Genomic DNA, 249,656 nt, shown 5'->3' on the forward strand with positions numbered 1-249,656 from the left:
GCCAGGGCACGATCGAGATCGATCGGTACCTCATGAAGCAGAACAGGCAGCCTGTAGCCAAGCCACAGGTCAAAGTCTCGCTTTGGCACGTCGCATGGAGTGAGCTGAGCTGAGGCGGACCTTTTCGAGGCAGAATCCTCGGTGACGCACGGGAATCACGTACGTGCGGTACAGTAGCTTTTTCTCTCAAACATACTCGTAGTCCAGTACAACGCAAAGCGTCTTTCTGGCTACTTTTGCAGTTTGCTCTCCTTGATTCCTTGTGCATCTTGCAAAATCGACTACCCTGCTAGGCCTCCTGGATTACGATTTTCGGGGCCTCCGGTTCCACAAAACCCGGGCCTAATTCAGTTCTCGTGTCGCCCACCACGCTGCGCCCCCCGCACGCTGCCAGCCCCGGGCCGGCCGCCGCCGTGCCGCTCGCTCGCCGCGGATAAAAACAAACCCTTGTAACTCGGGCTCGCCGGGGAGAAAACAACTCCGCCACCTGCAGCCGCATGCCCGGCTGCCACCCCTCACGCGTCACGCCTCACAAAAGCGATCGCCACAAAGACTCCCACGAGCAGGCCCGGGACCCGGAGGAGAACACGATTGACCATTGGCCGGAGACGGCTGCCCCCGTCCTCCCGGCTCGACTTCGATGCCCGCCGCCGCGCCCGTGACGCCCACTGCCGCGGCGTATCAAAAGCATGGAACGGGCCGCGGCAGCAGCAGCAGCGCAATGATGGGGTGCGGCAGGCAGCCGGCGAGCCGAGGGCGGCAGGGGGCTCCATGCCACGCGGACGCAATGATCCGCGGCCACTGTGCCCCGCTGCCTGAAACGATGAGGCATCGCGAGCTTTTCCGGCGCCCGATCGATTGGGAGGGGAGGAGCAGTCAGCACTCAGGCAGTGGGCACCCGGCGCCTGCTTCTGTACTTCGGCGCTGTGCGGGGATGGGGATGCGGCGGTTGGCTGGCTGGGCGATTTCCGTTGGCGGCGTCCGAAACTCATCAAGATTGTCTCCTGCCGGACGGAGTAGTTGCGCGCTTGGCACTGTCGCGGAGGGAGTCGGACCGGACCGAATAATAGCATGTGCGTTGGTTGATTCTCAATCCAGTGCATGGTTTCAGTCTGCTTGGAACTACCTGTACGACTGCATGCTGATAATTAGCGGACTGCTCGCTTCATCCTTGCGTGCGCGGATCAGAAAGGGTGCTCAGGTTGTATTAGGAAAAGACAGGGGAAGCTCAGCTCTTACTATTTTCCTTTCATGTCACGTGGGGGTGGTTTATGAGCTCTGAAAAGTTGTCCAAGATAGACCGAAGCTATTTCCATTAGATTGTTTATGGCAATGTTGGCCCTCCAACCTCAGCTTATTCCCCCCACATCCCAAATATATATTTATATGTAGATGCATAATAAAAATTACGTATCTAGAAAAATTAAAATGATTAATAATTGGGGACGGAGGGAGTACAATTTATTTTGGTTACATTAGTCGTTCAATTGCATCTCCTTCCACAATACATTTTACTTAGTAGTTTGTATTTCCTCCATCTGAAAATGTAAGGCATGTTGACCATTTTCACTTTTATCAATACTTTTATATTTATTGATATTATTATACCAAACAATTTTGAAATTATCGAAGTTGGATTTAGAAACACTTACACACGAGTCCAATTTTATAACTATTACATTATAACATAGAGGTATTAGTAGTCAAAGTGTGACATCATAGACAATGCCTTAAGTATGGAGAGGAGTGAGTGCCGATTCTTGTTTTGTGTTTCTTTTTTGTCTTGTGAGATTTTGTTAAAACTTTTGATTTCCAAGAACTGGCTGTGTTTTTTGGAGCTGCTAGATGTAACACCTCCCTAAACAACATTCCACATAAAACCATCAAAAGCATCTCTAAAACTGCTTTTGCTTCTTGGTAGCCAATTCCAAAAGCGATCTATTTGTTTCCGCTTTGGCTTTCGACCAGAAGCCAATGAGCAAAAGGTGAAACACATAGATAAGCGAGACATAAGAGGTTGAAGAGGAATAATGTTAAAAGGAGCCTTTTATCTAGTCAATGTGACACACATTCCTCACAATCAGAAGTCATAGAAACCTTATGCTATCTAAGCTTCCTCCAACCATCTCGTTTAATTTGTTACTCTGTCCACCACTGTTTACATAAGGTATTTTCTCCTTACCATTGGTATTTTTTTCCTGCATATAGATGTACATGCCATGACATCTGCTACCTATGAATAAGACTCGAGTCATTTTCAATGTTGAGAAAATAGGACTTGTGGCTTATTTTTTTTTCTTCTGTAAAGATACAAAGCATATTATTGACAACTCTTTGCTACACAAACTAGATAGCTCTATAATCAAGTTGTGAAGTAATTTGTTCATACCAAACTGCCAATCTATTGTTCCACGCTTCCAAGTATGTAACCCTTTCCTGGGGCAGCATTCCACCTGGTGACCCTAGCAATTTTTAGCTACCATAATGGTCATCACTCCTCCCAACCCCACAAACCCCAAATCTTCAGTCACACATAAACAAATCACCCAAAGATTCCCCTACCATCATCACCAGAATTTAGGGGCTCTTCTTCCTCCTCCGGTCCTACCCCTCTCCCCCACCTTTTTCCCCACTAGCCCACACCCACAACCAACAAAATTTCACTCCCCTCCACCACCACCTGACACCAGCCAACACCCCAAGCTCCTCCCCTTCCTTTACTCCTGCCTCACGGTCACAGTCTCACGCAACCCACACCTTTGACTTTGACTACCCCTCTTCCACCTCCCCCTCACTCCCCTACGCCACTCTAAACCCTGCGCTAAACCTTGGCAAGGGTAGGGGTAGGGTACGGTAGCCTCCGATGGGGAACTGCGCCGCCTCCCGCCTCGCCGGCGGCGGTGGCGGCGGCGACGGAGGGGACCCCGTGGCCGTGTGCCGCGACCGGAAGCGCCTTATCAAGGCGGCGGCCGAGCGCCGGTTCGCGCTGGCCGGCGCGCACGCCAACTACGCGGCAGCGCTGCGGTCCGTCGCCGACGCGCTCGACGTCTTCGTCGCGCGCCACACCGCGCCGGCGCCGATCCTCATCACGCTCCCCACCCCCAGCAACTCGCCCCCGGGTTCCCCCAAGGCGGCGCAGGTTCAGGTGCAGGAGCTTCCCTCTCCCGCCACGCCCCCGCCGCCGCCGCAGCAGGAGGAGGAGGCGCCGGCATCCCCGGCCGCCGCCGAAGATGGGGGCGGCGGCGCGCAGACGCCGGAAATGGCGTGCCCGTACTACTTCCAGCCCCCAGTGACGCCGCCGCCGCCGCCTCCTGCGCCGTCTGCGGTCGGCGGGTGGGACTTCTTTAACCCGTTCTACGGTACGGAGGAGGTGGCTGCGGCCATCAGCGACGAGGAGATGCGTGCGGTGAGGGAGCGGGAGGGCATCCCCGAGCTGGAGGAGGCGGAGGAGGAAGAGGAGGACGGAGCGAAGGCGGCGGAAGCCAAGGCCCCGAAGACAGAGGCGTCGCTTGGAGTCCCAACGCCCCAAGAAGAGGCTAAAGATGTGTGCGAGATGGAGGGGAACAACAGCGGGCTGGAGGTGGCCGTGGCGCCTCAGGGGCGCGAGCTGCTCGCGGCGCTCAAGGAGGTGGAGGAGCTCTTCGCGCGCGCCGCCGAGGCCGGAAAGGAGGTGTCCAGCATGCTCGAAGCCGCCACGCGCGTCCCCGAGCTCAAAGGTCCAGCCTTTATTGCGCTCCACTGCTTTTCTCCCCGCGATTTCGCTCTCTGGTTGCAACTTGCTCGATCTGTGCTGCAAATGTGGTGCCGGGATGTTCAAATCCCTTTTGCTGTTTCTGGAAATCGTAAGATTTGGGTGTAAAGCTGCGAGTTTTGAGTGGTTTGGACAAATCTTTTATCCAAGGAAGTCCTTTTGTTATTCCTAGTTGGGTGATAGCTTTTTATACTCATCAGGAGTTTGAGGACTCACGAGTCTGGATGGTATGGGATGAGATTACTGTTCTTATTTTAGGACTCCCTGTGCCTCTGGACATTAGGCAGAGCATATGTCTTTAAAAAGTGCCTTTAAATATTCCTGGCTGATGTTATAGCCGCCCACTGCCAATTTGCTATCATCTTTTCTGCTCTGCAGTCATTTCATGGGCCATTTTGCGTAGCTCCTTTGATGCTAGTATACTTGCTGTCCTCGATTGCTAAAGTGATCCTTTTGGGCTGCAAAAGGCTAAAGCTGCGCTGCTTGATGACCAGCATCATGAATCTGCACTGTTGCTTCAAATTAGAACAATAGGAGTATAAAAGGCTCGGTTTTGTTGGTACCAGCAACCCATGGATTAGCAGTAGTTATCAGTTGATACTATGTTTCGTATGCCTTTGAATCATCATATTTACTCTACATTTACATCCTGGTGCAGAAAATTCATCAAAGATAATTCATGCCATCACATGGCATCGCTCTCCGTCATCTGTATCCTCATCCTACAGGAGTGAGCTGGGAGCAAGCTCAAATAGCTTGTCATGGACGGACAAGAGTGAAACTAAGAGTGATATATTCGAAGATTATGGTGGGATGAAGTCAGGCAGTCACTCCCAGACTTTAGGGAGACTGTATGCTTGGGAGAAGAAACTTTATGAAGAAGTTAAGGTGGGTTTTGTTCTTGATCTTCACGAATTTTTGACCATTATTTATGTTGGAGTCAGTTGATAGTTGACTTCGGAGCATAGATATTAGAATTGTTCTATTATCTGAATGATAAACGACAGTAAATGAGTGTATATCTTTGGAGGTGAGTTGCCACACGTCGTGACATGTCCAGCTACCGATGCTTTGAGCTAGGGGCACCATCTTGTATTCAAATTAGTTTTGTGATGTGTCCTTATAAATCCATGGCGATCTGATGTTTCTGAAATTGATAGCAAATGCTATATTTTCTCAATATATCTTGACCAATATGTGTTTCTATTGTCTGTTTATAATTTTATTTCTTGCCTCACTGCTGAGCAGTCATCCTACATGGTTTAACTAGCTTATCAGTTGTCATCTATTGATTTTTTGTAAATCTGTGTTGATATGATTTGTATTCAATCCTGTGCAGGCTATAGATCAAATTCGACAAACCTATGAGAAAAAATGTGTTCAGCTGAGGAACCAAGATGCCAAAGGTTCAGAGCTGCGTAGTGCTGAAAAAACTAGGACAACAGTTAGAGACTTGTATACAAGAATCTGGGTTTCTCTACGAGCAGCAGAATCTATATCTGATAGGATACAAAAGTTACGGGATGAGGAACTGCAGCCACAACTTGTTGAGCTGTTGCAAGGGTAAGCTGACCTTCCTCACGTATAGGACTGGTTCTGTAGTTTTCATTTCAATCAGTACTGATGCATTGGCCGCTCCTTTGCAGCTTCACAAAATCTTGGAAATTAATGGTAGACTCACATGAAACCCAGAGACAGATAATGTTTGAGGTGAATTCATTCACATGTCCAGCTTATGGCAAATTCTGTAATGACGCACAGCGTCATGCAACTCTGAAGTTGGAGGTTGAACTGAGGAATTGGAGATCGTGCTTTGTAAGCTATGTCAATGCTCAGAAAGCATATATGGAAGCTCTTGATGGCTGGTTATCGAAGTTTATTCTTACTGATACCATCCGGTACTCCAGAGGGATCTCATCAATTGCTCCTGATAGAGCTGGTGCCCCAACTTTAGTTGTTATTTGCCATGACTGGTACAGTACACTGTCCAAGCTTCCAAACAAGCGGGTCTCCTTCACCATGCGGAATTTTCTCAGAAGTGTGAGAGTGCTATGGCTGAAGCAAGGAGAAGAGCAGCAGCAGAAAAGAAAGGTGGACAGCCTGTCAAAAGAGCTGGACAAGAAGCTAACCGCCTACAAACGAGCAGAGAACAGGATCATTGGCACCAAGCTTCTGGAGCATAAACCCGAGGTAGACGCGAAGCAGCGCATGGAGCAGCTGTCAGAGAAGAAAGAGATGCTCAACGTCTTGAGGAAGAGGATTGAGATGGAGAAAGCGAAGCATCAAGCCTGCATGCGGGACACACACGACGTCACTCTCAACGGGTTCAAGATCGGCCTCGCCAGTATTTTCGAATCGCTGACTGAGTTCTCGAAGGATCTGGTCAAGCTTTACGAAGGCCTCCTAGCACAAGCCAACGCCAAAGATTCAGAGAAGGCTACTGCCGAGAAACGGCCCTGTGTTGAGGGGCCATATTCGCACATAGCGGTGGATGCTTCATGAATGTTAGTGAGCTCCATTTTAGGACCTAGCCAGTTGCATTGCCCCAGTTTTTGGGCCCCTAGAATCTCTGTCTGATTTTAGCTTGTAGAGTACCATGTTGATGTTGGTTGGTTGTGGGAGGTAGGGTCATTCTTGTGGGCAACTTGTGCTTGTAATTATTCTTCGAGCTTGATATCAGTGGGGATTCGCTCTATCGCTGGTGTTCTTTCCTAGTGGTGCCGTTCACCCTGTCAGGCATCTGGCCGTCGCAATGTGCCAATGTGCATGAGAATGGGGAGCACTGGACCGGTAGTCAGGTTCTGCACATGTTAACCAATGAAAAAAAAACAAAGCTACATACAAGATGCCCATCTGATCATCTGACGAACTACAGAGGATTCACGCTGCCTTGTTTCACAAAAATGGTGCGAGGTTCAGTGCTGTTCATGTTCAGGAACGGGTGTCAGCTCCTATGGACGCATCTGACAAGCTACAGAGGATTCGCTACAGAGGCTCAGGGAGTAACGGCTGCCTAGACCGCGCGGCGGCACAAGGGGCAGGAGGCGTGCCGGAGCAGCCAGCCGTCGATGCACGGCAGGTGGAACGTGTGGCGGCACACCGGCAGGCTCCTCGCGCTCTCGCCGGCCTCGAACTCCTGCGGAGGAAAGATCGTCAAGAGAAGGTCATGGTGGATTCAGTCTGAGGATTCATGTCGAGAACTCGAGATATGTGTCTGGCAGTATACTAGTATCCTGAGATGGAAACCTGTAGGCAAACCGAGCACGCGATCAGCTCGCCGGCGGCGTCGACGTTGCCGCGCTCGGCGAAGCTCACGACGGGGAGCGCGTGGATGGCGGCCCTCGGCATGCCGCTGGTGCCGCCCGCCCCGAAGATGTCGGCGCCGTCGCCTTGCCCGACCGGTGCGTCCACTGCACTCATCTGCAGAGGAGCGTTACATGGTTTTTAGTTGGCGTGATACTGACGCGAACGCGAGTGACTTGGGTCCGAAGTGGTGAGGAGGTCACGTGGCTCGCGCACCTGGCTCTCGACGGCGCTGAGCACGGCGGGGTCCACCTTCTCGCGCACGAGGCGGCCAGTCAGCAGGCTCCAGATCACGTCGAGCTGAGAAGGCCAGAAACGTGCGTCAGTACGGCACGGCACGCGAAGGCGGCGCCGGCGAATTTTCGTCCTTGAATCGGAAACCAATCGACGCAACGCGCTCGCTGACGAGCGGAGAAGGCACCGACCACGTAGACGACGCTCCAGATGGCCGGCTCGCCGGAGCGCCATATGTCGAGGTAGGACTCGACGACCTCCATGGACACGAGCGCGCCCGTGATGCCGCCGACGCCCGTGCCGCGCAGCACGCCCGTCTCCGTCGCCAGCCCGATCAGGCCGCCCGTGATCGCCCCGAGGACCGTGCCCACTGCCAGCATACCGATGAAATCGATCAGAGCCCCCAACGGTTGCAGCCGCGCGCCGCGCGGCATGCCGCGGAGAAATCTGAGGGCTGACCTGTTGCGAAGACGCAGGTGACGAGGCCGCGGGCGAGGCTCTCGGCGGCCCGAGTGGCCAATGAGCCGAGTCGGCCGCCGCCGAGTCCCGCCGCCGAGCGGTGCCGTGCCGAGGAGTCGGTAGTATCAGCATGGTGGAGCCGGGAGTCGGTGGGCGTCGTCGTTTCCATGTCCATGCCTGCTGCCCACGCGCTCCTCTCTCTCGGGGAGGCAGCCAGGCAGGGGGGCTCGTCGGCAACTGGGAATCGGGGTGGTGAGAATTCGGAGGACGCGGAGGCGGAGGCGTGCAATCCGTCGACGGTTCCTCTATAACGGAGGCGGAGGCGTCGGAGGTCGCGAGGTTAGGTTGGAAAATCTCCCGGGCTTTTGTTTGTTGACGCGGACGCGTGCGTGCGGGGGTTTGACGCGGCGAGGCTGTAGGCCAGGGTAGGCGCACCCCGGCACGCGGCAGCGACAGAACGGGATGCAGCCTGCAGCGCCGGCGAGTGCAGTCTGCGCGTAGTCTGCCTCGTTTCCACAGTCCACACCCTCCTCGGATGTCCAGCTCGGAGACGCTACGCGTCGTACGGGAATTCGCCTCCGGTGTGGCGGGAAAGAAGAGGCAGTTCAGGTATCGCCGCCATTGGCGCCACGCCTGCCTGCCATAGCCGTTAGCGATTCTCCCTTCGCTTTCGACTCCTTTTTCGCGGTAGCAGCTCACGAAACGGCGGCAGGGCACGACGAACGGGCAACTGAGAAAGGAAAACGATCCGCGATGCCTTGCTCGTCTCCGTTGCGTCTCGTACTCCCATTCTTCGGTCAACTAACCCCTCCGTGCCAGCAACCGGGGATGGTTGGTTTATATTCGGGTGCCGGCCGCGGAACTTGTGCGCCGCGATCTTCAATCCTGCGGGCTACAGTTGAGCGGTAACGGAACGAAATCGTCGTCTAGAAGGCGCCGGTGCGTCGCCGGAGAAGTGGACCGTCCTGTCCTTGTCATGTGATGTGCCGCCGTGCCCTGCCCGTGCGTGACGCCGGCCTTGCTGCTCCGCTTCTGACCAACGGACGACGGTGGAGGCGGCGCTCGCACGACGGCGAGCCAGCCTATCTCGGTTCGGCTTCGGCTGGCCACCAGCCGCGCGTGCCTTCCGCATGCGGTGCCCTCACAACGCGGCGCGGGGCGTTAGTAAACAGGCTCCGAACTTGACTTGCCGCCTGCGTACAGGCGCCGTACGTCGGTAGTAACAGGCCGCGGGCCGGGTCGGTGGGCTGCACGAGGTGGTTTTGTAAGGGTGGGCGGGCCAGCTTGAGACGCGCAAAGAGAAGGGAGGAGAGGCAGACACCGCTTGGGGAAACCCATGCAGAATCTGGGCCAGAATTTACACATGGATTTGTGCTGGTCAGATACAACTCTGATTTTTTTCCGGAAAAAAAAGATGCAACTCTGGTCCCTCTCTCTCTCTCTCCCTCTCTCTCTCAGAGAGATTTTGATGTGGGTTTGTCAAGTAATCTTTGGACAATAATCACAACCTACAAAACAAACTCGCTTTATCTAGAAATAAAAGACATATTTTGTTTCCTTAGGATAAACCTTTAAGCAACAATCACTCTACGAATACGTAAGGTTTTAATACTATATTGGTATCATTTTATTCATATTTAAAAGTATAATTTGTGATTAATATTTTGTATAAAAAATTAATATATTAATATAAGTCTTGTCCTAATAAAATAATCATCTTATATTTTGTGGACAACGGTGATATCTACCGATATAGTTCGGTTTTTCACTTTCTACGTTCTCTTACTTATTATTACTTAGTAATTGGGGGTGCTTGGAACGATTTCTCCCAAAACAAGCCGTTGAAGGAAAAAACATATTTTATTCAATTTCTAGTTTAATTTTACTTTGTTTTAAGTGCACAAAACTGGTGAAGGCCGAGCCCGTAAAAGCTCTTACAAATGTCGTTAACAAAAAAGCTCTTACATATTGGTGCGCCCTATAACGGACCCCTGTAACGACTGCGCGGCTGGGCCACTTCAGGTCACATGCAAATATGCAATGCAGGGCAGTGAGTCAGTGGCAGTCAACGTCGCCTTGGTAAAATCCCCATCACCTATCTGCCCTGAACATTTCAGAGGCAGCAGAGGACAAGCGACTCAGCTGGCACCTTGTCGGGCCGCTGGATTCGCATCGCCGTGGAGGGGCGGCGAGCCGAGAAACATCCAGCCGCGGCCCGCGCCCGACGGCCGAACCGCCAAAAAAACCGGTGGTCAAAACTGTGCCGCCCCCGCCACGCCGCGCGACACGGGCCGCTCACTGTCGCTTCCGAAAACCTGACAGCCTTTTACGGGTTCACGCGCGCCTCCGCCGTCCGGCTCGCCGGGCGTCGTCACATGCCGCCCGCCGCTACCGGGTAGCCGCCGCCGTGGCCGCGGTTTTGCGAAGGCAAAGGGATACAGGTTGCAGGGCGGTGCACCAGCCAGTGTCTCATCTCACAGGAGCACAAACTTCGCTTGCACACACAACACGGTCTCGGTCTTACAGCCGCGGCGCCGTTGCCAGCCAAAATGGCACGCGGCGCCGCCATCTATCGTGGCACTCTGCCATTGCCATCACGCACGCATGTACACTCCTTCGTCGCCGTGGGCAGCGTGGGCTATTTCGCGGCGGCGGCGGCCATCTCGAGCTTCCGCCACCGGGCGTCGCGCACGGCGGCGGCGACCTCGGCCTCGGACCGCCGCGCGGCGAGGTCGGCGGCGCACCGGGCGTACAGGTCGGGCGCCACCTGCTCCAGCAGGGCCTTGACGCTGGCCGTCACCTGCTGCACGCACTTGCTCCAGTGCCGCTCCAGGTTGCCCTCCACGCTCGCCACGAACGCCGGCAGGATCCCCTCCATCACGCCCGGCGACGACGTCGCCAGCTCCAGGAACCGCTCGTTGTTCCACACGTACAGCGCCCGCTCCGCCACCTGAAAAGGGAGCGGGTTTGTGAGTTGTGAGCAGAATTCGCCTGACGCAGATGACGCAGGAGCAGCGGGTTCATGAGTCTTTCTTTTAAGAATTCTTTCGTCTAGGACAGCGCTGTTATCTCGACAACTAAAGACGAGAAAAGCGAACTTTCCAAGACTGGATTACACGACACGAAACGTGCTACGATGGATTAGAGTGAAATCATCACCGGAACTTTATAAAAGCAGCTTTACTGAATTCAGATTGGTTACTTTGGTATATTCAGATACAAGACAGTGCACTTCTCCTGTCTTCACCCAAAAAATTACATTCACCAAGATTTTCACCAACAGGCATGCGCCATGAGAAAGAATTGGCATCTCACAACTAAAGGTTTTTCTTTTTAAAAAAAACAACTAAAGGTTTTTCAATAGGAGCCACATTTTGAACAAAAAATAATTCCTTGGAGCTGGGACATGAAATGAAATGTGGAAAAGTGTCTTTTTTGAAGCTGAATTACACGAACGGCGTACGTGAAGTCGACAAACTAAAGTGAGGCCACTTTATAAAGTTACTTTATCCACCAACTACTGTTCAGTGAAAGGGCACCTTTCCTCCCACATGTACCCAACTATGGTTATGGGGCGGGGGTGGATCACTGAATCTGAATCCCCACCATGTAATGTAGGAAAGCGGCCTGTCTAACGGTATGTTCAGTGACCACATTTCTGGAACTGAATTCGCTTGAACAGAAAAGATTAAGGAGCTGCAGAAAACTAGACTCTTGAAAAAGAACCAGTAAAAAAAAATTCTGTGCAGACGTATGCATTCCAGGCATTGCCACCAAATTATGCAAACGGAAATTGTTGGCGCGAAAAAGGAAATATTAGAAGCACAATAGGGAAAGAAAATAATGTGAACAATTCGGGCTGAAGGCAACTCGGACCTGAGAGCTGCAGCTACTGACACAGCGGGCGATCCGCGAGCAGACGGGCACGGCCAGCTTCTGGAACTGCTTGGGGTCGATCACCTCGAGGATCTCCTCGAGCTCCTCGATGAGCAGCACCTCCTTCTGGCAGTTGGTCACGGGCCAGTGGCGCAGGATGCCCGTGACGACCACGCCCGCGAGCCCCGGCTCCTTGTGCACGAACTGGAGCACGCAGTAGGCGAGCTGGCGGTGGTACGTGTGCGCCCACCGCGTCCGGTGCAGCGGCAGCAGCACGCGCGCCAGGAACGCCCGGTGCTCCTCCTTTAGCGGAACGGCGAAGCCGTTGATGATGCTGCCGCAGATCTCCAGCAGCTCGGCGACGCCGCAGTGGCGCTCGGCGGCGGGCGCCTCGTAGACCAGCCGCAGGAGCGCGGCGGCCATGGAGCGCCGCATGAAGGCGCGCTCGCCGGTGAGCTTGGAGTAGAGCTGGTGGTACACGGTCTTGAGCCGGTCGCGCTCGCGGGGGTCCTCGGAGCCGAACAGCGCGAGGAGGCCCGAGAGGAAGGCGCGGTCCACGTGGTTGCGCAGCGCCTTGGCGTCCGCGGCGGTCACCGCGGAGAGGAGGATGTCGTACACCACCTGGAGGTGCGGCCACGACGGGGCCAGCACCATCGCCGGCGCGTCCTCGTCCACGCCGTCGGGCGGCAGCGGTGGGTACGCCGACGGCGGCATTGCCCGGAACAGGTTGGCGGACACCATCTTCAGCAGCGCCACCATTACGCGGTGGTCCAGCGCCCGCTGCTTGCCCCCCGCCGACCGGACTTCGCCGAGCACCTCCACGAGGCGCTCCCGCTTCGCGTCCCGTTCGTCCTCGCGCTCGCCCGCGCCGGCGGAGAACGTGAACACGCGGTGGCACGAGGCGATCTTGTCGATTAGGCTGTCGGCCTCGGGCTCCGGCGACGGCGGCGGCAGCTTGGCCGTGCCGGGCAGCAGCCCGTCCGGCTTCTCGAGCTCGAACAGGAACCTCAGCGTGGTCGACCGCCGCTTGCCCGCCGACGACGGCGGCTTCGGCGCCACCACCTCCGCTGCGGCAGCGCCCATTTACCTCGCCGGTGCCGCAGCCTCGGGCCCTGGCGGAGGAGGTGAGGTCACGGGAGAACAGCTCGCTCGGTCGCTCAAGTCAAGTGGGCGGGCGCGGGGCGCGCGGGCGTGCGAAGCTTAAGAGGATCGCGGGCGCGGAAGACGCCAAACGGGGGCGATGCCTTCGGCGCCGCGGCCGCGCTTGGAAACGCCGCGCGTTGGAGGCGACGCCAACGCTTGGGCTGATGGCTTTGGTCCCGGCCGCCGCACAAGAGGGGAGGGTCGCATGTGCCGCTGTGCCTGGCGCGGCTCGGCGCCTCCGGCTCCGGAGTCTTATAGGCGGGAGACGAGAACAATGCCCGTGGCTGGAGCCTAGCGCCTGGACGCGTCCGGATTTTTGGGTCGTCGGGGCGCTGGGAAAAGCCGCGCAGGGTCGAGATCGCGCAGGCCCGGTCAGCCGGTGCTTGACGGCCAGCGATCAGAGAGGCTCAGGATTCGGAAAGCAATCCACCGCACTGGATTTGGTTGGACGTACACGCATGCCGGTGCGTGAGCTGTGTGGTCCTTCTACTCATCCTCTGGGTATTGAGTATTGACAAACGGAACGGTAGTAAAATGGTGAGAGTGAACTCTACTGCCACCCAATTTTGACCACGAGGGTTAATGAGTTTACCCAAATTTGAAGACTAGTTGAGGGAAGAGGAAGCAACCCATTGATGGGAAAGGGAAGCACGAGCTTAAGCCATTGCTAATGCGATGATGAGACACCTAGCATAGCAAGCCACCTGCGCTGGTTGCAATCAAACAAACAAAGCGGCGAGTAAACAAAAGGGGATGCGCCGGCATGGCGCCCAACATAAAAGATGATCGCCGCAACCGACTCCAGGTTAGTCTAACGAGGCCACCGGGCCGAACCAACCAGGCAATGGGATCTGAGAAGAAGCTGGAAAAGATAAGAGAGGTTCACATGAAGCCGATACAAGATTCCGGTCAAGTTTCGTCCGGGAGAGACTCCTGTCGAGCGAACACCGCGGCTCACGCCTCACAGTCGCCCCCCGGAAGCTTACAAGCGGAAGATGCCCTGCCGCCATGTGCTGCTCGAAGGCTAGGCCGAGCTCGGGCTAGGAATGGATAGCCTGAACCGGATCGAAGGTGTACCGGTGCATTGCACCGGGCGGGCAGATCTATAGTGCGCCGACCATTCGGTGATGGTAGGCAGCGGACAACTGAAAAAAAAAGGCACATCGGACATTAGATTGGAAGCTGAACACGTTAGATTGAGTTAAGCATGGCGGTTCTGAAAAAGCATGACACGTCTCAAGTTCTGAAAAGTGCGGCGCCTACGGATTTTGTCCTTCCTGCGGATCACACGGTTATCCCATCCGGTGTTGCTACACAGCTTAAACACAAACGCGATGCTGCAATGACTGCGCACCAGGTAAGTCCGACGGTGCCATAAAAACGTTTTGTACATCAGCGTGTACCCCAGATGCAGATGCCTACTGAGAAAAAGAATACTAGACAAGTTGCACGCTTGCACGTTGCACCTAGTTAAATTCGCAAGCTAGACAAGCAAATGAAGAATTCATCAGCAGGCAACTGATTATGCAGGCAAACACACTCGCAGGTAGTTAGTAAGATGCATGAGTCCAGAAACACGCCAACTTTTCAAGCCAAAGATTGATCGTATAAGGAATGCAGTCAGTGCAAGAATTTAATTTGCGCGGTTACTCAGTCATAGGACATATATGTGATGTTTCCATGCTATTAAATCAGGCATTCAATTTGAAGCAGTTCAAATCATGTGAAGCAAGGACTACTGGTCCTGCATGGTACATCTCAGCACCTCCATTTAAATGAATGCCAACCAGGAATCCTGAAAATGCTAACTACTATAAGAGTGCAACATCCTAACCTAAAATGTCCCGTAAAGCTCAAACAATATGGGCAGTATACTTCTACCTAAATAGACAAATAGTGCAGTACAGTACTGCTCCTAATTTCAGAAAAAAAAGGGAGTAGAGCCAAACAGGCAGGATCAAGCAATTGAAGTTCAAGATCATTTCTGGATTTTTTTTTTGGTATCAGAACTGCAAAACTAATGTAGTCTCTGGAATCAGAAGGATATAAGATTTGACTACATATGGTTCTCAGATCCACCTTTTCTTGCCCAAACTTCGTACCACCAACAGGTAATCACAAAGGCAAACACCCTATTGTGCTACTTGCATTTCCAAAAACGTATTTAGTTGTTACTTGTAAGTAAATGTCAATAGGCCATCCTTAGCTTGTAAGTTTCTTATTCTAAACCCAAGGTTCATACTCGCTAGTTTTGGCTATGAATGGTTACCTCTCATATTAACAAACTTAGCTGAACAACAAAGCTTGTGCCCACAAATATGCATTTACTTTTAGCACTAAAATTGTGACTGATACCTATCACCCAATCAATTTTACTCATGAAGCTTTATCAGGGTACAACACATAAGAAATGTTACCTCTTTGTGTGCGAATACACTTGAATAACAATCTAACACATGAAAAATCAGCAAGCCGAGAGTGTGCTCCACAGTGCATCACTTGCCGGGCGGCTAATGAAACCCCGGTCAGCCATCAATTCAACAAGATCTTCGTGCTTCTTGAGCTGTCCAGCCTTCCTCAAAAGGGCCAATACCATATCTCGCACCTGCTTTGAGGGTTTAAAAGACTTCTCCTCAATCATTTCCTTTAGTGTAGCATGTGCACGCTTCCAGTTCCCTCTCCCACAGAATGCCTCAATCAGAATCGCATATGTGTGAATGTTTGGCTCTATTCCTTCCGCATCCATGGTCTTTTTCATCCTCAGAACCATATCCATTGACTTCTCCTTATTGAACAACCTTAGAAGGCAATTGTATGTCACTACATTTGGCTTGCATTGTAGCTCCCTCATCTTTTCATACAACTTCCGCGCAGCATCAATGTTGCCGAGCACAAGCACCAGCTTGAACATGGGATTGAAGGTGTGGCAGTCAGGAACACACCCTTTTGCTGTCATTTTCGCAAGAACCTTCAGTGCTGCATCAAGGTTGCCCTGCCCCTTCCCACAATGTGTCTCGATCAAGAAATTGTAAGTGATGATATCTGGCTTACATCCAAGTTGCTGCATCTGGTTATGCACCTGCAGCACCTGCTCAGAACGGCCAGCCTTGACATGCGCTCGCATGATTGCATTGAACGTTGCCGTGTTTGGCGGGCACCCAGAATCGATCATCTGGCACAGGAGCTCCTGTGCACGGGGAACCTGCCCTGCACGGTACATTGCATCAATCACAGCAGTGTAGGTATACACATTCGGCATGATCCCTGATTGCTGCATCTCTGCGAACACGCGTTCCGCCTCATCGAGGTGCCCAGCGCGGCACCATGCATGCACCACAGCCGTGTAGATAACAACATCTGGTGGGAAGACAGACTTGCAGTTGTCGAACAGCGACTGCGCCTCACTGGCAAGGCGCTTCTTGGAGAGAGCGCCGAGGAGGAACGCCAGTGTGGCAGGATCCGGAGCCCCAGCTCCGTACTCGTCCATGCGGCGGAACAGGTCGGCCGCCTCCGACGGCATCTCCGCCCGGACGTACCGGCGGATCAAGGCGCGGATGAGCTGCGACGAGATGGGGACGGCTCGCTCGCGCATTTCGTCGAGCAGGTGGCGCGCGAGAGGGAAATGGTGGTGTTTGGCGAGCAGGTCTATCATAGCGGCGTAGAGTTCGGGGAGGGAGTCTTCGGGCAAGGAGGGGACGACGTGGCGGAAGAAGGCGACGGCCTCGGGGAGCGGAACGCCGCGGCGGAGCGCGAGGAGGCGGCGGAGGAGGTGGAGCGGGAGGTCAGGGGAAGGCGGGGAAGGGAGCAGGCCGGAGACCGCCTCGGAGAGGGACGGGAGGGTGTCGAACGGCGGGTACACCGGGAGCTCGGCTGCCGGGTTGGCGCGGCGGTGGTCGAGGAGCGCCGCGTGCAGCGCGTCCAGGAGCTTGGTCTCCGCGCGGTTCAGGGGCGGGGGTGAGGGTTCCGTTGGGGCCGACGGGGCCGGTGAGCCGTCGCATAGGCGGCGGCGGAGGAGGATGCGGCCGGTCTTGGAGAGGTGGTGCTTGGGCTTGAGGAGGAGAGCCATGGCGCCGGAACGGGGGTGGGTGCTGGGAGTTGGCGGGGAGGAGCTCGCGTGCGGCCGCCGCCGACGAACTTGGTGGAGTAGAGGGTTTGGGGGGGTTTGGGACTTTGGGTTTCGCGTGCGTCGTGTATTGGAGCAGTTTAGGCCCATCAAGACGACGAAGACTATTGGGCTATATCGGATTTTGGACAATGATCGATCATTGCGCTCTCTACAAAGTTAGTGGTTCGCCGCCTCCCTCGACCAAAAAGAATAGAATTGGGCTGGGCTGTTTGTACAGATGACGATGAAGAAGCGTCAGTCAAATCGCAGCGGTGGCGTGGCCGGAATGGTCGTGTGGAGACAGCTGACGTGGCTGATCCTATCATGAGAACGCAACGAATCGTGCGATGGAGGAAACGTTGATCTCGACAGCCCAGCGATGGATTTTATGGGCGCCCGTCGCCTTCGTCACGGATGAACCGTCTCTTCGCCCGTTTCTCCTCTTCGTTTTTCATCAGCTCACGGTCAATCCAATAATTAAAAGCTGCACGACTAGTCGTACAAGATGGCGGGCTGCTCAGGGGTACGATTTCTCTGTGTATATACGTAAGCACGTTTCCAAAGGCTAGGCCGGGGAGTATTGTCATGGGACTTCGTCTTTACGCAGCGTGCGCAAATGTGTCCCGCTGATGGCCGTGGTAGTTGGTCAATTTGTGGCATTATTACTTAGAGAAACCACTCGCGTTGGTGGTGGTAACAACCTCCTCGCACTCGCGCTCTGTCTTCTTTGACGACTTCTTTCAGAAAATGTCCTCTAGTCCTCTCCGTACTCTGTTACACACTGCTAACCACGTCCTACCGCGAGTAGCTAGCAGATCTGCAGATGTAAACGCAGGAAAAACACGCCCCGCGATCACAACTCACACCATCCAGCCCAGCAGTGTGCCACCGCCCACCTGCCACGCCGCGCGCGCCACCTAACCGGACAAGGCCGCAAGGGCCCTGCGCCCCCTCTGCCGGTCGTGGCAACCAGGTCCGCAGGAGTCATAGAAAAACCGCTTCAACGCTCACGCGCCGGTGACTGTGTGCGGGCCGCTTCACCGCGGAATTGATCTGCCCACCACCGTCAAGCTCGCGCGCGCGATCCAATCCAACGCGAACCTACTACCCCCGTCTCCCTTTGACCGCGCCACACGCGATTAGCAGCAGCTCTCCGATCACCGTCAGGATTTATTTATTCACCAAACCTTGCGATCGAGTTCCGGGCCGTATATATACTCTCGAGATCGACAAGGAGAAGCAACCGCCCGGCTGAGACTGATCCAGACGCAAAAGGCATCGACCCGGGTCCGAGGCTTCACGAGGCAAGGAATCTACACCGGCTAGCTAGCAAGACCGCCGATGGAGAAGAAGCAGCGGAAGCACGCGAGGTCCGGGAGCTTCACGGCCGCCGGGCTGGCCTCCTTCCTCCGCTCCACCGTCGCGTCCTTCTCCTCCAACTTCCCCTCCCGCGGCAGGTCCTCCTTCAACCACCGCAACGCCTTCTCGGGGCCCATCGTCTCCATCGTCCCGCCGGAGGCCCGCGGCGGCGGCAGGAGGAAGCGCTCGGGGTACCGGACGCCCGAGCCGACGTCGCCCAAGGTCTCCTGCATCGGCCAGATCAAGCGGAGCAGCTCCAGGCGCCAGAAGAAGGTCAACCCCTGCGGCAGGAACGGCGGCGCCTGCCCGCTGCCGCCGCGGCCGGCGGAGGGGACGAAGCCCCGCGGCGGGCCCAGGGGCTCGCTCGTGAAGCGGATGTCCTTCTTCCGGCGCAGCAGGTCGCGGTCCAGGTCGTCGTCGAAGGACGGCTGCGCCAACGGCAGCTGCACCGTGGCGGCGCCGGCGCCGGCGGGGCTCGGGCAGATGAAGCGTTTCGCGAGCGGCCGCGCGGCGTTCCAGGACTTCGACTGGCGGGAGGAGGAGGAGGAGGGGAGGAGGAGCCGTGGCAGCAGCGACGGGGAGGACGAGGACGAGGGGTTCGTGGCGCACTCGGCGCCGCTGACGCTCGGCGGCGGGGTGGTGGCGTCCGAGCCCAGGAAGGAGGTCAACCTGTGGAGGCGGCGCCCCATGGCTCCTCCCACTCCGCTTCAGCTTCCTTAGACCTTAGGCTAGCAGCGATCGACCTGCATGCTCCATGTTCCTTGCATGCATGCTCATCTCTCTGTGTGCCAATGCCTGTGTTCTCTAGTTTGTACAGCTCGACACGCTTGTGCGATGATCCTACAAGTTTAGTTGATTTTGTAAATGTGGTGCTCGTCTTTGGAAAGGAAGTAAACAGAGTGTTTGTCTCAGCAATCTCTACCTTTTATTTTTTTCTACACATGAGCATGTCAGTCTGGAGCATGTCTATCCGGAACGTGAACATGACAGTCTGGAGTGCAAGGATTTAATGCTAATTTGGAGCGAACATCAGTCCAAGCTGAAAACCAGGCATAATCTGGGGCATCGTGATTTTGCACATACTAGTTACTACTATTTTTTAGAAAAAAACAAAGCCAGTTTAGTTTTAGATAGTAGCTACCAATTGCAAATTATGCATTGTGATTGTAGTTTTCTAGCCAATCTCAATAGGATGTCATAGGAGCATCACGAGCATTAAATATCATGCCACATCAGTAAATATGGCAGAATCATTTATAAGAAGAGGAGAGGGGAATTCCAGTTACCAAGTTTTCAGTCTTGATAACTGTTCGATGATACTTTTCACGGAGCCTGACCTTGTACAAAGAGAAATCATGATTGTGCATAATTAGTTTGAACAGACTAATAGGATTCGGCTGTAGTTTTACCGTATCCGCCAGTTGTCTATCATTAGCTGCGTTGCCAAAACGAGAACAATTGGCCTTCTGCATGCTCCTACCACTCCTTGAGAATATTTGTAGTACCTGCTCGGTTTTAACGGCGAAACAGTCAAAATGGTGGCGGTTAGTTCTACAATGGCATTGCTGCGCCCATGCTATTCTGTGAAGTTTAATTTTCTCTGCACATTTTTCTCTAGAATCGATGATTCAGGGTGGAGAGTTTCGACAGGTTTGGTCAGCACAAGTGAACGCTGAAAAACCAGCTACGGGGAGGCCAATCAGGACCGGTCGTACGTACAATAATTGATGCAGTACCGGTTCAACTCATGTGATCTGAAAATAGCAGCAGGAAATCCAGGTTCCATTCGTGCCTCACTAATAAAAAAGAATTTTAGGATCGGATAAAAATATACTTTCAGCGATGGTTCTAGTTCTCTCGTAGCTAAAAATACCGTGATCCATCTCTAAAAATCGATTCCTAGAAAATAAAAAAAATTAAAAAATTGAAAACAGCAAGATAAAAAAGAAAAAAATATTGCAGCTAACCAGCCACTACCACAAGCTCCTGTAGTATCGAGTTACAATTTTTTGGCGAAATATGCACATATGCATCACCCGGGGTTCGAACTGCATACCTTCCTCTCCGCCACACTACACAGTCACTTGCGACTCTATGGGTATGCTATTCTTTTATATTAACTCTAAAATTGATTTGTAGGGGCGGGGGCGGGTGACGCCATCACACGCCCCTAAAAATATTTTTCAATTTTATTTCAAATTTATTTAAATCTTTCCATATAGCAAAACAAATAAAAAAAGTGGAATTTCTACACTATGGTTATTGTGAACTATAAGATAAAAAAATATGCAAAGTATATTTCAGTGTATATAAATTTTAAGATTGTTAAAATCTCAAAGTATAACTTTAGTTGTATGAGATACTATATAGTCATAAGCATATGTATTTACAATAATTTTTTAGACCATTAAATGAGCTTAAATAAAAAGTTATCAACTATGAAGTTTTAGATCTCATCATTCTCTACAATTTTCTACAATTTTGATAGGAAGTTTGGCTTCATCCGAGATAATATGGAAAGTTATGAATTTTTTAAACTATTTTTTGGAGCACCCGTCCCTAAAAATTCATTTTTAGGCACGGGTGACGCCATCACCTGCTTGTAGAAATGCCACCATTTCTAGAGGGCGGGACCCGTCTCTATAAACACGCCATCACCCGTCCTTATAGATGCATTTCTAGAAATGGATGAGATGATACAGTAACAACGCTTCATTTGTAGAAACAGATTACATTTGGATCCGCTCTAGAAACAACGTCCCCGAATGGTTTTTAGCAGTGCCTGACGACCCTGATCCGATCCATGCACTGCGAACCCTAGATCCATGCTACCATGACTCGTCAAGGCTGTAACAGGAGATCAGACGCGCATCAGAATTCAGCAGCTCTACTTTTCTTTTCTTTTTTCTTGAAAGGAGTACTTTTCTTTTTCTCTGTCCACAGAGAATGTTTTTTAATCGAACTAACACTGACGATCTGTATACTTCCTCTAGCGATGCTCGTTTACATTGTGGTTGTGGACGCGTGCTCAGGGGAGACGTTGAAAAAGGTGGGGACAGGAAAAGCAGAATACTCCTACAGATCACTGGTGGCTCCAACAAGACAAAGAAAGAGGGGGAGGAAAGGGCCGAGGACAGTGGGGGAAAGAGGGCTCTTGTCTTTGCCTAGTCGTCGTATGCATTTAACACGTTCCACGCATGCTCGACACATGATGTAAAATAATTAAACGTGACCCTGACTGTGGGCCAGCATCGCGAGAGGTAGGTAGTGAGCACGAAACCGTGGGCCTGTTTGGATGAATGGGAAAGAGAAAGAGAAGGTGCAAAACTTTTGCTCTTTTGCATTTTTTTGCATTTTTGGATCCAAACATCCCAAAGTGCAAAAGGACAAATGCTACCGTAATTTTGCTAATTATAGATTAATTAGGCTTAATAGATTCGTCTCGTCATTTAGTCCTCATCTATGTAATTAGTTTTTTAATTAAACTATATTTAATACTTCTAATTAGCGTCCAAACATCTGATGTGACAGGAACAAAATTTTTACCATTTGCCCTTTTACCATTTGGACCTAATCCAAGCGGACGGGCAACTAAACCCTTGCTTGAAATAAACGCACAAGGCAGGCCCACAGGATTCAATCTGTTCAGATCCATCTCGAGAACAAAATCGTCAAGTTTAGTTGCAAATATATGACTATTGTTGCGAGTACTAACTAGTACGTGGCAAAGAGAAGGCCGCCAAGTACTGATCGTATCATGATGCTTTTTCTGTGTGCTTGCTTTAGCTTTCCTCCCCCACGAATCAGGCCGTCTCCGAAATTCCTACGGAGCGGCGACATCTTGCCACACAGAATCCTGCCCCCGGATTCCACCACCGGTTTCGTCACCGATGGAAACCGGCACGGATCCCCATCTCTCCACGGCTGTCTGCCTGGCCCGTCCTACGACTCTGGCCGCGCTCTATGGACCGTGTGGCCTTTCGCTCTCACAGGTCACACTACCACAGCAGGAGCCGAGCTAGTAGTCGTGAGTGCTGCGACGTGACGGTGGCGTTCCACCTAGGCACTGTCAGGTCCCCGAGCCGGGCGCTGTTCGTTCGAGAGAGACCCTTGGCGCTTGCACGTAGGGCGGGGCGTCGAGGCCGACATCGGACGGACGGGCAAATAGCCCCTGCCGGACGCATGCCGCTCGAGGAACGGCCGGGCGGAAATATCTGAGCTGAAACGAAGGCCGCGGGTTCCGACCGAGCACAGACGACTCAGACACCCCTCGAGCTGAATCGGCGTCCAGCAGGAGGCGCAATGGGTGGAAAATATCTGAACGTCCTGAGACAGATCAGCCACGAACACGCACTCAGTCCGAGATGAACAGAAGCCCTCCAAAATCCCCAGTAGAGAACAGAGAAGCGCCTGTCACGATCGCGGCAGGCAGCCGGCGGCAGAGAGATGCCCGCAGAACGATTTTTCTTTTTCTTTGAGGGTAACCATTATTGATTCCACCGAGATGTCGAAGGACGCATCGTGCTCCCCCTTTCATTTTCCTCCCCACCATGCCGGCCTGCTCCGCTCCTGGATCCGATCTCTCGCGTCCTGGGTCCGTGGCCACGGGCCAGCCCATGGTCTGTTGTCGCGCCGAGACGCAGCTAGCCTGCTGACATTACGAGCCGGCGAGTCCAAGGAAACTGTGGCGTGCGATCCGATCACGCTCGCTCGCCCGGTCAGCGATGACAGAAAGGATCCTTGCTTTTGACAACACCACAGCCCGTAGCATTGGCCTGACCGGACCACGCTGCAGCATGGAGTGGATGAACTTTAGAAGAAAAAAGTTCAGAAAGCTGCGTGGGGATTGGGAATCACGGCAATTAGGCCAAGTGGTGTCCTGGTTTATGCATGCATGCACGCACGCATGCCACTCTTAGTTTTAAGCAAAGCGCAGAGGATTCTTTTTTAAAATTGATGATTTTCCGCTGGCCTAATCGTTTTCTCTTGATCTAAACCAGGCGCAGATGATTTGTTGGCCCTGAAAGAGATGCTTCAGCGCAGCATCTTCAGGGAAAAGGAAACGGCCAGAAAATATTAAGAAGGTCCATGCCACATCAAAGTCGCTGAACCAATTGTCGTGACCTGACGTTACTGTTTTGTTGTGTCATCATGGTACGTGGCGCGTACAAGGAAAGCCACACGCTTGCAGTGCCAGTAACGTTTTGCCTTTTATAATCAAGTTCAAGTTCCTTGCAGCAACGGCCGGTCGCGTCATCTCAATCTCAGAAAAGAATTGTAGAAAAAAAAAGGAGAATCGTGTCTTGCTGATGGCCACTCATCTGCCCGTACGCCCCGCTCAATCATGCGTACAGTACAGCCACGTGGCGCTGCCAAAATGCCAAATCTGAGGCTCCATTTGGCAGGGCTACACGAGTGGCTCCGAAACCGGCCCCAACCGGAGCCCTGCCAAACAGGGTGTGCACCGTCGGCTCCAACTCCTAGAAAAAATACTCTCTGGAGCACTTTGGAAGAGGCGGTCAGCAGCGCGGCCGGAGCGCGCGGCCCGGGCGGGGCAGAGGCGGCCGGCAGCGTTGGCCGAAGCGCGCGGCCGGTGGCGCGGGCCGGAGCACGTGGCCGGGTGGGGCGGAGGGCCGTAGCGCCGGGGCGAAGCGGGGCAGTGGCCACGGCAGCTCCCTCTCACCAAAACCTAGCGGCGGCGGCGGCATGAATTCCCTCTGGCGGCCGACGGCTTCGGTGCACAGGGACGCCACTCCGAGCGGTGAAATCGACGGATCCACTCAAGAGGAGGCTGATGCAGGCGTTGGGGGCGCGGCAGGGCTAGGCGCGGTGGGTCATGGCGCTGCAGGGCGGGGCGCGGGCGGCGGGGCTAGGTGCGGTGGGTCATGGCGCGGCGGGGCGGGGCTCGGCGGCGGGGCAGGGCGCGTCGGCATGGCTGGGCGCGCCGGCCTGGCAAGGCGCGGCAGCCGGGCAAGGCATGGCGGCGGGGCTAGGCGCAACGGAGTGGCTCGCTAGCGTGCTAGTAGCAGAAACGATGCCGGCTTCGACATCCACCAGGAACCAGACTACGGTAAGAGAAGAACTAACTGTTGCAGTTCAAGGAGCCGCTGCTCACCGACGAGGGGGACGCGGTGGCCGCGCTCCTAGGCTGCAGGCACAGGCTCGTGCTGCCCCTGCAAGCGTGGATGTTCACCTTACCGATCCAATGTAAAAAATACTTCTCTTGCTTCCAAATTCATGGATAATATTGCAGTGTCTAGCATACTTGATTTAAAATCGAATGTCTGGTATAGATGATTTAAAATGAATGGGCAGTATACCTGAGTTGAAATAAAATGTGTAGCTACTTGATGTTTTGTACCTATGGTAATAATATTATTGTTGGCATCAGAGAAGTTGATTGGTGTGATGAGAACGCTAAAATAGCCTGTGAGCTTTTTCAGCCGAAGTACAAAAAGGAAATCACTCGACCACTCATTTGAATAAGACCGGGTACCTGAATATGATAAGAAGGTTTCAGGATAGGTCTGAGCTTATGTATAGTAGAAAAAAGTTCAAGAATAAATAGGATAAGTTAAAAAGTGATTATGGTATTTGAAAGTAACTCACTAAGCAGACTGGTTTACGATGGAGTGCATATAGGTAGGATATTGTCATGACAGAGATTTGGTGGAAGGAAACAACACATGTACGAGACTTAAAACTATTTGTTGCATTATAAAAACTAAAGGCCTGCACCCAGATTCAAGAACAAAGGCTTCCAGAATGAGAAACAATTGGAAATTATATTTGAAGACCTTCGTAACACTGGTGATGATCGTTGGTGTGCTTCTAGTGGTGTAGCACCTTCCCAACCTAACCTGCTACAATCTCCCATTTCCGTTGATGGCGAAGATGAACCCTTCAATAAAGAAAATGATAGTGAGCCAGAGAAGGTAACACCCATAATTGGTGTGGGGGGGGGGGGGCAGGGGGAAGAGAGGTAGAAGGGCTGATAACACCAAAGGGAAGAAGCTGAAGACAAGTACTGACTATTGATTTCATGAATAGATGATGAATAGATGGGCAAGGTTGTGGAGATAAATGAGAGAACAACTGCATCTTATGGGTTCATTACAAGAAGGGAGGATAATTCTAGTTGCTCCATAAAAGATGTTATGCTTTTGGTGAAGGAATGTGGTGCTGTTCTATCGATCAATGAGTATTTCATAGCATCTCTTATTTTTACCAAAAGGGCTGAAACAGAGATGTTTATGACTTTGGACATTCCCGAGGTGAGATTTCAATAGTTGATAAAGAAGCATGAGTGGATGATAAGAAATGATGTGTCTAAGTAGAAAGCACCCCATTTGTCTTGGCAAGATGCTCGTAGCATCACCACTGTATCCTTGCAATTGGAATATTTTTTTAATATATAGTAATAATTTCAACTCTGTGAGTATCTCATGAAACATGTACCGTATGGTTGTAATAATGATATTATTTTAATAAGTGTTGTTTATCTCATGCACAGATCTGATTCTTCTTTTTTTAAGATTGATGATAGTGGTTCTGATAAGGATTGGACTATGAAAATTATGGCATTGATGAGGACTGCTCAGAATAATCTATTTACTACTGCTCTCGTTGCCTCTAAATATTATATGACATATCATGACAAAAATGATTCTATAATTCCACGACAGAGTAGTTTTATTTGGACACTGGAAAGACTTAACACTGGGCGAAACTACAGGTTATTCAGGATGGATTCACAACTATTTTACCAGCTACATGATCTGCTCGTGAGTACGTATGGTCTCCGGTCATCTTTGCATATGAATTCTATAGAATTTCTTGCTATGTTTCTTTTTATATGTAGGCATGGTATGTCCAACAGTGATACATGGTATTTTCAATCATTCTAGTGACACCATTAGTAGAAAATTTGAGGAAATCTTGATTAGTGTGGTGGGTACGTGTGAGAACTATATGAGGCCAATTGACTCTAATTTTTGTACTACACATCCAAGGATTACTAATGATTGTAGAATAATGTCATATTTTAAAGATTGCATTGGAGCACTAGACGGCACTCACATTGCGGCTACACCACCTCCACATGACCTTATAAAGTGGCAAAGCGACACAAAATGTTCTTGCTGTTGTTGATTTTGATTTGCGATTCACATATGCATCTATTGTGCAATCTGGATCTATGCATGATACTAATATGTTGTTTCATGCACTAAGGCATGATGAGGATAAATTTCTCCATCTCGTGCAGGTATGTTCTTATATCCTTACTTTTGCGAACAAATCTGTATATAGAAAAAGTTTGCTCGTAGCTCATATAAGTTTGCATGTGATTTTAGGAAAATATTACGCTGTTGATGCTAGGTATCCAAATAGATCTGCATACTTGGCACCATATAAGGGTGCAAGATATTATGTGCTAGATTGGAGGAGGGGTCCTGCTCCAAGTGGTGACATGAACACTTTAACCATTTGCACTCAAGTATTCGAAATGCGGTAGAGCGCGTCTTTGTTATGTTAAAAATGAAATGGAGAATACTTCTTAAAATACCAAATTTTTCATTGGATAAGCAAAAGATGATTGTTACCGCAACTACGTGCCTTTGTAACTTCATTGGTGATAGGATGTGCTTGCTTGTGCCAACGTGGCGTCACCGTGTTTTCTCGGTGGGGGTTCTCTGCCCGCGCGCCCGACTGGTATTGATGATGCAGATCGCCATTAGGCTTGACATCACTTTCATGGATCTCAATCTCGTGATCACCATTTCAGTACAAGTTGCAGGAGTGGAAGATGCAGACCCCACTTACTGTACCTTTTACAGCACCTGTGACTGTGAGGCTGAGAGCCTGCCTGTGGCGATTCATGGGGGGCGATCCGCAAAAGGAGCACCCCCCTCTGAAACTTTGGAGACGCAAGGGGGACGGAAGTTTCACGAAAATAAGGGACCTGAACGCCTGCAGCGCAGCAGCGAGACGGAAGAAAGGGAAGGAAATTTCTCCCCTGATCCTCTCAGATATCAGAGCCTCACACTCCCCTTTTGTCGGCGAGAAAAGTTGGCGTCGTCAGCAAGCTGCATGCGAGGGAAAGAGCGACAAAAGTAACCAGGGAGAACACCCTATCCGACGCAAACATCATTGCTGGATGAAAAGGGAGTATCAACAACGAACAACCTGCAGTTTCGTTTCCATGCTCTCGTTCTGAGCCAGAGCCAGAGCCAGCTATGCCCCAAATGGCAAACCGTCGGCTGCCGCGAGTATATCTTTTTTTTTACTTACGGTCTCTGTAGGAGGTGTGGCCAAGTTGGCTTTGTGAGTTGTGACCCGCGGGGAACGGACAGCGCAGGACGGACACTCCCGAAGCAGAGGCCCGGGCGGACGTGCCCAGCACGCCGCGCGTCCACCTCCAGCTCTAGCCACCTCGCCCGTCCGGACACGCGCGCTCGTACACGCACGCACGGCACCGTTTGACCTCCCCTCCGCTACCCGCAAGGAACACGCCACCGCGCGCACGACGTGCCCCCGTGCCCACCGGCCACCGCACCAACCGCCCCCGCCCCCCCCCCCCCCCCTCCTCGCCCAGTCAGTCGCCCGCTTCAAGAAGATCACCGGGCGGGCGGGCGGGCGGGCCACGTGATCCTGGGGCCTCACCCGCTGCCTCCTGCCCTGCATGTCCCAACCCATCCCATCGACACCCCCCGGCCCCAGCTCCCCCTCGCGGCCCGCGAATCAAGCAGTGCCACGCCCGCACGCCTGTGCCGGTGGGCCCCGCACGCGATCCGGCGTCACGTGCCCCCACCTGCCAGGAGGGGCTCAGCTGCCCGTTCAGGCGACCGTTGCGTTGCGTTTCGCGGCGCACCACACCCCACCCCACTCCCCTCCTCTCCCGTGTCTTTGCAGTTCACTACCCGTTGTCCGGAGAAATGGCACTGTGGGAGGGAGTAAACGAAAAGAAAAAAAAAGCGGTAGCGCTTCTGATAACTGTGAAATTAAGCGTAAGCCGCATGCTATTTCAGGCTAAATTGCCAAATCTCGAGATCCAGCCGAACCCGCCCGCCCGCCCGCCCGCCTCGCCGCCGCCTCCTCCCTCCCCCCGCAAAACGCTGCCTCTTGCGGGCGGAGCCGAGGCTGGCCGCCCGCCCGCCCGCCCGCCGGGATCCCCGCCGCGGAGGGCGCCGCGCTATAAGAGGGACGCCTAGGGTCGGGAGCCTCCGGTTGGTTGGCTAGGCGCTCGCCCGCCCGTGTCCCGCGCGCCCCCTCGACCGCGAGGCTCCGTCGCCGGCGATGGCGTCGTCGGCCGGCGGCGAGTCTCCGGCGAAGCCCGTGCTCCTGCACGGAGACCTCGACCTCTGGATCCTCGAGGCGCGCCTGCTGCCCAACATGGACCTCTTCTCCGAGCAGGTCCGCCGGTGCTTCGCCGCCTGCCGCCCGCCCACCTCGTGCGGGCCCAAGCAACCGCCCCCCGCCACGCGCGGCGCCTCCGTCGGCGGCGGCGCACGACACCACCACCGGAAGATCATCACCAGCGACCCCTACGTCACGCTGTCCGTGTCCGGCGCCGTCGTCGCGCGCACCGCCGTCATTCCCAACTGCCAGGAGCCCGTCTGGGAGGAGCGCTTCGCCGTGCCGCTCGCGCACCGCGCCGCCGCGCTCGAGTTCCAGGTCAAGGACAACGACACCTTCGGCGCGCAGCTCATCGGCACCGTCACCGTACCGGCCGACCTCGTCGCCAGGGGCGAAGAGTTCGAGGACTGGTACCCCGTCATCGGCACCAACGGAAAGCCGTACAAGCCCGACACCGCGCTGCGCCTCCGCTTCCGCTTCCAGCCCATCGCCGAAAATCCGGCATACCGGCACGGCATCCCCGGGGACCCAGAGCAAAACGGCATTAAGGACTCCTACTTCCCGCTCCGCCACGGGGGCCAAGTGACGCTGTACCAGGACGCACACGTCAAGGAAGAGGACCTGCCGGAGATTGAGCTCGAGAACGGCAAGATGTTCGAGCACAACGCCTGCTGGGAGGACATCTGCCACGCCATCCTAGAGGCGCACCACATGATATACATCGTCGGCTGGTCCGTGTACGACAAGGTGCGGCTAGTGCGCGAGCGGTCGCCATCGCGGCCATTGCCTGATGGTGGCGACCTTACCCTGGGAGACCTGCTCAAGTTCAAGTCGCAGGAGGGCGTCAGAGTGTGCCTGCTCGTGTGGGATGACAAAACTTCACATGACAAGTTTTTCATCAAGACGGTGAGGCTCCGTAATCTAGTTTTCCACAGACTTTTACTTCCAGTTTATTTGATGTTGACTCATTGGGCAAGGAATTTATGTATGTGATGTTGACTCATCGGCAAGGAATTGGCGCGCTTGAGTCAATCCATACATGGAGCCAAGTTGACATGTTAATCACAAATAGTTGCCTGTTGTAAGTTTGTAACAGAATGTGAAAACACTCTGTTCAATACATGGACATTAAGCTTTCATCCATTCTCTGCTTCCAATTTGCCATAAACTGTGGCCATGCATCTTAGACAAATGTGAATCTAAACCATGTTTTCTGAATCTATTGAAACACGATATCCTTCCTATTGCGAATCTTTCCCTGTGGTATTATCTTTAAGAAACCTTCCTATGCTTGCACAGGGTGGAGTTATGGCAACTCATGATGAAGAAACTCGGAAGTTTTTCAAGCATTCCTCAGTCATATGTGTTCTTTCTCCTCGATATGCTAGCAATAAGCTGAGCATTTTCAAACAACAGGCAAGTTTTGAGCAAGAATTTATGGTTCTTTCTTTTTAGTTCATCTTTGCAGTAGTATCTTCTATTGTTTTGCTCAATAGAAAGAACAATCAGAGCCCAAAAGTCATCCATTTCTTCTTCAATTCACCCTTATTTTGGAGCCCATAATTCAATTTCATACGAATGGATCCTCAAACTGTAACTGACTTGCATCACCTGTTAGCAGACCATAATGGCATAAGTGCCTTTTTTTATGGGGATGGGTCAACTAAAGGGAGAACGGATTTGCAACAATTGAGATTTTTTTTCTCAAATAGCTGCTTTATTATATTTCACGTTATATAGTTGAATATTTGGATGCACTTGATAATATTGAATTTGTAGCTGGCAGGTTGTTGGAACTTTGTTTACACACCATCAAAAATGTGTGCTGGTTGATACACAAGCATGGGGAAACAAGCGGAAAGTTACAGCTTTCATCGGGGGCCTAGATCTTTGTGATGGCCGCTATGACACACCGGAACACAGGCTCTTCAAAGATCTTGACACAGTATTCGAAAATGATTATCATAACCCTACATTTTCGGTGAGTTCTTTTGTGCTTGTAGTTCTAAATTTCTATGCATCTCAAAGAATTGAGCTTGTAAATGAAGCTCCTCAGCACAGGGACGAAGCTAGTAAGGGGACCAGGGGGGCCTGGCCCCCCTCTTGCTCCATGTAAACTCTTGTGTACTCATGTATTTGCTATGTCAAATTGGTTGGGAGATTACTACTGGTCCATGCATTGCAAAAATGTTACTAGTAGCCCCCCTCTTTGTATGATTACTGGCTTCATTCCTTCTGTCAAGCTTGAATACTTCATGTAGTACATTACATGCATCAAGCTTTTGATATTTCTTATAATCATATGTATTCACCTGAATGCAGGCAGGTGCAAAGGGACCTAGACAACCATGGCATGATTTACATTGCAGGATTGATGGTCCTGCTGCCTACGATGTCTTGAAAAATTTTGAACAGCGGTGGCGAAAAGCAACAAAATGGCGTGACCGTTTTAGGAGAGTGTCCCATTGGAAAGATGATGCTTTAATTAAGCTGGAGCGTATCTCATGGATACTAAGCCCTTCACCTAATGTTCCAAATGATCATCCTACTTTGTGGGTTTCAAAAGAAGAAGATCCTGAAAATTGGCATGTTCAGGTTGTCATGCTGCCTTTTAAGTTCTATTTTTTGTCAAAATAATCTTGAAATTTTCTGGAGTGGTTAATGTATTTTTTAACTCTGTAGGTGTTCCGGTCAATTGACTCTGGTTCGCTAAAAGGATTTCCTAGTGATTCCAAAGAAGCTTCAAAGCTGGTTAGTCAACATCTCTATTCTCTGTCTTCTACAGTGATGACAGAGAATATACTCATTGCCTCATTGTGAATGTTCAGTAAAGTTTTAGCTCTTTTAATGTTGGTGTTGCCCCTTTCACTCAATGCATATCTGCAGAATCTCGTGTGCCGTAAGAACCTGGTAATTGATAAGAGCATTCACACTGCATATGTCCGGGCAATCAGATCTGCACAGCATTTCATTTATATCGAGAATCAATACTTTCTTGGTTCTTCATATGCTTGGCCATCCTATGTGAATTCAGGTTTGACCTTTTTCTTTGTTTTCATTCTGACTGCTTTTCATGGATATGTAGTTACATTTACACTGTAGTCATATACTTATATGTATATCTTCTACTGTAAAAAGTGGGAGGAAAACAGACCCAGTGTAGGTTAATTGTATTATATTTAAAAAAATGTGTTTTAGGTAGGTCACATTCTCTTTGTTTCATATTTAGCGTTGTTCCTTATGCTACTGCTGCTTGACTTAACTGTTAATGTTTAAGGATGCTACATGCTATTTATGTGGCAGGTGCTGACAATCTGATACCAATAGAATTGGCCCTCAAAATTGCAAGTAAGATTAGAGCAGGAGAACGCTTTGCAGTGTATGTAGTGATACCAATGTGGCCTGAAGGAGTCCCTACTGCAGCATCTGTGCAAGAAATCCTTTTCTTTCAGGTAAATTCCTTTTATGTATTGGTGGTACCAATTTGGCCAAACGATTTAAACTGTTGTGAGGTCTTCTGAGTTCCTACTTGCATCATTGCAGACTTTCCATGTTCCATGTTGTGTAAGGCAAGTAATAGTTTAGTGAAATTTTGAGGATTATATATGTACCAGTATCATCATAGCGCTTTCTAAACTTGACGATACATATATAGAATTGAGAGACTGGTGTATTACACTGGGGACAAAAATACTTTGCTCTTGGTTCATAAAAATCTATTCTGTACTTGTGCAAACATTGTACATTTACAGAATAGTGAGTAGGCTTACAGTCACATTTGTCAAGTTTGCCAGGTTCCTTAAAAATTAAAACAAGTTTTTCAAATCTTTCTAAAAGAGTATGCACAGCAATAGCATCATAGAAATTGGGATTTAGCAACTAACTATGTTCATGATTTGTCTCCATCTTACAGGCCCAGACAATGGAGATGATGTATAAAATAATCGCCGATGAGCTTAAGGCAATGGACATTACAGATTTGCACCCTCAAGATTACTTGAACTTCTTTTGTCTTGGAAATCGGGAAGAACCAACATCAAATGGCAGCCTGGAGTCAGAGAAATCTACAGATAAAAGTGCAGCGGTAATCTATTGTTGCATTCCTTTTCTCATTCCTCTAACAAAAAAAAATGTTGAAGTTACCCGATACAAAAATTTATCTAACTGCTTTTCATTTTCCCACCATCTCATGTGCATATTAATTGGATAGTGTTTACTCCTTAAAATGGAGTAAGTTCATAAGGAGAGTTTCCCCAAATGCTGATACATTGGCTTCGAAAGTTGCCCTCTTACTCTAACCTGTTTGGCTAAACTGATAAATGCTTTTTTTTTTTGGTGAGAATGGACGCATCAGTATCTTGTTATAGCTTAAGTTGATTTAGTTTACTGATATTATAGCAGGCTCAACTTCATTGATCATGCTTGTTGAGTTGTTCTGAATGTCAGATGTCTGAGAGGATTATTTTTGTGTGCTGTATTGGTTTACCTTTTCCATTGATTCTGGCCTGATTGTTGTAATTTAGGATGCCAGGAATAACAAATGTTAATGCAAATGAAATCTCCTCAGTTTGATATATTTTCACTGTTCACTATATTTTAATATGCGATACTGGGCTCTTGTCATTCTGAAGTCCTTCTGTTGTCTGCTCATGTATGACTTTGAAGCCTCTGAAGAACTGGCACACATACACAACGTGCCATATTGTCCTGAGCCTAGTTCTATTCGTTTTCTTCTTAATAATTTAATAAGCAGTCACATTATTATTTTAATTTTTTTCTTCTTTTAAAACCTGCAGGCCTTAGCTACAAAATATCGGCGGTTCATGATCTACGTTCATGCAAAAGGGATGATTGTGGATGATGAATATGTCATTCTGGGTTCGGCAAACATCAACCAGAGATCCCTGGCAGGTTCTAGAGATACTGAAATTGCAATGGGGGCATACCAGCCTCATTACGCATGGTCTACAAAGAATGGACATCCTCACGGCCAGGTTCGTGGCTTGGTTCTCAAGATAACGTCTTCTTTCTACCAAATTGCTTACTGCAATGTTGATGATTCTACAACCTTGGTCCTCGAGATCGTCTTCTTTCTACCAAATTACTTACTGAACTATTTGCTGATTAACTAGTAACTTATTTTGTTTTGAGATTGTACAACCCTACACTTAAAAATAATGCTATTATATAACTGCTCCATATCGTTTCCCCCCTTCAGGTATATGGATACAGAACGTCTCTCTGGGCAGAGCACCTTGGAATGGTTGATGATCGCTTCAAGGATCCTTCGAGTTTGGACTGTGTAAGGTTTGTGAATCAAATAGCTGAAGAGAACTGGCAAAGGTTTACAGCCGAAGAAATGAGAACACTACGAGGGCACCTCCTCAAGTACCCAGTCAAGGTGGAGGCTGATGGTAAGATCGGCTCACTGCCAGACCAAGAATGCTTTCCTGACGTTGGTGGCAAGATTCTCGGAGCTCCAACTTCACTTCCTGATTCGCTAACCATGTAGCATTACACACAAAGAATTGACCTTTTCAGAGTTGAAGCGATCATATCCGCCTGTGGACTTTGTAACTGTCTAAATTTGGCGGGATTGTTGCGGAATTTGTACCATACATGTAATCATCCATAGTTGGCGCAGGGAAAGCTCAAGTTGTTGATGGTGTTTGTAGAGTTGTTCCTCTAAGTTCTCCCAGCGTTTGTAAATGAACCATATGATAGGATCCTTGACAGTGATTCCATTTCCATTACGATTATACCACCCGTTTTGAACATTTTGTTCACCCTCGTGTTTACCCTGTTTCTGTTTGGTCGTCTGCTATGCACTCTGCATGGTCACCTTGATGGAGGTAACACATTGCTTATTCTGCTAGAAAGCCTGGAAGACTTGGGATTCTCAGCCTCGGTTAGACCCTGCGTCCATGTGTCCCTCAACAATAACTGCTTGCAAGTGGCTTGTTCACCCCTCGAACCCGCATCATTCTCCTCACCCTCGACTCGTCGTCCCACCTGCCGGCGGCGTCGTACGTCTGAGCCAACGCGGCGTACCGGCCAGCGTTCCCTGGGTCGAGGGCGAGCAGGCGCTCAAGCCGCACGCTCGGCGAGCTCCATGTCGGCGCGCAGCCGGCAGGCGCCGAGCAGCGCGCCCCGGACATCTCTCCCCGGTTCAAACGGTATGGACTCGAGGACCCCGAGCGCCCGCGACAGCTGCCCGGCGCGGCCGAGCAAGTCGACCACGCAGGCGTAGTGCACCTGCCGCTTCTCCACGCCGTGGTCCCCCATGGTGCCGAAGACCCTGAGCCCGTCGTCGACCAGTCCGCCGTGCGCGCAAGCCGAAAGCACGGACACGAAGCAAATGCCGTCTGGCGCAATGCCGCTCGCCAGCATAAGGTGGAACAGGTTAAGTGCCTCGACGCCATGGCCGTGGCTCCCCGTAATCCTGGATCATTGAGCTGTAGACGGCCTGGCTCCGGCCCGGTGCGCGGCCGAAGATGGCCCGGGCGGTGTCAAGCCGGCCGCACGCGGCGTACGTGGCAATGAGCCCGCTAGCCAACGCATTTTCCACGCGAATGGCCTTCTTTACGGCGTATGAATGCGCCCACAGACCTTCGCGGGCGGCCGCCGACGCCGCGCAGGCCGGGAGCGCGGCGACTAAGGTGACGAGGTCTGGCCGGCAGGTCGCGCCGCGCCGCAGCATGGAACGGAGCAGCGCGACCGCCTCGTCCGAGTGCCCGTTCTAGGCGTACCGGCGACCATCGAGTTCCAGCTCACGACGTCCTTCGCGGCGACCCCGTCGAACACCTTCCTCGCCGCCGCCACCTGGCGTAGAACGCGACAAACGCGTTGCCCACGAAGACGTCGAGGTCGACCCCGGCTCCGACAGCGAGTGCGTGCACGGCCCGGCCGGCGCGCCCCGCGTCGTCGTCCCCCGCGGCGGCGCACGCCTGGACGGCGAACGTGTACGTGTAGCGGTTCCCGGCCGCGGGGACCCGGCTGCTCGCGCGCATGCGCGCGAAGAGCTCGACGGCCTCTCGCGCGTGCGACGGTCCGGCCCGCGCATAGGCCTGGAGCATGACGTTCCAGAGGAGGCGTCCCTGTGGGGCGCGCGGTCGAACACGTTGCGTGCGGACGCCACGCCAGCGCGGCCCAGCGCGGCGTAGCGCGCGACGAGGCCGGCGGCCACGAAGCGGTCGCCCTCCAGGCCGGAGGTGACGACGTGGGAGTGGATCTGCGCGAGCCGTCCGGCGTCCGGGTGTGACTGCAGGAGCGTACGAGTCCCTGGGCCGTGGGCGTGGCTGTCGCTTGGAGGCTACCCGTACCAGTACCATAGTGGTGGAGTGGCGATGCCTGAAGCCTCGCGGAAGCCTTTGGCCTGCTGGTCTTCGGTTGGTTCACGCATCACGTTCACCGGTTCATGTGTAGACATCGAAAACAGCAGTTTTTATTTTCTTGTGTTTTTCTGTTTGGTTTCAAACTGCCTGCCTATGTTACTAGTCACTAATATCCTTCAATTGCCTAGTCGAAATTTCAGATAAAAGGCTGTTTGGGAGGGGAGGATTTATCCCAAGACAGCTTCTGATTTATTCTGCCTCAGTCCGTGAAATAGACTTTATGCTACAGTGTTGTCAAAATAGGTGAAGCCGCAGCCAGTATAACCCCTCTCAAACAAACCTTAATTATCATTAGGTATCAACTTTCAACTAGCCAGTCACTCCATGATAATATCTTTTACCTACCTTTCTACAAATTCCTTTCCTCTAATCACAAAATATAATAAGTTTATTAGAGCATGTTTTTCCCCCCACCATGCCACTAGCATCCCGTGCTCAAAAGATGGATAAGATGCTTAAGTTTACACCAGTGCTTAATTATGCTAACCAGGTAGTTGAACCTAACTAAGGACCAATTTGAATTGTAGGGATTAACTGTACGCTAGTGGACCTTCCATAGTGTACGCCACCTAAACTCTTGGTGACTAATAAGGTCCTATTTGTTTCCTTCCCAGATTATGTAATCTAGCTCATGATCCAAGGGATTGATTGCTGGATTAGAGCAGCTTATTTCGGATTAGTTTGGTGGTCAGGGTGTACTTTTACCATGTTGCCCTTGGACCAAAATTAAGCTCGATTATATAATATTGGGGCAAATAAACAAGTCCTAAATAGATGAATAAATGATACGAGGATTATATTGGCAATATGGAGTACATGTAATTATACACTCATTATACACATATAGATGAAGGTACTTGTTAACAATTACTCCGTGTAAGGTGATAGATCACCGTATAACCTGGCGTCCGTACGTCACCGTATACACTTGTACAAGAGATACAGCAAACCTAACTACAACGTGCTCTTAACGTACCCTATATGTACGTTTGTTTAATTTATTATCAAGTGCCAGATGAACGCGTGCATGTTTATCCACGCCTCTTCGTTCTCGATCAGCTGGAGTACGCCACGTAGATCTTTATATCCGACGTGTCAAACCCGTTGAACTTGGAGCCGGCCGCTGTGGTGTAGGCGCCCATGTTGTCGAAGATGAGCCAGTCGCCCACGCTCATCTCCGGCAGCTGGTACCCGGTCACCACCGTGTCGAGGGAGTCGCACGTCGGCCCGAACACCGTGGACGTGTGCGTCTTCTCGCCGGGCCGCGGGGTGGCCAGCGGCCTCGGGCGCGGCACGTAGTAGTCCATGAGGATGCAGTTCAGCGAGCCGTAGACGCCGTCGTCGATCCAGTACTCACGGCCCTCGCCGCGCGTGCGCTTCCCGATGACGCGCGCGGCGAGCGTGAAAGCTTTCTCGGCGAAGTACCGCCCGGGCTCGCCGATGACCTCCAAGCATGGCAGGTCGCCGAAGTACTGCGCGAGCGCGTCGTTGATGACCGCCGTCGCCTCGTCGAAGGTGGCACCGGCCGTGAACCCGCCGCCGATGTCGAGGATGCGCATGGGAGGCATGCCGAGGGCGTTGGCCGCGTCGAACGCCGCGCGCGCGGACTCGATGGCACCGCGGTACACGTCAATGCAGGACGCACCGGTCCCGACGTGGAAGGAGACGCCCGCGACGTTGAGCCCCGCGCGCTGGGCGGCGCGCAGCAGCGGCACCACCTCGTCGGCGAGCGCACCGTACTTGATCCCCAGGTCGACCTTGGCCTTGCCACCATCGGGGCCCTTGAGGCGGAGCAGGAGCTCGCAGTTGGGGTGGCAGCGCTTGATCTTGGCCACCTCCTCGGCGGAGTCGTAGGTGGTAAGGTTGACGCCGACCTCCGCAGCGTACTCGAGGTGTGGCTCGGGCTTGCAGGGGTTGGCGTAGACGATGCTGCGTGGCTGGACGCCGAGCGCGAGCACGGCCTCGATCTCGGCGCGGCTGGCGCAGTCGAAGCCCGCGCCGAGCGCGGCCAGCGCGCCGACGAGCGCCTGCTCGGGGTTGCACTTGACGGCGTAGTAGGGGCGCACGCCGGGGAGCGCGCTGCACCAGGCCCGGAAGAGGTCGACGACCTTGGCGAGGTCGAGGACGTGGAAGCGGCGCTCCGCTGGGCGGGGCTGGACGTGGCGACGATGGAGCGGATTAGGCCCGAAACGGTGTCTTTTTCCTTGAGCGCGTCACGCTTGAAAGAGAGGACCTTTCTGTCCTTGACGCCGGGGCCCAACAGCACGGCCTGCATGGGTCTGCCTCCATCCATGATGCCCGCTAACGCGGATAGGAGGATATGATGCTGATGGCGCGGAAATACAGCTCAAGCAAAACGTGAGCTTTGCTGAGCTAAGAGATCCGGTTACCCTGGTTATATTGCATAATACAGTTAGTTAGTTATAGTTCATCCATTCAACAAGTCTTGATAAAATACTACTCGCTCCGTTCCAAAATATAGGTTGTTTTGGTAAATATAGATCCATAAATTTTACTATACATCCAGACACATACTAAAATCTATGTATCTAGATTTGCTAATACGATCTACAATTTAGAACAGAGGGAGTATATAAAAATACACTTACGATATTTCAAATGCTCGGTCGATTACGTGTGAAAAATATGTGAATAGTTGATGGCTTTTACTCCAGATAGATTCTGATTAGTGGCTCCGAGATTATAGGTTCAGAGGAGGAGATTTTTTTTAGTGCTAGCAGTGCTGCCGGTAGTGGTGGCTCGTTGGTGGGACAAAGGGGCAGTAAGAGCTGCTGCTGGCCGTGGGGCTACGAAAGATGCCTAGATGGAAGGAGTGGGGACCTGAGTGACACGTATCACCGGGTTGGTGTGCCAAGGTGGTAACAATGGTGGAAATATGCTACTCTGTTGTGGGATCAATAATGCACGTATCGAAGAAGAAGAAAAGCAGAAGGTATGTATATGATGCACCAATACTTCTGTCTATTTTTTCTAAGAAAGTGATAGGTGCTCACCTACATAATGTGCTAACAAAATGCTCCTTGCTACCCCTCTCAAAAAAAATACTGGAGGTGGAAAAGGATTGTTGCCCATAGTCACAGGATCTTTAATGAACTTGGCAGATGTCTATTTAGTTATCTAGATACATAGCAAAGTTTATAATAAATTTAGAAAAGCTAAAATGAATAATAATTTTAAATGAAGGGAGTAGGATATAAATGATAAAAAAATGCAATTACACATGTATAATTACACACACGTACGTGATCCGCATGTTATAGAAAATAGGATGCGCATGCGTTCTTACATCGGGAACATGGAAGGTTTGACGCATGCATGCACACACTGATGAATTGAGTAACTAAGGTTAGTCAACAGTTTATTTCGCCAATGCACTCAATACATTTGTGGTGAATCAGATGCACTGTACTCACCACTTTGCTAAGCACTCCGTTCCATCAGAATGCAGGCAAGCGTGAGCCTGAGGGGATGGAGGAGACGACCGCTCGGTGGTGTGTGTGTCTGTGCAGCGCGCCCGGCTTGCTCGGGAGTAGTGGCACGCTTTATATAGCGCGGCCCCGGCCGGGGGAAGGATCAGAGCTCATGCTTAATTAGACGGGACGATCGATGACGGGTTGTTGGGTGCTTCGCCACGCCGCACAACACATCACACCACGCCCTGTGGCCACCAACATCGCATGCCCTGGCGCCACACAAGGACACAAGACAAGTGGGCACCATGTATGGCGCCACACAAGATACACAACACATATCGCATGCCCTAACGTCAGATGAATGTTCCTTCGTTCCCGGCCCAGTTCATTGTAATAGTTGAGACAGATCTGTAGCGACGTGTTGGAGGACTAGAACATAACTCTTATTTTAGAAAGCTTATATCTAAAAGAGATGCAACTCACATTCGGCAGTCTTGTACGATGGTTTTGATTCATTTTGATGGCATACTAGATTGGTTTTTGAGCATCATACAAAAGAGTGATACATATAAGATGAGATGAGGATGGCATCCTTGACGTTATTTAGGCCGAACGAATGAGGTCATGACTTGATAGTCTATAGGTCTACTATATATTTTTACCTATTTCTAAAGCACGTAACGTTTTCATCTTAATTTCTGGTTTGGTCCAACTTCTATCATCAACATGTGGATCTCGGTCCACCCCTGTACGAGTCGGATTAATCCTCCGTCCACGACTCGATTATGTAGACCACTACAAATTAACGCACGGATAACTATACTCATCCAATATTGGTCTTTATCCGTAGCAACGCAGGAGCATATTTATCTAGTAAATTAAATTAAAAGAAACCTCATATGCATTTGTACAGCTCTCGAGTTAGAAGTCAACACGGACATAAATACATGAAACCATATAGTCATGATTTGAAGCATTTTATGACGTTGATTAAGCGTGCATATGCATATGTGGCTTCAGAGTCCATTCGCACAAAGTAAATATGCACATACTGGTCGCAAAGCAGACTTAGTGATGCTAAGTGGACGAAAAAGAAAATAAAGATGAGAAAAAATAGATTGCGCTAACATAGTATTTATAATTAAAAAACTCTAGTGTAACAAATCTAGCAGCCTCGCTACTATTATGTACGTCTCTGCTTAAGTAGTGTCTTTGTAAATGAGGATCGAAAAAGGGGAGAGCAAATTCATATACGTATGTCTTGCAATCAAAATTAAATTAGTCAGTTCACCTTTGAGAGTTTTGAGCCTATACGTATGTATATGTCCCAAACTTTCAAAGTCGGCTATTATGTGTGTATTTACAAGGTCAAGCCCTTCTATATGACTTTATATACTATTACGTGTAATGGACTACATTTATTGTGAGTTTATAAAAGTGAAGGATAGAGAATGAAGAATAAATATGTAAAAAATAAATAAAATACATATAATTAAAAATATGATAAATAAATAAAAATAAAATGGTCTGTGCTAGCAAGCCTTACGCCACCCGACAACACACCACCAAAAACCTCCCTCAATATATAGCATGGGAAGAGTAAAAATTTCCTAGTGTGCAATACTCTTCAGGCCGCATACCAAATTTCCCCGATCTCCACTACTGTCGCGCCCTCGCTGTCCCCGAGCATTGCTGCTCGGTCCCGCGAGCTCCGCCCTAATCTCGGAGGTGCGTTGATCCCTGACCAGCGATCCGCTGCCGCTGCGCCATCGTCGTCCCCGAGCACCACCGCCCGGTCCCCAGTCACACGCGTTGTCCCCATCCTCCACCCGAGCCCCGACCGTGTGAGATCTCTTCAACCTCCGCCATTGATGTGCCCTTGTTATCCCTGAGCACCGTCGCCCAGCCCCCAACCTCAACCCCAGCCCGGCCGCGCACATTGTCCCTAACCTCAACCGTTTTCTCATCGTTCCTGAGCCCTGCCGCCCAGTCCAATCCCCAACCCCGAGCATTTACCATCCACGCCGATCTCCGTCCCCAAACCTTCCTCTTCCCAGGCATGAGAGGAAATGGTACGTTTTTTTCCTATTAAATTGTTGCCATGTAGATTTATGAAAAATTATTTTGAAAATTATGAAACATTTAGTTTTTCATGGAATTTATAGTCCTTCATGGATCCTTTAGTTGTTACTTGTAGTTTTTCTATTGGGAGTCATGATGATGGTTTTGGTCCAGGGGGTGGCCCTCTTTCCAGGCTCGCACTCCAGACATCACATTCCGTAGATGCATCAGAACTAGGCCTCATAACAACCCAGATGGAGATGGAGCACTAGCCGGTATAGTAATATCCTATTTATTCTTGTAATTGTTTCATCTTTCTGTGGAAGATAGTATTTTCTAAGATTACATTAGATCTAATGAGGTGGATCAACCCTATTAGATGGGTTAAAGACCTACTCGAAGAAATAGGTGGTACTCCTCCTAAGGTGGAATCCTCAATGGGTCAAAAAAATTATTAAATTATCTATTTCTTTTGACACAAGTCATGGTTAGATTGGGCTAGGAATATACCTATTGTGGCAAATGGTCAAGAATGACCGACTAGGTTGACTTTTGAAAAAGTGCCATTCAAATGTGCCTCAAAGTGATTTAGGAGCATGGTTTCTTTGTGCCAGACTTCTCATATTTCTTGAATAAGAGCACTTGACCATCCATTGTCGGATTTTTTAATATCTACGGATACAGATACAGATAATTTCTTTTCTCGGATTTAGATAGGTACAGATAGTGTCAGATGTGTCGGAAAAAAATATGAAGGGATATCAAAATTATATAAATATAAGTTTTAGTATTCGAATTCGGATATGAGTCGGACACTGAATATCCAGTATAGGATAAGGACAAGTATTAAGCTCTCTAAACGGAACAGAATTCAGATATCCGTGCCATTTACACTCGAATAGGAACAAATAAGTGGTGCATACTATATCCTAATGGCCCTCGATGGAAAGCAGTCCTTTGCTTGGAAATTAGTCGTTCGTTGCTGCAAAAGTGCGATAATTATCTTTTGTTTGTTTTTTAAAACTATTTGTTCATCGCGTGCAAAAGCATGGCAACTATCTCTGTTGTTCATGGCAACTATCGCGTATTGCAGACGAGGCGCTCCATGTTTAGCACAACACATTTTCACGTCAATATTTTTTCATCGCAAAGCCGCTTCTTCTACACTCAACACTAGAACAACTACCGCTGGCCCCCTAGCTAGCTCTTCCATCTTGCCATCACCATCGCAACCCGCTGGCCACCTCCACCGTACCCTCCGATGCGCACTCCTCGCTCCTCCGTAACTCGTATGGCACCATGTTTGTTAGGTCCGGCCGGCCAAGCATTCCCATTCAGCCACCGACTCCCGTTCGACTCTGACGGTGCTACCGCCACCCAAGACCGATACAAAGATGTCGCCTAGCAAAAGCCTCTGCTCCCAGCCGGCGACTTCCTGGGCGATTCCTCCAAAATTTTCAGCATTGAGGTAAAACCTCAGTGCCCCAAACCCCTAAGTCGTATTCAGAGTAGGCAAACCATCAATGGATCGAAGAGGAGCAAATCGCTTTAGTTTAGATTAGAACGAGTGCTTGTTGCTCAGAGGATGCATGGGTACACGCCCTGCTAAACCAATGAAGCCCAGGAGTGAGCTGAGGACTGACGGAAGCCTTCAACTATCTGATATGTCGCAAAGCATGTTGCACACCCTCTTCAGCGGGGAATTTCCTCCCGTTAAAGCGCTTACTTGTTAAGGGCGAACACATATACCAGCCAGAGTTTTATCTGAGTGCTCTCCCATTTTTAAATATACGATTATATTTATGCAAAGCTAATTATTTATTTTAAACTAATCAGCTTGTCGATCTTAATGTGAAATATTTAAAGACGGATGGGAGTATATTACTCTCCCTGATTTAAAATTCCTGTTACTTTAGTCTTCTTTGCAATCTTTAAAATCTTATGTTACAACTTGGCAATTTTGGCCAACGTTTTCCAATCTTACCCTCATTAATTGCTATAACTATTTTCCTAATAGATGCACACTTCACACAATATGAGTTCGTTGAGGGTAAGTTGGTCATTCTATCTACTTCCATCTAGTCCAAATTATAAGTCATTTTAATTTAATGCTAAGTCAAACTTTTATAGTATGGATAAGATTATAGAAAATGTAGATCATGAAATGCATCTTGATATATAGTGCATTTATTTGATATTGTAGATGTTAGTATACATTTTTCTACGAACTTGTTCAAAATTACATTAGTTTGGCTTAGGACAAAGTTAAACCGATCTATACAATTTAAAATGAGAAAACCTTTTTAATTTTTTATGGCAAACTCTAAAACAACGTAACATGTAATGTGAAATAGAGAAGGAATAAAAGAAGTACAGGCCAGGTCTCTGAGGCACGACACAGCTAGTCCACCGTTATTTGTTTTCGATCCGTGGCATTTATGGAACTTATCCAAGCTGCCAGATGTCCAATCACACAGCTGCCAACCACTGCTGATCGCCACCACCGGATACATGACTCGATATCGCCATGAGAGGTCTCAAGGCATGGTGCCTTCTTGTTCATACGCTCACGTCGTGGATGCTCATCATTAACTCTGTCTACATGACATAGCAGCCAACCACTGCTCGCCACGTACAACGGAGATAAATCCATCAAAGCCATGAGAGGCCTGAATGCATGGTGCCTTCTTGTTCATCAGCTCATCAGCTCTATCTGCATGACACACTGCAGCCAACCACTGCTCACCAACAAAGGCAATGCAACAACCGGATCCAATAATCGATTCGAAGCACAGAAATAATATTATTCGACCGGAACGAGAAGAGCCGACGAGGGAGCGCGCGCGCGCGTGGTGATTTCCTTGCGGCAATAATATAATGGCACAGACAGGATCGGAACCGGGAAACAAAATACATACCCAGTCGAGTCGATGTCAAATTGGTAAATCCGCGCAGCTGGACGAACCGGCTGGCGCGATCGCGGATCCCGACCCTGCTACACGTCGTCTAGGAAGGTGGCAGCCATGGAATGGCCGAGCTCGCTGCTGGAGATGTTGACAGGGACGAGGCCGACCGGCACACGGCAGGGAGCCACACACACGTAGTACGCGCGCACGCAGCTAGGCTGGAAGGGAGGGAGGGACCGGTAGAAGGTTGATCGTCCCCCTTTCCCGGCGTGTCGCTCAGTCGGTGGCAGCCTAGCTAGCCATGCGATGCCCAGGTGGCTGTTGCTCTGATTTCGTTGCTTCATTCGTGAAGATTTCGCGTTTGTCGCCGTTGCGAGGGGATTTCGCCTCTGTCGTGGCAGGAGCGACGTATTATTCCCACGTGGTGCAAAGAGTGTAGGGCCAGAGAATGAATATAGCCTACGCTATATATGAGTGGTTAAGCTGATATATTTTGAGATCAACAAAGTTGCAATAACATTTTCGTTTCTTCCTTCATGAGGATTTCGCGTTTGTCATCGTTGTAGGTTGTGAGGGGATTTTGCTTTTGTCGTGGCAGGGGCGACATATTATTCCCCACGTGGTGTAAAAAATGTAGGGCCAGAGAACGAATATAGCCTACCATATGTATAAGTCTATGAGAGGTTAAGCTGGTACATTTTGAGATCAACAAAGTTCCAACAACATTTTTGCAAAAAGAAAAACCAAAGTTCCAACACGTGCAATTTGTCGGTGGGCGTATCCCCTGCCATACAAATAATAATTGACCTAAGAGGACATATGCTGAGCTGGAACTCAAACCCAGGCACTCAAATTCCACCACAAGAAACTATGTGGCAATTTGACATATACCTGTTGAGATCATATCTATCCCACACGTCCTTAGCATTTGAGACGGAAAAAAAATGTCTAATTTCTATTAGCAATGGTGTTAGGAACATAATGCAGCTTATGGTAGCTCATGTGGGATAGCTTTGGTAAATAAAAAGAACTCCAAAAGACGCTATTTTAGTACCATTTTGGAATATTAGCACCGAGGTTGGTAGGCTTTCTGAAGGTGCAAATACTTATAAACAACCCTGACTAGAATGTATTTTGTGCTAAAATGCATGCTCAGCTGTATCTGCATGACAAAGCAGCCAATCACTATGCTGGCTTTCAACTGTGAAGAAAAGAATCGAGTGTGCGCGCTCTCTCGTTGATTGGTGACAGCAACAATGACACGGACAGGGAGGCAAACACAACACCCAATCGATGTCAGCTAGATTTTCGCACCTGGACGCGCGAACCGGCCGCTGCGATCGCTGGTCCCGAATCCCATACGGGACGACGTCGACCTGGACACGGTGTGGGGACTGGGAGATGATGCCGCACAGAAGCGCACAGCTGGTCCGAACTCGACGGATTGGCATCATGGAAACCTCAAGACAAAACAAGAAAAGGTGCAGTAACCTCACTGTTCATGGAGCCTATTCGGCGAGCGTGCAGCCACAGAACTATGGATTCTAAAAAAATCCATAGTGTTGCCACATAAAATGCAACAATTTTTTAAAAGCCATTCTGTTGTTGCCACGCAGAAATTGCAATTGTGGTCATGCCCAGGCATCTAGACCAGTTAAAACAAGCAAACATGGCTGAGAGAGAGAGAGAGAGAGAGAGAGAGAGAGAGAGAGAGAGAAGGAGAAGGAAACTTAATAGAGCACGTGGACATCCGCTGCGTGTCTGTTGGCCTGTCTCCTATCTGCCCCGTTTTGTTCCCTGCCAATTATTGGGTGTCAATGTTGCCAATCCATCGAGTTCGGACCAGCTGTGCGCGCGCTTCCATGCGGCATCATCCCTAGGACCGTGTCCACGTCGACGTCGTTCCCGTCTCGATCTGTCCCAACTGAGTTAAATCAACGTGAGTCAATGGTCTTTGAATAATGGGCGAATGGCTACACAGAGAAATAATCAACTGCAACATCCCCAACTAAAGCATACTCCATCAGTGCCAAATTGTTACTCATTTTAGTTTTTCTACGTACATAAATTTTGTTATGCATATAGACATAACTTATATCTAAATGCATATCAAAGATTATATATCTTGAAATACTAAAACGACTACTAATTTCGGACGGAAGGAGTATGTACGGTTGATCACAATAATCTATCTGCATTACATTTGCAGATGATTTTATTCATTACCAGCATGCTCATTTGGACAATGACAGATGACATTTCTTTTAATTAATCAATTGTGATTCTAAATTTTTTTTACCAAAGCTTGGTTTATATTTTATGTCGTGAAGACTGCTTGATTATTCTTCACGACCATATCCATGGTAAAGTGATGTTTTGGTGTTTATATAATTATGTGTTTTCTTTCGCTCTCTAAAAACATGACCACCACATGACTCATATTGTTTCATATAGTACTCCCTCCGTTTCAAACTGTTAGCTATTTTGACTTTCTAAATTCATAATTTTTGCTATGCATCTACGTATATATTATGTCTAGGTGTATAGCAAAGTCTATAAATCTAGAAAAACAAAAAAGACTGATAATTTAGGACGAAGGAAGTTCTGGATCATTCAAGCCATGCAGCGGCGGAGACCACAAAAGGGTCAGGAATTTCATTATTCCAAATGCAGAATCCGCACATATATATAGATGCACCAGAGTGACAGATTGCATTGCCACGTAATAATGTAACAGTGAGAGCATATGGCTTTCTTCAAATCTGTGGCCTTTAGTATATTTCTCTCAATTAATAAGCCAAATCCTACTCTTAGAGTACTCGGGCTTAAATACGTGCAAATTGAAGTCATCATGATTTTCTATCTAACTTAGAGTTGTGTGTTCGACAACGTATATTTGTATCAAGTTTAGAGTTGCAATCGATACTCTCTACGGTCACATAAAAGTGACACATTAAAATGATCCATGACCATGAACGAGGGAGTGAGCTGCCCGATTCCGACAGTAATCCAGGATGTAAAAACAAAGTTTCTTGATCATCTGAATGCATGCAATGTGATAGCATTGTTTACCAGCAATTACTCTGTACTAGCCTATCAACTAATTAGAATTAATATAAAAATAAAGCTTATAGATAATAATTATAATTATTATAGATAATAATTATAATTATCTATCTAACGCCTTCTTTCATCTATTAAATATTCTAACACATACTCTAAAATATATATTTATCATTATCTAGTTGCAATAGATTTTATTTTGCATGTGTGTTTGATATATATTTAATTGAACCATTTTTTTGAACTGGTATTCTTATATCTTCCATCATACATGAATACATGGTGACACATATCGTGGGCAGTATTCTATATAAATAATAACATAAATAATATATTAATAATGATAGAAATAGTAATTTAAAATTTTATATTGGTGCACTTTAATATTTTATTAGAATTATATAATTTAGATTCATATTTAGGGGTTACTTTAACTTTTAATAATAAAATAATTGGATAATTTATATGCAAATTTAGTGGATTATTTGTATTATTTTTATAATAGCATAGGTGGGTAATTTACACGAAGATTAGAGGTTACTTTATATTTTTTATAATGGCAGAGGTAAGTAATTTAGATACATGTTTAGGGGTTACTTTAGTCTATTTTCATAATGGCAGAGGTGGATAAATTATTAGGAAAGATAATATATCTAATGACTATTATGATTAGAGTTGTCGGATTGATGGCCGGATGTTTCTAACTTTTATGAGATTTTTTAGAATTTTTCTATTTTTTTAAAGTATCCACATAGGATCCTAAGTGACTTCATGTGGAGGCTTCTTTTTGAAGCCTCCAATTAGTAATAGTAAGATTTTCATTCCTGTTCACAAGTTTTTCCCGTTGCATGATTGCATCGCACCTCCATTTATGTTGTCAAGAAGGATCGAGTGTATAAAATTGATAGGTTGATGTTTATTTGTTTCCTATGAGAATTTCTAGGACACATTGTCTAAGAATTGATCTATGTAGGCCCTCAAAGGAAAACTTCCGGTAAGATATGCCGTTAATGATGTGACATTTTTGTACTCGTCTAATTATGAGTTTTATTTTACTCAAAAAGAAACAGGACCACTGTACCATATGAATATGGGTCATATTTCATTGCAGTACTCCAGGAAAAAGTCCAAACAGGTCCCAGTCCATGCAGAAATCACACGAATAATAAAGGCGCGAGAGCGATGGGTTGTCACGTAGTGTAGCGATGGGATCATGCATGGCACGCTGCATTTTTGTCCGTCTTGTTGCTGTCGCCAGGCGCGCACAGCGCACGTGTTCGTTCGGTTCTCAATTTATTCTATTTGGACTCGAGAATACATGTATCCTTCTGTTGCGGTAGCACATGTATGGTTGGCTGCTGTGTCATGCAAACTAGAGCCGATCATACATGCGATCGAGCAAATGGGACAAAGGTATGCACCGACGTATACATTGAGCCCTCTCTTAGGCTCTATGTATTCGGCAGCTTCAGCAACTTCTATGGATGGTGCAGATAAAAAGGTACTCCTAGCCACATGTTCCTTTTCTCGAAGCGAATAATAATCAGAATCTACTGTTTAATAATTTGTTAGTGAGAAGTATTTTTTTATCGAAATTTTTTTAACCCAATTACCTAATAATCTACATCTAAATTACCACTTTGCCATTTTAAATGCACCTGCTTTTCGTGCAGAACTAATAGGTATCCACGACTACACACGAGCGGTGTCCAAGCCCCGCTGGATGTAAGCTGCGGTGGCAAACAACATTGTCAAAATGTTTGCTATTATAGGCTAATCCTAATACTTTGTATCATGTTGCTTTATCATGAACTACTATATTTTTTTGACCGAAGTCAGTAGGGAAGCCCCAACCTATTTTTTTATTCCAGAACCGTTTAATTCGCTCCACGGGCAGTCGAACCTAGACTTGCTGAATACTACTCAAGTGCTCTAGCCTATAGGCCCTTTTGCCATAGTCTACCATATTAATAGTAAAGCATTAATAGATGTGTAGATACAACTTTTACTCTTGTTCTCTAATCCACATATCAAAAAAATCCCTACATGACATTGACTAATACGTAGTATTATTAGCTAGCCTTATAGTTAAACAAGCCATGGACGGAATAATTCCATTTCCAGGCTCAAAATTTATCCAACAAAGAATGCATTTGTAGCTTTTTGGACAATGGGGATTTAGTAGCATGCACATTTGGTTGCCTTATATTTTTGTGCATGCATATATAATTACTTGTTTCTTTCCTTTCCAAGGTTCATGCACATTTAATAATACGGTTTTTCCTTTTCAAGGCTTAGATCATTAAGATGCATGGAGAGGTTTATTTAAATAACAACTTCAATTAGAGACACCTTGGTCATTTCTCATGGCTATTAATCTATCTGAAAAATTCTAGAAGTTCACTTAATTATTTTGGGATGGAGAAAGTATAGTGGAAATATCCATCCATGTTAAGTATTATTGCTAGTCCACAACAAGAATCATGAAAGTTGCTGCACTTTAGACAAAATTATTGTAAGTTATGCATACATTGATGGATAAGTTGCGTATACAGGTCAATGCAAGCTAATAATGCTTCAACTAAACACATGTCGAACACAGGGAAGCCTCATTCCTGAAGAGGTGGCGTGTTTAATTTGTATCTGTTTCCTCACAAACATAAGAGAAATGTATGCATGAGCCGCTGTGGGTCGAGCTAGCCAGCCATGCCGGCACTATGCATGAAGATGGAGTTTGGGTCAAGCAGATTCGAGAAGGACTCCCCGGCTGGCCGGTCATCTTTCCTATATAAATCATGTACGTGAGCCCGGGCACCTCAGCTCGCTCTCCGAATAAGGCACAAGCAATACCCAACACGGCCACAGCCCACAGCAGCGTCGACCTCCCACCCGCTCGAACGCTGCCCCTAGCTAGTAGGCCTGCCGCTAGCTCCAATGGCCTGCCACGGCGCCCCAGTGGCGGCAATGACAGCCGCTGCGAGCACCGAGCGCGTGGCCAATGGAGGAGGTACTGCCGTGGTCACGGAGGTCGCCCAGCGCTCCACCAAGAAGGCATCCAATGGTATGGTACACAGGGTTCGCCACCCCTCTCTCTCTCTCTCTCTCTCTCTCTCTCTCTCTCTCTCTCTCTCTCTCTCTCTCTCTCTCTAAACTAATAACTAGAACAACTTGACCTCCGTACATGTAAACAAATTATTATCTGGGCCTGCCACCTGATGAGTGGCTTGTGAAACCTGGCCAATCCTCCTAAATAAAGCTAACGGGAAAGTGAATTTTCTCCAAAACGAAAAAAAACAAAAGTGCAGTGCACAATCAAATAAAGACAATAATGTCACGATCGATTGCATACCAGACGGCAACAACTTATATTACAACTGTGACTGCCTTGGCTTTGTACTGGTAACGGCGCGGCAGGCGATCTTCTATACAATCTACATACCGCCTGCACTTTCTAAATAAGTTATTCTTTCTAACAAATTTTCCCGTAACTATTTTTATAACCTCCAAGTGTTACTAACAAAAATGATAATAATCTTCAAAACTTCGTAGACAACGGAACTCTGAATATCTAGTTGAGTAAATTCCAAGAATGACTGACGACAAACGACATTCTTTGACTTTCGAAAGGATTGCACGGTAGAAACGAGCAAAGGAAAAGAAAGAAACGCAAGAAAAGAAAGGAACCTACATGGCCGCCACATGTCAGTAAGGATGGCGAGCTAATTACGTAGGGCTAGGCATATCAAGCAACAGGCGATCGATGCTTCGTAGATAACTTAAGGGTGGAATGATGCATGCTTCGTAGCTTTGACAATAGTTCTCAAAATTTGCATGTGTACGTCTTAACTGAAATGATATTTTGCTGGATGGAAAAACATTGCAGGGATACCTATAATGACAAGAACTCAGCAGAGAAGACACCCTTTAGACCCACTGTCTGCTGCTGAAATTAGAGTTGCTGTAGCAACTGTAAGAGCTGCTGGAAAATCTCCAGAGGTTTGCCAACAAAAATAATCTTTCAGAATCTTTTCGACACAAGCTTCTTGAAAACTAAGGATTTGAGTGACAAATTGAAGTTGTATTATAACATGCAGGAAAGAGACAGTATGCGTTTCGTTGAAGCTGTGCTGGTGGAGCCAGAAAAGGATGTCGTGGCACTAGCTGATGCCTACTTCTTCCCACCTTTCCAGCCATCGTTGCTCCCTAGAGCCAAAGGTTCAGCTGTTGTTGTTCCTAGCAGGTTGCCTCCTAGGAGGGCTAGACTTGTTGTCTACAACAAGAAATCAAATGAGACTAGCATTTGGATAGTAGAACTCTCCGAGGTGCATGCAGCTGCTAGGGGTGGACATGACAGAGGCAAGGTGATATCATCCACGGTCGTTCCCGATGTTCAACCTGCAATGGTATATACTTTATTAGATCCACTCAGAATGTTGTCTGGCATATGAATATTTGTGTCTTTATGCCAAATGAAATAGTACCTATTGACCTCGAAATCATTTACTACGGCCGTTGTTTGCTAATTCTACAACATTTATTTTTACAAAGCTATCTATAAATATCTACAAATTTGATTTTTTTCCCCAAAGGATGCTGTGGAGTATGCTGAAGTTGAAGCTACAGTCAAGAGTCATTTGCCATTTATTGAAGCTATGAAAAGAAGAGGCATATACGACATGGATCTTGTTATGGTAGATGCATGGTAAGTTATTTGCAAATAAATAAAGCTTCTTGAATTTGTTATATTTTCCAGTTGACTCCACCTTTACAAAATTGGAATGTGAACATTGCTATTAAATCTTTAGGTGTGCTGGCTACTACAGCGAGGCTGATGGTCCTAGTCGCAGGCTTAGCAAGCCCATAATATTTTGCAGAACTGAGAGTGATTGCCCTATGGAGAATGGTTATGCACGTCCTGTGGAGGGGATACATATTGTTGTTGATATGCAAAACAATGCTGTCATAGAATTTGAAGATAAAAAGTTGGTTCCCCTTCCCCCATCAGATTATTTGAGAAACTACACCCCTGGCGAAACAAGAGGTGGTGTTGACCGAAGTGATGTAAAACCACTTGTTATCGATCAGCCTGAGGGTCCAAGTTTCCGTGTTAATGGCTATTTTGTGGAATGGCAAAAGGTTAGTTGTTGCAATATTCTTATCTACTCCCTCCATTCCAAATAATAGTTCACTTTATTTTTGTGCTAAGTCAAACTTCTCTAATTTTTACCATGTTTATAGAAAAAACCAATATATATAATATCAAATTAGTTTTATTGACGATGAAATATGTCTTGATTGTGCATTTATTTGGTATTGTAGATTTTTTCTATAAACTTAGCTAAAGTTGGATAAATTTCACTTAGGATAATATCAAAGTGAATTATAATTTGGAAAGTATGGTAATAATAACAAAAATATGCCCCATATTGATGCATAATGGTGTTGGACAGTGGAATTTTCGTATTGGCTTCACCCCCATAGAGGGTCTAGTTCTCTATTCCGTTGCATATCTTGATGGTAGCCGTGGACGTCGACCTATAGCGCATAGGCTGAGCTTTGTTGAGATGGTTGTTCCGTATGGAGATCCAAATGAACCTCATCGTCGCAAGAATGCATTTGATGCTGGAGAAGATGGACTTGGAAAATGCGCCCATTCTCTTAAGAAGGTCATTCATTCAATTCTTGTAGATCTCACTCGTTGTACTTCTTAACTTTCTTTTGACTTATATTATATATTTGATTTTCATGCAGGGGTGTGATTGCTTGGGCTACATAAAGTATTTTGACGCACATTTCACAAACTTCCTTGGTGGAGTGGAGACAATTGAGAATTGTGTTTGTTTACATGAGGAGGACCACGGGATTCTTTGGAAACATCAGGATTGGAGAAGTGGTTTAGCAGAAGTTAGGCGATCAAGGAGGCTCACTGTCTCATTTATATGTACAATTGCAAACTATGAATATGGTTTCTACTGGCACTTTTATCAGGCAAGCATCCAATTAATTGAACCTTTGTTTACACAATAATTAGTATAACCTACAAAGACTAAGATTACTTGTATTACTTTTCAAAGTGTAAATTTCATGAGGATGTATAAGTCTGCAAAGTGAAGCATCAAAGAATTCAATTGTCAATCTCATGAGAATTATAAGTTTGCAAAGTTATCCATAAAAGACCAAGATCACCAAATCTTTTGAAGCTACAAGGTTTTGATTTATGGTAATTTAGGTTTCCCTCTATTTATTTGTTAAACCACTTGGTTGTAGGATGGCAAAATAGAAGCAGAAGTAAAGCTTACCGGAATTCTCAGCTTGGGAGCTCTAGTGCCTGGGGAATCAAGGAAATATGGCACAACTATTGCCCCATGTCTATACGCACCCATACATCAGCATTTCTTTGTTGCCCGTATGGATATGGCTGTTGATTGCAAACCTAATGAGGCTCATAATCAGGTGACCTGCATTATATATATATATATGCCTTTGAATGTCACTTTTTAATTCAATGTCCTGCAAAAAGAATTTTACAATTTCTTTGAGCACATCAAATTTAACTATTTCTTGGACTAGAAAATATAGCTTGAAGAGAACCATTATTTTCTTTATATTTAATTAAAATAGTTTGTCACATTTTTACAATGTACACTAAATGAAAATTTCTTTAGTATGAGAGAACACACCTATTAGTTAGGGGTGTATCAAGCTAGCTTGTATGACAATATACATCTGCAATACACCTAACATGATGGTGACTGATAGTGACACATATTGTTTTCTCCTCCCATAGGTTGTCGAGGTCAATGTCAATGTTGAAAGTGCAGGTCCACATAATGTTAATCACAACGCCTTCTATGCTGAAGAGAAGTTACTGAAATCTGAGTTACAAGCAATGCGAGACTGTGACTCTTTATCTGCGCGTCATTGGATTGTAAGAGCTCATGCTTGCATACTATCAATGCCTTCACTTGTTCTGACCGACATTACGTTATGGTATTGATGTATTGTTCATCATCTGCCGTTTGGTTGTTTTGATTGTTTTTTCATGATAATGGATGTAGTTTGGCCTTCAATAATTAGCTAAACAGAACAAACATCTACGTAATAAAGATAGAGCCACTATGTCACTGAGGAGCTACTTCCATGAATAACAATGCCAAATATTACAAAAGCACACATAACTATGAATACACTTCAGGCTACCAAACATAGCTTAATATTGTTTGTTTTGATGCTTTGTCTTTCTTGCTGATCAGGTACGGAACACAAGAACAGTGAATCGTACGGGGCAACCAACTGGTTACAAGCTTGTACCTGGTCGAAACTGTTTGCCGTTCGCTCTACCTGAGGCGCAATTTCTAAGAAGAGCTGGCTTCCTAAAACACAATCTCTGGGTCACACAGTACAATCGTGATGAGATGTTCCCTGGAGGAGAGTTCCCCAATCAGAATCCTCGCATTGGCGACGGTTTACCTACATGGGTCAAAAAAGATAGACCTTTGGAGGAAACTGACATTGTTCTTTGGTACTTCATTTTCGCACACTATGTTGTCAAACATTAACCATCATACACTAGAATTTGGGGGGAAATTGCCAATTTATTGCTAGCAACTCTCACCAATGTAAGTATTTCATGTCTATAGGTATGTGTTTGGCACCACGCATATTCCAAGGCTGGAAGACTGGCCAGTCATGCCAGTGGAGCATATCGGCTTCATGCTCATGGTACCAATGGCCCCATCTAGTGTCGTATAATTTTCTTCGTTGGTGCGACTTGTCAAATCAGTAGCCTAATCCTACTTTCTCAAGACTAATAGTTTTTTTTTATTTTTTGTTGAAACGAATTAATAGGACCTTTAGTTGATTCTTACATCTTCAGTTGGATATATTATGATGTTAAACAGTTTATAATCATGTTGTTTCTTCTTTTCTGCAGCCACACGGGTTCTTCAATTGTTCACCTGCAATTGATGTCCCTCCCAGCTCTTCTAATTCTGCCGTCAAAAGATGTTGAGTTGTCCAAGGGCTTATGGGACGGTCTTATTTTGAAGTTGCGAGCTTCACAGAGCAACCATATAGAGCATGCAATGCTACGTCACATATTAATCCGATTAAAGTAAAAGTAGTTTGGTTATATCAAGCAAAGTATCTAAATTTAGTTTTGAGTGCACCATTGTGTTTTTTGCGACGAGATCTTCAAAATAAAATTACACTTGGCTATGTGTACGTAGATGATATTTTGAAGAAACATTTTTCTCAAGATGGAGTATTCTAAGCTGGAACAACAATAAATATAACACAGAATAATGAATTTTGCCTGGTTGAACAACATAAAGAGTATCGCGGAACAACGGATTAATTGCTTGATCAATTCAAAATTTATTTACGGAACAATATCACAACATAACAAAAAGCAATAAACCAGTACAAAATATACCACGGAGCAATCTTTTTACCATAAAGAATCTGAAATATATCGTGGAATAACTACGTTCCACTGTTAAAACAATCTAAAAGACTAAAACATGTACCATTATTATTGTACTGGGAACGCAAAATGAAAAGAGAAACGGAAAGGAAAAACATGATTTGGGCCGCATCCTCCGACACGGCCACCCATCGATACATGGGCCATGTCACAAAGTCCAGCAATGCGCGGCAACATTGCCATAGCCCATGGGCCATTGGCGTCGTCGGCGCGTGGCCTGACTCCACGACTTTTCCTCCCTCGGCAATTCATCCTCCATTGGCAAACAGTCGAGAGCCCGCCGCGGGCGCGCAAGCCAGTGCGGCACCTCCGCCTCCCCCCTCTCCCGCCGCGACTCATCTCGCTCACGCCTCGCCGCCGAGCCGGGCCTGCCAACCCGTAACAGCGGCCGCGCGGTCCCGACGCTTCCGGTGAAATCATCACGATCCGTCGGCAGATCAATCAAAAAGGGGAAACTTTGGCGTTAATCTACCTTGTCCGTTGTAAGTACTACTCCTACCTGCTCTGAAAGTGATGCGTTGTAATCTAAACTGGATGCTAGTCATCTACCTACCTAACGACCAAAGTCGCCGTTGGTTCGTTCCAGCGCTTTCACCCCCAACAAAATCCAAACACAAGATCGATCGGACACGCAAGTTGTAGTAACTTCAACGTCTCAAACCTTCTTGCCCTCTATCGCAGCTAGCTCGACCAGACACTTTCCAGAAACTACGAAACAATCTCGCGGTCAAGAGGATAAAGAAATTGCAACGAGCTAGCGCGCGGGGTAGGTCACCGGCCGGGTTCTTGTCCAGACGCGAAATGTGGACCATGCGTCTCGATCGACGTTTCAAAGGGTTAGGTCCATTGATTCCTGACTGGGTGACTCCTTCGATCACATAGGAGTAGTTTTCATGAGGACGAAGCCGGAACTCTTTCCATTTTATCTACTCCCTCCGTTCTAATTTGTAGATTGTTTCGACAAATCTATATTCATAGATTTTGCTATACGTCAAGATATATATTATGTCTACATGCATAGTAAAATTTAGTTTGCACGTTGAACTATTTAGATTAATTAATGAGTGCTCTAGCTAGTTGACAATGGGCACGCATTAGTTATTAGTGCATGACCCATGCATCCTTGCGTGTGCATTTTCAAACTGATTTTTAAAGGTGAGCTCTCAAAATCGTGTTGGCCGAGTCTGAGTGTTTTTAAGGTTTCCCGCCGCGTTGCCGCGCTCGTGTTGCTTAGTTCTTGTGCTATCCTTTAGTAGTAGCGAGAGGATTCTCGCTCGGCAAGGCCAGCTAATTACTTATCATTTCTGGGAAGAACATTGCTTAAATTACATCCTGCTGTTCCCATAGGGAGACGGTTTATTAATGAGTGCTCCAAGGGGGCACGCATTACTGCATGACCCATGCATCCTGGCGTATGCATTTCCCGAACTGAATTTTAAAGAGTGTGTACAAGTGATCGAGGTGACCTCTCAAAATCGTGTTGCCCAAGTCTGAAACTCTGAATGTTATTAATGTATATGCTTGGGGTTGGGGGGGGGGGGGAGATCTCAAATCTTTAGTGCTAATAGTAGTGACAGAACTCGTCAAGGTCAGCTAATTACTTATCATTAGTTCTAGGAAGAATAATACATACTGCTTACCTTATCTGTTGTTCCCACCGGGTGCACTCTGAACCAGTAGCGTATGTTCCAGATAGAGGCGTGGAGAAAGTTGGCGGTGGCACGGCATGACCCATACATGTTGGTTTTCAAAAACAGAAAAGGTAGTTGTTGAAGAAAAAAGAATCTTCTGGCCTTTGAATCCTGAGATGCCCACAGCTGATGCTGAACGACGCCAGCTGCAAATGGAGTTTTTTCTATGCTTGACTATAATTTAACAGTTTAGTTTAATTTATAAGTGAGCTGAGCTAGCTATCGATAAATAAACTCATTTTGACCATTAATTTTTTTGTTTTTTAAGTATTCTAATTTTTAATTCGTTATCCAGACCTGACTTAATTCATAGTCGAATCTTGAGCACAAATGAAGCTAGGTACGCAGCATTAATCAGTACCACATGTATGGAGTACCGTCGTTTTCCGTAATCTTCGATCAAGGATAGGGTAGGTATGTCCCAACATCGATCTTATTTTCTGCTTCCCCACTTCACCGATTCTCATGCATCTAGACTTCTCTATACCAGCTCAAAATCAACATCACACAGGTGCATGCCTAAGGTCATAATTTGTCGCCTTTTGGTGTTAATAATGGGAGGGCGTCAACACTTAAAGTATATATGTTCAGTGAGGAACTGATGCGAAAACAAGGTAAAACTTGCTTGTAGCTAGTTGGTAAGAGTAGTTAGGGTGTCCTAACTTAAGGGGCAGGCTTGTGTTTCCTATCAGGACGCGTCTCCGTTGACGAAAACATCGAAGTCGTGGATTTCCACGTATGCGTGCGTTCACATCAAATTTAGAGAAGCGGAAGAATTATGTCTCTATTGTGGGTTGAGGCTTCTCTCCGATGAAGTGTTCTTACGTAGTGAAGGCTAGTAAAAATAAGTGTTGTAGTCTCAATCTTTCGCGACAGAAGGTGTCATTGCATAATAGGTAAAATCAAAAGAGAATTACAGATTTTATCACAAGCCACACATCATACTGCAAAACAGAATTGCCTGAAGATGCCTTTTTAGGAACATTAATAGGATGAAGAATTCAAACTGGTGCAATTCTACATTTAGATCGTGATATCAACTAAAAAGTACCCTGACCTTTAAATAAATAAAAGAGATATATGTATTGGTGTCAATTAAAGAACCAAACACGGAGTAGATCTGGTACATCCCGGCTGGGCTTCATTTGCATGGTCCCATCCCTAGCGGGCTCATCCGGGCCCTAAGCATGCGGCCCATGGTCATGGCTAATATCTTTTTGTATAATTATAGTTTAAAACGCAAGAATTCATTTTTTTCGATTGTCCTTGGAATTGTATAGCCAAATGAATTGAATCCATTGTTCATAGAGGCGTGTGTGTAAGATGCCTATGCCATTGTGTTCATATATATAATCGGATCAGAGCTAGAGCAAAGCTAAAGAAAATGCTGCAATATCATGTATTTACCAATGGATAATAATTGACAATCGAATATACTGTTTTTTACATATAACACCTCAATGTAAAATAAATTACATTTGAACCAACAACTTCTAGAGAAAAGATGTACAATTTCATTTCACAAAAAGTGTAATAACTTAAAGCCCCTGCTTCAATATCCGTCCTGACATCGTCGACGATGTTCTTGCTCAGGTGGAGTACTCCAAGTAGATCTTTATCTCTGACGTGTCAAACCCGTTGAACTTGGAGCCGGCCGCTGTGCTGTAGGCGCCCATGTCATCGAAGATGAGCCAGTCGCCCACGCTCATCTCCGGCAGCTGGTACCCGCTCACCACCGTGTCGAGGGAGTCGCACGTCGGCCCGAACACGGTAGACGTGTGCGTCTTCTCGCCGGGCCGCGGGCTGGCCAGCGGCCTCGGGCGCGGCACGTAGTGGTCCATGAGGATGCAGTTGAGCGAGCCGTAGAGGCCGTCGTCGATCCAGTACTCGCGCACCTCGCCGCGCGTGCGCTTCCCGATGACGCGCGCGGCGAGCGTGAACGCGGTCTCGGCGAAGTACCTCCCCGGTTCGCCGATGACCTCCACGCACGGCAGGTCGCTGAAGTGCTGCGCGAGCGCGTCGTTGATGACGACCGCCGCCTCGTCGAACGTGGCGCCGGCCGTGAATCCGCCACCGATGTCCAGCATGCGCATGGGCGGCATGCCGAGGGCGACGGCCGCGTCGAACGCCGCGCGCGCGGCCTCGATGGCCTCGCGGTACACGTCCATGCGGGACGCGCCGCTCCCGACGTGGAAGGAGACGCCCGCGACGTTAAGCCCCGCGCTCTGGGCGGCGCGCAGGAGCGGCACCACCTCGTCGGCGTGCGCGCCGTACTTGGTGCCCAGGTCGATCTTGGCCTCGCCGCCGTCGGGGCCCTTGAGGCGGAGCAGGAGCTCGCAGTTGGGGTGGCATCGCTTGACCTTGGCCACCTCCTCCACGGAGTCGTAGGTGGTGAGGTTGACGCCAACCTCCGCGGCGTACTCGAGGTGCGGCTCGGGCTTGCAGGGGTTGGCGAAGACGATGCTGCGTGGGCGGACGCCGAGCGCGAGCACGGCCTCGATCTCGGCACGGCTGGCGCAGTCGAAGCCCGCGCCGAGCGCGGCCAGCGCGCCGACGAGCGCCGGCTCGGGGTTGCACTTGACGGCGTAGTAGGGGCGCACGTCGGGGAGCGCGCGGCGCCAGGCGCGGAAGAGGTCGGCGACCCTGGCGAGGTCGAGGACGTGGAAGGCGCTCCGCTGCGCGGGGCTGGACGTGGCGACGATGGAGCGGATGAGGCCGGCGACGGCGTCCTTCTCCCTGAGCCCGACGCGGTCTAACGAGAGCACCTTCTTGCCCTTGACGCCCGGGGCCACCAGCACGGCCTGCATGGGGCTGCCTCCGCCCATGGTGCTGACGTAGTGACGCTGTCGACGCTTACTTGGCAGACGCTGCTCGAGCAATGTGATGGTTGCTCAGCTAAAATCCAGAAGACACAGATGAAACGAACAATTGGTCATTCCTCCATTGAAGTAGATAGAAGGTGATGTAAACGCTGCAACGACCCTGCAATCCAAGCCATTATTGCGTACGGTGGCGGGCCGGAATGGCATGGATGCGCGCCGGGGTGAGTGGAGAACATAGGTTAATTATCCTGCATAAATTTTCCAAGCAATGCACTTCAAGTCTGGCCAGTTAACTCACCACGACGCGATCCAATCAATGGATTAGACTGCAGGTGATGCCAAGCAAAGCGTGGAGAGAATCCAAGATCGCCCTGGTCTGCTTGGTGCGCGCGCGGCTTGCTCGGCGTGGTCAGTGGGCGCTGCGGTTGCCGTTATATAGCAGGAGGGAGGGGGGGGGGGGGGGGGTGCCCGCGGCGAGGGACGTGTTCACGCTTGGACCGAGCAGTGGCCAGCAAGGGGTTAGGTATGCACCTAGGGCACAGCGACAGCGAGGGAGAGATCATGGGTTGGTGGCAGCAGCAGCAGCAGCAAGGTCAAATCGGTTACTATTACTACACCGCAGCACCTCACCCGGCCTGGCGCGGCCGCACAATGCAATACAATGTGGACGAGTGCACGGCACGCCCGCGCGAACCCGCGATGCCGCCGCGCGCGGCGCCGCTCTGGCGGCGAGGGGCAGGAAGGAGCATCTCTGCACCCAGGCACGACCGATCGAGAGGCAGTTTGCGATGCATGGTAGGTACGTAGAGAGTGGACACTTGGTAGTCCCCTGGCAGCTTGCGTGACGACCGCCTCCACGGGGAGCGCGTTTTATTTCGCATTTTATCTGTACGTGGCGCTACGGCTGATCTCTGATCAGGTGTGGTGGATTTGTTATCGTCAAACCTAACACCAATGCATGCAATGCCTTCTCAAAAGTCTGTTAACATGGCTGCGATTACGCAGGATCCTTGATGAAGAATTCTCAATGTGCAGGAACAGATATGGATGGTGCATGAATATAATCCGACGATGCTTTTCGTGGAGAACAGGATGGAGAAGCTTCCTTGGCAGAGCCACGCGACGTCAACTGAAAATGTGCAGTATCAAGCGACTGAAATTCAGGACGTGTACGTTTTCCCTGTACAGGTTGTCAGCATCGCCTAAGACAATCCATCGAGTTTTTTTTTTGAGAAAATCCATCGAGTTTCATGCTTGCGTCAAGTCTCACATGCTTCTCGTGCATGGAGCGCAGCTGGTCCAAACTACTAGAATCGAAAGTGCGACGAAAACAGCGGTCATGCCCATCTGTCGGTGTCACAAAAGGAGCACACGGCAAATTCATCACTGGCTAGGCCCCTGATCAGAAGTAAATCGAGTTCGTTCTCCGCGCGCGGTCGCGGGGAAGCGTCGAGGAATCGAGTTAAAGCGAGTCGTCGTTTCGCATCTGAATCTTGGACCTGTCAACCATCGACACTCCGAGCGCGTGCGTGCGTCGTCAGGAACGGAGAAGACAATCTTTGACGAGGTCTCGTCACCACCAGCTGAAGGAAGCTGCCTGCATCAGGGAGATCAGATAACCCATGAGGACGTCTCGCGCGAGTCTGACCGGCCGGAGACTCTTGCCCTGCTCTGCCTGATGAACACCACCTGAAGCTCTGCTCTGGACTCCACGAGTCAATGTGCTCGAGTTTGGAGCACATGTGCAGAGACATTCATACAAGTGTGCACCTGACGGCGTACTCTTAATTTCTGAGATGATTGACCTTCTTTTTTTTTAAAAAAAGTAACTGGTACAAGTAGTTATACTGACTGCCGTCCCTGTTCAGCTGCTACGCTTGTTGATTACCGGCCATCTTGATCGACGGTCCACGTTTCTGAAATTCTTGTCCATCCAACTCGTGCTTCTCTCTCAAAAATGAAGGAAACAGAAAGAAGAATGTTCAGGCATTTGTGTTCGTATCATTCGCCTAAAAAGGCAATTACAGCAGTAATAATCAATTAACCCACGTGCCCAATTTACGTGCGTGATACAAATTATAGCAGAAAACAATAGACAAAGCAATCGCCCTCGGCCACTTGATTAAAACTCCCAGCAAAACTCACGATTCTTGTATTGTTTTCTTGTGGTTTTAGTGGGTATCTTACTATTACTAATTGGAAGTTTTTTAAAGTCTCTACGTGAAGCCACCTAGGATACTAGTTGGACATTCTAAGAAAATAAAGAAATTTTAGAAATTCTTATAAAAAAATAGAAACATCCGGACATCAATTCGACAACTCTAATCATAATGGTCATTGAATCTATTATTTTTTCTAATAAATTACCCACCTCCACCATCATGAAAATAGGATAAAGTAACCCTCTAAACATGTATCTAAATTACCCACCTCTGGCATTATAAATAATAATCTAAAGTAACCCTCTAATCTTCATGCAAATTACCCGCATATGCCATTATAAAAATAATATCAAATATTCCTCTAAGTTTGTATATAAATTATCTAATTATGTTATTGTTAAAAGTTAAAGTAACTCCTAAATCTGTATCTAAGTTGTATAATTATAATAAAACTTTAAAGTGCAGCAATATAAAATTCTAAATTATTATATCTATCATTATTAATATATTATTTATGTTATTGCTTATATAAAATATTATCCATGGTGGCGTATCATGTATGGGGGAGATATAAGAATATCAATTTTTATGTTGTTTACTTAGCTTAAACAGATGATTCAATTAAATACATATCAAATACATATGGAGATGTGATACAAAGTAAAAAATATTGTTACTACCTAAACATATTACAACCAGATAATTATAAGTATGTACTTTTAGAGTATTGTACGTTACAATATTTAATAGATGAAAGAGAAATATGATAGATAATTATAATTATTAGCTATATATATTTTATTTTTATATTAATTCTAATTAGCCTGTTCAGATGAACATTGGAGGCAGCTAAAGAAGATGAAATATATTTTCACTAGGTGTTTAGAATTCGTAAATATATGTCCGCTAAGCTAATTACTATAAGGTTGAAAAGGACCAAATCAACCCCACACCCACCCCTATAACCACCCGAGAATCTTCAACAGATTACTTATCCCTCTTCCCAATATTAAAAAATTGATGTTTTCGTGATTAGAGGTGCTCCACCAGATTACCAATCCAATGCCAATTACCTAAGAGTGTTTGGTAATAACCGAAACACACCTCTCTCTCATCAAAATGAAGGGAATTTATCCCTCTACCTTATGCTTGGTGGTTGGATTTTGGTAGTCTGTTGCAGCAACCATTATCAAAAATATAAAAGTAATTATTGGTAATGTAGAAAGAGTGTGTTTTTGGTGTTAGATATGAGTAATTTGTTGGAAATGCTCCCTTCGTGTGGAGGCTGAACTTATCTAGTGAAGTTATCTAAGTAGTCTGGAGTTGTCTAGTGAAGGTGTCTAGTACGCTGAAGTTGTCTAGTGCAGCAACGAAGCAAGCTAGCAGGAGCATCCAACGGGATCAAAATTTACGTACACTGCAGAGATTCAGCAGGAAGAACGTATGTAGGGCTATGGACAAACAAACGAAAGAAAAGAGGTCCACAAAACCGGCAGCCGAGGTCCTCAAGATTACTGCGACGAATCCATTTGCCATGCCATGTGACACACACTCTGATCTCTGATCAGGTAGCCAGAAGGGTGGGGCCTCCGGCCGGCACTCTGACGAAGATGTGTGCACCGAGAGGACGTACAAGCGGCCAGCACACCTGGCATGAAAAACGTGGTAGAGATGGATCCCCACATATGGCCCAGCTAATTGTTCTTTATGCCAGGTATACATGGTAGTTATCAATCTCAACTATGCCGATCTAGTCCTCTCGGATGTGCTCGTAGCAGCAGCATAACATGAGTGTGTTCGTAGAACGTAGATAAGTACACATAGGCTTGTCCTTGGATAATCTCCTTTTATTTTTTTGATCTAGTTACCAGTGATGTAGCTGCAAAATTTAACAAACTTCTCTGTTCTATTAGAAAAAAAAATGTTCATCAGAAGGGTGATGTTGCACAAAATAACTCAATTTCTGGCAATCGGTACATGTCAAATGGAACCAAGTACATTGAAAGAACAAACTTATTCCCTAAAAAAAAAGAACAGCTTCTCGAAAGACCATATTGCTCTGGTCTAAAAGAAGAAAGAAAAAAAAATATTAATCCCAACGTCGTCGACGTTCACGTTCAGCTGGAGTACGCCACGTAAATCTTTATGTCCGACGTGGCGAAGCCGTTGAAGTTGGAACCGGCCCCGGTGGTGTACGCGCCCATGTTGTCGAAGACGAGCCAGTCACCCACGCTCATCTCCGGCAGCTGGTACCCGGTCACCACCGTGTCGAGGGAGTCGCACGTCGGCCCGAACACCGTGGACGTGTGCGTCTTCTCGCCGGGGCGCGGGGCGGCCAGCGGCCTCGGAGTCGGCACGTAGTGGTCCATGATGATGCAGTTGAGCGAGCCGTAGAGGCCGTCGTCGATCCAGTACTCGCGCACCTCGCCGCGCGTGCGCTTCCCGATGACGCGCGCGGCGAGCGTGAACGCGGTCTCGGCGAAGTACCTCCCCGGCTCGCCGATGACCTCCACGCACGGCAGGTCGCCGAAGTGCTGCGCGAGCGCGTCGTTGATGACCGCCGCGGCCTCATCGAACGTGGGGCCGGACACGAACCCGCCGCCGATGTCGAGGACGCGCATGGGCGGCATCCCCAGGGCGGCCGCCGCGTCGAACGCCGCGCGCGCGGCCTCGATGGCCCCGCGGTACACGGCGAGGTTGTTGGCGCCGCTCCCGACGTGGAAGGAGACGCCCGCGACGTTAAGCCCCGCGCTCTGGGCGGCGCGCAGGAGCGGCACGACCTCGTCGGCGTGCGCGCCGTACTTGGTGCCCAGGTCGACCCTGGCGTCGCCGCCGTCGGGGCCCTTGAGGCGGAGCAGGAGCTCGCAGTTGGGGTGGCAGCGCTTGACCTTGGCCACCTCCTCCTCGGAGTCGTAGGTGGCGAGGTTGACGCCGACCTCGGCGGCGTACTCGAGGTGCGGCTCGGGCTTGCAGGGGTTGGCGTAGACGATGTCGCGGGGCCGGACGCCGAGCGCGAGCACGGCCTCGATCTCGGCGCGGCTGGCGCAGTCGAAGCCCGCGCCGAGCGCGGCGAGCGCGCCGAGCAGCGCCGGGTCCGGGTTGCACTTGACGGCGTAGCAGGGGCGCACGCCGGCGAGCGCGCGGCGCCACGCCCAGTAGAGGTCGACGACCCTGGCGAGGTCGAAGGCGTAGAAGGCGGTCCGCTGGGCCGGGTTGGCGGCGAGGACGGCGCGGAGGAGGCCGGAGGCGGCGTCCTTGTCCTTGAGCGCGTCGCGGCGCTCGAACGCGAGCACCTTCGTGTCCTTGACGCCGGGGGCCACCAGCACGGCCTGCAGCGGGCTGCTCCCGACCATGGTGACGGGTGACGCTGACGCGCTAATAAATGAGCAGCGTAAGCTAGTAAGCTCAACGAAGAACTCCGGTTGCCTAAAAACCAAGAAAAAGGAGAGGGAAAAAATACGAGCACGTTAACAAACGGTGATATAAACGTTTCACCTTCCTTTGACAAAATAAAACAGATCATTTCGTGGTGTTAGAAGAAAAAAAGCCGTCCACTTTCTTTAGACGGAAAAGAAAATTCCTACGCATGCATTACTTTCTTCAGAACCGGGATAAGAGAGCTTGGATGCACGGACGACAAGCATAGAAATGTTGGATCGAGGTAGGGGGCATGTTAGACTGTTTTGTTTGCCAATTTACTTTTACGTCTGGTCACTGAACTCACCGAGACCCAAGGGGGGGATCAGATCAAGAGCAGACAAGAGCGATAGATGCCAAGCAGGCGAGAAGGTCGCTGCTTGGTGAGACGCCTCTCTCTTGGTGTGCGCGCGGCTTGCCCGGCGTAGGCTGGTCGCCCTATATAGCGCGGCCGGCCGAGAGCGGGTCACGCGGCCAGAGTGGAGGAAGCAGGATCGGGGGAGTGGGTTAGGTGGGCCGGGACGGGGCGGGAAAGCCAGAGAGGGCGGGGGCGGGCGATGCGGTGGTTTGGTGCGGTGCCGCCGCGCGCGCGGCTGCGCGGTCAGAATCGGCCGCACGACGCAAACGTCGACGCACGCGGCGCCCTGGCGGCTTGCCCGACGCCACGCGGGTGCGCGCGCGCGGTGCCGCATCGCGCTGGGAGCGATGGCTGGCTGGGGGCGGGTGGGGGTAGGTGCGGCCTGCGGGAGAGACTTGCGAGGGCGGCCGGTTCAGCGGCTTCCTTTTTGCAGCTTGCTCGACGGCAGATGAGATGAATGTTCCGTTCCCGTCGTCGTCCTTCCCGGCCAGATCATTCCTGGACTCTTCCTTCATATTCCCCCGTGCACAATCAAAAAGTTGTGGTTAGAGTTTACAATAATATTATGGCGACGTTTTTTGAAGTACCAATTTCCGACAAAAAGAAAAAAAAATCAGTGTGTGCTGCGGCCACGAGGAATGGAAGAGCATTCTTGCTGGGACGAGTCTTCAATTCCTTGGGCTTTTGTTCGGATTCATGCATGCAACTTTGGTCAACTCTTACATGCCGGGTTCGATCGTACTCCATGCGTGCACACGTGAAGTTTTAGGGCAAGAGGCCAGGCCCTACGTAGCGCAATGCAAATACCACACGTGTACTCGTGTATGTGGTGCGTGCTGAATGAAGTTGGTGGACACCGGCACCAAGTATGTGCTGTGGACTGAGCACACATGCATCATGCACCCTTCGCCATCTACAGAGGACATGGGCAACGGTGCTTCTTAACAGTATTGTCGGCGTCAATCCGGCTGTCATCGTTTGCGGCAGGCAGAGGCCATCCAAAACGATACCCGGATCGTCGTCCGTACAGGAAATAATGTGGATGCTTCAACCTTCAACCACAACCAATTACTAACAATACGTTAGTTGTGCCAGCATTGTAGCACACACGTACCAAGTGGTTGAAAATAAGTTGCCACATAATTAAGATGGCGTGCATGAAACAAGGGATTGTCGAACGTGCTATAATATTCGTCATTAGGACAAAAATTTCAGGTCATAGTCGTTGTTTTACGAATAGTACGTGACAAAGAGTAAAACTAGAAATGTGCTACACCTTGTGAACGATCACAAAATTATTGGCTACGGAACCATGCCCACGACCACAGTAGCATGGCGGCTAATTTAGCCTGACGAATAGCCGTCACATATAAGTATCATTACGGTTTCAGCGTTTCGAGACAGCGTGCACCCACCGGAGATGCTTAGACGATGATGGTAGTGATAATGCTGTGTGTTGTTAGGAACAACTATACCACATCAACTCGTTCAACTCCCTTCATATATTATATTAGTTGCAAAAGAATCAATTTCCTAAAGTACTAACTATACCTATACTACAAGGAGAACTTGTAAATAAGGTAAGCATCTCCAGTAGATTACCCATCTCCCATATCCTCTCTCTCTCTCTCTCTCTCTCTCTCTCTCTCTCTCTCTCTCTCTCTCTCTCTCTCTCTATATATATATATATATATATATATATATATATATATATATATATTTGGTAGGTGGTGCTATAACAGATTACTCGATGGAATTGGTGGAGGGAGGAATCCGCTATATTTGAGCAAGAGGGAGGTGTGTTTTGACGATCACCCATAATGGCGATGAAATTAGTAATCTGCTGGAGCACCTCCTGTTACCAAAAGTATAATTTTTTGGTATTAGAGAGAGGGATGAGTAATCTGCTGGAGATGCTCAGTTCAGCATGTCCATCGCCTATTTGGGCGAGACCTCAATCACAAAACCTTTCATTTTGACCAACATGTCAATTTCATTGTTGTGGGATTTTTAGTTAAATAGCAATCGATTTCAAAAAAAACCTCTGTGGTCTCTCTTTTATCCTGGCCTTAGAAATGTGGACCCTTTTTCATTGTTCTTTACCCCTCTGCTTCCGTCCTCCTTTACTCCTTTGCTCCTGGCCTTGCATTTTTTTTCTTCTTTTCTTTGCTCACCTGTCACCTATCAAATGGAGAGAAATAAGAGGACCTCTCATCAACTAGCCAGCAGGATATATGAGGAAGGAGCGGTACCGTACCAGTTGTAATCAGAACAAAAAAGGAAAAGGGGTAGGTCAGTAGGTGGCGACGGCGTGGGCGGGCGGCGCGCGGCTTCTTCTTCCCCGTTCCGTGTCTCGCCGCCGAGTGGCAGGCGCAGTCGGCAGTTCCATGGTCGTGCACGCCAACAAATCCGACGGCGAAGGATTGGTGACTTCAACTTCAACTTCAACATGGTGTGGTGTGTGCTACTACGTTATCTCTGACGGCCGGAGAGGTTTGGTGGGTCGTCAGACCAACGAATAAAAGTTCCAGCAAGGCTGCTAGCAACAGTACAGATAACAGATGCCTATGCGATAGACAAACAGGCTCCGAGAGTTGCTTTTTAACGAAAATGGTAGGAAGAAAACATGATTATCTCCCCCCCCCCCCCCAGATGATATGTAGCCGCTGTCTGTCAACATCGCGTAGCAGCCGCATGCATGCTTCTCTTGCATGGGCCAAATTAAAGGTAGCTAGGTGGATTTTGAGGAACCTGCAGGATTCCTTGGTTTCAAACTGGAATCGATCGAGGGCGCGACCAGATCTTAATGGTCTCGCCGAATCTATACCACGAAAGGTAACACGCTATTATATCTATGGAGTGACCAGGCACACGTGCAGATTAGATTCTATCACCTGCTACGCCATACGAGAAGAATCGAAGAACCTCGCGGGGCAGCGTCTGAAGAATCGAAAGCGGAGAGACATTTGCGTCCGAGTTTCGGCGGCGGCGACCGCGCATCCGGAATTCCGAACGAAGCATATGCTTCGTCAAACATGGGGGGGGAGGGAGTTGCAACACCTTTTGACGAGGCCGCGATATTATTAGGTGAGGAAAACTGCATCAGAAGACCCAATCCGCTGACGCTTTCGACGGCGATTGACCGGCCGGCAGGCCGGAGCCGGACATGCTCTGCATGCGTGCACCAAAGCTTCTGGCTGCCGAACTCAGCGTACGGCCGGCGGCCAATGGCGCTCGACGGAGAAAAGTCGACGGCCAATCGGGAGCGTGTGCGTGCATTCAGACTCGGACACACGCACGGCTCGATCAACAGCTGACGGCTCCTGCTGGTTTTGTTAGACAGTACAATTGTTTCTTTAATTTTCTTTGTGTGGACTACACCGTACCGGTGGTAGTTAGTAGTTACCGACCGGCCCTGCTGGATTATTATATCGCACGTTGTTAATTGCCGCCAGTAATACGTCGTGATCAGCTGTTGTTTCCGTGGTTTTTAGAAATTTTTGACCGTACCGCGTCAACACTCGGCGGAAACTCCTACTGCAAGCCTTTTTGACGATGGCGTGCCTGCAGTAAGTGTCAAAGCCTATATTCGTTTCTCATGGAATTAAAGCATTGCTGCAGGCGAAGACCAGTCTTTTTTTCCCCCCAAGAATCCTACGGTTGACAAGGAACAGGTGCTGCTGAAGGCTTGATGAAGACGAACGTGCGTGTAAACAGAATAGCTGGCGAGGAAAATACCGAATTCCAGGACGGATCGGACGACCAGGCTTGCACTGTCCGTCAGTAAAGCGGCGAGGGTTCCCATGCGTTCGTTTCGTCTAAAAGTTCAGAGGTGTCACATCAAAGAGAATTTTGTCATTTAAAAGTATTAAATAAAGTTTAATTATAAAACTAATTGCAGAACCCCAAGGCTAATTCGCGAGACGAATCTAATGAGGTATATTAGTCCATGATTAGCGGATGATTACTGTAGCATCACTGTGGCAAATTATGGATTAATTAGGCTCATTAAATTTGTCTCGCGAATTAGCACCCATTTGTGCAAAAGGTTTTATAAACAGATTTTATTTAATACTTCTAAATAGCAAGATTCTCTTTGACGTGACGGGTCTAAACTTTAGACGGGAGAAAACGAAAGACGTGACGGATCTAAACTTTAGATGGGAGAAAACAAATACACCCCAGGCACCCAACCACCCCAGACCACGGTCTCGCAGGTGCTGCAGCCGGCTGGCGATGGCATAGCAAGAATTCGAGAAAAGGTGGTATTGAAATGCAACACGGCGCAGAATATTCGCCGGCTAGCAAGATTCTGCAGCAAAAAAGAATGCTGCAGCTCGCGTTGAACGTTCAGCGCAGCTAGAATATTCTGGAAAACGAGTAGATAGATACAGCAAATTGCAACTGCTACAGCAGACAGGCAGATGGAATGCACAGTACGTAATGCGTGGGCGCGGCCTGACCCACCTGCACCCAAGACTGCAAGAGTCAAGCAAATTGCAGTTGATACGAGGTTCGACTCATTCGAAGCTTCGCGCTGCTTTCTCGCCGTGCCTAGTTGCATTGAGAATGGAGTCAAGCGAATAGAGCACTTCTTATTTAGTACCGCTAGCCTATCAAGCCGTGCGGGAGCACAGACTAATTAGAAGTAATATAAAAATAAAATTTAGAGCTAATGATTATAATTATCTATCTCACGCCCTCTTTCATCTATTAAATACTCTAACACATATTTTAAAATATATATTTACCATTATCTAGTTGTAATAGATTTTATTTTGCATCACACCTCCATATGTGTTTGATATATATTTAACTGAACCATTTGTTTGTAAATTCTTATATCTTCCATCGTACATGAATACATTATGACACTTATCGTGGGTAGTAATTTTTATATAAATAATAATATAAATAATATTAATAATGGTAGAAATAGTAATTTAGAATTTTATATTGGTGCATTTTAATATTTTGTTATAATTATATAATTTAGATTTAGATTTAGAGGTTACTTTAACTTTTAATAATGATATAATTGAATAATTTATATGCAAATTTAGTGGGTTATTTGTATTATTTTTATAATAACAAGGTGGGTATTTACACGAAGATCAGGGGATTACTTTAGAATTTTTTATAATGGTAGAGGTGGGTAATTTATTAGGAAAGATAATAGATCCAATGACTATTATGATTAGAGTTGCAGGATTGATGGCCAGATATTTCTAATTTTTGTGAGAATTTCTTCTATTTTTTTAGAGTGTCACCTAGGATCTTACGTGGCTTCACATGAAACCTCTAATTAATAATAATAAGATACTACTCGGCACGGTGACGTTCACATGATGTGAAGAAATGCTTATTCGACTTTACCAAGTCAGCTTATACGTAAGGTACTCCCAGTAGGACCCGGCCAGCCTTGAATCTTCGGCACCTCCAAGGATCCACTGTGACGCCGTACGCGTATAGCGGCACTGAATCTCGTGACGACGCGGGCCTGGATAGATGTTCATCTTTCGCTCCACCGATTAAAACTACTGGCGGTGATGTTGCGGTTATGTTAATTTTTCCGAGTCAACACGCTTGGGTGCTTGGATGTCTTTTCATGGGGAGAAATTTAGACTAAATATATGCAAGCAGGTAATTAAACTGACGCAAGTTGGGATCAGTCTGTTCCTTTGCGCGACACGCGCTGAAGTTGCGTCATCACTGCATTTCAAGGTTAGTCCAAAAACATACATCCTCCTTTAATCAACGAAGGCTGATAATTCTCATTGGTCAAAAACACTACTACGCCCGTGTGAACCAAGGAACAGCCATGTATCAAACTTTCTTTACCAGGGAGGCCGGTGCATGTTATCGAAAAATTGTATAAGCTTTTCCAAATAATAAACTGAGAAATAGATTTCAGTAATAGCGTGGGATGTAATCTTCTGCTAAATAAATCAACGCAAGCTATAGATTCTGCTAGGAAATTTGAGATTACTTGGTTTACAACTGGGTTATCAACTTATCATGCTAGCTACTAAAGGCTCCGCTACTTAACAATCTGACACAAGTTGAAGCCGTATTTCTATTTTGAGACTAGTTTGTGCTCACTAGTCCTTGCTTTGCCTCCTTGGAGACTTGAGGAGACAAGCTGAAAAATGTATATATACACTAGTTTAATTACCTGGGCTGACCCATATTATCATCGGTGAAGAATACTATTACCGATTATATATTGCATGTGTTGTTACATGCATCATGGGAATGAAGGAAGAGCCATATCGATTTTCTTAATAAGAGAGATCGCGCGTGTTATCTAACAACTAGATAAGCTTTTAAAAAAACTTCTAACAATTACATCTAAATTATAGTGTGTGATGTAATCTTGTACTAAATAAATCAAAGCAAGTTAAAGACGCTCATAACGTGGTAGGAACTTTAAGATTCGTTGAATTACACCTAGGTCATCGTGCAACTAATTAAAATACTATCTACTAGTACTTAATTAATCGACACAAGTTCAAGTTTGATTTGTGAAGTTTATTTAGCACATTCGGGCTGCTTTGATCTGGTCAGTGAGATTTTTTATTTTAAGATGAGATAGTAGGTGCATGATTAGCCCATACAAAATAACAGTGTACCTTACGCTTATCGAACGCGACATCATCTTTTGTTCTCCTCTTTGCTTGGATTATTTACTCATTTGATTATGGTTACCATTCCGGCCACAACTGTAATAAAACTAAACCTTGGAGAAGCAGGCATGTTAGTCTGGTTAACTGAACATGGGACACCGCAATAGTGGCCACCATGTGGATGAAGAAACCGACGTATAACCGGTGGAGCTTCGGGCTTGTTTGGTGGTGAAAGTTCCTAGAACCTGAAGTGGTTATGCATGCCAACTTGGTTCTGGTGTCTTATCTAGTTAGCGCAGCCACTAATTAAACACATGCACGGAACCTCATCAACGCAAAAGAGCGCATAAGCCGCTAAATTAGAATACCCGGAACGCTCCCTTTTGCATGCATGGTACCATGCATCATTTTCAAGTAGTGTGTCTAGTATCTCTGTATAACTTAGTTCCAACTTGATCTCACTTCTTAGCCACAAATTGGAAAGGAAAACTTGCATTGTCTGGTCACTTTTTTTACTTATTTTTTTCTTCTTCATCGCACATGGGAAACCAAAGCTAGATACGGTCCAATGCAACGTTTCACCAACCCATCTCTACGGGCTCCAGTTGGCGCTTTTTTATAGTTTCAACCCAAAAGTTGATGTTCTAGGCCAGGCGGCGGCGATTTGGAACAAACTAAAAAGTTCCTTAACGAAATTATATCGACCGATCGCACGATCTACATCGAATATATATCCGTGTCTTTGTCAAGAAAATCTACGTAGACGTGCTATTTGTTGGTGTGTCTATCGAACTTGCAAGCAGAAATGCCTCGTTACATTTTTGGGGGTTTTTTTTTGGCGAGGATGATGCATCATTACATTATTTCAGTCCTCATCAGCATTACATTAAAAGTTGGAAGGTAAAAGATAGTTGGGCTAACATTCCAAGTGTAGCTGCCAAGGAAGAAGGACCACCACCAGGTCACCAATGAACTAGCTACAGAACATAAGCAGGAGAGAGAGCTCATCAATGGATTGAAGAGTGGACTCCCGTCCGTGCTCCCCAACGTGCATCACGGCTGTGTATCTGCGTGCAACACACCACCAGCAGGCCCATGTGCACCGGAAGAAACAAGGTACTACGAGCCATGATGGAGGTAGCACGTGAACATCGCGGTTGCACTGGACGTCTGGACGACACGGCACGCCGCGTCGTCGTCACCCCGTCCGCCAGCCTTTGTCGATAGCCCGGTCCCGGCGTGCATCATTGCCAGGAGCGAGCGCCCCGGGCGAGGCGAGCATTCCCTGTTCTCCTCTTCACACAGACAAGATCTAGTGATCTGAACCAGTGGTCCCGAGCCCCGACCATGTCGATCGTCCTCCCTCCGGCTTCATCTCCATGGCTAGCATGTGAACCTGCAGTGGAGTGCCAATGTGCAGTGCTGCCAAACGAAGCTCCACCACAACTTTTTCGCTTGGAAGGGGGACGTACACTGGGGCGCGTGCAGCAGGACGAGACAGCAACTTTTGCCGCTGCTGGCTCCTGCGACGCGATTTGGAGCGAGCGAGGCCGCTGTTGACACGTGAAACTCGACCAAGCTATGATGATGGCATTGGTACTGGTACACTGGCCTGCCAAGTGCCAAGTCATGCACTCGTGCTCTCGGCCACACAGTAAAAGATGCAAGCGCAGTAAAAGCGTGGATCTACTATCCTGCCTTGCCCGGCCCGTACAGTGTGGGTTCATCGTGAGAGAGCGCGCGAGAGAGCAAAGGATCATCGAAGGGAGGGGAGAGGCTGTACTCGGGAATGATTATCTAGAGACTACGGAGATTCATCGAGATTGTTCAAAAAGATAAGCCCTTCAAACGTCGACCAAAACACACGTCGATCGCGTTGAAACAAAATGTAGATGTAAACGTAGCATCTTTTTCTCTCCTCCAATGAACATACATAAAATCGGTTTGATCTTCTAACACTACCAGCTCGCGCATGGACGAGCGCCTTTACCTCAACGGTGGGCTCTTGTGGCGTTATGTTTTCACGCATGATCCTGGGCCATCTGCCATTATATCGTCGTACGGCACACGTGTCTTACGTGTGTGTGCTTCTAGATACTTGCATATGTATGTAGGCCCGGCGGTCGCATGTCTGCACCAAGGTCATGCGAATAAAGTCGTTGTTCATCCCCCCTGGCCAGCATGCAGTTTAAGCGGCCACATGTGAAGTTTCAGGCTAGTTCGTATGGATCCAGCAACAAGGTGATAAACGGCGTTCATAGCGGGTGTATATATGTAGTAGCACCGTACCGTACCTACAATGTGTATAAACGCTACGAGGCAACATCCAATCTGAAATTAATTGTCTAGGCTATTTTTCATTGAATTTTATCATGGACAAAGTCTTGATATATATATTGGTACGTTCTAAGTTAAAGTAGTCTAAATTTAACCAAATTTATAGAGAAAAATACTAGCATCTAAGACATAAAATATATTTCATAATGTATTTACTTATTCTCATTTCACATTCAAAATATTATTACTCTTTTCAATAAAGTTAGTCAAACTTAGAAAAATTTGACTTAGTACAAACCAAAATAGCTTACATTTCAGGACGGAGTGAGTATGCATAGTTATTCACAGCTGTTGCAATTTTTTATTTCAAAAAAAATACTACTATTACCACACCGGACCCGCTATTAACCGCTATCCGGCCCGTGTTATTAGCTTGCCCCAGGGAATAATGATAGGGAAGCCGTCCGGCGCGGCGATCGCTCCTTCCGTGACCTTTCTGGGTTTTCTGCGCCTAGACTCAGGAAAAGCAACGCTTCGTTTCAAAAAAAAAAACAACGCTGTCTTGCCTAATTTTCCTGCAAATGAGAAAAGCAGATCGATCACTTTTGGGCTTTTGGCCGATGAATACGTCTGGAGCTTTGCTTGAGCTTGAGCTCCCTGTGGTCAAGTTGGACCCGACCTCGTCGTGCCGTGCTTTCCTGCTGAAAAGGTCAGTAGTTTCGTATAGAAAGTAGAAACTAGAAAAGATTCAGTTACCGCGCCAACAACAGTGACTCTGGTGGCATCGATTTTACCTCTGCGTGTTGCCTGACGGGCACGGGCACAGGACCGGACGGCACATGCCCTTCTTGCTCCCTCTGCAGCTTGCACTGAACGCGCTGTCAGTACGTGCAACCTGTACACAGCCGCGATGCAATAATAAGGATTAGGGAGGGAGGTTACATGTATAATAAGTAAACCTCTAACTGAGCTGCTGCACTGGAAACATGCAACATGTCTCCTGACCCTGTTCGGCTTAGGCACTTAAAAAAAAACTGCTGAAATCGCACATGCAGTCGCTGAAGAAGATCCAGTTAACTCTCCGGAAAAAAAAACAGTGCAGCCTTGCAGGCAAAACTCGAGCTTGTTGGTCTCGGAATCTAGTTCGTAGCAGCAGCGGTTGCAAGGACCTGGTTTCAGGCAGCACGTTGCTATTGTAGAGTCCTTGAACAGTCAGCGAACAGGGGCTAGCTAATTAACGAGGGGCGGCTTGTTCAAAGTTTTCAAAATAAAATATTAATTGCAACGGAGCCTTCGTTCCCACCAACCCTTTTCCCGCGCTTGGGTCTCCCCAGGGCCCTTGCTTCTCCTATAAAACCCGCACGGCACGAGTCCAGCAAGACGTACAGCCCAAGGCGGCAAGCGAAGCAAAGCAAGCAACAGGGAGTCGCACAGCAGCATTGCACGAGACCTTGGAGCTAAGGCCGCGCCGTACAGCAAAGCCCTTGCTTGCTCTCTCTTGTCGTTGCCAGCTCCTCTTCGCTTGCGGCGAAGCTTAATCCCGGCCCTCCGCGAAAGAACGACCGCACCGGCAGCTAGCTAGCTAGCTAGCTCGACGGCAGCAATGGAGGTCAAGGTGCTGAGCTCCAAGCTCGTGAGGCCCGCCTACAATGCCGGCGCGGACCCAGCGCCGGCGGCGGGGGGCGAGTACATCCCGCTGTCCGTCTTCGACCGGGTGACGTACAAGATGCAGATGGCCATCATCTACGCGTTCCCGCCGCCGGCGCCGTCCACGGCGGCCGTCGAGAAGGGGCTCGCCGCGGTGCTGGCCGAGTACCGCGCCTTCGCGGGGCAGCTGGGGGAGGCCCCCGACGGCACCCCCGCGCTGCTGCTCAACGACCGCGGCGCGCGCTTCGTGGAGGCCGAGGTGGATGCCGACCTCGTGGACATGGCGCCCGCCAAGCCCACCCCGGAGCTGCTGCGCCTGCACCCGGACCTCGAGGGGGACCTCCAGGAGGTGGTGCGCCTGCAGCTCACCAGGTTCCGCTGCGGCTCACTAGCCGTGGGGTTCACGTCCAACCACGTCGCCGCCGACGGCCACGCCACCAGCAACTTCCTCGTCGCGTGGGGCCGCGCCACCAGGGGCCTCCCCACGGGCCTGCCCCCCGTGCACCACCAGGCGGGGCTCTTCAAGCCGCGCGCCTCGCCCCGCGTCGAGTTCGACCACCGCAGCAGGGAGTACCGCCTGCCGTCGCCCGCCGACGAGCAGCACGGCCACGGCGAGGGCGCCGCCGCCGATAACATCGTGATCCACAAGGCGCACTTCACCAAGGACTTCATCGCGGCGCTCCGCGGCAAGGCGTCGGAGGGCCGCGGCCGCCCGTTCAGCCGGTTCGAGACGATCCTGGCCCACCTGTGGCGCACCATGACGCGCGCCCGCGGGCTGAACCCCGAGGAGACCTCGCAGATCCGCCTCTCCGTGGACGGGCGGCACCGGCTGGGCCTCCCCGCCGAGTACTTCGGCAACCTGGTCCTGTGGGCGTTCCCGACGGCGACGGTGGCGGACCTCCTGGGTCGGCCGCTGCGGCACGCGGCGCAGGTGATCCACGACGAGGTGGCCCGCGTGGACGGCGGCTACTTCCGGTCGTTCATCGACTTCGCGAGCTCCGGCGCGGTGGAGCGGGAGGGCCTGGCGCCGAGCGCCGTGTGCAGGGACGTGCTGTGCCCGAACGTGGAGGTGGACAGCTGGCTGACGTTCCCGTTCTACGAGCTGGACTTCGGGACGGGGAGCCCGACCTACTTCATGCCGTCCTACTTCCCGACGGAGGGGATGCTGTTCCTGGTGCCGTCCTACATCGGCGACGGCAGCGTCGACGCCTTCGTCCCCGTCTTCCAGCACAACCTCGAGGCCTTCAAGGAGTGCTGCTACGCCATGGAATAGGAGCTGAGGGAGAAAATAAACGAAAAATTAAGAAGCTAGGGGCTAGTACGTGCTGCGGTTGGTGGTGGAAGTCTGCAGGGACGGGTCAACGATTCTTTGGTTTGGTTTTGGTTGCGGCGCACGCTACGGCGTCGCTGATTGCACCGTGCGTGTGATTGAGAGCTGGTAGTAGTAGCTGTGACCGAGTTCTTTGTTTCCCCGCTTTCTTCTGCGTTGTTTAGTTCTTTAACGAGGTGCTTCATTGCATCTCGGTCGGTCGGTCGTCCGAGGGAACCAGGGGCATGCATCTTCGTTGTTTCAGCATCGAGTTTTGGAGGTGTAAATTAGTGGTGTTTTAATCAATCGATGAGGGCGGGTAATGGAAATAATACCGACTGGTCTTGATAAAACATGGCGTTAATCATTTAATCATTGGCCGTGCCAGACTGCCAGTTTGTACGAAAACCAAAAGGAAAAAGCAACCAATGACTGATGATGTTTCATCTACGAGTACATAGAAAACCAACGAGAGACAATGCTGGGAGGTTGGTAGGGACGACCGATCAAGATTTAGCTATCGACGTTTGTTCCAGCTTAATCTCATCCATTTTCTTTCTATACGTGCACACAATACCTGGCACACCTAGGAGTGGTAATGTATCATGCGAGACTAGTGCTCTCTTCAGAATTCAACTTGATTTTTATATATTTTTAGCTTAAAATTATATAAGATAAGAGCCCGACGCTTAAATGCAGAGTTTAGTGGTCCGAAATTTACTTGGGTTTGCTATCTAGATCTTTTACCACCTCTACATAGTGTGTGTGTATATATATACTAGTTGGCATCAGTTGCAATTGGTTTCTCGATTGCAATGATGCATTCTATACAGGAATGCATGTTATTACGTTTTAGCCTCATTATACATATGCTTTATATGGGCTGCTAGGCACGAACCAACTTGTCATTATATTACCAGATTTATTTATTTGCTCCTCCCATGCCATTATTGGCGGATTGATTTATCCCTATACTACTTGCTACACATTACATACTTACATTACAGTGGCAGGTAGTAGTTAGCTAGTCTTGTGTGTTCGTTTCCTCCCCTCTAAAGTTTAGATCCGTCACATCAAAAAGAATCTTGCTATTTACAAATATTAAATAAAATCTGTTTATAAATTTTTTTCACAGATGGGTGCTAATTCGCGAGACAAATTTAATGAGCCTAATTAATACATAATTTGCCACAGTAATGCTACAGTAATTATCCGCTAATTATGGACTAATATATCTCATTAGATTCGTCTCGCGAATTAACCCCCTTAGTTCTGCAATTAGTTTAGACACCTCTAAACGAACGCACCCCTAGTCGAGGTAGTCATCCAAACCGTGTAGGGTAGGTGGACGCAGAGACTGACAGCTGCCTGCGGTCCTGCGGCCATGTTGGGTGGATGGATGGCCACCATCCAGGTGTCCACCTCCAAGCATGCTCCGACGACGGCAGCGGCAGGAAAAGTCATGGCTGCCGGCGCCGTCTCCGCCAGCCAGGGCTCCGGGGGACTTGACTAGTAGGGCCCAGCAACCGACGTCTTCCGGCCCCTCGCCCTTCCGCCCGTTTTCGCGCGCGGCTGCGCGGCAGCACGGCCGCGCCCAGCATCACCCGCTGGCGGGGGCCGCGGCGCACCGGTGAGCTACGCACGCAATTATGAGGCGGCTGCCTAGCTACCGTTGGACCGGCAGGCCCTCGCCGTCGCGTCGCGGCCAGGCGTCGTCGCCGTCCCAGGAGTCCCCATCCTAGTGGGGACCTCGATCCCGTTCCTTGGCCCGTTGGCCGAGTCACGAAAGCCGCGATGGGTTGGTCTAGTAGTAATTACTGGAGTGGACGCCTCGGACGGCGACGGACGGACTTCCTCGGTTGCTTCTTCCGGCGGGCCCCTGGTGGGTGGTTGGGTGGGTGCATCACAACATCTGGCTTCAAGTTCTGGGCCGGGCCAGTGCATCTTGATCGCCAACTTTTGCGGTTAGGCCCTGTCGGCTCTAAACATCCCGCACGAGATAAGGTGAGGAAAGATCACATCATCGCAAACTTCACAGGTACTCGGGTAGTTACGCTGAGCAGCAGGCTGGTAACGGATCATTCGCTCTACTGGTCTTTTCGTAATCTAATTTAATCTTTATATATTTTTAGCTTATATATTTTTATCATTTATAAAATTAGAGTCCAAACTCTATTAGGACCGGTCCTTAAAATTTAAACCCCTTTACCATCCTACTGTATTAACCGTGGCCGGAGAGCTTCGTGTCTTAGAGAGAGCAAATTTTCTTTAATGGAGAAAAAGGCAGATTAGAGCATCTCCAGCAATAACCCTTAAATCAGATCCTCTACTTCTTGAGTAAGGACTCTCTCTATTTTTTTAGGCTAGATTTTTAACCCCAACTCTAACAGTGGCTTCTAAATCTCACCCTATTCTTTTAATCTAAAAGGTGGGACTCATTTATCAGTGGATAAGGGGTTCTCTAGAGACTCCAGAAATAGAGGTGGAGGAAGAGATTTGAAGATCTTACCAAAATGGAAGCTTTAGTAGTGAAGAGTACGCTGGAGTGTAGTTTTTTTATTTCATCCTTCGAATTTAAGATGGAAGTTTATTTAGAGGGTCCGCTGGAGTTCCGCACCATTCCGATGTCTCCGGCTACTAAGAGCAACTGCTACCGACTCGATGATCAGTATGCTGGTCTAGTACTAGAGTAACTAGACCAATAAGCTGCAGAATCTGCAGTTCGATTTGGAGACTTGGAGGTCGCGTGAATCTCGCCATGCGTATCTCTGCTGTTGACTTGTTCGAGAACAAGGACAACGAGGAAGGGGCCGAGCCACTTGCTCCTGCTACCGCCCCAGTCTGCATGCATGGCCCGCCACAATGCGTGCCGACTGCAACAACGATGAGCGAGCAGCAACTCGAGAACAGGATCGATCGTGGTCTGCTGATCTGCTCGGTCACGGGCAGGATCGCCGGGATCGATCGAGCTTCCAGCGTCGTCGTTCTGCTGCGCTACTACACGCCGACTCGTCGTTCACCGCACCGCATGCTTCCGTCGGCGAGGGACTGAAACTGGACAGGCTGAATTCAACGGGAAAGCGCGCGCGCGCGCTCTTTATCAGCTAACAAGAGATGGGTTTACACGCCGCGCCAGAGACGAAATGGTAATTATCCTAAGAAAAAGATGAAACGGCAATTAAACAGGTAACCGTCTGACCAGGTTCACCACCGCTTAGTTTGAGGGTGAGCTAGCTTGTGAGCGGATGGAGACGGGCACGGAGCGAGGAGGAGGAGAACAATTCGCACCCGGGCAGCTCCTGCAGACATCGACGATCAGGATTCGCGTCCGGATTCCGGATAAGCCACCAACCAGAATGAACCTGTAGCTAGCATCATGCATCGACACTAGCTCTGTCGAAAAGATATACGATGATCAGCTCGCTTTTGCAACCAAAAAGGAAAGGGGATCGATCAGCTCGTGGAGAGATGATATGCGGCCGCACTGGCTGAGGCACTCATGCCGGGGCCCAACGTGTCAGCAGCTGTAACCACCACCGGCCGAGCCTACTAGCAGGCTACCAGATGTATCTATCATCAGCAGAAACTCTCTTTTTTCTTTTGCGAGAAACTTGTTTCGCGCTGGATCGGAATCGCATTGGTGCGTCTTCGCGCCATAAACGCAGCTGTCCCGTGAGTTGAGCGGATAGGCTGTGGCCACCGCGCGTAGAGGGTTGAAAGAAGATAACAGATCGAGTGACGCAGCAGCCTCCGATCCACTGCAGCCAAGGATTCACACCAGCCCGGCCGGGGAGTCATCTGTTGACAATTGGATCGCGCTTCCCCACTACTCTCCGGTCCATGCTTTTTTGGGGATTGGAAACTTTCCAGGCGGCGCCCTGCCTTTTTGTGTTCGTTCTAGACGATATATAGGTGCCACCTGCTACAAACAAAAGTACCTCCTCCCGATTGTATAAACAAATATAAGCTCATACTATACAGATTTCTTGTGCTAAATAGAAAATTTCAACTTTTTACCACCGACATCTGATTTTTTTTTATCTAGATTGCTGACAACACAATATGGACAACATTTGTAATAAAAAAACTACTTTTATAATATGCCATTCTTATTTGATATAGCATATTTTATATAAGGTACTACCAGAGTTTAAAATGGTTTGACTTAGAACAAATCTAAATGTGCTTATTATATTCATGGTTGGAGGAGCTAGCCATTTAGAAGAATACAGATCAAATAAAAGATACATTAGATAGATTGTAGTGCAAAGCTAGCGTAATCTCCCCGGGGAAGGAGCGAGGAAGAACCACATCTTGCTCTGCACTTTCACTTGCATTTATTTGCAGATGCACTTATGCTCGATCGGACCCAACGTGTTTGCACTTTCATTACATAAACAACACCCAGCCTACTGGTCGATCAAGCCTCAGTGTAATCACAGTAGGGGGTTTCATGGTGAGTTTCATGGCATTAATTACCATGACACATCAGCATTTTTGATGTTGTGGCACTGATTTAATGAGGGAAGAGAAGGAACCAGTTTCATCCCCACGACACTCTGCTAACTCGTTTCCAAGACGTTGGAAATAGCGTGAAACGACCATTGTGACCGCCGTTGTTTCATAGGGGATCCCATGCACCACTAGATCAATTAGCATTTAATTACACTGGTTAGCTTTGGAAATAGTGAAATGAAACTCTCCGTTGAGGCATAGTGTTTCATTCATCCCCAAGCTGATGTGGCATTCTTGGAAATAGGGATATGAAATTTTCCACTGTGATTAGCCTTAGCGGTGATGAGTAGGTTAGCATTGCCAGAAGCTTCAGCAGATCACTCTGCGTAAAGCATTAACCAAATCTGGCCAAGCTGCCAAGTGGTACTGAAAGGGAAAGGGAGACGGGAGGGCACATTCACCTACGCCCTACGATCAGCGCTAGTTCAGAGGTCGTCAAACTGCTAGCTAGGCTTTTAATGGCTTATCAAAGCTCCAAGGCATCAAGGAACTAGACGGGAATATCCCTGTACATGTTCTGTTGCAGATAGTAATGTTTTCCCACTAGCTCGTTCCAATCAACTTGTAAATATGAGAGTTGCTATTAGTCTAAATACTAACAAAAACAGAAAATAAATAATGTAAAGAGCTCGTTGAACATGAAGAAAGTTATACGAGAGTTTCTTTCGTCTAAAGTCCTAACCATGCATACGATGTTCCAACAACCGTGAGTGATGTGCAGAGATAAAAAAAATTTGTAGTGTGAGCTTCTTCTGTACACGGAGGGATCAAGATCTGACCACCACATTCTTAATCTACCTACAGGTGATGGATGTACATGTGTTTACACATGCGTGAAGTGAACCAAAATTGTATTGCCTGCGTGCCCATAGTCATATGCTACCTAAACCCACGCGACCGGGCTGCCGGATGCTTTCATGCATGCATGCCCTGAATAGTGTTTACAGTTGCCACTAGCTTCTTCTTTTTTATTTTTTCTTTTTTCTGAAGGGAAGTTGCCACTAGCTTCTACTATTGCCAACATGTGCTCCATTTGAAAACCAAGTTCACAGTAGATGCGCATATCCCTCTTGTCCAACAATTTGCCCCATATTTTCTCTCTAGAAAAAAACAAGTCGCACCGTACATATTATATATGTATTACACAATTTGCCCTGAAAAAAAGTACCATATTGCTAATACTGTGGCCAAATCTAGATCTTAAGAACGATTGGCGAAGTACAATTAGAGAAAGAAAAGGGCACTTGTTATGCGTAATTCAAGGTTTTTTTTTTTGCAAAAGATAGTAGGCATCCGAAACTGCTGACTCTCATGTACTCCCTCCGTTCCAAATTATAGTTTGTTTTGAAAAATTAAGATATATAAATTTTATTACGTATGTAGACACAATGTATATATAGATATATAGCAAAATCTATATATCTTGATTTGCCAAAACGACCTACAAAATTTGAAACAGAGCGAGTATAACATAATTACACTCACTTCTATCCCTATAAATACATATATGTTTAAAAGGATAGGACGGAAGATTTTGAGATTGATGAAATTGCTGAAAGCGTCTCACGGAATATGGTGGGATTCGAACTTACGTGAACTAGTTGCACAATAGTAATCCGCTATGCTTGCATGTCACTCGAAAAGATCAAGAGGAAAAAAAGAAAAAAAAACAAACTCGCTATGCATGGTCGTCCATGGATGCATGTGTACGACTAGGCACCGTGCTCGCGTAAACTAGCTCCCTTGTCAGTCTTCACTGTAAGTCAGTAAGCTGCCGCTGCTGCCACCAACCACAAAAAAGCAACAGATTAAGCTAGGGGCTAGAGCCATCTCCAGCTCGAAAAGCCTCGAATTAGATTCACCAGAAACGGCACTAGCTTATCCGCCGGCCCTTGCTGGGCCATTTCTGGATAAGTTTATTACCACCAATCCTCGCATTAGAAGCCACGGGAACCATCTCGACCGGCCATGAGTAGTGTTAACCCCATCGCTGGCTAGGCTATGTACGGGAGGATGCTGATCAAGTACGTCTCGAACTAGAGCTCAACACGAACAAATACACACGAAGAGTCGGCGACACGTGTCACCACTTACACCACCCGCTCGACCGACCAGCAATGATGCCGACAACGAGGCCTTTGGTCGAGCACGAGCAGTGAAGCACAAACCAGCAGGCGATTCGTTGAGCCATCGATCGATCGGCCGTGTCGTGCCGCTGCGAGCGAGGGCGTACGCTTTAGCCTGAAGCGTACGTGTCGGGGCCGTCATCTCGGCGCAAGTTCCCGGCCGCAGATATGATCGGTGCGGGCGGGCGGCGGCGGCTCGCCCGCGTGCGCGCCGCGCGCCGCGGCCGCGCGGCGTCGCGCCGGCCGCCGGTTGGTAGTCAAAAGCGGTGGCGCGCTGTCCGCCGAAGCAGCCGCGTGCATGCACAGGATCGGAGCTGGGTTTTTTCTTTCCACGTCTCTGTAGAAAAAACGTGGACACGTCTCACTCATCCTCACAGGCTCACAGCTGCGAGACGGGCCGGACCGGACCGGACGGGATGGGTAAATAAGTTTGCGCTGCTCGATCTCTAACCGGCTAAAAGGATGAAAGTAAATTTGTGAAATGATGTCCGGAAATAAAAACGAAAATGCCTCCGTTCATCCTCCGGAAAAAAATGATCTGGAAAAATGGTGACCGATCGGAAAAATGATTTTAACGGCACCACATTGAATGGATCGATGTGCTGATGCAGCGGGTGACGGAGCGCTCCTGTGCAGGTGGTCGCGCGCGCAGAAGAGGTCAAGCGCCCCGCCCGTGCATGAACAGTTCCGCGCCCGCTTCCATGAAAAACGGAAAACGCAAGCACGGAGCGGGCCGGGTGATCCAGCGTCAATGGGTTTGGTTGGTGATGTGCACGTAAGTGTAATTGCCGTGTCAACCATCGGCGCACCCAATGGACGTCGCCGAACGGGTCTCCTCCACCGATCGGCATGATGGCATCCATCCCGGCCGGGGTTTAGGCGACAGTAACACGAAACGGTGAGGCGCGCTGGTCGCCGACGTCGATCTGTTGCCCGTTCGCCGCCGGCTCACACCCCCACCTACTCCCGCGCGCGCGCTGCTTATTTATAGCGCGCGCCGCCGAGGTGGGCAGGGCAAGGCGGCGCGTGCTGGGCGAGCAACAGAGCAGAGCTGGGCAGCTGCAACCAGACAGCAAAAAGCCCTGCATGTTCTAGTGCGTGCCTTACTCTACCTAGCGTCTAGATATCACACGAGCGTCTTGGAGTTTTCACTTCGATCACTCCTCGATTGTCGGAGGCGAGTGATCGAGCACGCGAGCAAACGGTAGTGGTGGAGGTCGCCAACCGATCGATCTCGCCATTTAGCTAGCATGGAGGTGAAGGTGCTGAGCTCCAAGCTCGTGAGGCCGTCGTACCCGGCGGGCGCGCCGCGGCCGGACACCACGGAGCACGTGCCGTCGTCGGTGTTCGACAAGGCCACGTACCACATCCAGATGGCCATCATCTACGCGTTCGCGCCGCCGGGGCCCTCCGCGGCCGACATCGAGCGCGGCCTCGCCGCGGTGCTGGGCGTGTACCGCCTCTTCGCGGGGCAGGTCCGTGCGGGCCCCGACGGCGGCCCCGGGGTGCTGCTCAACGACCACGGCGCGCGCCTCGTGGAGGCATCCGTCGACGCGCACCTCGCCGACATCGCGCCGACGAAGCCGTCCCCCGCCGTGCTGCAGCTGCACCCGGACCTGGAGGGCGAGATCGAGGAGGTGGTGCAGGTGCAGCTCACGCGGTTCGCGTGCGGCTCCCTCGCCGTGGGCTTCACCGCCAACCACGCCGTGGCGGACGGCCACGCCACCAGCGACTTCCTCGTCGCGTGGGGACGCGCCGCGCGCGGGCTCCCCGTCGGCCCGCCGCCGCCGGTGCACCACCCGGACCTCTTCCCGCCGCGGGACCCGCCGCGCGTCGAGTTCGAGCACCGCGGTGTCGAGTACTACCGCCCCGCCCAACCCGCGGCGGCGGGCCACGGCCACGGCGAGGCCCAGCACAACAACATCGTGATCCACAAGGCGCACTTCACCAAGGACTTCGTGGCGGGGCTCCGCGCCAAGGCGTCGGAGGGCCGCGGCCGCCCGTTCAGCCGGTTCGAGACGATCCTCGCCCATGTGTGGCGTACCATGACGCGGGCGCGGGGGCTCGGCAACCCGCTGCAGACCTCGACGATCCGCATCTCCGTGGACGGGCGGCCGCGCCTCGCCGCGCCGGCGGGCTACTTCGGCAACCTGGTGCTGTGGGCGTTCCCGCGCGCCACGGTGGGGGACCTCCTGAACCGGCCGCTGAAGCACGCGGCGCAGGCGATCCACGACGCTGTGGCGCGGGTGGACGGCGCCTACTTCCGGTCGTTCGTGGACTTCGCGAGCTCCGGGGCGGTGGAGAAGGAGGGGCTGGAGCCGACGGCGGTGCTCAAGGACGTGCTGTGCCCGGACCTGGAGGTGGACAGCTGGCTGACTTTCCCGTTCTACGAGCTGGACTTCGGCGGCGGGAGCCCGGGCTACTTCATGCCGTCCTACTTCCCGACGGAGGGGATGCTGTTCCTGGTGCCGTCGTACCTGGGCGACGGCAGCGTCGACGCCTTCGTGCCGGTGTTCGAGCACAACCTCGAGGCCTTCAAGCAGTGCTGCTACTCCATGGAGTAGCTAGCTAGCTCTCACCTAGTGCATGGCATGCCGATGAGGGGATGAGCACTAGAACTGAGCGAGCTCCCTAATTATACTGCTTTTGAATGCATGCAAGCGCTGATTATTGTCACTATACACCGTATTTCCATTCCCGTACGCAGCGTACATATGCACAATGTAACAAGTATATATACTGCTAGGTTAGTAGTTGTGGGTGGCTTTTAATTTCCTGGGTTTTGTAAAACCTAAGTTATCACGCTCTTTTTTCTTCTTCTTTTTTATCAGGAACATTTTGTGATCATCAACAGAGTGTTGCTTTATTTAAGTTCCTGGTGTTGCTTGTAGAATGTTAGGTATGAGAGATTCCTTTGAGCCTAAATTTTCGACGTGGTCACCTCGTGATTCTTGATGTTCTTCTGCTGCTGCTTCGTGGTGTCGTTGGATACATATTCTCGAGTGTCCTCCTCTTGATGAAATATAGCAGGGATGGTAAAGGATCTTAAATTTTAGCCTAAATAATCTAAGAGTCAAACTTTTATCTTATACAATTTTGATCTATATATATATAATCTATTATAGATTGTGAAGAGAAGACTAGATCCGTTATCCATTACCACCACTAAATATACGTGTTCAGAAGAAAAAAAATACATTCCTCAGCTATTCCACCCTACTCTTGATCCTTTATTTAGCGAACCAGTGCGCTTTCCTGATGCTGGTTCCAGAGTGTCTAATAAGCTATGGCAGATCCCTCTGGACCTTCTGATCAATTTCGTGACCATTCCTGTCGCTCGTACGTGCCGTAGATATCTCTACTCCACTGCGACAATTATGAGTCGCGTTCCGTTTTTGCTTCTGGCCGGTGCGGTTCGGATGGATGCGACCAGGTAGGAATCTACGAGTTGATGGAGTTGGTGCCGGGTAGTGTTGACTTGTCGTTTGGCGTGGCCCTTGGACAAGACGTCCCCGCGCTTGTTCGCTTGCGATCGCTTCCACGGCGTGGGGCCGGCCGGGGTCTCTCGCCTCTGAACCTGTTCCTACCGGCTCTCTCTCTTTTTCAAGAAAAAAAATGAAACCCGCGTATAAGATCCCTTCCTGCTGCATCTTCCTGCGCCATCATAAACAACCGAGAATCTAGTACAGACGTGCTACGCCTATTGGCAACTGATTGGTGTACTATTACAGTCTATCACACATGTATGGCAGACAATACGTAGTAGTAGCAACAACAGGGCATCTCCTCGCTAAAAGAAAAAAAAAGCAAAATAGCCAAATTCGTCCTTAAACTTTTGCGCGTAGGTCAACTTCGTCCCCAAACTTTTGGAAGGTCCAATTTGGTCCTCCAACTTCAGTTTTCCAATTTAATTCCGTCCCTTATCTGAGCTGGACATTCACGTAGGCGTTCCACGTCACCTTGGCGCATGGCCACGGTAGCAAATAACCTATATGCCCTTGTGCCTTTTCTCTCTCTCGTGTGTTGCCGGCGGTGAGCTCAAAGCCAAACTCTCCTCTCTCCTCTCTGCTCTCCACTCCCGCATCTCCTTTTCCTCAGAATCCGGACCAAGGAGTGACTGCGGGGGGTGGAGCGGCGCGCCATGGGCATACGACGCCCGAGGTCCCAACGCTCCTCCCTCCGCTCCATCCTCAATGCTGAGGTCAACCGCGCAGTTGCTCCTAGCCGTGATTACCCATGCCGAGCTGATCTGCTTCACGAGCTGAGCAATGGTGGTGTGCTGGTGCTTAGAGATTTCGGAGATGGAGCAGACTCCTGTGGGCCGAATAATCAAGAGAGAGAATGAGGTGGTTGAGGAACTGCAACTCTGGATTGATTTTTTTGCTGGATTCGAGCTGGGGAAATAGCACCAGCATGGCGTGCTGCACTTGCCTGATCTGTGTAGGATGAAAAAAAAGGAACGAGGGTAATTTGAACTTTTGATCTGTGTAGCACAGCCCTATTACACGGTTGGATGACATGGCATGTCTACGTGGACAGCCAACTCAGATGGAGGACGAGATTGAAAAAAATAGAAGTTGGAGGATCAAATTGAACCTTCCAAGAGTTTGAGGACGAAGTTGACCCGCAGCCAAAAGTTGGAGGACCAAATTGACTATTTTGTCAAAAAAAAAGTATGGGCATGGAACTACTGCACATGACTTGGCAAAGATTTCACTGTACTACCAAACATCGCCCAAGGGACAGTGCTATAGGAGGAACAGTCGAACAGAGACGGTTCTGACCACTAACCAATCTTGCAGGGAACAGAAGAGCGGGAGAGTGGGGGTTTGAACTAGTTAGGTGCCTAGCGAGGTGTGCCCGGAACATGGATGTCAAGAACAAGAGCTAGGCAACCATCGCTGCATCTGCGTTGCCGATCGAGAGCTATGCCTTGGTGTGGTCAGCAAAATGCGAGCATTGCCGGTTGAACAGAGACTGAGTGACTGACCATTCAGTGCATCGAGATAGAGATCGAGTGGCAAATCGAAGGGGAATCAGCGAGCGATGGACGATGGTAACCGGCGAACAGAGACGGGCCACGTGAGCTACCTCTCGTCTCGGGGGCAGGCAGGTGACGTGCCGTCGAGCGTGTCCTCTACTTTCCTGCATCCGCGACGCCGCTGGAAGAAAGAAAGGCGGGCGGGCGCGGTGGAAAACGGGGCACGAGCCGAGCTCGCATCTTGGACGTTGCGACCGGGCCAAGCTAGCGGCGTCGAGTCACGTAGCATTCCATCGTCCACCCATCGCATCGCATCTCACCTCATCTCCGATCCGTCGGCCGCTCGCCGATGGATTAGGTGGCGCGGCGATGCCACCGCGCGTCTGTGCTGCCGTCCTTGTGAAAGTCAGAGCTCTTCTGTTTTTCTCCCCTCCTCTCTCTCTCTCTCTCTCTCTCTCTCTCTCTCTCTCTCTCTCTTCGTTTTCTTCCTGAAGTGGTACAGCGCACGAAAGCAGGAATCGGATTCGATCTCATCTCGATCTTGTGAGGCTTTCTTTCTTGTGCCTTTTTCTCCCCTGGTTGTGGTTGGTGTAAAGCGCAAACACCAAAAGGGCAGGAGGGAGCTTGCGGCAGATCGTACCAGTACTCCGACTGCCAGTTGTGGCCTGCGGGCGGGCACGCATGAATGGACAGCTTCCTACCTGGATGCCAGGAACAAGAAATATAATGGCATACGTACCGACTGCCGACGTGCCATGCCTGCAGCGGCAAGCCAGCTATGGCTCTGGACGGTGCCGGTTCCCAATCGTCGCCAACGTCTTAGTGTTACCGACCGACGGCATGCATGTATCTCCTGTATCCGCGCACGCGGTAACGTACGTAAAATACTCTTCCGAACATTGCTTCAGTGTGCGTGCGTGCATGCTAACGAATGCGCCGTGCCGTGGAACGGAAGGGCATGTCTTAAAGGAAGGCATGATCGAATCAATGGTGATCATCACGTACTGATGAACGGATCCATCGGATAGGAAAAAGATCCGCGGTCGAGCAGCAGCTTGCATTGGACAGTGGGACGACGTCAGGTGCTAGCCTACTCGTACTTCCCTTAGCTTTCATGGAGCGGGAAAGGAACGGAACAGACACTAGTCCGGTACTCCGGCCTGACTCGATCGCGCGCGCCGGAGGGCGTCAGATCGGGGTCGGATCGAGTTGCCCCGTCGCTTCCATATCTGCTCTTGTTAAAGTCGTCCTCCGTCTCCGGCAAGGCTCTAGCCTCTAGGCTGCTCGAGTCCTCTAACGCGATCCGGCGGCACGCGCGAGCTGCTCGGCCTGGCGGCCTCTCGCGCCGTGGAATGGCCGGCTTCGCAAGTTGCAATGCCCCGGGAATCCATCGGCGACATTCAAACCGCAGGCGGCGCTAGGGTCAATTGCTTACCGAGAAGACAAACAGGAGGTTCATTCTGGCCGGTCAACCGATAGTTAATCGGAGGTTAGGGTACATGCATCATGCTTGTCCTTCTTTTCTTGCGGGCGTGCCTTGGAATTGGATGGCACACTGGAGCCCAAGGACCACGCAGATTGATGATCCTATCCAAGAGGGCAACTTGCTACAGGTGAATAGACTGAACAGCGAGATATTTCCAGTGTTTCTCTTCCAAAAAGAAAAGAGAGATTTCCAGCGAAGGAAGAGCAGTAGGCATGCTGCGCACGCAAATCTTGGCCCCCCTTTTTTCTCAGCATATTTAGAAGCCCAAGTGCAGCGGTGGAGGAGATGCCGTTTTACATTGGGCTTGGGCTTCGAGCCATGGAGACCGTACGCTTTCCTTTGCCTTGACAGCCCACGCAGATCAGCTATCAGCAGCTTGGCATCATTTCCACCAGAGATCAATCATCGCTGGCGAAACTACTAGGTGATCCTTCCCAAAAGCTACTACTTCCAACCTAAATTATAATTCATTTTAATTTTTTAGATACATATATTTCGCAATGTCTACATGCACACTATGTCTGGAAGCTATGTATTAGAAAATCAAAACGAAGTGTAATTTAAGATAGAGGGAGCATTATTAAGCTTAGCCGAGCAACGCAAATCGTCGTGGATCCATGGCGTCGTGACTTCTCGATCGACACAGGAGAGAGAAATAATCAAGTGACAGATGCTTCTCCTGTTAAACACCCGACGAACCAGACCGGGATCACGGGAATGTCCACCGCCGTCCACGTGCAATGTACCGCGGGTTGTCGCCGTCCAACCCACCGCGCGACTATTGGTGCATGTACTGTTTTCATATGTGCACCATGTCTTTATTTGATTCGTGCGACTTGGAATGTAAGTAGTTTTCCGACAAGCCACCGTGGATGCTCTCTCGCTCCAAATTAATTTTGAGCACCACGAGTCTGTCCAAGCCCAAAGGTTCTCCTACTGCCAATCAATGCAAGAAGGCAGGTATTTCTATTCGTTCTGTGCGGATGTGCGCTGGCACCATTCATCGAAGTCCACCGTCCGTGTGGCCTTCCAATTCCAGTGGCTGAACCAACAAAAGGCCTCACAGCCCACTCAAGCCGACAACAATTAATGGGCTATATATGGGCCCTGCCTAGAATCTCCCCGTTCTGGCCTTTCCGGCTTTACGAATCTCTAATTCTCTACAATTACATTTCGTTTGTAGTATCACCCACCCACAGCAACACATCATTCTTCCTTGGCCTTGCCCCGCCGGGACGTCGAGGTGGACGCGCAGGCACCCTCCCGGTACTCCAACCTGCTACACCCGTCTCTGTTGTCCGATGCTACAGCACGCCTGACTCGATCGAGATGTCCTCGCTTCTCGACGACGACTCGACGGAGTAGGAGGCGGCACGGTACACGCGGATAAAATGGGCGTCCGGCGATGCGGGTCACCGTCGATGCGGAGCTCGTGGAACGCAGCGCGCTGGTGCCGGCCGGGGGTCACGAACACGTGGCCGTACCGCTGCCCCTGATGGGGGCGTGGCGTGGAGCCTTGCGTCACGGCTACATGCACGGTTCCAGGAGCGGATAGGGTCGGCCCGGTTGGGGTCCACGACGATGACGCGCGGGCGCTGCTGGCCTGCTGCTGACAGGCCGGCGATCACCTCAGGGATCTCTTCTGGCCCTTTGGCTGGCCCCAAGAGCCGCTCCGGCGCGCAACGCCAGCCATGCACACCACTGCCTGTCTGCCCGAACGAGTTTATCCTGTTTCCCCATAAAAACACGATGCTCATTTACAAGTCGGTCGGATGAGGGAAGGCGGTGAAAGTGAGCACGTTGCTGCACATAAAAAGGTGGGGGCGTCGCGTATGGCGGTGGCCACATGCCGAACATGCAAACCTCGTCGGCGACTGACCGGCCGGCCGGCCGTCCTCGGGGACACGGGCGGCGGGCGCCACAGCGCGAGCGAGGTGGTTTTAGGCTATTTCCAACCGTCGTTCTCTATATTCTTCTTTATATCCTTCATTTACAGAATTCTCTACAAGATTCTCTCCTCTATATCTCATTTATCTCCAACAACATTCTCTAAATCTCGTTCTCTATACATTAAACCCTATATTAGAAACGTATTTTATTCTAAATTTTTGTACGTACGTATTTATCATACCTCAAATGTTATGGATATATTTTATTTTTATTTAATTCAGTGTTTAAAACGTAAAGAAAAAATAGAGAAGAGGAGAGAGAATCTCTATATATAGAGGAAACATGTAGCGTTTTAGGATCATTTAAAGAACGCTGCTGGAGTAATGGAGAATGAAATCTTTGAAACGGTTTAGAGGGCACCGTTGGAGACAGCGTTAGAGGTTGCCCGTGTTGGCATGCACGTCCTCTTCGGCTCCGAATCGGATGAGACCCCGCCGGGGTACGCGAAAGCGAGAAAGCAAGCGGCGGCTTTTTATCGATGACGAATCAAATCCGGGAAACGGGCGCCCGTTTCTTCCCTCCGGCTTTTCCCTGCGCCGCGCTGCCGCGCCGGGGAATCTGGCCTCCAGCTTTCCGGGCGCGGTGAGTTGTCGCCGCGTCAGAGGCCTCTTTCTCCCCGGCACCGGCGGCCTTCCCCCCGATGCGACCCGGGCCCCTCGCCGCCGGTTATCCGAAGGCGACCGGTCCCCGCGCCAACACCACCAGGCGCCAGCAGGGGCCAGGAGCTCGCAAGTGGCGGCAGCTACAGTGCGGTGCAGCGCCAGGCGGTTCTGTTCTGCCGGGGGATTGCTCGGTGCGTCTCGCACGACGATTGGGCAGCGCAGGCTGTCGCGAGAACAGGAGAGGACACAGAGGTGTCGGTATCGCACGCAGCGTGATGGAGCTGGGAATATTGGCGTATGCTTTTATTTCCTCGCGAATATTTTTTCTATTTTAAATTGCAGTTCGTTTTAGCAAATGTATATAGTTTTAGCAGTATACATCTAAATAAACGTAATATCTGGATATATAGAAAATAGCAAGCATATATCTAGATTTGTCAAAATAAATTACAATTTGATGAAATGGAGGGAGTAATTCTAATAACTACTATGCTGAAATGAATAATAGCATTGGTCATAATTGCTTATTTAGCTTGCTTAGCACGACTCCGCTAATCTAAATTATCTAATCGCGTGTGCTCCCTCCACTGTGTGGAAAATGCGCCTCCATCTTTGTTTGCAGTTTAGGAAACAATTAATGATAAGGTCGTCGTTCAACTGCATCACGCTTTTTTATATACGCACAGTGTCATAGTACAGCACGATGGGGAGGGAGGGAGAAAAGGTAAGATTTTTTTTCTGTAAATAAAACATATTAAAAGGACAGCACTTTGTGTCTCCATTCTCCAATCAGGAACTCGTGGCCCCGGAGAGTAGTGAGCAGGATCCTCCACTGATCCGAGCCGATTAGAATATCCTAGCGTATGAGATCTGCTAGTAAAACTTAATTCCTCTCACGTTGCAAAATAGTGGAAATGAACCTTTTTCTAACACGTTACGTTTGGTTGCATCTTCCGAACCTTTAAAAAACTTACGGTTGCATCCCACGAGATTATATATAAAGAGAGAGAAGGCGCAAGCTATAGTTATTGGAACACATATCCTATGTTACAGGAGTCTAATCATTCAAAATTTTCATATAATATAATCACTGTCACGTGATTTTAGTGCTGCCAAAAAAGATTTGTGCCCACAATTACGGATACAAAGGAGGGCCACATTCCAATAGGTACCATACACTAATATCTATAGTTTAGGACAAAGGGAGTAACAGTGACGAGGCCTTTTGCCTTGACCAAATCATGATTCATCAATGCAAGTAGCTTCCACGTCGATTTGAAGATGTTTCCTTCTTCGTATCAAGAGGAACTTGCGTGAGAAAGTGTGCAAGATCGATCTTGTAACAATAATATTAGCTGTTACAAAAACGATTTCGCGCGTTTCTTCTTAATGAAATACGACGTTATGGAACAAACAGTTCAGTGCCCAACGTGCTCGGTGGGGGGCCGTCTGACCCGGAGCTTCAATTTAATGGAGTCTTTGTTTTCTTGAACACAAGAACCGGAGCACTTGATTAGCAGTTTATGAGCACTACTGGTGTAGCACGACGAGAATAAGAATAAGTATGGACTAGGGAGGAAAGATAACATGTGCGTGTGTCGCCATTGATTCTCCAATCAGAACTCGAGACTTGAGGGATCGGAGAGCTGAGAACAGGGTCGTCCATTGACTCGAGCCAACCGGAATATCCGATCAGATATGCTAGAACTTCACACTGTGGAAGTGCGCATTGCGACATGAGGGAATTGTTTTCGGTAGAATAATAATAGTACGGTTATGGTGCGTGCCTACGCTCTTTTAAAAGCTTTCGGTTGCATTCCACGAGACTGTATAGGACGCTAACTAAACTGATGGGATGATCGGCGTCGGAGAGCATATCCTACCAGACGCCACGTGGTTTTCAAAGCACGCGTGCCAACAGAGAGAGGATCTTGAAGACGACGAACAGACCGACAGTGTCGTGGTAGAGGAACGAAGTCCGCAGTTTACCAACGCAAACCAGGCAGGCTGCATGCATGGACGATTGCGGATACAACGGTGAACCTTTTGATAGTGTGCCGTACGTGTCGGTCAGCCCTAAAAGAATTGCTGCAACCAAACAGGAACCTCTGCCTCTGCTAATCTTTTGGTTGATCGGTGCCGAAGCCGGAGAACAAGCTGGGCCAGCGCATGACCATGGCCATGTCGAGGCCAGATCGATGTACTTGTGTTGGCAGCAGCATTACTTCCTGCACAAGTAGCAACCAGCAAGAGTCACTCTAACCTCGCATGTCCTTCATTAGCGCCGGTGGCCCACCGCGCTAATCAGCAGCATTAGCCACTAACTTTTAACTAATAATTCGGATTAGTGGGCTGGGCTGGTGGCCGCTGCCCTGGTGCTGACCGGGCCTTCTTATCCGCCCGCGGGACGCAGGGGTGGTCCACACACCCACACACCCACGAGGACGCGGCTACCAATTGCCGCCCCGCCCGGCATACTCCGTTCCAACAGGTCCGCGTCATTCCTCGCTTTCTTTACTCCCCGCCGCCCCCGCTCCGCCGTCGGCTCGTCGCGGCCGGGGGCCGCGCCCCTCCCTGGCTGCTCCGGCCCGCCGCCGGCCGCGGGATCCACGCCCCGGGCCCCGCCGTACGTAGGCGCGCAGGCTCCCTCCGGTGTGGCCGGAGCGCCGCTGCTCCTTGATCGGCTGCGGCAGGGCGTCCGTGGGAGCGCGCTGTGTACCACGCACAACAGAGACACACGTGACCACGTGCACGTGAGGGCGCACATACGCGGCCCCGCGGTTTCGCATCTGCCTTGCCCACAGCAACGGGAGCGCCAGCAGCGGCCTTAGCCAATGGTTACGAGGCCCGAACAAATCAGGCCTCTAGTTAAGCAAATTAAGCATGTGGCCGAGGGCGCCGAGCTGGCGTATCTTGTCCGCGCGAGTTTTATTAGACTCGGCTTGATTGGCCTGTTTGAAATCTGCTTGAGCCGTCCCCCAATTTGACCCACTGTTTTCTACTATCGGTCTAGCTCTACTGGCTGCTGCACGCTGCTCCTTCCGTCCCAAATGCTACGACATGTTTGCAGAATCACTTAGAGTTCACGAATTGTTAGCCGACCATTGTCGAGTATCTTCACACATTGTTAGTGCCGACCGTATCTGGAGCTATAGTGATCATATACCACACAAATTATCAAATGTCTCTTATCTGAACTAAACACAAACTGACAATGCCGAGTCATATCAGTGAACCCTTTGCTGGTGTTGTATTTTTCCCAATTCTTTGTTTCCCGCAGCTAGTGTGTCGCTCGTTGAGATACCAATGACAAATAAGAAAATGCCCCATCATATAAACACCAAATTTTGGATCATGACAAAATAAAAAGGCGGGTATCTCCATCGAACTTTTGCTCTTTTCTTGGCACACGTCTCGTCCAACCCAACCAATGCTAGCAAATCCTACCACTGCTCTGCACATGTTCAGATTGTAGTGCTAATGGCATTGTTTCCAACAGACGACCATGCTGCCGGATTTTTCTCTGGCCTAGTTCAATTTAGCTTCTCCTACCTTTTTTCGTGTCAGAGATCCAGAGTATCCCAACCGGGAAATAAGCACGTAATCCACGCGCACGTGGCGCTGTGTGGCAGAACGGCGCCCGGCGGCCCGGGCCAGCCAAGTTTTCACCAGCCAGCCCTGCCCCGGCGGCCCCGCGAGGTAAACTCAAGTCGCAGCGTTCCAAGGTGGCGCGACCGCCCGCCGTATATAAGCAGTGGCCGGCCCCGGCAGGCGGTCACCGGCTCACCGCCGCAAAACGAAAATCCTCTCTCCCCCCAGTCTCCACAGCCGTTTCGTTCGCTTTCCGATTTCCTTTCTCATCCTCCTCCTTTAAAAAATCGGGCACGGTTATTTATTTCTCTCGCTCCGCTGCGCTTTCCTAATCCGCGAGCGGGGGGGAGATCGAGACCTAGAGCGGCGGGCGGGGCTAACGGGAATGGCGGTGGAGGAGGCCGCGGAGAGCTGCGGCAGCCACGCAGCGGCCGCGGCCGCGTCCGGCGGAGGGGCGGCGGGGCCCGCGACGTCCTCCTCGTCGGCCGCCGCGGCGGCGCAGGCGCGGAAGCAGCAGCAGCAGCAGCGCCACAAGCTCGAGGTGTACACGGAGGTGCTCCGCCGCCTCCACGAGTCCGGCCTGCCCGAGGCCCGGGCGCCCGGCTTCGACGACGAACTCTGGAACCACTTCAACCGCCTCCCAGCCCGGTGCGACTCGCCCCTGCTAGCTCGCGCGCCGGCCCTTCCTCCGAGCTCCCGCCGTGACGTGGCGCGCGAATGCAATTCGCCCCCCCCACGAGTGGTTTGTGCTGCTGGCGGCGGCCCGGACTGACCCCGATTCGGTCTGGTTCCTGCAGTTACGCCATGGATGTGAACGTGGAGAGGGCGGAGGACGTGCTCACGCATAGGCGGCTGCTGGAGCAGGCGAGGGATCCGGCGCAGCGCCCGGCTTTCGCAGTGCGGGCCGTGCAGGTGATGATTTTCGAACGCAATTCTGAACACCACTCGAGTAGTTACAGTGGACAAAGTCAAGCACAGGTTTTCCTCTTTTATTTATTCAGGGTCCCTTGATTTTGGTTGGTTGGTTGTGACCGGTTCCTGCAATGGAGAATTCCTCTTCTCCGATTGTTCAGGCGACACTGCATGACCCAATTGAGTATACCCTTTTGCGTCCATTGCCTCTGAAACACAAATGAGCACTGTTTCACCAGACTATCTTTTGAACTGTATTCTCCCATTGAGATGAGCTCATTCCTTTATTGTGCTCCTTCCGCTTGCTAAATCCTACTGAGCCCTGCATTGCCTAAAGCATGAAGAAATGCCATGGTGCATCGATGCCTAGCTGCATAGCATCTGAGAAGTGCTAGTTTGAGTTTTCAACGTCTACAAATTGAGTAGCCAGGGTACTGACTGGGGTGCTGGGCTAATGGAAAATTTGGCTATGTTGTAAGCTGAAGCTTGTTAGGGTTTTGTTGCACCTCAAATTTGTGTTAATCTGATAGTTTTCTGATTTCTGTTTGTGGTCAGATGTTGACTAGCTTCAGTGCACATCTCCTTCCTTTGTTACTATCCAATCTCCTCATCGTTTTTTGAGATAAAAAAAAATCTACAAAATTTCCGTACTGCTTGATCATCCGTGGTTCCACCTATTGCCTGATAATAATTTTTGTACTACGGGTTTGCACTTTCTTTTTCTGGTGTTGTATTCATACAAACATTGTAGCTAGACTTCCTCTGGAAATTCGCTTGATCATGCCTATAGCTCAATGTCTACGCATTCTGTGTTTTTGAACAAGTAAGCCTACCTACTAATCGAGAGTTTAAGATTTAGCGCAAAACTGCAGTGCCAGTTCCCTTTTTTAATCGATAGAGTATTATTCCTGAATTTCAAGTTTTCATTTCGTACACAAAGTTTGTCCTATTATTTTTTTAAGTTTTTATTACTCCTGCTAAATTAGCAATCATATATGAAGACCTTCAACTATTGTTGGTCATTATCCTTATTGGGAAGTCTTGATTTATTAGGTATCTCCAATTCTTGATGGGAATCAGACTGATGCTGATTCGAACACTGTAGGGGAGGAAGTTGCTTCAAGACTGTTGAACAGGCAGCAAAGGTACTTGTGTTTTCTCATCTGTCTAATATTTTGGATGTTTGTCAAATGGCTATTATCTTGCCTTACTACTATGCGCTACAACATCTACTATTGAATCATTTTTGTGTGGTTTTTGTTTTAACATTTAGATTACTTGTTTCCAGCATACACCCTCCTCCTGCTTTCGGTTCTTCTACAAATCTTGAGGCGCTTGCTCTTGAAGCTAGCAAGTCTCAAGGCCAGGATCATGATAGCACCTCTGATAATGGTCGATCTATGTACAGGTACTCTCTGCTTTTAAATTCTAGGCACCTTGTATTTTACTTATAGCACCTGAGATGTTTGATCTTAGAAACTAGACTGGGAAAGGCATCCCCCAATCTTTTCAACTAAATTAAATGAGGACTCGACTTCCTGCCAGCTAGGTGCAAACCTAGCCAGTATTTTTATCTTAGTTAAAACATATCTTCATTTTGGATTCTCTGTTAGTGTTGTATATGGTGTGAATGTGTAATAGAAACTCTCGTTGCATTCTTTTCCTTTGAATGTGTAAAAAGAAGAAGAAGAAGAAGTAGAAGAAAACCACATGGGGCACACAGGGATGCCCCTTTTGCAGTCACTCTCACCTGAAGTACCTGTTTCTCTGCAACATACAATAATTTTCTTGTTTGTCATTTCAGGCCCATGCATGAAATCACCTTTTCTACCATTGACAAGCCAAAGCTTCTCAGTGAGGTAAACATATGCACATTTGGGTTTCTCATAGGATTTTATAGCTTCAAAAGTCTTGTACATATCTATCTTTCTCCTTCTATATTCGACATTTTCACTGATATCTCACTATCACTGTATGAGTGAATACCTGTTAGCAGAATTAGTCATGTTAGCTAATTGTTTAGTGATACAAATTTTCTGACACTCACAGCTGACATCTCTGCTTGGTGAACTTGGCCTAAACATTCAAGAAGCGCATGCATTTTCAACAAATGATGGTTACTCACTCGATGTATTTGTTGTTGTTGGTTGGCATGATGAGGTATTCACTAACTTAAGTTTTTCTGATTACCATTTGCCAATGACCTGCAAGTCTTGTGTTGCTTTTTAATATATATAGCGTCAGTATATGTCTATCTTTCAAACATACAGTCAGAGAGCACGAAACCTCAGAATGCTTCTTGTGAAGTTAAAATAATTAATTGGCCAGTTGATGATTTGTGCCCAACAGGAAATATGCTGTTTCCAATGTTCCTGGGTTTAGTTACGTTAACTTGGTAAACAAAAGATATCCAAACGATAGTTTACAGTTTATTATTTTTTTGTTATTGAGGCTCAAGACAAATAAGACGTGTTAGAAATCATGAAGATTACCTATTTGATACAATTTGGTCACGAATTTTGTGCATGTGCTTGAGAATCTTGTGACTTGCATCATGGATCATGCAACATATATCAATCAAGTAATGTTCTAACATATATCAATGAACTTTCAACAATTTAGTGGAAGAGCGTGGCTTGCATTTTGTTTTGTTATTATCTCTGTCTCTTACTATTTATTTGCCTACTTGTTTCTTTAGGAAACAGAGGATTTAGTAGAAGCAGTACAGAAGGAAATTGGCAGGATTGAAGAGGTTAAACACAGACTTATTCATTCTGATTTCGTTGATTCCTTATTGTAACGGATTTATTTAGTGTATCCTCATTTTCTACTTTGTCTTGGATTCGACAGACACAAGCATGGTCTTCATCTCATTCGTGGTCTACCCCAGTTGAAAATATGCAAGTTGCTGAGAATTCAGCAGCTGATCGTGTTGAGATACCAACAGATGGTGCTAGTGAATGGGAAATTGATGTAAAACTACTCAAGTTTGGGAATAAAGTAGCATCAGGATCATATGGTGATCTGTGAGTGTTTGTTCCTAGCTATCATGAAAATCCCTTTTGAGTTTTGATTTGTTTTCACTTAGCTATCTGTTTCTCTTTCCAGTTACCGGGGTACTTATTGCAGTCAAGATGTTGCTATTAAGGTGCTGAAACCTGAGAGAATAAATGTGGACATGCAGCGGGAATTTGCTCAGGAGGTATATATAATGAGGTGCGTGTTGCGATATACTCACCTCTGTTTCACCTTATATTACAGGATGGGTTCTTATTGTGATATTACTGTTCTGGCACGCTAATTGAATATATCTATTTCTCTGAGATTGCACCTGTCATGTTAACCTTTATATGACTTGGTTTTATTTCTTCTACAATGAGTACTATTCTACAATCACATATCTGTGAAAGTCATCTCTTAAGTTGAGAACCCTTTTCTGCCATTTACCTGCCAACATATTTTGTTACCAGTCCTTTATCTGCATATTGACTGAGCTCTTCGTAGAATGAGCCTAGATTGAACCACCAAATGCATGATGTCTGGATGTTAATTTCATCATCTTTATGATAAAAATCACCCGATAGAGTGCCTCCTTGGGCACTCTGCTTTTTTATGCAACCTTGCTGAGTATGTTTTTCGGTTTTAGGAAGGTTCGTCACAAGAATGTTGTGCAATTTATTGGTGCTTGCACTAAACCCCCAAATCTATGTATAGTCACAGGTATGGCTGAAGAAAATGTTCCTTTCAAGAATTCCATTTTCTTGTTGTGATGGTAATTTTAATAATGAGTCAACCATCATTTTTCCCTCTCTTCCAGAATATATGTCAGGTGGGAGTGTGTATGATTACCTCCATAAACATAAAGGTGTCTTCAAACTTCCTGCTTTAATTGGAGTTGCAATGGATGTGTCAAAAGGCATGAGCTACTTACACCAGAATAACATTATTCATCGCGATTTGAAAACTGCCAATCTTCTGATGGATGAAAATGGGGTAAGTAATCTGAATATCTAATCAAGCTACGCAGAACGTGAAGTAGCTCCTGTTTCATGTGGATTTCATTTCAGCCATATTAGCTTCCTTCTATGCTTTTGGACATACAAAATACATTTATTGTTTGTCACCCATTCCTTTTTCCATAACTGGCTACATCTGGTTCAGTGCCAGGATGGGTTTCTGCTGTACCAAATTCAGGACTGGAAAAATTTGCCTGGCTTACTTTTTTTTTGTTTCCTTCTGCAGACTGTTAAAGTTGCTGATTTTGGTGTTGCACGTGTCAAAGCTCAATCTGGAGTTATGACTGCAGAAACTGGTACTTACCGTTGGATGGCCCCAGAGGTAATTTTTTATTATTAGCTCTGCTACCTTTTCATCATTTTACCCTTGCCAATGTTTATATTAAAGAAATGTGGTCGCGGAACACCCACACTCTAAGGTCATCTCCATGGTTCGTGCTTAAGATGCGAACAAAATCATTGTATTTCCTTGTACCTGTGAGAAGTGGGAATTCCTTATTACTAATTGATTCTACAAAAGAGTGAGTTGCAACAGTTCCAAATTTAGCAGTATACTCCCTACTCATCAAATAATTATCCGAAAATAGAAATGATATATAAAATCTTGACTATTAGGAGTAGCTAGGTGGCTTTATTGAGAATTCGCCTCAATGAGAACTTGAACCTGGGTGGTCTGGACGTACAACTAGAGACATTTTATATTTTCAACAGTATGTTATACTGCCGTACTGGTATAGAATACAAGTATACCTTCCACATGATCACAAGCTTGGAAAAGCAATGGACTCGAGAAATAGAGCTTTACACTTTACTACTTTGTCCACTAGTGAGATATTGCCTAATGAAATCGTGCATGTTGCAGGTCATAGAGCACAAGCCCTATGACCACAAGGCTGATGTTTTTAGTTTCGGAATTTTGTTGTGGGAACTGCTCACAGGAAAGGTATGTGAATCAATCTTCTGTTACTTTATTTGTCCATTATGCTAGCTTGTTCTTTTGAAATGAGTTATTAATTGGTATTGCCTGCAGATTCCTTATGAGTATCTGACTCCACTACAAGCAGCTGTTGGTGTGGTGCAGAAGGTAAAATTGTCAACTTCTTTTTTTCTTCTTGCTGTCCAAGTTGTCCAGATTATGTTTCTAAGTGGAATCCGTTCAATTAGTCCTATTGACCACATATTACCATGATAGAATCGTCACATATGTTTGGAATCTGCATCTATTCCAAGAAATCATGCAGACGTTTGGTATGTAACCAATTCAAGAAACATATCTCTGTAGAATTTGCTTAAACACGAGCAAATATGTAGAATCAGTGAATGGCAATAGATTCTCTCACACCAGGGTTTTTCTTTGCCACAAATATAAAATTTTAATCCCCTCTGCACCGTAAAGAGAAAAAGGAAATATAAGTGCTGTATTGAATCCTTCTCGTCTAATATACTATGTTTCATTCCACAGGGATTACGACCTACAATTCCAAAACATACACACGCAAAGCTTTCTGAGCTTCTTCAGAAATGTTGGCAGCAGGACCCTGCTCTAAGACCAGACTTCTCTGAAATATTAGAAACTCTCCAGAGAATAGCAGAGGAGGTTTGTGTGGTGTGAAGATTTCATGTATCTTACATTCTTGCTCTTATGAACGGGAGTTTATGCTGTTATCAATCCGTATTACAGGTTGGAGATGAGCATGAGGGGAAGAACAAGGACAAACTACTGGGAGGTTTCTTTTCAGCTCTGAGGGGGCGGGGCCATTGAGACTCTGTTAAAATGTACATGGTTTCAGTCCATTTTGAAGGATCTGAGCTACAACCAGCGCCAGTTCCTCGCACACCAGCGCCCAGTACACAGAAATATAGACCTGCTGCAGTTGGCTAAAAAGTGGCAAAATTTAGCTGCAGTCATGGTGTACCGCCTATCTCCTTGTTTCTCCCGAGTAGCATTACGCGGTGCAACATAGTAGAGCATACTTGTGGACTGTACATTATCAGTCTGATTTCTCTAACAGAGTGTAATCTTTGCTGTAGATGAAAGTAATAAGCCAGATCCAGGCCGTGGCATGATTCTTTTAAGATTCCATTATTTAGTTTGTTTATAATTATTATGCTCCGGTCATTCTTTTCCAGACACGCCCCATCGTGTGTTTTGGTGTCTGAAATAACGCGGCAAGCTTGAGTTGGAACTTGGAAGACACCTGCATGAATTCTGCTCAGACCTTGTGAGAACATAAGATCTTGGGTTATTCATCGACACTGTTGGACATATACTGGAGTTGGGCTTCTGAATTCTGATGCCATACTTGCACCACAAGTGGACAGCGGTGCTTTACTGGTTCTCTTTTGGAGGGGCCAAGAAGCGAATAAAGTGCCGGGTCAGCTGATATGAGATCTCGCTGCTTATTCGTTTTGTCCATTCTGTTTGTCACGTGCAACTCCAGAAGCAAACGCGGTTCGTTTTACGCTTCGCTTCCGAGATATGTAGCCCGGTACTGCTGGAATTTCAGAAAAAAATTTGACGCTTCACTTTCGAGGCGAGAAGTTGAATATTCTTTTCTTTATTCTAACCTTGTCAGGCAGAACGACATTGGTACCAAGTCTTTGGATCTTAAGCAGGCGAGCAGCACATCAAATGCAGTGGAGCTCGGAGTTGTTTAAGAGGGGAAATAAAAAGGAAAATCAAAAGCTCGCAGTTGCAATCAGCTCCCAGGGTTAGTTCTGAAGTGAAGCCCATCATACGGCCCAATCAGTTACCCTGCCGCTGGGCCCGAGTAGGTCGGGGACACCTGTTGGGGCCCCACAACTCAATTCCCACTCCATTCCCTCAAAAAGAAATTAAAAAAAAAAATCTCATTCCCCACTCCCGTCTCCCCTTCTCCCTCCATCTCGCCGCCGCCGCCGCCGCCGTCGCCGTCGCCGTCGCCGCCGCCGTCGCCGTCGCCGTCGCCGGCGGTCAATTCATCTGCAGGTCACTTCACACCTTCTCCACCTCCACCGGTTTCCCGTCATTTTATTGCTCCGACATGCCTCTTCGCGCCCATCCATGCGATTCTCCGGCCTCCGCGATACACGATATGTCTTCCGCCGCTCCGGTTCCCGTGCCCCCACTTCCTCAGGCCACGATTCCTCGCCTCCAGCGAGCTCTCCAGTCTCCTATCGCCTTCGCACTACCCCTTTGCGGCCGCGAGGCCGGCCGGGAGGTGCTCGGACCACTCGTCGCCGCCGAGCCTCGGGCTCAGCTTCTCGCGCCGCTGCCAGACCGTGCTCCTCCTTGCTTGATTGCGAGGCCGTGACGCGCTGATCAGCTGCGTGGCCGCCGTTGTCTCGTCCACTGGCGCTCGGGTGCACGGGCGTGGCCCCAGCGTGCGCCCCGGCAACGACTTCGTCAAGCAAGTGAGGTATACTCTCCTGTTCGGTCTGAACAGCCACTCTGCTGATAGTTTCTGCTACTCCACTCAATCTTTTCATGGTGCCACCTCTAGCGCTTCCGCACTTCCCTGGGGAATTTCATTCCAAACTTGTACGTGTGGCGATGTGGTGGTGGTGAACTATGGAAGGTAGTCACCCTTGTGTCTTTTGGGATGTCGATGGCTTTATTCTCATGGGAACCATTTGAAAGGTGCTTTATGTTCTACTATCTACACTGCAGCACCGTGCTCCATTTAGCTTTCTAACATAGCGAGCCTCCTCTGCAGGGACTATGGTCTTTACAAAAGTAAAAATGTTCATGGAAAGCTTGCAGAATTTATGAAGAATTCAAAAAAAAAAGAGAGTAGAGTTTCTGAAGAATTGTTGGCTTCAACACCCAGCTCAAAGGAATAGACTTCTATGAGATATTAGAGACTCTTCAGAGAATAGCAGGCCTGCAGGGGAGGTTTGTGTAGAGATCTAAGGCCAGCTCGCAAATGGATTGAAATTTTATCTTCTTGTCAGCCAATGGACAGGTTGACTGAACAAGTGATCATGAGAGAAAGAGCAATGAGGAAAATAGGATTCTGGAGGGAGGAGACACTGAAATGGTGCAGTCACACACTTCAATCAATAGGATGGTTCTGAGGTTCTGAGAATGATCAGAATCAGTTCCTTGGTATCACAGGCCGTGGCACCATTGGACTATGACTTAGACCTGCTGCAGTTGACTAAAGTGGCCATTTGTAAGCTTGCCCTCCGTGTTCATCAGCTATTGTCATAATTATCCTTTTGCCACCGAAGGAGGGCGCAATGGCGCATCGACTTGGTCAAAGAAGGGGCAACAGTGCAGAGTTGAAAAAAGGAGGGAAAACTCACAATGGGCAAATCAAGAGAGGGCAACCATACAAATGCCCCCATGTGTAATATAGGAACAAAATTGTTCTAAATTATCAATTTTTTCTAGCAGGTTGTAATCCTTTCATAGCTGAATATAATAAACCAAATTCTGGGCATGCTATGATTCTTCCGGAGTCCATTTGGTTTTGACCATCTTTTTAACTTTTTGAGGAATGTTTGGATCATCTTCCTACGTGCTATCTACAAATTCGAGCTCCCTGCAATCTTTCTGGGCATGCTATTAGTTGTACTGTTTGTAATACTCGTGTTATGTTATTCTTCACTATTCGTTTGCTTTCTAAGAAGGACAAGATTGATACACCCAAATGCTGAACAAGGCACCTGCATGCTCAACTCTACTCTGAACAAAGATGAGTAAAAGTTGCCAGCTCTCTTGTGCCTAGATTTTGTTCCTACGCTTCTGTGAGAACAGAGATGCTTAACAAATTTTTGGATTGACATGAAAAGATAATCATCCATCCTGGTGGATCTGTTATGGTAGTCTAAGAGGCATGCTTTGATGCTAAACTTGCACTATTAGCATTATTTTTCCACGCCTGTAGCAGTTATTGCCCTCTGATAAAAGGTCCAAGGAATGAATAAAGTGGCTAGGCAGCTGAGAGCTCAGCACATTTAGGTCTTCACATCCGTCTTCCAGTTGCATCGTTTATCGTGTACGATTCCAGGATTTAACGACACTTCTTAACACCTTACTTCTGTGGTGTGTAAATGCTGTAGGAGTTTCAGATAAGACTTCTTGGAGATGAGGATGCAACACATGATATTTTGGTTGGTCTAATCTTGTGAGGTAGCCAATATTTATATTTAATACTCTCACTATTCTCTGTTATTTGATGTTTTAGGGTGAAAATATGCACTCATTGTATTTTATAAAATTTTAAGAAGAAACTTAGCATCTTCCGAAAGCAAAAGTGGACCCTATCTTATTTTGTGTGTACTGCACTAACCTCTTTGGCTTACTTGTTTTTTTTTCCTAAAAAGAAACTACATAACTTCCTGTTACTTCACTTATACTTTGTCTAGCTTTGTCAGTAATTAGATAATTATAGGATATCCTACAATCAGGTTCCTGAAATATGGACCATTATAATTTTTTTCCTCGAACACAACCATTTTAGGTAAATTGATGCTACAGAAGAGTGCAGGCCATAACTTCAAAGGTAACTGCTGTCCAGTCAGATTTTGTTTGCTTTCGCTTTTCTCTTTTTGGTGTTTTCTTCCTCCATTGGTTTCCTTTCTTGGTTCCCACTTTAAGCATCTTCTCTTTGCTTGATGAGAGAGGCAGGGAGCCTAGTATATCTGAGAATGATGGAGCTATACATTTAAGTTCACACCATTTCAGCATTGGCAACCTATATTCATGGCATCATGGTAGGGCTTGGTACTGGAGCACCTATCGTGCAGGTGTATCATGAGAAATCTATTATCTTACCTGATGTCTCAAGGGTGCTTGCATGCCTCTACGAGAAGGATATCAAGTTTGAGACTCACACAGCCTCTTACAAGAGCCTACTCAGACTGCAGGTACTTGGAGTCTCCAATTCTACTTTTTTTTTTCTGGCAAGAAGAAGCTGTTTTGAAGTTTTAAGCAGTTAATCTCGTTACTGCATTTTCTTCCTCTGCACTCCACAGGCATCGTCACATGCTCCAGTTCCATTCTATGACGGGCCTACATTTCTAGAAGGTAATACTTCATTTTTGTCAAAGTCACCATTCCACGTCGGACCTTCATTCCATGAAGCTTATATTTTCGACTGCTGAATAATATTTGAGCTGAGCTTGCTACAAGTTGTCGCTAGGACACTGTCAGAAAGTTTTAATAAATTTCGACCAATTCCTTACTTATCAGCATTTATTATTCTTGAGCTTTCTTATTTATCAAAATGGATGGGAATTTTTCACCATATCATGTATCCTTTGCATTTGGTATGGTATGTGATGAATCTAGCTGGTATTCCTGCTTGTTCAAAGTGAGTGCCAATCAGTTCTCTAAAATCATGCAATCATGCATGCTACCAGCAAATTGACCAGTACACTAAGCACTAGAGTAACTAGCATTTGGTGATTTATGTCCATAAAAGCTTTACTGAAATGATTTATAGCAATCTGGATCTGTGCAAGCTCTACTAAATGTTCGTTTGCGGTAAAAACTGGTCAGTAATGAGTTATCAGTATATTTTCACTTAGTGCGTAACAGATGGCTGCAAATCTGAGATGGCCTAAGAATTGGAGTATAGAGTATAGTTGTGTATGAACTTGAAAATACATTCACATTAGCTATAGATAATATAGCTCGATCGTACTTTTTTTTGTTAAATTGGCTCATAATAGAACTAAAACAAAAATACGAGCCAACATTCAAAATTGTCATTTGCCAGAATTAATATGGTATTTCTTTGTTACAATAGATGAAAAATATTATCTTCCTTTTTCGATTAACAACGACATTAGGATATTGCTCTTAGTGTTCGGAGTTGTGTATAGACTTAGATTTGCATTGTGGGTTGTCTTTTCATAAATGAAACTCTTTGGCATCCTAGGACATTATCATGTTTCCAGCGAGAATGTCTTAATCCCCAAGAATGCTGTAAATTGTTGGACCCTTCTTTGCAAAAGCTGGAAGGAAACTTTTATATGCATATCTCCAACTGGTAGTGCAACATCACTTTGGATTTTGTGAGAAACAAAATCTGTATACAGATAAATAGATGGGAGGGAATGAATTCAAGATTAACCTCTAGTAATAGTAAAGTTCTTATTAGTTGATATTCATTGGGAATTTAAATTTGAACTGCTCATTATTCAAACCTCCTTTTAAGTCTTCCTAGTGCACTCTTCGAGTGATATGGAGTTACATTATACTTTTCTTGTGTTGCTGAAGATAAGCCTTTATTAGCATGATAATATGGCTTCACTTAAAACTGACTGTTCCACCTATTTTCAGAATCCAGAGGAATCTGCCGTTACATAGCAGAAAAATATGAACACCAAGGATATCCATTCCTCCTTGGGAAGGATGCCTTGGAGAGGGCTTCTGTTGAGCAATGGCTCCACAATGAGGAGCATGCTTTCAACCCTCCAAGCCGGGCCTTGTACTGCCATTTGGCCTTTCCCCTGGATGAAGAAGATGGTGATGATATTGACATGCATACAAGAAAGCTAGAAGAAGTTCTGGAAGTTTACGAGCAAAGGCTCAATGACAGCAGATACCTTGCTGGAAACAAGTTCACCCTTGCTGACCTTGTTCACCTGCCAAACTCCCACTACATCACAGCATCTGACAAGTTTGTCTACCTGTATGACTCGAGGAAAAATGTGAGCAGGTGGTGGGATGAGATTTCTAATCGGAAGTCTTGGCAGCAAGTACTGAGGGATATGAAGAGAGTGGAGGAGCAGAATAGGCAAGAGGAACTGAAGAAGCAGCAGCAGCAGCAGCAGAAAGAGCATCCTAGAACCTCTGGCCACCCAATTCGGATAGACTCTAGAAAGCAGATTGGAACAGAACCTCGCACAATATTGGTTCCTCCTGCTGATTCTGTGTCATCATCTTCCATAGTTCCTCCCCATCCTACTGATACTTTCCCCAGTGAAGCACTGGTTTCCTCTAGCCAAACCACTCCTACCGATAAAACTTCAGCTGTCCTAAGCAAGGAAACTGCAGTCTTTAATGCCCCTGACGAAAAACCACCAACCTCAGTTCAAAATACTCCTAGCACTTCTATAGAACATCCTATTCCTGTCCAAAGCATTAAAGGTGCTGCCTCCCCTACCACTGCCAAGAAACCTCCAGTAGCTTATGCTGCCAAGTCCAGCACTCAAGATGCCTCAATCCCTGAACCCACTGTAAAAGACCTCCATACTAGACATAAGCCAAGTTCATCAAAGGATGGTTCTAATAACCTCGATGTGTTTGATTACTACCCAAGCCATACTGATAAAGAAACACCATACATTGAACCTACTCCTCGAAGAAATTCAGATATGTTGGATGCTTTCTCTGGGTCCAACATTGCCGCAGGTCATACTAAAACCAGTTCAATATCAGCCAAAGAGCCTGACCTACCCAGTGTATCTGAGTTCTACAAGAGTCACAGCAGAGCCACTGGTATTGATTCTCAGAACAAAGAATCAATTCCATATTCTGGTCGTACTGTGCCAAAACTTGAACCTACAGATACTTCTGGGAGCAAGCTCCATACAACTGATGTTCATCGTAGGCTGCGGACTGAGCAGTGGCATACTGCTACAGCTGGATTAAATGACCTACAGCAAGATGCTGATCATCTAATGTCTACTCAACAAGGAAAACCAAGCAAAGATGTGAAGCAGTACCCATCACAAGATTCAGAACAAGCAAGCTCACATCCTGTTCCTGAAGAGCCAACAAGCATGGAACTGGTTCAAAGACGAGAAAATACAACTCGAAGACCCTATACTGACCAGAGAAGTCAAGGAATTGTTGAGGATAAAACATCTTCTGATCAGAGAAGTGCACTACTGCTCCCTTCTGCACAAGAGCATGATGCAACTCCATCATGGCAAGAAGCAGCTAAAGATGCTCGAGGCAGAATTCCATGGCAAGCTGGGGATCCAGGTGGTCAAGATACCAACAAGCAACCTAGAGACCCTGCTTCTGTACCAAGGCAAAGAGCAGCTCAAGATGCTAGAGGCACGTTTGGTGAATCAAAGGCTGTGGATTCCACTATACCCAGTGGAAGTTTTCCAGATGCTTCTGGATCTTCTCTCTCAGGGCAAGATTTAGATGCTGCTCACCACACTACAGCACCATTTCAAAAGAGATATCCTGGAACCAAAGATACCTCCAAGCAAGCTAAAGACAAAATTTCTATTCCATGGCCAATGGCTGACAAAGATACTGAAGATACCACTGAAGAAACACAAATTTCTGACTCTTCATCATCCCAAGTGCGACCTTCGTATTTTCAGAAAGCTGATGCTCCTCCATGGAAGCAAGAAACAACTGAAGATCGTCATAGTGGAACTTCAGCAATCCAAGAAAAACATGCTAATGTCAAAGACACCACTGGAATATCTAGGGACGTTGCTTTCAAGCCAAAGCAAACGATTGGTCAAGATGATCAAGACACCTTCAAAGAAACAAAGTCTGGTGGCCCCTCATTGCTTAGGGACCAACAAACAGACACTTGGCAAGCTGCATCTACTTTACCAGAGCAAGAAGTAAACCAAGATGGTCGTAGTGTGGCTCCACCATCGCAAACAAGATATCTAAGTTCAACTCCTCCATCCAAAACAAGATACCAAATTGCTAAGGATGCCAACAAGCAACCAACAGGGACTGCTCCCACACCTAAAAAGAAAGCGGCCCAAGATGATAAAGAAACCTCTGAAGAATCAAATACAGCTGATGAAATAGCATCAACCGAGCAGCCTTTAAGTGCCTGGAGTGCTCCTATTTCTCCACGAAGACAAGAGGTGGAGAATTCTTCAAGGATGAATACATCATTCCAAAAGAGATATCCTGATGATGAAGACGGCATGCAAGTTGCCGACACTGCTTCTGCATCACGGCAAATTGCACCTGATGGTCGTAAAGATATCTTCGAAGAAACAAAACCTGCTGACTCTACAACAAGTGCAAAACCTGCGTACACACAACAAGCTGCTGCTCCTCTTCCAAGGCAAGCAGAAGTTGAAGATGCTCAGGGCAAAGGCAGACAAAGTAGAGTAACCATTCCTGAACCACAGGGAATAGTGGCAAGAAATACTCAAGTCACACATGGAGAAAGGAAGACCACTACACCTGGAGAGCAATTTTCAGATCGTCCGCAAGCTATTCCTCAATCAAGGCTGGCAGTAGCAAAAGATTTCCAGAGTGCAACTGGTGAGACAACCAATGATCAGAAATTGGTGCCACCTCTGTTGAGCAAAGAACCGACTTCCCAGGTCCAACCTTCCTCTGAATCATTACAAGAAACAGCTTCCCGCGGCGATTTGTCTACCAAATCATCCACCATTGAACAATGGCAGCGTGCATCTGTGCCATTAAATGATGCAACTTCTAGTTCTGGTTATGATGAGATTGTCATGGCTACCATTGATCAGAAGCTAACACCAATGAACCAAAAAGCTACTCCCAGTTCCGAGGTTGTCAACCAGATGGCCAAAGAATCCGGCGAGCAAAGAGTGGAACCCCATGTACCAGTAGAAGCAGAAACATCTGGTGTTCAAAGTGCTTCACCATCATTCCCAGGAGCTTCCACAGCACATCATGCCACTGCTGATGATAAGTTTTCTAAGCAGTCAATTATTAACGAAAGAGTTGGAGAACCAACAAAAATGCAAGCATCTACTCCAGCACATATAGCAGCTCCTGATGGTCATTCAGAGCTTGTTAGCATACCTGATGGACAAATATCAGAGGCTGCAAAAACTAGACATGATCAAGCCACACTCCAGGAAGATGTTCATGATGCCAATTTGCCAATTCTTGATGTTGCTAAAGATACCTTCAAAGAAACAAAGGTTGCTGACTCTACACCATCTAGTGCAAAACCTATGCACACTCAACAACCAGGGCATGCAGAAGTAGAAGACACCAGGAACAAAGGGACAAAAAGTAGAGAAACTGTTCCTGACGGACAAAAAATGGTGGAAAGAAGCGCAAGTACAGCTGGAGAGCAACTTTCAGATCGTCTGAAAGCAATTCCTCCATCGGGACAGGCATATAGAGAAGATACTATTGATAACCAGAAAGTGGCACCACCTCCTTTGAGCAGAGAACTAACTTCCCAAGTCCAACCTCCCTCCGAACCATCACATGATGCAGCTCTCCATGGAGATTTGTCTAGTAAACCATCCACCATTGATAAATGGCGACATGCATCTTCTCCATTGCATGATGTGACTACTGGTTCTGGTGATGATGAGGTAGCCATGTCCGCCGTTGATCAGAAGCCAACACCAATGAGACAGCAAGAATCTGATGAGCAAAGAGTGGGACCACCTGTACCAAAAGCAGAAACATCTGGTGTTCAACGTGCTTCACCATCATTTCTAGGAGCGCCTGTGGATGATCATGCCACTATTGGTGATAAGTTTGCCAAGCAGTCGATTATTGATGAAAGCGTTGGAAAACCAATACAAATGCAACCATCAAGTCCAGATGCTCATCCTGCTTCAGAACTTACTAAGAGAGCAACTCCTGAAGGTCATGAAACTGGTGATTCTGATGGTCAAATATCAGAAGCAACAAAAGCTAGAGATCGAGGCACAGTCCATGAAAATGCTAATGATGTCAATTTGTCAACTCATGATGTGGGTAAAGATACCTTCAAGGAAACTAAGGTTGCTGACTCTACACCATCCAATGCCAAACCTATGTATACTCAGCAACCTGCTATTACACCATCAAGGCAAACACAAGTTAAAGAAGCTAGGGACAAAAGCATGCGAAGTAGAGAAACTATTCCTGAACAACAAAAAATGGTGGAAAGAAAGACAGGCATATCTGGAGAGCAGTCATCAGATTATAAGAAAGCAATTCATCCATCAAGACAGTTGGCAGCAGCTGAGGATGCTCCAAATGGTGATAGAATACAGTTTCCATACATTCCTGACAGTTCCAAGAAGTCTAGTGTGACCTTTGAAGAAGCTATTGGTCCTGGTTCTACATTACCCAAAGCACAAGCTTTGGATTCTCAAGATTCTCAGCTCATGAAAGGAGAATCTGCAATGCCAACTGCTGACCAAAGGAAGGACCGGAAAGATGCAAAAGATGATGAAACAATCATGACTAAAGAAAAATCATTCTCAACAGAGCGCCTTAGGGAGATGTTCCAGGAAAGTGAATCCATAACACCCAAGACACAGCCTACCGATTCTCAGGACTATAATACGGTGGACAAAACATTCCCTGTTTACCAGAAGGGACCTCTGGCTGCACAAATCATCCAAGCTGGTGAGAAAATAGATAGTTCTACACCAGAGCATCAAGAATCTTCTGGTGCTCCATACACTTATGATAAGAAATTAAGTGCTTCTGCACCAGCCAGAGCAGATATTCGTGATGATCACAGTGCAGAAGAGCCTTATAAAAAATACACTGCCGATGATCAGAAAGTGGCTCCATCTCGATCAAGCAAAGAACCAGCATCCCAAGTGCAACCTTTCGCTGCACCATTTCAAAGAGCAGTCCCTGATGGAGATTCTCCTAGCAAACAATTCACCATTGATCAATGGCAACGGGCATCTGCTCCATTACATGGTGTAAGTGCTGATTCTGCTCCAAAACAGATGCACGAACCAATTATTCCTGCTTCAGCATCTACCATAAGAACAACTCCTGATGGTCATGAAGTAGGTGGTTCAAAGCTTGTCAGGACACCTGAGGACCTAGAGGCTGCAAAAGCTACACAAGATCCAGACACAATCCATGAAGATGTTCATGATGCCAGTTTGTCAACTCATGATGCGGCTATTGATGAAAATACAGCAACATATCATGCTTCTGGTGATGAGGTCATCACAGGATCTGTGCATGATCGACAGGCACATCCACCTGCATCAACTCAAGCACAGACAACTGTTGAAACTCCTCGTGACTATGATTCATCCCAATATGAACAGAAATCCACTCCGTCAGGTAACTGATTTATCTTTAAGTGTTAAAAAATAATTGCTAGCAGACCTAGAGGACATTTGCATCATGAAAAGTTCCTCAAAACTAACAGTTTGCTTTATGCATTTTAGATAAAGGATCATCTCATGCTGCACAACCTCTTTCCTCTGTTGAACCAATAAAGGAAGACAGTAATGTTTCTGCAACTGATTACGCTAATGCGCCGCAAATGATTTTTCGGCAACAAGCCAGACCATCTGCACCAAGTACAATAGGAATTCCAGCCTCAGATACCCAGGGTGTTATAGGGAAAATCCAGGAGGTAACTCCTGATAACCGCCGCACTGATGATTCAGAGCAGGTTGCAGATGCATCACAAGCAATCCCTGGTCAAGAAGAAATGACATCTCCGCCAGGCACACCAGTTTTCCCAACCTCAGATGCACAAGTTGCCTCAACAGAAATTCAGGAAGTCATTCCTGATGATAAACAGGCTGTTGAGTCCATTACTCCATTGTTTTCAAACGGAAAACAAGGTTCTCACGTTGAATCTGCTTTTGGACCAGGTGAAGTAGGCCCTCCTGAAAAGAAATTTTCCCCATCAGGTAATTAGTTTCTCTTTTAACATGAGAGAACAAATATTGTTGATTACATTGTGCAGAAAAAAAAATACTGCCACTGCTGACATTCTTTCTCTGTTTTAGATCAAGAATTACCTCATTCTGCAGAACAGCCTACCTCCGGTGAACCAAGGAAAGAACAAACTGTTGTTCCCACTGCTGAACAAATCAAGCAACAGCCAACTGTCATTGGTCAAAAAGACACAGTAGACACAAGAGAGGCTCTGATATCAGAAGATGTGCTTGATACTACACCTACCCATGGTGACGTTCACCCTACTGGTAGCATTGAACCAGACAGCAGACCTTTATCAATTAAAGGGGAAGAAACTCAAGAACCACCACCTCGTGTGGCTAAAGACTCCCTAGACACTGAAGATATATCTACTGATGCCTTAGGAAATGTTCAGTCCTTGAAACCATCAACAACTCCAGGTGCTCTTCGCATCACAACTGGCGGTACACCTGGTGATGTAGTGATGGCTGAACAGACATCTTCCACATCAGGTAACTATGGTCATATGGTGCACTATCTACAGGCCTAGACCTACAAAACTTACTATTAATATCAATTATTCAGGTCAAGATTCTGCTGATCCTGTAGAACCAGCCTTCCCTCTTGGTCCAGGGAACAAGGAGATTAGAGATTCAACTCCTTCAGGACTAATAATTTCCTCTACCAACCCAGATAAAAGAGATGCTATTGTTGCTGCACCTGATCAAGCCAAGGACTTGCAAACAATTCCCAGTGGACAGGACATATTGTCCACCCAACGTCCTTCAGGGAAGGTTCAGGAAACTGTACCTGGTGATGACTCGAGCAAAGATAAGCCTTTCAGACCATCCTCTGCTGTTCGAGAAGGCGAACCCTCCAAACTGGTCCCAGCATCAGTTCCAGGCATACAACTTGGTAGTGCACCAAATGAAGTAGCCTATGATGAACAAAAGTCTTCTCCGTCAGGCGATGAAGTTCCTTCAAGTATGGAGTTTGAACAAATGACGCTCATAGTTAATTAAGTGCAACAGGTATATCCTTAAAACCAACAGTTCTTCCACTTATAAGTCCATTTGCCATGTTTCAGGTCAAGATTCTGCTTATCCGGCACAGCCTCCTTCCTCTGCTGAGGCAAGGAGCAAAGAGATTGGAGATTTAGCTCCTTCTGCACAACTAAATTCCACTACTGAGCCAAGAAATGGAGATGGTATTGTTGCTGCACCTGATCAAGCCAAGGACTTCGAAACAACTCCTGGGCAACAAGTCAAATTATCTGCACCATCCTCTTATACCCAGCGTCCTTCAGGGACAGTTGAGGAAGATGAACCTGCTGATAATCCAGGTGAGGCAAAGTCTTCCAAACCACGCTCTGTTGCTCAAGAAGGCAAGCCATCTGCAGCAGTCCCAGTATCAGCTCTGGACACGCAACATGGTGCTGCACCAAATCAAGTAGCAGTTGATGAGCAAAAGTTTGCTCTGTCATGTAATGTGTATTTTTCACAATATGGAGTATTGACTATCGGTGCACATTCTAGTAGTCTATAGTTAACTAAGTGCAACAGCCAACATGAACGCCTTAGAAACCAAACTATTCATTCTGCCACTAACGAGGTAGTTTCTTGCATTTCAGGCCAAGATTCTGCCCATACAACATTACCAGCACCAGCTCCAGGTACACAATATGGTACAGAACTACATAAAACAGATGATGAACAAAAGTTTGCTTCATCAGGTAATGAAGTTCTTTCCATTATGGACTGTGGACAAACAGTGCACATTCTAGTAGCCATACCCTTTAAACCAACCTGCCATTAATAAGGTTTCTCCTACATTTCAGGTCAAGATTCTGTTCGTTCTGTACAGCCAGCTTTCTCTACTGATGAACGAACAAAAGAAGACACTGTTGTTGCTGCAACAAATCAAACCAGCACACTGGAAAAAATAATTGATCAAAAAGATACGACACCCGCTCCAGACAAAGCAAGAACTCCCTTCTCGGGTACTCCTAATGCTTCAAGGGAAACTCAGAAAAGTACTGACGATGATCACATTGATGAGAAACATCCAAGCGAGGGGCGAATATCTCCTTATAGACATGTTTCTGAGCCACCCGAAGGACCTACCCCGGAAGTGCACAGTGATGTTGTCATTAAGGAGACAACACTTGGATCTAGCCAAGAAGAAACTTCAAAGACTAGACCTGATTCAACACCAATCAGCAGTGATGTGCCAGCAGCAAGTTCTTTGCCAGAAACACAGGATCTGCAGGGCTCTGCGAATGCCCAGAATGTACCCGCTGATTCCTTACAAAATATCGAGTCACCAGGACACCTCTCATCTGATCAAGCATTGGCACCTATAATGAGCCCATCTGTACCTTCAGTTGCTCCCCTAGGTACTGTACCAAGTAAGGAAAAATTTCTAATTAGCAAAAGTTAGTCCATGTATGTAATCAGTTTTTCATTGGTATGGACAATTTATTTGCCTTGCTGAACCATTTTAAATTACTCACAACTTTCTATTATAGGTAAAACAGTTTGCCTTATAATTCTTACATATGTATAGTTATTCTTTAGCATTGAAATTGTGGGCAAAGTCAGGTGCAACATCACATTAAACTATAGATAGTCATCGTGTAACAAACTCACTGTTCTGACTCCCAAGTGGTGATACCCTTCTCATTGAACAATTTGAACCCACACCATCTGGTCCATAGAGCTTAAGTTTTTGAAATTGAAACCATTGGCGAATCACTGTCTTCAAATTACAGGTACAAATTCAGTCCAGCCACCACGGAAAGCTTCTATGGCATCTATAGTGGACCTAGAATCTGTTCCAGACACCCAGCATGGTACCCCACGAGGCGAAGCCACCCCAGATGAACAGAAATTTGCTGTATCTGGTAATACTGTCGCTGTTTCTCTTTAGAGATAGTTCTGACCATATTCTGAGGTCAATTTCCTTTATTTCAGATCAAGAGCTGCCACATACTTTGGAAGTGCCTTCCTCTGCTAAAACAAGGAAAGAAGAGGCAAATGCTGCTATGGGTGATCAACCAAATGTACCACAAGGTCCAGAAACTGTTCGACATCAAGTCAAGGCACCATCATCAGATGCAAGAGAAACTTTACGGAAAGATCAGCAACCCTCTGGTGCTGCGCTTCCTGAACAAATCACTCATGCTGTACTTCCTTCTGACTTACGTGACCGACCTACTCCTGAATTGGGCCGTACTGTTGTTGATAAGGAGACAACTCTTCTGTCGAGCCAAGCACAAACTTCAGCTGCTGAACCTGACTCAACACTGATCAGTGGTGATGTGTTGCCCACAGGTTCTCTACAGAATCAAGATGCACAACTTCCTGCAGCAACTCAAGCACCACCTACCCAGTCTCTACAAGGTTCTGCACCCACTCATGATGATTCATTACGAAAGTTCGAGTCACCAAGACAAGCCTCAACTGATCAAGTCATGGCACCTGTGAGTGACTCAGCGGCACCTTCGGATGCTTCACAAGTTACTGAAACAGGTACGGCAATCCCTTCTGAACAGAAACTCACTCCACCATGTAATTAGTTTCTCATTGGTAGGGAGGCGTTGATGCTCCTTGCCAAATTATTTTAGATTAGTCATGACTTCAAAAACAATGCACTTAGAATTCTTCAGTATGCATGATTTTTGTTTTAGTGTCACATTGTGGACAAATGCATAGTTCTGCTGCTAATAAGGTTATACATAACATCACAGGTCAAGATTCTGCTGAGTCTATACAACTCCCTTTCTCTTCTGAGCCAACAGAAGACAACACTGTTGTTACTGCAGCTGATCAAACCAAGGATATGGAGAAAGCAACTCACCAACAAGCCATAGCACCTGCTCCTGAGTCAGCTAAAACTCCATTCCCAGGAACTCAGGATGCATCAAGGAAAATTCAAGAAAGTACTCCTGATAATGGTCACATCAATGAACCTTTTCCAAGCCAAGAGCAAATGCTTCCTGGGGGGAGCAGTTCTCAATCATATGAAGGACAGATTACCGCTCCATATGGAACCAATGTTAATGGAAAGACAGGCACATCTTTATCTGGCCAAGCAAATAGTGCAGACTCTGGGTCTGATTTGGCACCTACCCACACTGATGTTCACCCTTCAGTTGATGAAGGACCAGCTGGAATTTATTTTCCTGTGCCTGGGGCACAGAAGCAGCTGCCTGTGGCAACACAAGATGTACTCCTTGATTCCTCCAGTAAAACTAAATCAACTGGTCAGGAATCCATGGCACCGACAAGGGACCTAGCATCTTCTCCGGACACTCAGCATCATTCCTCACAAACACAACACGAAGCTGCCCCAGCTGGACAAAAGTTTGCTGTATCAGGTAATGTCTTAGTCAGTTTCGCTTTTAGTTAGCTAAAGGTGCACCTTCTTTCTGGCTTAGTGAGAAAAAGGTCATACTAAAAAATACTATATCTTCCACTTCTGATGTTGTTCATTTCAGATCAAGGATTTTCCAGTGCTTCAAAATCACCTTCCTTTGCTGAACCAAGGAAAGAAGAGACAAATGCTGGCGCTGCTGATCAAATAAGTGTACCACAGACAACTGCTGCCCATAAGGTCCCAAGTGCAACATCAGATGCTAGGGAATCTTTATGGAAGGATCGGGAATCCTCTCGTGATGGTGATTATATCAGCAATTCAACAAATGAACCTGTTGTCAGTGAAGGAAAAGCCTCTCATGCTGGACATGCTTCTGAAGGACCTAATTCTGAAGTGAGCAGTGCTGTAGTTGATAAGGCGACAACTCTTCTGTCGAGCCAAGCACAAACTTCAAGCACTGGACCTGAATCAACACCAATCAGTGGTGATACTCGCCTTAGCAGTGCTGATGTGCCGGCTACAAGTTCTTTAAAGAATGAAGAGGTACACACCCCTGTGGCAACTCATGTACCAACTACTCAGGTTCCACTAGGTTCTGCATCCACCCGGAATATACCTGCTGATTCATTGGAAGAAATCAGATCACCAAGACAACCCTCAACTGATCAAGTCATGTCACCTATAACTAGCTCAGCAGAACTTTCAGATGCTCCACAAGGTACTGAACCAGGTAATTAAATCCCTGCTAACTAAAATTCCTTTCATGAATAAGTTACTGGGTGTGGACAATCAATGCACTTGATGAATCATTTTAGATCATTCACAGATTCTTACGGTAGACCAAAAATATAAAAATAAAATCGCCAAAGACACACCATCTTGCTGGCCTAAAAATAAAGGCTAACTCAAAAGAAATGTTTCTGACACATCTGAGGTCGTTTCTTTCATTTCAGATCAGGTATCTGCTCATGCTTCAGAACCACCTTTCTCTGCTGAACCAAGTAACGAGGTCTCTCATGCTGCTCGTGCTCCTAAATCACACGAAGGGACTACTCCTCAAGTGCGTAATCCTGTGGTTGATGCAAAGACAATACTTCCATCTAGGCAAGTACAAACTGCAAACGCTGGACCTGATTCAACACCAATCAGTGGTGATGTGCCAGACAGAAGTTCTCTACAGAATCAAGAGGCACAACTTTCTGCAGCAACTCAAGTGCCAACTGTTCAGGCTCAAGGTTCTGCGTCCACCAAGAATGAACCTGCTGATTCCTTAGGATATATCAAGTCACTGAGACAACTGCCAACTGATGAAGTTGTGGCGCCTATAACAAGCTTCGCAGCACCTTCAGATTCTTCACAAGGCACTGAACCAGGTAAGGCAAAGTTCATTCCATTATGAAAATCAATTTCTCATTGGTATGTGTACAGTTCACCTTGCTGAACCACTTTATATCAGTCGTGACTTTCAATGATAGGTAAAAAAAATTGTATTTCTATACCAATTTACTGGTCCAGTAAATCAAAATCAGGTTAAATAATATAGTGATAATGTAAAAACTTGTTAGTACAGACCCTACCTTCTCATCGAATCCACACCATCTCAGGCACAAAGCATTCATATATAATTTAAGGACAAGTTTTTTATGTCCTGACCACTTATGAGACCATTGTCTTCAAATTGTAGGTACAAATTCAGTTCAGCCTTCAGAAGAAGCTTCATTTGATTTTTTGAGTGATAAGAAACCCACCACGACTCAAGGTGATCAAGCTAAAACCCTACCAAATGGTGATCTCCCAACCAGTCAAATAGTTGGGCAATCTGAAGGTAAAGACTCCAGAAGAGTGGACTCCCAAGAGAACTTAAAAGGGGCATCAACCAATGAAAATCCCAAGACGCAACAGCAAATTGAGCAGTTCAGCACTCAATCATTTAAAGAGAACAACAAAGAAGCTGACGAACCAGGGAACCAACAACCGAGTGAGCAAGCTATTGTTGACTCACCAGAGGGCAATGAGAACCAAGCTGAACAAACTAAACTACGTGACACTGAAACTGGTGGGCCAGAAGACATTGAGGCCTCAGAAAATACCAATCAGAAGAACAACAGAATATCTCAAGTGGAAACTTCAGATCATTCAGGAAAAAAAGCCTCAGGAGTTCAGCAGCTGGTTGAGAACAAAAAAGATGCTCCAAACTCAACCCAGGATGCACCAGGTGATGTCCAAGCATTTAGTAAATCCAAGGAGAGCTCAAGGTCTTCCGAAGAACCCAAGGTGCAGCTTCAGTCTGAGGACGAGACCGGTGAAACTGAGTCACCACGCTCAGAAACCAGGCAACCTAGAGAAGGAGACCTTCCAGCAAATAGCTACCAGAACAACAGTAGACAATATCAGGCAGAAACTTCAGATAAATCTGACGAACAATCTTATCCTGGTATTCCGAACAAGGACAGGGGCTCGGGCAGATCGGATGACTCAGCCGATCCAACCAAGCCTGGCGACATGGAAGATTAAGTCCCGGAAAACCGCTGTGCTATGGCTCGTCGACCAACACATTACGTTGGAATCCCTTACTGAATAAAGGCCAAGCGAGGCTGCAAGAGCAAGCATTTTGCGAATTCATCTGTTTTAAAATTTATCTTATTTTCTTTTCTTATCCGTTATTATCATCTAATAAGGTCAACTCCGGTGCCATCCTGGGGTTGATGTCACTGTACTGTACATGTATGTTCTCTTGTTGTGCCTGTCCAAGCACATTTTTACCCTGAGTTTTCGAACAGTGAGAATGCAACGATTTATTCTTTTCTGACAAGACTTTTTTTTTGAAATTCAGCAATTCTGTTTCCAACGGTCTAATTTTCACTGTGGCTCTCTGCAAGTTTGTGGTGCTTGTGTAGCTGTGATGTGGAGTAGGGTGGTGGTCCTGTGTATTCGCATCTGGCCGCCGGCGCCGAAAGGGGCCATAATTGAATCGCGCCACGCCAGCTCTGTTCTGTCCTTCAGTTTGCCCGTCGGTCCCACTCGAGTCCAACGGCCACCGCGACGTAGGCAGGGTCCGTCCACCAACAAGCTTCATTGCGCTCGCGCCAGTGCGCACACGCAGACGGAGTGACAGTGTCAGACGGACAGGCGGGTGCCGGCCGGCCGCCCCGCCATGGCGGACGCGGGGGTGACGGGGGTGGTGGCGAAGCTGGGCGAGCTGGCGGCGGCGGAGGCGACGGCGCTGCTGCGCGTCGACGCCGAGATCCGGGCGCTGCGCCGGAAGCTGGCCTACCTGCAGGCGCTCGTCCGCGGGGCCGACCGCCAGCGCCGCGGCCGCGCCAGCGAGCTGCTCCTGCTCTGGCTGCGCGAGACCAGGGAGGTCGCCTTCGAGGTCGAGGACGCCGTCGACGAGTTCCACCTCCGCGTCGAGGCCTTCCACCTCCGCCGCCGCCGGGCCAGCTGGTGGGGCTGGGGCTGGCACCGCGACGCCGTCTGCCTCGTCCAGGGCCTCGTCACGCAGGTGAATTTCGCTAAGCCCTCGCTGGTCGTCATTTATCAATTATCAGCGCGGATGATGGTCCTCCCAGTCGCGGGTACAATAATTTTCATCTCGTATTTGTGCTTGTAGTTCGTCTCGTAGTCGTGGGTAGGCTGCATTCTTCTATAAATCCATCGGTGCAAAATAAAATGGAGCTATATGCTTCCGATTTTGTGTGGATACTGACGGGGTTGTTTCTTGCTGTCCATCGAATGTACTGATCACATTGCCCCTGCCGCCGCTTCATTCAGGACTTGGACTTGTGTTCTGAAATTTGACACTAACGTGTAGACTTTGATAACATGCCTTTCCTAATTTCTACGGTCAGACATATGTGCTTCTTGTGCATAGTTCCAGAGATTCTTGCTCGATAGCTCAGCTCTTCTTTGGGAATCAGTGCAGAATTAAACAACTTGTGATCGTGGGCAAACAAATATGTGATCTGCGAATGTCCCTTTTTGGTTGTTTGTTTGAGAACCAGGCATATGCTGGTTTGGTTTGGTTTAGCAAATCGTGAGTACAGTTCACTTTCCACAGATCTTAGTTTGGGACTTTAGGTGCCAATGGTTGCATGTCTCTATGCTGATGGTTTGCAAATTACTATGCTATGCAGATTTTTGTACGTCATGGGCTGTCAAATCAGGTATATAAGATCAATGAAAGGATCGATGAACTTAATCAGAACAAGGAAACATATCAAATTGAAAGTTCTCCTTCTGAAATTTGGAGTTCATCATCAGTCGAAGTCGATCCAGATTGGTACATCACTATCCAGTGTTCATTTTTTAATCTTTTTGTACTTTAATTTGACCTTTTTACTCTTTACCCTTCCTTCATGTCTTACCGGTACACAGTTCCTTCTCATTTTAAAGTGGTTACTCTTCCCATTTTACTTTTCCCTGTTCCTTTTTGTTCTGTGTGTTTGTGCACCTCACTGGTAAATGTAGATAAAGTTGCAAATGATCTTATGGTCCCATCTTTTACCAATGAGAAAATATCCTTTGCTCCTACTATCTACTAGTTCTAGTGTCCAAATGTTTGGTACTTCATTTCAACAAGTATAAATCATGACATCTGTTAGCATGGCTATATTAGGCAGGGTTCTTGCTAAGTTTGGCAAGCTTCTTTTGGGTTTAGGTAGGTGCGGCAGCACAGGCATGTTGCCTTGTGCGCCCCCTCCTCTTTTTGGTCAGCTGGTTATAATGGGCAAGGATCTTCCCTGATAGGATTGTTTCCTATTCCCGTGAACATCCTTGCCCATATGTACTCGAGCCTTCTGCTCCCATTATGCAATCTATTCCCAATTCATTGTCTATCATGGTATCAGAGATTTCTTCGCTTCCGCTCAACTAGCGCGCCAGCCCTTCGCCGTACAGCGCTCGCACGCCGGCCTCCCTACCGTGCAGCGCCATGACTGGCACTCCGCCTCTATCGCCCAAGGGCGCCACCACCGAGGACAAGGCGGCTGCTGCCGCTGCTGGCCTCGTCGACCCGTCTGCCTCGACCATCCTCACCGGTGTCCAGCAGGATGAAGTCACCGCCCGCCTGGCCAAGGAAAAGACCAGCGCCACCGCCTTGGAGCTCCAGCAGACCTACGTCGCGGCCCTTGCCCGGCTCGCCGAGGCAGAGGAGGAGGCCCGCGACGCCGCCTTGGTGCGCGCAGCTCGGGAGCGGGCGGCCGCCAAGGCTGCCGCCGCAGCCCTCGCTCCCCCGCACGATGATGGCGCCTCCTTCGCGCCCGCGCCTGTGGATCTCCATGGCGCCATGCTGCTGCAGGAGGCCGCCGCCCTCCTCAACCTCCATGCCCAGGCCGTCGCCGTCAACAACATCCGGAGCCTCGTCCCCATCGTCCTCGACGTCGACTCCAGTAACTTCAACCGTTGGCGTGATCAGTTTTTACTGACCCTCGGCAAGTTCTCCCTCCAGGACCATGTCCACCTCGACGCCCCGGTCCCCTCCCCGAATTGGGATCGGATGGATTGCGTCGTCAAGTCCTGGATCCTCGGCTCCCTCACCGACGACCTCGCTGAGATCGTCTCCTCCCAGGGCTGCACTGCTCGGGACACTTGGCTCGCCATTGAGTCCCAGTTCCTTGGGAACCGGGAGATACGCGCCATCCAGCTTGAAACGAGGTTCCGCAACTTCGTCCAGGGCGACCTCTCCATCGCCGAGTACTGCCGCCGCCTCAAGAAGATGGCCGACGACCTTGGCGCCCTCGGGGAAGTCATCACCGACCGCACCCTTGTCCTCAACGTGATCCGTGGCCTCAATGAGCGCTTCACCCACGTCGGCGCCCTGCTCCGTCGCGCTCGTCCCTTCCCCTCCTTCCTCGACGCCCGCGAGGACCTCACCCTGGAGGAGCTCACCCTGGCGAACCAGCAGCCTTCTCCAGCCGCCGCTTTTGCCGCCACCACCAAATTCTCGCCGCAGCCCCCGCAGCCCTCAGGCTCCAACTCCGTGGGGACCGGCCACGGGAACAGCTCCAAGAACAACAGCCGTTGCAGCAAACGTGGCGGCAGCAACGGCGGCGGAGGGCAACAGCAGCAGCAGCGCCCCAGCGGCGGGCAGCAGCAGCAGCAGGGCAGCGCACAGCAGCAGCAGTCCGGCGCGAAGGCAGCTGCGCCGCCGGCTGGTCCCTGGCCATCGGTTTACAACCCGTGGACAGGCACCATCCACATGTGGCCCGGCGCACGTCCTCCACTGGCGCCGATTCCCCAGCCTCGTCCTCCGCAGCAGGCCTTCGTCGCCCAGCAGCAGCCCCCTGCGGCATCTGCTCCTTCTGCACCGACTGAGGGGGCCGGCCAGTGGGCTCCGCCGGGGTTCTACCACCCCATGGCCGGCCTGCCCTCCTGGGACACCCAGTCGCTGGCTTCTGCATTCAGCACGGCGACACTGCAGCAGCCCCCGACCAACGAGTGGTACTTCGACTCAGGTGCTACTTCCCACATGACATCTTCTTCCAGCAGTCTTTCACACTTTTTTTCCCCGCGGTATCCTACTCCTTCATCCATTGTTGTCGGTAATGGTTCCCTGCTTCCCGTGGTTGGCACCGGCTCTACTGAATTACCTCACTCTTTATTCCTTAATAATATCCTTGTGTCTCCACAAATTATTAAGAATCTTATTTCAGTTCGCCAATTTACTATCGACAATAATTGCTCTGTTAAGTTTGACCCTGCTGGTTGTTCTGTGAAGGATCTGCAAACTCGGAACGTGATCGTCAGGTGCAATAGCTCTGGGGCCTTGTACCCCCTGCACCTTCCTCCAGCTCAGTCCTTGGTCGCCAAGGCCGCCTCCCCCTTGTGGCACCGCCGTCTCGGTCATCCTGGCCATGAAGCTCTATCTAAGCTCGCGTCTAGCGTCTCCATTCCCTTAGAGGATTGCTCAGATTTATGTCATGCTTGTCAGCTAGGGCGCCATGTTCGCTTGCCCTTTCATGCGTCTGTCTCTCGTGCGTCTCATAAGTTTGATCTTATACATTGTGATCTCTGGACATCCCCAGTCGTCAATATATCTGGTTATAAATATTACTTGGTCATTCTTGATGATTGCACACATTATTTGTGGACTTTTCCTCTTCGTCTTAAATCTGACACTTTTAGCATGCTCGCGAACTTCATTGCCTATGCCTCTACTCAGTTCGACACCTCTGTGAAGGCCGTCCAGTGCGACAACGGGCGTGAGTTTGATAACTCCAGCGCCCGTATCTTCCTTCTCAGCCAGGGCATCCACCTTCGCATGTCTTGTCCCTACACCTCGCCTCAGAATGGTAAAGCTGAACGCATCATTCGGTCAATCAATAATGTTGTTCGCTCCCTGCTGTTCCAGGCATCCATGCCCCCCTCGTATTGGGTCGAGGCGCTCTCCACCACAACAGGGCTGCTCAACATCTTGCCGACCAAGACCCTTGCTTTCTCTACGCCGCACCTTGCTTTGCATGGCACTCCACCGGTGTATGATCAACTACGGGTCTGCCCTGTGCATCTTCCTTGGCTATTCCGACCATCACAAAGGATACCGCTGCCTTGACCTCTCCTCCAATCGCATCATCATCTCGAGGCATGTCATCTTTGATGAAACTGCCTTTCCCTTTGCTGATCGCGATGGACCACGCTCTCCTGCGGCCTTCGAGTTTCTTGATACTCCTGACACTGTGTCTGATCCTATTGGACCACAACACAAGTTTTTGCCTGCAGGAATTCTCCCTGGCGACCATGGATCGTCGGCCGCCACCACAGGCACCACCGCTTGCACCCGAGGACCCTGTGGTGCCACCCCTTGTGTTGGTGCCTGCACTCTACGTCCCACCAGGACGGCGCGCGCCGCCCTCACCCGCGCCACGCACGGCCCCGTTGCCCTCCTCCCCCGCGCCACGCGCGGCATCGACGCCCCTTCCCGCGCCACGCGCGGCACCGTCGTCATCGCCTGTTGCGTCCCCGCACCCCGACTACATCTCGCCTGCGCTCCGCGCAGCGCCGATGTCCCCGAGCGCCGCCACGCGCGGCCCACCGCCGGGACCGCCGGGCTTCCCGCCTCTCCAGGCTCCGGCGCGCGTCATCACCAACGTCTACACGCACCGGGAACGCGTGGCCCCTATTCCGGCGCCACCCGCACCGTCTCCAGCGCCAGCGCTCCCGTCCCCACCTCCAGCGCCGCTTCCCAAGGGTGCTGTTGCTATCCAGCCAGTAACCAACCAGCACTCGATGGCGACGCGTGCTAAGCGTGGCTTTCGCGTTCCAGCTCACTTCCATGCTACGCCGCTCGCCCCAGTGCCCAAGACCTCGATGACCCGAGTTGGCGCACCGCCATGGAGGAAGAGCATGCTGCCCTTCTGCAGAACCACACTTGGGATCTCGTGCCTCGACCACCTCGTGCCAACGTGGTGACGGGCAAGTGGATCTTCAAGCACAAGTTCCATGCAGATGGGACACTGGAGCGGTACAAAGCGCGCTGGGTTCTTCGGGGTTTCACCCAACGCCCAGGTGTGGATTTCTCTGAGACGTTCAGTCCTGTGGTAAAGCCAGCTACGGTTCGCACAGTTCTCTCCCTGGCACTGTCTCGGCAGTGGCCCGTGCACCAGCTTGATGTGAAGAATGCCTTCCTGCATGGCACTCTGTCCGAGACAGTGTACTGCGTTCAGCCGTCCGGATTTGAAGACCCTGCACACCTAGACTCAGTGGCGGAGCCAGCAACAAATTTATGGTGTGGCGAGTGCATGACACAAACTAAAACGCAAGACACAAAATCAAAAGCACCATAGAGATTATAGATGTTACCTCTTATATGATGCATTAAAATTACTTGCGAGCAGTACAATCCACATAAACATATCAATAAATGATGAACCTGCAAATTTAAGACATAGTTAGTGATCAAAACTAATTTAACATGTATAGAAAAAAATTCATAACAAAACTAGAATATGCATACCAATTAAGATCTAAGACATTGCATTTTCTTGTCTTTCTTTTTTTGAAATGCCTTTTTAATTTGTTGAAGATCAAGACCTTTGAATATTTCTGTAGTTCTGTTAAAGCAGATCTGCAGATATATCAAGTTATCAACACTCAACAGCAATTTAACTTCTTGAAGGCTTGAAGCTTTGCAAAATTGCAACTCCAACAGCCCTGTTATTCCCAAATCCTAAAGACCCAATTACCCAAACGAGCAGGGGCGGGGGGGGGGGGGGGGGAGCAGGGCTGCAGCCTGCAGGAGTGCAGCTGTGCAGCCGTGCAGGGGCTGGGGGCTGGGGCGGCGCGCGGGCCGCGGGCCGCGGGGGGGAGCAGGGGTAGCACGCAGGGGGCAGCGGCGGCGGCGCGGAGGCCGGAGGGGGTGGGGGGGACCGGGGGAGAGAGGGGGCGGCGGCGGCGGCGCGGGGGGAGCAGGGCAGGGGCGCGGCGCAGGGAGCAGGGCGGCGGCGCTCGGGCCTCGGGGGAGCAGGGCGGCGTCGCAGGGGGAGCAGGGCAGGGGCGCGGCACGGGGAGCAGGGCGGCGGCGCGGCGCGGGGAGCAGGGCGGCGGCGCTCGGGCCTCGGGGGGAGCAGGGCGGCGTCGCGGGGGGGAGCAGGGCAGGGGCGCGGCGCGCGGCGGCGCTCAGGCCTCGGGGGGAGCAGGGCGGCGGCGCTCGGGCCTCGAGGGGAGCAGGATGGCGGCGCGGGGGGGAGCAGGGCAGGGGCCGAGGGGCGGGCGGGCGGCGGCGCGGGGGGGGGGGGGAGCAGAGCCGGAGCAGCGGGCGGCGGGAGCAGGCGCAGGGGCGGGCGGGCGGGCGGGCGGCCTAAAAAATTTGGTACCGATTCGTGATTCGTGCGTAGGTATGGCGGTTGCCATACCTTGCCACGTTAGTAGCTCCGCCACTGCCTAGACTTTGTTTGTCGATTGAACAAGTCTCTCTACGGGTTGAAGCAGGCTCCTCGCGCATGGTTCAGCCGGTTTGCCACATATTTGCTCTCCCTTGGTTTTGTTGAGGCCAAGTCAAACACGTCACTCTTTGTCTTCCAACGTGGATCCGACACTGCCTATTTGCTGCTCTATGTTGACGACATCGTCCTCACCGCTTCCTCACCTGCCCTCCTGCGCCGGATCATCTCGGCCCTGCAGCAGGAGTTCTCCATGGAGGATCTCGGTGTGCTGCATCACTTCTGGTATGCATGTTCAGCCCTCCGGCGCTGGTCTTCTTCTCTCTCAAAAGCAGTACATGGTGGAGCTTCTTGATCGCGCAGGGATGTCAGAGTGCAAGCCTTGCCTGACACCGGTTGACACCAATCCCAAGGTTGCAGCAGCAGATGGTGTGCCGGTGACTGATGCTTCGGATTTTCGAAGTCTTGCTGGTGCTCTACAGTGGCTGACATTCACCCGGCCTGATATTGCCTATGCTGTTCAGCAAGTTTGCCTTCACATGCATGATCCTCGGGAGCCACACCTTGCTGCGCTAAAGCGGATTCTTCGCTACATTCGCGGCACTCTTGATCTTGGCCTCCTGCTGCAACCATCTACAGCGACTGATCTTGTGGTCTACACTGATGCTGATTGGGCTGGTTGTCCGGATACGCGCAGGTCCACCTCGGGCTATGCTGTGTTCCTTGGTGACAACCTCATCTCCTGGTCCTCCAAGCGTCAGAACACCGTCTCGAGGTCAAGTGCTGAAGCTGAGTATCGCGCTGTGGCTAATGGAGTTGCAGAAGCTACATGGCTGCGCCAGCTCCTCTTGGAGCTCCACACCCCTCTTCGCCGCGCTACACTGGTGTATTGTGACAACATCAGTGCTGTCTACATGACCTCCAACCCCGTCCAGCATCAACGCACCAAGCACATCGAGATTGATCTACACTTCGTCGGAGAACGGGTTGCTGTTGGTGATCTTCATGTCCTGCATGTACCGACGACTTCACAGTATGCAGACATCTTCACCAAGGGCCTCCCAACCTCAGTCTTTACTGAATTCAGGACCAGTCTGAACGTGCGCAGTGGCTGACGATCTGACTGCGGGGGGGGGTGTTAGCATGGCTATATTAGGCAGGGTTCTTGCTAAGTTTGGCAAGCTCCTTTTAGGTTTAGGTAGGTGCGGTAGCACAGGCATGTTGCCTTGTGCGCCCCCTCCTCTTTTTGGTCAGCTGGTTATAATGGGCAAGGATCTTCCCTGATAGGATTGTTTCCTATTCCCGTGAACATCCTTGCCCATATGTACTCGAGCCTTCTGCTCCCATTATGCAATCTATTCCCAATTCATTGTCTATCAACATCAAGTTTAAGATCACCAAACTGTGAAAGTATATGCCCTGTCCTAGTTTGCTAATTAGGTTTGACCACTTCTAAAAATATTATATTGTGAACACATGTTGGTATCTTGGTAGATTTTGGTATCATTAGTTCATCCTATACTATCTCTAAAGCATTGGAACTTGGAATGTGATGGTCACTGTTGTGACTGGGAGTACTCTTTCAAGATGTGAGAAGGGTTGAAGAATTGGTTGTGTTTGCTCCTTTACCATATTAAGGAGCGGGAAAAGGACCAATCAGTGTTGTGTGTCTTAGATCACATGGAATGACAGAAAACAATTCCATCATTTACCTCATAATGTTTCAGCAAATTTATTGTGTTGATTCATGCTGAAGTGATGTATTCAATTAGATAATACATTATACAGTATGCGGTATTCCTCTGCCCTGAATAAGTTTAATATATTGCTACTGAAAAAAATAGATTGACAATATAATAATTAGTACATGTACTGATAAGGCCCCACAAAAAGGAAGACAAGTGAGGCCTAAAACCAAATTTCATATTGAGTTTTATGGAATTATGAACTTTTCAGTGTACCAAACCAAAGTGCCCTTTGGAAATACATAATGTGTTATACGCTTCTTTTATTCTAGCAACTATGCACGTTGCAAGCAAACTATATTGTTGTAAACTCATAACTTCAATACTGAAAGTAGTGCTGACTGAAACATGCTGCAGGTATGAGGATAAATATGTTATGGGCTCTAGACAAGATGAATTTGAGACCCTCAAGAACCGTATTATGAACAAAGATGGAAACATTTCTCACCGGGCTGTCATCTCAATTTTGGGGGAGCGTGGCATTGGAAAGACCACACTTGCAAAAAAGTTGTACAACGACCCAGATATCATGAAACACTTTGAGGTGCATGCATGGGTATGTCTTCCACCACATATCAGGTTCAGGGACTATGTAGAGATTATGTACATGCAAGTCAGCTCACAGATCCCAGAAGCTCCTGGTGATGATGAATTCACTGATAAGGAACTCAAGCTTTCGCAGAACCTTCACAACAGGACATACCTAGTTGTTCTTGATGGTTTGATTAGCATTAGCGACTGGAACTCGCTGGTCGACGTGCTGCCAGATACCAATGGCAGCCGGATCTTACTCACCACACATCTCAATATGAAGGAAATCAGTCACATTGATCCACAGATAGCTCCCATGGAGCTTCCTTATCTTGACATGAAACACGGAGAACAGCTGTTTTGTCAACGAGTTTTTGGTGCAAAAGAACCTCCACAAATTTATTGGAGCAAGGGTTACTATGAAAAAGTTCACAATATATCAACAGGTCTACCTCTGGCCATTGCGGTGCTTGCAGGAGTATTACGATCAAAGGTTATTCCCATGGAGTGGGACGATGTCTTTGAACAACTCGAGTCCAATGGCCAGCCAAAACCAGTTAGAAGCATATGGTCTTTGGCTTTTGACGACTTGCCACACTACCTTAAGTCATGTTTCCTCTACTTTGCATCCGTGTCAGAAAATGTTATTCTTTACCCAGATCGTCTAGTGCGTCTGTGGATCGCTGAGGGTTTTGTAGTGCCAAAGAAGGCAGAAAGTCTGGAGGATGTTGGGTTTGACTATCTAAAAGAGCTGGTCTCAAGAGGGTTAGTCCAGGTCATGGAGAAGGATGCTGGAGGATGCATCAAGCTGGTATCCATCCACAATCTGCTCCATGCCTTTATGGAATCTGAAGCACAGGACTCTAGTTTCCTTGAAATCCACCATCATGCTAATGTTGCAAATCCAAACGCAGTCCGGCGCCTTGCCATACAAAACTATGTGGATGCATATGTCTACATTCCTGATGCGTTCCCCAAGCTGCGCTCTCTTCTCTGCGATTTTGCAGAAGACCAACGCAGCAGCTCAAGCTTTGGAGAGCTGCAACCTCAGTCTTTATGGGGCAACCTTGCGGGGTTGTGCTCGAGAGCCTGTAGCATTTCAGAGAACGTTGGCTCAAACACATTACATGGACTCCACTTCTTGCAGGGCTCCAGATTCCTCCGAGTCATCGACCTGAATGGTCTTAAGATGCAAAAGCTACCAGATGAGATTGGAAGCATAATCCACTTGAGGTACCTTGGCATTAGGAACAGCAACTTGGAGGAGCTCCCCTCATCCATGTATAAGCTTGACAATCTCCAGACATTGGACGTAAGGAGAACAAATGTTGGAAGAACTGTAGATGAATTTTGGGAAATTGAAGCGCTACGGCATGTCCTTGCTGAGAAAATGCTTTTGCCTAATTGTTCAGTTCCCTTGAATAATTTGATGACACTGAGTGGTGTGGTGCCTTCTGATTTGTGGGATGAGAAGAAGTGCCCCTTGAACAATATGATCTATCTCCGATCACTGTCTTTGTCTGGCATTTCTGCACGCCATACTACCGCACTTTCAGCTGCTCTAAGAAAAATGGAATTTCTTGCATACCTAAATTTATCAGGTGAAGTCCTTCCATCTAACATGTTCACTACCACAAGCATGCGTCGTCTCCAGGTCCTCATCCTGTATGGTAAGCTTGAAGGAATAAATGATTTGCTGGGTGATCGCTATGTCCTACCAAACCTTACCATTCTCCATTTGAATAAATTAGAACTGTCACAGCAATTTGTGGATAAACTTGCTCTATTGCCATGCCTTGCTGAGATGGAGCTCTCAGTTGTTTCATTCAGTGAGACAACAATGTTCTTCCATGACGGGTTCCCGAGCCTCACAAAACTGAAGCTTAAGGAAGTGTCTACAATACAGGAGTTAGTGATAGGCAAAGGGGCAATGCCAATGCTTTCCATCTTAGCCATGTATGATTGTGATAGCTTAAATACCCTTAAAGTCTTGAATGGATCGGAACACCTCCAAGAAGTGGCAATCTACAAAATGCCAGGGATTATCGATAATATAAAGCTTGAGGACGAGAAGCTTTTCGACAAGATCAAACGCCTGACTACCCCCATGATGGTAACAGACCGGGGAGTTGTTCCTGGTCATTTTGTCAGAAGGGCAGGTATACCGCATGAACAACACATCACAGTGGCTTCTGAATCATGTTTCAGTAGCATGGAGGATGCTGGTCCTGGTGCAGCTAAAGCAGCAGACGACATTCAAGTAATAGTGTAATACAGTCCTGGTGCATGGATTAAGTCATTCTCGGAGTAGCATGTTTACATATAAATGCAGTAGAAGCATGCCGGCCACAAGTTATGTACAGAATTAAGAGGTACAACTACAACCTGCAACAATTCGAGCACCAACTACTCAGGCTTTACAAGGTTCTCCATTCGCCCAGACTTTAAAGAGCAAGAGCAAGTGTTTGTGAATTCACCTGTTTCAAAATTCATCTTGTTTTCATTGCTTACCCGTTACGATCTACATGTATGTTCTTGTGTTGTACCTGTCCAAGCACATTTTTACCCTTATTTTTTGAACAGTGAGAATGCAACAATGTATTCTTTTCTGTCAGTACTTATGTTTTCAACAGTCCAATTTAGTGGTGCTAGTAGCACTTGTGTAGCTGTCGGTTGAAAATAATGATGCTTTTGAGTATTTTACCATGCAGTGAAGTATAGTTGTCCATTTTGTGCTTGTAGCTGTTAAGCGGGGGCTTTTATTCATGGCTCTGCGATTTGCGGTGAATGCATCGCAGAAGAAATCCCCCCACCCCCCCATGTTGCCCCCGGCCGGCTGCGGCGCCGCTCCGGCGCTAATCACCTCCGACCCGAGCTCCCCCGCCCTAGTCCGGGCCACCAGTTGTCCCTGACCTCCAGCGCTCGGCGGCGTCCCCACCACGCTGCCGCGCCGCGCTCGTAACCCACCTCCGCCATCAGACTTCCCTACCCCCACCTCCCTCTTCTAAGATCGCCGGTGATCACCGGACCCCGGCAACCCCCTACCCCAAACTCTGGCCACCGCTACCCTCAACGGGGAAGATGAACAGTAGCCGCAGTGCCCTTCTATGACAGCTTGCATCCCACCCCCGCGCGCGAGGAATAGATTTTCCCTGTTAAGCCGTCAATAATTCTGCGAGATGAAGTGCACATTAACAAAATCCAAAAGAATCAGTTGGTTTGCACTAATCTAGTTTGTAGTCTAGAAAGTGTCTTCACTGTCAGCTTCTTTACATCCCTCGGGACGGGAGGTCGGCAAACATCTAAGGCGCCAGAACACCAGCTACAGGTAATTGGCAAAAAAAAAGTGTAGTATCTAGAGGTCTTTTTTCATCCATCATGCTTAATTGAAACATCTGCTCAGTTACCCATGCTGGATGCCTGGATGGAGTCCGGACATGGTGCACGCCGATGGCGATGACCGTGTCCGTTTGCCGGGACCAGGGGATTCGCGCAGAGCGCCTGTCCGAACCTGAGGCTCCAGCTTCCAGGGAGGCGCCTCCCAAACCGATGCTGGGCAAGCAGTCAAGCACAGCTTTGGCTTAATGGCTTGTGTTCCCATGTGCATACAGGCACAATATTATATATGAAATGTCTTGTATACCTGTGCAACAATTGACTTTTTCAGCAATGCAAACCTCCAATCTTCTCAAGCCCCTCCACGTTTCCAAACTCGGTAAGACATAACACAATCTTCCAGTGACTAAAAAATACAGTAAAAAGAAAAAACAGTCCTGCTGCTTGATGTGTAATACCAAGCATGAAGGGGCACCCGGTAGTTACAAAATGGATCCGCTTCTGCAGATGACTGGAACATAAAACAAGCCGAAGAGGTGCACGCCCGACACAGCAACAATTAGCTACAGATCAACTAGTGCCGATGCCAAATCGTCCATCAAAACGATGTTGCCGAGTGTGAAATGTCTGAATCTCTGGCCGTCTCAGGCACATCTTTGTTGGCACTGCCATATGAGCTGGTGACACCGGCCTCCTCAGTGTCGGCATCAGGCCATGTGGTAATCTCAGCAAATGCGAACTGGCTAGCAGCGCCAAAGTATGATGCGAGCCTCATCATGCAGCTTTGGGAGAGCATGCTCTCTGCATCAACTGACTCGGGCAGAGGAGGCATGCAGGTCGGGAGGAATTCTGCCTTGCCGCTTGTTGGTTTGAACAGGGAAAGGGTTGCTCGGCAGAAGATAAACCTGCACAAACAATCGAATTGAGCTTTCAGTCAAGAAGATACAATCAGCAGATTATTGGCAGATCAGCTTAACATTCCTGCAGAAGAATGTAAACTAAGTAATAACTTAACGAGGAAACCGCCTACAAGAGAGCACAGTATAGTGATTTTCATATAGCAAAGGCAGCCCAAAATCAACCATCCACAGTTCCAGACAAAAAGCACCTCAGTTTTGGTGTATTGAGAATGACTAGCGACTAGCAACAAAGATTTGACAAGCTCACCTCAAAAGCAGCCGTCTCAGGAGTGGATCGCCTAAAACTTCAACCCAAACAGGATGAAGTGAAGATGATGCAACTAAAGTGGTGGCCCATTCATTTAGGGACAATGATAATAACTCCTCAGCTTTGTTATATGCATCCTACAAAATTCCATGTCAAGCCTTTTAAAGACACCCTATCGACTGAAGCAATTTGTTAACATTATTAAAAATAAATAAGTACCCTGTTGATGTCTGTCCCACTATTGCCGATCAGAAGGCAAAAGGCTTGCAATGGAGCTGTGAGGAACATACTAAACTGACTACCAGTGTGACGAGTAGAATCGCCACTGAATCCCGCAGCAGAAGATCGGGAACTTGGTGAAAGTAACATGGCAGCTGTCTCCCCCCTTTCAATGCCATGAATAGACTGCGATTATAAAGGACAATTATGATTAACAGGACATGGCAGACATCCAGAGTATAGAAGAGAAGGCAGTATCCGAATATTTAGTAAGAAATGGAATGAACAGTTAAATAAGAACAACATTACACAAAGCTTAGGGTTCCATAATAAAATAAGAGCACAGAAGCCAATGCCCTGTCAAGATGGAAATAAAAACCACAGATCATATTTGGACAACTAACCAGTTACATGTTTTGAGATAGAAGAACAGCATTGACAAAAAAAATCAAATCTGAATAAAACATCAAAATTTTGCACATAATCTGGTTTATTTGTATGTGACATGAGCACTTGTGTTTTACCACAAAAAAATTACACTATTTCGTACAGTACCACTGGATATCCAGTTGTATAGTACCAAGCAGCTTGAGTTAGGCTACTGTCAATGCATAGTCCATTCAGAAAAGAACAAAAAATCTCCAGCCCTTACTGGCGAGACAGCGGTTGCTCGGGACTAGGGAGGGGAAAAAGAGTAAACAAACCTGCCTTGAATGCATAGCTGATGCAACTGTCAATCACCAAAAATAGGGGTTTTCTTGTAAATGGGATTAGATCACCGGGGTATATGCAATTTGAACCTAGATGTTTCATACATGTCAAACAATATACTTCTTATTAAAAAGGATATAAATCGAAGTCAGAAAAGGCCAATTTGAATAAAATAAAAAAATTACCCTCAGTTTCCCGGCAGCCTAACCATAGGCAAGGTTCTTTGTCTTCCTTTGAACTGGTATGACTAGTACTGGATATATCAAACTTACTAAAGTTGCTCATAATCTTTTCACCAGTATCAGGACAACATCCAGAAGTTCCCGTCTCACCTGAAAGATATTTGAATGTTAACTGAAATGCCCATACAGCGTACATTACTGACAACATTTAAGAAAACAGCCCTGTAGCACTAACCTGCAAGTGAAAGATATATTAACATGATACCATTCGACGGAAGCTCCTCGCATTTTGTGGCCAGGACCTGGATTTAAACATAAACATTTCAGAAAAATAAGTTCACTATTTTATATGATTAAATTATCAACAATAACGGCTGCATACAACTCTTTTTCCTAAATTTTGATTGCATAGGCAACGCTGAATCAGTCCAGCTAAAAGCCTGAACACAGATCAACTTAAGTTTGATGTTCAAGCTTCTGTGTTGTAGCGCGCTCTCCAAACGTTTGCAACTACTCATGCCATGAACCAAAGGGTGCACAAAAGGTGCACCAGCAAAGTGGAGGAATACCGTGCACAAAAAATCACAAGAAACTGGAGTAATTAAGCAGCGCTCATCGCAATCATGCTTCCTCATCTGATAATTAAGATCAGTTAACTAGCCCATTCCAATTTTTAATCCTCAAACTAGCCAATCCCATATTATTACAAGCAAAACAGATTAGCTGTTACACAGGTTACACTGAATCTTGAATGCATGAGTAAGTACTCCGATAGATTTCTGTCAGGACCAACCCATTGCATATACCAGAAAGCTTCCAAATATGATGATGAGCATAGTAATTTTCTTTTATTCAGATCACAATGGACTGATGAGCGTACTGCTGGATAGCGGATACAGAGTGTTTACAATGGTGGACAAATAACATCAAGTATTGCAGGAGGCAGTAGCAATTGAGAAAGAAAAACTGAAAGATGAACTAACCGTTAGGAAATGAGTCACCGAAGGGCGATTGAGAATCGTCTTAAGTGGATTTGGAGGCAGTGCGGCATCTTTCAGATCCTTCAGGAGATTGGGTTGATTTTGTCCACTTTCATCGTGGGCACTGTAACCATTGTTTAGCGCAAATGAACCACATGGTTCCCATTCGAGGCATTGAAGCATTCTGAATACATCTATGGAGAGGTCTGTAAATTTGACCTGGATGAACCATAGTGACCGTGTCTCTTCAGTACTTTATTTCAAAAAAAAAAGACCAATGAAGCATAAGCATAATGGATGTGTGTGAGGAAGATGGGTAAGCATTACCTCGTTGGGGTAGTAGCTGCATAGTATGGCATCACTTAAGACAAGGCCTCGCTTCTTGACAGTAGGCGGCACCATAGGAAGCTTGTCCGGAGGCAGATCAAATGCGTAGCTGTACCTGAGTGGCCTCAAGTTCATAAATGGCGAGTCAGCTCGCAGAAACCTAAAGATCTCTTGCACGACATGCTTCCACTCCTTGTATTCGGCTTCCTGCACAGCGCAGCATGAGTTGCAAGAGTCCGAGTTGAATTAAATCGATCACTAAATTCAGTAGATGAATTGCATTCGAGTGTGGAATTGTACTAGCACGCACTTGGAATGACTTTTTGGAGTCTTCGAGGAGCGCACGGATGTCTGCGGCAAGGCGAGGGACGGTGTGGGCGCGCCTGGCGAGGAGGAGAGCGACAAGGAGGAACCTGGCGAGGAAGCGGAAGTGCTTGGCCGGGGTGAGGTGGTGGTCGGCGTCGACGAAGTATGCGCGGTCGAGGACGGCGTGGTAGAAGACGAACGCCTCGGAGAGGAGCGCGGTGTCGGCGGTCCGCTGGTACTGGGCGTAGTAGAGGTGGGCGATGCGGGCGGCGATCTCGCCGACCTGCCAGCGGCGGAGGCCGGCGTCGAGGAGGCGGTGGCGGTGCTCCTGCTGCATCCGCCAGAGCTGGGTGTAGGCGCGGAAGGCCTTGGCGAACGCGTCGGGCTCCTGGCGGCCGAGGAGGGGGAGGTCGCGCACCCGGGCGAAGCGGCGGTCCGCCTTGTCCAGCAGCGACCAGAATTGCTCGGGAGACCACCCGCCGCCGCCAGAGCCGCCCTGGGCGCCTTGGCCTTGCTGCTGGGGCGACGCCGCCATGGCGATCCCCTTCCTTCCTTCCTCCCTTGTCTCGCCGTCGTCTTGGGAGAGTCGTCGCAACACGGGGGATTTCTCCTGTCCTGTCCCATCCAGGTACTGCTGTAGTAGTACACGTAGTACATTCGAGCCCAGCCCAAAGACAGGGAGATGGGCTGTACCGGCCCAATAGGCTAACACATTTCCTTTCTACTACGATAATTCTATCCGCCGCATTCGGCACATTTGTGCTCTGCACGTAAAACAAAGAGAGAAATTTGCAATGATACCACTGAGTCAAAACTCAATTTGCTCTTTTAGCAAAGGGTATCTCGATGATAGATGGCAGGTGGAACCAGGAGCTACCTGACATCGCGTGCTAAAATAGCTAATTGGCTTTTGATCCCGTGGTATGTTTGCAAAATCCTCCAAGAAAAGTATTCAGCTTTTCAGTATATTTACACAGCAAATTCTGCAAGTTGCTAAGCTGAGATTTACTTAAGCTTCAGCATCAAGCGAAACTCCTGGATTTCATTCGTCCAAATTCTGAAAATAAGTTTTCGTCCTCACTTTCTTTCAGCGAGCATCAACTCCATTCCAGGACTCCTGGTTGTAGCCCTGCACAGTACATCACAGAGCTTCATTCGGAGTCAAGTTGCCCCCTAAACTTTTCTTTGCTCAGCGACTTCCCAGACTGCTAGCCCAGTCCAACCAAACTGTGTGCTGACCAACAAGGGAACAGATTTCGCTTTGCTGAAAACAGAGAGCAGCAATGCTCCGAAATCCGAACCCATCTAGCTAGAGGACCGCAGCGATTTGAATTCTTAAGCTCATTGTAAAACCTATAGTTGTACTTGCCTCTCTAAAATCTGCTAACGAGAACAGCCCTGACTGTCTGCTCGGTGCCTCTCCAAAATCTGCTAACGAGAACAGCCCTGACTGTGCTGCTCTGTGCCTCTCCAGCTCTGCAGTCCAACTTCTCTTACTAGCAATTCAGCTGTGAGTTGTCCAAATTCTCATTTATCTGGGTTTCGCAGAATATTTCTTCTTTCAGATTTCTGAACATTTTTCTCAATGGAACATGGCCATCACTAAAAAGAAAAAAGATGCATGTGCAAGTCCCTCCCCACTTCTAGTTGTGGACGCGATTCACCAGTTTCTCAACTAACACAATGATCATAATGTTCTTCAATTTGTGGTTCCCATATCATAGTCAGCATTTCATTTGAGAATGCAAATGCAAGGATGTATTTTGCATTAAGAAGTGCATGGATTAGCACCTGTCAAGGACTCACTAACAGCTAAAAGATCGTCAACAGGTTTTCTTGTATAGGATCAACGACTGAGTCAATAAGTCAGTGCAAATCCTGATACCAAGTATATATTTGGATAAAAGCACTAAAGAATTAAGGATATTAAAACTGTGTTGCATTAGAAAATTTTAATACTAGTTGACATTCCAATATTGTATACTATCTATACTGAATAAGACAAACTGACTCTGTTTGCAAAGGTTAATTGATTTGTCCAAAAGCCTGGGCTAGTCATTCTGAATACAACAATTGTATTGCATAGCACAAAAGTATTGTCTGCAAATTTGCATCATGAATATATTTTAGAGATTCGTCACATACTCCACCTGGCAAGAGCTGCAACGAAAGCACTAGGAAACAACAGGTGACAGATCCATCCATGAACACCAAGTCAACTGTCGGGGGCAGTGGCGAGGAACCTATGGATGGCCTCCATGAGCCCAGCGGCGCCGGTAGCGCGCTCATTAATTGGGACGTAACTGGCGGCATGCTCCGCGGTGTACTCCCCGATCTCGGCCGCCTCGCCGCCGCAGCGCCGCCAGAGTGCCTCCGCGTAGCTCGGGTGCGCGAAGTACGCCTCCGCCTCCACCACCTCGCCCGATCCATCAGCCACGACGGTGATCGGGCGGCGCTCGTAGGCGCCTATGTGGGTGCCCTGCGACGAAGCGGAGACTGAAACGGGGGGAACCAAACCGGCGGAGCAGGGAGGGCGGATCTAAGGAGGAGGCGAGGCGCTTGCCTCGAAGGCGTCCAGCTCGGCGAGGGCGGCGGGGGACGGGGCGTAGAGCTCGCCGGAGACGACGCGGCCGGAGGAGGAGGAGGAAGGGGTGGGGAGGAGGAAAGGGACCGAGTAGGGGCCGATGACGAGGGAGGCGGGGGCGGCTGTGGAGGCGGCTCCGACGAAGGGGCAAGCGCAGGCGACGAGGAGGGGGTGGTTGGGGAACCCGCGCTTCAGGGTGCCGTACACGAACACCCTCGTCGGCGTCGCCTCCGCCATCGTCGTTTCCGTCGGCAGCGGCTGGTCCGAGAGGAGGGCGCCGGGCACTGGCAGTGTTAAGCATCCGCAACAAGAAAAAAACGACAGGACTGGATGACGGTGTAAATAGGAGGCTGAGAGGTGGGCCCCACTGCTGACAGGTGGTTCCCACGTACGTATGACAGTGTGAAAGTGACGCCGCTCTAGGCCTGCAATATTAAGGGCATGTTTGAGAAGGTAAACTCTATTTGGCATAGCTTATTTTGGTTCCAGATTTATTTAAGATACTATAATATATAATATAAAGTTATTTTATAAATTCATGCTAAAATGAACTAGAAGTCAGATGAAGCCAGCTTTTCTTGCTTTAGCGGCTTTGATTTCACCGGTAATGCTATTTTGGTAAAAGCTATGCCAAACGGAATCTAAATTTGGGTGAGCACCTATTATCACTCATACTCCATACTAAAATTTTTGAGTCTTAACTAAAATTTAGCCCACCCCATTAGCACTATTATTTTGAGGAGCTAATACTAAAGTTTAGCACTTTTGGACATTAGCATTTGAATCCAAACATCCTATAAATCCAAAGTAAGATGCGGATCTATTAAAAAAACAAAATGTGGATCCATCCTCTCTCAAGAAAACATGAGGTGAGACGATCTAACCTAACAATGTACAAATGACTTCCTGGTCCTTGATTGATTTTTCTTTTGCAGGTACTGGTCCTTGATTGATTTTATGGGTTTAAAGCCAATTGACATCTTTTTTTTGCATCCTTTTCGTCAGGCGAAGCTAGGTTGAAGTCATTTTTTTTCATCGATGTATATGGTCAAAAACTATATGCACATATGCTGTGCATCCACGCGAATAGTTGGTGCGTGTGAGCATGTTCAGTCATGTCAGCATTCATGCATCGGCCCTGGTAATTTTTGCCGCATTATCTCTGGACATCTTTTCTTTCAAATAATAGTCCTGTATACATATCAATGGAGTTGTAGATCGTTGTTGCATCGGCTCTGATCTTGTTCGCATGACTTATGTACAGATTGAACCGACGGCTATATACGATGTACTACGACACCCCATTCGAGCACACACCATTAACCATCAATCCTGTCGATGGAGACGCCGCCGCTGAAGACATCAGTCAGCGCCGTCGACGACTGCAGCGACGACTTGAGGAGCATCACCGCCTGCGCATCGATCAAAAAGTTCAGAACTTGTCGTCAGAGACATGCCTGCGCATGCGACTTTGAACAGTGGAATGGACGCGCAACGTAGCAGTGGTATATGAGCGATCACCTCTTTTGTGCCGAGCTCAACGGTCATCTCCTCCAACGCGGAGCAGTCCTTGACGCTGAACTTCTTGAGCAGCATGATGGCGGAGATGGTGGACATGGGCGCGACGGTGAGGTCGTCCATCACCAGGTACGTCACCACCTCCTTCACGTACCCGCCGGCCTCCCGCGCCTGCGCCGGCGCCGGCCGGCCGTGCGCGTCCCCGGGCGCCCACCGCATCTCCACGGTCATCGGCTGCCGGCACGCGGGGCACGGCGTCCCCGACACGTCCGTCACGTTCGTCGGGTTCGCGCGGCACGGGGTCACGTACGCGGAGCACCGGAAGTACCGCGGCGGCGGGGGAGGCGGCGGCGGCGGCGGGAGCGCGTCCTCGCCGAGCAGCAGCGTGACCGCGGCGGAGGGGAGCGCGGGGCTGAGGAGCGCGTCGCGGTCCGGAGGCGCGGAGGCGAAGAACGCGTCGTCCAGGTCGCGCGCCCCCGCGTAGAGCGAGCCCAGGGACCCCGGCGCGCGCTCGCCGTGCTTGGCGAGCGCGCGAGCCGCGAGGCCCGCGGGCACGCGCAGCAGGCCGATCAGGAAGTCCACCGCGTCCTTGCGGGCCTCCGCGTACAGCACGCGCCGCGACCGCTTGTCCACCAGCAGCTTCAGCTGCGGACCGCCAGCGGCCGGCGCCAGCGCCGGCGTCGCGTCTTTCGCCGCCGTCGCGGACGCCATTGCCGGCCGGTCTGCTGGATCTCTGTAGAGCTGCGGAGCTTTCCTTGTGCCCTATACGTGGTTGCTGTCAAATTTTGTTTACCGAGATAGAAGCACCGAGTACGTGGCTGGAAGGAAGCTGCAAGACCGGTGCAACTACTTATACTGTGCAACGTCTGATCGTCCGGTTGCGACTTCCCGTGCAGGGAGAAGAAAGATGCTGCTCCGGGTAAGGTGATTGGAGACGAAGGGAAGGCGGCTTGGTATATTTGCGGTTGAAGCATGCTGTGCTCTTCACCCGATGAACCGGCAACGTTGCCGTAAGAATCTGGAACAAGGCGTCCTTTTCTTCATCCATGCAGAAGCTGGAGAATCAAGTTTCAGCACCCAAAAAAAAAGGTGCGGATATCTCATATCTGACAATTTGCAAAGTGGATTTGACTGCTCGCATTGAACAAATGGTGTTTATTTTATCTTTTGCAAATAGATCAGATCTGAATACTAGCATAGCGGCAGTGAAGTAACATGTGCTACGTCAGACAAGTAATATTCGGTTCCGTTCAGCAGATGTGACCGGTCACTTCTAACACAATAAGCACTGACGAGGACCAGATCAAATTCATTAGAGGCATATACAATCACTAGCAGGCACCACAGTATCAGGCATCAGAATACAAGATCAGCATACATTCCACTGCGACTGAAGGTAATTGTTGAACATCTTCAGCGACAAAAAAGCAGCAGCAGCAGGAGCAGGAATTCAGTCACTTGCCGCTGCCTTGCAATATAAACATAAACAAGCGCACAGAACTAACCCAGAAAAACTAACTGCCGGAAGTACAAGTTGTTCTGTTCAGATCAGATGCCATCCATCCATTGTAAGTAGAGAAATACACGATCATTGGCTTGCTACAAAAGCACAAAAAATGACTCATGCTGCTTCTGTACAGGGAAAATCTAGCTACCAACCATAACAGCATCTGTTGATGCCTGGCGACCTTCCTTCCCGCCCCCTTCAGTCCCTCTCAGGAGCATCGCCTGCGTCTTTCCTAGCGCTCAGGTTTCCGGCGTATGTCCATACTTTCTCTAGATCACCAGAAAATAGCTTTTCAACTTTGATTTCCTGTTTTCCTAGACTGTTTTTGTTTAAAGGGGGATGCACCCTTCCAGGACTGCCTGTAACTGGGGTGGAGGAGCAGAAAGTGGGCGTCGCAAATGGAGAGGCATAAGGTGTATTCTGGATTGAGAATGGACTTGGTGAGATTCTCTTCTGAACTGGTACGCCTACACCGCGATTAAAGATAGAAACAGACTCAGCAGCGGCAGATTTCTTTGTTGCATCGTCAACATAAATCACATCGTCAATTCTTGCAATTATGTTAAATGCCAAGCTCTCCAGAACCCTCGAGTAACTTTCAAGTATGGACTGGCCAACGTCCTGGAAATTGCATCCAAAAAACATGGTGGATATTTCATTTAATGGATTTGAAGAAAAATAAATAAAGATTACTTGTAGCAACACAAGTACTTGCATGCTTCTGATCTGGCCATAATCAGTGGATAATTAGTTGTATTCGAATAAGCATTACCTTGTTATACTGGATCTTGTTCATGTCGAGGGAAGTTTGTGGCAGACCAGGGTATCTCAATCTTAAACTCTGCAATAGACCATCAGCTCTTTCAGACAAAACGTGGCTCTTTTCCTTATCTGCAACAAGACCCTTTACTTTTCCACCCCAAGATTTCTTTGATTTCGCTTGAGGCGTCAACTTCTTTTGTCCTTTCAATCTCCATACATGGATGGCAGCTTCAATTCTGTTAGCTACCTCAAGTGTGTGGTGCTCAGATGACAGGTCCAAGCAGTCTAGGAGGCATTCTGGTGAGAATTGCTCGGCTGTTATGTATCGGTAAATTATCTCACCCAAGCAAGATTTACCACTCTGCAGAAAAGATAAGATGTTAGGAAGGCTGGAACAAATGGAAATACCCAGTTCACCATTACTGGAAACAAAGGCTATTTTGGGCAAAAGAAAAATATGCATTATCTCTAGACAAAAAGCAGAGTAGAGATGTCAGCAGTGACTTGAAGAAGGGTCATTTTCAGAAAGTTCATTGATAGTCTAAAACACACATTCCTATTAAATTACACAGATGCATTATAAAGATTCTTATACCTTCAAAATACTACGAGTTACTACAAGAAGTGACTGGAGCAGTTACATGATCGAGCAAGAAGATGCAGCATTGACATTAGTTTGCATGACAGATACACCCAGCATAAACAAAGGGGGAAAGAAATGCTTTAATATCTGCAGTGACATCAATCTTAAACTCATTTATAGTTGAGGTCTTCAGCTGCTAAGCCCAGAGTTTGTTCATATGATTTTCTGCAGTTCTACATGACTTGACTTCAATCACTTGCCAGTCATATTTTGTTTATGAAATGCTCATTAAACATATTGCTGAAAATGCAATATGCACTGGACCAAATTGATCTAAAAAAGCGCAGAGAACTCCTAACATATGATAATCCATCATAGGACCCAAGAATTTGCTTTTTCCATACTAGACACATTCAAGCCTTCAACAGAAGCATCGATAACCCTGAAGGTCATGACATGTTTAGATCTAAGAGGGAATATAGTTATGGTTGCTTCAGCTCTTCCATATCGAATTCCACAGGCATGAATTGACTCTTCATAACAATAATTATGGGAGGTACTGCGGTCTTGCATTGGAACAAATTGGGTTAGAACCTTGAAGCCTAGAGAGACCAAAACTTTCCCACAAAGTTGCAAAGACTGATGCCTAGCACTTCCACTCGACATACTGTACTAAATCACAATAACTGAGCTCTGCATTTAAGCAAGTATGGTAGGAAGTGAGTGGTCCCTTTCACAGGGGTTTTCTGCATTGGTCTTTTTTTTTTCAACCAGCTATTGAAGTGCACAGTAGCAAGCACACTACATGAATAGCAAGATATATAGCTAGTAGCACTACCAGTAAATCTCTAGTTGTAAGTGTTTTACCTTTGGTAATGTCTCCAGGTAGACTTCTGGGATCTCCATCTCGGCGAGCACATCGCTGTTAATCGCCATGGCCGCCTTCAGTATCTGGTTTGCACAATCCCTGCTCTGCTGCAGCTTCCTCCTCGCATCCTCGGACAGCCCCTTGGGCGGCACCCGTGGGCACGGCAACCACCACTTCTCCTCCTGCCGCACCGACGGCCGACCACAAGAAGACGACGAGGACGACGGGAACGGCCCCCCGCTGTCCTCGACCACAATCCCCCTGTCGACGTACCAGAAATCTGTCTCCTTGAAGCCGTCAATCATGGCGAGGAGCATGGCGTCGAGCTTCTTGAGCGCGGGGAGGTTCATGTAGAGGTCGCTGCGCGGGCGCGGCACCATGACCTCGAACTGGCCGCCGCCCTCGGGGAGCTCCTGGATGGAGGGTGTGAGCTCGACGATGGAGTCCGCGACGGAGAGCAGCCACTCCATCTCCCGCGTCCACATGGCCTTCCTCGCCGCCGCGAGCGGCTCCAGCCTCCACAGCTCGCCGAAGACAGTGGCTGGGCACGCATCGGGGGAAGACACCCAGGAAACCATTAGAAATCGAGGGAATGCGGGTCAAGGGCTAGCGCCGCAGGCGGCCGGCCGGCCGGGAGCGTACCGGAGAGGTTGGTGATGGCGTTGGAGATGGCGAGCGCGGTGCAGACGCCCTTGCCGCTGCCGGACATGTCCTCGCCGAGCAGGAGCTTCGCGAAGCGCTCCTTCATCATGTCGATCTCTGGGCCACGGAAACGGGAGGCAGGCAAGAACAGGAACAGGAACTTGCTGTGAGAGGAAAGAACATGCAAAGAGAGGAGATTTTTGGAGTGAGATCTACGCAAACGGGGGCGGGGGCTCACCTGAGAGGTCGGAGGCTGGCTTGGAGAGGTAGAAGGCGGCGGCGGACGCCGGGGTGGGCAGCGACGAGGAGGAGGAGGCGAGGCGGGAGACGGTGGCGGACGCGGAGGAGGAGGAGGCGAAGCGGCGGGTGGTGGGCGCGGAGCCGTCGCTGGAGGTCTCGGACTCGCTGACGTCGGCGCTGGGGCTGTAGCTGCCGCAGCAGCGCTCCGAGGCGGCCTCGTCCTCCGACGCGCTCGCCATTGCGGCGGGGGCGGGGGTGGCGGCTCGGCTAGGCGCGGCGGCGGGGACGGAATCGCATCTGGGTGGTGGGATGGGATGGGGAAAGCGACGGGAGCACAGCGGGCTCGTCTGCAGGAGAAGGATGCGAGCTCACTGCCTGCGACCCCGCTGCTTCCTCTATTTGTTTATTCTTTCCGAGCTCCCTAACCGTTTTTTTAATCCCGTTTGAATGGTGGATTAGCGGCGGCGTCAATGATGCCTGTGTTCCTGCTTAAGCGCTGCCGCATGTACTGGCGCAACTGTTCATGCGTCGTGAGCGCCTTCCGCTGCAAGTTGCGACGTCATCTGTTTAGCTTTTTGTACAGGGGCCTGCTCGCTTCTGCACAGCCGTGAGCGTGAACCGAGCAGCTGCTGAGGTGTTTGGTGTTTGGTGCTCAAGAATTGGGTCGAGCTTGGTTGCTTCACAGTTGGAAATCGAGGAGATGTTGCTGCACGTTGTACTGCTGAATTGAATCGGTTTCTCACCCGACAGCATTCTGCAACGAACAAGCAAGCACTCGGCCGCTTTTGATCCGGCATTTGTAAAGGAACATCGTGAACTGCGGTGGATAAAATCTACACCTGCCTTTTCAAAGTAAAATCTGTACACCTGATTGACGACCAGTAACGAGAACAGATCCTCCCCCCAAAAAAAAAATAACGAGAACAAATCGAGCAAGCGTAACCATGTTGGAAACTGGAAACGGAGGAGCCACAGACTCCAGGAGCAGATGGCGTCTGGTTTGGTGCGCGGTGGCTTGGCGCAAACCGGGAAAAAGGGCGGGCGGGCACACGGGTTTCAGAAGCTGACGAGGGGGGACCAGCAGCAGGTGGGCACGCGCGTCAGGCCGCGCGGGGGCGGTTGGGGTCCGTCGCGCGTGCAGTTACAACAGGGGGCGGGGGAGTTGACAGGTGGGGCCGCGGGCCCGCGTGTCGGCTTCATTCATTGCTGCCCGCGGGGGGAAGCTTGACCGGCTTTGACCCGGAGGGAGTGGAGGAGGAGGAGCACTGGAGCAGTCCCTCGTTCGCCGGTTGGTTGGTTGGTTTGGGTTGATTTGGTTGAGGCTTGGAACCGGAGCTGATTGGGTCCGGTTCCGCGATTAATCGATGGGCGTACTTTCTTAAGCTACAAAGTACTAGTAAGAGCCGGCGTCAATTTCCATGTTTGTCGGACTCTCCGTCTCTGAACGCTTGCTGAATTAAGGCGGTGCATGTGCTGGTAAACGAGGGAGGCAAGGTCTCGGTGCCAAGTCAGCTAGCTTACAGAAGCAAAATACAATATGTTGTCTAGGTGGAAGAGAGAGAAAGAGAAGAGCGATCTCTTCTCGTAATAAAAAGATAGTCTTATATATGTATTTTAAAAATACGTGAGCCTGATAGGTAGATCCGTCTATATCTATCTTGAGTTATATGCTAAGAGTTAGATCATTAAAGAAATTATCTTTTATGATATTTCTTAATCGCTAAAACCAGCAGTTGGCTCAACTTTTGGAGGAGGTTCAAGTACAGGGTATTACTGCTACTCTAAAAGCTACGGTGGTGGTGTTACTGGTAGGCCCAGCGATACGGAAGCAAGAAATGTTACGTACGTATAGTGCTACTACTGCTACGCACGTACTAGTACTGGTGAATTGAAGTAAGGCTCTAACGGTACGTAACAGTAGTAGTGTGTAAGGACACGAATCTGATAGATCGGTTGAGAGCAGCAGGGCACGAGACGACCGATGATCGACGCCGAAGAAGAAGCGAGAGCAGAGCACGCGGCAGCAGCAACCAGCAGGAAAAGGAAACGCCGAAACGGGGCGTCGGGGCGTGAGAGGGGCCAGCGGGGCAGCAAGGCCGGGAGGCCGACGACGACACGATCTAGCGCGATCGGCCGCCGTCCATACGGCAGACGCCCGCGTACGAATGCTCACTCACGATCGTGCTCCGCCGGCGAGAGAAGCCGTTGAGGCGAAGCGAGAGCAGGCGAGGAGCAGCAATCATCGCCGCGCACGGCCCACGTAGTGTAGGGCCTCGGGATGCGTGCCGCCCCTCATCCGGTTATCCATGTGATTGCGATCGATGGCGAGCTGAGTAGTATATTATAAGACAAAGTGGTATGGATCGGAAAGAAGAAGACGGCCGCGCGGCAATGATGCGGCGGCGCGTGATTTCTGGCCCTGCTTAGGAGGATTAGCGCGTGGCGACGCGCATGGGCCCGTTGGCCCGCCATGCACAAATACACGGGGGCCGGCCGGGGGCAGCCATCATCATTGCCGGAGCCGACGACGGGGAGCTAGCAACAACCGGTGGTCGAGCGACGAGCGCGCGGCCATGGAGCCGCGCTTCGTCTCTCCTGATCACGTGCGCGCGCGGGCTTACCCGGCGGCCTACCTAATCCTAATCCTAATCCTAATCCGAGGAGGATTAGTTTTGACCCGCCTCTGGGATTTGGCGTGGCTTGGTGCCAGCAACCAGATGCGCCAAAACACAAAAGAGGACGAGGAGGAGAAGCGGGCGAGACAAGATCGACGACCTGGGCGAGATCGCACGTCTCTCTCCTGAGGGCCCCCAGCCCCAACTGCCAATTGGAACCTTCCCTTCCCCCCATTAACTGCGCTTTGTACGTTGCGCAACCACTGCCACCATGCGTCGACGAGCCATGGACGGAGGAGAGGCAAGGGCTGGCTGGACCGTAGCAATGTAGCATGGGCGAGAGAGAGCACCGTACCTTGAGGTTGCGCTAGCTGTGGTTGTGGCCGGCCGGCGATGGGTTTTTTCTTTGCCGGCAACGGAACGCATGCGCAGGGCGACGAGCCGACGGCGGAACGGAGTAGAGAGTGAGGGAGAGACGACGACGAGACGGCGACCCGCGTAGCTAGGGTCCTGTAACCGCTGTTCGCCTGTCCCCCAAAAGCAGCCGCGCCGGCACGCCACGGATTGTTTGATCGATGGGAGGGAGAGCGGGCGCCGGGCGGGCCGAGCAGCTCGCCGCCGCTGCTGCAACAGTGCCCGCTGCTCCCGCAACCACCTCCCTAGCTAGCGCTAAAGCTAGCTACTACCCCTCCTCCACACCGCACGCTAGCGGCGCGCCTGGACGGAGGAGACCTTGGCTTCTTTCCATAGCCCAGAGGCCACAGCCTCCCCAATTTGTTTCCGCACACTGTTCCGGAAAGGAAGCACGCGGCACCTGTAGCTGTAGCCACCATGTGCTGCCGCCTGCCCGCCGCCGTCTATGCGTGGACTGATGGACAAGGTACGGTGCTGCTGCATGCTGAGAACAAGATTAGCAAGCAGACCACACACACATTCATGCATATAGTATACCACCACTGCAATGTTATTTAGACCATGCATTATTATTCCACATTTAAAGAATATGCTTTTCCCATTATTACCGTGTATAAAAAGGGAAGAGAGAGAGAGAGATGGCTACTATGGTCTATGGACATGTAGTGTTGGTGCTAGCTAGCCTGCTAGGCCGCCAGACCCAGGCTGCTAGCCGACTACGACTCCCGTTTCTCCATCCGCTTTGGCGCCGCAGCCTGCGTCGTCGTGGATGTGGCCGACGCTCCTCCGGCCCTCCGTTTCAGCTCTGCATGCCGGGGGGGAACAAGTTCCAGTTAGCGTCTTCTGGTCTAACTTATGGGACGGAAGGAAAAACTGCCAGGTCGATGCATTTTGCTTGCTCGTTGTGGGGATTAGACCACAAGCTGATGCCTTTTTTTTTCCCTTCTTGTTTGCATCGGAACGTCCTCCTTAGTGTCAAGTACAACCAGTTGGAAGTAGGTTACTGAGTTTAGCTAGAAGCGAAGCCCAAAATTAGACCTTGAGTACGTGCTCCAAGCGTGATTCTTCTTCTTTTGAGGCGGGATGTACGAGTAGCTAACTAGGTCTCCCTCTTTTCTTTCTTTGGGATCAACCAAACAAACCCCAACAAGAAGTTGTGCCATCTTTGCTCTAGCAGAAAAAAAAAACGCACGTAGGGACAACTTACTAACAGAGACCAGAAAATTGGAACCCCCTGAATCCCCTGATGATGGACAATAACAATCTGTGGATTCTTTTTTTCTTTTTTCTTTTGTGCCAGTGGTCCTTCGAATTGTTTTGGAGCGATGGATGGTGGTCCCATCACAATTCTTCTTGTGGGTTGTTAATTAGGCTCCATCTGAAGGCATTTGTGCGGATACCGCACAACACTTTCTCCTACAAAATTTCTATAAAGTTTATAGAGTATATTCAAAGTCGGGCCCTAAACCAACCTGATGATAGTTAGGCTATGATTGTGAACTCGAGTGAGAAACATCACATGCGAAGCCCAACTAAGAATATCCGTTCGTCTTCTAAGTCACCAAACTTACTTGAGCTAATGTGAGCGTTGGCGGAGCTTATCTAGACCTAAGCTAAGCCTACTCTGACTATAGGTTCAATTAGGGATGGTAAATGATTTTAAATTTTAGCTTAGATAATTTAAAGGTGGGACGCTAAAAAGGTCGGACTTTAGTGAGAAGTACAAAAGGATCAAGTTGAATTATGAAAAGAGCACTGCAGACGTGATCCATTAACACCCGTTCAATACATCATTTTTTTGTCCAAAACTATCATATGTGAACTGGTACCTATTTTTCTGGACGAGACTCCACGCAGCTCTCCTTCGGTTCGCCTACGCGCGGCTACGAGTCGGTACAACAAAAATGAGCAGCTCTTGATGCCAAGAGCCCAAACGGGAAAAAGAAGCCAAGCCTCTCTCGCCTCTGCTGCTACTCCAGTCCTGACTCGTGATACCTGGTCAGAGCGTGAGAGAAGCTTTATCTTTTGGAGCAAACCTGTCAGATTCTTTCTCCAGATTCTCTTCGTTTTTCGGCCAGGCCTTTTCAGAGGCATGATCACGTATTCCCTCGACTCGCAGCAGCCTCGCAAGCAGACGCTGAGACGCAGGCGGCAGATTGGCAGGAGTATGACGCGCAAAGGTCTCAAGCTGTCAAGCATACCCGGGATAAACCAACAATCTACGGTGCGTTCTTTCTCCCCTCTAAAATTTAGACCCGTCACATCAAAAAGAATCTTGCTATTTAGAAGTATTAAATAAAATCTGTTTATAAAACTTTTTGCATAGATAGGTGCTAATTCGCGAGACAAATTTAACGAACCTAATTAATCCATAATTTATCACAGTGATGCTACAGTAATCATCCGCTAATCATGGACTAGTATACCTCATTAGATTCGTCTCGCGAATTAACCTAAGGGTTCTGCAATTAGTTTTATAATTAAACTTTATTTAATACTTTTAAATAATAAGATTCTCTTTGATGTGAGATCTCTAACCTTTAGACCTGGAAACGAACGCACCCTTACTTTGTCTTCGACACCACAGGTTGCAACTTGTATGAATGATGACAGTGCCGAACCTGGTCCTGATTGGTCACGGGCTGACAGTTGCAACAGCAGCATCATTTTTTTAAGATGGGTAAAAGTTAGAGCAACATTGGTACCGAACAGAATAGGCCCTTCACTGCGTCCGTTAATTTTGTTTTCCAGACTAAACAGTAAAATCATTTTTCTTGCCAAAATGGACACAGCAATACCAATATGCTTTTGGATTTGGGTCTTTAAGGGGCATTTTATCGGTACAGTACGAATGTATTATGTGCAGATTCGTAAAGAATTCTTTGCTATCATTACAGTGACATCCCACCTCGTGCAGTAGCTCTCACCTCATCACTACTATTGCATCCAGCGGGCACCACTTAACAAATAATATTTGTCACGAACGAATATGATACATCACTTACAATGATGAGGGGATGTGTTGGAGCAACACATATCCAGACAGCACGGCACGGTTCCTCTCCTTGACCTTCGTTTGATAGTGCACCCTGCAAAACCCAATCATTTTTCATGAGCAAGAAATCCAGACCAGCAGGTGCAGGGGTCCAGTTGTGAGTTGTGGCCGGAGGAGCAGTATTACTTCTGGCCGTCGAGCCACATTTCAGTGGATAACGTCTCCCCGGGGTAGACGTGCAGGAGGAACCTGCCGAAGATGCTCTTCACCGCAGCTGGCTCACCGTTGCAGAAAGATTTGATGACAGCGCGAGCAGCGAATCCTAGGGTGCAGAGGCCGTGCAGGATTGGGCGAGTGAACCTGCAAAAGCACCCATCAGGCAAAATCTTGGCAAAAGAACCAAAGCTTCATACATGGAAAGCTGAGTCCAGGTAAAGGGGGGATCTTGCAGCAGTTTAGTCAGATCATGTGAATAAACAGAACAGAAAGATTTGCACATGGAAGATCATGTAATCCTATGAATACACGGGGCAAAGAGAAATTTTTAGTGGGGCATCAGAATCGAATGTAGTTCATCTCAGAATAAAGGAAAATGACTCGGAACCTAAAGCTCATGCTAGCATTCTGGCGTCAAGGATGCCTAGGTTTTCGTGTGAAAGATCCAAACCAATGTCAGTGTGTCTGATAAATCCTAATCAAGTAACCATGAACTAGTATTAGAACACTCGTTGCTACTTCTTTTCCAGAGGTAAGGTGATACAGCTTCCTTTAGGTAAAGTCGCCTGGTTTTTTATATTATCTATATTGTAAGTGTTTAATTCGGACAAGCACTAAGGAATAATAGGCTGACACTAAAAGCTTCTCAGTCCAACATCTAACCCTAACTCAAATACTTATTCAATGTCAAATATGATAAAAAATACAAAAACAGTATTGCATATTGATGGGGCATACCCTGCAACCTGTGCAATATCAGGATCTGAATGCAAAGGATTGTAATCCCCAGATAACCTGTATAATAATGCCTGGATCAAACCAAAAAAAATCAGCCTTCACAGAACAATATTCATCTTAACAAACTGAGAAACTGACTCCATCTGAAAAACATAAAAAGTATAGCTCCTATTCTTGGCCAAAGAATGAACTCAGAACTCAGAACACTTGAAGCAAAGACACTGAATTGTACTATGAATGATACCAGTAGGATGAACATGTTAATTCATCAGAACAGACCATGCAGGAATTGTTATCACAGTGAGACACGAGATGAGCCTTATCTGCGACAGAGACCAGTTATTGCAGTACTGCACAAGTAAATAAAGTAACATGCCTGAGATTGCTTTGTTTGGTCGTCATATACTGCAGAAGGTGCCGAATTTGGAATAGAAATGCGATGAACTTGATTAGCAGGATAAGTAGCATAAGTATATGGCTGTGAAGAGTCTGAAAACCCTCCAGCACCACGCAAGTAGATAGTACTCCTGCATTACACAGTAAAATAACTGCACTGCTCTTTTGTAGGTTATGGTGGTCAGTAAAATAATATGGACATCTTAAGGACCTGTTCATGCATAAAATTTCCCCAGACTCTCTGAGACTTGTGGTAGTTTCGAGCTCAAGAATAGTTGCTTTCCCTGCACAGGAAAATAGTGCCACAGTGAAACCAATTCATGAAATTCAATATAATCCCTTGGGAGTACTTTGGCAGTTATGATAAAACAGTACAAAGGATGCCATCTATATTCTATGATGACTTAAAACTCAAGGTTCTTAGTAGTACTTTGGTGGTAGTTTGACCAAATATTCCTGCAGGAGTGGGTGGACACTTTTAAGGCAAGGGATGAAACGAAAAGGTCATTTAAATAGTTACACAAGATGTAGTGGGCAAAGAATGAACACTTCATTCGGCTTAGAAAGAAATTTTCAACTGCAAGAGGGACATAAAAAAATATACGTATGATAGCTAGGTGTAATTTGAGGAGCTTCACAGTAAAGATTATGGTATACTGTTCTTCATTGTTGCTTGGTTTGTAGCTTTATGATGTGTGTCATCCATTGTACTTTTTATCTCAAGATGGACAGTTGTTTCTATAACAAAATGGCGGAACATCCTCTATTCCTCTGTGCCCCTCTAGTTCAACCAGATGCTAAATATTTCATATCTAGATACAGAGTTGAAATAGGGAAAACATGCACACTATTAAAGGATGGAAAAAAAGAAAGGAGCATGAGTGATAAAAGTATTCGCCATCACTTAATCAGTAATCAATTTATTAATTCGGTTGGGTGGGAAGTAAGTACCTTTATCGTGCAAACCAGCTACTTTAACCTTGTTTACAACCTGAACAAATAAAGACAGGAGGCAATTGCCGCTTCTGTAAGCTGATACCAAAGATGGGGGCTCTTAAGAATGTTTCATCCTAACAGGAATAATTTAGACATGGTCCTGGAAAAGCTGAGTAAAACAAGCAAATTGAACATAACTTTAATCATTCTATTTAGAGGCCTATTCACCTATCCTTGGTCGTAACTAAAGAGCATCCACAAATAAATCGAAAACGAGATCTCCAGTTTAGATGAGATGAAACTCCACTTGGTCAATCCACATAACAACCCACATACAAGGGAACTGATCTACCATTTCTGGACAGGAAGCCTGAACTCTCATAAATAATGTTTTTAATCACCAAAGTGCCTATACCATGTATTATCGGCACAAAGGCATTAACAAACTTCAGACAAAAACTGAGAAGCTACTTACACTGGCAGAAGAAGGAATTGGCCTGTAGATCTCTATGTATTGTTGACCATGCAATAGAAGGCTTGCATCGAAGCTGGAGAACAGAAAATACGGGAAATTACTCACAACATTAAATGTGCACTCAGTGTGTTGATGAATCTGATCGGATAAAACCTAAGAACACTGCACAGATATGAAAATGAAAAACAACAGCCAAAAAGAACTGCAGGAGAACACAGAATAGAGAGTGAAACTCAACAGCTATTGCTTTATTAACTCTTACTTAAGGCCAGGCACATCAACAAATCCAAGCCCATTGCTGTTTTTGTTGGGAAATAAAGAAACAAAAGTCGGAAGAACCTGCATTTAAATAAAAAGAATGATTGTATTAGTCCTGTACCATTATCCAGTGTAGCGATTAAGGCCATGTTTGGAGCCACCGGAGATTTTGGAAGGTAGATTGTAGATTGTGGACTGTTAAAAGCTGGATTCCATAATCTGTGTGGATCCAAACTGGGCCTTAGACTTAACCTTTCAAATGTCTCATGCAGAAATTAGGGATGTCTAACGAAATATGAATAATATAAAATAGATAAAAAGGACACAGAATTCTATCTTTTGCTGAGTATACATATTTTCTAGATGAGAGTCACACAAATTCCCTGCATGGCTTATCGTAGTTCTTGTGTATAGTTGCTTAAATTCATTCCCAGGTCAGCTACATTCACTGAAAGCTACCAAACCAATTTCGGTTTCTATGGATTACATGTCCTAGAACCAGAATAAAGGTGTGTTGTACAAGCTAAAAATCGTATCACGGTTCTCATTCATACATGATCGGAACCCCATTGATCTCAATCACACCTTGTACGAGCTCAGCAATTTTTACATCACCAGAAGCTCTAAAGGTTCCTTGTAGACATGTGGTGAAATTCGTTGGTTCTCATGCAGAAATAAGATGATAGATTTATACGGAAATTCACACAATCATAAACAGTGAACGCACAATTCCTTGTCTTTTGTCTCCTTGTTCATCTAGTTTACTAGGGGGCACCTTAAGCCACTCACCTGGCAGAAGTTAAACCTAAGATGGATACAGGTCAGTCAAGGACTAAACTCCAACCTAAAGCAGCTAGTAAGACAAGGTTTTGCTCATTGGCAACAAGGAATCCATCTAGAAATTGTAAAACACCTCTATATGTTGGCAGGATCCAGTTTAATATGACTTTAGAATGCAATGTCAGCATCATGTCACAGTATAATCTGAATATTGACAATAGAAAGTCCAAGAGGCTCTAATGCTATATATGGTATGCATAACACACCAAAACCATGTTAACTGCTAGGCAAGTTCAACAATAGAACGGCCAAAACTGGAGTCTGGAGCACGACAACAACGACAACCACCAATCGGCATCAAGACGGGAGGGGATTCACCGAGGGGGAATTCGACCTTAATGTGTGGCTGCCCGTCCCTGTGGTACACGAAGTGTAGCTCCTTGCCGTCGACGGCGTCGTCGCCGCAGGCCCCGATGCCGAGCGCGTACAGCGCCACCTCCCTGCATCGAGCAAAAACGCGCATCAATCGGGAGGTGCCGCTGCGGGAGTGGGGCGTTCCGTCGAGCAGGTCGTGGACGCAACGGGCCCGCACCTCTCGTCGTAGTCGAAGGAGACCTGCGGGGGCAACCACAGGAGAGGTGAGGGGAGGGGGGCGTGAGGAGCCGCTGAGGCGGACGGAAGAGGTTGCGAGGAAGAGGGGCGGGGGGCGGGGCTGCTGTGCTACCTCGGGGAACCTGTGGGCGAGCGCGACCTCGGGGTCCACAGCCGCGGCGGGTTTGGAGCTCGTCGCCATGTCCGCCGCGCTCGTCGTCCGCTGCGCCTCGTCACTCTCAGCGGTCGCCGGCGGTGCGGGAGCCGCGGCTACTTGTAGGAAACGAAGAAGAGAAGCAGAGTGGCTGCCGTGAGGTACTGAGGTGACGTGGAAGGGGTACCGAAAGGGGCAGAGACCAAGACACCAATTCGTCGACGGCGGCGGGGAAGGTGGGAGCAGCCGCCGAGTCGACGTGTCGCTTTTTGTGTCACTGGCAGGCCGGGCATCCCAGGCAAACTGGGATCCCATCTGAACGATAGGAGCCCCAGAGCATCGCTGTTTTCGTTGCGTCACGCCACTTCCGCCTGCCTGTAAAACCCTTTGTTTTTTGTCGGATCTTCCAATTCCAACTGTTCGAGTCAACGGATTCGACTTTGTTAAGAGAATTGCGTAGTTGAATTATCACTCTTTCAAAGTCGTGCACTAATAATTAAACAATAGCAGTACCGCAGATTTTCGTTGACTTGGCTCAGTCGTAAGCAACAGAAATGTTAGCGGCGGCTAGCACCTGAATATTTTGGCAGTTGGATCCCTGCGTCGTCCACTCCTCCTTTTACAGCTACTATCTTCTCTTCTTCATCTATGTCCTTTTACAGCTCATCCTCACCGGCCCACCGACCAACCACCATCACAGGTTCAAAACATGCATGATCCATGTGTTGTTGCGGTCTTTGTCGAGCACCACGAACTGCGTTGACTTAACCCCAGTGCTGTTTCATGGCCACCCCACCAGGGTTGAATAAGATTAATTGAATTAGAGTAGGGAGAGACAGGCTAGAAAATTAGTCGCAGGGAGGCTGAGGAAATGTTCGAATGGAGTGTACATCTCCCTCAAAAAAAAAATATATTACTAATGAATAATAAGAATATTTCTCCGTTATTCACTCATTCTTCAAATACTACGGTGATTTCGTTAATTTCAAGGATCTGCCAGCTCAGTCTCTCGAAGATGCTCATAAGGTAGGGTTGCGTGCGTGTATTTATAAAGGCGAGTGTGCGTGCGGTGTTTGTGAGCGTCTACGTTTATAATGTATTTTTTTTTAAAAAAGGAAAACTATTTCCTGCTAAATTCATATAAAGAAAGCTTTATTGATCTTAGCTAATTATATCAAGGTGATACAATCACACGAATACCGTTTTTCTAGATGTGTGGTAAATGGTAGCAGACTGATAACAGCGTGACTGCACGAGGATTGCATGCATGCCTACACAGGATTTTGTTACAAAATTCGCAATCCTAAATCTGCGATTGCCCCCATAAACCGCTCGACGACAACTTGTGCTGAACCATCAGCTGAAAGAAGGTCTCGCGCCCTTTTCCTTCCACTCCTGAGCGAGGCGCCTGATTCAGCACAGTTCGTTCACCTTACAGTGACGATGGGATGTGCTTGAGTTGCACGTATCCAGACAGCACCGCGCGACCGAGCTCCTTCACCTTGGTTCTGTAGTACACCCTTGGACTGAAAAAAAAAACGTGGAACGAAATCAGCAAGCAAGAGGTCACTCAGAAGCAACCAAACCGAAACGCTCCGGAATTTTTTTTTTCAAAAAAAGGGGGCCCTTACTACCTGTCCCCTTGAAGCCACATCTCGGTGACCAGAGTCTCTCCCGGTTAAACCTGGTGAAGGAACCGGCAGGAGATGCGTTCCACGGCCGCTGGCTCCATGCTGCAGAACGACCTCAGGACAGCCCGAACGGCGAACCCGAGCGTGCACAAGCCGGGCAGTATTGGGTGAGAAAACCTAGGAGATTTTGATCGGATTAATCAGGTTCATTAATCTGCCTAATTAAAGGACACAGAAACAGTTCTGTGCATGGAAGGTGGACTAGTAGATTTGAAATACACTGGATTGGACTTGAGCCCAAGGCGGGCGATGATGGTGATGAGAGTTCATCAAGGGCATAGTTATAAAATAGTAAATTTGGCACACCATGAAAAAATTAAAGGAGCATGAAGTGAAACTGAAACCGCAGCATATTTGGCACAGTAGTACCGACTACCAACTAAACAACATGAAATTGACTTCGCTTCATCACCAGAAAAGTGCTGTACTTTTCATTTCAAAAAGAAAGAAAAATGCTGTACTTTTGTCATGGGTTTATTAGGCCGCTGGAGGATATGATGTACTGACTGTTCACGCGTGCTGAGCACATGAACACCAATGCCAGGTGTTAGTTAGTTGCTAGCCCATTAAGTTGAATAACATCAGATAAGGAAGTTTACGACAAGTTAGATTTGGTATTTGGGTAAGTAAGAGGACGATGGTGAAAAGAAATTTTTGTTTTAAGCATTTCAAATACCATCAAAACTGGAACCGAAAGTTAGTTGATCTAAAAAAAACTTATGACTTGTAATTTTAAGTTTTAACTTGGAGCATACCCTGCAGCATGTGCAAAAGTAGGATCTGAATGCAAGGGATCGAAGTAGCCTGATAAGCTGCACAGTAGTGCCTGAACCAAAAGAGCAAAACATGAGAGGTTTAAAATAGAACAGTTTGATAATACTTTCAAAATTTCTTAATCTGAACAAGCGTGTTAATCATGTCCAGGAAGAAATGGTACTGCTAGATGCTAATATAGTAGTAAGTTATAGTACTTGAGATGTCTTCTTTGTTAGAACAATCGATCATGACAAAAAAAGAAGAAGCAGGGATGTGTTCAAACAAGTGTACAAGCAATGGAAATATAAAGATATTCAGCTCTCCTGAATGTTCGCCATAAAAGGGCTACTTGAATAAACTGCAAAAGGAAATTTATGCATAGATGAAGTTTCATGCCTGGAAATTCTGTGTGCAGTCTTCATATACCGCAGAAGGCGTGGAATCTGGAAATGTAACATTTGAAACTTCATTGGCAGCGTAAGTTGCGTATGAGAACGGCCGGGAAGAGTTGGAGAAGCCTCCAGCTCCACGCAAGTAGATAGTACTCCTGCAATACGTATGGCATCAATGCCTTATTCACCTATTCCAGTCAAGTTATACAGATCAAACGTTCAACAAGCATGCTGACCTATTCATACACAATACGTCATCAGAAACTTCAAGGCAGGTTAGTATTTCAAGTTCAAGAACAGCTGCCATCCCTGCAAAAGATCAACATGAAACAATGTACTAATTCCAATCAGCACATGTGCTTATATTATTCACTACTGGAAAAAGTTATCTGGCATAAGAAATGCAGGAAGAATTTGTGAATACAATAATGAAAAAAAAAGTTTCTTAGTCAAGCAGCATATGCATGGAATTATGCTGATGCTAAAAAGTACGATAAAGTTCATATTTGTGGAACGTACTTTTGATAATACTAAAAAATTTGAAAGTAGCAAGCTAGAGTACTGGCATAGAATAAAATAAATTTTCAGAATGGAGGGATCAGTGTTATCATAATTAATTTCACCATTATGATGGGAAACAACAAAGCAAATAAAATATAGGAAAATAATAAAAATACAGTGATCAAATATCATGGGAGGATACCTCGGTCATGCAAGCCAGCTATTTTAATTTTGTTAGCAACCTAGGGATAAAGAAGAAAAATGTCAATCACCCTTGGGGCCGGGTAACAATAGACATAATTTGAAATAAGCTAAATAAAATAAAGGAAAATTGATAGGTTAACTCAAAATGTGAAGGCATCGAGCATTCTGTGTGTCAATTGTATGAGAGTTTAGAGAGCATGAAAAGCCCTGGTTTATTAAGAACATCCAGTATCTAACAGACTAGCACCATATCTTAACTCAGGGTTCTTATATCATTGTTCTTTCGGAATGAACAATGTTGTTGTGCAACTTACACTGGCTCGTGAAGGAATTGGCCCATATATCTCTATGTAATGTTGGCCATGCAGTAAAAATTTTGGGTCATAACTGGAGAACAGAAACAGGCCAAATTATTCAGGGGTAAGAATATCAGCAGTACCCTATCAAGTAAATGCAATCATAAGCAAGTGAACACATGTGCAAGTGTCATGAAACCACAGAACACAAAAGAGGAGAGCTTGAGTAAATACGTGATACAATAAATTCTTACTTGAGCCCAGGCACATCCAAGCGGAGTCCATTGCCACTTTTGAAAATAAATGAAGAAACAAAAGTAGGTAAAACCTGCAGCATACAAGGGACAACTAAGAAAAATAGCTGACATATGTATCCGTGCTAGCATGAGCAACTATGAAAGCTAAGTTTTTGTCAGTTGCGGCTGTTGAGAAAATTATGTGCTGAATGCCTTACAGACAATTATCTGCATGTTCGAGAAAAAAAAAAGTAATATGCTCCAACTTGACCTGACAAAGCCCATGCATTTGAGTACCGTGATAAGTTCAATTTGACAAGCAGCAAACAACCAAGGATCCAACAGATTATCAGTCTGCAACAGTACTGACTACTGTGGATTATTATATATGAGGATCATTAAATTCTGATCTGAAATTAGGATACATGCTATGATTAAAAGATAAAGGATATCGTCACGATAACCCTCTGTGAGCACCTTAATGGAAGACTGGCCATTCCTTTGGTACACCAGCTGAAGCTCCTTCTCATCCTCTGCATCTGCACTACAAGCTCCCACACCTAGTGAGTACAGGGCCACATCCCTGCACCAGCCAAACGAACACACAAGCACATCAGACATTCAGGCCAGGAGGGGGCAGCCACTGGGACATTCGGTCAAGCAGGTGGTGTGCGGTGGCAACCTCTCGTCGTACCCGAACGTGACCTGCACAATGGAGATCGAGCGGCTGAACAACGCCGCGACCGGCGAACAAGCTGACGACTGAAAAGGGGGCATCATCTCTGACCTCGGGGAACTTGTGAGAAACAATCATGGCAGGGTCAATGGCCTTGACAGCGGGGGGCATCGCCGAGGCGGAGCGCGCCATGGCCATGGTGCAGCGCCGTCGAAACAGTGCTCGGAGACGAGGACAATGCATAGCGGATGGGGGTCGCCGCCGCGCGGGCCATTGTTAAGAAGCTCTGCTGCCGGCCGCGCCGATGACATGTGCAAGAGGTAATCGGATGGCGCCATCTGTGCGCCCAAATTGAGGTAGCAGACAAGACAGAATCGGTGCTCCTCCAACGGGACGAGCGCGCCCAAGAGAACCAGATCAAATCAACGGTCATGTTTAGTATAGAAGCTCAGCTGCCGGCCGCGCCGCTGACTTGCGCGAGCCGCCCTTGTTAATTCCGGCGGTGCGAGACGTCAGACGGCGGTACAAGACAGGAGGGGCATCGCCTGAAACGAGACGAGGGCGCGCAAGAGAATAATATGATTTAGTCAGCGGCCGATTTTTTTTGGGGGGGGGGGGTGTTAGATTTTACACTGTTCTTGTTACATGCAAAAATTTGATCTAGTCTTCTACCAATCATCTACGTATACACAACTAATTTTTTCTCGGAGTTTTCTTTGTGAGATCCGTTCTGCATTTCGCACTGTGTCAGGTTGCCGGCGTCGGCGCAGGCTCCGGCAGGTCCAGGTGGAACGGGGGCGCTGTCTTCTGCTGCACGACAAGCACGGAGCCCATCTCCAGCGACGGGTCCGAGGCCAGGATCTCCCCGATCGGGCCCACCTCGGCGCACTCCGTCCACCCTTCCAGACCCACCACCAGCTCCGCCGGCTGCCGCCCGCCGCGCCCCGCCACCACCAAAGCGAACGCGCCGGCCATCCCGCGCAGCGCCTCCACCACGTCCATGGGCCCCGTCACCGCCTTCTCCGCGTACGCCGCGCGCTCCCTCGCAACGTACTCGCGGTGGAACGCCGACACGCACTCCTCGTCCGTGTCTTGGACCACCACCGACACCTCCCCGTCGATGTCCGGGCTCGTCGTCGCCAGGCGGTCGTGCTCGCGCGTGTTTCCACAGAGCACGAAGCGGACGACTGTCAGGCGGACTGAGTCGTTCTTGGCGAGGCGGCAGGCGAGGGCCACGGCCTCGCGGTCATCCGGGCCGCCGAGGAAGACGGCAGCGATGTGGATCGTCACCTTCTCGTCGCCCTGCTGGTTCCCCGCGGCCTCCGTGCTTGTGGATATCTTGGTCGGCAGCTGGAGGCTGGTGCCGCATCTCCGGAACGGGCGGTCGGCGAGGATGGCCGCGGTGCACGGCGCGCGCTCTAGCACCTTGACGTTGAGGTGGCGGCGCTCCTCGCGCCGGCAGACCATGGTGCCGTCGTAGTGCTGCTCTCTGTGGTAGGGAAGCAGCAGGATGCCAGGGCGGACGTCCTCCGTCCAGCGGCGGACGGTCTTGGCGTTCGCCGCGCTGCCGCGGTCGCCGGCGTCGACCTGGCGGATGACGAGGCCGGTGGCGCAGGTGAACACGTCGACGGCCCAATTCACCTGCGTGGTGGCTTCCTTGCGGCGGTCCATGAGCTTGTGCTCGCTGTCCTGGACCCGCCTGTGGTACTGCCTGGGGGCGGCGTTCTTGCGCGCGACGTCGTAGAAATGGATGACGTGGATGGCGGGCTGCTCGCGGGGCTTGCTCCCCAGCAGCTCGAGCAGGCTGAGCATGCCCGGCGCGCCGTGCGGGCCGTGCACGCAAGCGAGCATGCGCAGCTCCTGGTCCGGGGCCATGTCTTCCAGCGCCTGGTGGCTGCACTCGTACGCTTCCTTCTCCTTGCGGAACACCACGGCGAACACCGGCCCGGCGATGATGGTGCTGATCATGCTGCCGACGACCATCGCCATCAGCGCCTGCTCCGCCCAGATCTGCACGCACGTACACAGCCAGCCATGTCCATCTTGCTCAGTTGGCTTGCGTCGTTACATCAATCTTACACGCATGCATGACGAAACACGAAGAATGCCTCACCCCTTCGGAACTGGCGAGGTTCATGTCGATCATGTTGACGTGGCCCTTCATGTTGAGCAGGACGCCGAAGCGGAGGGCGTCGGTGGCCGGGATCTTGAGGAACCTGGCGGCGCCCATGGTGCCGGCGCACTTGCCGATGAGGCCGAGCAGCGTGAGGAGGATCGCGGGGACCAGGATGGCGCCCGACATGGCGCTGAAGTTTAGTCGCATCCCCATGGCGCCGAAATAGAAGGGCAGCACCAGGGCGTGGAGCGGGTACTCGAGCGCGTCCATGATGCTCCTCGCCACGGGCCCTTCCCTCGGGAACGCCAGCCCCAGCAGGAGGCTCACCGGCATCCCGTCGAACCCCACGCGCTGCGGGAAGTTGCCGATGAAGTGCACGGCGACGAGCAGCAGCACCAGCTCCCAGTTCCCGACGCGGTGCCGCCCCGCGTTGCGCCGGTTGATGAGCGCCACCACCGGCTGGAGCAGCAGCACCGCGACGCCCACCTTGACGAGTGAGAGGATGCCCAGCCCCAGCCGCTGCGGGGCGCTGTAGTCCAGGATCCGGGTGGAGGCGAGCTTCATGCACGAGAAGACCCCCTCGCCGACGATGCAGATGATGTTGGTCGCGATCGCCGTGGCGACGACGAGCCGACCGCTGGGCGTGGCCGTGAGCCTCATCTCGCTGGCCATCCGCGAGACGTCGACGGAGGCGGTGTCGGCGATGGACAGCATGAGCACCGCGGCCAGCAGCTCGGGCGACCTGACCGGGGTGTGCATCATGCTGCCGTACATGCCGCCGGAGACGAAGGCCGCGAGGAGCAGGCAGGTGGCGACGCTGGCGTACGTGAAGATGGTGGCCCGGCGGATGTCGTTCCACAGCGCGGCGACGTCCGCCTCCAGCCCGACGTAGAACATGTAGAAGATGCGCGCCTCCGACACGTAGCCACCGTAGGTGTCCTCCGCGTTCGCGACGTCGACGTGCACGATCATGTCGTGCAGGCCCAGGCTCCCCACGATGATCCCCGCCTGCAAATTAGAATCGAACGCGAATGATCAGCAGCGGCGTCCACGCATCCGCATCTGGTCAATTCGAGAACCGGCGCCATTATTCGCGTGCCGCGTACCAGGATCTGGGAGGTGGCGCTGGGCAGGTTGTGGCGGCGGAGGCCGAGGTGGATGAACTTGCCGAGCGCGATGACGACGGCGGCCTGGAGGACGATGAGGAACAGCGTGTCCAGCGCCACGTTCTTCACGGTGCTGTCGCACTTGATGGGTTGCATATCGCCGGTCGGTCGGAGGCGCGCCGGATTCCGACGCCGGTTGCGAGCGGGGCGGAGGATTAAGCGGCAGTGCGCCGGCTGGCGAATGTGCGGAGGGCACGGCGGGCTGGTCCCATGGGATGCGCCAGGTTTGTTGGTCGTTCGTTGGCGGTGCCGCGTTGGGCGAGTAGTTTGGGTTTGGCTGGGATAGGATGGCGTGGCATGGAGATGGCCACGAACGTGATGCTGTGCGTTGGAAGGCATGCGCGATCAGTTTTTGGCCTATTTTCCCCCCTATTTTTTCAAATTCAAACTAGCAGTCAGTTTTGTGTTTGGAGGTTACGGCAACATGTACAACTTGCACACGAAAAAAAATGGAGACAAGACAAATCTTGTTGGGGGACAGATTAGACCATCTAAAGGAGCTTCAGAAGAGTAAGGGGAAAAAAAACTAGATTTCATAGTGAAGGCCGGTGGCAACATCCTTCGAAACACCATGTGGCTAATCAATGAAAGGTCTGTATAGTTTGAATGTACTCAAGATGTAGGTCATTTTAGTTGTTCTAAGTCAAAATTTCTAGCTTAACTAAGCATATGTAAAAATATATTAAACTAGGATGGCGGAGAGACGCGATGTCAACATGTTGTGGACTTGTTATCACGGTGGCAAGCGGCATGTCGTCATGAAAATGCCATGACGATGACAACAAGATCGCGGTGAACATAGAAGGGAGGGAACTAGCATAAAGATGAAGCAGGCTAAACCGTTTTCCGATGCCTTTTTATTTTCTCGTACACATAGCATGTCCTCTACTGTTTGTCGTTTTGCATGTAGGAGAATGTACCTAATGATCGCACCCCATCCTATTCTTCTGTGCAAAAAGTGCATGAAAAAATTACAAAGAATATAAACGGATAGACGATGCAATGATATGTGTCCATGTAAAATTTGAGTTTGTGAGAAAAGGAAGACAAAATCAGCATCCAGTTCCCTCATGGGCCGGGTCCTCCAACGCGTACGCAGCCCGTGACGGCCCACGCTGGCCGTTTCGGAGGGACACCACCCATCCCATCCCCTTCCCACGCACACGGAACCGGCCGTTGCCGGCGCGCGCGCGCGGAAGTCGTAGTGGTGGCCGGTCCTCGTCAAGCTCGATGATGGTACGGTCTTGTTCTTCACTTCCGTGGTATTCGAAGCTACCTGTCCAAGCGTGTTCGGTTCCGTCCTATCATATAAATCTTTTTTTATTTAAAAATATTAAATAAAATCTAAGTACAAAACTAATTGCAGAACTCTTAACTAATTAGCGAAACGAATCTAATAAGATATATTAATTCATGATCAGCGTATGGTTACTGTAGCATCACTGTTATAAATTATAGATTAATTAGGATTATTAAATTTATCTCGCGAATTAGCACCCATCTACGAAATAGTTTTATAAATAAATTTTATTTAATACTTATTTTTATCATAAGATTCTATTCGATGCGACGGAGCTAAAGTTTAGCAACCGAACGGGGCGTAAGGTAGGCCTTTGCTCGCCGCGTCTTTAGTTTCTCATCCCCGTGCTCCGGTCCTGATCTCCGCGTCTTCAATTGGTTACAGGCACATTTGGTAGCCTGCTCCTGCTCGTCGACTCATGTTGCTTGAATTGAATCCCCATGTATTAGTCGTGTTGTCCCCATCGACAAGTGGCAAGACCCCGCGCTTTATCCCCGCGCTGGTCAGTATTTGAGGCTTCGATGGTTGATGCGATGATGACTGGTTGAATTCGTTGCCTGCTTGCTGCGTTACCTCAACCCGGCCAATCTGTCCTGTCAGTCTGTCACAGTCCTCTCCGTTTTTCTGAATTCCGGCGGAATATTGTGTCACAGTCTTATCCTCCAGTGATTATCAGTTCCCTGATGCTTGGTTATAGTTTCATCAGTCATCGATTTCATACCAAGCGTGGCATTCCGATAAGGTGCTCTGCTGGCACCACTCCGTTCCCTGGAATCTGCTAAGTCAGAAGTCTCCATTTGAGGATGCGCGTGTAAGTTCCTTGGGTCATATGTTTCTTTGGGTCAGTAGTGTTGTTCTCGTGACTCATGGTGAAGACCTTACGTCAATAGGTGTGTAACAACCAATAAGTGTTGATAAGATGTTAATTAAACTGGCTGCTTCCTGGTAATTTCCCTTTAGGACTGAGCTTCTTTATCCTGTAACTTTTTAAATACGCAAAACTGATATGATGTTAATGTTCAATCACTTTTGTCCTTGCCTTCTTTATGTTTGCTACGCACAACATGCATGTTTAAGTTGGTAATAGTAAGTTAATAGCTTTTGACTCAACATGTTTTTTTTCTTTGGCATTGAGGTAACTGCATTCTTTGACTTTGTTGCATGTCTTGTTTAGCTGGAGTAGAATTCTAGGTTCTTTAATTTAGATGTGAACATTTTTTGAATTTAGGATCATTGTGAGTGAGAAATGTGACTATTTTCTTTTGTTTCTGCGCCTGCCATCTTGTTGACAGATTTAAGCAAATGCCTAATGTATGGACTCAACATGTAAGGATGGCCAGTATAGGCTTTTAGAGCACATGAATCTTGTCGTATCTAAATTGATAACTGGTTCTATAGGCATACATGTTCTTCTGCGTTGAGGCTTACTGCATCATATATCGTATGTTAATCTGCACACCTGATGCCAACTATCTTTATAATAATTATCTTATCTATCTTATTTCTGTACATCTCCTTTATGAGCTTACTTATTTTCTATACAAATCACCCCAATGGAAGGCAGTAAGGCACGGTATCTCTAGTCCGGCCATTTTGTATTGATTGTGCTTCTCCATGGTGTATGTGCACTCGTGTGTTGTGTATCTGTACAGTGCTGAACTGCTAATAATGATTACTTGAGTAGAGGACGACAGTGATCCCGTCACTTACGTTATTTTTAATCTAGTTGTCATTCTAGTCTTTTCAGTGTAGCACTTTTGGTGGACCCTTCCAGTAATTTTCCAGTCAAATATGTTTAGAGAATTCTTGATCCCTATCGGATAAGGGTGAGAAAATTGTGCCCACGCTCGTGACCATCGTTGCTTCCTGGATGATAAAGCTCATCCACTGAAAGCTACTACTATTTACTGCTGTAATGCAAGATGCATTCTCAATTCTCATGCCAACCATTTTGAATAGAATGGTTGTGGATAAACAGTTGTCCTTGTAGGTTATTGCTTATTGCCATACAACTTGCTGGAGTATAGTTGGTTTAATGTTTTCCATTTTAATCAGGTGAAGTGTGGAAGCTACCATATATATTGTGGATATCAGTGGGACCTATTTTACATATTACTCTCAACAGAATAACATTTAACATGTTTGTAAAATTGCTGCAGAAAATGAAGAGGGAAATATTAGCATTCTTCTTTCATCAGAACCTTCAAAAGATTTGCTAAAACTGGGATCTGAAATTGTCGAGTGAAGTCAACAGCCTGACTGTATCGTATATCTGCAAATTTCTAATTGTATCCTTGTTTACTAGGGTATGTACAGTTATGTACATATTGCATAACATGAAAACTACATACAACCCTCTCATCAACTAAAATATAGATAGTGACTGGCTAAGACCCTTGGAAACCGTGGTCATGCTACTCATGTAGTTGCATGGCCTTACAACAGAGCTAAGGACTGCCCTTTCCACCTCTTCTGAGGGCTTTCTCCTAAGCAAGCACATCACATACTCCATCACTGCTGCCTCACAAGGCACCGTGATCCTGTCTTCACTTGTGAACCCAAACTCATCCTCAGACATCCTCAGGAGCTCCCCAAAAACGTCTGTATTAAGATACACCAAAGGGACCTCAAATCGCTTACCATCAGCTGTGTAGACGATGCAGTGGCCTTTGTTTGCTATGGCTGATGCGCAGTATAGGTTGCCATCTTTGGTTGCAGTGATTGTTGTCAGCCTCCTCCTCCCAAGGGCTGCCATATGTTGCCACTTCTTTGCCAGTTGAACTAGCCTCTTCGGATGTATCATGTTGTAATTCTATGAGATAAGCTTTTGGTGCACTGTGCTGTTGCTTCAGTTTTTTACGGGTTGTGAAGATGATATGCGCTAGTTTCATGTACTTATAGGATAGCAATTAGCAAGGGAGCAATAGAGCCATAAGGTACGTCCAATGGGTGTAGGCATCAGTATGGCTAGTTGGCAAGAGACAAAGCCATGGACTTTATCTTCCTAGATGTTGCCATCTTGCTCTGTATGATTGAGTTTGATGCTTATTTTTCTTCTTAGCCTATTGGTACACTTTGGGTCCACTCTATTAAACTTTTTCTCAGTCCAGTCTATTTATCATTTATGTCAGCCTCATCCTTCCATTATGGTACACAGTTTCCTGCTGCTTGGTTCTACACTTGTATCTGGTTTCATTGGCATTAATATTGCAGATGGGTACTAAATTTTTTTATCAAGAATTATTTGAGATTTACTGTATAATGATAAATATCCAATCGAAAAGGTCCAAAATTTATGCTTCTTCATTTCCCATGCTATTTCTACTGCTTCAACTAATGTAAGAACACACTTCATTATTTTCTTTCGGGTAAATTCAACATATTGATGTAGAGATTCAGGAAGACGACTTTTCTGTGTGTTTGGCCTACTTTTCATTTGCCTAACAGCTTCAGGGTCTTACATTAGCCGGATGTCTATGCTGGTGGATTAACATCTTTATTAGTTACTTCTTATCTTTTGTTCGGTGTTCTTATTTCAATATTTCTGTGGTCTACTGTCCATAGAGTCGTCCTACCTTTTTCCTTGCTGGACCAGCAACCATGCAAGTAGGAGCATGTGGCCAAATTTGTGTTCGATTGGAGGTTTCTTCTGCAACCATTGTTTTATGGATTCAGTCAAACTCTAGTGGCGATTGAACTTTCTTGCTGTACTGGGATCCTGTACACGATTTATCTGTTGTGGCTGTTTCTGTCAGCACCTGGATCATATTCTTGATGAATATTATCCAGAATAGACAACTAAATTATTTTGTTTCCGAAGTGAAAGGTTTGCTCTGTTCAAGAGTCCTGGATTGGTAATCATTATTGAAGAGCTAGAGTAGCTGCTAATTTGTGAAACGATCTATTCATTAATAATACAGAGTTTCAGGGATTTTATGTTAGCTCTTTTATTGTTATAGAAACACACCTTTGAAGTCTGCCTCTAATCTTGTAGGCTGTGCTTTAAACTTTTGTTGTCTGACGTCTGATTTTTCTTTTCAACGCTCATGGCTTAGTGATATTTCATGGTTAATGGCACTTCAATCAGATATTAAGATGAGATATGCTAAGTTTTTCTAATCTTTCATTTCAGATATCCTGTACAGAACTCTTTTACATCATATTGGATATGTTACAAGCAAACAGTGCAAAAGGCTGTGTATCTTAAAGAACTACAGACTGAATTATTGATGCAGTGCCACCAAGTGGCAACACAGATGACCCAGGTAAATCCAATCAAAATCACATTGCTTTCTCTTGCAATGTTGAATGTTCAGAGCTGATAGCAAAGTAATCACGTTGGATAGATTGTAATAGATGCCTGCGTAGGCAAGGGTACAAAATATATAGGACTGAGATCAGGCAACAAACCTCCCTGACTTATAGCAACGGAATCAGGGAGAGTCCCGATCTCATCCTCACGTGATTAGGATTGTCTCCTGCCAGCCTTAGTTGAGAGCTCCGCTTGAACAGCATGCTTCCGTGTCCCCTCACTCCATCAGCCTCAGCACCAACACTTCATCAGTCCATCAGCAAGCTGAGCACCACAGCTAGTAGCTGAACTCCACCCGATACAAGCTGAAGTTCTCTCTCTGAACATTTAGCCACAACAGCAGGAGAAGCAACCATGGTCAGTGCCAAGAGACTTGTTCAAATGGCAAAGAAGTGGCAGAGAATGGCGGCCCTCGCGAGGAAGCGGATCACATCGCCAGCGAAAGAAACCGAAGGGTCACTGTGCAGCACGTCGTCGGTGCGAGATTGGAATTGAAACTCGATACGGTTGTTCGAAAAGAAATGGAACAGAGATATACACTGCAAGTTGTTTGATCTAGCAATCTGTGCTGTTCTACGATGTTTTGACCAATGCAGTTCTAGCGTTTGACAAAGAAGTGAAATCAAGCACCTTAAACTGAAACCGATTTCGAAGTCGAAGAGAGTAAAAGAACTAACGAATTCACCAGAAACTTCGACCACGACGGTGACCTGGCATATCTCGTAAACGCCGTGGTGGCCTGGTTGGTGACATAGGGGGCCTAGAGCTCGATGCGGCGTTGAATTGGCCAGGGACGGTGGCCGGACGGAGAATGTGAGGGGAGGATGCAGGGGATCGTGTAAGGGTCAGTGACGATGGAGGCCCAGTGGAGTCGCGCCGGAGAATTGGAAGGCAGATGAGAGAGAAGGGGGTGTTTCCAAGTCAAGGAACCGCGCACGAACATGTCATCAGTGTGATGCGTCGCCTCCGCCATTGTGGTTGAGGAACGCCGCCGGCGAGGAAGACGAGCAGGGAGACCGTCGGAGGAAGACCGAACCAGGGGGTTTTATGCAAAAAGTTGGATCGCGATTATTAATCGCGATCCGAATAAGATCGCGATTTATTAATCGCGATCCATTTTAGGGGGTACGTGAAAATAATCGGATCGCGATTATTAATCGTGACCCATTTTAGGGGGGTATATGCAAATATAAGGGTGTTTATGTACATGTTTGGATCCGTTCTAGGAGGGTTCTCGTAAAAGGTCCGCCGCCCCTCGCCGCCGTTCGCCGCCGTTTCTGTTGAAGATCCGCCCGGCGACGTCCTCAGCGAAGGCACCCAGGGCAGCCCACAACTTCAAGACGCCGTTCCCACACGGGGAATCGGAGGACGCCTCGTCCAGGGACCGCGCGCTGGCGGAGAGGCCCCTCGCGCGTCCGCGGCGTGCTTGCTGCTTGGCGTGGGCGGCCCCAGCGACCTGCTGCCGCGAGATCGGCGGTGGAAGAGGCCACCTCCCTGTGCTGGCTCGTCGTGTGCCACTGGGCCCACTGCTGCACTATGTTGACCGCTTGCCGGTGGGCGGTGGCGTCAAGTCCGGCGCTAACGTCGTCCGCTTGAGTGCTTCTTCCGTCGGCTCTCCATGTCGCTCTGGTGAGAATTCTAACAGGCAAACTCGATCAGTTTTACTTGCTTGTATGAAACATAAAGATTAATGCCATTAAGTGATTACACCATGTCCACAAATGCCTTAATTTGTTTCAGCAACAGGCCGGACAGTACCATATCTCACTGTTGATCTGGCAAGTCCTGAGCTCATGCTGGCACAATTGGCTTGAGCATTTGCAGGACACCAATCTTCTATACAGTTAAAATGATTCAGCGAAGATTGATTGTCAACACATTTAGTCCAAGAATCCTAATAGCATTTTATCAGAACAACCACATTTTTGTCTAAGAAAACTATTTCCCATCACTGTATATACCCATTAGGCCATTATGTCTGCATATGTTGTATCAGCATGAGGCTATGGTATGCTGCAAAAGTGAAAGTAGGATTGAGATGAGAGCAGTACTCAGGATACAAGAGCTGGGAGTGCACCCAGACCATGGGCCTAGCACATCTGGATTCTGGACACAGCCATATGGAGGGTTGAGGGAAGGGAGATGGATGATATTTTGCTTAATGCCTCAATCAATGCATGAATCAGTAGCATAGTAAGTCTCTGTGCAAGGCTGTGTTTTTTTCAGGTAGTTTATATGTATTTCCAGAAGACAATGTGCATACAGCATAATAAATTTGCAGATCAGGAAGTCTTGGGCTTAATTGTCCCAACTATTTTCCTGAACATTTCAATTTTTCAAGCCTGATAATCCTACTGCTTTACATTTTCATCTTGGTTAAATATCACACACTGGTCTTCCTCTAGAACTCAGCTTCCTTAACCATTTGTGATTTCACCAGGGATTCAGGGTCAAGGGCTTGTCGCACACTGGTAGGGGTGCAAATTGGTGAGCCTTAGGTGCACCTCCAACCCTCTTTAGTTCAAACTTTTGTGCTACTTCTCCAAAATAAGATCCAATTTTAGAAAATTAGCACAAATATTTGAACTAAAGAGGGTTGGAGGTGCACCTAAGGGTCACCAATTTGCACCCTTACACACTGGCATGGTTTGGCTCAGTAGAATTGAGGAATGCCAATCATGACTTGTTCCTGCTTCCTGCGTTGTGCCACATTCAGTAACCTATTTAATGCGAAGTCCTGAGACTGCACGGAAGAAACATGTTGCCTCATTGTAAGTACCAAAATGTGATTAGTAACTTATCACCTTATTGTAACATACATTCAATCAACATGAATAATGCCACTAACTTGCTACATTGCCATCTTCCTTAATTGCTTGCAGGATCAATGGTCTATGCATAACAGTTTCTCCGCCTAATTCCTACTGCCTATACCAAGCTATTTTACACCCATCCAGGAACTGCAAACAGCGACCTGATGGCTAATTCCTACAGATGGTGCCACACAGCTTGCATAGTGGCATGATGCTACCATGGTATTCAGGAATGCCTTCTCTAGCTCTGCAGAGGAACCTCTCCTGAGCAGGCACATGGCATACTCCATGACTGCGGCACCACAAGGAAGTGAGATCCACCCATCGGCCATCGCTCACGAAGCCAAACTCCTCCTGGGATATCTGCAGGAGCACTGCGAAGACCGGTGTGCCGAGATATGCCAGTGGAACCTCGAACCTCTTGTCGGCAGTGTACACCACGCAGTGGCCCTTGCTGGCCATGGAGGTGCAGCACTCATCAGCTTCCACTGCCACCCCCAAGGAGAGCCGCAACGCTGCCATCCTCTGCCACTTCTTGGCCAGCTGAGCAATCCTGTTGGCCTTCATCATGGTTGGTTGTTCCGTTCTTGGCTGGAAACCAGAGAGCTCTGAATTGAGTTTGCAAGGCTTTGTTTGCGAAGCTGCAAGTGATGGTGTTTGGAGGGCACTTGACCATGAATATATAGATGAAGGAAAGAACAAGTCACCCAGTCATGTTAGAATTGGATGATTGGCAAGGCTGCAACCTGCAAGGGACAAGGCCATGAGTACGGTACGTGCCTATGTTTTGGATCAGATTCTGATGGGGCCAAGCGTTTGGTGCATGCCGTAGCAAGCTGTAGTGCTCTTTCGGTGGTTGGATCAGACACTACACGTTGCAGCCGTGCTCAGTATAGCAGGGAGGAGGCACAAGGTCCCCATGTTAATTGGGGCCAACGTGAAGTTTGAGGGCCAGGCTAATTCAGGTAGCTGTAGTGCCATCAGATATTGGCAGAGCAGATGCTTTTCATGGTAGGACTCCTTTTTGTTTGGTGTCCATTGTTGAGACTTCAAGAGTTTGGAAACTTAGGTTCGTCAGGTAGCTGTCATCTGAAGATGATTTGGCTACGGGGATCCCATTTTGGTAAAATGCAGTGGAAGTCCACTGACCGAGATTGGATAAATTTGGAGTACCACTTGTTTGTTAGCCTCTCCTACGCGGCTATGCCTGTGTACTCCATTTCAACACGTGTTTTTCATACAGAAGGGTCAGACCTGCAAATTCCCAAAGAATGGTGATAGGAAATTTGCAGACCACAAATTGAAGAAGTGATATGAAGCTTTCGGGCAATTTATCTGGACCGTTGAACACTTCTAATCTGGTTGCTCAGATGCAATGTGCTATGGGAATGGACAATCGTCAGACTACATGTTTCAATCTGAGGATCCTATTTAGATCCTGAAAAATGACAATACTAGTGGCCGAAAAATGCTTGATATCTCATTGAATCACAAAGAAATGATCCTAACAAGTTTACATGTGGTCTTCATGAGGCATGCTTCCTGGACAGAACTGGTCAGTATGGCAGCATATTGTGATATCCACACAATGCAACTAGTGTCTCCAACAAGTGGGCAACACAGGTGGTCCGGGAGAAATCAAATCAAAATCACGTCGCTTTCTCTTGCAACACTGCATGTTCAGAGCTCGTGGGCATGTCTCCTGCTAGCTTGTTCAGATAGCTGCTCTTGAACCGCATGCTTCTCTTTCCCCTCACCTATAAATCCATCAGCTTAGCACCAACACTTCATCAGCCCATCAGCAAGCTAGGCACTACAGCTAGAAGCTGAGCACCCACCTTCTCTAAACATTTTTCTCAAAAAAAAGCAGGAGAAGCAACCATGGTCAGTGCCAAGAGACTTGTTCAAATGGCGAAGAAATGGCAGAGAATGGCAGCCCTCGCGAGGAAGCGGATCACGTCGCCGGCGAAAGAAACCCAAGGGTCGTCGTGCAGCACGTCGTCGGTGGCCGGCAAGGGCCACTGCGTGGTGTACTCTGCCGACGGCCGGCGGTTCGAGGTCCCGCTGGTGTACCTCAGCACAGCGATCTTCGGCGAGCTCCTGAGCCTGTCGCAGGAGGAGTTCGGATTCGCCGGTGATGACGGCAGGATCAGGCTTCCCTGCGACGCTGCCGTGATGGAGTACGTGATGTGTTTGCTCGGAAGGGACGCATCAGAAGAGGTGCTGAGGGCGTTCCTGAGCTCCATGGTGAGGCCTTGCCACTGTGGAAATGGCTTGGCGCAATCCATGAGTGTTAGCCAGCAAGTTGCTGTTTCTAGCTTCTGAAGATTAGATTGTCTTCTTGCAAGATATATGTAAATAGTGACATGCTAGAGATTGGAAACGGTAGTAGATATAACCGTTCAAGAAGAATGGAACAAAGATAATGAGATATACACCGCAAGTCTCTGATCTAGCAAACTGGGCTGTTCTAAGATGTCTTGATCAATGCAGCCCTGGCTTTTAACAATACATGAAATCAATCCACCTTTCAGAAGAAAAAGATTTTGAAAAAAGAGTCAAATCTAACGAATTCACACATGTTCATAGTCGCAAAGCATGTATGCCATTAGTCTATTTGCCGCTCCAGAATTTGACTTGCTTGTTCAACAAATTTTAATTCAAATACAGTTACTGTACTTCATCATTGGATTAAACAGTCGGGGGCCTGCAACAACCTGCAAGCTTCATGGTGTACTACGCTTACGCTATCTCGACCAAGACCGGGGCCTGCCATCGCTCGTGAACGCCGTGATTGGTTCCCTCAAGGGCGATGTGAAATGCGGGGTAGAGTTTGACAGAGACGAGGCGGCCGGAGGATGGAGAAGGGTAAGGGCAGATAACGACGGAGTCCGAGTGAAGGGATGCACTGCTGGAAGCGGCAGGGGAATTAGAAGGCGGATGCGGCGAGAACGGGGTGGTTGGGAAACTGTGCTTCAGGGAACCGCGCACGACCATCATCGTCGGCGTCACCTCCGCCATCGTGGTTCCGGAACGGCTGTCGATGAATAAGGCCCTGTTTGTTTCCTACCCTCTAAACTTTAGACCCATCACGTCAAAAAGAATTTTGCTATTTAGAAGTATTAAATAAAATCTACCCTCTAAACTTTAGACCCATCACATCAAAAAGAATTTTACTATTTAGAAGTATTAAATAAAATCTGTTTATAAAACTTTTTGCACAGCTGGGTGCTAATTCGCGAGACAAATTTAATGAGCCTAATTAATCCATAATTTGCCACAGTGATGCTACAGTAATCATCCGCTAACCATGGACTAATATACCTTATTAGATTCGTCTCGCGAATTAGCACTGGGGTTCTGCAATTATTTTTGTAATTAGACTTTATTTAATACTTCTAAATGGTAAGATTCTCTTTGATGTGACCCCTCTAAACTTTAGGCCCTAGAAAACAAACACACCCAAAGTCTGGTATGTTCTAGTTAGCATAGAGTCTTACTGTTTTGTTTACTCTTCCGTTTCTTTTGGGGGCGTCCTGTACTGGGAATGGCACAGCTCGCGACGGGACATGAGCACGTCCTGAGCAGTGAACGGCGCCGCTCATGTCGGAGCATGGCGCGCACGGTGTCCGCGGCGCGGCCGGCATGGCCTGTGTGTATTGACTCTACATATAGCAGTGGTAAACAGAAAAAAGCGATGGTTCTTTTGGCCGCACCAAAATATCCAGCTCTCTGTGTCTGTGTGTGTTCTTTGGTGTGCTCTATCACTCACGCCTTCATCTTCCTCATCTCCGGCGACTGGACCAACTCCGGTGCGGGTTGGATCAATTGGCATCAGAGCCGGGCAAGGGAAGGCGCGATGGTGGGAGGGTCTCTGTCACATGGCGGGCATTCGAACACGCCGTCACGCCACCGCCCATCGCTCTCCCCCACGCCGCGTCGAGGCCGAACCAGGCCGCAGATCATCGTCAAGCGCACGGTCAAGGAGGCCAACGCCACCGTCCAGTACCCGATGCTCACCCGCACCAACTATGAGGAGTGGGAGATGCTCATGCGGGTGAACATGGAGGCGGCTGGGATCTGGTATGCAATCGAACCATACGAGGGTGAGGAGGTGGAGTACCGCGACGACCGTCTCGCTTTGGCGGCCATTCTCCGCTCTGTCCCAACGGAGATGTTGCCCACGCTCCGTGGCAAGCGCACGGCGCAAGCCGCGTGGGAGGCCGTGAGGACGATCCGGGTCGGCGTCGAGCGTGTGCGCGAGAGCAAGGCCCAGCAACTCCGGCGAGAGTTTGTTGCGCTGGGCTGGAAGGAGGGGGAGTCCGCCGAGGATTTCTCCGTGCGCATCACCGGCCTCGCCAACAGCCTTCGCGTCCTCGGCGACAACATCTCCGATGCTGACATCATTCGCAAGATGCTTGACACCGCGCCCGAGCACCTGGAGCGGATCGCCGTTGTGATCGAGACCCTCCTTGATCTGAACGACATCTCGGTCGAGGAGGTCACCGGGAGACTGCGGGCCATCGAGCAGCGTCGTCGCAAGGCGGCCCCTGTAGTGGATAGTCAGGGCCGGCTCCTGCTGACCCAAGAGGAGTGGAAGGCGAAGCTCAGGATTGGGGAGAAGGGGAGCTCGAGCGGCTCCAGCGGGTCCGGAGGCTCTGGCGGCTCCGGCAGCGGCGCAAGGAGCAAAAGGACCAGCACGTCACGCGATCGCAGGCGTGGCAACGGCGGCACTCGCCAGGCTACCGGGCCGGGCGATGGCCTAGGTGGTCAGCCCAAGAAGGGCGACAAGTGCCGGTACTGCGAGAAGAAGGGCCACTGGGCCAAGGAGTGTCGATCCCGGCTGCGTGATGAGGCCCATCTGGCCCAAGGCGAAGAAGAGGAGGAGTCCATGCTGATGGTGGCCATAGCAGAGGTCAACGCCATTTCCTCTCTCTCCCCGCAGATCTCCACAGCACCGCCGGGGGGGACTGCTCCGATCCACCTCGACGAGAGCAGGCTCTTCGTCCAGCTGGGCGACGAGCACCAGGGAGAGTCGACCAGATGGATCCTCGACACGGGCGCCACCAACCACATGACAGGCGCGCGATCTGCCTTCTCCGAGCTTGACACCGGCATCCGCGGCACGGTCAAGTTCGGAGATGGCTCCGTTGTCGGCATCGAGGGGCGCGGCACCGTCCTGTTCAAGTGCAAAGGCGAGGAACATCAGGCGCTGGAGGGGGTGTACCACATCCCGCGCCTCACCGCCAACATCGTCAGCTTGGGGCAGCTGGACGAGGAGAAGTACAAATGGAGCTGTGAAGATGGAGTCCTCCGGATCTGGAACATGCAACGTCGCCTGCTCGCCAAGGTGGTGCGCTCTGCAAATCGCCTTTACATTCTCAAGCTCGACATCGCGAGGCCAGTTTGTCTCGTGGCGTAGGGAGGCGACGCGGCCTGGCGCTGGCACGCGAGATTTGGCCACCTCAACTTCCGCGCGCTCGAGAAGCTCGCACGCGACGGCATGGTGCGTGGGCTGCCCCTGATAAACCACGTCGACCAAGTGTGCGACAGCTGCTTGGCCGGGAAGCAGCGGCGTCTGCCATTCCCGTCCAAGGCCAAATATCGCGCGGAGAACAAACTCGAGCTGGTGCACGGGGGCATCTGCCGGCCGGTCACGCCGGCGACACCAAGCGGGAACAAGCTGTTCCTCCTCCTCATCGACGACCTGAGCCGCTATACGTGGCTCATGCTCCTGAGCAGCAAGGATCAAGCGGCGGGAGCCATCAAGCGCTTCAAGGCGTGTTCGGAGGCGGAAGCTGGGCGGAGGATGCGCACACTACGCACTGACCATGGCGGGGAATTCACGGCGCACACGTTCGCGAAGTACTGCGCCGAGCAGGGGATCCAGAGGCATCTCACCGCGCCGTACACGCCACAGCAAAATGGCGTGGTCGAGAGGAGGAATCAAACGGTGATGGGGATGGCCAGAAGTATGATGAAGGCCAAGTCGTTGCCGGGCTGGTTTTGGGGGGAGGCAGTAAACACCGCCGTGTTCCTCCTGAACAGAGCTCCAACACAGAGCGTCGCCAGGAAGACTCCGTTTGAGGTATGGCACGGCGTCAAGCCCCCAGTCCATTTCCTTCGTACGTTTGGCTGTGTTGCACATGTGAAGAACGGCAGCCAGCGCCTCGCCAAGCTCGACGACAGAAGCACGCCCATGGTGTTCATTGGATACGAAGCAGGAACCAAGGTGTACCGCTTCTACAACCCGGCGTCGCGTCGCGTTCACGTGTCGCGTGATGCTGTGTTCGAGGAGGAGCGGAGCTGGGAGTGGGGCGCCGAGAGGGGAGCTGGACCCGATGATGATGTCGAGCCATTCCAGGTGGAGCACATCATCATGGCGCCGGTGGAGCAGGGAGGCCCTGCCACGACGTCCCCAACCTCGACACCACGCCCTGCGACACCGCCCGCGCCCACGACGCCGCCTACGCCGGTCCCTGCGCCTTCACCAGCGATCGAGTTCGACTCTCCTCCAACCGGGGAGCTTGATCTGGACGGCGACCACGACGATGACGCTCCTCTCCGTTTTCGCACTCTGGACAACATCCTCGGGGCATCCTCGCCTCCAAGACCTGCAGAGCGGGAGGTGGCAGAGGAGCTCATGGTGGCGATCGGCGACGAGCCAGCAACAGCTGAGGAAGCCAAGCACATTGCGGAGTGGCGTGACGCGATGATTGAGGAGATGGCGTCCATCGAGCACAACCAGACCTGGTCTCTGGTGGATCTACCGGCGGGACAGCGCGCCATTGGCCTAAAATGGGTCTTCAAAATCAAGAAGGACGAGCACGGGAACATCACCAAGCACAAAGCTCAGCTCGTCGCAAAGGGCTATGTCCAGCGCCAAGGGATCGACTACGAAGAAGTGTTCGCACCGGTGGCCAGAATGGAATCTGTGCGTGTATTTTTGGCCGTGGCTGCTCACAAGTCATGGTCAGTACACCACATGGATGTGAAATCGCCGTTTCTCAACGGCGATCTGGCAGAGAAGATTTATGTGCAGCAGCCGCCCGATTTCGTTGCCGCAGGGCATGAGCGCAAGGTGCTGAAGCTGCACAAGACTCTCTACGGCCTCAAAGAAGCGCCGCGTGCCTAGAATTCGAAGCTCGACGGCAGCTTGCTCGCGCTCGGCTTTGCTCGGAGCGAGTGCGAGCACGGATTGTACACACGCGGCGACGGTGAGACGCGGCTGGTGGTGGGGATCTACGTCGACAACCTCATCATCACGGGCGGCTCCACCAAGGTGATCAGCGAGTTTAAGGAGGAGATGAAGTCGCTGTTCCGCATGAGCGACCTCGGAGTGCTTTCCTACTACTTGGGAATCGAGGTCAGGCAGGGGCGGCGTGGCATCGAGCTCCTGCAGGCCGCCTACGCCAAGAAGATTCTGGACAAGGCGGGTATGGGAGCCTGCAACCCGTGCGCGACGCCGATGGAGCCCAGATTGAAGCTGTCAAAGCAAAGCACTTCACCGGTGGTCGACGCGACTGAGTATCGCAGCTTGATCGGGAGTCTGCGGTACCTGATGAACACAAGGCCGGACATGGCGTTCGCCGTGGGCTATCTGAGCAGGTTCATGGATGACCCAAGGCAGGAACACATGGCGGTGATGAAGCACTTGCTCCGGTACGTGGCCGGCACGATCGACTACGGCTTGGTGTACACCAGCAACGCCGAGCTAAACCTCATCGGCTACAGCGACAGTGACATGGCCGGGGACGTTGATGACAGGAAGAGTACGAGCGGCATCCTCTACTTCCTCGACGGCAACCCGGTAGCGTGGCAGTCACAGAAGCAGCGCGTGGTGGCACTGTCTTCGTGCGAAGCAGAATATACCGCCGGGGCAGCAACAGCTTGCCAGGGTGTCTGGCTCTGGCGGCTGCTGCAGGACGTGGTGGGCACCAGCGTGCCTCCACCCGAACTGAAGATGGACAACCAGTCCGCGATCGCCCTCAGCAAGAATCCGGTACTTCACGATCGTTCTAAGCACATTGATACAAAATTCCACTACATTCGTGAATGCGTGGATGGCGGGGCGGTGCGCCTGGCGTTCGTGAGCACTCAAGGGCAGCTCGCGGACATCATGACGAAGGCTCTCGGGAAGTCCAAGTTCCAGGAGCTTCGCGAGTTGATCGGCATCATCAAGGTGTAATAAACGACGCCAGACCTTAGGAGGAGATTGTTGTTGAATAAGTCTGGCATGTTCCAGTTAGCATGGAGTCTTACTGTTTTGTTTACTCTTCCGTTTCTTTTGGGGCGTCCTGTACTGGGAATAGCACAGCTCGCGACGGGACAGGAGCACGTCCTAAGCAGTGAACGGCGCCGCTCATGTCGGAGCATGGCGCGCGCGGTGTCCGCGGCGCGGCCGGCATGGTCTGTGTGTATTGACTCTACATATAGCAGTGGTAAACAGAAAAAAGCGGTGGTTCTTTTGGCCGCACCAAAATATCCAGCTCTATATGTCTGTGTGTGTTCTTTGGTGTGCTCTATCACTCACGCCTTCATTTTCCTCGTCTCCGGTGACTGGACCAACTCCGGTGCGGGTTGGATCAACGGCGCCGTCGAGGAAGACGAACAGGGGAAGCGGGGGAGGAAGATCGAAACAGGGGGTTTTGTGCAAAAAGTCGGATCGCGATTATTAATCGCGGTCCATTTTAGGGGTATGTGAAAATAGTCGGATCACGATTATTAAGAGCGGGGGGGGGGGTATGTGAAAATATCCGGATCGTGATTATTAATAGCGATCCACTTAGGGGGTATATGAAAATATTCGGATCCATATAGGGGGGTTTTCATAAATATTTGGATCGTGATTATTGGTTGCATCCATTTTGGGGGGTTTTCTGTAAAAGGCCCGCCGCCCCCACCTCGCCACGGTTCGCCGCCCTTTCGGAGAGATCCGCCCGGCGACGTCCTCGGCGAAGCCGCTCAGGGTAGTCCCCCACAGAGAGACGCCGTTCCCACACAGGAAGGCAAACGACGCGTCAGCCAGGGGCTGCCCGCTGGTGGAGATGGCCTCTGGCGCGTCCGCAGCATGCTTGGCGTGGGCAGCCCCCGCGACCTGCGACGGCGAGGCGGCGAGCTTGGCGGTGGAAGCGGCCACCTCCCTTTGCTGGTTCCTCGTGTGCCACTGGGCCCGGCACCGCACTTAGTTGGCCGCTTGCCAGTGGGAGGTGGCGTCAAGTGCGGCGCTAGCGTCGTCCGCTTGTGTGCTTCTCGCGTCACTCCCCGATTGGGGTTCTTTTCACCTTTCCCTCACGGTACAAGTGAATTCAGGTGAGAATTCATGTGAGTACGTTGTCACACTCCCTGCCCTCCAAACCCATGAATAAGGGCTCCGCTGGCTACCGGGTCGTCGGCTGGAGCGCCATCTCCACTTCTCCACGCGACGCTCTGGTGAGAATTCGAACAAGAAAACTCGATCAGATTACTTGCTCATATGAAAACTGAAGCAGAAGGTCAATGCCATTAGACCATGATAAGCTTTTTCAAAGCAACTGGCGGTCTGTTTGATCTGCTGGCACAATTTTTTTTCTCGAACAAATGTGCTGGCACAATTGGCTTGGGCATTTGGCAGACCCCAATCCTCTATACAGTTATAATGATTCAATGGACCTTAATTTTCAAAACCATTTAGTCCAATTTTCCTACTAACATCTTACAGAATGACCACTTTTTTGTCTAAGAAAGCTATTTTACTTCACCGTAAATATCACTAGGTTATTCTCTCTGCATTTTCGGTTGCATTGACTTTGTGGTTGCAGAGATGATATCTTATTTGCTAGCTCCTGAATATATAGATGATGAATTGGTCCATGGCTTTAGTGCAGCTTGTATTATGAGACTAACTACAGGGCACAAGACCGTGAACTTGGTGCATGCATTGGTGGCTGCAAAGGTACATCAAGATTCAGGTTTTATTTTTCTGGGCCATTGCTTGGTGCACCGTCACGGCATACATAGTGGACTAGTTGTTGGGCAATCAGATATGTACTACAGTACCATCTGCTGAATTGGGTGGAGACATAGTTCTAGCATATTGGGTCCAGCTTTTACGATGGTCTTCTATCTGTACTCTGTAGCAGTGCCCTGTATCAATTGGTTTGAGATATGCTGGTCGAGCTTGACCAAAACAATCATTTCTGAATGATTTGGGGGTGTATCTTTTATTCAGTGAAAAATCTCAAACACTGTCATGATTGTGATTAGCTGAAGTGCTAGCATCAATTCCTGAATAATAGGGACACCAGGAGGATGGTCCAAGAGTCAACAGCTGAATGGATGCAGGGTTCACTTCGTTGCCTCGGGTGCATAGTCTTACTTATTGTTGCAGTAGCATGCTATGTGCTATTGAGCTGTTCTTTGATTTCTGCAAATCCTGCAACTTGGATGACAGTTCGATATCTCAGTTTCCATTGATGGTCTGCATGATTCCTAGCATGGCATGTGACAATCTTTTCATGGCATCTGCGGGCATTCATCATGTTTGCAATGTAAGAAACAAACATGGTTGCAACTTCAAGCTGGCCATGTTCATGCTTGGTTGCTTGCTGCATGGAAAGGGTTTCATATAAAATCTTCCTGTTCCTCTTTCCCACGTCTAACTATCTGACATTGTTCTAGGAAAACAACAAAACAGAAGACTGCATTGCTAACTTACATGAATGAACTATGAGATGAGAGAATGTCTTGAGCTGTTGACTATAGGACGCGTTTGTTATCGATTCGGGCCGGATTCTGGGCAAAAAGAAGGGATACCCCCCCACCCCCCCACCCCCAAAAAAAAAGCGGATATAAACAGGGCTATAGTCCTGGGTTCATCTGTCATATAAGGAAGTACAACTGGCTACATGGGCCAAATGTAGAGAGCATGTACTAAAATGCTACTATAGTGTGCATTACTACACTTTACTAACATCAGGGTTTCCGCATGGAAATCTTCAGAAGCGACGGACAGCAAATTTGCTGACTGGCTTAAGCACTTGGCACCTCAGAACCAGTGTCATACAAATTTGCTCACAATTTGCATTGCAGTTGCTTTGCCAAGTTCCTGCCTAGATCATTGCTGCCTTGAAAGATTGAAAAGCATGATTTTCTCAAAGTAGCAGGTGAATCATTCTAACCAATTCATTACATCGAAAGCTGTACACTCATTTTCCTTCTACCTATGTCATAGTCAGACTATTTAACATAGAGGAGTACAAAATCGGTGACATCAGTAGCTGCAGACAGTATGTTGGTGGCTAGCTATCCCAAGAGATGGTATGGCCATGGAGCTCAACAATGCATTCTCAACCTCTGTCGAAGCACTTCTTCTAAGCAAGCACAAGATGTACTCCATCACTGTGGCATCACAAGGCAATGTGATCCTTCCATCATCACTTGTGAATCCAAACTCCTCCCCAGAAATCCTCAGGAGCTCACTGAAGACTGTTTTTCCAAGGTACACCAATGGCACCTCGAACCGCGTCCCATCGGCAGTGTACATGACGCAGTGGCCTTTGCCTGCCACTGCTGTTGAGCATCCTTCGGCTTCTTTTGATGATTTCATGGCAAGCCGCTTCCTCCTGAGGGCTGCCATCCTCTCCCACTTGTTTGTGAGGTGAAAAATTCTCTTCGCATTGATCATGGTTAGTTCTCTTTTGCTGAAAGTGGAAACTGAAACGACTCTTGTATTCCAATGCTTTGTTTGTGGATGAAGTGATGGTGTTGGAAGGTCGCTTAACCTTCAATTTATTAGTTGAAGGAGAATGTGTTCAGCCAAGTTCAATGATTGGGCAGGGGACAAGGCTGTGAGCATGGTACGTGCAGTGTTGGATGCAGAGCAAAGGAAGATGGTTGGGATCGGATATAGTTGGCAGCAACTGCCTGGTGTGTTTTGGATTGATCACGATGCACTTCTACAGTGACATGTTCTGCCGGCAAGTAAGCATGGGGGCCCCGTGTAATGGGTCCAACGTGTGAGGGACTGAGGGCCAGTTCCATCAGCTTTCAACTATTGCGCAACATGATATTGGCAGACAGGTATTGTGAATGCATCTTGGGTCCAACTTTTTATTGGTGGATTGGCTTGTCTCCCTGTTGAAATGGTGTTAGATTATCTTCTTATGTTTATATGTTTATTTTAGATAGCAATTATTTTTAAAGTATGGATTCTGTTATTATAACCCGTAATGCAATACCACCGAGATTGCAATCAGTTGTTGAGACAGAGTCGGGGGGGGGGTATGTATCATGGCTGGGTAATCTTATTAGTTTAGCCGGTGGAAAGTCTGGTTTAATTGGATTTCTGTTTGCTTTGATCATGAGCCCTAATGGTTAACAATCTGATTAGGCGTGATGGGACTGTCTTAATTGATGCAGAGCCTATCCAACTAGCTTGACAGTGCCCTTCTCTATCATGGCTGGTTTTGTTCCAAAAACGAAAAAAAAACTTGCTGAACAGCGTCATAACTCAGTGTCTCAATTCTGATTGCTGGTAACCCTGACTTGTAGCATTGCATGTGCCATCCATTCTTTAGTGCCTTCTCTGCACTTTCCAGAGGGTCTATAATCAGCTGCAAGCCTGCGTGCAAAACAATACGCGGCAAATTTTTCTGGAAACTGTGAATGAAGGCACGGAGCAGTCCTATTGTTGCACCATGTATACGTATGGAATATAGGGCCCGAGAGCCCAAGTATTTTGCCCTTTTACATGGTGAATAAAATCACTTTTCCGCTTTCATTGTGATTTTTTATGCTTGTAATTTTGTTCTTGTAGCCTTTATGTCCTAAAGTTTTATCCTGAGGATTTGTAGTTGAAAATAGCTGCTGTACGTATTCACATCTTTGTCAGAAGCTTGGGTGATCTTTTGTCATGAAACTTGTCAATGGCCATGTATTCCCTGGCAGTTATGCGATGACTATTCTCATAATCTCATCTAAGAAAGAGTCTCATTCATAGTTGTATGCAATGCAAATGTAAGAAAGAAAAAGTGGCTGCAACTTATGTTTGGCCATGTTCCTGCTTGATTGCTTGCAAGAATGAAACTACTTTGCATGACGGTTCTCCTTTTCCTGTTCTCGACATGAGATGAGTTGGCAAGGGACAAGGCCATGCAATCAGGCGCGTGTGATGTCTGCACCATGATTGTTTGGATTAGATTTAGATTGATACCTTGGGTGCGTGCCGGATCGAGTCAGCAGCTGCGAACTGTGAGCGCTGGTCACTTTCTGGAATTTGCTACCACACTGAACGGCCGCGGAAAGCCAGAAACCAGAGGTGGAGAGGAGAACATTTTGATTGGGGCAGCCCAACGTGTGGCTTTCATACTGAACAAGTACATTCCATTTCTTTTTGAACAATCATATCTACTTTCATTTCCAATATCTCACATCTAAGTATTTACATGTATCATTCAAGAAAAAAGAAAACAATCTGAGGGCTAATCTTCAGAAGCTAGGAACAGCAACTTGGTGGCTAACTCCCACATATTGACCCAAGCCATTTCCACAGTGGCAAGGCCTCGCCATGGAGCTCAGGAACGCCCTCAGGACCTCTTCTGATGCGTCTCTTCTGAGCAAACACATCACGTACTCCATCACGGCAGCATCGCAAGGCAGCGTGATCCTGCCGTCATCGCCGGCGAACCCGAACTCGTCCTGCGAAAGGCTCAGGAGCTCGCCAAAGATGGCTGTGCCGAGGTACGCCAGCGGGACCTCAAACCGCCCGCCGTCGGCCGAGTACACCACGCAGTGGCCCTTGCTGGCCACCGACGACGTGCTGCCCGGCGACCCTTCGGTTTCTTTCGCCGGCGACGTGATCCGCTTCCTCGCGAGGGCCGCAATTCTCTGCCACTTCTTCGCCATTTGAACAAGTCTCTTGGCACTGACCATGGTTGCTTCTCCTGCTGTTGTGGCTAAAAGTTCAGAGAGCAGTCTTGGTGCTCAGCTACAAGCTGTAATGCTTAGCTTGCTGATGGACTGATGAAGTCTTGGTGCTAAGCTGATGGATTTATAGGTAAGGGGAAAGAGGAGCCTGTGGGTCAAGAGCAGCTATCAGCTCAGGCTGGCAAGAGACATGCCCACGAGCTCTGAACATGCAGTGTGTTGCAATAGAAAAGCAACATGATTTCGATTGGATTTCTCCGGGCCACCAGTGTTGCCTGCCGCTTCTTGGATTGCATTGTGTGGATATCGCAATATGCTGCCCTACTGACCAGTTCTGTCCATGACGCATGCCTCATGAAGACCACATGTAAATTGGGCCCAACATGTTAGGAGTTAGGACCATTTTCTGTCTGTGATTCATTGTTTTTGGGTGATAAGTATGTCATTTTTGAGGATCTGAATAGATTGGGACATGTAGTCTGACAGTTCTCCATTCCCATAGCACAATGTATCCGACCAACCAGATTGAAGTGTTCGACGGTCCAGGCTACTTGCTAGACAGCTTCATATCACTTCTTCCATTGGCGGTCTGTTGGATCTCCGTCATCTCATGTGAGCTCCGTTTCGTCGCTTCTTCGTGCATGGACCTACAAAATTAGCACACTGGAATCTTGGAACAGTGATCAGCAGTTTTACAATCTTCCCGCATATCAATGCTAGTGTGAACCTTATAGTTTTAAAGTTCTCAAAATCGATTATAGTTTAAGCCGCATTAACATCATGGTTTGCTATTCAGGGGAAAAATACCTTTATGGTTTTATTCGTACAATGACAGAGCTACATAAATCTAAGAAATTGTAGTCGGTTCTTAAAGATTAAAAAAACAGAGAGTAGAGCAGCTCAGCTTGTATCAAGTTTCAGGTGATGTTCAGCTACTAGTTGTGGTGCTTAGCTTGTTGATGGACTGATGAAGTATTGGCGCTAAGGTGATAGATTTATATGCAATAGCAAACAGAAGCATGCGGTTCAAGTGCAGCTATCAGCTCATCTGGCTGGCAGGAGACAAGGCCATGAGTTTCAGAACATGCATTGTTGCAGGAAGAGGCAGTGTGATCTTGATTAGATTCAGTGTTTTGCCCCACTAGGGTATCCTCAATGTGTTGACATACTGACTTGCCCCTGCAGTCAAGCATTCCTCATGAGGACCACATAAACATTGGGTCCAACATGTCAGGATCAGTTTTGGCCCCTTTAAATGTCTGAGCCAAAATGTACGCACGTCCGAGCTCATGGCCTTGTCCCCTGCCAATCATCCCACTTGACTGGTCTCCCAGCTCTTTCCTTCAGCTATATATTCAGGGTCAAGCCTCCTCCAAACACCATCACTAGTGGCTTCACAACAAAGCATTGCAATATCAAATAAGAGCTCCCATTTCCAGCCAGGGAGAAGAAAGGAAGAATTGACCATGATCGGTGCCAAGAGGTTTGCTCAGCTGGCCAAGAAGTGGCAAAGGATGGCAGCGTTGAGGAGAAACAGAAAGCAGCTCTCCTGGGAGGCAGCAAAGGGAGCCGATGAGTGCTGCACCTCTGTGGCAGGCAAGGGCCACTGTGTTGTGTACACGGTCGATGGGAGGTGGTTTGAGGTGCCACTGGCGTACCTCAGCAATGTTGTCTTCATAGAGCTCTTGCAGATGTCCCATGAGGAGTTTGGCTTCGCGAGTGATGGGCGGATCACAATCCCTTGTGATGCTGCAGTCATGGAGTATGTTATGTGCCTGCTCAGAAGAAGTGTCTCTGCCGAGATAGAGAGGTCATTCCTGAGCACCATGGCAGTGCCATGCCACTAATGCACACTGCGGCACCATCAGTAGGAGTTAGTCAGCCGGTTGCTGTTTTCAGTTCCTAATTGTATGTAAAGTAGTTTTTCATAGGTTGTATGACAAAAGAGGATACGCTGCAAAGCCCTCTGATCCCATGAGCAATCAAGCAAGATGGCAAATTAGCAAGTTAGAGCCATTATTCTTGTTTTTGTAAATCTGAGTAATTTTATTGACTAATGATTAATAACATTTTAGGACTTACATAACGAGAAAACAATTTTGTTCTGCAAGATCTTATGTCTTGAAATAAATTTACTGCAAATGGCACCGCGACACTGCCTTTCCCATTTCCACTGAACCAAGCCATGCAGATGCCATTGCCTAGTGAAATCATAAATAGAAAAGTAAGTTAAGCTTTGAACAATGGACAGTGCATGGTGTTTAACCAAAGATGAAATTGTGGGATCAAGCCAGCAAAAGGGCAAGTGTTTAGCAAATTATGTCTGTGGCAGACTATGCCCAGTAATTTTTGCTTTGCTGATTTATTTTGCTACAAAGTAAATGATGTCCTGAAAGTCCAAGTAAATACCCTGGCAACAAATAGTCTTGCATGCAATTAATATTACTGCGGATAAAGTAGGAGGAGCACTATGGACGGATTCATAACCAGGGTCTGAACATTCCAGCAAAAACTTGTCTGGCATGTGAGTGAAAATAGGGAGCAGGCCCTTTGACCAATGCATGCATCTACCACAAAACGGATGTCACATGCAATGCTGCAAATCATGCAGAGCATTGGTAGAAATTGAGATATGGAACTGCCGACCAAGTTGCGTGATTTGCAGCAATCAGAGCACTGCGCACCAACACCTAGCATGCAAGTACAGGTTGCAGACCTAAAAGCAATGAAGTGAACCCTGCATCTGCCTGGGAATTAAGTCTCCTGACTCTTGAACCATCCCACTATGTCCTCATAGAGGCATTGGCGCTGGCTCTTCAGCTAATCGCAATCAGGCAAAAAAAAAAGTTAGGGCCCCAAATCATTCAGAAACCAGTCTATCTCAGAACGACTTGAAATGGGAGGCTGAAAAGCTAGCGGCACCTCCAGTAAATTGAGGCCGAGTATGCTTGAACTATGTCTATCTCAATTCAGCAGCTCGTACAGTAGTACGTATCTGATTGCACAACCATTAGTCCACCACATTTGTCTTCACGGTGCAACAACTGACGGCCTAGCAAAATCTAATCTGAATCTCGATATCCACCTTAGTCGGAATCACGGTGCTTTGAAAGTTGAATAAATTAAACCAAAGCTGATGCCCAGTAGTAATCAGCTCACACTGAAGTATAATTAGTTCGCGCAAGCGCGGATCCAATTTTAATAGGCTGAGGCTGAGGCTTCTGTTTAGTTATGCTCGCGAAAAAGTAATATGAATAAGTTTGCCAAGTTCGGAATTCTCACCAGAGCGGGGCGTGAAGGAGCGCTCGAGCCAACGACCCGTCGCGCGAAGCACTGAAGCTGAGAGTGCCAGTGCCAACGCCAACGCGACCGGCCACCGGCCACCGGCCACCGGCAAGCGGTCACCTAGAGGCCCTGCAGGGTCAATGGTATGTGAGGACCCAGAACTCGGAAGCGGCCGCTTCTACCGCCGGTCTCGCGGTCAAGGCACGGGTCGCTCTAGGATGCCCTCGCCAAGCACGCCGCGGCGCACATCGTGGCCGCGCCTGGCTCCCCGGGAGCCTTCTACGCGACTACGCCGGCGTTCCGGCTCGGCCGGATCTTGCTCGCGGTGCGCGGCGAATAGTAAGGAAGGGGAGGCGACGTTTTTACAGAAAACCCCCTCAAATGGATCGTGATTATTAATCGCGACACATTTTTACAAATAAACCCCTAAACCTGATCGCTATTTGTAACCGCGGTCCAACTTTTTGCACATAACCCCTAAACCGGATCGCAAACTTTTGCATATAAACCCCTAAAGTGGATTGCGATCCAACGTTTTGCATAAAACCCCTGTTTCGATCTTCTCTCCTGCTTGTTCTGTTCGTCTTCCTCTGTCATCGCCGTTCCACAGGCTGAAGCCACGATGGCGTAGGCCATGGCGATGACCCCCTTCTTGCAGCATCTGCCTTCCAATTCTCTTTCGCCGCCTCCACTTTGCCTCCCTTGGTCTCGTCCATTAGTCTGCTTCATCCTCCCCTCCTCGTCTCTGTCCTCCGGCCGCTTCGGCCATGGCGGCGCAGTGGTGATATGGTGGCCGTGATAAGTACTACACAATGGAGCTTGCAGGTTGCAGCCTCTGGGCCCATCCATGCTGTTCATAGCTTCCTGGGTTCCTCGTTGCCGCGCCCGACTTGGAGCGCGACGCTCAGATGATTGTTAGCACGGTTCAGTGAGTCTGTCATCTGTTGTTTTCTACCTATTGCTTCAGTTCCATCCATACAGAAAATTTGAACCCCGTCTGTGTAATCCAGTGATGAAATCAGCTGCTGTGTCCGAATTATTCAGGTTTTGAACAAATCAGTCAAATCTTGCACAGAAAATCGCCCAAAAAAATGTAAGCGTCTGAAACGGCACATAAACTACATACTTTGCGAGTATGACAAATGGTTTTGATTCTTCTCGAAATCGATTTCAGTTTGATCAGGACGCAATAGAACAGTAAATGCTAGAGAACCGGCACCGTTTCTTTTGGAAAAATCATCTCTATTCTATTTTCGATCTCCACATGTAACAATTCACATACATCATGCTAGAGCTAGAAGGAGAAGACAAGCTAAATGCTATTCTTCAGAATCAGAAGCTAGGAACAGCAAGCTGCTGGCTAACTCCCATGGATTGCGCCAAGCCGCTTCCATAGTGGCACGGCCTCGCTATGGAGCTCAGGAAAGCCGCCTCGACCTCCTCCGATGCATTCCTCCGAAGCAAGCACATGACGTACTCCATCACAGCAGCATCGCAAGGCAGCGTGATCCTGCCGTCATCGCCGGCGAACCCGAACTCCTCTTGCGACAGGCTCAGGAGCTCGCCGAAGATCGCCGTGTCAAGGTACGCCAGCGGGACCTCGAACCGCCTGCCGTCGGCCGAGTACACCACGCAGCGGCCCTTGCCGGCCACAGACGAAGTGCTGCACGGTGACCCTTCGGTTTCTTTTGCGGGCGTCGACGTGATCCGCTTCCTCGCGAGGGCCGCCATTCTTTGCCACTTCTTCGCCATTTGAACGAGTCTCTTGGCACTGACCATGGTTGATTCTGCTGCTTTCCTGGCTGAATGTTCAAATAACCTTTCTATCAGGTGGCGTTCAGCTACTAGGTGTCGTGCACTAGTGCTTAGCTTGCTGATGGACTGATGAAGTGTTGGTGCTAAGCTGATGGATTTATAGGCGAGGGGAAAGAGAAGACGATGCAGTTCAAGTGCAGCTCTCGACTCCAGTTGGCAAGAGCCAAAGAGACAATGCCACCAGCTCAGAACATGCAATGTTGCGAGAAAAATCAATGTGATCTTGATTGGATTTCTCCAGGCCCTTATGTTCGGCACTTGTTGGAGTTGGAGCCACTAGTAGCAATGTCTGGGTGCCTGGATATCATAAATAATGCGTTGTATCTCCTGACAACCAGGTTGAAGGTGTTCAGAACTCCAAACTACTTGCTCGACAGCTTCAAACCGCTTCTTCAGAAGGCGGTCCGCTGGATCACCGGCAGCTCACGCGAACTCTATTTCGCAGCTGCTTCTTGCAAGGGCCTGCATGGTTGCAACCGGGCAAGTAGCTGATAATCATATGGATGTTCATGGCCCAGCGCTCTGTATCCCCATTGCCTGATTTACAACACCCACAGTTTGGTTGCATTTGACAATTCCGTTCATCAATTCAGGCAAACTGTTTCTGTGCCAAATTTTAATAGTATTTGCAAGTTGCAGAAAGTTATTTCTGAGCGATAAGACTTAATTCTTCTATTCAAAGCCGAAACAAGTTGCTCGACAACTCCATATCTCTTCTGACAGTTCCCAACCAAAACATTTAGTCCACGCTTCCTTGTCTTCATTTCATTTTCCTATGTGCGGTGCCTTGGTTTAAGCCTGAAGAGAGCAGCTCTGAAATGGACCCGAACTGATGCATCTGACGGCACAACCGCTAGCTGAACGAGCATGGCCCTCACCTTCACGTTGCCCCCAGCAAACATGGGTCCTCGTGCCGCTTCCCCGCGACACCGCTCGGCATGGCTGCAGCTGCGTGGGTGCCTGGGTGGATGTCCAATCCAAGCACCGAAAGCGCCCACCACGACCGGCACCGGCACTCTCCAAACATCGCACACACCGTGCTCGTGGCCTTGTCACTTGCCCAACCATCCCAATCCGTGTAGTCTTGTGAGCTATATATTCATAGTCAGGTGGCATCCCAGTACCATCGGAGACAAAGAACTACGAACTCAACTCAGAGCTCGGCTAGTCGGCAGCTCCCCAGCTTCCAGTAAAGAAAGAAAGAACCAACCATGATCAGCGCCAAGAGGATCGCTCAGCTGGCCAAGAAGTGGCAGAGGATGGCGGCGCTCGGGAGGAAGCGCCTCTACTGGGTGGCGGCGGCAGCGCCGGAAGCCGACGAGTGCTGTGCATCCGTGGCGAGCAAGGGCCACTGCGCGGTGTACACGGCCGACGGGGCGCGGTTCGAGGTGCCGCTCGCCTTCCTCGGCACCGCGGTCTTCGCGGAGCTCCTGCGGATGTCGCAGGAGGAGTTCGGCTTCGCCGGCGGCGACGGCGGCAGGATCACGCTGCCGTGCGACGCCGCGGTCATGGAGTACGCCATGTGCTTGCTCAGGAGAGGCGTCTCTGCCGAGCTAGAGCAGGCGTTCCTGAGCACCATGGCGATGCCGTGCCACCATGCGAGCCGTGTGGCGCCGTGTGTGGCAGCTTGCTGTTAATTGCAGCTGGTGAATGTACAGTGGTAGTTCATCAGGGTAGGTAGGAGTATAGAGAGGTGTTATTCAGAGCCCTTTGATTTGATCCTGCAAAAGATCAAGCAATTTAACGCCAGTGTTCTTGTTCGCCGTTCACATCCTTGTTGCACAAATTAATGACTGATCACAATTTAGGGTTCAATTGAAGCAATAATATGTTTTTTCAGCACAATTTTCTGAATCCAAACCTGCAAGGTCATTGCCACTCCCTGCACCAGCTGAAGCAAAACGTGTCACCGTGCCTCTTGCATTTCCAATTGGCAACTTGCTGTAATATTCAGAGTTTTGTTGTCAGCTTGATTTGCAGAATGTCAAGGGCTTACTTCGCAATCCATGTTTCTGGTCACCAATGACCAGTTCTAAGAAACATACTTCATGAAGATCACTTGGAAAATTGGGTCCAACGTGTCAGGACCATTCTGCCTAACGTGTCCACGTGAGCCATGGCTCCGCGAGTTGTACTCAAAACATTTCGTTGAGTAAAATACACAGCCGGTACTCGAACTTGGCTCGGGGTGTCATTCCGGTCCCAAACTTCTAAAATACACATTTAGATCATCAAACTTGCTAATCGTATCACGTGAAGTCCAAATCATCATTCTTAAGCTATAAAGTGGAAGTGTTCAAATTATGTGGAGCTTACATTTCGGTCCAAATTTTAATTTTGAAATATTCTACTCAACTCTTATATTTTCTATTTTTTTTCCAAAATATTATTTCAAAACTTTATGCTAAATAATTTCTTTTCCAATATTTTCTCCAAAATTGATCCTTTTTATTTTCTATTTTTTACAAATTTGATCTTGTTTTACAATTTTTTTATATAGATATTTTCTCTTTGAATATATTTGTACATTTAAATTGGTATAAGTTATTTTTGTGCATATCTAATCTTTTATTTGAACAAATTATATAACTTTCGGTTTAGCTTAAACAACTTTGATTTGGACCTCCCGTGATATGATTAGTAAGTTTAAGGATCTGAATGTGCCCGGATGACACCTCGAGCCAAGTTCGAGAACCGGTAGCATATTTTACTCTTTTGTTCTTCTTCTCAGTATAATGATGCGTAGCTCTGCTACGTATTCGAGAAAAAAAAAAAGAAAAAGCATCATTCTACCTAAGATTGTGCAGTGAGTTTATCGAGTGAGCGCCAGTTGTTCATGCGCGTAGGGATCCAGTGCAGTTACTTAACCTGCAGTTGTGTTGCTGACGCGCAGACCCATGCGCCGTGGGGCCCACATGTCAGCGGCACAACTGCACGTTATGTAACTGCACGGGAACTCGCTCCTGTTCATGCCCATGACACATTGTACCGGAACGGCTAGATTAACATGTTTTCAGTCCGAACTACTTTCTCGACGACGTCATATCACTTCTTCAATCGGCAGTCTGTTGGATCACTGGCATCTCATTTTCTGAACTCCATTTTGTTGCTTCTTCTTACAAGGACCTACACGATTGCAACTAGCATCTACTAGGCTCGGAGTCGGCACTCAAAATTAAGACCGCCAGTTGCTTTGAAAAAACTAAAGGAGTTTGTGGTCATGGTCTAATGGCATTAACCTTCCGCTTCAGTTTTCATATGAGCAGGCAATCTGATCGAGTTTTCCCGTCGGAATTCTCACCAGAGCGTCGCGCGGAGAAGTGGAGATGGCGCTCCAGCCGACGACCTGACGCGAGAAGCACCCAAGCGGACGACGCTAGCGCCGCACATGACGCCGCCGCCCACCGGCAAGCGGTCAGCAAAGTGCAGCGGAGGGCTCAGAGGCACACGAAGAACCAGCACAGGGAGGTGGCCTCTTCCGCCGCCGAGCTCGCGGGGGCCGCCCACGCCAAGCAGCGAGCACGCCGCGGCGCAAGGGGCCTCTCCGCCAGCGCGCGGTCCCTGGACGACGCGTCGTTCGATCCCCCGTGGGGGAACGGCGTCTTGCAGTTGTGGGCTACCCTGGGTGCCTTCGCTGAGGACGTCGCCGGGCGGATCTTCCCCCACAAACGGCGGCGAACCGTGGCGGGGGGCGGCGGAACTTTTACGAAACCCCTGCTAGAACGGATCCAAATATTCACAGAAATACCCTTATATTTGCATATACCCCCCTAAAATGAATCGCGATTAATAATCGCGATCCATATTTTTTTCCCATACCCCCTTAAAATGGATCGCGATTAATAATAGCGATCCGACTTTTTGCATAAAACCCCCTGTTTCGGTCTTCCTCCCCCGCTTCCCCTGTTCGTCTTCCTCGACGGCGCCGTTCGGGAACCACGATGGCGGAGGTGACGCCGACGATGATGGTCGTGCGCGGTTCCCTGAATCACAGTTTCCCCACCACTCCGTTATCTCCGCATCCGCCTTCCAATTCTCCGGCGCCGCTTCCAACTTTTTTTCAAAAAACCTCCTGTTTCGGTCTTCCTCCCACGCTCTCCCTGTTCGTCTTCGTCGCCGGCGCCGTTCCTCAACCACGATGGCGAAGGCGACGCATCACGCTGATGATATGTTCGTGTGCGGTTTCCTCTACTGGGTAACACCCCGTCGGCATCCTCTCTCATCTGCCTTCGAATTCTCCGGCGCCGACTCCACTGGGCCTCCATCGTCATTGGCCCTTACACGATCCCCTGCGTCCTCCCCTCACATTCTCCGTCCGGCCGCCGTCCCTGGCCAATTCAACGCCGCATCGAACTCTACACCCTCTATGGCACCAACCAGGCCACCACGGCGTTTACGAGACACGCGAGGTCACCATCGTGGTCGAAGTTTCTGGTGAATTCGTTAGCTCTTCTACTCTCTCGAAATCGATTTCAGTTTAAGGTGCTTGATTTCACTTCTTTGTCAAACGCTAGAGCTGCATTGATCAAAACATCGTAGAACAGCCCAGATTGCTAGATCAGAAAACTTGCAGTGTATATCTCTGTTCCATTTCTTTTCGAACAATCATATATATAGTTTCACTTCCAATCTCTCACATATAACTATTTACACGTATCATGCAAGAAAGAGATTAGCAATCTAACAGCAATTCATGATTTCAATCTCCTATATGATTCTACAACTTTACATCTGGTTGAAGCAAAATTTGTATAGTGCATCAGGAGTTAACAATAGGCATAGGCTATACACAAACAGCTAGCGGCTGGTTGCATGGCACGCCGCCGCTGACATTGTGGCACGGCCGGACCATGGAGCTCAAGAACGCCCTCACAACCTCTTCGGAGGCGTCTCTTCTAAGCAAACACAGCACGTACTCCACCACCGCGGCGTCGCAGGGCTGCGTGATCTTGCCGTCGTCGCTGGCGAACCCAAACTCTTCCTGCGACAGCATTAGGAGCTCGCCGAAGACCGCCGTGCCGAGGTACGCCAGTGGGACCTCGAATCGCCGGCCGTCAGCCGAGTACACGACGCAGTGGCCCTTGCTGGCCATGGAAGACGAGGTACTGCATGATCCTTCGGCTTCCTTCACCGGCGTCGAGGTGAGCCGCTTCCTGGCCACAGCGGCCATTCTCTGCCACTTCTTCGCCATCTGAACAAGTCTCTTGGCAGTGATCATGGTTGCTTCTCCTGCTTTCCTGGCTGAATGTTCAGAGAATCTTCTGTCTGTTGGTACTCAGCTGCTGCTAGCTAGATGTAATGCTTAGGTTGCTGATGAACTGATGAAGTGTTTGTGCTTAGCTGATGGATATATAGGTGTGAGCTGAGAAGAAAGAGGAAGGCATGCGGTTCAAGGGCAGCTATCAACTCTGGCTGGCAAGGGACAAGGCCACGAGCTCAGAACATGCAGTGCCAAGCTTTGGTGTGGTCTTGATTGGATTTCTTTGGGGCCATCTGCTGGGCACTTGTTGGAGCCACTAGTCGCAATGTCTGGGGCGCTAGGCTATCACAATGTGCAGCCATACTGCCCTGCCTCATGGATCATGAGGACCACATGTCAGAGAGACGGTTCTTTCAATTTGTCAGAGAGACAGTTCCTTCAGTGATCATGCAATGATAGACCCATTGTTTTGCTACATTTGTAGTTCCTATCTTCAGATATCTGAAAACCTTTGTGCCCACAGCCGCCCACGGCACATTGTTTCGGGCGACCGGATTAGACCACAGCCTGTCTATCTGCACAGACAACTTGCTCGACAGCTTCATATCAATTCTTCAATTTGCGGTCTGCAGCTGGAATGGTAGCACATCATGTGAGCTCCATTTCAGTTTGAAAGAAGTCAGGAGAACCTCTCATCATCCGGCTCTGAAATAGACCGGAACTGGTGTATCTGACGGCACAACCGCTAGTTGAACGAGCCTAGCCTGGCCTTACACTTCACGTTGGCCCCAACAAACATGGCGATGGGGTCCTTGTGCGGCTTCCCCACGACATGGGTGCTGTCCAAATCCAGGAGCCGAAAGCACATCGCGACCGGCTCCGGCAAGAGCCAAACACTCGGCCCCATTCTCATCCAAATCGTACCAGCAGACGCGTGCTGCAACATTGCGCTCACCGTGCTCATGGCCTTGTCCCTTGACCAACCATTCCACGAGAGTAGTCGTGTGAACTCTCTATATATTCAGTCAGGTGGCCTCCGAACACCATCACTCACAGCTTCACAAACAAAACATAGCAAAGTTAAGCATCGCCTCTCCAGCTTCCATCTCAAGAAAGAAGGAGGAAATAAGTCAGCAATCAACCATGATCAGCACCAAGAGGATTCCTCAGCTCGCCAAGAAGTGGCAGAGGATGGCAGCGCTTGGGAGGAAGCGTCTCATCTGGCAAAAGGAAGCCGACGAGTGCTGCACCTCTGTGGCGAGCAAGGGCCACTGCGCGGTGTACACCGCCGACGGGGCGCGGTTCGAGGTGCCATTGGCGTGCCTTGGGACAGCAGTCTTCGCGGAGCTCCTGCAGATGTCGCGGGAGGAGTTTGGCTTTGGGGGTGATGATGGCAGGATCACATTACCCTGCGACGCCGCGGTCATGGAATACGCCATCTGTTTGCTCAGGAGGGGCGTCTCTGTGGACATGGAGAAGGCATTCCTGAATACCATGGTCAGGTCGTGCCACTATAAAAACAGTGTGGCACCGTATGTGGCAGCTTGCTGTTAGTTGCAGTCGTATAAGTGGATGTATATTGTAGTGTTCATCAGTGTATGTAGGAATTAGGATAAAGAGAGGTTATTCAGAGCCTTCTGAGTTCTGATCCTGCAAAAAGATCAAGGATGGTGGCTAGCAAGTTAGCGCCACTGTTCTAGTTCAATGCACATATCCTTTGTTGCACAAATAAATGACTTGTAACAATTTGGGGCAATAAGTTTCGTCAGCACAAAAAAGTTACTCCAACTCCGTGCTCCAGTTGAACCAGAACGTGCCATTGTGCCTCTTGCATTTCCAAGTTCCAACTGGCAACTTGCTGCGATATCCAGACTTTTGCTATCAGTTTGGTTTACAGAACGTCAGGTGCTTACTCCCAATCCATGTTTTGTGGTCACTGGTCAGTATCGACCAGTTCTATCTAAGAAACATACCTCATGAAGGACACATGCAAATCGAGTCCAACCTGTCAAGGACCATTCTGCCTGAGATTGTGCAGTGAGATATCAATTGTAGAGGTGATTATAATGTCCTATTTAAAAATATGAACTGACTCCTCAGGTTGGGACATATAGCCTGACAGTTGTTCATGCCCATGCCAATTTGTATCTGAACGACCAGATTGAACATTTTAAGCTGGCCAAACTCATTGCTCGACAGCTTCACATCACTCCTTCAATTGGCGGTCTGTTAGGTCACTGGCATCTCATGTGAACTCAGTTTCATTGCTACTTCCTAATGGACCTACAATTGCAACTTGGGAGCTAGCTGATAATCTCAGGCATGTTCATGGACCAGCCCTCTGTATCATAGTGACTGGATGTGCTAAGCCCACAGTTTGTGTGCATGCTCATATCTGATCCTTAAGGTACTCATCATAAAATCACTATTAGTTGTTAATCGAGGAAATTTGATCCTGTAGCCAGAGTGCCACCTTCTGAAATAAACCCAGACTGATGCACGATGCATCATTCAATTCAGAGCTGAGAACCAGACCTTCTAAAACAAAAACACTAGAAACATAACTAAAGAGGGCCCAAAATCATTCAGAATGATTGCTTTTGAGAAAGTTTGACCAGCTTAGCTCCAAATCACTGGATACAGGACACTGAAACGGATGGAAGACCTCCATACAAGATGGACCAGTATTCTTGCACTATGTCTCTGCCCAATTCAGCAGCCTGTACTGTAGTGTGTGTCTGATGCGCAACCACTAGTCCACTATCTTTGCCTTCATGGTGCACCGAGTGATGGCCCAGGAAAATCAAATCTGAATCTCAATGTCTACCTTTGCTGCCAACAATGCATGTAGCAAGGTCATGGCCTTGTCCCCTGACAGCTGCGCGAAGGCAGGGCCACAGGGGCCATTTCTACACCTATATATACAGGAGTTAGCAAGACACCATCACTACAACCCGAAAGTCACAAACAAAGCCTTTCAGAGCATAATACCTGAGAACCAAGAAGCCAAGAAGAACCAATCATGATCAGTTCCAAGAGATTTTCCCAATTGACGAGGAAGTGGCAAAGGGTTAAGACAGACACTGGAGATGCCGACACATGTTGCGCCACTTCTCCAGTTGCAGACAAGGGCCACTGTGCAGTGTACACGGCAGATGGGAAGAGGTTTGAGGTCCCATTAGCATACCTCGGCACGATGGTCTTCAGTGAGCTGCTGAGGATGTCGCAGGAGGAGTTTGGGTTCACAAAGGATGGCAGGATCACACTGCCTTGTGACGCAGCTGCGCTGGAGTATGTGATGTGCTTGCTCAGAAGAAATGCATCAGAGGAAGTGGAGAAGGCATTCCTGAGCTCCGTAGTGATTCCTTGCCAGCATTCAAGCTATACACTACCACCAGTGGCGCTGCATCAGCAATTTGCAGTTTGTAGCTCCTGAAGACATGCAGCCTATTCAGGATTCTACGGCTATTAGTGTAATACACTTTGTACTCTTGTATGTATAGTACTCTGACATAATTAGAAGGAAGGAAATTGTACATTCTCTCTATCTTAATGAACTGATAGTCTGATAGGCATCATTCCTTTGCTGCTGCTATAAAAATTTGGTGATGTGAAGCCTTTTTACTCTTGCTAATCAGAGATGAATCAGAGCCTGGCAAACCAACACCTACAGGAAAAATCAGCTCTTACTTTTGTGTTTCTTTTCATTTAGAAATTAGAATACATATGACACTTGGAGACAGGACGACGACGACGACGACGACAACAACTTAGCCTTTTGTCCCAAGCAAGTTGGGGTAGGCTAGAGATGCAACTCACAGAAAACAAGAATAAGAAACATAAAAAGGGCACAAGACAAAGGAAGAGTCAGGGGTTAAACAAAAAGTAACAAAGGTTACGGTTCAGATACGTTAATTGCTAATCTCCAAGCGCTCCTATCCATAGCTAATTCCTTAGCGATATTCCACTCCTTAAGGTCTCTCTTAACCATCTCATTCCAAGTTAGTCTAGGTCTACCTCTACCTCTCTTTACATTATCGCTCCGCTTTTAAACTCCACTACGCACCGGCGCCTCGGGAGCCTCCGTTGTACATGTCCAAACCATCTCAACTGATGTTAAATCAACTTCTCCTCGATAGGTGCCACCCCGACCTTATCTCCAATCTCTTCGTTCCGGACTCTATCCCTTCTTGTATGCCCGCAGAACCAACGCAGCATACGCATCTCTGCTACACTCAGTTGCTGGACATGTCGCCTTTTTGTAGGCCAACATTCAGCACCCTATAGTATCGCCGGGCGAATCGCCGTCCTATAGAACTTACTTTTTAGACTCTGTGGCACCTTCTTGTCACAGAGGACGCCAGAAGCCTGCCGCCACTTCAACCAACCGGCTAAAATTCTATGCCTAACATCTTCATCAATGTCTCCATCTTTCTGAAGCATTGATCCTAGATACCGAAAAGTATCCTTCTTGGCCACCACTTGACCTTCGAGGCTAACGTCCCCATCCTCATGCCTAGTCGGGCTAAAGTCGCACATCATATACTCGGTCTTGGTCCTACTCAGTCTGAACCCCCTCGACTCTAACGTGTGTCTCCACAGCTCTAACTTCATATTAACCCCTGCCCTACTCTCGTCAACTAGCACCACATCATCAGCAAAGAGTATACACCAAGGGATATCACCCTGTATGCCCCTTGTGACCTCATCCATCACCAAAGCAAATAGATAAGGGCTCAATGCTGACCCCTGATGTAGTCCTATTTTAATTGGAAAGTCACTGGTATCGCCATCACATGTTTGAACACAAGTCATCGCATCCTTGTGCATATCCTTGATGAGGGTAATATACTTAGTTGGGACTTTCTGTTTTTCCAAAACCCACCACATGACGTCTCTCGGTACTTTGTCATACGCCTTCTCTAGGTCAATAAAGACCATGTGTAAGTCCTTCTTCTCCTCCCTATATCTCCCCATCAACTGTCGTACTAAGAAAATCGCCTCCATGGTCGACCTCCCAGGCATGAACTCAAACTGATTTTGGGTCACCCTTGTCAATCTTCTTAGGCGATGCTCGATAATCCTCTCCCAAAGCTTCATCGTATGGCTCATCAGCTTAATCCCCCGGTAGTTAGTACAACTTTGAACATCTCCCTTGTTCTTGAAGATCGGTACTAATATACTTCTCCTCCATTCCTCCGGCATATTGTTCGACCGGAAAATTAAGTTAAAAAGCTTAGTTAACCATACTACGCCCTCTCGCCCAGGCATCTCCACACCTCAATGGGGATGCCATCAGGACCCATCGCTTTACCTCCCTTCATCCTCTTCAAAGCCTCCCCGATCTCTGCCTCCTGAATCCTCCTCACAAAGCGTCTGTTGGTATCATCAAATGAGTCGTCCAACTCGAAGGTAGGACCCTCATTTTCCCCATTAAACAACTTGTCGAAGTATTCTCGCCATCTGTCCTTGATCTCCTCATCCTTCACCAGAAGTCGATCTGTCCCATCCTTGATGCATTTGATTTGGTTTATGTCCCTTGTCTTCCTCTCGCGGGTCCTAGCGATCCTATAAATGTCCTTCTCTCCTTCCTTCGTACCTAGCCGTTGATAAAGGTCATCAAAAGCCTGACCTTTCGCTACACTTACAGCTCGCTTTGCAAACCTCTTCGCTAATCTATAATCCTCGATGTTGGTTGCGCTCTTGTCGAGGTGAAGGCGTTTGAAACACTCCTTCTTCTCCTTAATAGCCCTTTGCACCTCGTCATTCCACCACCAAGTCTCTTTCACTTCCTGCTTGCCTCCCCTACTCACACCAAACATTTCTGAGGCCACCTTCCGAACACATGTCGCCATCTTTAGCCACATATCATTTACATGTGCTCCTTCTTCCCAAGGCCCCTCGCCTAGCATCCTCTCCTTAAACGTTTGTGCCTCTTCCCCTCTAAGCTTCCACCACTTCGTTCTCGCAATCTTGGCACGTTTGTCCCGGTGGGCACGTACCCAAAAACGAAAATCCGCCACCACAAGCTTGTGTTGGGGGACAACACACTCCCTAGGTATCACCTTACAATCTAAGCAGTCACGTCTATCCTCTCTCCTAGCAAGGATAAGGTCGATTTGGCTCGAGTATTGTCACTTGGAGACAGGACAGAGAATGAATATATGTATAACTGTGAACAGAACATGTTTGCACACACAATTTAGGAGAGAAGCTTGCTTTCAATATGTATGCTTCAAAAAGAAAATGCCAAGGGAATGATCCGTTGGAAATTGGAATATGCTTAAGGTGAAGGAAAATAAGTTTTTGGGTTTTGACTAAAAGAAGTGGTTGCTGTGTAAAAGAGTTTTTAGAGTGTAAGACTAAATATGTTCAGAATCAGGCTGAGAAAACTGTGCATAAGCTTGTAGACCGACAAACCCTGACGCCAATTTTGCAAGCATGAGCTCAGAATTTATCTGAAGTCCAAACTAGTACAGCCCTTACACTCGCAGGCACAGCAATGGAACAATGATAAAAGAACCATGTACTGTTCGAAGCTGATCGAAGGCCCACAGGAAATTGACGGAAAGACACAGAGAAATGGGTGCCACTGTGCCACATGAGATGCTGCAAGACAACCAGACCACAAGTAAAAGTTAGATGTGGCACCGTCCAGCCAGCTCCTATGAACCAATCAAGGCTTCCTAGCTCATGGATTAATGGAATTAATCTTATGCTACTGAAATTATACTGGACAACTCACTACCAAATAATAAATGGTTCATACACAGACAACCAGGATAGATTAGAGACGCCTTATCATGTGTTGCTTTTATTTGAAAGATATATTCAACTCGCAGACAAGAATTGGGAATAAATGTCATTTTTATAACTGAGTAACTGAGAACAGTCACATATTAGCACACACATACTGATGAGAAAATTATGGGGTAAATCATATCCTTCAAATAGAAAACGCAAAGCTGAAATATTTCAAGAGCTTGGGGTCCTGCAATTCTGCAAATGATCAGAGCAGCTCAGGACTTGTCCAAACTACAAACCACCCTAGTCACGTACACGATGAAACATGCATGACTCACAGGTCACAACTTGCCAAAGATCCACAGTAATTGCAGGAAGACACAATTAAATGGGTGGTTACGAGCTGCAGTAAGACAAGCAGACTACCAATCCAAACTGAGATGTAGCACCGTCCGGCCAGCTGCTATGAACAAATGATGGCACTAATGCATTAACAACGAGCTAATCAAGGATTCGTGCACGCGCTAGTCTGGACAAGTAAATCTGAGCACACTTCGCTGATTTTTCTACCTACTATTATTATATGATGATTGGGGCAACCTATTTGATTTTGGAGTGCTCACCGGAGCCGACAAGCCGCCTGCTGCGTGGCGCACTAACGCGGGCCATGTTGCCTCGCACCCGACGTACAGCCACTGGGAAGCTCGGGGGAGCGGCGGACTCAACGGCGCAGGCCGGCTTCGCCGCCGCCGCCGCCAGGAGCGGAAGACGTCCGTGACGAACGGACGCCCGTGGATGTCCCACCCGGGGCCCAACGGTAAGACAGGCTGACACGCGGGTCCCACCAAAAAGACCCAGAACCGCTCGGCCTTCTCGAATCTGGGCCGCGAGAATCTGATCGTACGGTGTAACTGGGCCCTAGATGGATCCAATTTTACGGAGGTGACAATTTCGGAGCTGCTGCGTGTGGAAGACAAGTTCTTTCATGCTTCACCTTGCAGTTGCAACCAAACGAGATTAGAAAAGGGTTGAAGCGAAAAAACTTTTCTACTATTTTCTTGTGATTCCAGAATCTTTACATGATTACATCCACCTAAACAAGAACCTAATATACATCACGAGCTAATTAATGAGCTATACACAAACAGCTGAGTGGCGCATGAGTCCCATCGATGGCGCCATGCCGTTGACAGTGTGGCAAGGCCAGACCATGGAGCTCAAGAACGCCCTCACAACCTCCTCCGAGGCATCTCGCCTGAGCAAACAAATCACGTACTCCACCACCGCGGCGTCGCAGGGCAGCCTGATCCTGCCACCGTCGCTCGTGAACCCGAACTCCTCCCGCGCCATGTTCAGGAGCTCCGCGAAGACCGGCGTGCCGAGGTACACCAATGGGACCTCGAACCTCCGGCCGTCGGCCGAGTATAAGACGCAGTGACCCTTTCCGGCCACGGACGTCGACGTGCAGCACGGTCCTTCGGTCTCTTTCATCGGCGTCGACGTGAGCCGCTTCCTCGCCAGGGCGGCTTGAACAAGTCTCTTGGCACTGAACATGGTTGCTTCTCCTGCTTTCTTGGCAGAAAGTTCAGAGAACTTCAGTTTGTATCAGGTGGTGTTCAGCTGCTTGGTGTAGTGCTTGCCTGCTGATGGACTGATGAAGCGATAGATTTATAGGCCAGAACTGAAGAAAGGAAAGAGACATAGAGCTTGCAGTTCATGTGCAGCTATCATCTCAGGTTGGCAAGAGACAACAGACAAGGCCACGAGCTCAGAAACATGCAGTGTTGGTTTTGATCATACTTTTATGGGGCCATCTGTTTGGCACTTGATGGAGCCACTTGCTGCAGTATTTGGGTGCTAGCCATACTGCTATGCCTCATGTGTCTTGAAGACATGTAAACTGGGTCAAAATGGTCGGTACCAATTCTTTTCAGTGGTTGTCCGTCCCCTATCCTAAGATATCTGAACTTTTGAGCCCAGCACAATGTTTCTGAGGGACCGATTTAAGCCTATTCAACGGTCCAAACAACTTGCTCGACAGCTTCACGTCACGTCTTCAATTTGCGGTCTGCAGATGGATCACTAGCACATCATGTGAGCTCGATTTCGCAGCAGCTTCTTCCAGTAATCAAGTTCCCTGCATTTCTTGAAGCATGCCATTGCCATCTGACCAAAACGTTCAGCCCATGCAGGCTTGTTTTCAGTCTGAACGAAAACAAGGGGATCTGAACATCTGATGGCACAACTGCACACCGCTAGCTGAACAAGCCTGGGCCTGACACTTGACGTTGGCCCCAGCAAACATGGAGTCCTCGCGCACACCACGACCTGCACCGGCACCGGCACGCGGCAAACACTCGGCCCCAACCAGAACTGCATCCAAGTCGTACTCGCAGACGCGTCTTGTAAGTTGCAACATCGCATTCGCCGTGCTCGTGGCCTTGTCCCGTGCCCAACCATCCCATTCCTGCAGCCGTGTGAGCTATATATCTTGCAGTCCCTTGCCCAACCATCCCATTCCATCACAAACAAAGCACTTCAAGATCAAGTGCTCCCCAGTTCTCGACTTCTCGTCCAGAAAGAAAGACAAGGGATCAAAGAACCAACCATGATCAGCGCCAAGAGGATCGCTCAGCTGGCCAAGAAGTGGCAGAGGATGGCGCCGCTTGGGAGGAAGCGCCTTACCTGGCCAAAGGAAGCCGACGAGTGCTGCACCTCTGTGGCGAGCAAGGGCCACTGCACGGTGTACACCGCCGACGGGACGCGGTTCGAGGTGCCGCTCGCCTTCCTCGGCACTGCGGTCTTCGCGGAGCTCCTGCGGATGTCGCAGGAGGAGTTCGGCTTCGCGGGCGGCGACGACGGCAGGATCACGCTGCCCTGCGACGCCGCGGTCATGGAGTACGCCATGTGCTTGCTCAGGAGAGGCGCCTCTGCCGAGCTAGAGCAGGCGTTCCTGAGCACCATGGCGATGCCGTGCCACCATGCGAGCAGTGTGGCACCGTATGTGGCAGCTTGCTGTTAGTTGCAGCTGCATAACATCACTGTAGGTAGTACGACAAAGAGAAGCGTTATTCAGAACCTTCTGATCCTTCAAGCGATGAAGGAAGGTGGCTATTAGTGTAATACACTTTTACAGTTTACTCTTTTATTTGTAGTACTCTGACACAATTAGAAGGAAGGAACATCTTAATGAAGTGATAGGCATCATTCTTTGCTGCCACTTTGAAAAATTTGCGATGTGAAGCCTTTTTAAGTCAGCAATCAATCGGGGCTGAGCAAACCAATACCTATAGGAAAAATCAGCTCTTATTTTTGTGTTGCTTTTAATTGAAAATATATACGAAACCTGCAAAACAAGAATAGTGAATAAGTGTGTATTCTATAACCAAGAGTGACATATTTTCACACAAAATTTAGGAGAGAACAACCTGTTGGCGTATACTTGGGGTTAAGGAAAATAGGTTTTTTGAGTTTTGACTAAAACAAGTGGTCATGGTGCAAAAATGTCATAAAGAGTGTCAGCCTAAATATGTTCAGAATCAGGCTGAGATGAACCACTAAAACTGAGAAACCGTGCATAAGCTTATAAACCGGCAACGCTGACGCCAATATTGCAAGCATGAGCTCAGAATTTTATTCAAACTACATGTCAAGTACAACCCCTCACTACCGGATACCAGCACTTTGCCGAGTGTCCCGGACACTCGGCAAATACGCAATAACACTCGGCAAAATGTTTGCCGAGCGTAACACTCGGCAAAGGGCACTCGCTAGCTGTGACACCCTGAAAATTTACCAAGTTAAATTGCGCGCTAAGATGTTTTGTTTAAAACGTCGAAACCCTAATCACCTCCCGGACCCTTCACCGACCAGACGCTCGGCTCCAGCTGTTGACCCAGCCCCTTTTCCGATGGCCGTACCCTCTTTTTCCTCGTCGCCGTCCCATCCCGCGCCGCTCGGTGGCCTGCCGCCCACGCGCGATCGCCCGCCGTGATTAGTGCCGGCGCGATTCCTTTCTCCTCGCGCAGCGCGCGAATGCCGCGCGCGTGGCCGACCGGCCGCGGTCGCCGCCGCGATCGGCGCCGACGCGCCCCCCCTCCCTCCCTCTCTCTCCCTCTCTTTCTCCTTCTCCCTTTTTCTCTCTCCTATTTTTTTTCTCAATCTCTCTTTCTTTTACCTTCTTTCTTTTCCTTTCTTCCCTTTTTCCTTCTTCCTTCCTTCTTTCTTCTTTCCCCCTCCTCCCTTTCTCTCTTTCCTTCCTTTTCCCCTGCCGCGTGCCCGAACGCCGGCCGACCGTGCGCCTGCTCTGTCCCGGCCGTGCCGCGACGCACGCGCACGCGCAACGCGTGGCCGTGCGCCGCGCCGCGCCGCCCGACGCCCGCGCCCTCGCCCTGGCCCGCGCCACGCCGCGCCGTGCGTGCACGCGCGCACGCCCGGACCCGCGACGCCGCACCGCCTGCTGCTGCCGCGTCCCGCCCCGCCGCGCCGCCCGTTGCTAGCCGCGCCGCCCGCCGCTGCCACACCCCGCCATCGTCCTGTGTTTGCACCGCACGCCGCGTCACGACGCGAGCAAACGGACAGACGCCATTAATGGCGCTCCGCGTCGCTCGCCGGCCTTAACCTACCCCCGGCTTCCCCACTGCCTCCTTCCGCCTATAAATAGGCCCCCGCGCAGCCCGCCGCCCCCACAACTCCCACCGCCGCCCCTGCCCTCTCCCCAGGCCGCGCTCGCCGCCCGCCTGTGCCGCACCGCCCGCCGCCGCCCGCCCCGTCGGCCGGCCGCCACACGTCGCCCCCACCCGAGGTGAGGCCAGGAATGGGCCCCCCTCCTTCCCCTCCCCCTTTTCCCCTCAACCCCGAGCCGCCCCCGAGCCCCGGCCGCCGGGATTTGGCCGGCGCCGAGCCTCCCCTCCCCTTCTCTATTTCCTGCTGGCAAGGGGAGGAAGAAAGGGGCAATTTTGCCCTTAAGCCCCTCCCATTTCCCCTATCCGGTTAAGGGCCCCCACCCTTTGTACACTTTTGCAGGAAGAGCCCCTCCCCTTTACTATTTTTCCAAACAAGACCCTTCCACTATGTAGATTTATTTTCAAAGAGACCCCTCATACTTTCTGTCGTACCCCCAATGTTTCTAAGATTCACAAACAAGCACCTCTCTTTTTAGAAAACTTACAAATGAGCCCCTGGGCCCCTGTTTAACCCCTGAACCCCTCTTTACCTCGTCATTTTATATGCGAAACGATCTCCGATCGACCCGAAACTTTAACACGCCCTTTCTAGTATAGTTCTAGCCATGCCATTAAGAAACCACCCAAAAATATTACCCCTAACTCCGTAACTAAATTATTTCCGATTCAAACTCAACGATGAAAGCTTTTAGTTCTTTCGCTTGATTGTGTGTCTGTTTGTTTGCGTCTTAGGACACGGAGTGAACGAGGAGGGTCCCGACTGTGACCAGGCGAACGAGGACCAGTTCTGCAATTCCGAGCCCGAGGGACAGTGCTTCGATCAGGACCTCCCGTAGGGGTTTGAAGATGGCAAGTTCAATCCTGCCCTTTGATGCATGTTTCTGTCCTAGTTTTTATAAACACAACCCAGTGGCCTGTTTTATAAAATTGCATGGTTTTGCTTGCTGAAAACATGGTAGGATAGCCACCCTTATTTGTGATAACCATACCTTGACCATCTGGTTTTATAAAGAAATGTGTGCGTGTGGGAAGGGATAAAATGTGGTTTTGAAAGATGAGTCAGACGGGATGGATGGCATTTCTGTGTGAATTGCCGTTGGTGTGCTCGTACCTGTGTGGTTGAGCGAGGAAGGGAGATATCCATCTTGTCACCCCTAAGGACCGAGTTGATGTGTCATCTCACCTAGCTTCCTGTCGTGCAAACCACTTGACCGTTGTATGGGCAACGGCTTAGCATAAATCCCACTAGTTAGTCTGATAGCCATCAGGAGAGCTGAGAGCAACGGGTGATCAAGGAGAAGGGATAAGCTCTGTGTGACTTATGCCCCGGTTAAATCTCGGAGATAGGTCGAATGACCCCTTGATGGATCCCGTGGTGGCTAGTCAGGTCTAGCTAAGGTGGGTAATGGCTTTGTTGGGATCTGCACCGACACTAAGGTGATCGTGCTGTGGTACCCCACCTGTGGGTAAAGTTGCACACCTCTGCAGAGTTAAAATCTATTCGAATAGCCGTGCCCACGGTATTGGGCAAGTTATGGTGTGGTCACATAACTAGTGTTTCTCTCCGGGAATGGTTGGGCTGGTGTGAGTTGTTTGGAAAGTGTCCGGCAGTTGTGCGGTGTGCTATGGCGGACGGGGAGTCTGGTAGCGGTCTAAAACTTGAATCCTGTGTGGATCTACGTCGTGTGCTCCCTGGTATTAGAAAACTCATTTTGGAAAATGTTTTTAAAACAAACCTTTGCATACAACTAAGTTCTCCGCAAATGAACCATAACTGTAAGCATCTTGGCCCTCAAGGTATCTTTCGGTGATTAATGACAACCATTATTGTGACTAATGAGTTTGTGCAGCTTTATAGATCATTATCGCTCTTTTGGTTATATGTCAAAAGAGGCCCCTAATTTTCATTATTCAAAAAGGCGATCTCGGCATTCAACTTAATAATATGTCAAGACTAAGGATCTTTCTAGTGCTAAGTGTCATAAGGTTGAGAAGGACACTTAGGTTAGTATAGGTTTTATAGTTTTGTAGTGATCGCAGTATTAAGAGGGGTTTAGGCTTAGTAACTTTAGCATGGACATGGTCATTTGAAAATGGATGCACACAATGGTCACTCAGGTTTCTAGAAGCTCAAATAAGTGGTTCTCAACTTATATCTCAAGAATATTTGGATTTCATTCAAGACTCAAATCAGAAAAGGGAAATCAGGAAAAATCCTTAACACCGGTTTAACCGACGCTTAAACTTTTCTATACGTCGGTTAAACAAAGTCAGCAGAGTCTGGACAAGTCCATACACCGGTTAAACCGACGATATTTGAAATAGGGCGTCGGTGCAGTTGTCCAGAGACTTAGTTTTTCAGTTGATCAGTGGACAACTACACTCACCGGTTAAACCGACGTTATTTGAAATTGGACGTCGGTGCAGTTGTCCAGAGACTTGGTTTTTCAGTTGATCGATGGATGACTACACTCACCGGTTAAACCAATGATACGACGGTCAATCTGCCCAAGCTGTAACGGCTAGTTTTCAGAAGGGGTAGTTTACATTCACCGGTTAAACCGACGATGACTATTGGAGGGACGTCGGATTAACCGGCGCTACGCAGTTTTCTGGCAGCTTTTTCTCCAACGGCTCTATTCGTGTGAGCTGCCTATATATACCCCTCCAATGGGTCATTCTACTACTCTTGACACCAGGCAACATCCAAACACTCATACTATAGTCAAGAGCCACCTTGAGCTTCATCATTTCACACACTTGTTCATTCAATCATTCAAGAAGCAAGATTAAGGACTTGAGTAGAGAGAAGCTTGTGTGCATCCGTTCTTGGTGATCGGTTCTTGCTCAAGTGAAAGGCCTTAGCTTGTTACTCTTGGTGATTGGCATCACCTAGGCGATCTTGGTGATCGAGGTGATTCTCGCGGAGCTTGCCAAGAATTGTGGGAGCCCGGAGAAGAAGATTGTACGTGGCTTGATCTCCACCACACCGGGATGGTGAACGGAGACTCTTAGTGAGCGCCCTCGTCTTGGTGACTTGGGAGGTGACAATACTCTTTGTGAGTGTCACAACGTGGATTAGGGGTGTGTGCCAACACATCGATACCACAGGAAAAATCCGGTTGTCTCTTGTCCACTTTACTTATTCAAGCATTATCTTTCTTGTAATATTTTCATGTGCTTGATATAGGGATCATTCTTTGCTCTACCTTGCTAGGCTTTATCTCTTTTTATCTTTTCTAGCTTGCGTAGGTAGTTCAGTTACCCGGTTGGTGAATTGGTGCCTTTCTAGTTTTGCATAGGTTAAGATTGCTTTATCTTGTTTTAGAAATTGAAAAAGGCCCAATTCACCCCCCTCTTGGTCCATCAATCCTTTCAATTGGTATCAGAGCCTCGTTGCTCATTTGGATCATTAGGCTTCACCGCCTAGAGCTATGGCCAAGATGGGTGGTTCGCCGCCTCACTTCGAGGGCAAGAACTTTGCCTATTGGAAAGTTCGCATGGCCGCATATCTTGATGCGATTGCCCCCGAAGTGCGGTCGGCAACTAAAGTCGGGTTTACCGGAACTCCCACCCCCGAACAACTAAAATGGAATGCTAAAGCTAGAAATGCAATTTTCGAAGCTATTAGTGAGGAGGTCTTTGCTAGAGTAAATGGCATGGACCTAGCAAGTGATATTTGGAAGGAACTCATTGAAATTCATGAAGGTTCCACCAAAGTTCGTGAGCAAAAATATCACTTGTTTAGAGCTAAGTATGATTCCTTTAAAATGCTAGCTCATGAAAATTGCAATGATATGTATTCTCGCTTGAATGTCATTGTCAAGGACATTAATGCACTTGAAATATCCAAAATTGACAGTGCATCCATCAATCGCAAGATCCTCATGCTCCTCCCGAAGCCCAAGTATAACATCATCAATGCTATGCTTCAAAAGGAGGACCTTGACACAATGGAAGTAGAAGAGCTTGTGGGGGAAATTCGCGCTCATGAAATGAGCATTCTTGGTATGTCCGAAGAGCCAACTTCAAGCAAATCAATTGCTCTAAAGACCAAGACAAATAAATCCCGCAAGCTCAAGATGATCAAGCAAGATTCAAGCTCAAGTAATGAAGAAGATGATCGTCATGAAAGCTCATCCGATGTTGAAGATGATGGAGAACTTGTTCTCATGATGAGAAAGTTCACACGCTTGAATGAGAAGATCAATAAGAAGAGTTTCAACTTTGACTCCAAAAAGGGAATGTTCCGGCCAATGGATGTCAAGAACAAGATTTGCTACAATTGTGGCGAAAAAGGGCACATCCGTCCAAATTGTCCCAAGCCGGATAAAAGAAACAAGGACAACAAGAGCAAGCATCGCCATGGTTCAAGCGATGATGAAGAAGAGAAAAGAAAGAACAAAAACAAGAGATTTGAGAAGAAGAAGACCCATGACAAGAAGATCAAGCTCTTCCCAAAGAAGAAAGGGCACACCAAGAAAAGTTTCTTGGTGGAAAAACAAGGGTGGTTGACCGATGTCTCATCAAGCGAAGACTCAAGTGATGAAGAAGACATTGTCACCATCGCCCTCACCAATGAAGAACCACCTCTACCTCCGCCTCCTATGTGCCTCATGGCAAAAGGTAACACAAAGGTATGTGAGGTAGATAGTGAAGATGATAGTGATGAAGAGTTTGATACTAATGAATTCACCAAACTCATCAATGAGTATACATCCGTCATCAAGAGGGAAAAGGGCAAATTCAAAATTCTTGAGAGCACTCATGCCAAGTTAGAGCTTGCCCACTCCGACTTACTTGGTAAGTACAATGACTTGTTCAAAAAGCACAATGAGTCACTTGTACTTGCTAAGCAAGTTGAAGAGAGCCACAAAAAGCTCAAACAAGAGCATAGGGAGTTGGCTCATAAGTATCAAGAACTTGAATTTGCCTATGAAGTTATTGACCCAAGTCTTGAGAAATTTGCTCATGAAAAGGTCAACGCTTCTACTTCATGTGATGACCTACTCATTGATGCAAATGCCACTAATGTTGTGCCCAAGCTTGCCTCTTCTAGGGAAAAGGAATCGATGGATCAAGTGGCAAGCCTCAAGAGTAGTGTGGAGAAACTCTCAAGAGGAGAATACATCCACAAGGAGATTCTCTTCAACAATGCCCGTGACTATGGCAAGAGAGGTCTTGGTTCATTTCCGGAGCCAAACATGGCTACAACTCCTTCTCCGGAGATCAAGACAAGCTTCATCAAGGAAGTGGGTTCATATTGCCAACATTGCCAAGTCACCGGGCACCACACTAGGGAGTGCACTTTGCCATCACGTCCTCTTCCTAAATTACCCAAGAATTACTCATCAATGTTCCAAAATAACTATTTTCTCTTGAGTAAAGTGAAGGGCAAGGTGAAGGCCAAGTTCATTGGCAAAATTGCTAAGGAGTCGAAGAAGAAGCTCCCCAAGCAACTTTGGGTCCCAAAAGCTCTTGTCACACATGTGCAAGGCCCAAAACTTGTTTGGGTTCCTAAAACTCAAAAATGAATTCTCATGTGTGTAGGTGAACTACAAAGCCGGTGAAAAATATTGGGTACTTGATAGCGGTTGCTCTCAACACATGACCGGCAATGATAGCATGTTCACCTCTCTTGAAGACCCAACGGATCATGAACATGTCACTTATGGTGATAACTCAAAGGGGAAAGTTTTAGGTTTGGTTAGAATTGCAATTTCAAAAGATTTATCCATCTCAAATGTTTTGTTTGTAGAAGCACTTAGTTTTAATCTTATTTCTATTGCACAATTATGTGATCTTGGACTAACGTGTGCCTTTGACAAGAATGGTGTTGTAGTGACTCATGAAAAAGACAAGTCATTGGTATTCACGGGGTTTAGGCATGGCAATATCTATTTGGTGGATTTCTCTTCAAAGCAAACAAGCACCATGACTTGTCTCTTCACCAAGTCGTCTCTTGGGTGGCTTTGGCATAGAAGAATTGCTCATATTGGCATGAGCAACCTCAAGAAAACCCACAAGAGAGGGATGATCACCGGCATAAAGGACGTCACTTTTGACAAGAATAAGCTATGCAAAGCAAGTCAAGCCGGGAAGCAAGTTGCAACACATCATCCTATCAAGACGATATTGTCTACCTCCAAGCCGCTCGAACTACTACACATGGATCTCTTTGGTCCAACTTCATACAAGAGCATTGGTGGTAACCTCTATTGCCTAGTAATTGTTGATGATTTTTCACGCTATACTTGGGTCATGTTTCTAGGCGATAAGGGTGAAACTCCGGAAATCTTCAAGTCATTTGCAAGAAAAGCTCAAAGGGAATACAATTCCCCAATCGTGAAGATTCAGAGTGACAACGGCACCGAGTTCAAAAATATGAAGATTGAAGAATGGTGCGATGAAGAAGGAGTCAAACATGAGTTTTCCGCCACTTACACGCCTCAACAAAATGGAGTGGTGGAAAGAAAGAACAAAACACTCATCACCCTTGCAAGAGCAATGTTGGATGATTATGGCACGTCCGAGAAGTTTTGGGCGGAAGCAATCAATACGGCGTGTCATGCATCCAACCGAGTGTATCCTCACCGACTCCTCAAGAGAACTCCATATGAGCTCATCACCGGGAGGAAACTAAATATATCATACTTTCGAGTCTTTGGTTGTAAATGTTTCATCTATAAGAAGAAAAGGCTCGGTAAGTTTGAAAGTAGATGTGATGAAGGTTTCTTTCTTGGTTATGCATCAAACTCCAAAGCATATAGAGTAATCAATCAAACCTCCGGGTTAGTTGAAGAAACATGTGATGTGGAGTTCGATGAATCTAATGGCTCCCAAGAGGAGGTTGTTGGCTATGAAAATGTAGGGGATGAAGAGATTGAAGAAGCTTTAAAGAAGATGTCCATTGGGGATATCAAGCCGGAGGAGGTGCATGAAGACAATGATCAAGGGGGACGAACTTCCTCATCTTTGCCAAACACCTCCACGGCACCCCAAGTGGATGAAGATCAAGATAGAGTTGATCCACTACCTCAAGAAAATGTGTCAACGCCAACACCCCAAGTCCAAGAACAAGAAGAGCAAAATGTTCCACCACAAGCACAAGTCACTCATGATCCACCCCAACAAGCATCCACGCAAATACCGCTAGTGAAGCATGGTCGCATCTCCAAGGATCATCCAATTGGTCAAATCATTGGTAGTCCTTCCAAAGGAGTAAGAACTCGCTCTAAGTATGCTTCATTTTGCGAACATCACTCGTTTGTTTCTTGTATTGAACCCACTAGCATAGAGGAAGCACTTGAGGACTCGGATTGGGTGATGGCCATGCAAGAAGAGTTGAACAATTTCACCCGCAATGAAGTTTGGGTCCTCGAAGCTCCTCCGAAAGATAAGAACATCATCGGCACAAAGTGGGTCTTCCGAAACAAGCAAGATGAACATGGGGTGGTGGTGCGCAACAAGGCAAGACTTGTGGCAAAAGGGTTTTCTCAAGTCGAAGGTTTGGATTTTGGTGAAACTTTTGCTCCGGTCGCAAGACTTGAAGCTATCCGCATCCTTCTTGCTTACTCTTCACATCATAATATTAAGTTATATCAAATGGATGTGAAAAGTGCTTTCTTAAATGGCTTTATTAACGAACTTGTTTATGTTGAGCAACCTCCCGGGTTTGAAGATCCGAGGAATCCTAACCATGTTTATAGGTTGCACAAGGCACTCTACGGGCTCAAACAAGCTCCAAGGGCTTGGTATGAGAGGCTTCGTGACTTCCTAATCATGCAAGGCTTCAAAATCGGGAGGGTGGACACCACTTTGTTCACAAAAGATGTCAACGGGGATCTTTTCATTTGTCAAATTTATGTTGACGATATTATCTTTGGCTCAACTAATGATTTACTAAGCCATGAGTTTGCAACCATGATGTCTAGGGAATTCGAGATGTCCATGATTGGCGAATTGACTTTCTTCCTTGGTTTTCAAGTCAAACAAATGAAGGAAGGGACATTCATCTATCAAGAAAAATATACTAAAGATATCTTGAAGAAGTTCAAGATGGATGAATGCAAGCCAATTAAGACTCCCATGGCTACAAATGGGCATCTCGACTTGGATGTGGACGGTAAACCAGTTGATCAATCCCTCTATCGTTCTATGATAGGGTCTTTGCTTTACCTTACCGCATCTAGGCCCGATATAATGTTTAGTGTGTGCTTGTGTGCCCGTTTTCAAGCTAACCCTAAGGAATCACACCTTTCTGCTGTGAATAGGATCCTTCGGTATCTCAAACACACTCCTAGCATAGGCTTGTGGTACCCCAAAGGCGCTAACTTAGATCTCTTGGGATACTCAGATTCAGATTTTGCCGGAAGCCGTGTGGATCGCAAGAGTACCTCCGGGGGTTGCCACTTGCTTGAGCGTTCTCTAGTTTCTTGGTCGAGTAAGAAGCAAAATTCCGTGGCTTTGTCCACCGCGGAAGCGGAATATATAGCAGCCGGTGCATGTTGTGCCCAAATTCTATATATGAAGCAAACCCTTTTGGACTTTGGTGTGAAACTAGACAGGATACCACTCCTTTGTGACAATGAAAGTGCCGTAAAAATTGCCAAGAATCCGGTTCAGCACTCTCGCACAAAGCACATTGATATTCGCCATCACTTCTTGCGTGATCACGAAGCCAAGGGGGACATTTCCCTTCAAGGTGTGAGATCCGAGGAGCAATTGGCGGATATTTTCACAAAACCTTTAGACGAGAGTACGTTTGTTAGGCTAAGGAATGAGATTAATGTGCTAGATGCGGCAAACGTCATGTAAGTTGCCATGTCATATAGAAAAATGCATACATATAGGACACTTGTCTAACTATGGCAAGATAGTGATGAGCAAGGGTTTAGCTAGAGGTGGTGGTCCACTTGTTTTCCTCTAGGCTTGTAGAAAGGCTCATCATGAAGAAGCTTTCCGTGGGATCAAACTTGACATGTAGAATTTGAATTCTCGCTATGCATTTCTTGTTATATAGTTGTGCACTTCATGTTTACCTTTCTTTCGCATGCGGTTGTAGTTTGCATTATCATTGCATGCGTAAGGGTCACAAAGGAGATCACTTGATGAAAATGAGACTTGTTTTTACGTACAAGATCTTAATTCATGAGAAGTGAAAAGAGTAAAGTGTTAGGTGCGTTATTGCCTAGTGAGCAATGTCGTGATGAGTATGAAGCTTTCCTTCTTCAATATTCCTACGACATAGTTCATACATTTTAATTTGGCGCTTTGTCTCTCTTGCGACTTTTCCTTAATTTTGAAAAGAAAAAAATTATTTAAGCTAGTAAGCTATCCTATTTACTTTGAGGGGTAAAGTCGCCTATGCAAGTCCATTAACTTGAGTTTAGTTGAATCTTATAAGTTCATTGGACTTAGCATAGAAGAGTGAGCTGAGAGAGGGTTTTTGGTTTCACCGGTTAAACCGACGTTCAATGGATCTATACCCATCGCTTTAACCGGCGTTACTAAGTGTCAGCTTCAGCTCAGTCATTTCAGGCGTTCAACCGGTGTATACAAAGTTTGCAGCATCGGATCAACCGGTGAACAGATCACAAATTTGACCTGAAAATCAACTGTTATTTGCATCGTTCAACCGACGAGTTCATTTGTGGAAGCATCGGTTCAACCGGCGTACAGATGCAGATTTGGCAGAGTCCCTGGTAAACTACACCGACGAAATCAACCGGTGTTCAAAACCTAAGCGTCGGATCAACCGGCGATAAGAAAATCTGCGGGGTCCACATGTCATATTACTCTCCTGCCTGCTCACGGCCACCCGCTCGCTTTCGCGTTTCTGCCGTCGTTCCGTCTTCACCGCCCCCTCACCTTCGCTCTCACCGCCGTCGCCTCCACCACCGTGCTGCGCCGCCGGCCGCCGTCCACCGCCGTCCGCCGCGCGCGCAACCGCGCCGCCACCGCCGTCCGCCGCGCGTGCAACCGCTCCGCTCACCGCCGCCTGTGCATTCCCGCGCGCCGCCTGCACTGCTGCCACGCCGCCGCCGTTCGCCGCCCGTGCGCTACCGCATCAGCACCCTCTGCGCCACCGTGCCTTCTGCGCCGCACACGCGCAACCGCATTGCACCACCGCCGCCCGTACGCGCCGCTGCATTGCACCGCCACCGCCGCAGCACCGCTCGTACGTCACTTTGCCGGCCGTGCATCCTGTGTCGCCTGCACGCCACCGCGTCGCCGCATCCTTGTTACTTCCTGCGTCGTGATGGGCCGTGAGAAGAGGAAAGGGAAGGAGATCGTGGTCGAGGAGCCCGCTCGCAAGCGGACTCGTGCAGCGAGAGTGGCCGAGAGGGCCGAGATGGTGGCTAAGGCCACCGAGGAGCAGGCATCAGGCCGTGCTCGTCCGTTCGCGATTCGGGATACGCCAGCCAGAGGCAGAGGCAGAGGCATGGGCAGAGTCCGAGGTGCCAGGGCCACCAGAGCCGCGACAGCAGCAGCAGCAGAGTCTGATCAGTCGCTTTCAGCTGCAGAGACAGATTCTGGTACAGAGACAGCACAGTCCGAGCAGTCATAGGGGCAGGGCACACAGTCACCAGCTCTACGACGTTCTGGCCGCACCCGACAGACGTCCCCCGCAGGTGACACTTCACCAGCGACCGAGCGTCGCACCGGACCGAGGACGCGAGGAGGCCACCAGCCACAGGAGCCTCGCAGGTCCACCGCAGCAGCCGCAGCAGCTCGTCGAGCCGAGGCCCTAGCGGCCGAGCGCGCAGTGTTCCGCATGGACACTGTCGTGCGTCTGGAGCCAGGTGTGCTGCTCCAGAACTTGACCAAGGCCAATGCGGCGAAGGTCAAGAGGCTCAGGTGGAGTGTACAGGAGGAGGAGTGGTTCCCGGTGACACGTGACAGCAGGGTCGATCGTAGAATCTGGACACTTCTTCAGGCCAGTTTCTACGAGACCTATCAGAGGCGGGGCCACAGGATCTTCCCTCACAGAGTACTTGACTGGGTATATTTGAGGACAGCTGCAGGGGGAGCCGATGTCAGGGAGCACTTTGCTCATTTCAGGGGACTGTCCAGGTTGCTTTCGATTGAGCGCAACAGATACATTGAAGATTGGGTCAGAGTCTTTTATGCCACAGCATGGATTGCCCCAGAGCGCAGAGCAGTACATTTCATGTTTGGAGGCCAGGTCTTTGGTCTATCCAGAGCGACACTTGCAGGGATTCTTGGAGTTGACCTAGTTGACATCTCTCTGCACGAGATGGTCTACGGTGACGCTGATCCACCACGCAGGGCTATGATTGGCGGGATTGCACCTTCTCACGAGGCAATCTCACAGTGCTTCCGCCAGCCCTTTCCGGCCTCCTACGCCAGAGTTCCTAGCCTGCTGACCCCAGAGGCTTATGCAGTTCACATGGCGCTCCGGAGGACTTTGCTCCCGAAGAGTGGCTACCCAGAGGGGTTCACAGGTCTGCAGCAGCTACTGCTTCTCCACATCCTTACTCACGAGCCGTTCGACATTGTTGACTTCATTTTGGCTGAGATTGAGGATGTCATCACTGACGGGACGGGTGTCGTGCGTCAGTTTCCATATGCTCACTGGATCAGCTTCATTTGTTCTATGATTGTGCCAGCTGAGTCCCCCGTCAGTGCAGTTTACAGACAGGACGAGGTTCCATGGTTTCCAGTCTACCGTCCGACAGCACCCTCAGACAGGAGGAGAGGCAGACAGGCCGATCGAGCTGCTATGGCACAGTTGGCACCCGAGGTACAGGCCCGAGTGGCCCAGGAGGATGAGGCATTGCTAGCCGCTGAAGCACAGCTTCCAGGAGGAGAGGATGAGATTCACTGGTCTGATCTTGAGTCAGGCTCCTCCGAGGATAAGGAGTACTTCCCTGCGCCAGCCCCAGCCAGTCATGATCATGAGGTAGGAGGATCCGGAGAGCCAGCTCCAGCGACAGCTGCTGCCGCTACAGTTTCTGAGTCACAGGTGTCTCAGCCGTCTGAGCTCACCGCACTTCTGCAGCAGCTGGTCACACAGCAGCGAGAGGACCGTCGCGCACAGGAGGAGGCCAGGAGAGCCCATGAGGCCCAGCTTGCAGCGATACAGAGAGAGGCCGCACGAGAGCGAGCTGCTACAAAGGAGCGTTTTGTCGGCCTCATTGACAGAGTATCTCAGAGGACAGACGCTCAGTTTCAGCAGATGCAGCAGGGCATGATGGCGATGTTCGGGATGATCTCACAGCTATACTCTCACACCGGACTCGCCCCGCAGCAGCCAGGACAATCAGGCCTTCAGGGCGTTGGAGCACCTCCACTTGCAGTCACACCAGCTCCAGCCTCCACTGCTCCAGCTTCTTCCGCGACCCCGGAGATCATGTTCTCGTTGTCCGCACTACTCGGGTCTGCAGGTCGTCCATCCTTCTCTCCACTGCCAGCGACTTCTCTCTTCCAGGAGTCACCTCCAGCAGTGCAGTCAGTCGGCCTCCCCGTTGTACCACAGCCACTACATTCAGGGGGAGGCGGAGAGGTGTCCTTGCTTCAGCAGTCGTCACAGCCGGCAGCGTCAGCACTTACTACTTCAGATATTGACACGTCTTCTGCTGAGCCGGCTACTACTTCCAGGACCCTCTTCCTGGCAGTGCCAGCACACGAGCCTCCACCACAGCTACTCCTCCAGTCAGCTCAGCGCCAGCCGGCAGTTCAGATCAGCAGCTTCCGTCTGTCACTGAGGACCCACCGTCCGACGACGACGACGATGATGACCCGGATCGATTCCTTGCAGTACCTCGTCAGCTGGATCCGTAGCTCGCTCCTTTTTGTGCTTTGATGCCAAAGGGGGAGAGGGAGTGAGAGTCAGGGGGAGGGTAGCATTAGAGAGAGCTCGTGATCAGGATTTTGATATTTTGTATCACATTTGATGTTAGTTCATGGATATGTACATTTGTCACTTGTATCACATTTGATGTTAGTTCATGGATATGCACATTTGTCACTTGAGTATGCTGCATTTTGAGTTCATGGATATGTACATTTGTCACTTGAGTATGCTGCATTTTGAGACATATCTATGGATTTCTTTTGAGCCGTTGAGCTCTTTGGTTCTTTTCTTTCGAGTTTGCTTGTGTTTTATCGTGCCTTATTTTTCTCGCTCTCTCGTTATTTATGTTTATGTTGTCATCAATCACCAAAAAGGGGGAGATTGTAAGCATCTACACCCTCAAGGTATGTTTCGGTGATTAATGACAACCATTATTGTGACTAATGAGTTTGTGCAGCTTTATAGATCATTATCGCTCTTTTGGTTATATGTCAAAAGAGGCCCCTAATTTTCATTATTCAAAAAGGCGATCTCGGCATTCAACTCAATAATATGTCAAGACTAAGGATCTTTCTAGTGCTAAGTGTCATAAGGTTGAGAAGGACACTTAGGTTAGTATAGGTTTTATAGTTTTGTAGTGATCGCACTATTAAGAGGGGTTTAGGCTTAGTAACTTGAGCATGGATATGGTCATTTGAAAATGGATGCACACAATGGTCACTCAGGTTTCTAGAAGCTCAAATAAGTGGTTCTCAACTTATATCTCAAGAATATTTGGATTTCATTCAAGACTCAAATCAGAAAAGGGAAATCAGGAAAAATCCTTAACACCGATTTAACCGACGCTTAAACTTTTCTATACGTCGGTTAAACAAAGTCAGCAGAGTCTGGACAAGTCCATACACCGGTTAAACCGACGATATTTGAAATAGGACGTCGGTGCAGTTGTCCAGAGACTTGGTTTTTCAGTTGATCAGTGGACAACTACACTCACCGGTTAAACCGACGTTATTTGAAATTGGACGTCGGTGCAGTTGTCCAGAGACTTGATTTTTCAGTTGATCGATGGATGACTACACTCACCGGTTAAACCAATGATACGACGGTCAATCTGCCCAAGCTGTAACGGCTAGTTTTCAGAAGGGGTAGTTTACATTCACCGGTTAAACCGACGATGACTATTGGAGGGACGTCGGATTAACCGGCGCTACGCAGTTTTCTGGCAGCTTTTTCTCCAACGGCTCTATTCGTGTGAGCTGCCTATATATACCCCTCCAATGGGTCATTCTACTACTCTTGACACCAGGCAACATCCAAACACTCATACTATAGTCAAGAGCCACCTTGAGCTTCATCATTTCACACACTTGTTCATTCAATCATTCAAGAAGCAAGATTAAGGACTTGAGTAGAGAGAAGCTTGTGTGCATCCGTTCTTGGTGATCGGTTCTTGCTCAAGTGAAAGGCCTTAGCTTGTTACTCTTGGTGATTGGCATCACCTAGGCGATCTTGGTGATCGAGGTGATTCTCGCGGAGCTTGCCAAGAATTGTGGGAGCCCGGAGAAGAAGATTGTACGTGGCTTGATCTCCACCACACCGGGATGGTGAACGGAGACTCTTAGTGAGCGCCCTCGTCTTGGTGACTTGGGAGGTGACAATACTCTTTGTGAGTGTCACAACGTGGATTAGGGGTGTGTGCCAACACATCGATACCACAGGAAAAATCTGGTTGTCTCTTGTCCACTTTACTTATTCAAGCATTATCTTTCTTGTAATATTTTCATGTGCTTGATATAGGGATCATTCTTTGCTCTACCTTGCTAGGCTTTATCTCTTTTTATCTTTCCTAGCTTGCGTAGGTAGTTTAGTTACCCGGTTGGTGAATTGGTGCCTTTCTAGTTTTGCATAGGTTAAGATTGCTTTATTTTGTTTTAGAAATTGAAAAAGGCCCAATTCACCCCCCCCTCTTGGTCCATCGATCCTTTCAATAACCTTATCCTTGGATTGTCCTGTGCATTGATTTCTGTTATACCCCTCCGTGGGTGCGATTGGACTTGCTGATTACGTTTGTGCTCACCCCATTCTTACTTTTACAGTGGAAGATCCCGACTACATCCCCGAAGACATCGAGTAAGGTTTCGTCCTGCACCCAGTCTTGCCTGTGGTTAAGTCCACCGTTGGAGTTCCGCATGGCGCAAGACTCTGATAATTCCCTTTTCGTAGCTAGTGTAGTGGTGTGGGTTTTAGTTGTAATCCTCGCGATAGTGGCGCTTCACTGCCCATTACCGCGCAGAGTTGTACGGTGATATACCATCTGATGTAATAAAAATGTTATCAGCCTCCTGGGACTGATAAAGCAACACTTTTAAGTCTTCCCTGATGGGGGGACGCTTCACTAGCGATTCTATCGGCAAATAGGTCTTTGCCGAGAGCTTTATCTCGGGCACTCGGCGAAGCTTTTACCGAGAGTCAGGGGCGGCACACGGCAAACGAAATAAACAGTAAGGCCGTTTGGGCCCGTGACGTCGTCTTTGCCGAGAGTCCGTGACGTGGCGCTCGGCAAAGGCTGGATCTTTGCCGAGGGCCGGATCCAGGGCTCTCGGCAAAGAAGTATTATTTGCCGAGTGTTTACAACGTGGCGCTCGGCAAAGGCTTGATCTTTGCCGAGGGCCTGGTCGTTGGCTCTCGGCAAAGAAGTATTCTTTGCCGAGTGTCTGCGGTGTGGCCCTCGGCAAACGGTAAGGATCTTCCAGATTTTGCCGAGTGCCAACACTAGGCAAAGTAACGAATATTACCCATATTAATTGATTTTTTTATTTTTCATCCACACATATATATATCAAAAAACATATATCATCACAATGACCACTACAAGTTTTACAAGACTTTAATGATGAAATTAATAAGCAATGACAAACAGTTTTACAAGAGTTCAACGAATAAATTCACAGAGTTCACGAACAGTTATCAAATCCAATGATTACAAGTTCTCAACAAGTTCACAATAATACATAATTTGACAAATTTCAAAAACCATCACCACGTTGGCTAAGTACTTTGATTTTGAGATACATTAGGGTCATTTGAGGCCGCCGATTGATTCTGCATAAAATAGAAGAGATTACATGTCAGACAAGAAAAATAACATTCATATATGACTAAAACTTATCCATACTCACAGGAGTAGAAAACGGATCAGAAGGTGGAGGTGGTGGTCGAGGTGGACAAAACAACGAAGCTGGTGGAGTAACACCCGTTGCGGCGCCAAGGCTCTGCATGTAAGCAAGAATCTCGCTCATCCTCAGGCGCTCGGCCTCACGCTCGGCGCTCATCCTCGCCTGCTCGGCGCTCATCCTCGCCTCCAAGGCCTCACGTAGCCTCCTCTCTTGTTCTAGCTGGTCCTGCAAAATTTTCTCTCCAATGTTACAGTAATGCAAAGAAAAGATATATAATAATCAATAAACGACATATAGAGATATAATAACCTGGAGTTCCTGTATCCGGTACTGTGAAGTGTCTTGCCGAGGTCGTATGGCTGGGCTCGCGTTGGTGCTCCTTGCTCTAATCTGAGATAGAGTAGGAGTAGAGGACGCGTCAATTGCGCCGTCGGCAATCCAGTACCGCCCATGCTTCTTACCTCCTCCGACCCTCATGATGACTTCACCGTCAAGGTCCTCGGTGGTCGGATCAAAATCTGGACCATGAATCTCCCTTGCCATCGATGTGTACTCACTGAGGCGGCTGTGGATGGTCGCGTTGCTGTATGCCTCTGGCCCGTCCTCCGGGTTGTAGTTGACATCGGACGTCGCCTTTCCCTTGTGGGCCATAGCAAATGCCTTGAAGATGGTGCAAGGCTGGCCACCATGTGACGACGACTGCGAGAAAACCATTGTGTTAGTTAGAAATCATGCATAATTGAGTGTTGGATTAAATAAACGAGTTCGCGTACCCATGCTTCTGCGTATCCGCTGAGGCTGCGACTGCCTTGATGGTGTGGTTTACCAGGCATCATCATACGCCGCTCCCGGCAAGCGTTGTGCGACACCTCCCACTCATCGGAGCACCACTTTTGCACCATCTGTTGCCAGCACTCGGCAAAGAGTCACGGCGTGAACAACCTGTTACTTCCTGGCGCCTATTTGCCGAGCGTGCGGCACTCGGCAAAATCTTTTTTGCCGAGTGTTTTTATTTGCCGAGCGCCCAGCTGTCGGTAAAGGCTGATTTCACCGTGTGTTTATATTTGCCGAGAGCAGCCCTCGGCAAACACTATCTTTGCCGAGTGCCCGACATCTTGCTCTCGGCAAAGTATTTGGCACTCGGCAAAGTGCAGGTTTCCGGTAGTGCCTACACTCAGCATGCATTGCTCAAACCAGGCTGAAGGTCCACAGGAAATCACTGGAAGTTGCGGAGGAATGGGTGCCACATGAGATGCTGCAAGACAAGCACACCACATGTAAAAATGAGATGTGGCACAGTCCAGCCAGCTCCTATGAACCAATCAAGGCCTTATTATTTGCTGCATTTCTTTGAAAGATATATTGAAATTGCAAAAAAATATGAACAAATGTACATTTTATAACTGAGAAAAGCTATAGTGAGGAGAAAAGTTTGGTGTACAGTATATCCTTCAACCAGAAAATGAGATGGTGGCATATATGATATATTTAGGGTGGTGAAGGAAAATAATTTCTCTTTACACCAACAAACGGTCACTCTGTAAAAACGCTACTACTAAGAATCTTGGATAAACATGTTGAAAATTTGGCTCCGCTGAATCATTGAAACAATACATGAGCTTGTGTCCTTGCGTCCTGCAATGCTTCAAATGCTTAGAGCAGCTCAGGAATAGTCCTAACACACTAGACAACTATGGCTCACGGCTGGTAACATTAGTGAGGCATGCGATATATTTCATACCATTTCCTATGATTCAACAACTGTACATCTGGTTGCCAAAAAAATTACGTACACCAGAATCTAATAGGCTAACTGCTGGCTGCATGGCGCCACGCCGTTGACAATGTGGCACGGCCTGACCATGGAGCTCAGGAACGCCCTCACAACCTCTTCAGAGGCACCTCGCCTGAGCAAGGACATCACGTACTCCACCACCGCGGCGTCGCAGGGCAGCGTGATCTTGCCGTCGTCGCTCGCGAACCCAAACTCTTCTTGCGATAGCATCAGAAGCTCGCCGAAGACCACCGTGCCGAGGTACGCCAGCGGGACCTCGAATCTCCGGCCGTCGGCCGAGTACATGACGCAGTGGCCCTTGCTGGCCATGGAGGATGAGGTGCCGCATGATCCTTCAGCTTCTTCCGTTGGCGTCGACGTGAGCCGCTTCCTCGCCAGAGCGGCCATTCTCTGCCACTTCTTCGCCATCTGGACAAGTATCTTGGCGCTGATCATGCTTGCTAGCTTCCCCTGCTTTCCCGGCTGAATGTTCAGAGAACCTTCCGTATCAGGTGGTATTTCAGCTGCTGATGAACTGATGAAGTGTTGGTGCGAAGCTGATGGATTTATAGGTTGGACTAAGAAGAAAATGAAGAGCTAGCATGCGGTTCAAGGGTAGCTATCAACTCAGGCTGGCAAAGCAGACAGGGCCACGAGCTCATAACATGCAGTGCTCCATGGCTCCATGGACAAGCAGCGTGTGGTTTTGATTGGATTTCTGAATTTCCATGGGGCCATCTGTCTGGCGCTTGTTGGAGCCACTTGTTGCAGCGTTTGTGTGCTAGGATATCACAATGTGCTTCCATACCGCAATGCCTCATGTGTCTTGAGACATGTAGATTGGATCCAGATGTCGGTACCAGTTCTTTTCAGTGGTTGTGATTATCAGTATGTCCCCTATCTTAAGATATCTGAAAACTTTCGTGCCGAGCACATTATTTCTGACGGACCGGGTTGAGCGGCCTATTCGACGCCCAGACAACTTGCTCGACAGACTCATATCACTTCTTCAATGCTTGGTCTGCAGCTGGATCACTGGCACATCACTGATCACTGTAAGCTCCAGTTCGCAGCAGCTTCCTCCAGTTCCCTACATTCCACTCTTTTTTTTTTTGTTACTACTATTCTTGAAGCATGCCGATGCCATATGATTGAAACACTCAGACTATGGCTCCATCTTCCCTGTCCTCATTTTGCTGTGGGCAGTGCCTTTGTTTTCAGTCTGAAAACTGCTGATGTATCTGATGGCACAACCGCCAGCTGAACATCCACTTGAAGTGTGGCCCGCGCACTTCACGTTGGCCCCAACAAACATGGGTCCTCGTGTCGCGCCCCTCGCCCGCACCTGAAGCGGCACACCACGATCCAAATTGTACTCGCAGACGCGTCTAGCAACATCGCACTCGCCGTGCTCATGGCCTTGTCCCTTGCCTAACCATCCCCCCTCTTTTAGTCGTGAGACTGTGAGCTGTCTATATATTCAGGGTCAGGTGGCCTCCGAACACCATCGTTCACAGTCACACAGTCCTCTGCAGTCACAGCTCCACAAACGAAGCACTGCAAACTCAAGTCACTGCTCTCCAGCTTCCATTCAGAAAGAAAGAGAAGGGTTAAAGCACCATGATCAGCGCCAAGAGGATCGCTCAGCTGGCCAAGAAGTGGCAGAGGATGGCGGCGCTCGGGAGGAAGCGCCTGGCCTGGGTGGCGACGGAAGCCGACCAGTGCTGCACATCCGTGGCGAGCAAGGGCCACTGCACGGTGTACACAGCCGAAGGGGCGCGGTTCGAGGTGCCGCTGGCGTGCCTGGGCACCGCGGTCTTCGCGGAGCTCCTGCGGATGTCGCAGGAGGAGTTCGGCTTCGCGGGCGGAGACGACGGCAGGATCACGCTGCCCTGCGACGCCGCGGTCATGGAGTACGCCATGTGCTTACTCAGGAGAGGCGCCTCTGCCGAGCTAGAGCAGGCGTTCCTGAGCACCATGTCGCTGCCGTGCCACTATGCGAGCCGTGTGGCGCCGTACGTAGAAGCCAGCCGGCAGGTTGCCGTTTAGAGTTGCAGCTCGGTGTATGTAGTAGGGCCAAAGATAGGTGTTGTTCAGAGCATTCTGATCCTGCAGCGATCAAGGTGTTAAAAGTACAAGAAGTTCCTGGTTAAAAAAAAATATACAGGAAGTTCCTGGTTAAAAAATATACAAGAAGTTAGAGGGCCATTGTTAGGACTTACATTACGAGTCAACAAAGTTTCTCCAGGTTACCTCATGTGGACTGTGGAACAACAGCCATACCGGGCACCAGCTAAACTGAATCATGAAATCGTGACTCCATTCAGGCCCACAACACTTAACCCCAAAGAAACTGAAACGAGCAGCGAAGTTGGCATGCGGAGAAATGCCAAAGATGGAACTTTGAAACTGCAGGGCTATCAGTCGTTGCAAAATTGTATCTTGCTTCATTTCCATGTCCATGACTCCTGATCCGTGTTCTAGTAGATGATCCTCCTCACCGTCAGAGAGCTCTCTCTGAAATAGATCAGCATCACATGATCTTGCTGCACATGAATGTATTTATTGAGGCACCACCAGAATATGACCTCAAGTGTTCCTTCAGATTTACAAATACTGCAGAACTGTCTTCCAGCCCTGAGCAGATTGCAAACACAGTTGGGATTGCCATTTCAGCTCAGCCAAAGCAGGTTCGCTAGAGAAAGGCAATACAAATGATCTATATATTACAAGAACAATACAAATGCAGCAATAGATTGAATTGGCAAATCCTTGGCCTAAAGCCAAAATCAAATACTCTTAGAGACACACTATATAACCCACTATTATGTGATATATTGTTGTACAGAAGCAGTAAGAAAGAATGTAATATGATGAGCTCTGCTCTTCGTGTTGCACTACGGAAGCTTGCCGGACTTGAGCGCCTCAAAGCGTGCAGTGAGAGTTTCATAGTCAAGGGGCATATTTGGATGAACACGAGAATGGAGGTTTGCCTTTGGCAACTCAGGGAAATCGTTGTCGAGCTCTTCCTCTTCAGAGTGACGGTTTTCTGTAAAAGGCTCTCTTGTAGGAGGTAGTGGCCTTTCTACCGACTGTATCTCCACATCATTCTCATCCTCTGACTCTGAACACAGTCCCTCAGAATCATCAAACTTTATCTCTGAGTGCACCTTCCGAGCAGCACGGCTGTTCCTTCTGCGTGTCTTCCTAGTGTCCAAATCCACAGGATAGTTGTCTCTGTCTTCTATGTGGTTCGTTCCGCTGAAGCTTCCTGTGCTAGATGCTTTCCCTCCATGGGGTTTTAGTTCATCAAAGGCATCTGTATCTTCTTTCCTGGATGACCTGCTTGAGTTGCTCATTGACTGCCTCTTGCGGGGATGAGTGGATTCATGAGCTGATGCTTTGCAATCTTTGACTTCATCAAATGGATGGTTGTTCTTATTGGCAAAATCAGCTGCGGCCTTGGCAGCAGATGCTGCTCTCTCAGCAGACTCCGCCGCTGCTCTAGCGGCCGAAGCAGCATCTTTGAATTGCATAGTGTCCTCATCAGATTCATCATCAGAATACCTAGAGCTGCAGAAAAAGAATAAGAAGACATGTATGAGGAATGAAGTGATGATATTGCAAATCTAATCACTCATGTGATTACATATCTAGAAGGACTGGAACCTGAAGTTAGTTGGAATTGGTGGCACAACATGTGGTCTTATAGTCTTAACAGGCATATTGGAAGCTTCAACAAATGTACTTGGCCCTTTCTGCAAAGTCAAACATATTAACTCAAGACATCAGGCACGTAAGATTGAAGCATGCATAAGAGAGTTTCAGTAGCACATACAATCAAATCTTCAGGAGGTTTCAGAAGCTCCTGCTCACTCTCAGTGGTATCCCAATCAATCTGATGCTCTTTTGCTATATCCTTTAGAACTTTCAGCTTAGTTTGCCCAGAAGGCTTCTTAACTGACAGCTTCTCGATCAGCTTTAAAAGGGGATCAAGTTCAGATTTGAGAAGAATAGACACAGGCATTTACATCTATTTCAATGATTTGTTGAATTTTAACTAAAGACTCATCCATGCTTACAAGGTTATTAACAGCAGCATCTGGGCGCAAGTCAACTGCAGCAGAAACGAAATCTTTGCCGTACTTCTTTTCAAAAATGTCACGAATTCGACCAAGTTCAGGGAGCTCTGAGCACCTTGGAGCTGCAAATATTAAACTGCAGATGCCTTCTTTCAAGTCTGCTGGACATTCCCTGAATAAAAGGATGGCAAAAGAGGTAGCAAAAGATTAGGACCTTCTTTCAGTTATGAGAATAAATAATTTTTTAAGCCAAGGATTGCGCAGGACAAACTTCTGCTTTGCAATGATGGGGAGACGCGTAACGATCAGCTCACAGAATAGTTCAATGATCTCGTTGGCTGCCATGAAGTTCTGCTCTCTAATTACATGTTCAACCTGCAAAATTGCCAAGTACATGGATTAATAATTATAAGAAACTCAGTCCACATCAAATTTTTCATTCCTCGTAGGTGAATGAGTCAACGGAACATATGGGTAAACAAAGCAATTTGCGGAGGTTTTATATATCTAATATTCTTGCACAACTTATTCAGGGGCTACATACACTTCAAAATAGTGGTGCCATTGTTCCGAAATTAAAGCACAATTAAGGAGTTTCCTAACCTCAATGTTACTAATGGAAAGAAACGCCATGTTTATAGCAGTTAATCTCTTACAATTAAGTTTCCCAATTCTGATTGTGTTAGTGCAGTTACTCTCTTGCAATTAAAGTATTCCAATTCTGATCGTGTACCCCCCAACTCACCAAAATGAACCAAATCAACTGACTTATACGGAATTTCTTGTCATTGGACACCAGAATCCGCCATTTCTTGGTATCACGGCCCTGGAAATCCGAAAACCCGCATCTAAGGCCTACACCGCGAGATCAGAAACGAAGAACACGCGCAGGTGCAGCTTCCCATCCGAGGGATTCTCCGCTCACGCCGGGAGGAAGGTACTACTCTATCTAAACAGTACCAGCAACCCAAGTTTCTCCGACGAACTAATTTGTAATGCACTTAAGACAAACTGAAACTCCCGGTGCCGAGCGCTCACCCTGATGCGCGCGGTGTCCTCCTGTTTGTCGCGGAGGAGCGCGGCGATGTCGCGGCGCATCTGCCGCACCTGCGCCTCCCGCCGGTTCCGCAGCAGCTTCATCCGTGCCGTCGCCATCCGCGCCTCCGTCTTGCTGCCAAAGGCAAAGGCCCCCATCCGTCAGTCCTACTCCCATACCCCCCCGTCGGCCGTCGCCACGAAGAGGACGACGCGGGAGAGAGAAAACAAACAACGGCGCGGACGCGGAGGGAGACGGCGTACCACTTGGAGGCGCTGAAGGAGCGGCGGAGCAGCACGGCGGCGACCGCGGCGCCGGCCAGCCGCCGCAGCGCGCGCGCCGGCGACTTGGACTCGCCCGCAGTCATCATCATCGCCGCCATCGCCCTTCGGCCCTGGGGCCTCGGACTCGCCTCACCGCCGACGCCGAGGTGGGTGAGGGTGCGGTGCGGTGCCGGTGGCGTGGGTGCGCGAGGCCTTCGGGGCTCGGGAGACTTGACGAGGGTTTTGTTGCGCGTCTCGTGCTGCCCTCCCGTTCGGCGCTGCCCCGCAGCCCAACGGTCACCTGGACTCGGACGGGAGCTGCCGAGCGAGATGCTCCTCGACGAGGCCATTGACCCGTATGGCGGGGCCTCGGTGGGCCCGAGGCGGCAGTGGGACTGGGTGGCGCGCGTGCCGTGTCGCAGGGGCCGGTGCTGGCTGTGTGGGTCCCACCGGTCGGCAGAGTGGGCGTCCCGAGGGGCGTTGTGGCGGTGGGGCCTGGAGAGTTTCCCGTTGGGGGAAGGACGAAGGACGAAGCGCACGCTGCGGCCTGCAGACGGGGACATGGGGATCTGGGCCCACGCGTCGTAGGACACGAAAGGTCCGGCCCAACAAGGTTAACGTCTCTTAATGGACTGACTGTGGTAGGTTGGATCCGGAAAAACTTTGAAACGGCCCGGTATCGTCGTGGGCCTTTCGTCCTCGCCAATTATTTTGCCAACTCCAACGGTTGTTCGTCAAGATCCACCACTGCTGCGATAACATTGGACATTGACACCTTCCATCATCATGGAGAAAAGAGAGATATTAACGCGGTGACCATTCGCGTTTCTTTATTTTGTCCTTCCTTCGATCATCTTGTTCCTTGTTCGACACTGTTGCGCTCTCCCGTTGCTGCCACCATTTGCAATTTTTTTTTTACCGGTGATCGACGAGTAGAATGCACATTTACCGCCAACACATCTGTCTTCCGCCTCCGTACGCGTCACAGTGATTAGATTGGAGCCCATGCATCTACAGCCGTTTGATTGATGAACGGAACCCAAAGCCTCCAGTCCAGGGAGATCCCAAATCCTTCAGTCAGATCCATCTAACCAGACAACGCCCGTGTTGAGCCACGCAGAGCCTCCGTACGGACGGCTCCACGATCAGGGCCTTTTCCAACGGCGGTCACGTCAAGTCAAACAGCATCCATCTCCGGAGTACATTACACGGTCGATCGGGCAGTGAGCCCAAAGGCCTTTTGTACCGGCCGTAAGCGGAAAGAAAGCCACGGCGCCCAGAGGAGACGGAGATCACATGCATGGCCGAGACGCTAGCTTGCTTTTGCCGTAAACCAAACCCTAGCTTTTGCTGTTCCGCAGCAGCGGCAGCTGAAGCGGAAAATCGCTGAAGCCGCAGCACCGAGGCGCAAGATTCAGGACGGCTAGCGCCCGAGCAGCTACCGGCCGACACGGTTGGTTTGGCCTCCAGGCTTTCTTGCTTCTTGTTTCAGCAGCATTGCAGCAAGCAGGCCAGCAGCTCGTCACCACCTTTCCATGTCGAGTTATGGCCTTGACTCCTTCTGGATCGGCCAATGAGGATTCGCCGGCGCGGAAAGGAGGGAAAGATCAAAGACGATGGTGAGGAACAGACCAGCAGTAGTGTTCTGTCTGCGTTCAGAGTCTCCAGAAGACCGGAAAGCGTGGACGGTGCAGTGGACAGCCTTCCCTTCTGCATCTGCTACTCTCGGCGTTTAGGCCGGCAATCTAGCAACAATACCCAAGTCTTGCTAGCCAGACAGTCAGCTTAAGCACAGGCACACACACACACAAAAAAAAAGCTCACTGGCCGTCGTTGCCTCCCAATTTTATATGCACATTGCAGGTTTACAGGAGTGGAGAACATACCACATCTGTACATGTTTACGATCCCTTTTTTCTTTGTCGAGTTGCTTTTCAGAAGTGCGTATGCGTGGCAGAAATGAAACAAGGGCAAGGTTTTCAGGAGCTCACTGCAGCAGCAGCAGCAGCGTAGGTTACGGCAGGATCTCTCGTCACATGCATCCAGCTGATAGGTTACGGCAGCACACAGCGCAGTACAGGCCGGCAGACACCATGAAACTTTGTGCGTGGCTTTGGCCGGGTCCGGCCCCATGCTTGCTTGCAAATAATTCTCGCGCCATGCGATGGCATGCTATGGAAAGATGCGCTCCGGATTCCGCTGCTCGGAGGAGGACGCTAGTGCGAGGTGAGGTGACCTGGAAAACTCACGCCCCCGGCTGCTTCCTCCGATCCGGCCGCGGCAATCTTCCTCGCCATGCGTGACCAGATCTCGTTCTAACGGGTCGGCGGCGTCTCTGCAGGTCGCCATCCCATCATTCATGGATGCGTCCATGACCTCTTTTCACTGCTACTGTAGTCGCATCTTGCTTTCAGGATCCATGGTGATGATGATTTCTGGGAGCGCCCTGGCCTGCCGGGTGAACTGAACACGAAGCTGGCATGGGCGCATGGCAACATGCCGTGGACGGGCAGCTGGTGAGGGAGGTGACCCTGGAGTTTTTGGAAGGGAATAACCGAGCGAGCCGCGCCGGCGGGCATGCATAGTGATGTCCCAATCATGTCATGTGCACCTGGCGCTTTTGAGCTGGAATCATGGCACGCCGAGCGCGCACTTGTTGGCACGGCGTGCGACTGTTGCCTTGTTCGCTGCTCCCCACCCGCGCGTGCCCACCCTGCGCGCGCACGCGGCGCTTGTACTTGGGCCATGCATCCATGTGTTCAGCTGGCCGCTTTCTTCGCCAGGAGGGGCCGGCCGGGCCCCTAGCTCGAGCTGCGACGCCGATACCGACGCACGCTGGAGGGCGACGGCCGCGCAGTGACGCCTGACTGGACGGGCAGTCGGGCACCCTGCATGTGATTGGTGTACGTGACATGCAAGCGGAAGGTGGTCGAGATAGTTTTTCAAAAAAAAAAAGAAGGGGGTCGAGATCTGGGGGGTCTGCAGCAGCGAGTGCCAATCGAACGGCGCCGTCGCACGCTGGCACGGCTTGGATGGACTGGCGCGTCGTGCAGTCGCCGGATGGTACGCGTCGTGCGTGACTTTTTAGTTTGTTGCGACCCCCTAGTCCCGTCGCGGCCGGCCAGGCCCCTCACGAGGCCGCCGGTGCGATGAGAGAGCCGCCTCGTTCACGGCGCGCGCTCTCGGCGCCCGGCGCCGGAGGGGGCGTCCAGCAGGATGGCCGTGTGGGGTGTCCGCCGCCCACCACGTGCTGGCCGGGCTGACGTGACGTCGTCCCTGCATGCATGCGTGCAGCGCAGGCGCGCGTGCCCCCGCGCTGCCAAAGCTGCGGGATGCTCCCGCCGCGCCACGGCCCGCACCATGCAGATTCGGAAGGGGCCCGGCCGGGCTGCGGATTTGCAGGAGGTGGCTCTCCGTCCATGAATGCACGCGCCGCCGTCCTGGAGGGGCGCATACGTGCAGGACGCAGGACAGGAGTCGGGTGTCGTCGACCGGCGATGGTGCGTACGTGCACTGCGCAGGAGCCTGCCTGGCCGCCTGGGAACTCGGGGCTGGATCGACCAGGCCGTTTATTCGATTCCTTGCAGCCTGCTGCACTGTCGCGGAGAAGAATTCTTGTCCCATCCGCACGCAGTCCGTGTCCTCGAGACCTCGACCCAACCCGCCTACATGGGCTTCTTGTTCTTGGAACAGGCCGCGGCCAGCCGACCGTGTTTTCTCCCTCCCTCCCTCTCTCTCCTTTTCCTTCTGTTTTTTCTTCATCCTCCGTTTAAATCCGCTCCGCTCCGAAACTGTACTCTCCTCAAAAGAAAAACACTCCAAAATTGCATTATTTTCGAATAAATCCACCGAAAGAAATTGAAACGAGTTCGTCACGGGCACGCCCGTTGCTGCTCGGTCGCGCTGACACGCCCCGGCCGCCGCACGTGTCGATCGACGATAACTGGCGCACAGTATCTGAAGGGAACAGCTGTGCCCTCCTCTCTCTCTTCTCCGCGCAGCGATCCTGATCCACAGATCCAGCACCACCGACTCACCGAGCTCAACTAGCCGAAGCCAACCACCGGGCAAGGGCTCCGCGGACCAGCCGGCGGCCGGTGGGCGACGGCTCCAACGAGCCGAGCTGCACGCCTGCACCGGGAGGAGAGACGAGAGCGCGCGCGGTGGCCTGTGGGGGATCGGCGGTGGCAGAGGAGCGCACGGCGGCCGCGCGCACCACTCCATGGACGCCACCGGCGGCGACTGGCCAGCCCACTAGTACTAGTAGAAGTCCAGTACCCCTCCACCACCGCCATCCATGCCCTCGACCTTCCGCACGAACACGGCGCGTGCAGGGTCACTGCAGCAAACAGGGACGACGCAGGACCCTGCAGGACCCAAGCTAGCTAGATGCCACTTACGGAGGACAGGTCCTCTCGCCAATCGAGCAATTGCCATGGAGATCGATACGATACGACGATGCCACCGCACTTGAATTGCCTTGCCCTACCTCGCTCCCATCCACTCCTGGCTGACTCGTCATCGCCCATGCGTGCATGACACATCAAAAGGCGCGGAGCAGGTCCGGCTGTCCCCCTTGTCCTCTTGCCTGCTAGCGCTAGCTGCATCTTCCCCGCATGAGGTCACGCGCCATGCCAGGGACGATCGATCGATCCTGTACTAGGAGGAGTGGTTTGGAAGCACGATAGCTGCCGGGGGGCGCGAACAAGTCCGTTTGATTGGATCAAACAATGCCCATCTGCCGGTGAGGTTGCACTTCAATTCCCGGCGATCTCCTCAGCAGCGGTGTCTTGCGCTTGGATCCTAGCCTGCTGATGCCACCTGGAATGTCCAAACCCAATGCAACATCTAGATCCCCTCGTTTTGAAACTGACGGAGGGTCTCCATCAGCCCCATGTCATCTTCCACGACACCAGAACTCCCTAGAAAATTTTAACCACCGGCCCGGGGCAGCAATTTTGTCTCGTCGACAAAAGGCATCCTGTAGAGAAGCAGATAACAAAACCTAGCTTTCTTCCATCCATCAACGAATGAACACTGAAAAGTGTAAACAAATCAGCTTGTCGAGTTTTCTTGTGGAAGTAGATGTAGCAGATGAACCACCGGAAACGCTTTAGAAGAGCGCCCCAAAAGGCCCTGTCTCCCCCCTTTCTCGTTCCCTTGCAAAACATCACAAGCCAAATCAAGAAACCAGAGAGGGGAAAAGGTAGAGGCATTAGACTCGATGAGAACTCGGTCTCATCAACCTGCCCCCATTTATGTAAAATCAAAGACCTAACGCATCCTTTCCATCTGGCCAAGTTCTCCTCGGACGGACTACTAGCTACACAAGAGCCTTTTTTGCATGATGTGATGGCTTCTCTCTTTTTTTCCGATTTAGTAGCTTTAACCAGGACAGTCCAAGCAGATGTTGTGATCCTCTTCATTCAAAGGTTTCTGGCTGATATTTGTGGACATGCATGCTTACCTACCTGAATTATTCCCGGGCAAAAGCGAAATACTCCAAAGCTAATAATGGCATAGTATACGTGGCTTGCCATGTTGTTTGATGCATTTCTTAAAGGTGCTCATTCAGGTAGTCTCACCAAACCCACCAACACCTTCATATGTAGTCTATTTTTAAGAGGAACTATAGTGGCCTTTCGAGTTTTGGAGGCACGAGATTTTGTTTTCTTTTTAAGAAATAGTACGTAAAGAGCTCTGACATTCACCTAAAATGAGGTAGACCATGGTTGCCATGTCTCAAGGCATTGTTTGAGTAAAGTCCACCTTATGCAATATGCCCAGCCACTTAGCATGCAAGTGGATCAAAAGAAAACTGCCTCATCTTTTAGTCATTGTGCTTTAATTTTACCAATATGTGCCATACAAATACGGATATAATCGAAAAGGATACCTCAGAATTGTGCGGCAATATAATGGGCACCCCCCATGCTACAGCACCTGGAGCTCATCAGACACATCCCTAGGGGAAAAGCTGTTCTGAAGATACGGTTGGTTTCCAACAGAAACCGGCCAGCATGAGCGCATCATGGACACCGTATGAGCAGTGACTAACGAACAAGGGGACATGGAGAGTTCCCTGCATGATGGCTTGCGAATGATTCCCACCCCATTCCAGGTAGTATAAGAGCAGAGGATACACTTGACTGGATGTCTGGAGCTTAACATTTGGAAATGCTGGGAGAAGCATGTGTTGTACACGCTTTGAGCCTGGTGGTAAAGCGTACGAAAAGGCCTCGAGTAGTGGATAGGCAAGTGGCATCTACATTTGGAAATTATGCACCTATACAAATCTAACTGTAGGAAAGATAAAGCACGAGACTCAAAAGAAAGTGCCAGAAATTGTCCTTATTTGCAGCAGTGAAATCCTCAGGATCTGATGGAGAAACCCTGCACCATCCCCACTTGGCATCCATCGCCACCGTCGGCGGCGGATCCGACGGTCGGATCTCCACCACCTTTGATGGACAATCACCACTGGGGGATTGGACTTGGGAGGGGCAGCAGTGAAAGTGTGCAGCCCATGATCTGGACCACAGCAAGGGTCCCCAGGTCTTCAATCATTTGCACAGATGCGCCCTGGCCCTGCAGGTGAACGCATTCAACATTTCACCCCACCCCACTGGCACAGCCAAGAACACACATGCTTGGGACCCTGTGACTCCGCGAGTGACCGTGTGTGTGGTAGACTGGGGGAGTCACTGCAGGCCTGCATGGGCCGGGGGTACATCAGGGTATTCATGGCCAATTCATAGCCGTGTTAGTGCGTAATCTTGCCGGACATGGCCAGATCGACCGCTGCTTTTGTGTGCACTCGACGCATGAGAAAGCTTCTGGCCAGTACACGGAGCGTGCGACACGTAGGGGATTCCGTATGTCCGTCTCGGCTCCAGCCGGTCCAGGTCGTACTCGGCGGCTTCTTTTTGTTCCTGCACCCGGCGATTCGGCTCGCTCTCCGTTCCCGCTGCCCTTTTGCTTTTTTCCCTTTCTGAGAAACGGGTGGATTCGGCGGCGGACATGTATCCGCGAGAATTCTGGGCGGTTTCGGAAACTGTTCAGCTGAGCGGCAAAAGGCCAGGCCGATGGCGCCGAGATGGTTCAGATCAGATGGATGAACGCCTGCACCGGCTGCCAGACAAAACCTTTTGATTGCGAGGGGCAGGCGGTTCTGGATGGAACTTTGCCCAGAGGAAAAGAGAGGGGAATGCCAATTGCCAAGAAAGACGAGACTGGTGCAGATCTAGGTGCTACCGCTACTGCTGCTTTTCCTCCCCTTCAGATCTCCGTTTTTCTGCTGTCCAAAATTCTACTGCTTGGTTAAGTCTCTGCGAAATTTCAAAAAGAAGGAAAGATATGATTCTTCAGGACTTCAAAGATCTTTTTCCTTCATGTCTTTGTTTTGCTGCTGTCCAAAACTCTACTGCTTGAATAAGTCTCTGCGAAATTTCAAAAGAAGGAAAAAATGACTCGTCATGGCTGGCTCTGCCAACTGCCAAGCACTCAGGCACGGTAGACGGATGGTTAACCTGAAGTTGGATTAACGGTTGAAAATGCAAGCGCTGTAGCCATTAGGGCCTGAACCTGAATTAAGCGAGTAAAGAAATTCTAAACAAAACATTTGATGTCAGGATCCACACATGACGCTCTGGTGTTTGACTAGTACGTAATTATAACGCACTCTTCCCGACTAGTTAGAACACTTGGAAATTAAAAAATGTCCACGCAAATTCTCAATCAAATCCTTGCTCCTGATTGACTTGGAAAGGCAAATATATAAATAGCACAACATAGATCAGGCAGGTCTTATTATTCAGAAAGCACGCCTGCTCCAACTACCATAAGCTAGTCCACTGGTAACCCGGACCGTCGGATCGTAGTCGGACTGCTAGGATGCGACGAGACGTCGGCGCCAAATTGAATTTGAATATAACTCTGTGTGACCTACTCGCAATTAGATATTGAACCGGTGCCTAACGGATGAAATTAGGTTACAGATTGTATATATGTATCGGCAGTCAGAGTGCATTTTCTCGCTTCTTTCCTAAGTCGCTGTAGCTAGTACAGTTTATTACATTTTATCAGAAATTAATTAATTACAGCTGCAGTTCATGTACCGGTTGAGATGGCTTCGTCAGAAGTTGAAATAGTTAATCTCTAGTCACGTGCAGGGCTGTACTCTAAGATCAAATGTGGAGCAGCAGAGTAACATTGAACAGTATTATAACATCAAGGTGAATCTGCTGCAACTAGAAACCCTGATCTTCTCATCATTATGTGCTATTTTAAAATTTCCTATTCAAACCTGAAAATTTGGCATGGGGTTCTTTTTAATTTAAAATGAGCAATAAGAATGTTGGAGTATATTTGGCCTAACACTCCCTCAGGCTAAAAGACGGAGAATCAATTCAGAGCACAACTCATACAAGGCGGGGAACTCGAATATTTATCATCATCCTGATGATTGAGGACTTACAGAATGGTGATTTTTTTCCTCGCTTAACTGGGGTACAGTAGCCTATTAACTCGTACTCCCGCGCAGACTAATTAGAATTAATATAAAGGTAATGCTTATAGCTAATAATTTTAATTATCTATCTCGCGCTCTCTTTCAGCTATTAAATATTCTAACACATACTCTAAAATACATAGTTATCATTATCTGATTGCAATAGATTTTATTTTGCATCACACCTCCATGTGTGTTTGATATATATTTAATTAAACCATTTGTTTGTGAATTGGTATTCTTGTCTCTTCTATCATACATGAATATATATGGACACATATCGCGGGGTAGTATTTTTATATAAATAATAACATAATTATATATTAATAATGATAGAAATAGTAATTTAATATTTTATATTGGCGCACTTAATATTTTGTTATAATTATATAACTTAGATTCAGATTTAGGGGTTACTTTTAACTTTTAATAATGCTATAATTGGATAATTTATATGCAAATTTAGAGGATTATTTGTATTATTTTTATAATGACATTGGTAGGTAATTTACACAAAGATTAGGGATTACTTTAGATTTTTTTATAATGGCAAAGGTGGGTAATTTATATATATATGTTTCGGGGTTACTTTAGTCTACTTTTATAATGACAGAGGTGGGTAAATTATTAGGAAAGATAATAGATCTAATAACTGTTATTATTAAAATTGTTGGATTGATGGTGGTTGTTTCTGATTTTTTGAGAATTTTTAAGATTTCTCTATTTAATTTAAAGTATCCGCCTATGATCCTTAGTGGGTTCATGTGGAGGCTTCAAAAGGAATATCTAATTAGTAATAGTAAGATAGTGTGGAGAGTTTGTACGTCCTTTTTCATCTCGTCCAACATAGAGATGGCAATGGGTACCCGACACCCGAAACCCGGTGGGTTTTTACTCTATTAGGGTACGGGTACGGGCTAATATCTATACCCGTGGGTTTCTTAATAGGTGATAATCTGTACCCAGCGGATACGCGGGCACGAGTATGGGATCGTAGCATCCGAACCCGCAAACCTATAGGTTTTTTAAACCCGACATAATATAAAGAATGCAGATCATATACTCATTTTATTATGGCCCAATAATTTTATTTTGGAACTTTGATGTCTAATGTAGTGAACTAGTGGTGCCATGCTACGGATGGTGGACAGTAACTGGATATTAATCTAGCTGTGAGCTTATGATGTCTGATGTGATCAATGTTGTTATGATTTGTGAAACACTCTATCAGTGTTGTGATTGATATTTATCATGTATTATTGCCTCAGTTTTATGTATGTGTCTATTGGCTGATACATCTAAGTGGTTGAATACTTAACAGATTGTCGGGCACGGGCAGCCCGCGGGTACCCGTCACCCGTGCGGGTACGGATTTGGGACATAATCTGTACCTGGCAGCGGGTATGGGTTTCTTAGCGGGTGTATTTTATCCTGACGGGCACGGGCATAGGCAAGCAATATCCAGCGGACGCGTGCCCGTTGCCATCTCTAGTACAACACATGTGGCTCGTGGCATATTCTTCTTTTTCTTCATCTAAAATTGAGGATGTTTTTTTAAAAAAATTAGCTGAAACTTATGCATGTTGATCTCAAATGCTGCGGGGCCATGGATAAGATAGCATAAAAAATGCCGTTGTCTTCTCTTGCGAAAGGCATAGAAATCGACCTTTTTTGCGAAAGGCATAAAAATAATATTTGCTGGTGAGAAAATTCTTCGACCATGTCTACCCGTTAACGCAGTGCACGGTACCTTCCGGGTTTAATTTGACCAAAAGAAAATTTTGGAGTCGGAGAATATTGTTGGAACTGCTCAAATCTTTGGCAAAGAAGTAGGAATCCATGAAAAGGAAATTACGTTGGGATCTTATTCCTTCCGCCCTTTCAAAGAATTTGTCTTGCCAACTCCACTCGTCTGGATCTGGCCTACGACAAACTTTCCGGGCAACAACTAGAGATACGAAGTTGATTGGATAGCTAATAGTTACATATGATTAATTATTACTAAAAAATACACTAAAGATCCATCCAAAACCAAAAGTACCAGCATGAAAATAACCCGGTACTAGTTCTAGCATTAGTATCGTGTCATCTTTATACCGGTACTTTGAGCTAGGTCAAAAGGTCAGGAGATATTTTAGTACCGAGTGGCCATAGGTACCGGGTGATATTACCACCTGGTACTAGATTCCACCCACATTTGTACCGGGTGGGATATTTATCTAGCCTTAGGTACCGGGTGGTAACCTCAAAAGGAAAGCATCTCCCTTCTAATCACAACAGCTGTGTAGGCGAGATTGTAAGGAACGTATATGCGAGGCAGGAGGTATCTGAGACTTGAGACATGCGCGGGTGCGGGTATCTTTCTAGATTTAATATAATTTTTTAATAAAAATGCTTAAAGAAAACCTTAGGCACCGGTTCTTTTATCCAGTGACGAAGGTCAAGATTTTTAGTCTCGGTTTCGTGGTACCGGTTCAAGAACCGATGCCTAAGGCCGTTTGAAGGCTCGTTTTCTAGCAGTGAATCTTACAATCTACTTGTTATCAAAAGAATCTTGCAATCTACTACACATTTCTCTGGGTTTTATACGATCAACATGTAGGAGAATTATTGTCTAAGTTAAGTGGTCAACTTTATCGGCACAAAAGTACGGTAAAACTAATCCTACTAACCTTATACAATAATGCATAGAAAATTTTAGTTATCAACCAAACATGCCATTAGACTTTTTGCGACCACTTCTTCATGCTGATGGCAGGATAAGATTGTGCTGTCTCAAGTTACTGGTCCGGTTTGACTTCCCAGCTCACTTCATCTTGTTGCTCATGACAGAGTTGGCAAGCTGTATGTACACGTGGCATATGTTCTTGGGACATGTACCCGACGGGCTACAGTTTCACTAGTCCATTAGTTTGTTTTTCTCTTTGTGGAAAGGAATGCCGGCTTTAATAATTTACTGGGCCCGAATGATTCGCGCGTCACGTGATGCGGCGGGAATGTAAAAGAATGTCGTTGGAAGGAGGAGTCGCCTGTGTCCTTCAAATGATTCCATCCATGCAACCCCTGTCCTTGACCACGAGGCCGGAGATCTTGTTACGCAGCTCACGGACCAAACAAAGAAACAAGTCACACAGACACCTTTCTTCTCACTCCTCCTAGCTCGCTCTATCTTCTTTTTTAAGCAATAGAGCAAGCAAAGCAACGCATGCATTGGAACCAAATTGCAAAAGTAGAATGACATCTTATTTCATCCTGTCAGAGATACTATAAGTCCATACAACCATCATCTCGAACTTTTATGGATAATCTATAGTAGATTCTAAGTAGAGGTAAACTGAAAAAAAGAGAGGTGAAAATACACTGGGATAGAAAAAAAAAATGCTGTTTAATTTCTTTGTTCCATTTCTCTTTTTTTTACTGGTACATACTACGTAAGCGCATTGTGATAAAAAAGTACATGGTACTGTGTTAAGAGCGACGCAGGATACGCTGGCAGTATGAAAGCCAGGACGAGACACCGTGTTCCCCGACAGGCGAATTCCTCCGAGTAAATGCACTCGTGCAGCAGCCTGCTCGCCCGTCCGCTCCTGAACGCCTCGTGACCGCGGGGACGCGCGCGACGCCATGCATGCCAGCAGCAGGTGCGCTAAAGCATCTGCCCATGGCGAGGCGAGACCGTACGTGCGCGCAGCAGCGGTCGCGGTCGCAGCAGCAGATCGGCCCTGCACGGGCCGACGACTCCACTGTTCCGTTCCGTCCGCCTGTACGGCCGGCACGGCCGGCGTACGCGCGTCGTCTGCGGCCTGCGGCGTCAGGTCACGCGCGGCGCACGTACGCGCAGCGTAGCTGCCGCTGCGTACTGCGCGGCCGTCCTTCCCCGACACCGGGAGGGTGTGCCGGCGGACGGCATTGGCCGGCCGGGAACGCCGCCTTCTTCTTCCGATCCCTTTTTGTCACCGGTGACGACTGCGAAGAAGCATTGCCGTATAATACTTTTGTATGCCGGTGCTACGGTACTAGATACGACTATACTGTCGATCAGTAATGATCCTGTTTTTTTTGAAATAAACAGTAATGATCATGTAACAAGTATGGAACATAGTCGCAGCTACAAGACAAGCTCTGGAGACGCGAGATTCGTGTAGAGGCAGCGGCGCGGCCAGCCGGGCGGGCCGGGCGGCATGGGCACGGTCGTCTGCTAACGGCCAGGGGTTCACCGTTCACCGTCCACGAGTTGCGCGCAGATTCGTGGCCGGCTGCGGCCGTGCGCACTGCGCAGTGCCTCGGGACCATGCGTCGCCCACCGCACCAGCCGCCATCCTCGCCGGCCGGGCGCCGCGACAACGATAGCTAGGCGGCCGCGCGCGCAAGAACTCGGCGGAGCAGATGACCATTACACGCAGCCAGCAAGCAACTCGACCTGGACGGAGAAACACGCTACGCTGCCGTGACGAGGAGGAGCTGGGGCATGAGCGGCATACGTGACCTTGGGTACACCGCCTGGAGGAGGCAGGCAGGCAGGTAGCACACCGACCGCCAGCACCCCGCAGAGACGACGAGCGAGCCGTGCCAAGGAGCCACCGGCCACCGGCGAGCAAAGCGAAACCGCGTGCCGCCCTGCCTGGTTGCCGGCCACGCCATCGCCACACTACTCGCGCACCAGCTATTCACTGCCCCTCGTGGGCGGCAGGGCCCCCGTCGCCGGCCGGCCGGTTGGTGCGCCTCATTAACCCGCGCGTCCCCCATTGGCCGTTGCCTCTGCGAACGGCTAGCTCTCCCGCCAGGCGCCACCCGGTGTCCGGTTTCAGGGTCAGTCAAGTCGAGTCGACCTCAGCGTGCGTGGCCGTTACTGCCGCATGCCACTGCAACTTTTTACCACCGCACTGCAGAGACTCGCATGCTGGAAGGAAGAGGCCATGATTGCAGCACTGGCTGCGGCCGATTTAGAGCAAGACCTAGTTTAGTCCGCTGCCGACTACGAGAGTTTGCTATGTCATCTAAAGTTAATATTGTAGTCAACAAATATAATAGATTGGCTATTATGTTGGCTAAAAGAGTATTGCGTAATTAATATTAGACCCACTTGCATACTCTCATTCTCTCACCTCAGTCTGGGAATTTGTGCTATAGCCAGTTATGAGCTGGCTACTATCCTACAGCCAGCTCCTTCTCTCTTCTCTCTTCTCTCCTCCACCTCAGCATAAATATAATAAAATAAGATTTATAACCAGCTGACTAGTCCTTATTATATATGCTCTTATGGGCGGCTGTGGTGGCGCTGCGTCCTCTTCCACCTGGATGCGCCGAAGCCTGGCCGCCGGAGTGCCAGGTTTTGACTTTTGACTGACTGATTAGTGATTACTGATGACGGGCAGGTAAAAAACTGGGGCAGCAGCAGCAGCCAGGCAGGCAAAGCACCCGCATGCCGCCAGAGATCGGGCGAGAGCACGCCGCCCGTGCTGGCGCGATCCTGATCTCTCTCGCCATGTCCCGAGCCTGCCGAGGGCGAGCCCAGCATCGCCAGGTGGTGGGGTGTGCTGCTGCCGTGAACACTCGGCGCTGCTACTACCGCGTCGCGGCAGCAAGTTGCCCTCCGATCCTGCCGAGCAACGGGATCGCCGGATCGATGCCATGGCGATGCACGCACCTGCGCATCTGGTCGATCCGTGGCGGAGAGAAAAAATTTGCCTTTTCAGGGGAACATGAAAGGCTGGGGGTACGGCGGCGCGCGGCGAGCCTGGAGAGAGGAAATTGGGGAATAGGCACGCAGCTTGGCAGAGGACGTACGCTGTCCTTTTGCAATTATCGAGCGTTTTCTATTGGAGCAAGTCGCGTGAACGTGCCAGCACAGAGGCTCTTGTGTACGCTCACTGCTCTCGGCACTTGTGCTGGGCAACCGGCCAACGGAACTCCGAGACGGGTCGAGGGCATGCATACGAGGAAGAGGGGGGCGGCGGCAACAATGCCAGAGAACTGAAACAAGGGTTCCTCCGCTCGGCCATCTCCGCGCCGCCGCCGCCAGCGCATCGCACGCATGAACAAAAACCGCCGAATCCAAAAACCCTGCGGTGGCGGCAGCACCCGGATTCATAAATCTTCACACCAAACACCCACCTCGCCGAACCGCACCCCCATTCACACAGTCCCTCCTCAACCGCCCCGAAACAAAAGCTCCACGTCACTAACCGCACGCCATCAGAAACGGCACCGCCATACGTGACAAAAAAACCGTAGCAGAGAACACGATGCATGGCTCAGAAAAGAAAGAGAAAAACAGGAGGAAAAGGGGAGAAAAAAGAGCCGGGAAATTCCAGGGAGCGGCAGCAGCTGCGCTCCCCCACCAAAGCGAGCAGAGCGCGCAGCAGGGAAAAATCCAGCCATCCACGCCGGCGACAGGCGTCAACGTACGGATGCTCCCGGGCCCTGGCCCACCCCCGGCCCCGGCACGGCCTCCCGGCTCACCCTCCGTTCCTCCTCCCCCCCCCCCTCCCCCCACCCCCACCACGCCCCGCCCGTCAAATTATTCCGAGCTTTTTTTTTCCGGTAAAACCACCGCACCGAAAGAGCAGCAGCGCGGACGCGCCTCGATGCCTCGTGCTCCATAACCAGCAGCCCCCACAGGCACGCGCCGCCCCGCCAGTCTAGAGCCTAGGCAGTCGCCGACTCGCGCGCTCGCTTCGCTGCCAGCCGGCACCGCTGCTTTCCCCGCTCGCTCGCTCGCTCGGAGCGCGGCGGCCGCGGCCCCTTCCCGCCGGGGGGAAGGAGCATGCGGGTGGGTTTTCACCGCGGGCCGGAAGCGGAAGGAGGAGGAGGACCTGCTGCGCCTGCGCCGCGCGCATCGCGACGAGCCGCCCCCCCCGCTGGCACCCACGCCAAAAGGCGAAGATTCTCGCGCGCCCCCGTCCCCTCCACCAC

At 48.8% G+C, this 249,656-nt stretch overlaps 33 protein-coding genes, 4 long non-coding RNA genes and 2 pseudogenes across 46 annotated transcripts in view; 17 read left to right on the forward strand and 22 right to left on the reverse strand.

Annotated features, from left to right (window-relative positions):
* Nucleotides 1–2,416: 2,416 nt before the first annotated feature.
* LOC112879766 (nitrate regulatory gene2 protein-like) lies at nucleotides 2,417–6,446 on the forward strand. Its single transcript, XM_025944152.1, has 4 exons — nucleotides 2,417–3,716; nucleotides 4,410–4,639; nucleotides 5,091–5,314; nucleotides 5,398–6,446. The coding sequence occupies exons 1-4, from the start codon at nucleotides 2,864–2,866 to the stop codon at nucleotides 6,251–6,253; spliced, it is 2,163 nt and encodes a 720-aa protein (XP_025799937.1). The 5' UTR covers nucleotides 2,417–2,863; the 3' UTR covers nucleotides 6,254–6,446.
* Nucleotides 6,447–6,545: 99 nt separating this feature from the next.
* LOC112879767 (NEP1-interacting protein-like 1) lies at nucleotides 6,546–8,097 on the reverse strand. Of its 2 annotated transcripts, none has more exons than XM_025944153.1 (5): nucleotides 7,748–8,097; nucleotides 7,480–7,658; nucleotides 7,271–7,354; nucleotides 6,998–7,171; nucleotides 6,546–6,887 (listed from the first exon to the last, which is right to left on the reverse strand). In XM_025944153.1, the coding sequence occupies exons 1-5, from the start codon at nucleotides 7,920–7,922 to the stop codon at nucleotides 6,765–6,767; spliced, it is 735 nt and encodes a 244-aa protein (XP_025799938.1). In that variant the 5' UTR covers nucleotides 7,923–8,097; the 3' UTR covers nucleotides 6,546–6,764. The 2 variants fall into 2 exon arrangements, with proteins under 2 accessions (XP_025799938.1, XP_025799939.1); XM_025944154.1 differs by having other exon boundaries at nucleotides 6,746–6,887; nucleotides 6,978–7,171.
* Nucleotides 8,098–9,692: 1,595 nt separating this feature from the next.
* On the reverse strand, nucleotides 9,693–13,201 carry LOC112882194 (serine/threonine protein phosphatase 2A 57 kDa regulatory subunit B' alpha isoform-like). The gene is made up of 2 exons (XM_025947189.1): nucleotides 11,624–13,201; nucleotides 9,693–10,697 (listed from the first exon to the last, which is right to left on the reverse strand). Exons 1-2 carry the CDS (start codon nucleotides 12,704–12,706, stop codon nucleotides 10,386–10,388), a joined length of 1,395 nt encoding a protein of 464 aa, XP_025802974.1. The 5' UTR covers nucleotides 12,707–13,201; the 3' UTR covers nucleotides 9,693–10,385.
* A 354-nt stretch (nucleotides 13,202–13,555) lies between these two features.
* On the reverse strand, nucleotides 13,556–16,946 carry LOC112881865 (pentatricopeptide repeat-containing protein At1g20300, mitochondrial). Its single transcript, XM_025946764.1, has 2 exons — nucleotides 15,184–16,946; nucleotides 13,556–13,911 (listed from the first exon to the last, which is right to left on the reverse strand). The coding sequence occupies exon 1, from the start codon at nucleotides 16,830–16,832 to the stop codon at nucleotides 15,231–15,233; it is 1,602 nt and encodes a 533-aa protein (XP_025802549.1). The 5' UTR covers nucleotides 16,833–16,946; the 3' UTR covers nucleotides 13,556–13,911; nucleotides 15,184–15,230.
* A 945-nt stretch (nucleotides 16,947–17,891) lies between these two features.
* On the forward strand, nucleotides 17,892–19,145 carry LOC112881819 (uncharacterized protein At1g76070-like). The gene has a single exon (XM_025946695.1). It carries the CDS (start codon nucleotides 18,213–18,215, stop codon nucleotides 18,948–18,950), a length of 738 nt encoding a protein of 245 aa, XP_025802480.1. The 5' UTR covers nucleotides 17,892–18,212; the 3' UTR covers nucleotides 18,951–19,145.
* Nucleotides 19,146–28,286: 9,141 nt separating this feature from the next.
* On the forward strand, nucleotides 28,287–34,372 carry LOC112880635 (phospholipase D delta). The gene is made up of 10 exons (XM_025945359.1): nucleotides 28,287–29,492; nucleotides 29,886–30,002; nucleotides 30,373–30,567; nucleotides 30,909–31,181; nucleotides 31,269–31,337; nucleotides 31,473–31,620; nucleotides 31,890–32,038; nucleotides 32,500–32,670; nucleotides 33,383–33,580; nucleotides 33,805–34,372. The coding sequence occupies exons 1-10, from the start codon at nucleotides 28,527–28,529 to the stop codon at nucleotides 34,096–34,098; spliced, it is 2,580 nt and encodes an 859-aa protein (XP_025801144.1). The 5' UTR covers nucleotides 28,287–28,526; the 3' UTR covers nucleotides 34,099–34,372.
* Nucleotides 34,373–37,035: 2,663 nt separating this feature from the next.
* Nucleotides 37,036–38,273, reverse strand: LOC112883250 (annotated as a pseudogene).
* A 12,105-nt stretch (nucleotides 38,274–50,378) lies between these two features.
* On the forward strand, nucleotides 50,379–55,561 carry LOC112881182 (annotated as a pseudogene).
* A 3,477-nt stretch (nucleotides 55,562–59,038) lies between these two features.
* On the reverse strand, nucleotides 59,039–60,827 carry LOC112882782 (ornithine decarboxylase-like). The gene is made up of 2 exons (XM_025947928.1): nucleotides 60,741–60,827; nucleotides 59,039–60,515 (listed from the first exon to the last, which is right to left on the reverse strand). Exon 2 carries the CDS (start codon nucleotides 60,443–60,445, stop codon nucleotides 59,210–59,212), a length of 1,236 nt encoding a protein of 411 aa, XP_025803713.1. The 5' UTR covers nucleotides 60,446–60,515; nucleotides 60,741–60,827; the 3' UTR covers nucleotides 59,039–59,209.
* Nucleotides 60,828–64,546: 3,719 nt separating this feature from the next.
* Nucleotides 64,547–66,457, reverse strand: LOC112882111 (ornithine decarboxylase-like). 2 transcript variants are annotated; one of them, XM_025947103.1, is made up of 2 exons: nucleotides 66,329–66,457; nucleotides 64,547–66,030 (listed from the first exon to the last, which is right to left on the reverse strand). In XM_025947103.1, exon 2 carries the CDS (start codon nucleotides 65,955–65,957, stop codon nucleotides 64,722–64,724), a length of 1,236 nt encoding a protein of 411 aa, XP_025802888.1. In that variant the 5' UTR covers nucleotides 65,958–66,030; nucleotides 66,329–66,457; the 3' UTR covers nucleotides 64,547–64,721. The 2 variants fall into 2 exon arrangements, with proteins under 2 accessions (XP_025802888.1, XP_025802889.1); XM_025947104.1 differs by having other exon boundaries at nucleotides 64,547–65,979; nucleotides 66,329–66,423.
* A 10,210-nt stretch (nucleotides 66,458–76,667) lies between these two features.
* LOC112879537 (putrescine hydroxycinnamoyltransferase 3) lies at nucleotides 76,668–78,591 on the forward strand. Its single transcript, XM_025943813.1, has one exon. The coding sequence runs from the start codon at nucleotides 76,886–76,888 to the stop codon at nucleotides 78,200–78,202; it is 1,317 nt and encodes a 438-aa protein (XP_025799598.1). The 5' UTR covers nucleotides 76,668–76,885; the 3' UTR covers nucleotides 78,203–78,591.
* Nucleotides 78,592–85,686: 7,095 nt separating this feature from the next.
* Nucleotides 85,687–87,726, forward strand: LOC112882971 (putrescine hydroxycinnamoyltransferase-like). Its single transcript, XM_025948174.1, has one exon. The coding sequence runs from the start codon at nucleotides 86,130–86,132 to the stop codon at nucleotides 87,441–87,443; it is 1,314 nt and encodes a 437-aa protein (XP_025803959.1). The 5' UTR covers nucleotides 85,687–86,129; the 3' UTR covers nucleotides 87,444–87,726.
* A 9,941-nt stretch (nucleotides 87,727–97,667) lies between these two features.
* On the forward strand, nucleotides 97,668–104,546 carry LOC112882796 (serine/threonine-protein kinase STY46-like). Of its 2 annotated transcripts, XM_025947945.1 has the most exons (16): nucleotides 97,671–98,137; nucleotides 98,287–98,401; nucleotides 99,455–99,546; nucleotides 99,690–99,809; nucleotides 100,206–100,260; nucleotides 100,451–100,561; nucleotides 101,100–101,153; nucleotides 101,252–101,427; nucleotides 101,510–101,617; nucleotides 102,048–102,121; nucleotides 102,219–102,394; nucleotides 102,644–102,739; nucleotides 103,280–103,360; nucleotides 103,448–103,501; nucleotides 103,880–104,014; nucleotides 104,099–104,546. In XM_025947945.1, the coding sequence occupies exons 1-16, from the start codon at nucleotides 97,875–97,877 to the stop codon at nucleotides 104,177–104,179; spliced, it is 1,791 nt and encodes a 596-aa protein (XP_025803730.1). In that variant the 5' UTR covers nucleotides 97,671–97,874; the 3' UTR covers nucleotides 104,180–104,546. The 2 variants fall into 2 exon arrangements, with proteins under 2 accessions (XP_025803731.1, XP_025803730.1); XM_025947946.1 differs by lacking the exon at nucleotides 104,099–104,546 and having other exon boundaries at nucleotides 97,668–98,137; nucleotides 103,880–104,029.
* A 3,169-nt stretch (nucleotides 104,547–107,715) lies between these two features.
* On the forward strand, nucleotides 107,716–123,160 carry LOC112881183 (mucin-17-like). The gene is made up of 16 exons (XM_025945872.1): nucleotides 107,716–107,906; nucleotides 108,089–108,270; nucleotides 108,379–108,430; nucleotides 109,691–115,369; nucleotides 115,477–115,950; nucleotides 116,050–116,472; nucleotides 116,546–116,944; nucleotides 117,048–117,443; nucleotides 117,591–117,692; nucleotides 117,798–118,367; nucleotides 118,731–118,862; nucleotides 118,933–119,490; nucleotides 119,709–120,338; nucleotides 120,459–121,067; nucleotides 121,291–121,710; nucleotides 122,022–123,160. The coding sequence occupies exons 1-16, from the start codon at nucleotides 107,873–107,875 to the stop codon at nucleotides 122,849–122,851; spliced, it is 11,490 nt and encodes a 3,829-aa protein (XP_025801657.1). The 5' UTR covers nucleotides 107,716–107,872; the 3' UTR covers nucleotides 122,852–123,160.
* A 147-nt stretch (nucleotides 123,161–123,307) lies between these two features.
* Nucleotides 123,308–135,217, forward strand: LOC112882795 (disease resistance protein RPP13-like). Its single transcript, XM_025947944.1, has 3 exons — nucleotides 123,308–123,839; nucleotides 124,471–124,616; nucleotides 132,315–135,217. Exons 1-3 carry the CDS (start codon nucleotides 123,492–123,494, stop codon nucleotides 134,758–134,760), a joined length of 2,940 nt encoding a protein of 979 aa, XP_025803729.1. The 5' UTR covers nucleotides 123,308–123,491; the 3' UTR covers nucleotides 134,761–135,217.
* Nucleotides 135,218–136,077: 860 nt separating this feature from the next.
* Nucleotides 136,078–140,393, reverse strand: LOC112882205 (protein SCAI). Its single transcript, XM_025947200.1, has 9 exons — nucleotides 139,721–140,393; nucleotides 139,411–139,617; nucleotides 139,087–139,302; nucleotides 138,339–138,405; nucleotides 138,107–138,253; nucleotides 137,919–138,010; nucleotides 137,211–137,396; nucleotides 136,992–137,128; nucleotides 136,078–136,729 (listed from the first exon to the last, which is right to left on the reverse strand). The coding sequence occupies exons 1-9, from the start codon at nucleotides 140,249–140,251 to the stop codon at nucleotides 136,423–136,425; spliced, it is 1,890 nt and encodes a 629-aa protein (XP_025802985.1). The 5' UTR covers nucleotides 140,252–140,393; the 3' UTR covers nucleotides 136,078–136,422.
* Nucleotides 140,394–141,658: 1,265 nt separating this feature from the next.
* Nucleotides 141,659–142,644, reverse strand: LOC112882210 (putative gamma-glutamylcyclotransferase At3g02910). The gene is made up of 2 exons (XM_025947206.1): nucleotides 142,280–142,644; nucleotides 141,659–142,195 (listed from the first exon to the last, which is right to left on the reverse strand). The coding sequence occupies exons 1-2, from the start codon at nucleotides 142,535–142,537 to the stop codon at nucleotides 141,932–141,934; spliced, it is 522 nt and encodes a 173-aa protein (XP_025802991.1). The 5' UTR covers nucleotides 142,538–142,644; the 3' UTR covers nucleotides 141,659–141,931.
* On the forward strand, nucleotides 142,621–145,193 carry LOC112882211. Its single transcript, XR_003226622.1, has 6 exons — nucleotides 142,621–142,753; nucleotides 143,306–143,441; nucleotides 143,565–143,805; nucleotides 143,894–143,947; nucleotides 144,715–144,907; nucleotides 145,076–145,193. It is a non-coding gene; the product is annotated as an uncharacterized LOC112882211 (long non-coding RNA).
* LOC112882209 lies at nucleotides 143,446–144,606 on the reverse strand. The gene is made up of 2 exons (XM_025947205.1): nucleotides 143,822–144,606; nucleotides 143,446–143,712 (listed from the first exon to the last, which is right to left on the reverse strand). The coding sequence occupies exons 1-2, from the start codon at nucleotides 144,527–144,529 to the stop codon at nucleotides 143,620–143,622; spliced, it is 801 nt and encodes a 266-aa protein (XP_025802990.1). The 5' UTR covers nucleotides 144,530–144,606; the 3' UTR covers nucleotides 143,446–143,619.
* Nucleotides 145,120–148,745, reverse strand: LOC112882207 (rop guanine nucleotide exchange factor 1). Its single transcript, XM_025947201.1, has 5 exons — nucleotides 148,419–148,745; nucleotides 148,181–148,297; nucleotides 147,538–148,079; nucleotides 146,098–146,448; nucleotides 145,120–145,946 (listed from the first exon to the last, which is right to left on the reverse strand). Exons 1-5 carry the CDS (start codon nucleotides 148,657–148,659, stop codon nucleotides 145,524–145,526), a joined length of 1,674 nt encoding a protein of 557 aa, XP_025802986.1. The 5' UTR covers nucleotides 148,660–148,745; the 3' UTR covers nucleotides 145,120–145,523.
* Nucleotides 148,746–151,999: 3,254 nt separating this feature from the next.
* LOC112882208 (enoyl-CoA hydratase 2, peroxisomal-like) lies at nucleotides 152,000–159,196 on the reverse strand. 2 transcript variants are annotated; one of them, XM_025947202.1, is made up of 12 exons: nucleotides 158,968–159,196; nucleotides 158,836–158,858; nucleotides 158,638–158,743; nucleotides 157,468–157,544; nucleotides 157,206–157,278; nucleotides 156,746–156,785; nucleotides 156,006–156,078; nucleotides 155,775–155,925; nucleotides 155,399–155,469; nucleotides 154,631–154,804; nucleotides 154,455–154,538; nucleotides 152,000–152,254 (listed from the first exon to the last, which is right to left on the reverse strand). In XM_025947202.1, exons 1-12 carry the CDS (start codon nucleotides 159,034–159,036, stop codon nucleotides 152,158–152,160), a joined length of 1,038 nt encoding a protein of 345 aa, XP_025802987.1. In that variant the 5' UTR covers nucleotides 159,037–159,196; the 3' UTR covers nucleotides 152,000–152,157. The 2 variants fall into 2 exon arrangements, with proteins under 2 accessions (XP_025802987.1, XP_025802988.1); XM_025947203.1 differs by lacking the exon at nucleotides 152,000–152,254 and having other exon boundaries at nucleotides 154,243–154,538; nucleotides 158,968–159,186.
* A 1,015-nt stretch (nucleotides 159,197–160,211) lies between these two features.
* LOC112882757 lies at nucleotides 160,212–161,505 on the reverse strand. Its single transcript, XR_003226706.1, has 3 exons — nucleotides 161,435–161,505; nucleotides 160,623–160,796; nucleotides 160,212–160,514 (listed from the first exon to the last, which is right to left on the reverse strand). It is a non-coding gene; the product is annotated as an uncharacterized LOC112882757 (long non-coding RNA).
* A 320-nt stretch (nucleotides 161,506–161,825) lies between these two features.
* On the reverse strand, nucleotides 161,826–164,317 carry LOC112881184 (enoyl-CoA hydratase 2, peroxisomal-like). Its single transcript, XM_025945873.1, has 8 exons — nucleotides 163,852–164,317; nucleotides 163,747–163,769; nucleotides 163,542–163,647; nucleotides 163,083–163,156; nucleotides 162,847–162,919; nucleotides 162,531–162,570; nucleotides 162,064–162,136; nucleotides 161,826–161,982 (listed from the first exon to the last, which is right to left on the reverse strand). Exons 1-8 carry the CDS (start codon nucleotides 163,981–163,983, stop codon nucleotides 161,826–161,828), a joined length of 678 nt encoding a protein of 225 aa, XP_025801658.1. The 5' UTR covers nucleotides 163,984–164,317.
* A 45-nt stretch (nucleotides 164,318–164,362) lies between these two features.
* LOC112882583 (cation/H(+) antiporter 15-like) lies at nucleotides 164,363–167,210 on the reverse strand. The gene is made up of 3 exons (XM_025947664.1): nucleotides 166,963–167,210; nucleotides 165,854–166,864; nucleotides 164,363–165,750 (listed from the first exon to the last, which is right to left on the reverse strand). The coding sequence occupies exons 1-3, from the start codon at nucleotides 167,116–167,118 to the stop codon at nucleotides 164,488–164,490; spliced, it is 2,430 nt and encodes an 809-aa protein (XP_025803449.1). The 5' UTR covers nucleotides 167,119–167,210; the 3' UTR covers nucleotides 164,363–164,487.
* Nucleotides 167,211–173,814: 6,604 nt separating this feature from the next.
* Nucleotides 173,815–175,829, forward strand: LOC112883222. Of its 2 annotated transcripts, none has more exons than XR_003226778.1 (3): nucleotides 173,815–174,263; nucleotides 175,075–175,405; nucleotides 175,517–175,829. It is a non-coding gene; the product is annotated as an uncharacterized LOC112883222 (long non-coding RNA). The 2 variants fall into 2 exon arrangements; XR_003226777.1 differs by lacking the exon at nucleotides 173,815–174,263 and adding an exon at nucleotides 174,279–174,827.
* A 205-nt stretch (nucleotides 175,830–176,034) lies between these two features.
* LOC112883220 (auxin-responsive protein SAUR36-like) lies at nucleotides 176,035–177,907 on the forward strand. The gene has a single exon (XM_025948492.1). The coding sequence runs from the start codon at nucleotides 177,329–177,331 to the stop codon at nucleotides 177,770–177,772; it is 444 nt and encodes a 147-aa protein (XP_025804277.1). The 5' UTR covers nucleotides 176,035–177,328; the 3' UTR covers nucleotides 177,773–177,907.
* An 8,791-nt stretch (nucleotides 177,908–186,698) lies between these two features.
* LOC112881185 (auxin-responsive protein SAUR36-like) lies at nucleotides 186,699–187,064 on the reverse strand. The gene has a single exon (XM_025945874.1). It carries the CDS (start codon nucleotides 187,062–187,064, stop codon nucleotides 186,699–186,701), a length of 366 nt encoding a protein of 121 aa, XP_025801659.1.
* A 1,729-nt stretch (nucleotides 187,065–188,793) lies between these two features.
* Nucleotides 188,794–190,819, reverse strand: LOC112879745 (auxin-responsive protein SAUR36-like). The gene has a single exon (XM_025944126.1). It carries the CDS (start codon nucleotides 189,356–189,358, stop codon nucleotides 188,915–188,917), a length of 444 nt encoding a protein of 147 aa, XP_025799911.1. The 5' UTR covers nucleotides 189,359–190,819; the 3' UTR covers nucleotides 188,794–188,914.
* Nucleotides 190,820–193,969: 3,150 nt separating this feature from the next.
* On the reverse strand, nucleotides 193,970–194,517 carry LOC112882839 (auxin-responsive protein SAUR36-like). The gene has a single exon (XM_025947997.1). The coding sequence runs from the start codon at nucleotides 194,414–194,416 to the stop codon at nucleotides 193,970–193,972; it is 447 nt and encodes a 148-aa protein (XP_025803782.1). The 5' UTR covers nucleotides 194,417–194,517.
* Nucleotides 194,518–195,605: 1,088 nt separating this feature from the next.
* LOC112881186 (auxin-responsive protein SAUR36-like) lies at nucleotides 195,606–196,089 on the forward strand. The gene has a single exon (XM_025945875.1). The coding sequence runs from the start codon at nucleotides 195,664–195,666 to the stop codon at nucleotides 196,087–196,089; it is 426 nt and encodes a 141-aa protein (XP_025801660.1). The 5' UTR covers nucleotides 195,606–195,663.
* A 2,961-nt stretch (nucleotides 196,090–199,050) lies between these two features.
* Nucleotides 199,051–199,924, reverse strand: LOC112882408 (auxin-responsive protein SAUR36-like). The gene has a single exon (XM_025947463.1). The coding sequence runs from the start codon at nucleotides 199,668–199,670 to the stop codon at nucleotides 199,236–199,238; it is 435 nt and encodes a 144-aa protein (XP_025803248.1). The 5' UTR covers nucleotides 199,671–199,924; the 3' UTR covers nucleotides 199,051–199,235.
* Nucleotides 199,925–200,717: 793 nt separating this feature from the next.
* LOC112879370 (auxin-responsive protein SAUR36-like) lies at nucleotides 200,718–201,709 on the forward strand. The gene has a single exon (XM_025943607.1). The coding sequence runs from the start codon at nucleotides 200,796–200,798 to the stop codon at nucleotides 201,204–201,206; it is 411 nt and encodes a 136-aa protein (XP_025799392.1). The 5' UTR covers nucleotides 200,718–200,795; the 3' UTR covers nucleotides 201,207–201,709.
* Nucleotides 201,710–202,217: 508 nt separating this feature from the next.
* Nucleotides 202,218–207,199, reverse strand: LOC112879371. Of its 5 annotated transcripts, none has more exons than XR_003226042.1 (5): nucleotides 207,020–207,199; nucleotides 206,139–206,261; nucleotides 203,190–203,319; nucleotides 202,840–203,084; nucleotides 202,218–202,643 (listed from the first exon to the last, which is right to left on the reverse strand). It is a non-coding gene; the product is annotated as an uncharacterized LOC112879371 (long non-coding RNA). The 5 variants fall into 5 exon arrangements; XR_003226041.1 differs by having other exon boundaries at nucleotides 202,218–202,567; nucleotides 202,644–203,084; XR_003226043.1 differs by having other exon boundaries at nucleotides 202,218–203,084; nucleotides 206,183–206,261.
* A 296-nt stretch (nucleotides 207,200–207,495) lies between these two features.
* LOC112882781 (auxin-responsive protein SAUR36-like) lies at nucleotides 207,496–208,016 on the reverse strand. Its single transcript, XM_025947927.1, has one exon. The coding sequence runs from the start codon at nucleotides 207,948–207,950 to the stop codon at nucleotides 207,531–207,533; it is 420 nt and encodes a 139-aa protein (XP_025803712.1). The 5' UTR covers nucleotides 207,951–208,016; the 3' UTR covers nucleotides 207,496–207,530.
* Nucleotides 208,017–208,928: 912 nt separating this feature from the next.
* LOC112882708 (auxin-responsive protein SAUR36-like) lies at nucleotides 208,929–209,536 on the forward strand. The gene has a single exon (XM_025947827.1). It carries the CDS (start codon nucleotides 209,005–209,007, stop codon nucleotides 209,416–209,418), a length of 414 nt encoding a protein of 137 aa, XP_025803612.1. The 5' UTR covers nucleotides 208,929–209,004; the 3' UTR covers nucleotides 209,419–209,536.
* A 19,235-nt stretch (nucleotides 209,537–228,771) lies between these two features.
* On the reverse strand, nucleotides 228,772–229,447 carry LOC112882538 (auxin-responsive protein SAUR36-like). Its single transcript, XM_025947616.1, has one exon. The coding sequence runs from the start codon at nucleotides 229,305–229,307 to the stop codon at nucleotides 228,879–228,881; it is 429 nt and encodes a 142-aa protein (XP_025803401.1). The 5' UTR covers nucleotides 229,308–229,447; the 3' UTR covers nucleotides 228,772–228,878.
* A 930-nt stretch (nucleotides 229,448–230,377) lies between these two features.
* LOC112882699 (auxin-responsive protein SAUR36-like) lies at nucleotides 230,378–231,215 on the forward strand. The gene has a single exon (XM_025947816.1). It carries the CDS (start codon nucleotides 230,472–230,474, stop codon nucleotides 230,898–230,900), a length of 429 nt encoding a protein of 142 aa, XP_025803601.1. The 5' UTR covers nucleotides 230,378–230,471; the 3' UTR covers nucleotides 230,901–231,215.
* Nucleotides 231,216–231,437: 222 nt separating this feature from the next.
* LOC112882364 lies at nucleotides 231,438–234,092 on the reverse strand. The gene is made up of 6 exons (XM_025947400.1): nucleotides 233,972–234,092; nucleotides 233,205–233,308; nucleotides 232,934–233,105; nucleotides 232,690–232,830; nucleotides 232,521–232,609; nucleotides 231,438–232,424 (listed from the first exon to the last, which is right to left on the reverse strand). The coding sequence occupies exons 1-6, from the start codon at nucleotides 234,086–234,088 to the stop codon at nucleotides 231,749–231,751; spliced, it is 1,299 nt and encodes a 432-aa protein (XP_025803185.1). The 5' UTR covers nucleotides 234,089–234,092; the 3' UTR covers nucleotides 231,438–231,748.
* Nucleotides 234,093–249,287: 15,195 nt separating this feature from the next.
* The window catches only part of LOC112880507, a 5,836-nt gene continuing 5,467 nt past the window's right edge, over nucleotides 249,288–249,656 (forward strand). The window contains exon 1 of the mRNA XM_025945150.1: nucleotides 249,288–249,656. This exon is cut by the window's right edge and continues 1,841 nt beyond it. The gene's annotated coding sequence lies outside the window, so the exon portion shown is untranslated.

The sequence above is a fragment of the Panicum hallii genome, chromosome 2, assembly GCF_002211085.1.
Source record: "Panicum hallii strain FIL2 chromosome 2, PHallii_v3.1, whole genome shotgun sequence".
Classification (NCBI taxonomy): Eukaryota; Viridiplantae; Streptophyta; class Magnoliopsida; order Poales; family Poaceae; genus Panicum; species Panicum hallii.

What these genes read in the sequence shown, in the direction of transcription:
- LOC112879766 (XM_025944152.1), top strand. Translation starts at nt 2,864, where the DNA reads ATGGGGAACTGCGCCGCCTCCCGCCTCGCCGGCGGCGGTGGCGGCGGC. An exon ending in AACTTTATGAAGAAGTTAAG is followed by an intron (nt 4,640 to 5,090) that starts GTGGGTTTTGTT and finishes AATCCTGTGCAG; the next exon opens with GCTATAGATCAAATTCGACA. An exon ending in CTTGTTGAGCTGTTGCAAGG is followed by an intron (nt 5,315 to 5,397) that starts GTAAGCTGACCT and finishes GCTCCTTTGCAG; the next exon opens with CTTCACAAAATCTTGGAAAT.
- LOC112879767 (XM_025944153.1), bottom strand. Translation starts at nt 7,922, where the DNA reads ATGGACATGGAAACGACGACGCCCACCGACTCCCGGCTCCACCATGCT. An exon ending in TCAGCGCCGTCGAGAGCCAG is followed by an intron (nt 7,172 to 7,270) that starts GTGCGCGAGCCA and finishes GCTCCTCTGCAG; the next exon opens with ATGAGTGCAGTGGACGCACC. An exon ending in CGTGCTCGGTTTGCCTACAG is followed by an intron (nt 6,888 to 6,997) that starts GTTTCCATCTCA and finishes TTTCCTCCGCAG; the next exon opens with GAGTTCGAGGCCGGCGAGAG.
- LOC112882194 (XM_025947189.1), bottom strand. Translation starts at nt 12,706, where the DNA reads ATGGGCGCTGCCGCAGCGGAGGTGGTGGCGCCGAAGCCGCCGTCGTCG. An exon ending in TCAGTAGCTGCAGCTCTCAG is followed by an intron (nt 10,698 to 11,623) that starts GTCCGAGTTGCC and finishes CTCCCTTTTCAG; the next exon opens with GTGGCGGAGCGGGCGCTGTA.
- LOC112881865 (XM_025946764.1), bottom strand. Translation starts at nt 16,832, where the DNA reads ATGGCTCTCCTCCTCAAGCCCAAGCACCACCTCTCCAAGACCGGCCGC.
- LOC112881819 (XM_025946695.1), top strand. Translation starts at nt 18,213, where the DNA reads ATGGAGAAGAAGCAGCGGAAGCACGCGAGGTCCGGGAGCTTCACGGCC.
- LOC112880635 (XM_025945359.1), top strand. Translation starts at nt 28,527, where the DNA reads ATGGCGTCGTCGGCCGGCGGCGAGTCTCCGGCGAAGCCCGTGCTCCTG. An exon ending in ACAAGTTTTTCATCAAGACG is followed by an intron (nt 29,493 to 29,885) that starts GTGAGGCTCCGT and finishes ATGCTTGCACAG; the next exon opens with GGTGGAGTTATGGCAACTCA. An exon ending in GCCATCCTATGTGAATTCAG is followed by an intron (nt 31,621 to 31,889) that starts GTTTGACCTTTT and finishes TTTATGTGGCAG; the next exon opens with GTGCTGACAATCTGATACCA.
- LOC112882782 (XM_025947928.1), bottom strand. Translation starts at nt 60,445, where the DNA reads ATGGGCGGAGGCAGCCCCATGCAGGCCGTGCTGGTGGCCCCGGGCGTC.
- LOC112882111 (XM_025947103.1), bottom strand. Translation starts at nt 65,957, where the DNA reads ATGGTCGGGAGCAGCCCGCTGCAGGCCGTGCTGGTGGCCCCCGGCGTC.
- LOC112879537 (XM_025943813.1), top strand. Translation starts at nt 76,886, where the DNA reads ATGGAGGTCAAGGTGCTGAGCTCCAAGCTCGTGAGGCCCGCCTACAAT.
- LOC112882971 (XM_025948174.1), top strand. Translation starts at nt 86,130, where the DNA reads ATGGAGGTGAAGGTGCTGAGCTCCAAGCTCGTGAGGCCGTCGTACCCG.
- LOC112882796 (XM_025947945.1), top strand. Translation starts at nt 97,875, where the DNA reads ATGGCGGTGGAGGAGGCCGCGGAGAGCTGCGGCAGCCACGCAGCGGCC. An exon ending in TTCAACCGCCTCCCAGCCCG is followed by an intron (nt 98,138 to 98,286) that starts GTGCGACTCGCC and finishes TGGTTCCTGCAG; the next exon opens with TTACGCCATGGATGTGAACG. An exon ending in AAATTGGCAGGATTGAAGAG is followed by an intron (nt 101,154 to 101,251) that starts GTTAAACACAGA and finishes TGGATTCGACAG; the next exon opens with ACACAAGCATGGTCTTCATC.
- LOC112881183 (XM_025945872.1), top strand. Translation starts at nt 107,873, where the DNA reads ATGCTACAGAAGAGTGCAGGCCATAACTTCAAAG. An exon ending in ACAGACATCTTCCACATCAG is followed by an intron (nt 116,473 to 116,545) that starts GTAACTATGGTC and finishes TCAATTATTCAG; the next exon opens with GTCAAGATTCTGCTGATCCT. An exon ending in TCCACAAGGTACTGAACCAG is followed by an intron (nt 121,068 to 121,290) that starts GTAATTAAATCC and finishes CTTTCATTTCAG; the next exon opens with ATCAGGTATCTGCTCATGCT.
- LOC112882795 (XM_025947944.1), top strand. Translation starts at nt 123,492, where the DNA reads ATGGCGGACGCGGGGGTGACGGGGGTGGTGGCGAAGCTGGGCGAGCTG. An exon ending in TCCAGGGCCTCGTCACGCAG is followed by an intron (nt 123,840 to 124,470) that starts GTGAATTTCGCT and finishes TATGCTATGCAG; the next exon opens with ATTTTTGTACGTCATGGGCT. An exon ending in GTCGAAGTCGATCCAGATTG is followed by an intron (nt 124,617 to 132,314) that starts GTACATCACTAT and finishes AACATGCTGCAG; the next exon opens with GTATGAGGATAAATATGTTA.
- LOC112882205 (XM_025947200.1), bottom strand. Translation starts at nt 140,251, where the DNA reads ATGGCGGCGTCGCCCCAGCAGCAAGGCCAAGGCGCCCAGGGCGGCTCT. An exon ending in ACTCCAAAAAGTCATTCCAA is followed by an intron (nt 139,618 to 139,720) that starts GTGCGTGCTAGT and finishes TGCGCTGTGCAG; the next exon opens with GAAGCCGAATACAAGGAGTG. An exon ending in GCAGCTACTACCCCAACGAG is followed by an intron (nt 139,303 to 139,410) that starts GTAATGCTTACC and finishes TGGTTCATCCAG; the next exon opens with GTCAAATTTACAGACCTCTC.
- LOC112882210 (XM_025947206.1), bottom strand. Translation starts at nt 142,537, where the DNA reads ATGGCGGAGGCGACGCCGACGAGGGTGTTCGTGTACGGCACCCTGAAG. An exon ending in CCGAGCTGGACGCCTTCGAG is followed by an intron (nt 142,196 to 142,279) that starts GCAAGCGCCTCG and finishes GCTTCGTCGCAG; the next exon opens with GGCACCCACATAGGCGCCTA.
- LOC112882209 (XM_025947205.1), bottom strand. Translation starts at nt 144,529, where the DNA reads ATGGCGTCCGCGACGGCGGCGAAAGACGCGACGCCGGCGCTGGCGCCG. An exon ending in TTGAGCTCGGCACAAAAGAG is followed by an intron (nt 143,713 to 143,821) that starts GTGATCGCTCAT and finishes ATCGATGCGCAG; the next exon opens with GCGGTGATGCTCCTCAAGTC.
- LOC112882207 (XM_025947201.1), bottom strand. Translation starts at nt 148,659, where the DNA reads ATGGCGAGCGCGTCGGAGGACGAGGCCGCCTCGGAGCGCTGCTGCGGC. An exon ending in GCCAGCCTCCGACCTCTCAG is followed by an intron (nt 148,298 to 148,418) that starts GTGAGCCCCCGC and finishes TCCGTGGCCCAG; the next exon opens with AGATCGACATGATGAAGGAG. An exon ending in ACCTGGAGACATTACCAAAG is followed by an intron (nt 146,449 to 147,537) that starts GTAAAACACTTA and finishes TCTTTTCTGCAG; the next exon opens with AGTGGTAAATCTTGCTTGGG.
- LOC112882208 (XM_025947202.1), bottom strand. Translation starts at nt 159,036, where the DNA reads ATGGCGACGAGCTCCAAACCCGCCGCGGCTGTGGACCCCGAGGTCGCG. An exon ending in TCCTTCGACTACGACGAGAG is followed by an intron (nt 158,744 to 158,835) that starts GTGCGGGCCCGT and finishes TGCTCGATGCAG; the next exon opens with GGAGGTGGCGCTGTACGCGC. An exon ending in ACGGGCAGCCACACATTAAG is followed by an intron (nt 157,545 to 158,637) that starts GTCGAATTCCCC and finishes ATTTAAATGCAG; the next exon opens with GTTCTTCCGACTTTTGTTTC.
- LOC112881184 (XM_025945873.1), bottom strand. Translation starts at nt 163,983, where the DNA reads ATGCATTGTCCTCGTCTCCGAGCACTGTTTCGACGGCGCTGCACCATG. An exon ending in ATGGCCAGTCTTCCATTAAG is followed by an intron (nt 163,157 to 163,541) that starts GTGCTCACAGAG and finishes TGTATGCTGCAG; the next exon opens with GTTTTACCTACTTTTGTTTC. An exon ending in TTGGATGTGCCTGGGCTCAA is followed by an intron (nt 162,920 to 163,082) that starts GTAAGAATTTAT and finishes TCTGTTCTCCAG; the next exon opens with TTATGACCCAAAATTTTTAC.
- LOC112882583 (XM_025947664.1), bottom strand. Translation starts at nt 167,118, where the DNA reads ATGCAACCCATCAAGTGCGACAGCACCGTGAAGAACGTGGCGCTGGAC. An exon ending in GCGCCACCTCCCAGATCCTG is followed by an intron (nt 166,865 to 166,962) that starts GTACGCGGCACG and finishes TCTAATTTGCAG; the next exon opens with GCGGGGATCATCGTGGGGAG. An exon ending in ACCTCGCCAGTTCCGAAGGG is followed by an intron (nt 165,751 to 165,853) that starts GTGAGGCATTCT and finishes ACGTGCGTGCAG; the next exon opens with ATCTGGGCGGAGCAGGCGCT.
- LOC112883220 (XM_025948492.1), top strand. Translation starts at nt 177,329, where the DNA reads ATGGTCAGTGCCAAGAGACTTGTTCAAATGGCGAAGAAATGGCAGAGA.
- LOC112881185 (XM_025945874.1), bottom strand. Translation starts at nt 187,064, where the DNA reads ATGGCAGCCCTCAGGAGGAAGCGGCTTGCCATGAAATCATCAAAAGAA.
- LOC112879745 (XM_025944126.1), bottom strand. Translation starts at nt 189,358, where the DNA reads ATGGTCAGTGCCAAGAGACTTGTTCAAATGGCGAAGAAGTGGCAGAGA.
- LOC112882839 (XM_025947997.1), bottom strand. Translation starts at nt 194,416, where the DNA reads ATGGTCAGTGCCAAGAGACTCGTTCAAATGGCGAAGAAGTGGCAAAGA.
- LOC112881186 (XM_025945875.1), top strand. Translation starts at nt 195,664, where the DNA reads ATGATCAGCGCCAAGAGGATCGCTCAGCTGGCCAAGAAGTGGCAGAGG.
- LOC112882408 (XM_025947463.1), bottom strand. Translation starts at nt 199,670, where the DNA reads ATGATCACTGCCAAGAGACTTGTTCAGATGGCGAAGAAGTGGCAGAGA.
- LOC112879370 (XM_025943607.1), top strand. Translation starts at nt 200,796, where the DNA reads ATGATCAGCACCAAGAGGATTCCTCAGCTCGCCAAGAAGTGGCAGAGG.
- LOC112882781 (XM_025947927.1), bottom strand. Translation starts at nt 207,950, where the DNA reads ATGTTCAGTGCCAAGAGACTTGTTCAAGCCGCCCTGGCGAGGAAGCGG.
- LOC112882708 (XM_025947827.1), top strand. Translation starts at nt 209,005, where the DNA reads ATGATCAGCGCCAAGAGGATCGCTCAGCTGGCCAAGAAGTGGCAGAGG.
- LOC112882538 (XM_025947616.1), bottom strand. Translation starts at nt 229,307, where the DNA reads ATGATCAGCGCCAAGATACTTGTCCAGATGGCGAAGAAGTGGCAGAGA.
- LOC112882699 (XM_025947816.1), top strand. Translation starts at nt 230,472, where the DNA reads ATGATCAGCGCCAAGAGGATCGCTCAGCTGGCCAAGAAGTGGCAGAGG.
- LOC112882364 (XM_025947400.1), bottom strand. Translation starts at nt 234,088, where the DNA reads ATGGCGACGGCACGGATGAAGCTGCTGCGGAACCGGCGGGAGGCGCAG. An exon ending in AGGACACCGCGCGCATCAGG is followed by an intron (nt 233,309 to 233,971) that starts GTGAGCGCTCGG and finishes GCAATTTTGCAG; the next exon opens with GTTGAACATGTAATTAGAGA. An exon ending in CCCATCATTGCAAAGCAGAA is followed by an intron (nt 233,106 to 233,204) that starts GTTTGTCCTGCG and finishes CCTTTTATTCAG; the next exon opens with GGAATGTCCAGCAGACTTGA.